Raw genomic sequence first — 287,634 nt, forward strand, 5'->3', positions numbered from 1 at the left:
GACCAGGTTCCTCATCCCCCTGCACCCCCCATGTGGTGTCTGGTCACCCTGGCCTGTCTTCTGCAAGCGTCCTGCTGGGTCGGCTTAGCCAGAACCCCCTACCCTGCTGTCTCCTCTTAGGAATTTTCCACTCACTGGTCCTTCCAAACTGCTCTTTGGCTATAAATTCCCACTTGTGCTCACTGTGTTAGAAGTTGAGCCCAGTTCTGTGGTGAGGTCTCTTTTCCCCTATTGCAATAGTTTCCGCATAGAATCTGTTTTTGCCACTTCAGCTACCACCCAGCTCTGGTTCTCTTTAACAGCTGTCAAGGCAGACACTGTCTCCCCTGAGCAACTGCTACGCCTTTTTGCTCAAAAGCATGTGCTGCTTGTGTGTTCCAACACCGATTCTCCCACTCCAGCTGGTATCCTACAGTTCAATCCAAATCTGACACTGAACACCTGGAGTTAGCGCTGACCTCACAGGCTAAAGGGCAAAGTCCCCAGCAAGGCTGCCCCCGCTTCAGATGCCAGCCACAAGTGGGGTCTCTACTTCTGTCTGGCTGATTGCATTCAGGGGTTCCTACAACCCCTCTCAAGTGTGGTATTTTGCTGCAGTGACTCACAGAATGCCGGAAGGCACTGTGTTTACGGTTACCGTTTTATTATAAAGTATACAGATGAACAGCCAGATGGAGAGGTTGTCGGGCGGGGCTCAGGAGGGTTCTGAAAGCAGGAGCTTCTGTTCCCACAGAGTTGGGGTGCCCCACCCTCCTGGCACATGGGCGTGTTCACCAGCCAGGAAGCTCCTTGATCCCAGTGTTCAGTTTTATTGATGCTTCATGGCACAGGCAAGCTTGATTAAATCTCTGACCATCTGATTGAACCGGATTTCCAGCCCCCTGACTCCCTGGAGGTGGATTGGGGGTGAAAGTTCTAACCCTCTCGTAAGGAGGTTGGTCTTTCTAGCCACCAGCTCCATCTTGAAGCTACCTAGAGGCCACCAGGAGTCATCTCATTGACACAAAGACAAGATACTCCTACCACTCAGGAAATTCAGAGTGTTTCTCAAGCTCTGTGCCAGGAACCAGGGGCAAAGATCAGTTGTACTTTGTATTTTACCAAAACTTGAGAAAGAGGTGGGGTGTAAATAAGTCAAAGGCACTAATATATTTCCTTCCTTCTCCCATTTTTTCTCTTCCTCTCTCGCAGACCGTTAAGTGACCTGCATGTAGCAACACACGTGCTCTATGCAGAACAGGGTCTGCCCTCACCACACCATTGGGTGTTAGATGTTGTCATTATTCTCCTGCTGCCACTGTTGCTCCTCTTCCTTTAAGAGAGACAGTGGCCATCTGAAAGGCCCTGAGATCCTGAGCATTTGATAAGCATTGCCGTGTGAGGATGGGTCCAAGGTACCAGGAATACTGCCTGCAAAGTGCCCTCCGACAGCACACGATCTGGAGGCAGACAGAGCAGATGTTCTAGCTGCATCTGGGGGTGCAACTAGGATCACAAGGGCAGAAGCCACAGGAAGGCAGATTTTTGTCAAAACTGCAGGAACGCTTTCCAAAAAACAGAGCTGTTCTATGATGGAACAGGCCCCTGGTGAGATGGGGTTCTCCCAGGGCAGGAATGCAAGCCAAGCCGGGTGACCGTCCAGCCAGCAGGCTGTGGGGCTGATCCTGCGTTCAGCATGGTCACTGGATGTGGGGAACTGTGATTTGACAGTAACATGGTCCTCCCTTTGCTCCAAGTGGACCTAGAGATGTGATTCATGTTGGCTCACATGACTTAGAGATATTAATAACATAATACTGAGGATATATTATAGTTCTATATGTTTCAGCTTAATTTTGTTATCTCATTTTATTCTCAAGTGTTTTTAGAATTCCATACTATACATTTAAATTTAAGTGCTCCTTATATCCGAAAAACTACCTGAATTCCATAAACACTAAATGACTTGCCCACTACGCTCAATGTTGAAAGGTTTTCTTTGTTCTCTGGGTTCTTCCTTTCTTTTTTAATCAGTAAGGAAGAACATACAAGACTACATTTTAATGTGATTAAATCCCCGGAATGCAGCCAGCCAGCAGTTTCTTGGAGCTAATTTTCCCTAGAATCAAATCTAGAAGGAGTCACCATAAAAAATTGATGCTAGTGAGGACTTTTGTGTTTTGATTAGCGATTCACGGGCTTGTTAATTTTCTGTGCTTATCTTTTCCACATTATTATTAAACATGCCCCACCCCACCCCTTCTCGACACCCTGACTGGAGAAATTAGTTTCCTGTCCCTGGTTATCAATCTTATTTTGAATTTCATCTTGTTCGAGCAATGACACATTCATCTATGCTCAGCCTCTAGCAGGGATTTTGGGCTTGGAGAACAAACTGGTGGCTTTAACTGAGAACAATCAAAGTGGGTGTGGTTTTCCATGGGATCTGGCCTAGCCCCAATTTCTTTCTTTGCTAGCCTGATTCTATGACTTGGAGATTATTAATCATGTGTATCCATAGTCTTGTACTTTAATACTGATTGTAAATGTGTATTTGGCTTCTTATGTCATGTTCCTTGTCATTTCAGTACGTCTTTGCCAACATATAAATAAAATCTTACCAGTGCCCCCCCATACTACCTTTTCTTTTGTGTTTAGGAAGGTGGATATATAGTTACATCTTCTCTTTTCTCTTTTGTTTCATTGATCTGTCTATGATTGCGCCAACAGCTCATCTATTCATTGATCAAATGATATTTTTATATATTATGAAAGGCAGCCCACCCCACATACAATTACTCCTCTTTCTGAAAAATAGCTTTGGTTATCTCGATTACTTATTTTTCCAAAGAAACTTTCAGATTACCTTGCCAACAACTTAAAAAAAAAACTCATTGTAATTTTCTTTGAATTCGCTAAACTTACATATGAAATAAATCCAAGGAACAGCATGTGGGAAAATATGGACTGTGTAGTCAATTGTGTTGGGACAACAAGCTGGCCATATTATAAAGTCTTACCACATCAAAACACACTTCAAAAGGGTAAAGACTTAAATGTAAAAATAAAACCCAAAACTGGGTGGAGTTCGAGTTGAGGTTAAGTGAAGGAAGCACACCCTGGCTGTCTCTCCCACCGAATGCAGATGTGATGCCTGGACAGAGTGCATGGAGTAGGGAGAAGCTAGTAATAGCAGATGAGCTGGGAAGCAGGTGATAATTTGAAGTACCACTAAACCAGAAGTAGGTTCCTGTACTTTTTCTTCCTTAGCATCCTCAGCCTGAACTCAAGGCAGCCCACAGACCAGAAGTGGGCTGACAAGGGCAGGGAGAGCCCCAGGAGAAGCCCCCTAGCTCTGGCTCAAAGAATGGAAAAAGAGACTGAACACTCAGAAAGAGTGGGTGAACTATTTCTGCCTTGTTTCTTTTCTCTATTCTCCCATGCTTCAGCCCCAGGCAATCTCCTAGTGGCGGAAGCAGTAGGAAGGACAACAGCAACAGCAGCAGGGTCCCCAGGGTCTTACAACTCTAAGGAAAGGAAACTCCCTCCAAAATCAGAGGAGCTGATATCCCAAGAGTGGAGGGCAAACTCTTGTTGTCTCTTTTTTTCTTTGGCCTTCCACCAGTTGGCCCAGGGTGTCACAAGAAGTACATGGCAGAGCAGAATAACAAAAGCACCAGGTCCCAAAGTGATAGCAACAGGGAATCAGAAAGTACCAGGGAGATCACAAAGAGGGAGAGGATCCATAAAGATGTTTGTAAACTTTGTGAACTCTTGGGTTTACCCCCATGCTGTCTATACATGGACCTGACTGTAAGTAATACACCGAAGATTTTGAGACCTGAAATATGGGATAAACCACTGCTCAAGACCCAGCCTGGCCAGTGGGTAGCACATAGTTGGGATGAATCTGAATAGTAATACAGAGAGTTTGAAAATAGAATTGACACTGAGACTGCCACCCACAGAAGGTAGGTTGGAGATTGTGGCCTGAACCTAACCTAATTCCACATGTTCAGGATACAAAAATTACTCCGCACACAAATAACTAGAAAAATATCAACTTGTGTAGGAAAAGACAATCAACAGAAACCAATGCCTAAATGACACAGATGATGGCATTATCAAAGACTTTAAGCCATTATTATAAAAATGCTTCAAGAAGTAACAGCAAACAATCTTGAAACAAATGGAGGGCTAGAAAGTCTCAGAAAAGTTATAAAATATATGAAGGAGAACTGAATGGCAACTGTAAACTTGAAAAATAGAATAACTAAAATTTAAAAATAAAGATAGCAGAGTGGAGATAAGAGAGGAGTGAAACTTTCTAATGCTACAGAGGAAAAAGATAATAAAACAGTACCAGAACCTCAGTCGCCTGTGAGACAGCACTAAAAGGTGTAACGTGTGTCTTGGGGTTCCCAGAAATGGAGAAGTAAAAGAGTGGTGCAGAAAATATATTCAAAGATGTAATAGCTGGAAACATCCCAAATTTGGCAAAAGACCTGAACCTACAGATTTAAGCTCAGCTAATCACAAGCAAGACAAACCCATAGAGAATTAACAAAGGCATACCATAACAACACCAAAGACAAAAAAAATATATTGAAAGCACTTCTTAAAAAATGCTGCAGCAATGATTCAAATGATGTAGATTCTCATGAAGACCCTGGAGAGCAGAGGGAAGAGAAAAAACAGTTTTGAAAGAAAAGAACTGTCAACCCATAGTTCTACATTCAGGAAGAGAATGTCCTTTAGGATTGACAGTGAAATAAAGACATTTTCAGATAAAGGGAAACTAAGAGAACTCAATGTCAGCAGATCCGTTCTAATATGATTGCTAAAGAAATTTATTCAGACAGAAGGAAAAAGTTACTGGAGGAAAATGGAACATCAGGAATGAAGGAAGAGCTACAAAAATTGTCAATATCTGAGTAAATATAATAGCCTGTTCTTCTCTTGAATCCATTAAAATGTGTTGACAAGGGATAGCAAAAATTATAACACTGCTTGGTAGGATTGTCAGTGTGTATAGATGTAATTTATAAGAAAACAATATAGAGGGGGAGGATAAAAGGATCTCTATGACAAAGATTTTACATTCCACTTGAAGTAGTAAAAGATAAATTCTAAGTGGACTGGGAAAAGTTAAGTATACATATTGTAATCCTGAGAATGATTGCTATAAAAGTTACGTGAAGAGTTATGATCTAAACCACAACAGATAAATTAAAATGGATTATTAAAAATGTTCAAATAATCCACATAAAAAGGAAGGTGAAACAGAGGAATAAAAAGCAGAGGAAATAGACATGAAACAAGAAATAAAACAGTAGATCTAAATCAAAACCTAGCAATAATTAGATTAAATATAAGTGGCCTAAGCACAGCAATTAAATTGACAGAGAATGTCAGAATGGATAAAAAAAAGTGACCTAAGTCTCTGCTTTTTGGAAGAAACTTCGAATACCATGATATAGTTAGGTCAAAAGTGGAAGTCTGGATAAGGATCTATTATGAAAACTCTGGAAATTCAGGAAAATGGAGTGACTATATTATTTTCAAACAAAGTAGACTTCAGGGCAAAGAATATTACTGGGGACAAAGAGTGGCATTACATAATGATAAAAAGGGTAAATTTACCAAGAAAACATAGCATTCCTAAGTGTGCATGCACTCAGAAATTACAGAAGTTAAAAATAGATGGAGGAAAAATGAGAAATAGACAATCCACAATTACAGCTGGAGATTTCAACATTCCTTTCTCAGTAACTTATAAAACAGATAGAAAATCAGCAAGAATATAGAAGAATTGAACAACACAATCAATGAACTGCATCTAATTACTATATAAAGCACTCTACCGCAGTAAAGAAGAATACACCATCTTGTCCAGTGAACATGAAACATTCACTAAAATAGACCATATCCTGGGTCAAAATTAAACTTAACAAATTTAAGAGAAGTGAAATCATAAAGAATGCTTTCTGTATATAATGAAATTAAACTAGATATCAAAAACAGAAAGAAAAGAAGAAAGTTTCCCAACATTTGGAAATTAAACAATATATCTCTAAATCATCAATTAGTCAAAGTGATAGTCTCAAGGGAAATAGGAAAAAATTTTAAACTGAACAAAAATTAAAATATATTACAATTTGTAGGATGTACCTGGACCATTTCTTGGAGGGAAATTTATACTATTAAATGCTTATATTAAAAAAATAAGAAAAGTCTCAAATCAATATCTGATCTTTTACATTAGGAAAATAGAAAAAGAAGAGTAAAATAAATTCAAACCAAGCATTTTTTATAAGTTAACAGTTATATCGTTTACAAAATTTTTTATTTCTTTTTTACAGTGTTTGAACTTTTTTCCCCTCTTTTTATATTGCATTGATTAGAATGCCCAGGGGAAACTTAAAATTTATTAGTGGTAGCAAATATTCTTGTCTTATCTCAGATTTTAATAAAAATACCTCCAATGTGTCACCATAAAATAAAATGTTAGGTCATTTGAAATGAATTATTCATTATTATTCATTGCTAAACATGCAATGCCTTTCTTCTATTACTAGTTCAAGAAAATTTTTAAAAATTAAAGATGGAAATTGACTTTGATTTTATTTGTGTATTATTTATTTGAAATGGAACAGATAAATGGAAGACAATTCCAATATTCTTCCCCTTTAAAGAAGAAAGCAATTTTTTTTTTTTTATCTTGGGGGAAAGAGGAGGAGAAGGAGAAATGGGATATGAATGGGAACAGGATATGAATGGTTATATTTGTAGTAATGATTTTTTAAAAACTGATTAGGGCAAACTTTGTATTTAAATTTGGTAAAAGTCCATCTGTTGCTAAGAGGACATACAGAATAATCTTCCAAAAATGTACACTTTTCTTTAGAGAAATTACAAAACCCAAAGAACAATTTATATGAAAAATCTGTAGAGAATATAATTGAAAAGTCCATTCATAAGCATAGTACCACGAACGTAATCCACATATTCTTAATACTCCAAAAGATAATACACAATACTCACCATCATCTCAATTTTTTTCTCCGTTAACTGTTTTTATAGCGTATGAAGTCAGGCATATTTCACAAATAATCACAAAATTAAAAAAAATAAGCTTTAGGAAATCCATGGTGCAAGGCAAATGCCCACAGCTGGTGTGGAACCTGCTCCAGACCAGGTGTACCCGGCTGCGTGTCCCTCTCCCCACACTGCCTGCCGCAGCCCAGCGGTGGAGACCGACCCTGCCGTGGGAGCCACTGAAACCCCCAGCCCGCCCATCGCGCTGCTCCCTGCGGGGGCCTGGCCCACGGCCGCGGCTGCCTTGCCAGGGTGCGGCTTGGTTGGACCTCCAGGATAGCTGTGTTGTGTCAGTCCGCCAAAACAAAATGCCTCAGGCTGGGAGGCTTAAACAACAGATACCAGCAGATATTTCTTTCTCACGGTTCTGGAGGCTGGAAGTCTCAGACCAAGGTGTCAGAAGTTCCGTTCCCAGGAGGGCTCCTCCCGGCGCGCAGACAGCCTCTTCCTCGCCGCGCCCGCGCCGGGGAGCAAGTGCGCTCCGGAGTCTGCTCTTAGGAGAACGCCGATCCCGTGAACATTTCGCCCTCATGGCCTCCTCTAAGCCTAGTCACCTTCCAAAGGTCCGGAAACTATCAGATCGGCAGTTGGGCCTTCCACATGTGGATTTTGGGGGGAGGGAACACAAATACGCATCCCACAAGGTGGTGCACAAGGAATGCAGAGGGTGGCCGACACCTCCTTTAGTCTCCGTGGCTTGCACTGGCCAAGCCTCTGACCCTGGAGGTGCCTGGATGACACGGCAAGTTGTCCCAAGGCACCTGCCGCGCCTCCGTCCTCTGTGTGCCTGCCGCGCCTCCTTTAAAGGTGACACGTTTGATGTGGGGGCTGCTTTGTGTCTTGAGAGATGTTTCGTCACATCCAGACTTGGGATTAACTGATCCTGAGTCAGTGGTCATGCATCATGGACACGAGTAATTTGTTTTATGACAATTCTTGATTTGCTGATGTATCATAATAGTTTGCTAGGGCTGCCAGAGAAAATTACCACAGACTTGGTGGCTTAAAACAACAAAAATTTGTTCTCTCCTAGACCTGGAGGCCAAAGTCCAAAACCAAGGCATGGCGGGACAGCGCTTCCTCCGGAGGCCCTGGGGGAGGACCCTTCCTTGCCCGTTCCAGCTCCTGCTGCCTCCAGGTGTTCCTTGGCCGTGGCAACATCACTCCAACCTCTGCCTCCACGGTCACGTGGTCTCCTCCTCCCCGTGTGCCTGTGCCGGTAGCTGAAGCCAGTAGTTGGATTTTAGCCCCACCCTAAATCCAGGATGATTTCATCTCCAGACGCTTAACTGATGACGTCTACAGAGATCCTATTTCCAGGTAGGGTCGTGTTCTGAGCTACTGGGTGGACATGAACTTTGGGGCAATTCGGTTTGAGGAATGTTAGTCAACACTTCATTTCTTGTGACACATTTGATCTTAGGTTTCCTAACACATTTAACTACAGTGGAATGGGTACGGCAAGGTAGTGAAAGGCAAGTTGTTGCATTTCTCTATGAATTTTTAGTGTTTCTCTCTTCTCACTTCTGAATAACTTTTCTACTGCTTTGTATCTCATCAGTCTCTCTTTTTCCTATTCTAGCTACCCTGGGATGTACTGCAATATCTTCCAAGGTCCAAGCTGCCTCTGCAATGGGCCTCTTCGCTGGTTTTGTGACCTCTCTGCTAGAGAAGAGGCAGCGGGTGGATACTGAGCACTCCCTGTGAGGCAGGGGCTTTGCAGAGGGGCCGTGGGGTGGATGCGTCTGAGAACAGTGGGTGGTCCACGTGGCCAGCGCTCAGAGCTCAGGAACAGTGACAACAGTGACAGATGAAGTTGGACAGCAGACTAGGGAGCTGGGTTTTGCTCATGGGTCTAGGCAGCGGGAGGCCCCAGATTTTCCTGGGAAAAAGCCTGATCCGTGCTTAATCTGTGCGTTGAGCTGCAGTTGGGGATAGCTGGTATGGAGCAGCAGGCAGGCGGGGAGAGATGCAAAGCAGCACCGGTGATTGCCTAGTCTAGAGGAGTGTTGCTGAGCATGCAAGGAAGGCCAGGACAGCAGAGCAGGAGGTGAGGGTGGTGGGAGGCAGGGACGTCTGGGAAGTGCACCCCACTAGGGATTTGGCAAGGAGTTGTGATGGGAGAGGGAGAAAGGGAGGTGCAGGTTCATCTGCAGAGTGGGAACGTGGTCTGATGGCTCAGGAAGGGGGTAGCAGGTGGGGGCAGGTAGCAGTGGAGGGGATACTGGGGGTGTATAGGGGCAGAGCATGGGGTCAAACGACTTCTCCTCTCACCTGCTGAGGCCCTCAGCCCCCTAGTCCATCTGCCCACCTTTTTTGGGTGGTAGCTGTGGCCCCCACGCTGTGCTGTGTCCAGTGATTTGCTGATGTAGGGGTGTGAGGACATGCTGCCTCACCCCAAGTGAGACACCTCCACCCCCTTGTGGGTTCTAGCTCGCTGTGGGAGGCAAAGGTCTTGGCTGTGGGGCTGCGTGGCCCTAAGGGCCCGCACTGGTCCCTTGCTCCCTCTGGTTTGCCTTCCTTCTCTCCAGGTGACCTCCCCACCAAGCTTCCTGCACACAAGTCCCCATCTCAGAGGCAGCTTCAGGTGCTGCCCAGTCTGCACCAGTGCCTGGAAGTGGTAATACTTCCTGCACTGCTGTGAGGATGAACTGGGATGGCAATTGTAGGACACTGAACAGCACTGGCAGGTGTAACTAACCATGGTGTCATTTTCCAGGCGGAGTTCTGGAGTAGGCAAGGGAATATTAGGGTGGGGCCGTGGAGTGAGGTCTAGGCAGGGGGTAGACTCCCCTCCTCCTTGGCTGAGAGGGGGCTCTAGGGTCTACTGCTTCATCTCCCAGGTGGCAAAGAACAGAAGCCACTGATTTTCTTTGTTCACTGTAGATTTGCAAAGCGAGGCGAGGGCAGGCAGGCAACCGTGTTAGAGCCTGCAGAGAGTGCAGGGGAGGCCAGAATTAGACTGCAGGTGGTCTCGGAACGGAGGCCGGCGGGAAGTGAATGCCAAATGCAACATGGGGATGTTAAAAAATACACACTTAATTGCTACAGAAAGTGCTGCGAGAATCAGAACTATATTTGGATTGGAATGACTTATTGGCAAAATATTGCAGCAGATGCGGGAAGGAGGCTTAATTGGAGGAGTCTGCCTGCTCAGTTTCAAGAGATTCTGAGTCTGATGCAATTTAATTTTTGCAAAATATAACATCTTTTAAAAGGTTGAGAGCGACAATATAAGCCGTTTATAGTTGTTAGAGCAGCATTTTTCCCCTCAAAATAATTTGAAATAATCTCTAATGACTGGAAAACAAAAGTGGTTTCTGGGAGAGGGGTGAAGGCAAAAGAATTACTGCAAATGATGTGTTCCATGTCATTATTTAGTTTACCCTTCACACTGAAACCCCTGAAAATTAAATAATTTTCTTTTCCCTTTCAAAATGAATTAGGCATCACAGAGATCCAGTGAAGAAAATTGATTCTGTCGTTTCTAATGAGGATGAAGCACTGCGCTTGCAAGCCATAAGATTCTCCATGCACGTTTGCACACATCTGTGCAGAACATCGCGGGAGACAGTGGGCTGTCTGCCCTGCCCCTCTTCCCTGAGAGTTGCCTCATGATCCTCAAAGATCAGCCCCCAGAGATTTTGCTTCCTGATTCCAATCCTGGCCATGGTTGGTTGGACAACAGGGGGTGGGGAGTGGACACCTGACCAAAAATACAGTCTGGGTGTTTGTGCTGGGGCAGAGACAGGGGCGGAGAGACCACAGCAGCCAGGCAGCGATCTTGCAGAAATGAAACCTAACCCTGGACTGAGTGGCCCTTTTCAGCCTTTCATGGACCCCGAGAAGCAGAGAAAAATAGGGGTTGAAGAGAGAAAAGAGTCAAATGCATGTGCCAAGAGAAGGACAGCTAAAGGTTGGAGAAAGAACACTCCCTGGTTCCAGCTGCTGCCGCTTCTTGCCGGTTACGGTCCATTCCCAGGGCGTTGCCAAGCGGCTCCTGAGAAACCTCACTCTCTAAATAACCTCTGGCCTCAACACTTTTGCTCCTAAGTTTGTTCAAGTTTCGTTCAGAATTTTCCAAAAAATTCTTAACTAAGACAGAAACCATTCTCAGGATGGGGCTGCAGTTGAAGACCTTACGAGGAGTGCGGAGACCTGCAAACGCCTCGCTGACAGCATGAGAAGTTGTCAGCCTCCACCACCAGGTGGTCAAGGACAGACTCGGGCCACCTCGGCAGCAGAGTCTGCTGGCTTCTCCCAGCAGTCTTCAGTAACATATGACGGAGGAGAGACCAGCTCAAGCATAGAATCGCTTGGCCAAAAGAAGTGAGAGAACAAACAGGCCATCAAGGAAGGTCTGCCCATGTCTAGATCTAAACACGTGCCCTGACAAAGTATAGCAGCCGAATTCCCCGTCACCCCTTCCTGCAGATGAAGTTCAGGCTGATCACCGGAAGTGGGGTGACCCTGGCGACTAGAAGGGTCACTGCTGGAATGCTCGGAGCTGCTACCAGCCCTGGCTCCTAGGCCCCAGCGGAGCGCCTGCCCCGGCCGCCCCGTCTCAGAGCCGGCTTCATACAGCAGTGATTCCAGGTCGGTGGCCTTCCGACTTCCCCGGGCTCCCACAGTGGCTGGGGCTTGTAAAACACAGAGTGCTGGCCCCCCACCCCAAGCCGTGTTGATTCAGAGTTCTGGGGTGTAGGCCTGGAATCTGCATTTCTGACAAGTTCCCAGACAGAGGTTGCTGAGCTGGGACCACGTTTGAGAGCTCCTGCTCCAGGCAAACATGCGCAAGCTTCTGATGAGGAAATAGTAATAAAAATGGTTAACACAGAAATAGCATCTAGGACCAAGGCAACGTTCTAGAAGGGAGTAGAGAAGAAAGTCTTTCCTCTGCCCTGTCCACGGACTGGGGTCAGGACCAAGGGTAGAGGCAAAGGGACGTGGGTAAAGGCCCCAGGTGCCAGGAAGAAGGAGCCACCCCTCAGGGAGAGCCCAGCCCTGGCAGTTTAGAAATTCATAAGACAAGAAGGTTTTTTCCTTTCTTTTTATTTTTCGTATAACACACACAGACACACAGACAGACACACACGCACTTAAGGGTACAGCTTACTGATTCCTTTCACCTATGTACTCCTGCAGTGCTATAGGGGAAGAGCTATAGAACACTGTCATTTCTTATGTCTCGTTCTTGCTGCTTCCCAGTTCATCTCTCCAAAACCAGTAACTGCTGTTCGATTTACATCACCGCCCATTAGTTGTGATTGTTCTTGAACTTCTCAGAAAGGAACGCATACAGCAGGTGCTGTTTATGCCTGGCTTCTTTTGCACAGTATAATCTTCTGAGATTCATCTACACTTTGCAAGTACCAGTAATCTACTATTTGCTTCTAAAGGTGAGCAGTGTTGGCTTTCTAAAATTTTTTACTTTGAAATGATATAATGCAGAATGTGACATTTGGGGTTGCCCCTTTGCGCTCAGCACAGTGTCCCTGAGGTCTTGTCAAGCTGTCATGTGTACTAGTATACCACTTTTTCACTACAGAGTAATATTCCAGGACCTGGATGGATCACAGTTTATTTTACTGTTTACCTGTTGAAGGCCATTTTGGTTGTTTCCACTTTGGGGCTATTACAAATAAAGCTGACATTCATATATAGGTTTTTGTGTGGACTTTAAGTTTTCATTTCTCTTGGATAAATGCCCAGGAGTGTGATTTCTGGGTTATATTATATTTTTAATTTTAAAAGAAATTACAAAACTGTTTTCCAGAGCAGCAGTACTATGTTACATTCCCATCTGCAGCATGAGAGATCAGTTTCTCTGCATCCTTGCTGGCATTTGGTATCACTGCTATTTTTTATTTTAATCATTCTGATAGGTGTGAAGTGACATCTTACTGTGGTCTTGATTTGCATTTCCTCTAGCGGCCAGAGATAGCAAACATCCTTGTATGTGTTTATTCGCCCTTCAAATATCCTCTTCCATGATTTCCTATCTCTTCATAACTTTTGCCTGTTTTCTGCTGTTGAGTTTTAAGAGTTCTTTATATATTCTGAATACTAGTCTTTGTCAGATATACGATCACAAATTTTGTGCTTTATAGCTTGTCTTTTAATCCATGGGCAGAATCTTTTGCAGAGCTAAGGTTTTTAATTTTTATTAAGTTCAATTTATCAATTTTTTTTTCAGTTATGGATTGTGTTTTGCTGTCAACTTTAAGAGCTCCACAACAAACCCCAGATCCTGCAGATTTTCTACTAAAATTTTTATAGTTTCACATTTTGTATTTAAATCAATGATCTATACTGAGTTAATCTTATAGAATGTAAACAGTGAGACTTAGGTCAAGGTTTACTTTTGCCTGTGGTTATACAATTACTCTAGCAGCATTTGTTGAAAATACTATCCTCTTTCTATTGAACTGCTTTTACATCTTTCTCAAAAATTAGTTGGCTGTACTTGAGTGGATCTATTTCCGGGCTCTCTATTCTGTTCCACTGATTGATCTATGTGTCTGTCTCTCTGCCAAGACAACACCATCTTCATTACTGTAGCTATATAAATCAGCATCTTAAAATCAGGAAGAGTGATTCCTCACACTTTGTTCTTCTTTATCAAAATTGTTTGGTCTATTCTGGTTCCTTTGCCTTTCCACATAAATTTTAGAATAATCTTGTCCATATTTACAAAACATCTTGCTAGGATTCTGATAGAATTATATTAAACCTGTATATAGATTGGGGGAGGAGTAACATCTTTACTATATTAAATTCTCCAATACAAAACCCTGCATGTCTCTCAACTTATTTAGATCTTCTTTCATTTCTTTCATCAGAATTTTGTAGTTTTCGACATATAAGTCCTGCACACATTGTGTTCCATTTATATGTATGTATTCCATTTCTGAGCAATTCTAAATGGTATCATATTTTTAATTTGTTTCCATGTGTTATAGCGAATGTAGAGACATACAATTGATTTTGCATGTTGATATCGTGTCCTGTCATGTTACTGAAATCATGTATTAATTTCTAGTTTTTAAAAATTTGTATATTCCTTGGGATTTTTTATAAAGACAATTATGACATCTTCAAATAGGGACAGTTTTATTTCTTCCTTTCCAATTTCCATGCCTTTTACTTCCTTTTTTTTAACCCCTTTCCTCTAGGTAGAACCTCCAGCACTTTTTTGAGTACAGGTGGTGAAAGCAGACATCCTTCCCTGGCCCTGACCTTAGGGGAAAGGCATTCATTATTTCGCAGTGAGTGAAATGTTAGCTGCAGGTGTTTTGTAGATCTTTTTTATACACTTGAGGATGTTCCCCTCTTATTATTATTAGTTTTTATCAGAAATAAATATTGAATCTTGTCAAATGCTTTTTTATGCATTAATTTATATGATCTTGTGATTTTTTTCCTCGTTAGCCTATTAGTATGGTGATTATATTGATCAATTTTTAAAATATTGAACTATCCTTGGAAATCTGGATTAAATTCTGCTTGGTCATGGTGTATATGTTTTTTAAAATATATTGACAAATTCTGTTTGATAATATTTTAAAGAATTTTTGCCTCTATATGCACAAAGAATATGGGTTTATTATTTATTTATTTATTTGTTTATTTTTTTGCAGAGGTTGCTATCCTTGTCTGGTTTTGGTATCATGGTAACTCTGACCTCATAAAATGAATTAAAAGAGTTCATTCCTCTCCTATTTTCTTGAAGAAATTGTGTAAAATTGGCGTTAATTCCTCTTTAAATATTTGAAATAATTTTCAATGAAACTATAGGGGCCTAGAAATGTCTTTTTTGGGGGAGGAGTTTTAAATTACAGACTCAATTTCTTCAGTGTGTTATAGGACTATCCAAATTTCCTGTTTCATATTGGGTGAGTTCTTGTAGTTTGTGGTTTTTGCGGTCCGTTTCATCTACATTTTCAAATTAATGTGTGCAGAATTTTGTAGCGTGTATTATTTTCTCACTGAGGTCTCCAGAGTCTGTAGTGATATCCTCTGTTTCATCCCTGACTTTGGTAATTTGTGTCTTCCTTCTCCATCAGTCTTGCTAGAGGTTTGTTAATTTTACTGATCAAACAACCAGATTTTTGTTTCATTGATTTTCTCTATTATTTTTCTCATTTTTAATTTCATTGATTTCTCCTGTTTTCTTTATTAGTTTCTTCTCTCTGCTTTCTTTGAGTTTATTTCTTCTTCTTTTCCTTGAGGCGAGAGCTTAGATGATTGACTTGAGACTTTGCTCTTTATCAATGTAACACGTAGTGCTACAAAAGTCCCTTTTGGCAATGCTTTCCCCGGGGCCCACAGAGTTGGATACGTTGTTTTTTTTGTTGTTGTTTGTTTGATTGTTTTCATTCAGTTCCATGTCCTAATATGTTTCTTTGATCCATGATTACTTGAGCAGTATTCTGTTTAGTTTCCACATGTTTGGGGTGATTCCTGTTGTCTTCCAGTTATTGATTTCCAGTTTGATTCCACTGTGGTCTGAGAACACAGTATGATTTTAATTCTTTTAAATTTGTTGAGGTTTATTTTATGGCCCCTTTACTTCTTTAGTAAGTGAGAGATTTTTGTGTCCATTACACTTTTCTTGAATGATAAAATTTTATTATTTATTCCACAAGTTTCAGGATGGTGAATTGTGATACCTCTCCCGGATGAAAATTAAACCAGAAGAGGGACGTTCATCCCTGGAGAGGCACAAAGCAGTGGCCATATGGCTTTTTCTCTAGATGTGACCTTGGACTGATTCTCATTTAGGAAAAGTGGACCCATTTACAGTTAAAGGTGGGGTGGTTGTGTCCTGTTAGATGTGCGTATCCTTGTGAGTGTTCACAAGTGCAGTCAGGGGGTGGAATGTAATAGACAGTCATAGGCTATTTGCTTAGCACCCCCTTGAATTGAGGTGGCCCCTAGATGCCATCCATGTGCCAGGTGGTTCCTTTCTGGACCTTGGCTCCTTGTTTGCTCTTGGGTTCTACAAGATATCCTCAAACCTGATAAAATCCCCCCCCCCCCCCCCCCACTTTTTAAACCTAATTTAGTTTGAGTTGCTTTCTGTAACTTGTAACTGCGGAATCTTGACTAAAACAGATTTGCTTTTCACAGCAACCCAGTGATGTGGGAAGGCCAGGTACTGGCCTAAGTGAGCTGCCAGCTCAAAGAGGCAGATCAGATACTGATTCACTAGAACTCCTTCTTGGGCCTATCACCCTGTCTTATATTACAATTAGAAGGCATTTTTATTGCCATGGAGGCCAGCATGCATCCCTCCTTTCTCACGAAGGTAATCATAAAGAAGGGAGACAAGTTAATGCACCAAATCCTGCTTTAGAAAGCGGAGGCAGGGGATTCTAGGTTATTTCCATTATATTCATGGTAGTCCACACTTGTCATTTAAGAGTGTGTGTGTGTGTGTGTGTGTGTGTGTGTTTGCGCATGAGAGAGAGAGAGAGAAAGTGAATGTGAATGTCATTTTCTGCCTCAGTATCTCTGTTAATGCTGCTGGTCTTTGCATGAAATGCTCTTTTCTCATATACTCAATAATGACTACTAAACTGAATTTAATATTGATTAGACCAATTTTTAGATTTCAACTCTCCCAGAGTCCCAGAGTCACCCAGGGTCCCAAGTAGACGCACGGGCCTCAACAGTTCACGGGGTCCCCACCAGCCCCAGAACAAGACTCAGGGTGCCTGTTGGCTAGGGAGTTCATGGTGCAAAGCCACCCTGTCTCACCGGGGTGTGCTCTGTTTACACTTAGGACCTTGCTGGATTGGCAGCTCTCTGAGACCAGGGACTGAATCTCATTTACGTTTGCATCCCCAATGCTTATGCAGGAGAAATCAGGAAATAGGGAATTGATGAATCAATGAATTAATCAACTGATGGTCAGAAGCCTGTTTCCAAAGGAGAAAGAGGTGCTAGCAGTGGGAGGAACTGGAATCTAGAATGTCTCATAACACATAATTAAACTAAGGGCTTTATAAGGAATTTACAGTTAAAATTTTATATGTACTAATTCATTCAAACATCCATCCTGTGGAAAAGTATCATTTCCTTGTTCTACAGCTTGGGAGTATGAATGCCAAAGAGATTAACTGAGAATTCAAAAAAGTAATTCCTGACTCCAAAGATTTTATTTTTCTACCATATTCAACTTAATCATATACTTCTCATTTTTTTCCTGAGCAAAATATTCATATTCACTTCCATAAAATGCCCCTTTTCACCTAGAAAACTCCTACTCATTCTTCAAAATCCAAATCAAATGTCACCTCCTCAGAGAAGCCAGACTCGGCCCAATCCTTTTTGCAAACTTCCACTGAGCTGAGTCCCATCAAGACAGGCTACCCTTCTTTCTGTCTTCAGACTCTAAGTTCCTTCAGGAGAGGGTCAGTTCTGAGTCATCATGGGTGTGGACAATCACTACAATCACTATTTTTTGTAATGAATAGAAAGATGAGCCTCCACACACCTGATTATGTGGCCTGGCTAGGACTAGAACCCCAAAGGCAATACTAGGTTCTGCTCCTGGCAAGGATGAGGAGGGGACACCATGCTCAGCTCTGTGGGGCAGACACACCGGGCCCTTGTCATCAGGTGCTCTCCGAGGGGGCACTGCCAAAGGAAACATTTCCACCAAAGGAGGGCCAGGGTGGAGAAGAGAAGGAGCCCGATCCTCACTGCCCTGGGAGAGAGGGTGGACTTGGGGGGGCCTGGGACACATGCAAGGGCTTCTCCTCACTCTCACTGGGGGCGTCTTCCCTGGGCTCCAGCTGTCTCAGATCAACACTGGAAAGTCTGCCAGGTACAAGAGAAGTCACCTTGCTCTGCTTCACTCCTTAAAGCAGAACTAGCTCTAGTGGCTGCGGTTAGGCGGTGGTCCCAGAATGTGGGGCTCTGTTGCAGGTGAGGAAGAATTTTGTTTAAGGAAAAACTTCTGGCCACCGTGGACCAGAGCCTGGTAGCCTCGGGGCCGGGGGGGCCCCGTCAGCTATGAGAGCCGTAGGGACGGCACTGGCCGGCAGCGTACAAGGAGGCTTCAGGGCTCACGCAGAGATAGGAAAAGCTTCACGGCCTGCTGCTGGCCTTCTCTGACTCATCCAGGAAACTTTAGACTCTATTCAAAAGAAATTGGGGGCCAACTTTAGGGACAAAACCCCTTTATCATTGTAACTTCCAGAGGCTATGTTATGATCAGACTTGCTGAAGGGCATGTTTATGTGTTAAGTCAGGAGTGAGGAACCTGCAGCCTTAAGACCACATGTGGCCTTCTAGGTCCTTAAGTGCAGCCTTTTGAGTGAATCAAAATTTTACAGAACAAATTCTTTCATTTTTATTAATGCATTTTTGTTTGTCTTTTATACTTTTATTTTTAAAATGAATAAAATTCATTTTTAAAATGAATAAAAATGGATTTTATTTTTAAAATATCAAAGAATAAAATAAGTTTCAAAGAAATAATCTCAGATTGACCGGCACAATTAGAACATGAGTAAGCCATAAGGGCTAAATTGACGGCTGCTAGACTCATGATTTAGTTCTATAATCTTTTTTGAGATTTGATTTGGATGAGTTGACTGATACTACTGACTTGGCATAGGTTTTACACTTCATTTGGGTCATTATAAGATTTTCTTTGCTATGAAGAGTTACTTGCTCTGGGGCGTCTTGCAAACAGAACAGGAGGAATAGACATCTTCAACAACTTTCAAGATAAATGTCGTGAAGTTGGACTGAATTTGGTAAATTTAATGAGTGTATGTACAAGACGATGCACCTTCCCATGACAGGAAAACATGAAAGGTTTATTGCACAGATTTTTTAAAAAAAATACTAACAGATGCAGATGTTTTCATTTCTTTTCACTGTATCTTGCATCAGCAAAATCTCTGTGCTAAAGCTACTATTTTAAGTGACACTTTGCAACAAGTTATAAGTATTGTTATCTGTATTCCTGCAAATGCAACATGGCATTGTCAGTTTCACAACTAAAGGATGAGGTGTCCAGTGTGGATTTGTCAGATCATTCTAAAGTGCATTGGCTATCACAGGGACAGGTGTTAGCCAAAATTTTATCTCTGTGAAAACAGTTAAATTTTATGAAGAATAGAATCAGCAGTGTGAATTACTGAAAGATTTCTAGCATTTCTGAGTGATATCATGTCAAATCAGAACGACTTGAACTTGAATATTTCTTTGCAAGGTAAAATGAAGTCTTTATATGATATGTGGCCAAAAAATCTAAGCAATTATCAAAAAGCTATCTTTTTTCAAAACACTTCTTCTTCAGAAGGAAACTTTGGATGAACATTTTCCCCAGTTAGCAAAGGTCATTGATGAGCAGGATGATACATGCAAATCATTTTAAGAATACGCAGCTCTTATAAACCTATTGATTGGAGCATACAATGAGTTTCACTGACTTTGAGAATCATGACACACTCAAATTAACATTTCAGCCTCACCTGGCTGATATCACCAAGGCACCTAAAGAACTACAGATGGAATTGATTGAGTTCTCAGTAGATGACATTTTAAAGTCGTTATTTGATGCTAAGAAAGATCCAATTGGAATACGGAAAAATGCCGTAGAATACCCACACCTTTGGCAACATGCCTGAAAAATGCTTTCTTGCTTTTCAACCACTTATTGCTGTGACTCTACATTCTCCTACCTAACCCAAATCAAGAAGCCCTTAAGGTCACAAATGACTGATACCCATCTAGAGGGTCAACTGATACTGAAGACCCCCATGCTGCAACCAAATATTCAAATACTTTCCAACAAAAAGCAGACATAAAAATGTCATTAACAGGTTAGTTATGCTAACTTTAAAATTAACAAATAATTTTCATTTTTTGAAATTATTAAGGACATGTAGTTAGATTTTTACAAAATAATGTACATTTTTAAGTCTATCTAATTGAAGTTTCTTCAATGTGGCCTTATTTGATTACAGCTAAATTAATGAGGCCTTCTAATATGAAAAGCTTCCCCACCTCTGTCTTAAGTGTTTTCTCCATTGTTTTAAGTAAGAATTCTAACGTGGTATTGTACTTATGTAATGTTTACAAAGCCCTGCAATGCTCTGCATCAGTGAGATGGGTTTGACTACCACCCTGTTTCTCAGCTGAGGGAGCTGAGGGGCCCAGGGTCTAAATGACAGCCCCAGCAGTGTCTTGGAGCTCAAATATCAGAATGGGGCCGGGGCCAGGCTTCCCAATCAATAAGCAGAGTTCTCTTCTGTAATTACAACCTATAGGAGGTTCGGACAAAGATCAAGACTGCAGTTTGTGGATCACTGATTCAAAGCAGCAATTCCTGAACCCCAAAGGCCTTTCGTCTGATTCCCTGGTATGGCTAGGGGCCCAAGAGCCTGTGGAGCCAACAGATTCAAGCATCATTCAGTACAGAAACAAATTGCACAGTTACCTCCAAGGCTGTGTCCTGAGGAAAGATGGGCCAGGCCAAGCATGCACATATTCACATAATTTCATTCTTATCCACAACACACAAGATGCAAAGCAATAAAAACAGACCACCTGGCTGTCTTAGGTGAATAATGGAATCAATACTTCTTGGTGACTGTGCACCAGGCACTGAGCTTCACCTGAGCCCAGATGGATGGTAGAAGCAGCTCTTGTTCTTGGGGAACTCACAGCCTTATGGGAGATTCAGATATTTAAATGAAGGATGCTCCACTGTGGTTAACAGTTTAACAGAAAGATGTAACAGGGAGTATTGACTTGCCAGTGCTGTTCTAAGTAACCAATAGGAAAACATCGTTCCTGATAACAGCCCTTTGAGGCAGGCTATTATGACCCCCATTTTACAGATGAAGCTGTGCTTTGGTTTAAATGTGTCCCCCAAAAAGCATGAATTGAAATTCCCAATGCAGCAGTGTTGAGAGATGAGGCCTAATGGGAGGTGTTAGGTCAGGAGGGCTCTACACTCAAATGGATCAATGCTGATTACAAAAAGGCTTGAGGCCGTGAGTTCAATCTCTTGTTCTCTCTCACCACGTGATGCCTTCTGCCACACTGTGACGCAGCAAGAAGGTGCTCACTAGTTGTGGCCCCTTCTTGGACTCCCCAGGCTCCAGAGTTGTGAGAAATAAATCTCTGTTCTTTATCAGCTACCCAGCACAGAATGGAGTAAGGCAAGCAGTCAAGGCCCAGAGAGGTTAATCAACTTGCACAGCATAATTTGGCTACAAGGGTTGGAGGGGTCTTAAACAAGGTGGCTTAGCCCCCTGGCCCCCACTCTTGGCCACTGAGTTGGAGCTCCGCTGGGAGCAGAGTTTGAGTGTCTATGAGCTGGGCCCAGAGATGGGCCACATATCCAGGGAAGGGGCCTCCAGGTAGGACTCCCTCGGGTGGGAGTCTGTGAGCTGAGGCTTGCTTGGGTGAGGAGTAGGGGGTGGGGAATGGGGAGGTCAGGATGAAAAGGCAGGTGGAACCTGAGCACGGGTATCCATTTTAGTCTATACCCAGGGATTATTAGGAGGCTCTGGACCATGTTAAGCATAAAAGCAACATGCTCATATTACCATTTTAGAAAATTAAAATTGATGACAGTGTGGCATGAATATTAGAGGGGAGAGACGACAGACAGAGAACAGCCGAAGGATGGTGCTCTCTCAGCAGACAGCTGACAGCAGCCCCAGGCAGCAGGGAGGGGAGGGCCCCAGAGGTCACATAGATGGAGTTGTTTCGTTAAGTATATGTTGGGATTTAGGAAAAAAGAAGAAAATAGCACAATTCCCAGGATTTTTTCTTGAGTGACTGAGTAGGTGGAGGAACAATTTACCAAATTGAGAGCAAAACAAAACAAAACAAAAATGACAAAGCAGTATGATTTTAAAGGGAAGCATGGGGATTTAAATGTAGTTGGAGAAGCTTTTGAGATAACCAGAGGAAGAGTCTTTAGACATGTCAGTGGGGCACAGAGGACTCTATCAGAAGTGGCAACAGGAGATTTAGAGGAACTTGCCGCTGTAGCTGTTGAATTTTGTTCTATGTTTCGGATGATCCAGCTATGAAGATCTATAAAATTCAAGAATGAACAGAAAACAACAACAAAAGGCAGTAAAAGTGATAGTGCGTGTCCAGTATGTAAGTCCTCAGGATGAATGCGAGCAGGTCCTCTCACATTTTTGAAATGGCCCTGTTACCAGATTACTGGGAGCATCATCAGAAGGGGCAAGGCTGATGATAGCTGCGGATGGACCATCCGTCATTTTGCAGCATGGCGCTGGCCGGAGTGCAGGCAGACATGTGACAGGAAGCATTTGCCCTGGAGCACTGTGTAAGTTAATTTGGCTTTTCTATTAACCCAGACATTCGGCAGATGAAGGCTGGTACTTTAACCGTGCCTCAGTGCCAGCAGGCAAGACTCAAAACCGTTAGCAGATGTCTCCTCTGGCGTTAGCCAGACTTGGGAGTGGACCTTTTGCTTAGAAAAGGCCAGACCACCAGGGATAGCAGGGGCCCCAGTGAGACAGTTTCAAGCAGATATCAGAAAGCAAAAATAGATCTTTGGTTTTAAAATAAAGTCTCTCTAAAATAGCAGTTATTTTGGGGAAAGAACTAGCTGGAGGGGTATGAAGGAGCCATCTGGGGTGCTGAGAATGTTCACCATCTTGATTTGAGTGGTGGTTACATGGGCTTATATATTAGTAAAAAATAATCAATTCATATTCTTAGAATCTATACATTTTCCTAAAGTATTTGAGCTGTTATGGGCTAAATTGTGTCCCTCCCAAATTCACATGTTGAAGTCCTCATAATGTGACCTTATTTGGAATTAGGGTCATTGCAGATATAAGTAGTAAAGTTACACTTAGCTAGCTATACTTAATTAGGGTGGGCCTCTAGTCCAATATGACTGGTATCTACGTGAAAAGGGAAAATCTGGACACAGTGACACACAGGGAGAGCGGCATGTGAAGACTGGGGTGGCTCTGTTCCAGCCACAGGACCACCAGAAGCCGGAGAGGCCTGGAACAGACTCTCCCTCCCAGCCTCCAAGGGACCCAGCCCTGAGGGCACCTTGATCCCAGACCTCTGGCCTCCAGGACAATACATTTCTGTTTTTAACCCACCCAGACTGTGGTACTTTGTTATGGCAGCCCTAGAAACTAATAAATATATTATACCCCAAGTTTTCAGAGTGTAGACAGACAGAGCAGCTTCCAAAATAGCTGCCTCAGATTACCACCTACAAAGACGCAGTAAGAGAGAAAAATTAATAATCTGTTCAGACAACTGACTGGAGACTGGGTGGCTCCCACACTGATTTCTTTTTCTGGCCTTGACTTGGGTTAGTGGATGTTCAAAGCGGACTCCTTTTCTTGGGGGTATTTGTAGGTTCTCTGGGGTCCCACTGAGAAAATATGCCTGCATTTCAAATGTCATTGTTAAAAGCTGAATTAATAGAAGTAAATATTTAAATAGTCTCAGCATGGGTATAGATTTGTAATGATATAAATGATAACAGAAATTAGAAAGGAAAGTGCATATTTGGCTACTTAAGAAGTAAAGACAAACACTCTACCCAAGGACAGCAAAATTCACATTATTCTCAAACGCATGTGAAGAGTCCTCTAGGCCAGACCGTCTATTAGGCCACAAAACAATTCTCAGTAATTTTTAAAGGATTGAAATCAAATTCTGTTCTCTGACCACAATGGAATGAAATTAGAAATCAATCTGAGAAAGAAATTTGGGAAATTCACAAACGTGTGTAAATTAAAAAAAATCCTAAATAAACAGCGGGTTACAGGAAAGGAAAATCACAGAGAAATTACAAAATATATTGATATAAATAAAAACGAAAACCCAACATACAAAAAACTTAAGGGATGTTGTGAAATCATTGCTTAGAAGGAAATTTACTCCTGTAAATGCCTACGTTAAAGAAGGAAAGCTCTCAAATTATTACTTAACTGTATCAGTCAGCATTCTCCAGGGGAACAGAACCAACAGGATGTGTATGTGCCTGTGTACACACATATGTATACATACATGCACACACATACACAGAGAGAAAAGGAGACAAATATAGAGATTTATTTTAACCAATTGGATCACATGATTATGGGAGCTGGTGAGTCCAAAGTCTGCAGGGGAAGCCAGGGGGCTGGAGACCCAGGGAAGAGTTGATGTTGAGCTGGAGTCCGAAGGCAGTCTGGATGCAGAATTCCTTCTTCATGGGGGAGGTCATTTTTTTTTTTTTCCTTGTAAGGCCTTCAACTGATTGGATGAAGCCCACTCCCCTGATGTAGGGTAATGTGCTTCATTCAAAGTCTTTGCATTTGTGTTAATCTCATCTAAAAAATACCTTCACAAAAAACATCTAAAATATTTGACCAACTATCTGGGTACTGTGGCCTAGCCAAGTTGACACACAAAATTAACCATTATCCTAAACTTCCACCTTAAGAAAGTAGAAAACAAGAGCAAACTAGACCCAAAGCAAGAATAAGGAAGGAAATAATAATAGAATGAAAATAAATGAAATAGAGAATAGAAAAACTTAGAGAGAATCAATAAAGCCAAACTTTGGTCCTTTGAAAAGATCAGCAAAACTAACAAAGTTTTAGCTAGACTGACCAAGAAGAGAAGACTCAATTTATCAAAATCAAGAATAAAAGTAAATACTACCTATCTTACAGAAATAAAAAGGATTATTAAGGAATACTATGATCAATTGTAGGCCAACAAATTGGTTAAGCTGAATGGACAAATTCCTAGAAATGCACAAACTGACTCAAGAAGAAAAGGGAAATCTAAATAAATCCATAGCAAGTAATTACATTAGTAATCAAAACACTTAAGCAAAGAAAAGCCTGGGACTGGATGGCTTCCATAGTGAATTCTATTAAATGTTTAAAGAAACATTAAGACACTTATGTCACAAACTTTTCCAAAAGTATAAGAGGAGTTTTTATGAGGCCAATATTACCCTCATACCAAAAGTAGACAAAGAAAACTAGAGATCAATATCCCTTATGAAGAAGGTGCAAAATTCTTAGCAAAATACCAGCAAACTGAATTCAACAGCATATAAAAAGGAATATATACCATGACCAAGTGCGATTTATCACAGGAATGCAAGAATTGTTCAATATATACAAATCAAACAACGTGATACACTATATTAATAGAACACAGGCAAAAACCACATGATCATTTCATAGCCACAAAAAAAGCATTTACCCAAACACAGCACCCTTTTATTATAAAAACACTTAACAAACTAGAAATAGAAGAAAACTTCCTCAATATGATAAAAGGCATCTATGAAAAACCCACAGCTAACATCACATGTAATGGTGAAAGAATGAATGTTTTTTCTCTAAGATCAGGATCAAAACAAAGATGTGTGCTCTTACCACTTCTATTCAGCATTGTATAGGAAGTTTTATCCAGGACAACTGAACAAGAAAAAGAAATAAAAGGCATTCAAATTATAAAGGAAGAAATAAAACTAGCTCTATTTACAGATGACATGATCTTGTATATAGAAAATCTTAAGGAAGGAATCCACATACACATAAAAAATCTAATAGAGCTAATAACAAGTTGAGCAAGTTTATGGGATACAAGATCAATATACAAAAACTCAGTTTATATAAATGGGAAGGCATTCTGTGTTCATGAATTAGAAGTCATAATATTGTTAAGATGACAATACTCTCCAAATTATCTACAGATTCAATGTAATCCCTAGCAAAATTCAATGAAGAAAATTGACAAACTTATCTGAAAATTTATATGGAAATGCAAGGACCGAAATAGTTCTAACAACTTTGAAAAAGAACAAATTTGGAAGACTTACATTTCCAGATTTCAAAAAGTTACTAAAAACCTCTGATAATCAGACCAGCATGGCACTCATAAGGATAGATATCTAGATCAATGGGATAGAATTATGAGTCCAGAAATAGACCCACATGTCTATGGTCAACTGATTTAAACAAGGGCATCAAGGCAATTCAATGGGGGAAAAATAGTCTTTTCAACAAATGGTGTTGAAACAACTGGATATCCACATGAAAAAGAATGAATTCTGAGTATTCACCATATTCAAAAATTAACTCAAAATGGATCAAATACCTAAATGTAAGAGCTAAAACTGAAAAGCTTTCAGAAAAAAACACAGGTGTAAATCTTTGTGACCTTGAATTAGGCAACCGTTTTTTATTTATGCCACCTAATGCACAAGCGACCAAAGATAAAAATAGATCATTTGAACTATGTCAAAAGTTAAAACTTTTGTGCCTCAAAGGACACTATTAAGAAAGTAAAAAGAAAATCCACAGAATGGGAGAAATTATTTGCAAATCATATATCTTATTAGTATGCAGAATATATAAAGTACTCTTACAATTCAGCAAATAAAAAAACAACTTAAAAAGGTTTGAATAGACATTTTTTCAAAGAATGTATGCAAATGGCCAATGAGCATGAAGAAATGCTCATTATTAGTGATTAGGGAAATTCAAATAAAAACCACAATGAGATACCATTTCACACCCACTTGTGTGGCTATATTCAAAAAGACAGATAATGACAAGTGTTGGTGGGGATATGGAAACTCGAAACCCTCATTCACTGCCAGTGGAAATGTGAAATGATGAATCCACTTTTGAACACACGTTGGTCGTTCCTGAAAACGGTAAACACAGAGCTACCAGAGGACCCAGCAATTCCACTCTAAGGTATATGCCCAAGAGAAGTGAAAACATAAGTTCACCCAGAAAGTTGTATACAAATGTTCATAGCAGCATTATTTATAATAGTCGAAAGTGGAAACAATCTAAATGCCCATAAACTTATGGATGCATAAATAAAATGTGTTTTATCCATACAGTGGAATATTATTCAGGCATAAAAAATAATGGAGTATTGACCCACGCTACAATTTGGATGCACTTTGAAAATCTTAAGCTAAATGACAGAAACCGGACACAAAAGGCCCCATAATATATGATTCAATTTATCGGAAATGTCCAGAATAGGCAAATCCATAGAGACAGAAAGTAGATCAGTGATCACCAGGAGCTGGGGCTGGGGAGAATGGAGAATGACTGTGAATGGGTTCCGGGCTTCTTTTGGGAGTTTTGAAAATATTATGGAATTACTGGTGATTGTACAACCTTGTGAATATACTAAAAACCACTAAATTATACACTTTAAAATGGTGAATTTTATTATATGATATGTGAATTGTATCTTTTTAAGAAGTAAGGATAAAGTAAAACGAAAAGATAAATGGCAAGCCAGAAAATTATTTGCAACACTTACAACAAACAAAATGTTACTATCCTTAAAAGACATAAAGAGCTGTTGAAATTTATTTTAAAAACACCAATACAAAAATGGGCAAAAGTCATGAGAAGTCAGTGAACAACCTCACATAAAATGAAAAGAAATTTAAAGGGTAAGAAATAGATAAAGAAATGTCTCACTAGTAAATTAGTTCAAATTAAAAGGGGATATCACTGATTATGTTCTTACAGTTTTTTATGTTTTCTGCATTTTCTGCAATGTGTGTTAGTTTTCTATTTTGGAATCAAAGTCATTTAAAAGACACGTAATGCAGTTACCGAAGCCCTGGAGAGCGTTCAGGGAGCCGGGGCACCAGCAGGCGGGAGGGGCTCTGCTTTGCGGAGGCCTCAGACTGCACAAGCCCTGACAGGCGCCGTACACGGGCAGTTCCTTTTAATCCTACAATAGAACATCAACCTTCCATTTACAGGTGGAGAAACTGAAGCCCAGCTCACAGTGTGACTCGCCAAAGGCTGCACGCCAATGTCTGGGAACTAACTGGGAAAGCGAATTCAACCAGGAGCCCCCAAACTCGTGCTGCTCTGCCCCAGGAAGCACCAGGAACACCCTTCTCCATTTGTGCCCACAACAGAATCTTAGGGACAGGACTCTCAGCAGCAGCCATCCCCTAAACCCAGCCCTCCCCGAAGCATCCCGAGCCGAGGCCAAGGGATGGCGCCCCGGCTGCTGGAGAAAGGGCTCGGGTGGAGCCCGGACCTGCTCCGTGAGGGTGAGGACCTGCACGGCCCCTCTCGCAGGGGTGAAGGCAGAAGCTGCGCAGTGCACCACGTCATCGGAGGAGCCGCCCTTCGTGCACACCCCACAGGGGGCAGGTGAGCCCAGGAGGGCACTGGGGACAAGACCTGCCTCTGAGAACCCAGGGGGGCCAGGACACCCGATACCAGCTGGGAGCAGAAGAAAAGCAGAAGACAGTAGATACTGCAGCAAAGATGTGAGCCCTGGTAGGACTGCCAAGGTGTGGTGGAGCGGGCCTCCCGGGAGTGGGGGCTGCCTTTGAGAGGAGAGACCCATCAGGAGGGGATATGGCTTCACAGGAATCCTCCTCCTTAGTGTTGCTGGGTCCACATGTGTGTGCCCGTGTGTGCATGTATGTGCGTGCTTGCGTGTGCCCACATGTACATGTGTGTGCCCGTGTGTGCCTGTGCATACATGCGTGCTTGTGTGTACACATGTGTGCACGTGTGTGTGCCTGCCTGTGTGAACCAGTCAGAACCCACATAAGAGGGTGGGCGTGTCAATGACTGTTCCGCATCAGAAGATGGGTCTGTCACTGCCTGTGTGGCCTTGCCCACAACTGTTTCTCTGAGCTCAACTTACAGACTCACAAAGCAGAGCTAAAGCTACTCCACCCTGAAATGACTGAGTGTGGGTCCCTCGGGGCAGACAACCATCTGCACAGTGCTGTTCTGCTGTGAAGGATCCCCAGTCCCAGGGCCAAGGGGCTAAGGGGGTCTTTCCTGACTCTGTGATCTGTCTTGGAAAACGTCCTTCCAGTGCCAAGGGACAGACACAAGCAGAACGACCTTGGGGCTTCTTTTACATCCCAGCAGTGGAGAGAGTTCTCATATTCACCTCTTTACAGTTTTCCAAATTAAAAAGAGGCCTCTAGGAGTAACAGCAAGGATGTGGGTCCCCAGTTACTGCAGAGGGAAATTGCGCAAGTCACCTGCAGCTCTGTGACTCAGTGTCCCCACCTGCATCTACCTCCATCCAGGAACACCATGAAGGCAGCATGTGCTAAGATACATGAAATATTTATAGCAAGGCGTGGCACATGGTGAGGCCCCTAAATACCAGAAGCTGCACTTACACTCACTGGAGAAAACATGTGTGTGTACATAGGAAGCCAGATCTTCTGCCCAGTGGGTATTTCTGTGCTTGAAATCATGCTGAATGCACAATTCCAACTTCTGCTTTTTCCATTTAGCATTAGTTCATAAGGGCCTATCTGTGTCAGTAATAATTTTAAGACTCTGATGCAGGGAAGCTCTACGTTTTCATCGATATAAACACATGAGCTGGAAACTGTAGGGAGGAAGAACCAGCACTTCTCCCATGGAAACTACTTGTCACGTAGCTCTTTAACATAAAACTCATTTAAATCACCAATATGACTCTTTGCAGTTATGTAAAGCATTTAAGTAAACATTAAAGTCCTCTCTCCAGCTTTTAAATCAATTTAATGACATAAATTGTGAGTTCTCTGTTTGTTGGGGGTTGTGTGTGTGGATTGGGTCAGGATGGTTTAATCCCAGTTGACCTCACAATGACAGTAACACATACACCACTGGAAATTTTAATAAGAAGAATTATGGCTTCTATAATTACGTAGTTATATATAGAACAGATTATGTCTGTCAAGTAGAATAGCTAATTTCTATTCCTGCTCAGATAATGGGAAATGCAAATTTTAACAATTTAAAAATATTTTCCCAACTTGATTTCCTGACTAAATCAATCAGATTTTAGTCCTTTTATCTTGTAAACAGAGCGAGGATAAGACACAGGCTGTTTAGGTGGAAAGTTTGTAACAAATCAGCAGGGATTCTTACAGTGGGGTACCTGGACCAGCAGCATCACATCTCCTGGGAAATTGTTTAAAATGCACATTTTCTGGCTCCACTCCATACTGACTAAAACAAAAACTCCAGGGCTAGGGGCAGCAGTCTTAAGTTTTTGCCAACTCTTGAGGTGATTCTCATACAAGCTCAAGTTTTAGAAGCACTGACTTAAAGTGAAGAATTTGGAATAATATTCTTGGTTATATAATTCAGCAAAATACACACATATATAATAAATACAGATGTACACATGTACATCATGTACACACCTATACACACACACATATACATCGGACACATAATATACACACAATGCACACACATATGTATATATATCACATAAATCCACACATAAATAACACACACATACGTAATACATACATACACATATATAGAAATAGTTTAAGGCTGTCTCTGGAGACTTTCACAGAAAAAGCATCGAGCTAGCAGTGAACAAGTTCGATCTGTGAATGACAGCTTAAACTTCTCTACAGCTCAGTTTTTTGTCTGTAAAAATAGGGTCATGCCAACCTGTCAGTTCTCTAAGAAGATGGATTTTCCCAGGTTTTGAATCAGAGCGTCACAGAATCCTGGGGTCTGACATCGCAGATCATCTCACCCAGCCCCAGCCGGCCTGTTACTGGTGACCTTCCACAGGCTCCGCTGAGTGTCCTCAGAGCCACCCGAGGAGCCTCGTAAGTGGCAAAGCCCAGGTCCTGCCTCGGTCTCACCTCCATCCCCCCAGTACATAGCAGGGAGCGTGGGCCTGGTACTCAGTATCTGGGGAGCAAATGCAGTCATGCTGGGGAACTTTCCGTCAAGGAAGGTATTGTAGCTCCATTTTTTAATGTTTTCATTACATAACATTGATTAATACAAAGCAAGCATGAGCATAAAAACATTGCAAGTAAAAAAGTTCTGAACTAATGCCCCAACTCAAGAACCGAATCATTCCCAATGTTGTTGTATTTCCCGAATCCAACATTCTGCTTCTAAACCAGAGGCCATTGCCATACTGAATTGTATGTTTATTAGGTTCCTGATTCTATAGAAAAAAATCTTTTTAAATGTGTGTGCATCCCTAAATAATATATAGTTTCAATTTGCTTAATTCTAAGTTTTATAAAAATAGTGTTATCATTTTTCTGAGTCATCCGTACTGTTGCATATAACTATGTTGTATTGATTTTTATTGCTTCATGAATTTCCACTCTGTCCTTATGCAGTAAATTAATTTTTGCTTCTTCTGTGATTGGACTTTTGGGTTGTTTCCAGTGTTCTGTATTACAGACAATGTCACTATGAACTTTTAAGTCCTTGCCTTTTGGTGTACAATTGCAAGGCCTTATCTAGGGTTTTAAAACCTGGGAGAGCCTGCATAGCTAATATAGCGTGCAAATATTTAAATTTACAAAATAATGTAAAATTGTTTCCCCAAAAAGATTGGACCAATTTACTTTCCCACTCCTACCTGTGACTCCTCTTCAACCCTTGTGTATTTGCCAATCTCATGGTTTCCATTGTAATCTCATTCGCATGTTTGTTACCACTAATGAGATTGAGAGTCTTTTCACATGTGTTTATTTGCCAACCATGTTTCCTCTCCCTTAAAGTGTTTGTCCTTGTCTTTTCCTCCTTTAGGAGAGAGGGGTTATTCTTCATCTTAATGATTTAAAAGAATTTTTTATATGAGTTGGACTCCAACCCAGTCTCAGCTGTGTAAGTGGCATGTGTCTTTTCCTGGCTTATGGCTTGTCTTTTCATTTCAATGGTGTCTTTGATGAGCAGATATTATTAATTGTAATGTCATCAAATTTATTCAGTGAGCATCTTGATTTTAGTATCTTGTTGAAGCAATCCCGCCCTGCCTCAAAGTCAAAAAGGGCTTCTGCTCTATTTTCTTTTAAAAGGGTTAGAGCATCGCCTTTCACATTTGGGTCTTTATTTTATGATGACTGGTGTTTTGTGTGCAGTATAAAGAAAACCCAATTTTACATTTCCTAACATTATTTATTAAACATTTTATCATTTTTCCCAAAATTAATAATGCTACCTTTGCCACATATCAATTTTCCATATACATGTAGGTTTATTTCTAGATTATTTTGTTCTATTGTTCAATTTGTTACTTCACCTTGTTCTTTATCAGGAATGTCTTATCTAATCTCTTTGAGACTCTGTCCTTACATTCACGCCTAGAATCACTAAATGATCATCTCAATACATGCAGAAAAGTGTTTGACAAAATTCAACATTCTTTCACGATAAAAACTCTCAACAAATTAGGTATAGAAAGGATGCATACCCATAATAAATGCCACATATAATCCCACAGCCAGCATCATACTCAATAGTAAAAAAACTGAAAGATTTTCTCTAAGATCAGGAACAAAACAACCTACTCTTGCCACTTCTGTTTAACATAGTACAGTACTAGAAGTCCTACCCAGAGCAATTAGTCAAGAAAAAGAAACAAGAGCCACCCGAATTGAAAAGAAAGAAGTGAAGTTATAGCTGTTTGCAGACATAACCATATATAATGCATATATACATGATTTTATATGTAGAAAACCCCACCAAAAAACTGTTAGAACTAATAAGCAAATTCAATAAAGTTGCAGGATACTGTCAACATACAAAAATAGGTAGTGTTTCTGTACACTAAAAATGACCTATCAGAAAAAGAAATCAATCTAGAGAATTAATGCAATCCCTATCAAAGTACCATCATCATTCTTTACAGATCTAGAGAAAATAATTCTGTGCTTTGTATGGAACCAGAGAAGACCTTGTATAGCCAAAGCAATCTTAAATTAAAAACAAAAACAAACAAACAAACAAAAAACTGGGAGATATCAGTCTACCAGACTTCAAGTTGTACTACAAGGCTATAGTAACTAAAACGGCATGGTACTGGCACAAAAATAGAGACATAGACCTTTGGAACAGGACTGAGAATCCGGAAATGAAACCATCCGCATATGGTAATCTAATCTTTGAAAAAGCAGGCAAAAATATACACTGGGGAAAAGAATCTCTTTTCAATAAATGGTGCTGGGAAAACTGGATAGCTACATGCAGAAGATTGAAACTGGATCCCCACCTCTCACCTCTTACAAAAATCAATTCAAGACAGATAACAGACTTAAACCTAAGGCATGAAACCTTAAGAATTCTAGAAGAAGATGTGCGGAAGACCCTTTCTGACCTCAGCCTAGGCAAAGAATTTTGGAAGAAGACCCCCAAAGCAATCACCGCAGCAACAAAAATAAATAAATGGGATCTGATCAAATTAAAAAGCTTTTGCACAGCCAAGGAAACTATCATTAGAGCGAATAGACAGCCTACAGAATGGGAGAAAATATTTGCTCTTTACACATCCGATAAAGGGCTGATAACAAGAATTTATCTAGAACTTAAAAATATCAACAAGAAAAAAATCAAATAACCCCATCAATAAATGAGCAAAGGATATGAACAGAAACTTTGCAAAAGAAGACAGAATAATGGCCAGCAAACATATAAAAAAATGCTCAACATCTCTAATCATTAGAGAAATGCAAATTAAAACCACAATGAGATATCACCTAACCCTAGTGAGATTGGCCTCTATCAAAAAATCCCAAAACAACAAATGCTGGCGATGATGTGGAGAGACAGGAACACTCTCACACTGCTGGTGGGACTGCAGATTGGTGCAACCTCTGTGGAAAAGAATCTGGAGACACCTCAAAGAGTTAAAAATAGAAATGCCGTTCAATCCAGCAATAGCACTATTAGGCATCTACACAAGAGCAAAAGACATTCTGTAATAAAGACATCTGCACCTGAATGTTATGGCAGCACAATTCACTATTGCAAGGATGTGGAAACACCCCAAGTGCCTGTGAATTCATGAGTGGGTTATTAAAATTTGGTATATGTGTACACTGAAATATTACTCAATTATAAGAAATGACAGTGGTCTTATATTTTCCTGGATTGAGCTTCAACCCATTATCCGCAGTGAGGTATCACAAGATCGGAGGAATAGCCTCCACATGTACTCGCCGTCAAAGTGGCACTAACTGATTAACACTATGGTGCTCACTCAGTAGTAATATTCTCCAGGGATTAGGGGGTTGGGGGGCAAACTCACAACTAATGGACATGGTGCACATTGTAGAGGGGAAGGGCAAGCCTCTAAACTTCACTTGGGTGAGGCAAAGACATAAAATGTAACCAAAACGTTTGTACCCTCATAGTATCCTGAAATAAATAAATAAAAAAGAGGAAAAGAAAAGAAAAGAAAAGAAAAAGAAATCAAGAGAACAATGCCATATATAATAGCTGCAAAGACAATAGCATACTTAGGAATAAATTTAACCAAGGAGGTAAAATTTCTGTACTCTGAAAACTATAGGACATCAATGAAAGAAATTAAAGATGACATGAATATATGAAAAGATAGCTCATGTTCATACATCAGAATAATTAATATTGCTAAAATGTCCATACTACCCAAAGTGATCTACAGAGTTAACGTAATCCGTATCAAAATTCCCCAATGGGAACAAATTTTAAAAATTCTAAAATTTGTATGGAAGCACAAAAGACCCTGAATAACAAAAGCAATTTTGAACAAAAAGAACAAAGTTGGCGACGTAATATTACCTGACTTCAAAGTATACTACAAAGCTATAGTAACCAAAACAGCATGGTACTAGCATAAAAAAAGACACATCAACCAATGAAACAGAATAGAGAGCCATAATAAACCTGTGAATATACAGTCAACTAATTTTTAACACAAGTGCCAATATACAATGGGGAAAGGACAATCTCTCTCATAAATGGTGCTGAAAAAACTGGATATCCACAACCAAAGGAATGAAACTCAACCTTTATCATATACCATACACCAAAGGTCAACTCAAAATGGATTAAAGACTTAAACAGAACACGTGAAATTGTAAAACTACTAGAAGAAAACATAGGGCAAAAGTTCCTTGACTTTAGTCTTAGCAGTTATTGTTTTGAATTTGACACCAAAAGCACTGGCATTAAAAATCAAATTAAACAAATGGGATTACATCAAATCAAAAGGCTTCCTGACAGCAAAGGAAACAATCAACAAAAGCAAAACAACCCAGTGGATGGGAGAAAATATGTGCAAACTATATATCCAACAAGGGCTCATTATTCAAAATGCGTAAGGAACTCATATAACCCAACAGCTAAATCAAAACAAAAACAAACTGATTACAAATGAGCAAAGGACCTGAATAAGCATTTCTGAAAAGAAGACATACAAATGACCAAGAGATTGTATGAAGAGATGCTCAACATCATTAATCATCATGGAAATGCAAATCAAAACCATAATGAGATATCACCTCATACTTATTAGGATGGCTACTCTGCAAAAGTCAAAAGATAAGTGTTGGTGAAGATGTGGAGGAAAGGGAACACTTGTATGCTGTTGATGGAAATAAAAATTGGTACAGCCATTATGGAAAACAGTGTGGATGTTCCTTAAGAAACTAAAAACAGAATTACCACATGACCAAGCAATTCCAATTCTGGGTATTTATCCAAAGGAAATGAAATCAATATGTCGAAAAGATCTCTGTACACCATGTTGATTGCAGCATTTATTCACAATAGCCAAGATTTGGAATCAACCTAAGTGTCCACGGACAGATGAATAGATAAAGAAAATATGGTATATATATGCAATGGAGTACTATTCAGCTTTAAAAAAGAAGGAAATTCTTCCATTTGCAACAACATGGATGAACATGGAGAACACTATTTTGAGTGAAATAAGCCAAGTACTGAAAGACAAATACTGAATGATCTCACTTATATGTAGAATCCAAAAATGTTGAATTTACAGAAGCAGAGAGTAGAGTGGTGCTTGACAGGGGCTGGGGATGGGATGGGAAGATGTTGGTCAAAGGGTACAAAGTTTCAGTTATGCAGGAGGAATAAGTTCTGAGGATTTAATGTACATCATGGTGACTACAGTCAATAATAATGTATTGTGTACTGGAAACTTGCTAGGAGAGTAGATTGTGAGTGTTCTCACCAAACACACATAAATGGTATGTATGTGATGTGATGGATACATTAATTAGCTTGATTGTGGCAGTCATTTCACAATGTGTATACATATCAAAACATCACATTGTACAATTGAAATATGTACAATTTTTATTTGACAATTGTATCTCAATAAAGCTGCAAATATTGTATACTTGTTTTCTATTTAATTAATTTTAAACTTCTTTTCTAACACAGTTCTCATGTGACTTTGAGTTATTCTATAGTTATGTAACCTCTTGAGCTGGATTCTTAGCTTTTTTATTTTCAGCCTTTAAGTATTTGAGGCTTTAAATTTCCTATTAAATACTGTTTCCATTGCATCTCTTAAGGTTTGTGATTTGGTATTTTTTATTGCTCAGTGTTTAAAATATTTCTGTTATTATTTTATTTGAGTCATTTATTTATTATAGAAATGTATTTTTAAATTATAAACATATGGAAACATTTTAGCAACATTTTTTAAGTTACATATATTTTAATTTTACTGTGGGTGGCCAGCTGCTCTGTGTCTGAAAATCTTTTAGATTTTTGAGGTCTGCTTTGTGACTTAGTATTGAATCCCTGTAAATCTTGCATATGTGCCTAGAAAAATGGGTATTCTCTCATTATGGACAACATAGCTCTAGATGCATAATAAATAAAACAAGTTTGTTAACAGTATTGAAGTCTCTTTTATCTTCACTAATTTTTTATTAACTTCATTCACTAATTGAGAGAGGTGGATTGAAATCAACCACTCTGATGACGTCTGTCAATTTCTCATAGTAGTTCTACCAATTCTTAATTTATTTCCTTGGAATCTACTTTTTGTATGCAAGTTCAGAATTATTATCTCCTCCTGATGAATTGCAGCTTTGGTCATGTTTTGACCTTCTCTATCCTTAATAACACCTTTTTCGATTAAAGTTTATCTTGCCTGATGTTAATATTGCCAGATGGCATTCTTTGCCCAGTGTTTGCATTGCTTTCCTGTTTCTTGACTTGCAACCTTTCTGTGCTACTACCTTCAGAGCTCTTGTAAATAACATATTGCTTAACTTTGTTTATAGCCTCAATATTTGTCTTTTAATTCATGATATGATGATTTAATCCACCATCTATGATGCAGATCATTTTTCTGGGTGAAAGATGGTCTTACTATAATAATCATCTATCTGACAGAGGAAAATAAACTAACTGCAAGTAAGAGAAATAAACTCACAGCACATAACTGCCCCTTTCAAGAAAAAAACTCCCAACACAACTACCCTTTGTTTAATTAAAACACCTGTGGCCTAACTTGTTATTTCTAAGAGTTTAGTTTTCATCTCCTTGACTGGCCCTAAATGGACAGTAAGGGTGCGAGCTCTGTTCCCCACTCCAACTCTCTGCCTCAGTTCCCCACTCCAACTCTCTGCCTCAGTTCCTGCCAAAAAAACAGATTCCAAGGACTCAGATAAAGATAGACTCACAGATAAAAATAAAGGACACCTACAACAGCTTTGCTGCCACTTCTGTTATCAGTCTGCTGAGGCAGAGAAAAAAGCCATTTTTACCCTTTAAAACTCTGAGCAACTTTAGCTCAGCTGCCCGGTACTACCCTCTGCCTTTTGTTCAGTGCCATGGTCTCTTCTCTCTCTCTCTCTCTTTCTTTCTCAGGAAAATAAATAAACCTTGTACTTCATTCTATCCGAAACTCTGTGTGAGAATTCTCTCTCCAACAAGTTGTGAGTTCTTCATGAGGTTCCCACTCTAACATCGAATTCATTTTATTTTCCTCCTGGAGCACTTCTTTAGAAAGAAGTGCTATTACTGTAGTTATTTTGGTGCAATTCTCCATATAGTAAGGAGAAATAAAGACCTTCTCAGACAAGCAAGGCCTGAGAGAATTCATCAAGACAAGAGGTGCCCCCCCAGAGGTACTTAGAACAGTGTTACACACTGATCAGCACAATAAACACTCACCAATGTAAAATCAACCAAAAGCTAAAGGTCAAAGGCTAGATACCACAATGGCTCAAGAGATAAAATAAAGTTCAACTCTACAGGATGAACAGAAATCTACCCCACTTATCATTTCTTTCAATAAATGTGAATGGCTTGAACTGCCCATTAAAGAGACATAGGCTGGCCAAATGTATAAATATACACAAGCCAAGTATCTTCTGTCTTCAGGAAACACATTTAACCTACAAGTATGCATTCAGACTCAAGGTGAAGGGATGGAAAACAATATTCCATGCAAATGGAAGCCAAAAATAAGCTGGCATAGCACTTCTGATTTCAGATAATTTAGTCTTCAATTCAACAAAAGTAATGATAGACAAAGATGGTCACTATATAATGGTGAAGGGTACGAGTCAAGAAGAAGACATAATAATTCTAAATATTTATGCACCTAACTCATGTGCACCCAGATTCATAAAGCAAATCCTACTTGATCTAAACAAAATAATAAATAGCAACACTGTAATAGCCAGAGACTTCAACACCCCTCTGACAGAACAGGACAGATACTCCAGACAGAAAGTACACAAAGAAACCATGGACCTAAACAGAACGTTAGAACAAATGGGCCTGACTGACATTTACAGAACATTCTACCCCAAAACCACTGAAAATACATTTTTCTCATCAGCTCATGGGACACTCTCTAAGATTGACCATATCCTCGGCCACAAAGCATGTCTCAACAAATTAAAAAAAATAGAAATAATACCATGTATCCTCTCAGACCACAGTGGAATAAAAATAGAAGTCAACTCCAACAGAAACTCTCATCTCTGCACAAATTCATGGAAACTAAACAACCTTCTGCTGAATGATTATTGCGTTAAGGAGGCAATTAAGATAGAAAACAAAAGATTCCTTGAACCAAATGCTAAAGGAGAAACAAGTTATTAAAATCTGTGGGACACAGCTAACGTAGTGCTGAGAGGAAAATTTATATCCATAAATGCCCACATCCAAAAGACAGAAAGATTACAAATAAATAATCTAATGAATCATCTCAAAGAACTGGAAAAGGATGAGCAAACTGACCACTAACTCAGCAGAAGAAAAGAAATAACAAAGATCAGAGAAGAACTAAATGAAATTGATAATAAAAAAACCATACAGAAGGTTAATAAAACAAAAAGTTGGTTCTTTGAAAACATAAATAAAATTGACATGCCTCTGGCTATATTAATGAGAAGCAGAAAAGAAAGGACTCTAATAAGGTCAAATACGAATGAAAAAGGAGAAGTTACAACTCCTGCCACAGAAATACAAAATATCATCTATGAATACCATAAAAACCTATATGCACATAAACTTTAAAATTGGAGGAAATGTACAAATTCTTAGAAACATATAGCCTCCCTAGGCTCAATCAGGAAGAAATAGAATTCCTGAACAGACCATTATCAAGTACCAAAATTGAAGCAGCAATAAAACACGTACCTAAAAAGAAAAGTCCCAGACCAGATGATTTCACACCTGAATTTTATCAGACCTAAAAAGAACTGGTGCCTATACTGCAGAAATTATTCCTCAGCATTGTGAAGGAAGGAATCCTCCCTAGTATGCTTTATAAAGCCAGCATCACCCTGATACCAGAACCAGGAAAGGATGCAACAAAAAAGAAAACTACAGACCAATATCCTTTATGAATATAGATGCAAAGATTCTCAATAAAATCCTAGCAAACCAGATTCAGGTGCTTATCAAAAAAATAATCCATCATGGCCATGTGGACTTCATCCCAGGGATGCAGGGATGGTTCAACACATGCAAATCTATAAATGTAATTCACCATATAAATAGAAGCAAAAACAAAGACCATATGATCCTCTCAATAGACACAGAAAAAAGCATTCAACAAAATTCAGCACCCTTTTGTGATAATAATGCTTAACAAAACAGGCATAGACAAGACTTACCTAAAAATGATACAAACCATGTAAAACAAACCCACAGCCAACATCATACTGAATGGGAAAAAATTGAAAGTATTTCCACTTAGAACTGGAATCAGACAAGGATACCCTCTATCACCAGATCTATTCAACATAGTGCTGGAAGTCTTACCCAGAGCAATCAGACAAGAGGAGGAAATCAAGGGTATCCCAATGGGGGCAGAAGAGGTCAAACAATTGCTCTTTGCTCATGATGTGATCTTATATCTAGAAGACCCCAAAGATTCTGCCATGAGATTACTGGAACTGATAAACAAATTCAGCAAAGTCTCAGGTTACAAAATCAATGTACACAAATCAGTAGCATTCCTATATGCCAACAACAGTCAAACTGAGAACAAAATCAAAGACTCAATACCCTTCACAATAGCAACAAAGATAACAAAATTCTCAGTAATATACTTAACTAAGGAGGTAAAAGACCTCTACAGGGAGAACCATGAAACACTGAGGAAGGAAATTGCAGAGGACATGAACAGGTGGAAAACCACACCATGCCCATGGGTCGACAGAATCAACATTGTTAAAGTGCCTATACTACCCAAAGTGATCTATAGATTCAATGCAATCCCTATTAAAATACCAACATCATTTTCCACAGATCTAGAAAAAATAATCCTACACTTTGTATGGAACCAGAGAAGACCCATATAGTAAAAGCAATCTTAAGCAAAAAGAACAAATTGGGAGGTATCGATTTACCAGACATACAAGGCTGTAGGAACTAAAACAGCATGGCACTGGCACAAGAACAGAGACATAGACCAATGGAACAGAACTGAGAACCCAGATATAAAACTATCCTTATATAGCCATCTAATCTTTGACAAAGCAGACAAAAACATACCTTGGGGGAAAGAATCCTTATTCAATAAATGGTGCTGAGAAAATTGGATAGCCATTTGTAGAAGACTGAAACAGGATCTGCACCTCTCACCTCTCACAAAAATCTACTCACAGTGGATAACAGACTTAAACCTAAGGCATGAAACTATAAGAATTTTAGAAGAAAATATTGGAAACAGTCTTACAGACATTGGTCTAGGCAAAGAATTTATGAACAAGACCCCAAAGGCAATCACAGCAACAACAAAAATAAATAAATGGGACCTGATCAAATTAAAAAGCTTCTGCCCAGCCAAGGAATCTATTACGAGAGCAAACAGACAACCTACAGAATGGGAGAAAATATTCATGTTACACATCTGATAAAGGGCTGATAACTAGAATCTATATAGAATTAAGGAAAATCGGCAAGAAAAAAATCAAACAACCCTATCAAAAAGTGGGCAAAGGATATGAACAGAAACTTTTCAAAAGAAGACAGACTAGTGGCCAAAAAACATGAAAAAATGCTCAACATCTCTAATCATCAGGGAAATGCAAATCAAAACCACAATGAGATATCACTTATACACAGTGAAAATGGTCTTTATCAAAAAGTCCCAAAACAATAAATGTTGACGTGAATGAGGAGAGATAGGAACACTCATACACCGCTAGTGGGACTGCAAACTAGTACAACCTCTGTGGAAAGTAATTTGGAGATAACTCAAAGAGCTAAAAATAGAAATACAGTTTGATCCAGCAATCCCACTACTAGGCATCTACCCAAAGGAAAATAAGAGATTCTATAAAAAATACATCTGCACTAGAATGTTTATAGCAGCACAATTCACAATTTCAAAGATATGGAAACAACCCAAGTGCCCATCAATACACGAGAGGATTAATAAAATGTGGTATATGTATACCATGGAGTTCTACTCAGCCACAAAAAACAATGGTGATTTAGCCCCTCTTGTGTTATCCTGGATAGAGCTGGAAGCCCGTTCTACTAAGTGAAGTATCACCAGAATGGAAAAACAAGCATCACATGTACTCACCATCAAACAGGTATGGACTGATCAACACTTAAGTGCATATATGGTAATAACATTCATGGGGTGTCAGGCAGGTGGCAGGGGGGAGGAGCAGATGGGTGTATATACACGTAATGGGTGCGGTGTGCACCGTCTGGGGGATTCACACACTTGAAGCTTGGACTTACGTTGGGCAAATGCAATATACATAACCTAAACATTTATACCCTGGTAATATATTAAAATAAAAAGAAATAAAAAAAAATAAAAACAACTTTCAGTCAACCTAAAAAAATGAAAATTATCATCCCCTTTTTTCCACTTTTCTTTGTTGCTATCTGAAATGTTTGTTCTCAGTCCACCTGTTGTTGTTGTGTAGGTAACACGTCTTTCTCTTCCGGCTGCCCCTGGGATCTTTTTGCTTTGGTTTCTGTTGCTTGTTCACTTTTGTAACGATGCCTTTAGTTCCTTCAGAATGTTATTCACCATCAGTTTATACTCTGTATCTGATGAATACAATGTCTTTAGTCCCTGAGGATCTAAATCTATTGTTTGATTTTACTGTAGACTGTCAGTGTCAGGAGTTTGTTTCCTTATGTGTTTGATGATCTCTGAGTAAGAACTCGGGTTTAGTTTACCTTAATCTCTGGTGATCTGGGGCCTAAATTTCACACGCTTTCCCACAGAGAGCATTTAGCCTTCTACTGATGCAGCCAAGGGCACTTCTGATCTGATTTTCTGGGCAGGTTCTTTCATTTCTCCTCCCATCCCCACCTTTGCCTCTCCTAACTTTTGATATACGAACTTTCAAACATACAGAAAAGCAGGAAGAGTTTTCCTTGACTTAACTGTGTCCATGAAAGTTAGAGACATGATGAAACTTCATGCCTAAACACCTCAGCATGTGTTTCATAAGAATAAAGACCCTAGTTGGTCACTACAGAATCATTATGACTCTTTAGAAAATTAGGCCAACTAGCACTTAGTCATTCCCTAGTATCACTGGAGACCTGGGCCCCATGCACATTTCCCTCACTGTTCCCCAGAGCTTCTTTCATGGGTTTGTTTTCTAAACAAGGATCCAATCAAGGTTCTTGTATTGCAATTGATCAGCATGTTTCTTTCATTCTAGAACAGTCCTCACACCTTTTTTGTATAAAATAGAAGTTTTTTCTCTCACACATGATCACCCAAAGGGGAGTGAGTGGTCCAGGATGAGCTCTCCACCCACATCATGTGAATTCCATCCCTGGGTCTAGGGTGGTGGCTCCTGTTGTCACTTTCTCTCAGCCACCAGGAAGGAAGAAAGGAGAAGTAGAAGACAGGCCTCCCCTCCCCGGGGTGACCCTCTTCCTTCTCCTCCTCCACCCCTCAGCGGCCCACCCTCCTCCGCAGGCCTTGGCTGTAGTGACCTGGCTCCCCCCCACACCTAGTCTCTCAGCACTTCCACAAAGGTCGAATAATCACTCCATTTTCAGAGTCGCCCTCCTCTTTACAGATGAAAATGTTGAGGCCTAGTGACTGGGGGCACTGACAGAGGTCTCACCTGGGCAGGTGGAGCAGAAGGAGGTCAAGAGCGCATTACAAACCCATGGAGTGTGCACAGGCAGACACTGAGCCCTGAGCTTGGCAGACATTGAAACTGGCAGAGTTTTGCAAAGTAACCCCACATCCCCAAGTAACTCCCTTCAAAACCAAGGTGCAGCACCCAGTAGTGCCTCTGAGGCCTGCCCGGTGTGCTCAAGGGCTCAGGTGTGCGGACCAGGGCTGGGGTGCAGGGGTGAGCCTGGGGTTCATGGGCCACGTCTCTTCCACACTGGCTCTTGGCTAAGAGCCAGTGTGGTCTGATGTTGCTGCATCCTCACCAGCACTTCCAATTTGAGCCATTCTGCTCGGTGTGTAGTGGCATCTCCTTGGACTTTTAATTCTCTCTTGCATGATGACTTCAGTGGCAATTTGACTCTTACTGCTTCTCTCTGTGAACATTAATTAATGAGTCATAACTAAGCACTTACCCCCTGGTTGTGTGAAGCACCAGAAAGAGGATGATGGAAGAGAAGACAGAGTTTGATGGGAGGAAATTTGTCAGGATTCAGCAAAGACTTGCACAAACCAACCCCAATGCTCTGGGCTTCTGCTCCTTCGAGTTATGGCCGAAACGTTTTGGGCTAATGCAATGGGTAAAACTATGTGTGAAATAATAAGAAACACATATTTTTGTCTCTGCCCACATTTCCTGGCACATTAAATCTCCAAAATGATCAATGTCTTTGTGTGCTGAGGAGATGAGTGGTGGCTAGGGGGCTCCTGCACAGCCTCAGGATGGGGGCTGGTTGCCAGGGAACCAACCTGTGGTTGGAGGGTTGGAACTTTCAGCCCCTTCCCTTGGCCTCTGGGGAGGGGAGACGGGTGGAAGGTTAAGTTGATCACCAATGGCCAATGATATAATCAATCATGCCTGCATAATGAAACCTTCATGAAAACTCAAAGGGATGGGGCTTGGTGGGCTTATGGGATGGGGAACAAGAACACATCTGGGTGCTTGGCAGGTGGTGCACCCCAAAACTTTACAGGGACAGAAGTGCCTGTGCTGGGGACCCTTCTGAACTCACTCTATGTATCTCTTCACCTGGCTGTTCATTTGTATCCTTTAATGCATCCTTTGTAATAAACTGGTAACTAGCAGATAAATTGTTTTCCTGGATTCTGTGAGCTGCGTTAGCAAATGACAGAACTGAAGAAGGGAGTTTAAGAACCTCTGGTTTATAGCCAAGTCCAACAGAAGTTGTGGGTGCCCTGGGGACCTGCTACTTGCTATTGGCGTCTGGAAGGGGGCAAATCTGTAGAACTGAGACTTTCACCTGTGGGGCCTGATGCTGACGCCAGGTGGATAGTGTCAGAGCTGAGCTGAACTGTAGGACACCCAGGTGGTGTCAGAGAATTCACCAGTGTGGCAAAAACCCACCCATTTTGGTGACCAGAAGTGTTCTGTGCTGACTGTGAATATACACAGGAAAAACAGTTGGTTTTCCCCATAAACTCTGCATGAAGGAAGAGTGATTTGGCGAGAGCCCAGGGGAACTGCGAGGTGCAGAAAGAGAAGGCAAAGGACAGGTCAAGAGTCGCAAGTAGGGGTTGAGTGACAGGCACGCCAGGGCTGCCGTAGCATTCTCATGATACTTGGAATGTCATTAGGTATTCAGATGAGTGGGTTTCCTGCCTGTAGCGTCTCTCAGATGCATTCAACCACAGCGTTTCTTTTTTTAGGGTTTTTCTCAGGACTTGTGTGCTGTAAAAACACACTCTAGGGGATGCTTTGAGGCACTGGGAAGACATTGCTTTTTTTAGAGCTGGAAGGGAATGAGACCCTCTCCACACTTCAGGAAAAATGTGCTGGCGACTGAGTGGTGGGAGAGGGGGCGGCCGGAGGCAGAGGGCAGCTGGGTGGCAGTTCTAGCGGTGCTGGCAGGAATCGGTGAAGACCTGAACGAAGGCAGCAGCGGGCATGGGGCGGAGATGCACATGAAGAAGCTATTTTAGGGACGGATCCATAGGACTTGGTGACAGATTGGGCGTGGGGAGGAGAGGGAGGCGTGGAGAGTGGCTGCCGAGCTCCTGGCTGGGGTAAGGCGGTGCGTGGAGATTCAGAGAATCCAGAATGGTTGGGTGGGGTCCTGGCTTGTATTCACCACGTGCTGACATGGGTGTTGTCACGAACCTTATGTGTGATCGGAGCTGCTGCCTCTTTCCTGGCTCTTTAGCATGAGAAGGGCTGGTTTAGCTAGAACCCCAACAGCGGCCAGTGCGGAGCACGCTGGGCACAGGTCCAGGGGCAGCAGTGCGGCTCTGGACAAACCTCTGTGCCGCTCTCTAGAATGTGGGGCTCCACGGGCTCACCTCTCAGCTGCATCTGTAGTCTAAGCCCCCTTCCCTTATAGGTGATGCAAAATTTATTTGAAAATCTTTCTGAGGTTTTCGTTTTCCTTTTAATCCCAAATGGCCTTTTAAGCTTCTGGCTCCTATATTTAACCTATTTAATGAGATTTCTTTTCCAGTAATTCCTGAAACTGGTAATCTCTAATTGGGTCAAATTCTCTACCCACAAGCCAGTGATTCTATTTTTAGTGCAAATCCTCAGGCTGAAGCTCCTCCGGCCTTTCAGACGCAGCTGTCAGAGCCGACTTTCCGCCATGCTCTGCTCTCCCAAGCCAGACCTCATTTCAAATATTTTCCCAGTACATTTCAGGGTGATCCTGTCTGTTTGGCTCTCCCAGCCTCCTCCCCATCTTCAGCCCCCAGGATGGCTTACACAAATCCATTTAACGCTCATCAGCTTAAGTCCCCAGTGTCACTATAAATAACCGAGTCCCAGCGGCCAGCTTTGGGGAACCACCTGAGCACTCCCCATTCCCGCCGCCTTTTGTCCCCATTGTAGGTGATCCACCTGGGAGAAGGAGCCACAACCACTGTGTATGTTACCAAGAGCACTGTTGACCCCGAAAGTCACTGGGGGATTTAGAGAATTCCTTTCTGCTGTCCTCACTCAGCCAGGGAACCGTGTTCTTCCTCAGGGTGCACGCAGGCACCTCATCCTGCCCACGGACTTCTCGGATGTCTCCACGTGGGAATGGTCCCCTTCTCCCAGCCCTGAGAGCCTGTGTTGTCTCCAGCGTCAGAGTTTACCGCCCAGACACTGCCTGATCTCCTGCCTTTGCCCCCGATGGTCTGTGGGCTCCAGGAGGGCAGGGTAGGGGCTTCTCTACCTCTGAGTCTTCAGAACTGGGCACAGCCCGGCTGCAGCAGCCCCTGCTTGATGTGCACACATTGCAGTTCAGCTTGTGGGCCGGGAAGACGTGCCAGGGAGAGCCAAGCAGAGTTTGGTGGGGATGTGCGTGTTTCCGGAACCCACCGTGCTCAGCAGATCATCCCACGACCAGGAAAGCCCCAGCCCTGTTTCTTCAAAAGCAAGGATGCTGGTGAGAGGGAGGCAGGCTAAGACATCTGTGGTTTCTTACCCTTTGTTCCAGTCTTTACCCCCAAAGTCTTCACCTCTCTGCAATTTCTGCCAAGTGGCAGCCCTCCACTGGGCCATGTCTATGATAAGACTCTGTTATGGAAGATTCTGTCCTCCTTCCCAACCTCACAGAAACACTCAAAACACTCACAAGCCTTCAAGTCTTGGATTTGGGAGGACATTTCTAACTTCAAACAATTCACCCCCGGCAGTCTACATGGCCTGATTTTGATTCAGGAAAATAGAGTTGCTTTGTCAACAATGTCTCCAGTTCCGGTGATTTTAACCAAACTCCCTGTGATGGTTAATTTTATGTGTCAACTTGGCTAGGTCACAGTGCCCAGATTTGTGGCCAAACATTATACTGATTGTTTCTGTGATTATAAACATTCAAATCAGTGGACTTTGAGTAAAGCAGGTTGCCCTCCCTAATGTGGGTGGGCCTCATCTAAGCAGTTGAATAGAACAGAAAGACTGACCCTCCCCCAAGGAAGAAGGAATTCTCCGGCAGATGGTCGCTGGACTTGAAATGTAACATGGGCTCTTCCCTGGGTCTCCAGCCTGCCAGCCTGCTCTGCAGATTTTGGACTTGCCAGGCTCCATAATTACATGAGCCAATTCCTTAAAATAAATCTCTTTCTCCATAAATATATATATGTACATATGCATGTGTATATATACACATACACACATCCTATTGGTTCAGACTGTCTGTGGAGCCCTGGCTGATATATTCCCCCTGTCCAGCAGACTCCAGATATTACCAAACAATATCCTTCCTGTGTGAACTGTGTGGACAGGGCTTAAAATGAACCAGAAGGTGCTGGAAGGAAGCAGGAGAGTCGCAGCTTTGTTGTACAAATGCTCCTGAGTGACACTCAGCAGGAAAGGAGCCTGGAGACAGCTGCTTCTTCCCTCCCAATGCCACCATCCCCGGGCACCTTCCGGCATCCCAGCCGCACTGGCCAAGGATCGATGTGCATTGGAAACACACCGACACGAGGACATACAGCAAAGACTAGGTACCGTTTATGAAGTCAGCAGTGACCTCTAAGACAGTTGGGGACAAGTAAAAATGTGTCCAGGGAAACAGCACTTGGGGCCGACCTCCCTGATGGAAAGCCATGTAACACATAGCCTGGGGAGGACCTCAGGAATCAGGAAGCAGCAAATTCCCCCTTGAGAGTAATGTCCTTCAGCCCAGGAGGTGCTGCAGGGCCCCAGGGAGCTTAGCAAGGACAGAGCATGTGCCATATACCCGGCCCACCACCAGACGGGAGAGGCTGCCTTCATTCTTGGAAAATATGGAAGTGGAGATTTGGGGTTCCCAGCATGCCAGCAGTGAATCTAATTTCTTTTGAATTCAGTAGAAAGAAATTGCAATTAAAAAAGAACAGGAACAGGATGCACTTGCTCTGGGCTCTTGAGCGGTGTGTAATGTACATCAGGGAAGATGGCTTTTCCCTAGGAAAACCCAGGTGGGTGTGGGTGGGTTGGAATGGCCTGCTGTTTCCATCTAAGAGCTTGGACAGGGTGGAACAGACAGGCCACAGGTCTCTGAATAAGGATAGTATCAGGATGTTAAAGTTTTTGCTGGATGTCCAAGAAGCCGGGGCATTAGTGGGTCCGAAAATGGGAGGGGGGATGGGGAAGGGTCTTGGAGGGCCTTGAGAGCCTACAGGGACGTGGTACACTGGGCCCAGAGGAGTCCTGGCAAATGAAGTCTTGGGACATCCATGACTTATGCTCAGTTTAAAAATATCTCCCCTGAGCGGCACTGTGCCCCCATCCCCCGTCCTTAATGAATTTTGCTGTGCAGAAGAGCTTTGCTCCGAAATGTCTTGGGGAATGAGGGGAGGTGGTATGGGGGAGAAGACCAGGAACAAGAGGCCATCAAATAAATGCAAGCCCCACCCATCCCTGTCAATGTTGGGCCTTTCCCACAACAGGTGGTACCAGGATGTTCTGCTGACCTCAGGGCAGAGGTCATGCTGTAAGGCAGCAGGATGGGGACCCATGGCTGATGTCCAGTGCTTGTGAGGCCACTTGTTTTCCCACCAGGCTGACGTAGAAACCTCCCAGGGACTGCAGGTCTGTGTGGGAGGGGAGAATAGCCCTGCCCACAGTGTCTGGGCAGCACATCCTGCCTCTGGGAACACGGGTCTCCCTGCTGCTGCCTCTAGCTCTTCCTTCCAGGGCTGGTGCACTGTCCGCAGAACCCAGCAAGGCCTTGGCAACTTGCAGCCCCTCATGCACTGTTACCTCTAAATCGATCTTCTGCGTTCCCTCTATTTGCAGTGCCCACCCCTGGTCCCAGGTCCCCTACCCACCCCCAACCTCGTCTGGACCTCGGCAGTAGCCTTCTCATCCAGCCATCTCAGAGAACAGTGAGAGGGGCAGATGCTGACAGGTGTCTTTCCTGCACCCTGGAGAGCGCCCGAGCCACACCCTTGTGCTCTTTTCTCTAGAAGCACTGGGCACATTTATGGTCACATACTTAGGATTACTGGATTAGCATCTGCCTCTCCCACCTGGCCAGAGGTCCTGATAGGTCAGGCCCTGGCTGCTCTGCCCAATACCCAATCCTAAGTGACAAGGACCATAAGCAAACCTCCTCCCGCCAGTTGGTTCTCCCTGCAAGCTGAGACATACAGTCGTTTTTATGATTCCTGGCATCCCCTAGGCCAGCCTGAGACCGTGGCACGGCATTCAGAACGCCAGATCTTCCAGGACTCGTGATTGTTGCCCAGTCACTGAGAGGTGAACGGCGGAGCCGGCTCTGAAGCCTCAGTCAGTCTTCCCATTCAGTCTTCTTCCCATGATGCAAGGGAACATCACACTGTGCAGAAACAGTGATGCTTGAAGCTGCCAAATTAGTGAGATGAGATCCTACGGCCTTTGTAAGCAGGCTGGCAGTCGGCTTACTTTCTATCCATCCAGCCCCTTTGTCCAGCTGCAGCTCCTGCCTTCAGCTCGACGCCCCTCCCCCTGGGTTCCAGCTGCCTGGGCGGTTCCAGGAGTGGAGGAAAGGGGCGACCAGCACCTCCCACCATGGTCATGTGGCCCGGGCACGCCAGGCAGAGGAACACAGACAGGTATCAGGAGCCGCCACCTAGCAGCCTTCTCTAGAGGCTGTGGGTCTGACTCAGCTCGGCCACTCAGTGCTGAATGTAGACGTGATTCTGCCATCCCCGGGCCTTCTGCTACCAGAGCCAATGTATTCTCATAGTTTTGGATTAATGTAGTTTGAGTTGGAGATTTCTGTCACTTTTTGACTAGAGGAGTCCTAAACAGATACATGCTATGGCTCCTAACCGCCATCCACGGGGACTTAAAGACCTTTGTGTTCCCCATATACTCCAAGCAAACAAGAATACGAAGAAATACCCAGAGAAGGGCAGGGACACATGCTGTGTCCTGCACCAGCGGAGCCAGGTATTGGGAGCTGCCCCTGCAAAAGGGGTGGATGGGAAGGAGGCTGCAGCCTAAGGCCTGACTCTATCACGTCAGTGATTTTGGGTGTTTCACCATTTTGAGACTGTCACGTGGATCATTTGATTACCCACAAATTGCTTTGACAAAATTAACTTTACTGAGTATCCTATAGACACGAATCAACAACCTCTTTCCTGACCAACCTCATTTTCACAAGTGGCTGGAAGTTAATCAATGTAGAGGTTGCTCTCTCCCACAGATTCACAAGGGAAATTTTGTCCCAGAATATGAAGTGGGAGTGGAGTGTAATACACACTCATCCAGAAGCCAAATGTCTGGCTGGGGTTAGTGGAAGTCAATGTGCTCTCCCAGGACAGAAGCTGGGTTAGGCGACTCCCCTGGCTATTATGGTCGCTGTCCAGAATGCCTGAACTGATACACTTAGCTCAAAGAATTTGAATGACACTTGCTCGTTTCTGTGTACACAAAACACTGAATTATTAGAGGAAAAATTGTCTTTACTTTTTGTGTATGAAGTACAGGCTTTGTATGCACATGGGCCTCTGTTCCCACAGTAACCATGGGAGCTAGGCGCTAAATCCCCAACGCACAGAAGAGATGAAGTTCAGAGAGCTTGAGTAACTTGCTCAAAGTCACACAGCTGGGAGGGGTGGTGCTGAGACATTAGCCCAACAACCCAACTCAGGGGTCTATACTCTTTTAGCCATGACACTATGGTCCCCTTTCCTCCTGTTGTGGCCGTGAGCTAGACCTGGGTCACATGGGTTGAGGCTCCAGGCTGGGCCCACCCTGCACCACCACCATAATCTGGGCAGTTGGTTTAGTTTCTCCAAAGGCCAGGGCCCTGCCATTGCAAAGACAGACAAGAGAGATTTGTAAATGGTGAATATCCACAGGGAAACCCAGCGTCATTACTGCAGCATGAAGCACAACACCAGCCTCCCGTACCAAAGGGGGACATGACCATGAGCCCCCACCATGTGAACAAGTGGGCCCAAATTGTCCTATGAATTTGCTTTTATTGAAAGAAAAGCATACCTGTGGCTATAAGGGGGTAACTGAATGCCCATTCTCCCCGACATGCAGACACGACATGGCTGACCTCTGATGGGGGAGGCAGGTGCTCCCCAGAAGAGCATAATTTCTCCCTGTGATTCTCATGGACCCTCGGTTGCTGTGTAATATTTACCCACTGCAACACAGAGCGTTTTGCAGGACGGACCACACGCTAGGTGTCTGAGTTTACTGGGGCTGCCATAACAAAGGACCTGCGTGGCTTAAACAATAGACATTTATTACCTCACAGTTCTGGAGGCTGGCAGTCCGAGACCAAGGTTTTGGCAGGGCTGGCTTCTCTGATGGCTCCAGTGAAGTATCTGTTCCAGGCCTCTCTCCCAGTTTCTGGCATTTCCTCAGCTAGTGGCAGCATCAGTCCAGGCTTCACATGGTGCTTTCCCTGTGTGCGTGTTTGTGTCCAAATTTCCCCTTTTATAAGTACACCAGTCATACTGGATGAGAGGCTGACACTAATCCAATATAGCCTCGTCTTAAAGAATTTTACTTGTAATGATCCTATTTTAAGATAAGGTCACATTCTGAGGTGGTGGGTAGACTTCAGCATGTGAATTTATTGGGGGGGCACACAAGTCAACCTATGAGACCCACTGAGAACAAGAGGTGAAAACACTTGTTGTATCTCAGATAACTTCCCTGCTATCCCTGGTGCAAACTTTCTGTTTGAAGGCCTGCTCCTTCCAACCTGACAAATGGGGAGAGAGCATTAACATAATCGCAGTACAAGTCCCTACCACTGACAATAACCACCACAGACTTGTCCACCCAGGGTTTAACAACGTGGGTGGAGTGAGGAGCCACCAGACTGGCACATCCTCCCTGTGACTTGGGGCCAACTCTGGAGAGTCTGTAGGTCTCTGCTTCTTCATCAACAAAACAAGGGTGAGAAAATCTGCTTCCGAAATGCCATGGGGTGTCAATCAAATGACAGATAGGAGAATGGTGTGTAAACCACACCACAACATGTAGTCCTGGAAACTTTATTAGAACGAGCACATGTGGCAGTATGCAAAGGGTATTGTACCCATGGGCAAATCTCTTTCCATCCAAACCCCAGCATAAATCCTTACTTTTGAAATGCTTTGAAAGCAATTAATGCCAATCCTGTCAATAAAATTTTTTGAGTGAAGGAAGAGTCGATAGTCAGAATAGGTGCAAGAATTTGCTATTTATTTGTGAACTTTGCACCTAGACAACTTTATCATACTTCTTTCGTTTTCACATAGGTTGATCATTTTTGGATATTATTCAGCTTTGCTTCCATAAAATCATTAAGATATAAAAACACACCACACCATTTAACAAGAAGATCTACACTTCACAGTTATACTTGAAAAATCTTGCAGACGTTGCTACTATTTGGGGACAAGCAGAGGACCTGGGGAGGGAAGATGGTGCTTTACCAACACAGCGTCAAACATGGATTGGGCCAGGCCACCTTCCTAGTGTCAGTGCTGCTCTCCAGGGGCTTCAGCTCAAAGAGGGGAGGAGGAAGACGAATGGATAGCAAATGAGGCTACAGACTGGTGCGTATGAACTTTCTTGGGAGATTGGGGGCTGGGGAGAAAGCATTTAGCTGTGCCAGAGGGAACCAAGAAGGCTTCACAGAGAAGATGCTCTGCTGGGGAGGCCATTCCAGGATGAGGGGCCAGCTGGTCATCAAGTGTTTGCTGAGGGTCTTTGGTGTGAGCTGTTGGGGACAAGGGATGGGAAAGTGTCCCTACCATATATATGCAAAGACATGACGTACCATCATCTACAGCTATCAGGTTGAAGCATATGAAAGAGTTAATGTGTGATAACTTTGGATGTTTTACAAAAATGTCAATGTCATGAGGTTTAACTGAATCCTTATTCCAGAGAAAATGGAAATGCCTCAAATTGTAATCCTTGTGCCCATATAACAACACCTGGGCAGTGGTGGGATCCTTGAGAGCCACTGGAATCCCTGGGATACTTCTAAAATAGACCACTGCCTGGGCAGGTCAATTAAACCCAGGTTTCTGGAAGTGGGGCCCCCCCATAGGGGCCTGGTCTCCTGGTCTCCATGATTTCATGGGATCCCCAGTTCCTGGTACAGCCACACCCACGCATGAGAAGCAGCCCCGTTAATGGAGGGCAGGGGCTCCTGCAGTCCTTACTCCTTTCCAGGCCCTCTGGAGGGAGCTGATCAACGGGGATCCTCACTAGAAAGGGGGATAGAGGTAGGGACCCCACAGGGCCACCTTGAGCACCAAAAGAGACAATGTACTTGAAGCACAAGCACAAGAATGTAAGTGGTGGGAACCCGTTGTAACTGCCACGTGCCAGGGGGACCTTCCCTGCCATTTGTCCTGCTGGAAAAAACGCCTTGCTATAACTTGGGCGTCCAGCTTCTCTTTAGGGCAAACAGCAGCGGCCCTTCTTTCGTCTCTTGCCTCGTCCTTGCACCTACGGCCTCACACCTTCTTCTCCCTACACAGCACTGCCAGGACCTTACCCTGGCTCAGTTCAGCACCTAGAAGGTACCCCTTGGGCCTACCCCTGAGGGCCGTGTTTCTCCGACTTCATCCCTCCAGCCCCCAGCACAGCTTCCGCACCCGCACCTGTGCACGTGGTTTGCAGGAGCTCAGGGAAGACTGGCCACGTGAAGGGTCCTTCCTGTGTGCGTGCGAAGAGGACAGACGCTGCAAATCCCCACCTTCCTTCCGGCCCCTGGAGTCACCAGGTGTCCCTTCTCCGCCTCCCAGGGCCCTGGCCTGGGACCAAAGTCCAGCGCAGGCTCCTCTCAAATTGAGTGACCTGGTTTTATTGGGGGGGGGAGGGGGATAAGGCACATATTTCGCAGGATTTACACTCCCCACCCCCCAAGAAAAACCCGGGGAATTTCCCAGGATTCAGCATTTTTAATTCCCTAGGAGAGGCCAAGGGGGTGGGTTCCACTGTGCGGTTGGGGAAACTGAGGCTTGGAGGGGCAAGGCAGGCACTCGAGGTCACACGGCCCCTCTGGCGGGCGGGAACGCTGGACGCCGAGTTGGGGCGCAGGCTATTTGCACCCAGGTCGGCGGCTCCCGGGGCTAGACTGTCGCAGCGCGGTCGCAGCCGAGGACCGCGGCCGGGGCGCGGGCGGGCCCCAGTGCGCAGGCGCGGCGGGCGAGAGGGGACGCGCTCCGGGCGCGCGCGCGGGGCAGCCGGCGCCCCAACTCCGCCCGCCCCGCGCCCCGGCGCCTCGCCGCCCGCCGCCCGCCCGCCCCGGCGCCGCCGCCCGCGCCCCGGCGCCCCGGGCCGGCGAGGGGCGCGCCCGCGGCCGCGGCCGCTGCATGGCGCTGAGATGGCGGGGGCGCCGCGCGGCGGAGGCGGCGGCGGAGGCGGCGCGGGCGAGCCTGGGGGCGCCGAGCGGGCGGCCGGGCCAGGCGGCCGGCGCGGGCTCCGGGTGTGCAACGAGGAGTTCGCTTGCCCCGAGCTGGAGGCGCTGTTCCGCGGCTACACGCTGCGGCTGGAGCAGGCGGCCACGCTGAAGGCGCTGGCGGTGCTCAGCCTGCTGGCGGGCGCGCTGGCACTGGCCGAGCTGCTGGGCGCGCCGGGGCCGGCGCCCGGCCTGGCCAAGGGCTCGCACCCCGTGCACTGCGTCCTCTTCTTGGCGCTGCTCGTGGTCACCAATGTCCGGTCCCTGCAGGTGCCCCAGCTGCAGCAGGTCGGCCAGCTGGCGCTGTTCTTCAGCCTCACCTTCGCGTTGCTCTGCTGCCCCTTTGCGCTGGGCGGCCCCGCCCGGGGCTCCGCCGGGGCGGCCGGGGGACCGGCGACCGCGGAACAGGGTGTTTGGCAGCTCCTTTTGGTCACCTTCGTGTCCTATGCCCTGCTGCCCGTGCGCAGCCTGCTGGCCATCGGCTTCGGGCTCGTGGTGGCTGCCTCACACTTGCTGGTTACAGCCACCTTGGTCCCCGCCAAGCGCCCACGTCTCTGGAGGACGGTAAGTGTTGCGGCGCGCCCCCCTCTCTGGTCTTGGACACACCTGCCCCGGCGGGACTGGGAATGCTCGGAGTCGGGCGCTCTTCTTCATATTGGGCGGGAAGGGACACTGAGGCCCCGACTGGGGGTGGTGGTGTTCAAGGTCACTTCAGCGAGTTGGGGACGCAGTTGGGGCTGGCACCCTCGGGGCCGGGCTCTTTTCGGAGTTACCTTCCACAGAGCGCCCCTGGGCGTGGAGTGTGGAGACGGGAGACGGGCGTGGAGAGAGGGAAAGGATTGGTACAAGGTCAGGCAGTTGGTGAGCCGCCAAGCGGGGACCCGAGGGGTCTGCCGCTGTTTTGCTGCACCCATCCCCGCAGAGGGACTGAAAGTGGGCGAGGAGAGCGGGCTCTGGGTCGGGCTCCATGGCTAGCTGGGCGCACAGCCCGGGGCTCCTCTCTGGCGCGCTCGGAGCGCGTGCGAGGCTCGCCTCCCAGTCCTGCGGACCTACGGGGAGTATGTGGGCGGTAGGAAAGGACTTTGGCCCCTTCCGTCTCCCTGGCCGCCCCATCACGGACCCGGCTCCAGCCCAGAAGGGGCAGGGTTTGCCAAGGTCAAACACAGTCTAGTCCCTGCCGCCCTCGCTCCGCGGTCGCCCTGACCCTGGCTCTGCAGTGCCCGAACTTTGTCACTGTCTTCCCCCAGTCAGGTGGGCGAGATGGTTGCAAGGGGGACACCGTTTGCCTTCCTCAGGCTTTTCCCGGGTCTCTGCTCCTCCATCCGCCAGAGGTGGAAGTGGACCTGGGGGTCTTTGCCCTTTGGGGCTCTAGCAGCTTACCCTCGCCCAACGCCCTTCACACTACCAGAGGCGGGTATGTGGGGAGGTATTAGATGGCCCTGAGGAGGGTTTTGTTTCTGCCTCTAGCTGCAATTTGCCAGGAGGGTGGTGTGAATGGGCTGGGGTGGGAGAACCCATATAAGGAAAGGAGGCAGTGGTGGGAGCAGCTGGGGGAGAGAAAAGGGGTTACCGGGGAAGCTGGACAGAGAGAAACAGAGATTAAGGAAGAATAACGTGGGGGTGGGGTAGGGTAGGGGGGCGGTGGTGATGGTGAGGGAGTCATAGCCTGGCTTGGGGGACCAATGGGACCAACACCCAAGAACCGAGGGAGGTGTCCCTAGACTGTGATGCCAGGGGCGGCACATGGTCAGCGGGGGCCATGGGATGCACAACCTGGCACAGGGACAGACACATCATGGGACTTGTGTTTTAGGGCCAGAGAGAGACCACCATGTGCTCAAATCCATGGGCAGGGGATGGGAGGGAAGGGGGGAGTACATGGAGTCAAACTGGCAAGGAGGAGATTGGGAGCTGGGGAAAAGAGGAAGAGAAGCAGAGGTGAAGGCTAGAGACAAAGAGGCGCCGGTAAAGGCAGGGAAAAGAGAAATGGCAGAGAACTGCGCACCCCAGGGAGGGGAGGAGGGCCAGGGTTCTCCAGCAGGCTCTTCCACTGCCTCCTGTGGGCAGCACATGGGCCTTGCCTGACCCTTCTCAGGGGGGGCACTCCATACCTCCTCACCCCTAAGTCCCCCAGCTGTCTGTGTTTAGCCTGGGCCTCATGCTGGCCCCCACAGCCAGACCGATGTCCGAAAGATGACTTCCCCACTCCTGCCAGATGCCAGGGCACTGGGAGAATGGGGAGGGGCTGAGTGTGTTCCCCTGGGAAGCCCAGGGATCTTACCACACTGCGTTCTCTCTGTGTCAGCTGGTGCAATAAAGGGCTGTATTATTGTCTTTTCCTTTTTAAATAAAGAATTTTCCCATATAGCCTCTAGTCATTCCTTTTATAGAATTAAGGATTTAAAAGAGAGTGAGGTGAGAGTCTGTAAAGGTACCTCTGGACACAGAGAGCTCTGCCCCTCCCCTGGGATAAGATGAGCCCTTGTTACTGTGAATCTAGCGGGGAAGGAAGCCCATGCTGGGAGCAGTGATTGTTAGGGAGCAGACTTCTGGGTTTCCTTGCTACTAGCTGTGACTCCCTGGGCCATACACGCCCTTCCCTCACTGAGCTTCTGGTTCCCCACCTTTTTAAAGGGCATATTGACCTCCCGTAGGGTTGTAGTGAAGGTGAAAAGTTTTCAGAAAAGCACATATTGGAAATCTTCTGCCACTTGTAAATCATTTGGGCTCTTTAGAATGCTGGCATTCAAGTCCAGTGTCTGTACAGATGGTAGTGATATTGATAGATACATGGTGATCAATGCAGGAAAACATACAGGAGAGGTCTGTGATCCCCCAGAGGTTGTGTCTCCCAATTAGAGAATTCCAGGAGCCTATGAAATTGGTCCTTAATGAGCTCTGCAACTTGGTACTTGAGATGAATGAAGAAGGTGCCACGCACAGGTACGAAGCCTTGGTGTTTCTGCTGCTGTTCACTGCATTATTACCACCAGCCTCCGTGCAGACCCCTGCCACTCTGCAGTGCAGTCACCTGCTGACAGTGATGCGTCCTCACTACCGAATTCTGGGCGGGTAGCAGCCATGCTGGGCATGGGGGGATGCCCCAAAGAGGCTGAAAGATGGACTAAATGAATGAGGGAATCTGTGCAGGGGCCTGGGAACAGCAGGATGCTGCTTCAGGATCTGAGGTCCCCAAGGTGGTCTCTTGGTTCTGAGCTGAATGAAAACACCAGGTGCCAGTTGGCTCCAGAGTCAGGCTAACTTGCTGGACAAAGGAGCTCCTCCCCTCAGATTCCAACCTTTCAGTGCCTCCTCGTCAAGGATATAGCCCTGAGGAGGCCTGGGGAAAGCCTGCACTTCATACTGAGGTCTGGGATCAGGTCCCTACTCCTTGTTGTGGAGTGAGTCCCTGTGTTCTTTTTCTAGAGCCTCTGTTCCTCTGCAGGAAGGCCCTGGGGTCTCCTACAGCATTCCTGTGCCACTTTTGGTGCACAGGGCTCTAAGGATGCAGTGAGTGTGGTTTGGAGCATCCCGTTCCTCCTCTGTAGAACCCAGGCCAGCCCAGGACTCTGGGAGGCAGAGGAGAGAACTCAGAAAGCTGGGTGCGTGGCTGTCAGCACAGGTGGAATTCAGTAGCTGTGCTCAACTCCTCCCCCAGAGGGTGTATCAGACTGATGTCCCTGAGCAGATAGGTCTTTGGGGGAAACAGCCTTGTTCTCAGCTGGCCCCAGCACTGAGGAGGTACCATAAATCTGTGCCATTAATAAATGTTGGCCAGAACTGAATTCTCTCCCTCTCCCAGCCCCTTGCTTTTGGGCCACTGGTTGTAGCTAAACAAAATACAACAATTCATTTTTACTTAGCTGAGTGACAGTCAGAACCGAAAGCATCCTTTTCAAGAGCTTCCACAGCCTGCTCAGAGTGAGAAGGGTGTAAGGCCTGCCAGGGTGGGCTGGAGAGCATGGCGTGGGGCAGGATGAGTGCCCAGACGTGGGGGATGGGGAAGAGGGGAAAAAGGGAGGTGCCAGCTGTCTGGGCTGTGTCCCTGCTGATGGATGCCACTCACAGATTCACAGAGCCCCAGAGGGGGCAGCCTGGGGAAGAGGTTTTGAGCTCCCTGATGTTGGCATGCTCAGGGACACTGACAGGCGGGGAGTTGGCGGGGAAGTAAAGGCAGGAGTGTGCAGGAGGAGGTCATTGCCTGAAGTGCTTGTGGAGGAGAAGGGAATCTCAGGATAAGGGTGCCCCGGGCGGGGGCAGGGCTGGCTGTTGGCTCAGGGTCCCCAACCCTCCCACAGGGTCCCCCTCCTGCCCTGCCCCCTTACGTGCCTGGGGGGAGGAGGGTGCAGCCGCGTGCAGGAGGGAGGCAGCCTCTGCCAGCTCCCAGCGTCCTCCCTGTGTTACCTCGCTCCACACAGCCTCGAAATGCCCACTTTTTGAGCAGTGTTAGGATTATTGTATTCTTATTTTATTTTGAAGTAGTAAGGGTCCATTGCAGTGAGCAGAATGTGTTTTCAATTTAGTTGCTTATCACTGTAAATGAAATGTATTTCAGTTTCTGCCCAGTTCTTAGCCGTAGGGAGGGTAACAGAAGTCATGATTATCGCCGAGAAATAAATGGGAGTTAGCCGAAATTCCCCTGTGCAGCTCCAGTTCTGCCTGAGCTCTTGTGCAGAACCGTGAGTTGCTTGGAGGTGAAACAGCCTAAAGCAGCGCGCAGAATCGCGGAGCGCGAGGCCCTGGTGACCTGGTTGTTCATGGCAGAGCCTGCGGCCTAGGTGTGCTCTGGCGACGCCAAGCCGCACGCCGCCCAACACACGGCCTCCTCCCGACTCCATGCTTGCTTCACTGGAGGAATCTGTCCCCATGCCCTGCCCTCGCACCCCCCAAGCCCCCAGCCAGGCCCCTCCCTCCGCTGGTTCCACCTCCTTCGCGGGCCCCTCCTCCCCCGCTGGCCCCTCCCCTGGATGGGCCCCACCCCCTCTGGCTGGCCCATCCTCCCCCACTGGCCCCTCCTCCAGACCCTCCCACTGGTCCCCTTCTGCCCGCTGGTCCCCAGCCTGTCCTGGAATACTCACCTGCCTGTGCATCCATCTGTCTTGGCTGAGCGGAGCACTTACAGGCTCAGGGTCAGGGTCAGGGAGGGTGATAGGTGAGTGCTTTTCCTGGTGCAGGGGCTGAGCTGGGTGTGGAGTGGGCTTCCCTGTCCCCTGCTTTGGTGAGGAGTGACACCCCACAGGTGGTATCCTTGTCCTTGGCTGGACACTTCCCGAGGCCAGTCTTGTGACTGCCCTGGTCACTACCCCCACACTGCCGGGCTCCCCGCTGCTGGCTTTGGTCCCTGCTACATTTACCTCTCCAGACTCGCTGCTCCCTCCAGCTCCAGGCCCGTGTCCAGGGAGTATCCTGCAGGGGACACCGATTCCCCTGGAACCCACTCCCCTAGTTTCTCTCCTAGGAGGTGTGTGTTTCCTCTCCACAGCCCTGGTCCCTCAAGGGCAGGGGACTCTAAAAGCTTCCAGACTTGCCCATGTCAGGACAGCCAGGATAAGGGCGAGCAGGAAATGGGCCTAGTCAAGGGTGAGGGAAAATCGTCTGGGCGTCGGCCAGAGCTCCCACCTGCTCCACCTCCAAGGTGGTCCTGTGGGTCCAGGGGCTTTTCTCTGTCCCCCCAGATGTGCCCGGTAGGACTTGCGCTGCAGAAGGAGCCCCAGACTGTGCCTGTGCTGGAGTCCAGTCCCACAGATGGACAGTGGGCTGAGGGTGGGGGCAGCGCGGCTCCTTCAGTGACCTGCGCCAAGCTGGAGCAGAGGCGATTGTGAAGAGTCTGCAGCTGCCTGGGGCGGGGCCTGCTTCTCTGGGGTAGTTCCATGATCTGACAGTGTTTGGGTGCCGGGCCTGAGCTGGGGATACAGAGGGAACAAGACTCCATCCTCCAGGAGGTTACAGTCTGTGGGGGAGACCCTCGTCAGTAACTGGGACTACATCCAGTGCCAGGTGGGACATTTGTGTGACCTTGGAAGGTGTGCATAGAGGACAAACCAGACAGAATGGCTGGAGATGGCTCCCCTGAGGAATGGATGCTCAGCCAAGACCCCGGGACCAGCCACAGGGGCTGCTGGTGTAGAGAGAGGGGCAAAGCCACATTGAGGATGTGCCACTTCTTCTGAGCACAGTGCAGAGCAAGGTCCCAAGGAAGGAGGGAGGGGTGAGCCTGAGGAGGTGGAAGGAGACCAGAGGTGACCACTTAGCAGGCTCCTGTGTCTGCTTTGCACTGTCCCCACCAGCTGTCAAAGCTGTAAGTGTAGTGTGCCGTTTCCGGGAGCCCATGGTGGTTTTAGGCTGATGTCCCCCTCCTGTCACATCTCTGAGATCTGGAGGGCCAGGGCTTAGCTTCTTGGGTTGATGGGGTGCAGTGGAGTGGCTCAGATGCTGAACCCAGAAACATCCTTGGACCATTTCCCAGCTCAGGTGGGAGCCTGTGGGTGGGTGGGTCTCCCGGCACCTCAGGGCTCTGGTGTAGCTGTGTGACCTTGGGCATGAGATGATCTCCATGCCTCAGTTTCCCCCACTGTCAATGGGGACAGTAGTTCCCTCTTGTGGTTTTGTGGAACAGATATGTCCTTCAGCTGCTGCATGTGGGTTGTACCTGAGAGGTGCTCCCTGTCTTCCCTGAACTGCTCTGGGCTCAGTGACTTGGGAGCTGCCTTTTACTGTCACTAGCTGTATGGAGCCAGTGACCTATTAGTTGGTCTCTTATTCAGTGAACCTGAACAGTCAAAGCAAGGTGCTGGTCTTGATCAAATGTTGGAAGAGGCCCCCCAGGACTCAGGTAGCATGTGCTTTGTTCAGCCTGAGTGATCTCTGCCAACTGTAATAGTGGGAGCACCGTGCAGAGCAGCCCCAGCCAGAGATGGCCATGTGACCGAGGCTGGTGTCCCTGTGGCCATCATGGCAGGCTGGCCCCTTTGCAGCCAGGTTTTCAAGTCCCAAGCAGCATGGGGGCTGACATGGCAGGGGCAGGGATTTGGGCAGGAGAAGCAGGCTGGCTACCCAGTCCCTTCTGTGTGACCACTCGGTGGGGGAGACCTGTTCCCTTGGCCACAGGCTGCTCTGTGTACACTGATGGGCTGAGCACGGTAATGGGAAGAGAGCTTCCCCACTCTCCCGGGCACTGTTTTAGCACATTTGAGGATGTGAGTCATATCCACATGCTCACACACGTGCACACATGTTCATGCATGAGCACACACCCATATACACTCACACATAAACACACACACCCATACATAGCTGCACGCACACACCCAAACGCTCCCACATGTATATGCTAATACTCATTCTCATACACATGCTCACACATGCATGCACATACACACAAACACATGTTCATACACCAGTGCACACTCACACACTCGTACACCCTCAGATGCACGTACCCACACACTGCCACATGCACTCTCATACTCAATTTTATACTTACACACTAGCTCACACCCGCACATGCTCAGTGCACTCACACATGCACACTCACCTGCTTACAAAGATTCATGTACTCACACACTAATGCACATGTAAGCGTACCCACATGCACACTTGTAAACTAATGTACACTCACAGGTGCTTACACACACTTACCACACTTTTATTAGTATGTGCCTCTTTTCGGGTAGATGTGCCGCCCTGGTCTCTGAGGGAAGGGCATTCTGTGTCCTGTGTCTCAGCAGTGCCATGGCAGAGACCCCGGCTGAGGCCCATCACCTGCACCTCCAGCTCTGTGACCTTGGGCAAGCTCGAGTCTGGCCTGTGAAGTGAGAACTGGCCGCAGAGGTGAGGGCTGATGGGAAGGTGAGCACATCCACGTGGAACTAGGGAGCTGTAGGGGCAGTGACCAGGCCAGGACCCCAGAGCCCTCGGCAGGGAAGGCAGTGGGGCTGCTGACTCCTCACCTGCGCCCCTCTCCAGGGCGGGCCAAGGCAGGCACTGGGGCAAGGGCAGCGCCTCCACCGCCCCATTCCTCCTGTCCTCTTCCCTCCCAGCCTTCCTCCTCTGTCCTCTTTAACCCTTCAGCTCCCTGTGTCTTCTTCAGGCCTGTCTGGGCTCCTTTCTCAGTGTGGCACGGGGGTCCTCTGCATTATTGTGCTAAGGGGGCCCCACCCCACCCTCCTACCAATATGTGTTTCCTCCTGCCATGTGGAGCCACCAGCCCCAGGAAGGAGGTGTGGGGCATGGGGATTCCCTGGGCAAGGAGAGTGGGAGCCCACCCCAGCATCCAGCTCTGGCTCTGTGCTGAAGGCAGCACAGACCCGCGAACAATCCCATCTCCCTAGATTAGAAGGATGGCAGGAGTGGCTCTGATCGTTGAGCTTCAGCGCTTCCTCTGCCTTCGGTGGGGGTTGGGGAGAAAGCATGGAGCTGAGGAGAGAAGAGCTGTCTGCTTGGGCTCAGGGCTTGGGTGTGGCTGCACAGAGCCTGGACACAGCGGTCCAGGTGGCACCTCTGTGCTCATGCATGTGTGCGACTATATGTACATGCTGTGTGTGGATGTGTGCGTGTATGCATGTTTATGTGTGCATGCACGCATGCTTGTGTGTGTGCATATGTGCCAGGGCATTGGTAACATTCAGAGGACCTTGGAAGCAGGCCGGACACTGCCAGCAGTGTGATGGGGTCTGCAGAAGTGCTGGGAGCCCGGCAGAGGAGGAAGTCCACACTGGTAGCACATTGCGAATATGAATGCAACTTCTTATTTTGGCTCTTTTATCAGAGTACAGTGTTTCCTTCTCTGACATAGGCTTTTGAGCCTTTGGGAGTGGCTTGAGAAGACGCAGATGCATGGTGGTCAGCTGGCCTGGCTCCCCAGGGCTTGGCCACCTGAGTGCCCTTTCCTTAATGATGTGGTTCATCTGATTGCTATTATGTCTTGTGCTCATGTGTCACACACTGACTCCAGGGTCCCTGCCCCCTGGAAGCACCAGTGCTTCCGATGGGGGATATTGTTGTGCACACAGCAGCTTCTGTGGGGCCTGAGGCACCACATGCCCGAGGGTGGGATGTTGGACATGCACCCTGGACAGAAGGGATGGCCGTCGCACGGCAGGGCCACGCAGAGGACAGAACGCCTGGCCGCCCCCTCTGGCTGACCCTCGCCCACCAGTCCTGATGACTCACCTGACCTCTCCTCTCTGCACATGGTCTTTCCAACACCTTTCCCCGGCAGGTGGGCCTGTGCTGTCCCCGTGAGCCTGTGTAACACTGCATTCTGCACTCTTAGGGGGCTGCCTCCCCCTCCCCACCTACCTGCTGGGCCCAGAGCTCCCAGCCTGTGGCCAGCATCTAGCCTCTCCACGTGCAGTGTCACCCGGCTGCACCACCAGGTGGGCTCATCTCTCAGCCTGTGGGGGCTCCTGTGGGTTTTCTCAGCTCAGTAACCATCCCTGGAAGCAACGTTACCACAGCAAATGTGCATTGGAGCCAGGGCAAGTCTGCTTGGAAAGCAATGGAAAGTTCATGAGACCCTGGGCAGTTGCAGGCATGTGCTGGGGAGTGGGGGCAGCCTGCTCTGGAACGTTCTGCTCCTGTAGGGAGCATGTGGCAGTGAGCATTCCGGGTGGTCACCTGGGACGTGTGTTGTGTGCCTGCTGGTGCAGTGAGCCTGTGCTGGAGCCACACTTGGGGGTGACGCTCTCGGAAGTGGCCAGTGCCTTTGCCTACACTCCCCTGTGAGACAAGTGTCCTCTTGTTACTAGAACTCCTTGCCTTCCTGAAACAACTGTGGCCTCAAAAAGGGATCTGAAATACTCATTTGTTGAACTTGTTTTCCATGACAGCTGTTTTCTCAAATGATACCTGCTCTGGGATGTGAATGATTAACTAAAGGAGCACACTTGAGGACACATTGGTTTAGCCTAAAGATTTTGAAATATCTCTGATATTTAATTTTTAAAAATAGGCACTTGCGGACATCACACATGTTTCCCGAGCCCTGACTGTGTCCCACAGGTGCAGGGTGGGGCCTTGCCACTGTCACGGCCCCTTGGAGTGGGCACATCCCTGATGCCAAGCACCTGGGCTGTGGTTTGTTCCCGGGTTAGACATGGGCGGTGCCCAAAGTTCAGCCGATGGTGTAGCCGCCATGTGGCTTGTGCTGGTGTCCGGGCGTCTAAAGGGAGCAGAGGTGCAAGGACATTGCAGGTGCTGTGGATGGCTGTGGGCAAACGGAAGTGGGGCTGTTCCGAGGTCCCGGTGGGTGTGCTGGACCTCCAGTCTCCCTCTCAGGGAGGCTCAGATGGTCACCGTGTCATTCATTGATCCTCTGGGCAGGGATGTGTTAGGCATGTGTGGAGTGGCTGGGCTTTGATGGGAGCTGTCCCCAGGGTGCTCAGCCACCGGGGGGCTTACATCTGTCTTCCTTCCTCACTTTCCTGCTGGTGCCTGCGTGTCATCCTCTGTGGACGCTGTTTCCTCTGTCCCTCCTAATCTGAAGACGCCGGCGTGCACGACCTGGGAGGACCTGGGCGTGCCGGGAGAGGGCGCTGTGAGGGGCAGGCTTTGGGGTCGCCCCTTAGAATCGAGGTGCCAAGGGCTGCCCAGGAAGCCCCAGGGCTGACTAGTTATCAGGTCCCCATGGGAATCTGTGCCCGGGGGCCGTGACCATAGCTTCACGCGTTAGAAACCTGACCGCAGGAACTCAAGGAGAGCCCGACAGATTTTTCAAAAACTTGTTTTTATTTTATTTTTATTATGACAAACTTAAAACATACACGAAAGTAGAGAGAGCAGCACAGGGATTCCTTGAGTACCCGTCACCAGCTCCAACAATTACCAGCGTTCTGCAGGTCCTCTTTCAAACAACGCTAATTCTAAAGCACTTTTATTAGCAAAAGCTAACGAGCAATTATGTTAATTTAAGAACACACTTGTGTGCGGTGTTGAAGCAGCAGCCACGGTTTAGAGAGAATGACGTCACAAGCAGCACCCAGCCACTGTCCAGCACCTAAGCAGGACTGAACCGTGTCCACTGAGGGCTCAGTCGGGGAGGAGGGCAGAGGGGCCACCCCATAGACCAGAGGCTCGGGAAATGATATGGCCTGACTGCAGTCCCTGGACTTAGCAACGAGAATATACCCAGTGCTGAGCGGGGAGCCGTTGTGTGGGGTGAGCTCCCTCATTGGCCTGTGGTTAGTGTAAGAGAGTGTCCCCCGCAGTAGGTCCCTGCATCCACACCCTCGTGCCCTCTTCTCAGGAGAGGCGGGTTTGGAGCACAGCCTCACAGTGGTTCTTCCATCCCCATGGGAAGTTTGAATGCTGCCCAGGCTCAGTGCCTTGTGCTGAGGCAGCCCGGGTGGCAGCAGGTTGAAAACGGGAGTAAGTACAATAGAGAGGTTTTTGTACCCAGTAGGGTGATCTTGGGGTATCATAGGGTGAGGAGACCACCTAGCCCAGGCCAGGAGTCAGGAGGCTGCTCTGGGAAAGGAGGGAAAATCCTCCTGGCTGAGGCTGTGCCTGAGAGCATGCTCTGCTCAGGGCAGTGTGCCTTAGCATGGCTGGGCATGTGCTCCTGTGTGTGTGCCTGCATGCACATATGTGTGCTGCATGCCCTGCACACAGGGGAAGAGGCATAATGGGCAGGTCAGAGGTGAGCCCAGGGCTTGGCAGTCTCCAGTGAGCTAGGGAGGTGGAGCTTGGGTTTACGGCAGGATCTGCCTAAGGAGGACTCTTGCTACAGCCCTGTTGTGGGTGGTGCAGGGCAGTGGGGATGGAGAGAAGGGGATGGCATGGAGCTCTCAGGGTAGGAACTGATGAAGGCATGAGGGAGGAGAGAGGCCAGGGGACTTGCAGATTCTGGCTTGGGCAGTGGCAGCTGTCCCCAGACATGGCCCAGGGGAGGAGGGGTAAGTACCTAGGGGTGTGGGATGATGGTGTCAGGTTGGAAAAACAGTTTCTGCAAAAACTGTGGGACATCTAGGTGGGGGCAGGTCTCAGGGCTCCCTGAGGATGCTGGTCCAGTGACCACAAGTGGCATCAGCCCAGTGACCACCCTTCCCTCCCACAGTGAGAAGCCTGCTCTGTCGAGGTTTCCAGGTGATGTTTTCAGGTGGTGCATGAGTGAGTAGAAACGCCCCAGGCCTGCAGACAGGTCCTGCTTCTTCTGGCTGCGTCCCCGGGAACATGCTGGTGCTCAGCCTACCTGAGCCCTGGTTCCCTGGGAGGCTCCGCCTGGCTGGGCTGGTCAGTCCCATGAAGGCTTCTCCAGGGTGTTTCCAGGTGCCCTTTTGGGGGTTGTTTCTTAGATCTCTATGGTAAGCTCATTCGGTAGGTATGATAGTTGTCACCCACCTGCCCATCAGTCAGAGGGAGAGAGTGAGGCACAGAGAGGTAGTACAGGTAGAAGGTGGGGGCCGGGCAGGGCAGGGTCTGGCTCTGGGGAGGACACCTGGGCTCCCTTCCTCTCTCACACAGCCCTTGTCTAGGACGAGGGCCAGAGAGAGTGTCCAGACTGCAAGGCCAGCAGCCCAGGCCCTTGCAGGGGCTGCCAGGTTGTAAGGGGCCCTGGGCTAACGTGGCGGAGGGTGCAGTGGTAGCATGTGGGTGGCCTGGACCAGGCTGCTTCCAAGGAGGGCCAGAATGGGATCCGCTGCTCCAGGGTGGCTGGCCAGTAGGGTGGGGTGGGAGTGAGGCCCCCTCTCCCCCAGGGTCCTGCAGTCCCTAGAGCCATGGTCTCTGGGGAGCTCGTGGTGACCCTGAGCCCACCTCCCTTGTTGTGACATGTGCTAAGCCACGTCACCACTATCTTGTACTGGGCCAGGCATTTTTTTTGATCCAGGTGCCCCTTTGGCCATGAGTTCAGAGAGCTTCCTGGCAGAATTGAGAATCCCAAAGCCTGGGTGGTGTGTTTGCATCAGCAGATGCAGTTGGCGGGTGAAGATGCCGGGTCTGGGAAGATGGGGGGCACGTAGCCTGGGTGGGCGAGCCCTGGGCTCATGGTAGGGGAGGGGCACAGTCCTCCCTAAACGTCCTTTCCCCAACAGTCCCTTCTCAGCAGCCCCCCAGTGGGTTTTCCTGAGGGGAGGCAGCCCTGGCTCACAAAGACAGGCTTTGGCTGGTGGAGACTTTCTCTTCCAGGGGCCCTTGGGGGTCTGAAGCTTCTCATGGGAGAGTCGGTTTTGTTGGTGAGGATGCCCCTCAGATATCCTAACAGCAGTTAGTGATGGCCCCATTCTAGCGAGGACAGATTTGTCGCTCCCAGAAATGGGAGGTGAGCTGGGAAGAGTCGGGCAGTGCTTCCCTATGAGTGGAGCCTCTGGGGCTGGGGGAGCTCTCGGGGCACCTCTGTGCAGTGCAGAGACGAGGGCCCAGCGCCCCTCCTCGCGGCCCCCACGGCCTGCCACCCCATGTGGAGGGCTCTGATGCACACGGGAGGGGCAGGAATCTTGATGAGCTGCCCCAGCAGCTGTTTTGTGTCCCCACCCCCTGCCCCGCCCATGGACACCTTGCCCTATGCTTGTCATCTAAGCCCATTGTGTTCCAGGAGGAAACCATGGGAGAGACAAAGCTAAGATGTGGACAATCTCAAAGGGAGCTTTTGTTCTTAACTAAAGTTTTTGTTTTAAGGGCTGGGTGGCGTCAGCCCAGTGACCACCCTCCCCTCCTTGGGCTGCAGCAGCTCAGCTCTGGTGGCTCCAGCGTCCCCACCCCTTGTGCAGTGGCACCAGCTCCCTCCCCCTGCCCTGACCCTTTCCACACACACATCCAGGTGTCCAGTGATTCTGAGCACTGGACACATCCTAATGTGCCCTGTGTCATGTTCATGGAAAAAGCTGGATCTAAATTGTATCCACTCCACGATGACAGCTCCTTACAAAGCACTGAGGGAAAGATATATGGCAATGTTCGGGTCATATGGACAGGTTCAGGGTCATAGTGGAGATTTAAGGATCCCAGGGGGACCATCCTCTTAGATGTCTTGCCATCTTCCCTAGCCCCCTCACAAGTGACAGCGAGCCCAGAGGCTGTGGGCACCGTGGTACCATCCAACAAGGACAGCTCACTGCCCTTGCCATCACGTGGTGTTTAATGTCACTGGCCCCACACAGTCAGGTGGGCGTGTCTGCCTTGCCTGTGGGACACTGTGTTGGGCAAAGGTCAGGTCACCCGTAGGAGGCAGAGGATGGCTGTCCACTGGGGCCCTGCAGATTGCCGTCCCTCATCCTCCCTCCCTGTCACCTGCTAGAGATTGACTGTGATGGTCTAGGTTGCACGTGACCATTGGCCATAGGTTTGTTTTTCAGCCTGCTGATGGGCACATCTTTGAGCCCATCTACACCTCGAGTCTGAAGGTGCCCAAGTCTGTCATGTCCCTGTGGGCCTTGCTCTCTGTGCCCCCTGAACCTGGCTGGTCCAAGCTCTCACGCCAGTTCTCCGACCCCAGCATCCCGTTGAGGGCCAGGTGCTGCCAGGTCTCCCTCCACGAGCTGCCTGGGGGCTCCCCTCCTGGTGCCTGTGCCCCGTCCTAGCGACATACCTGTGTCTCCCGTCCCACGGGTCCAGCTCCTGGACTCTTGTCAGTGATCAGCTGCTCCGCCTGCCACCGTGTTTGTTTTTGTTCCCTGTTCTCTGTTTACTAGCGTGCGGCATACATTCGTGTTTAATCCGTGTGGAGCAGTGACAGCTGGAACCTGCAGGATTCTGCTCCCTGGGGCAGAGGTAGAGATGCCTGGGCTTAATCAGACATAGAAATTCTCCAGTGTTGCAGCTGACCGAGGGAAAGCTGTTCCATACAACGCTTGGGAACCGCAGCCCCACTGCAGGGCCCCTGGCAGGACGTGCTGCAGTCCTGTGTGGTTCACGAGAGGCCCCCTGGCCAGGCCCTGGGCTCAGTGGTCTGCGAGATGAAGGGACAGACCAGCGAGGAGGCCGGCTCGGGGCGTGGGCAGTGGCTGCAGAGAGGAGCGCTGTGTCTGGCCTGCACCTGGGTCCGAGCCTAGACCCGAGCCGCGAGTCTGGGCCCACGGCTGGCACCGGCTCCTCAGCCTGGCCCCCTCCTCGTGTCTCATGCGCCAAAGTGGGGGCAGAACTGAGGAGCACTGGTGTCTGGACACCACGTCTCCCCCTCTTGTGCTGGTGCTCACTTCCTACCCAAAGTGACATCCTGATTTCACTGCGTCTAGAGCATTCCCCGCGTAGCCTTTGGGGGAAGGGAACGACCACTCTTCACACTGATACTTTCTAGGGGTATTGGCTTTCTGAGGCTGCCATAACCACGTGCCAGGGACTGGGCGACTTAAACTGCAGAAACTTATCCTCCCATCGTCTAGAGTCTGGGAGCTGAGATCAAGGTGCTGGCAGGGCTGCTCCTGAGGCCTCTCTCCTGGCCTTGCAGATGGCTGTCTTCTCCCTGGTCCTCACATGATTGTCCCTCTGTGTGTGTCTGGGTCCTAATCTCCCTTTGTATAAAGACACCCGTCAGATTGGATTATTGGCAACTCCAACAGCTTCATTTTAACTTAATTACCTCTTTAAAGACCCTGTGTCCAAATACAGTCGCATTACAGGTCCTGGGGGTTAGGACTTCAGAGTATGAATTTGGGGGGACACAAGTCAGCTGTGACACTAGGCCTGGATACCCATCGATTCCCGGACATGCTGGCACACGTGCTGCCTGCACAGACAGGACAAAGGTGAACTTGCTGCCCCGCCTAGTGTGAAGCCAGCCGTGTGCTGAGGGCCTGTGGTGCACGCGGAGCCCGGCGGCCATGGCTGTTGGGGAGCGCCCGCTGTGCCCTCCGGACAGCTCGGCCCCTTCATGCACGTGGGCACATCAGGCCTCACACGCTGCCTCCTTCTCTCCCTGCAGCTCGGTGCCAACGCCTTGCTGTTCGTTGGCGTGAACATGTATGGGGTCTTCGTGCGGATCCTGACCGAGCGCTCACAGAGGAAGGCGTTCCTGCAGGCCCGGAGCTGCATCGAGGACCGGCTGAGGCTGGAGGATGAGAACGAGAAGCAGGTCAGTGGCCTGGGCCAGTCTGACACGGCACACTTCCCAGTGGCACGGGCTGGTGTCTGGGGCTGTGGAGGAGATGCCTTGAGGTTTACAGGAATCAAATGGGCGGGCATCCTGGGCTTGCTGCCTGGTGGGGGCTGAGCGGCTCTCGAGAGATGGGGTGGCACCGGGATAGAGCCGTTCTGGGCGTGGTGTTTGGGTGCGTTGTCTTCTGGATGCAGCTGGAGTAAGTTCAGCTGCCTCGGGAGGACCAGGTAGGTCCTGGCTGTGCCTTGGGTGAATGTGACCATGCAGCTGGCCCTGACCCACTGGCCTGGGGCTCCCACTAGCCCCAAACTCAGCTCAGTGTGCCAGCCCTACAGCATGCTGGCATTTCTGGGGTGCGGAGATGTCCCTGTGCTGGGAGATGTAGAGGAGTCACAGCGGTTGTGGCGGTGGCGTCTGTAGCATGGCCGTGAGCACCCTCGTTGGGTTCCTCGCCACGGCTGGAGGAGCAGCGTGACCATCACCCACGTTCTCAGGATGAAGCGGCCACGCGAGAAAGCACAGTGGTGTGGAGGGAGCCACACCTGGGTTCCCAGCGCCCTCTGTGGCTCATCCCAGGGCCTGTGCCCACCATGTGGGCCTAGGAATGATGAGCCAGGAGCTCTGGGTGTGGCTTGGCACATTCCAGGCACCTTAACTGGAAGGATCCAGACTCTTCTCCCAGCCTTGGGGCCCACAGGCCTCTGTGGCACCAGACTGCTGAGGTTGTGCTGGTGGTGGGACAGATAGGATCTGTTTCTCAACCATATTTATTCTTTTATTGTAAATACAAGATACTGTTGTAGGGACTATAAATTTTAAAACACATTTCTTTTCATGTATAGATATTGTAATGAGTCCTAGTATTTACAATAAAATTAGGATAGCTGAGAAATAGATCACATATGTATGTTTACATCATGTGTCTGTTGCCATGTGTATGAATGTGTGGGAGGACATGCCTGTGTGGCTGGATATGTGGGGGGTGGCACATGTCTGTGTGTATATGTATATGTGCATACTGGTGGACATGCATGTGTGGTTATGTGCACATTTGCCTCTGTCTCTACATGCATGCACATGTGTGTCTGTGTGGATGTGTGTGCACATGTGTATGCATGCATGCATATGCATATCCGTAAGTCTGCGTGGTTGCATGTTTGTGTGGTTTTGCATGCAGGTGGATGTGCTTGTCTGTGTGGGCACACCTATATGTCTGTGCACGTGTGTGCCTGAATGTGTCTGTCTGAGTGTATGTGGGGATACGTGTATATGTGTGCATGCTTGTTGACCCGTGTGTTATACATAAGTGTGTATGAATGTTTGTGTGCATAAATCGTGCATCTTCCGAGACCATGTCCTGAGCATTTTCTCTTAGACCAGAGATATCCGCTTTGTGCTTTCTGAGAGGTGTTTGACCTTACTTTTGTTACCTCCACAGGATCCCAGAAGTGAATCTCTGGAAGCCCTATTTTCCCCTTAAATACACCCTCTGTATTGGTGAAAGCAAAGACCTTTTTCTGGGCTGTGCTTGTATGTATTTCTGAATCATCCTTTTCTTTTCCCATCTCCTTTTCCACATCTTCCTTTTCCACTTCCTCTATGTTTGTCTATTTTCATTTCTTCTCTGACTTTTGCTGCCTCTCTCATGGACGGTCTTGGCTCCTAATATTTTCTTGTCTAGACTTTGCAGCTTAACGTGCATCATTTCACTTGGTTTTATAGCAGCTCTGTGAGCAAGGGATTATTTTCTCAGCTCTGTGGATGAGGAAATGCAGAACCAGGGAGGCTCAGAGATGCATCCAAGTTCTAACTGCAGAGCTGATGTTCTTAAGCAGGAAATTTTCAAAATGATAAATGTCACCCAATTCAGTTGACCCAGCTGAATGCCGTTTATTTTTAAGGTTTACCCTTTATACATAGTTTCCCCCCACATAATTTTCATTTTTGTGTATCTATAATTTTATTTTCTGTGTTTTGACTTAACATTTTGCACAGAAGAACCCACTCATGTTATAAATGTGATTTTAAACAGCTGCTTATTCTTCCCCTTAACGCATGTCCTACTGGTGTTCTCAGCACCTGACATTTACACACCATGTTTTAAAAAAGTTTTTTTCTTCATGCGCATGTTTATTCCTCTTAATGTGAAGGCACATTTTCAGGAGTGTAAATATGAAGTCATTTCTCTCCTGAGTTCCTAGGGTATTTTCAAACTTGTGTTCCTCTGTAGCTTTGCAAGTCATGTCTGATTACACTCGCTCTCGGCAGCGGTGGGGAGGCTGTTGGCATGCAGATTGCCAGGCCTGCCCGGCCCTGTGGGTGCGGAAGCCCCTGGGTGGGGCTGGTGACGGTGGGGGTTCTGCTGAGCTGCCCCCAGTGTCTGGCGTCTCTCTCTTCCTCCCCTCACCCTCTCCTGTCTCTGTCTCCTCCCTTTCCTCCCTCTCTCCCCCTCTCCCTCTCTCTCTCTGGTGGGACTCAGCGCCTCCTGTTTAACTTGCCCTGTTACGTTTACTGGATCCGATAATGACTCCTTCATCCATGCTTCCCTTCCGTGTTGCTTTATGTCCCCGCCCGGTTCTGTCTGCCTGTCCTGGCAGTTGGCTGTGCAGCTCGCCAAGTAACACGGAGACTGACGCTCCATCAGAAAGGGGTCCTTGTGTTTCTCCACGTCTGTTTCTCTAGCTTTGCTTTTCTTTGTATAAAAATTCAATCTTTTATATTTTAAAATGGAAGAATCACTTGCCTTTGTGATTTCCTCTGTTGCTTTAAAGCTGAGCTAATTTTTGATACCCTAGCGCTGAGCGAGGACATGACTTTCAGGAGTTCCCCGAGTTGATCCTGAGACCCTGGCAGTCCCCACTTTCACTGCATTTTTTCTGTCAACTCCCTTGAGCCTTTGGGGTTGTATCACACCACAGCTGCACTCCTCCTCCCTGCCTCCTACTGGCTGACTTCCCTGCAGGGAGCCTTGTCTCTCTGGGATGGCGGAAGGGAACGCCGGGACCCCAACGGGGCCCCTCCAACTCTTAGGCATTGTAGGCACTGGGCCCACCAGTGTGTGCCTGGGGACTGTGGTGGCTGTGGCAGCTCTGCCCAGGCCTCCCCTGTGTCAGTATGAAACTGCAGCCTCTTGAGTTACAGGTGAGGGACCCTCTGCCATACAGCTAGTTGGGATCACCTACATTTCATGTTTCAATTCTGTTAATGACACACTTCCATAAGGACCTGCTTCCAGAGTCTTTGCCAGCCACTTAGACTGCTAAGGCAGCACAGTGGGCGATGGGAGGAGATCTGAGGTTGCACCACGGTTCCGAGAAGGGATCTGGGGGATGCATCTTGGTTCTTGGAGGAGACCTGAGGGGATGCACCGCAGTCCTGGGAGGGTATCTGGGGTGATGTACTCCAGTCCTGCGAGGGATTCTGGGGGGATGCACGCCAGCTCTGGGAGGGATTCTGGGGGATGCACCCCAGTCCTGGGAGGCAATTTGGGTGTCATCATCAGGAGGTGGGGGGATGCAAGGCATAGTCCAGAGGGGCTGGAAGATGGGGCTGAGCGAGGTGGAGTTGAGGGGAGGAGCGTGGGCAGAGACTCTGAACTGGGTGCTCCTGTGCACGGTCCTCTAAGGGACATCAGTGCAGGTGTCCTGGCCTCAGCTGGAAGGAGATGGCCCTGACTGGTGGAGAGCTGGGCAGGGCTGGCTCCTGCGTGTCTGTGCTCGGAGGTGGCTCTGCACACAGTGGCAGGCATGTGCACTGGACCATGTTGGAGGGGAGCCCTGACACTGGCAGGAGAGAGGCATCACGGACACACCGTGGGGCAGAATGTCCAGGGAGAGCTGGAGGCGGGGGAGCAGACACACTGGGAGGAGTTGGGCGGGGTTTTCTTACCCCTGAGGATGAATGTGTGACCCAGAGATTCTGTGGCTGGAGCTTTCTGAGCAGGGAGAGGATTGTGCTCAGTTCAGACAGCACTTTGGCTCGAGAGACCCAGAGAACACCTTCTCTCAGGGATGTGCCTACCAGGCAGGCCTGCGCTTTGTGGCCACCACTGCCGTCTGGGCCTGCGGGAGGACAGAGCAGGGGACCACCGTCTTGGAATGCAGATTCCCAGCATTAAAACCCCCTTTCTTGTCCCCGCTGAACCCAGTGTTGTCCTGGGATGGGAGTTGATGGGGCAGGGCTGTGGCAGCAGGGCCGTTGCTCTGAGGCCCCCAGACGGTACTCTAGGTGGAGGCCGCAGGCTCCCGGGCTCTTTTCTGCTGTACACATTGGTTGCCTCGTTCCCCGATGCCAAAATCACTCTTGCCCCGTTTGATAACGTACATTTTGGCACCTGTGGAAGGGCGTGCTTCACCATAAGCCTTGGGGGGCACTGCTCAGAGTCTTGGGTTATGATGCCGATGTTGGCCTTTCCCAGCCAGAACGCACCCCTGGGTGTTCTGTGCCTACTTACTGCTAATTTCTGCAGCAGCCCACGAGGAAGGTGACAACTGACACAGCCACCAGGAGCCTTCACCCTCCCCTCCCTTACTGTTTGGTGCCAGTAGCCCTGTGGAATAGAACAAAGGCCCTTGGCCAGCCCCCTCCCCGTGGCTGTAGGGTCTGGACAGCATAGAAGGTCCCGGTACAAAGATGTTCTTCCTGAGTTGTTAGAGCTCTTTAAAACAAATTTCAGTCATCTGTATCATTGTTCAGAATATGATGACCTTATTCTGTTTTGTAAATTTGAGAACTGGGACTCTCAGAATTTAAATAACTTGGGAGGGACAGTGGAGTGAATAACAGCGTAGCCGGGGGCTCCAGTCAAAGCTCCACACCCCCCAGCAGAGCCAGCCTGGCTTCTTCCCCCGTCACGGTCACAGCCCTCCTCGGCTGAAAAGCACTCAGACGGTTTAGGTTTACAAATACCCAAGATAAAGTGCTCCAGTAGGGCATGGAAGGTTCTTTTAACAGTGCTCTGTTTCTGAACAAAAATGTCCAAAGTTGGTTCTTTGGAATAGAAAAGCCGTAGAGAGACTGATCAAAAAGAAAGAGCAGGCACAGACAGGGAGCACGGGGGACAAGAAGGGGCCGGCTGCAGATAAAGAGGGATTAAAAATAGATAATGGGAAGATGTTAGGAATAATTTTATGCCAGCATATTTGAAAAGAGACAAAATGGACAAATTCCCAGAAAGTATCAGTTACTGAAGATGATGCTCGAAGAAAAAGAAAGCCTGAAAAATCCTGTAATCATTAAAAATATGGACTTGGTAATTTACAAGCTTACCAAAAAGTAAACAGCGGCCCAGAGGGGCTCACAGATGAGTGATACAGAATTTAAAGGAAAATGTCATTCCAGTCCGACCTGCCACAGCAGGGTGAGCCCAGGTTGAGCTGGCTTGTTGCGGAGGCCTGAGCTGGACTCCCCATTCCTGTGGACGGGCGTCCCCTTTCCATTAGCAATTTGGCCCCAGGCCCTTTGCTGCTTGTTGCTGGAGTGACTGGGGAGGGCGTGGGTGGGTGATGCTGTTCGGTGCACTGGGTTCTGGAGCAGGGGGCACAGTGTGCTGCCTGGTTAGGGGTGACACATCAGTCCTGCTGTTGCCAGGGCACCCCTGCAAGTGGAACTGAGGCCCAGGGGCATTGGCCCTAGAATGTTCTTGGCTCCCGACTTGTTGGTCAGGTGCTGGGCAGTGGAGAGGACCTGCTCCATTGCCCCTGCCCAGGGTCCTTCCTGCCTTATAGCTGGCGTCCCTCCTGGGGAGTGGCTGGCAGGGGCAGTGGAATACCCCCTCCCGCCTGGATGCTGCTTTCTGCCTCCACGCTGTGGGTCCCCTGGCCCTGTGGCTGGCACAGCCCACTGGGTCTTCAGCTGTCTAGGCGTGCCCCCTTCTCCGTTGTCTCGGGCCACCTGGTTTCTACAGCTCATGCTTCAGAATTTTCTCTGTAGAAGCCACGTGGATCCCAGCGTCTCCTCCCTGACACTCTGTGTCGAGTGCCCTGCCATTGGCAGGGAAGGTGCCAGAGCACGTCCTAGGGAGCTGTGAGGAGGTTTGTGGGGACTCCAGCCATTTTCCTGGTCCGTCTTGTTTCTCGTTTGTCTAAAGTCTGCGTGGCAGCTGGAGGGGGCCAGTGTGCGGTCCCTGGATGTGCTGGTCATCTCGGTTCCCCTCCCTGGTGGAACGGCCCAGGCTTGGGAGCCACCAGAGTCAAGGCACAGAGCCCAGGAGTGGCTGGGGAGGAAGGGTCCCCTGAACGCACTGGGGCCACCTCCATACTGGTGAGGACTGGTCCGTTGCGCCATGGGTCGCGTGTCCATGAGGGAGTGGCTGGGTCTAGAGCAGCGAGGCCAGTGTCTGCAGCCCCGGCTCTCTGAGCCCTGGGGAGCCAGGCCCAGCTGTGTTCAGTAGGGTGCTGTGGAGTGACCCAGGGAGGGGGCGCAGGAGCTGGAGATGAGCAGGGACGTGGCAAACACAGCTGCAGGGAGCTCCTGCGCTTTCCCACCAGGCTTTCCAGGAGAGGAATCAGAGGAGCAGGGCCTGGGCCAGGGGCAGCCGCGGAAGGAGGCAGAGCCAGCAGAGCTCCCCTGGGGTAAACTGGCCCCTTGGGACAGCACGTCAGTCAGGGCCAGGTCTGGCAGCGAGTAGCAGACCTGGCAAACGGTGGCTTAAACAAATAGGAATTGCCTTTCTCATGAACACAGGTCCGGAGGGAGGCAGCCGGGGCAGGTGGTGGCTCCAGAGTTACTGGGACCCAGCTCTGTCCTGGTCAGCTTGGGCTGCTGTAACAAGGTCCGGCGATCCAGGCGGCCTCAACAATAGAAATTTATTTCCTCAGAGTTCTGGAAGCCGCAGAGTCTGAGATCAGGGTGTCCGCAGGGGCGGGTTCTCCTGAGGCCTCTCTCTGTGGTGTGCAGGTGGCTGTCTTCTCCCTGAGTCCTCGCGTGGTCGTCCCTCTGTGTGTGCATACCCGGTCTCTCTCTGTGTGTCCAAATTTCCTCTTTCTGTGAGGACACCAGCCATTTGGGACTAGGGCCCACCCCATGACTTCATTTTAATTAAATACTTCCCTGAAGGCCTTATCTTCAAATACAGTCACATGTGGGGGGGGGGTTAGAACTTCAGCCTATGAATTCTGGGGGCTTTTGCTTCTGTCCATAGCATCCAGCAAACAACATATGATATTCTATTTCAAGAAAGAGTCAAGTGCATGATTTACAACAAGGATGTGCTGACTGTGAGTCCAGGGTGGGCTCCCGGGCAGTTGGTGGAGAAGCGGCCTGGGCTGGGGACGCCCCTCATGCCCCTGCCTGGTTCCCTGACGGGCTCTGGGGCTCCGGTCCAGCAGCCCCAGTGCGGCTGGTTGTGGGTCTAGGGGGTGGTGGGGTCCCGACCTGGGCGCTGTGCCCTCAGCCTGCCCCTCTGCTCAGGGACTGCCATCTCCCCCCGCGCTCTCCCCAACCCCAGCAGGGAGATGCCCTTTCTCGCACTTTCAGAACTTTAGAAGCCATTCTTGTTTGGCTTTTCCAGCCTCTTTCCGGTTTCTCCTGGAGCTGACGTTAGCATCCTGTGGAGGTGCAAGCAGAGGGTCCTCATCACTAAGCAGGGAGTGAGCAGACGCCCTGGGGGAGAAGTGACTCGGGGTGACGACAGGTGGAGAGGGGCCTCGCCCTCCGGACGTGTCCAGCCTGGAGTTGGTGTGAGGAGAGGGGAAGGGATCCGAACCAGCCGGCAGAGGGGATGGAGGACACTGGCGAGGACACTCCTAGGCTCGGGGGCAGAGCCCAGGGCACCGGGCCTCTCTGGCTGTGGAGATGCTCCCGGAGGTGATGGGCACCAGGGCTCTGGGAGGAGGGGAGGGTATGCGAGCCCCTTGAGCTCCTTTGCCTCCAGCGTCGCCCCTCCCGCCAGCCCAGCCGAGCTTTCTGGGGGGACTGGGAATACGCACCTCTCCTGCAGCCAGCCAGCCGGCCACGTCACCCAGATTACCAGGGATGCTCCCATGGTGTGGTCCTCAGTCACCCAGACACTAGTGATAGATGCAGAGCCCCAGACCCTGCCGAGACCCCCTGAAACCACGGCTCTACCACTGAATCCCACAAGGGGGTGTCTAAAGAGCCTCCTGTCTACTGATGCACAGGCCATCTAAACAGGCACCTGGCACACACAGATTGTGGCAGCAGGGAGAAGTGGGAGTGATCAGGGCTTTGAGGGATGTGTAGGAGTTTGCCAGGTAGAGGCAGGGAGATGGGAACTGTAGGAGGCATTCAGGCAGCAGACTGTGTGTGGGGATCACAGTTGTTATTTTGGGAAAGGGACAGCCAGGTCTCTAAGCATGAGCTCTGTCTTCCTTCAGCTTGGAGAGAGTAGGCATGAGGGCTGGAAGTGCAGCTCCCCTGGGTGGTGAAGACTACCTGGAGCCTCAGGTATTCATGGCCTCCACTGAGGTCTAGCCTGAGGTCTGTGCCTGTCAAGCTGGAGAGCACAGGGAAGGGGTGTGGCACGCGAAGGTCACTTCGCCCCTGGGGCTTCCTCTCTGCCTTCCCCACACCCAACCCTGGGAGCCTGGTACCCCAGAGTTCAGCTTCCTGTTCCGTAGTGCAGAGCTGGCCCCTCCAAGGGCCCTGGCTGTTCCTGAGATGCCATTATTAAATCAGAATTCCAAAAATAACATGCAGCTATTTAAAGCACACACTCAATTTGTTATCCTAACAAGGTAAATGGAACAATTTCGAGTTCTCATCGTGCGAGGAAATTTGTCAAGAGAAAGAAGGCTTCCACTTAAGTGATAGGATGGATTTTTAAACAGGGCTGGTCCATGCGCAGCACCCCTCAAGCCTGGACAGTTGTTTCTTGTTTTTCATTTTATAAACAGCTTTATTGAGTTTATATAACATAAAGTTTAATTGAAAGTTCAAAACAATGAAAGGCTTTTTCCTATATTTATGGAATTATTATCATATAAAATTATTATACAATAATTTTAATCTCATATACAAATTTTATTTAACATATTTATGTAATCTTAACCTTAATCTTAATCTTGTTATATATTAATCTTATTTAATATATATAAGAAATAAAATTAAAATTATATATAAAATTATATATAAAATAATTATATACAATTATTATATAATAATATATTTTAGAATATGTTATTACCCCCCAGGAAAACTTGTATCCTTTGGGAGTCACTCCCCATTTTAACCCCACCTGCCCTTCACCCAGACCTAGGCACCCACTGATCTACTTTCTGTGTCTATGGATTTATCTATTCTGGACATTTCCTACAAATGCAATCACATGCTATATGGCCTTTTGCGACTGGCTCCTTCTACTTAGCATAATGATTTCCGGGTGCATCCAGACTGTAGCATGTATCACTACTTCATTCCTTTTGATGGCCAAATAATATTCCACTCTATGAATGGACAACATTTTGTTTATCTGTTCACAGTTGATAAATACGTGAGTTTTTTCCACTTTTTGGCTACAATAAATAATGCTGCTATGAAAAATTGTGTGCTAGTTTTTGTGTGGAGACATGTTTTCATTTCTCTTGGATAAATACGTAGGAGTGGAATTGCTGGGTCATGTGGTAACTCTATGTTTAATGTTTTGAGGAACCACCACACTGTTTTCCAAAGGGACTGCACCATTTTCCATTTCCAAGGTTTGGTAGAATTAAGCAGTGAATCCATCCAGTTTTGGACTTTTCTTTGCTGGGAGATTCTTTATTACTAATTCAATCTTGTTCCTTGTTATTGGTCTCTTCAGGTTTTCTGTTTCTTCCTGGTTCTATCTTGGTAGGTTGCATGTGTCCAGAAATTTATCCATTGTCTCTAGATTTTCAAGTTTATTGCTGCATAGTTGTTCATAGTATTCTCTAATGACCCTTTGTATAATATTTCTGTGTTATCCACTGTGAGGTCTCCTTTTTTGTTTCTAATTTATTTATTTGGGTCTTCTCTTTTTTTCTTAATTAGTTTAGCTAATGGTTTGTTGATTTTACCTTTTCAAAAAACCAACTTTTTGTTTCATTGCTCTTTCATATTTTTTGTCTCAATTTTGTTTATTTATGCTCTGATTTTTATCATTAAATATTTCTTTTTTCTACGAATTTTAGGCTTGGCTTGTTCTTGTTTTTCTAGTCCCTTAAGGTACATTATTAGGATGTTTGTTTGAAATCTTTCTACTTTTTTGGTGTAGGTATTTATTGACATAAACTTACCTCTTAGTACTGCTTTTACTATGTCCCATAGGTTTTGGCATATTGTGTTTCAATTTTTATTTGTTTCAAGGAATTTTTAAATTTCCTTCTTCATTTCTTTTTTCATTCATTGGTTGTTCAGGAGCATGTTGCTTAATTTTCATGTATTTGTGTAGTTTCAAATGTTCCTTGTATTATTGGTGTCTAGTTTTATTCCATATGGTCAGATAAGATATTTGGTATGATTTTTTAAAAATTTTTTTGAAACTTATTTTGTGTCCTAACATATGGTCAATCTTGGAGAATGTTCCATGTGCTAATGAAAAGAATATGCATCCTGCATCTGTTGGGTGAAATGTTTTGTAAATGTCTGTTAGGTCCATTTGTTCTATGGCACAGTTTAAATCTGATGTTTGTTGATTTTCTGTCTACATGATCTGTGAAGGGATGGAAAAAGATATTCTATGCAAATGGAAACCAAAAGATTTATTTATTTTTTGCCTGTGGATGTCCAGTTGCTCTAGCATTTGTTGAAAAGGCTAGCCTTCCTCCTTTTGAAGCTTTGTCAGGTGTCAGTTGGGCATATTTGTGTGGTCTGTTTCTGGATTCTAGATTCTGTACTATTGTCCTGTGTGTTTATCCAACAACACACCATCTTGACTGTTGCTGCTGTAAGTCCTGAAATTGGGTAGACTGATTCCTGCCACCTTATTGTTCTTTTTAAAAATGATGTTAGCTATTATTATTCCTTTTCCTTTCCATATAAGTTTTAGAATAATCTTGCCTACATGTACTAAAGAGTTTTCTGGGCTTTTGATAGTATTTGTATTAAACCTGTATATCAATTTGGAGAGGATTTACATCTTTACTCTGTTGAGTATTCCAATCCATAAACATGGTATGTCTCCCCATTTATTTAGATCTACTCAGATATCTTTAATCAGCATTTTGTAGTTTTCAGCATACAAGTACTCTACATGTTTTGTTAGATTTGTACCTATGAATTTCATTTTTTGAGCGGCTGTAAATGGTATTGTATTGTAAATATCACTAGCCACATGTTTATTGCTAGTATATAGTAATACAATTGATTTTTGCATGCTGATCTTATATCCTGCATCCTTCTGAACTCAATTATTTGTTCTAGGAGTTTTTTGGTATTATTTTCTTTTGTTTTGTGTTTGCTTCTGTAACATCCTTTGTATTTTCTGTGTGGACCATCCTATTACTTCCATTTCTTCCTTTCCAGTCTGTATGCTTTCTCTTTTCCTCACTTATTGCAATAAGACCTTCCAGTGTGTTGTTGAATGTGAGTAATGAGAACTAATGTCCTTGCTTTGTCCCTGGTGAAAGCATTTGATGTTCCACCAGTGAGTATGTGTTAAGTGCAGGCTTTTTCTGTATGTTCTTAGATGAGGAAGTTCCCTTCTATGTTTATTTTTTTGAAAGTTTTCATCATAAATGAATGTTGAATTTCATGAAATTCTTTTTCTATGTCAATTGCTATGTGACTTTTATTCTTTATCCTGTTGCTGTGGTGTATGGCATTGATTGATATTTCAGTTTTGGACTAGAATTGTATCCTGAATTAAACCCCATTTGGTCAGGGTGTACAATTCTTTTACTGAACCGTTGAATTGCTAATATCTTTGTAAGAGCTTTTACATCCATATTTTTTAAGTATGTTTGTACTTCATTATTGAATTATTCTTATGATGGGTGCTTTAAAGTCTGTTATTCTAGCATCTCTGTCTTTTTGGTGTTGGTGTGTGTGGTTGTTTTGTTAATTCATTGAGTTTGTTTTAGTTTTTGGTATGATGAATGATGTTCCATTGGAACCTGGACGTTTGGGATATTATGTATGAGACTCTATGTCTTATTTGGACCTTTTGGTTTAGATTGTTTTCTGTGACATCACTCTGGCAGAGAAGGGGTCTGCTGTGTCTTTACTGCCAGGTGGGGGTAGAAGTCCAGGCTCCACGCTGGGCCTCCATTGACACTCACAGGGGTGGGGGTCTTTTTTACTGCTGTGCAGGAGTAAAAGCCCCAGCTCCCCAAGGATCCCACTAATAGCACGTGGCTGGGGGGAGGATCAGGAGAGCCCTGTGGTCTGCACTGACCCCACAGAGTTGGGGACTGTTCATTACCAGCAGGTGAAGATGAAAGGCCTGGCTCCCTCTGACAGTGGGTGGGTTGGTTGGAGACTCTTCACAGCCTGGGGAGAGTGGAGGCCTGGCCTCTCTACTCAGCTTTTGCTCATGTGAGCAGGGTTGGGGCACGGACTTTTCAGTGTCTTTGGCCTGGAGAAGAATAGTTATTGCCTAAAAGTTTTCTTCTTGTAAGCCTGCCCCATCCTGGTCCTTTGGATAGAGTGGGTGGCTGTCGTCGGTCCTTCTTTTTGTCTGAGCCTATTGGTGTTTCTGAGTGGCCCACTTCTCCAGCACTCACTGGGATATATGAGGCAAAAAGAAAGTGCGAGAACTCACCCTCATGTCATTCCTCGGTCTCGAGATCTCTGCCTTCTTTCCTCTGCCTTTCAGTCTTGTGATGTTTTAGTTGCACTTAGTGGGAGGAATAGGAAAAAAAACTTCTCTATCTTCCCAGACGCAGAGTCATCATAATTGTCATTTAAATATCTGATTTTTATTAAGAATAGTGCTTTCATTTTGAGTCATGGTTTTTGTTTTTTTTTTTTTTTTTTTGAGACAGAGTCTCACTCTGTTGCCCGGGCTAGAGTGAGTGCCGTGGCGTCAGCCTAGCTCACAGCAACCTCAAACTCCTGGGCTCAAGCGATCCTCCTGCCTCAGCCTCCCAGGTAGCTGGGACTACAGGCATGTGCCACTATGCCCGGCTAATTTTTTCTATATATATATGTTTTATCCATCCATATAATTTCTTTCTCTTTTTAGTAGAGACAGGGTCTTGCTCTTGCTCAGGCTTGTCTCGAACTCCTGAGCTCAAACAATCTGCCCGCCTCGGCCTCCCAGAGTGCTAGGATTACAGGCGTGAGCTACTGCGCCCGGCCTTGAGTCACGTTTTGATAGTCAAGATAAATGTAATGAGGTTTTTATATGGCCTCATAGGACACTGGGATACTTTGTATAATCCACATTTGTAATTATTTTTATAACTTTGATTTCTGGGTTTTTATCTTATTTTGTTGGTTAGAACTTATTGATGCCATTGTCTATGCCTCTTGCTAATGTTTATTGATGTTTGGGGATTTAGGGTTCGGTTGCAGATTGGATGTGAATTTCAGGTAGTATCTTTATAATATGAATAAACTATTTTGTCTTCGGTTTTTCTTGTTTTTAATCAGAAATGAGTGCTCAATCTTATCAGATGGCCGTTTTGCGCCGTGTAGGAAAGGTTATGTGCTTTAGTCTTTGGTTATTAATATGTGTTGGCATTAGGCACTATCACTAATCTAATAGACCGGGCTAATGCTGAGTCCTTGGTTGGAAATACTGTCTGTTCTTAGGATCTGTTTGTGGCAGTGGCTTAAACAAGCTAGACAGGTCTTTTTCTCTTGTATACACATCCCGGGGTGGGCACTGTACGGTGGTGTGGCCAGTCTGACCCACAGCACTCTCAGCAATCCAGGCTCCATCTGGCTCACCTGTGTCCCTGCTGTGTGGCTTTCACCCTCATGAGCCAAGGTGATAGGGATTTGGCTATTATGACTGTTTTCCCAGCAACAGCAGGGGGAGAAAGGGAACAGGAACAAACTGTCAGAAATGCTCCAGAAGTTCCTACCTAACATTTCTTATGTCTCCTTGGCCACATCTAGCCGCATGGGGAGAAGATGCGGTCTTTATTCCAGGTAGCCCAGAACCCTGATGAAAATAAGGGGCTCTCTTGTGGTGCCTGTGGTGGAACAGGGTTACTGGGGACAGCCAGGTGATGGCCAGGTGACTCTGCTGCAGCTGCCTGTCGCCCCTGCTCAGCAGTCCACGTGGAGCCGTCCAATCCCTCGTGCTGGGGGCCGTGTGCGGGGGGAGCGTGTGTGCCAGGGTCTGCCCAGCAGCCTTTCTCTCCCTCCCTCTGGGAGTAGCACTTGTGGCCCTGGCTGCTCCCCCATCATTCTCGGAGGTCCCTGGAGATGGATATTCTTCTGCATTTTTCAGTTCAGTCCCTCTGTCTGTTGCCGACTCAGGTCCTCTGTTCTAATTCCAAATCGTGCAGGGCCGTCAAGGTGATGGAAAGATCAAGGAACCCTGAGACCTACCCTCAGGCCGGACCCCACAGTGACAGCGGTTTCAGGGGCCGCTGGGGAAGGGCCTTCTGAGAATATTGACTGTGAAGGAAGACGGGAGATGGTGCTGAGGAAGGACAGGGTCTTACCTGCTTGATTTGGCTTTGGGGGGATTTTAACATTTTTGTAGGTGCGGGTCAGAGATGTAAAAGATGCGAGGGGAAGCAAGCGGCATGTGAAGGGATGGGACTGCGGTGCTGGTGGGAGGGATGGCCGTGCGGTGACCGCTGTGGTTCAGTGTGAGGCCGAGGGTTGGACCTGTCAGTCCTGTTTACTCTCCAGATATTATCATCCCCTGCAATGACTTCGAGACAGCTTAACTCACAGCCCCAAAGTGGCAGAGCCAGGCTTTGGTGCCAGGCAGCTGGCTGCTGGACACCAAGGCTCTCCTTACCCTGAGACCCCCGTGCGGGTCTCCACAGGGGTCTGTCCTGGTGCCGACCGAGGTGCTGCCTGCTGAATCCCAAGTCCCAGCACCCGGTTCGTCGGCTCCCCGTGACTTTGGGGCTGCCCAAAGAACGTGCAGCACCTTCACCGAGTTTCCCTAGGGTCCTTCCCGGGCGGCCTTCTGTGTTTGTGCAGCTGCTTCTGCTTTCCCGCCTGGCCAGCGCCTTTGAGCATCGGGCGGCGATGGTCTCTGGAGCTTCCTGACACACCCATGTTCCTGACACTGATCCTGGTTTGTCAGTGTGTGGCCAGAGCTGGCACCTGGCCTGAGTCCCCTCCACCCCAGCTTGGCTGGCTGCCTGCAGACAGCCGCTTTCTGTGGGCTACATCTTAGGCCTCATCCCCAGAGACCCCTCAGTTTAGGAACAGGCCCCACAGCCTCTTGGCCAGGCATGAGATGTGCACCAGCTCCCATGCCTTGTGCCGTGGGCCTTTCTGTCTCTGAGGCTGTCCCTGCACAGCATGGCACGGACACTCCTGTGTCCTCTCCCTGTGTAACCTAATGTGGACAGTGGTCACAGACTGGCCTCATGCAGCATCTCTTCCTCTGCGCTGGGGTCCACCCAGCTAGGAGCAGCGTGGGGGCCACATGGGGGCTGCAGTGGAGCTGCATGGGTCCGTAGTGGGGGCTGTGGTGGGGGCTGTGGTGGAGTCCATAGTGGGGGCTGTGGTGGGGGCTGTGGTGGGGCCTTGCTCAGGACACACTACCAGGCAGCGCACTCTGGGGCCAGGACCCAGACAGGCCTCACCTGGATGAATGAACTCAGCTGCACCTGGCATCAGGCAGGGCTGGGCCTGGCCTTCCTCTTCTAATGTTTATATGGACATAACTTACCTGAGAGACCGCTCGAGTGTGTTAAATAGGTTCTCCCACCATAAAATGAATGGTGCACATGAAGTGCTGCCTGTAACATGGGTGAGCCTCTCACGGCCACCTCCCAGAGGTCCGCTGGGCTTCCGAGATCTGTGTGGCCGTTTCATCATGGCTGATCGACTCTGAGCACGAAGGCATCTGGGCAACTGTGCTTCTTCTGGGAAAGTCACATGGGATGGCAGCCACTCTTGAGTTAGGGCTGTGCCCTTAGGCACTGCAGTGTGGGCCTGTGGGCTCCCAGACTCGAGAGCCGCACCAGCAGGCCTGGGCTGGGCTGGGAGTCGGGCAGGAAGGGGTTGTGTCTCAGGACCAGGTGCCTGCATGGCTCCTGCTGAGGGTGAGCTGCAGGCGTCCTCCCTGACTGGTTGTGGGTGAGGGGCTTGGAGTGCGGAGAGGGACAGTGAGAAACACTGAGCTTCCCCTGCTCTCTCCAGCCCAGGTCCTCCCTTGTCAGTAGCAGTAGGATGTTTTACCCAGTTCCATTTGGGATTTAAACTCTGCTCTTTTGTTTCCTTTCCAAAGTAGAATGGGAAGGGGTGGATTTGGGGGACGGAGGGATAAGTAGGGGACCCTCCCATCACGCATCTGGAACGTGGATTCTCAGACATAGTGGTATACCAGCTGGGGTCGAGGTCAGGAAGGGTCCACCTGGAAGATGAGAGTCCAGTTCTACTCATGCCTGCAGCCCAGATGAGGACACTGAGGCCTGGGAAGGGATTCTCCAGGGTGGCACGGCTCATTTTGAAAACCCCAAATGTTTATTATTTTCTTTTGGGGGAGAAATGAAAATGCTTGACCTACACACGTAAGGGAGAAATAAGAAGACAAAGATCAAGGAAAAATGCCACATAGTTCCCTGGCCCACTTGTCTGTGTAAGAGCAAGGAACCCTCTGTGTGCCCTGGGAGGTCAGTTAGTTTTTGTAAGCCCACTGGGAAAACTCTTTTGGGGGTTTGGAGCAGTGGGGGTGGGGAGAGAGGCCAGGTGGGGACCCGGGTTGGAGATGGTGGTGTTTTCTCAGCTGTGGCTGTGCTGCACACTGAAGCCGAGAGTGCCTGGGTGGGCCGGACAAGACATCTTGGCCCAGGGAGTGACGTGAGGGATGCCGCAGGCATGGCCGGGTGTTTGAGGGGCTGTGCCAGGGCTTGAACAGTGCTCCTGGGGCAAGTTACTTGTTCAGTGGCGGTCCAGGCCTGCGTGTGAGCCCACCGAGGCTCTGAGGGCTCTGCAGGGTCTGCAGGACTGGACTTGTGTTGGCTGTGCGTGAGGAGGCAGTTCTGTAGCCCCTCATTGAGGGCAGCTCTTCATCACCATCCTCGCTGGGAGGATGCGGGGAGCAAGAGCAGGCCCCACCATCCGACACGGGCCCTTCTCTCCTGTCCAGGAGCGGCTCCTCATGAGCCTCCTGCCACGGAATGTTGCCATGGAGATGAAGGAGGACTTCCTGAAGCCCCCCGAGAGGATTTTCCACAAGATTTACATCCAGAGGCATGACAATGTGAGGTAAGGCTGGCACTGACCCTGCTCAATAGTGGGCCTGGGGAGCTGAGGTGTGGAGGTGATGGGAGAAGGTGGGGAGGTGATAATGAAGGTGGGGAAGGAGTGGGGCAGGTAGGAAGGTGATGGTGGAGGTGGGAAGGTGATGGTGGAGGTGGGAAGATGACAGTGCAGGTGGGAAGGTGATGGTGGAGGTGGGAGGTGAGGGGTGTGGACGAAGGGTCCCAAGTGTGAGGAGAGGAGAGGGCAGGTGTGGTCAAGAGACTGAGGTGGGCAAGTGGCCAGTAGGGAAGCAGGTCCCATATGTAGGGGGCCTGTTGGCTTCTTGGGTGATGCATGTCACAGTTATCTTTCCTGTTCCTTATTTCAGTAGACTTACACATCCTGTGTTGATGGAAGAGGGTCAAAACTTTGTCCCTAAAACCAGGTTTGGGCAGTGACATTTTGGGGTGGGAATTTGCCATGTCAAAAAAATAGCTGGGCGTTATTGTAGTTGGTTCCAGGGTCTGGGACAGGCGTACTCCTCTTTCTCACTCTGGTCATCTCATGACAGCTCTAGGAGGGCGGGGTTGCTGTTCCCATTTTATAGGTGAGGAAACTGAACCTTCAGAGTGAACCGACTTGCTATAGACACTTTGAGGTTTGCTTGTTTTCTTTAAAGATTCTGTTAAAAAGTATCTATCTCATTAAGTTGTGCATTCCCTTTTAAAATTCTTTTTATTGAAGTATAAAGTGCTTAGAGTAGTTGAGTGTTGCCTGTTTGGGATTAACCTTTGACATAAACATCGCTCAGGTAGGAGATGGTGTTTGAGGGACCGGAAGCACTTGCCTTTTCTGCTGTTCTTTTCTGGCTCTTCTGGGTGTTGGTGGCTGCCCACGGGGCCCCCGAAGACACAGAAGTTAAGAAAAACTCTCATTCTTTCTTGTGTTGAGCACCACAGACTGGGTCCCTCAGAGCCTAGTACTTACTTATTCCGAGGAAATGAGTCAAGGTTGGTGGATCCATGGAAGTCTGAGTCACCCTTGTGTGCCGAGCCAGCATGGCTAATCCCTGCCTGGCTGAGAGGTCACCAGGAGCTGTTCTGAGTGTACCTGTGAACTCATTCAGTCCCCACTGTCAGGCTGTTGAGTAAGGACCAGTGTTGTTCATGTTCAGTAGGGGAGGATGCTGACGCAGTGTGGGGTGAAGGCCCAGGTGGGTGGAAAGTACTTGAAGAGCCAGCACTTTAGCCCAGAGTCATTTCAGAAGTTGTACTCAGAACCTCTCAGCTAAATACTTGGTTCTCTTTAATATCATCACACTCCTGTGAGCTATTGGTATTATCACCTCCATTTCATAGGTGAGGAAATATAGGTTCAGTAAAGTGAAGCGTGTATGCAGGACTGCCTGGCCAGTGAGTGGCAGGCCGGGACAGGATCCGACATTGACTGACACTGACATCTGTCTTGACTTTTTGTTGTTACTGGGTAAGAACACGATACAGTGACTCAATCCCCTACTGAGAAGAGCAGATCACCAGAGTAATCCAGGGAGTACCTCAAGGGGAGCCAGAGGTACTCCACACTGCAGGGGGGTGGGCATCAAAAGTCAAGGACCTTCTGGTGGCTAGAGCTCACAGAGTGAGCAGATGGAAAATCCCAGCTCTAAGCTTCCCCTTGGGGAGGAGAGAGTTGATCAGCATGACTACTCCCCCAACTTCTGTGGGACTGCCTAAAAAATAAGCATCTGTCTTCTCCAGTCCTGGATCTCTGACAGGTCTGGCACAGGCTGGCTACCCAGGGGAGAACGGAGGCAGTGCCTTGGGCTAATAGACACCATAGCCTCCCTCCACCCACCTTGCTAAGCACAGGGTGAACAAATGAAAATCACAGCTACCTCCTTTTCCTTGGAGAGAGAAAGATTTAGTACAGGCCACCAGAACCTCTGGCTGAGTGGTGGAAATCTCCTCCTGTAAAAGGCCAGTCCATAAAGACTGAGAGAGGTGCATACTTTGTCTAATACCCAGACACGAACATAGAGAGTCAAGTGAAGAATCAGACAATAAAGTTTCAAACAAAGGAATAAGAAGTCTCCAAAAACCAACCCTAATGAAACAGATTTGCCTCACAGAGAACTAAAAATAGCTCTCATAAGGATGTTCACTAAGATCAAAACAATAATGCATGAACGAAGTAAGAACTTCAACAAAGAAATAGAAAGTATAAAAAGTGCCAGAGAGAAGTCATGGAGCTGAAGCCCATAATCACTGAACCGAAAAATTCACTAGAGGCATTTAGCAGAAGACTAGATCAGGCAGAATAAAGGATCAATGAACTGGAAGACAGGTTAATGGAAATAATTTAGTCAGAGAGCAAGAAGAAGAGAGCATAAAAGAGTGAAGAAAGCTTAAGGGAATTAGGGGAAATCATCACTGGACCAATATATTAACATATGTTATGGGAGTAACAGAAGAAGAGTGAGAAAAAGGACCAAAAAAAAATATATATATGTATATATATATACAGAAAATTTCCCAAATGTGGTGAAGGCAATGGACTTCTAGATACAAGAAACCGAAATGATAGCAAATAAGATAAATATAAAGAAACGCACACCTAGAAATGTACACCTAGAAATGTACACATTATAATCAAATCCTTAAAAGTCAAGGACAAAGGGAAAATATTGAAAGCAGAAAGAAAAAAGGGACTTATCATATACAATAGAACATGCATAAGATAATCAATGGATTTTTCAGCAGGAACTTTGCAGGCCAGAAGGAACCGGGATGATATATTCAAAGTGCTGAAAGAAAAACTGCTGACCAAGGATACTATGCCTCACAAAACTCTTCTTCAAAAATGAAGGAAAGATAAAGTCCTTCCCAGGGAAGGACTCATGGGAAAAAAGAAATATGTAGACAAATACAAAATACTGTATTACTCTAATTGTAGTGGGTAAATCACTTTTTATTCTACCATAAAAGTTAAAAGTGCTGAAAATGACTGAATGAAAATATTTTTTATTTTTTTTAATTTATTTTTTTATTTCATCATATTACGGGGATACAAACGTTTAGGTTACATATAATGCCTTTGCTCCACCCAAGTCAGAGCTTCAAGCCTGTCCATCCCCCAGACGGTGAACACCACACTCATTAGGTGTGAATATACCCATCCTCTCCTCTCCCATCCCACCTGCCCAGCACCCAACGTTATATGTTGGTGCTATATGCTATATGTGCTATATGTGCACATAACTGTTGATCAGTTAATACCAATTTGATGGTGAGTATATGTGGTGCTTGTTTTTTCATTCTTGTGATACTTCATTTAGTAGAATGTGCCTCAGCTCTATCCAGGATAATACAAGAGGGGCTATATCACCATTGTTTTTTGTGGCTGAGTAGAACTCCATGGTATACATATATCACATTTTATTAATCCACTCATGCATTAATGGGCTCTTGGGTTGATTCCACATCTTTACAATTGTGAATTGTGCTGCCATAAACATTCGAGTGCAGATGTCTTTTTTATGGAATTTCTTGTTTTCCTTTGGGTAGATGCCTAGTAGTGGGATTGCTGGATCAAATGGTAGTTCTATTTGTAGCTCATTGAGATATCTCTAAATTACTTTCCACAGAGGTTGTACTAGTTTGCAGTCTCAGCAGCAGTGTATGAGCGTTCCTATCTCTCCATATCCACACCAACATTTATTGTTTTGGGATTTTGTGCCAAAGGCCATTCTCACTGGGAATAAGTGATATCTCATTGTGGTTTTGATTTGCATTTCCCTGGTGATTAGAGATGTTGAGCACTTTTTCATATGTTTGTTGGCTATTACTCTGTCTTCTTTTGAAAAGTTTCTGTTCATGTCCTTTGCCCACATTTTAATGGAGTTGTTTGATTTTTTCTTGCTGATTTTCCTGAGTTCTATACAGATTCTAGTTATCAGCCCTTTATCAGATGCGTAACATGTGAATATTTTCTCCCATTCTGTAGGTTGTCTGTTTGCTCTCGTGGTAGTTTCCTTGGCTGTGTAGAAGCTTTTTAATTTGATCAAGTCACATTTATTTATTTTTGTTGTTGCTGTGATCGCCTTTGGGGTCTTGTTCATAAGTTCTTTGCCTAGGCCAATGTCTATAAGAGTTTCTCCCTCATTTTCTTCTAGAATTCTAATAGTTTCACACCTTAGGTTTAAGTCTGTTATCCACTGTGAGTTGATTTTTGTGAGAGGTGAGAGGTGTAGATCCTGTTTCAGTCTTCTACATGTGGCTATCCAATATTCCCAGCACCATTTATTGAATAAGGATTCTTTCTCCCAGTGTATATTTTTGTCTGCTTTGTCAAAGATTAGATGGCTATATAAGGATAGTTTTATATCTGGGTTCTCAGCTCTGTTCCATTGGTCTATGTCTCTGTTCTTGTGCCAGTGCCATGCAGTTTTAGTTACTATAGCCTTGTAGTATAGCTTGAAGTCTGGTAAATTGATGCCTCCCAATTTGTTCTTTTTGCTTAAGATTGATTTTGCTATACAGGATCTTCTCTGGTTCCATACAAAGCATAGAATTATTTTTACTAGATCTGTGAAGAATGATGTTGATATTTTAACAGGGATTGCATTGAATCTGTAGATCACTTTGGGTAGCATAGACATTTTAACAGTATTGATTCTGCCGACCCATGAGCCTGGTATGGTTTTCCAACTGTTTACGTCCTCTGCTATTTCCTTCCTCAGTGTTTCGTGATTCTCCCTGTAGAGGTCTTTACCTCCTTAGTTAAATATATTCCTAGGTATTTTATTTTCTTTGTTGCTATTGTGAAGGGTATTGAGTCTTTGATTTGGTTCTCAGTTTGACTGTTGTTGGCATATAGGAATGCTACTGATTTGTGTACATTGATTTTGTAACTGACACTTTGCTGAATTTGTTTATCAATTCCAGGATTCATTATTTCTCCTTTGTATAAGAAACTTAGTTTTTCAGGGTACAGGATTCTAGGTTGGGCATCATTCTGTTTGAGAAGAGTGAGAATGGGGCCCCAATGTCTTCTGGCTTGTAAGGTGTGAGTTGAGAAGTCTGCAGTTAGTCTGATGGGTTTTCCTTTGTAGGTTCCCTGCTTCTTTCACCTTCCAGCTTTTAGGAGGGCCTCTTTGGTGGTTATTTTGGTCAGTCTGATGACTGTGTGTTGTGATGTCTTCCTGTTTGCAATGAATCTCCCAGGAGTCCTTTGAGCTTCTTGTACCTGGATATCTAGATTTTTAGCAAGGCCATGGTAAGTTTTCTCCATTACATCCTCAAATAGCTTATCCATCCCTTGTGTATTTTCTTCTTCTCCCTCAGGGATGTCTATGATTCTCATGTTAAGCCTTTTCACATAATCCCACATTCCTTGTAGGCTTTGCTTTTTTCTCTTCTCTGCTCTATTTCTGTGCCTGATTTGTTTAAATGTAAGGTGTTATCTTCAATCCCTGAGATTCTTTCTTCTGTTTGATCTGCCTTATTCTTGAGGCTTTCCACTGTGTTTTCTAATTCCTTGAATAAATTCTTCATGTCCAGAAGTTCTGTTTGATTTTTCTTTAGTATTTTAGTTTCTTGAGTGAATTTTTCTTTCAAGTCCTGGATTTTTTTTGTGGTTTCTTTGTGTTGGGTATCCATTTTCTCTTACATATCGAATTTTCTTACAATCCATGTTTGAAATTCTTCTTCTGTCATTTCAGTGTTCTAAATTTGGTTGATATCCATTGCTAGAGAGCTGGTGTTCCCGTTTGGGGGTATCCTTTCAGTTTCATTCTTCATACTTCCAGAGTTCTTTTGCTGATTCCTTCCCATCTGGAGCAGCTGTTCCTTCTTAACTTTTGGATTTTCATTTAGATAATGACATGGCTAGCTAGTTTAGTCTCTGAGCCAGTAGGTGGTGCTTGTGGGTGAGATTCGATCACACCCTGTATGATGAGTCAGTAGATGCAATAAAAGAATGTGCAGAATGACCTCCCTATCAGTAGGTGGTGCTTGCTGGGAGGAGCAGGCTGCAGAGTTGTTTTTGGGTCCTGTAACCACCTCTTGTTCCTCTGGAGAGGCACTCTGGTGCTTCAGGTGGTGGGTGGCGCCTGGGACTTCCAGGTGTGTCCTTACTCTTCATCAGTGGGGGCAGGTGGGGGAGTGAGGCTGGGTGGAGCTGGGTTGGGTGAACCTGCCCTCAAGCTCCACAAATGCTGTTAGTATTGGTCAAAGTTCTGTTCTCTGCTTCTGGGCAAAGCTACCAGGGAGGGGCTGAAATGGTCCGACTCAGCCAAAAAGTCTGAATGTGGTGTTGATGCTAAGATCTGCAGTCTAGAGGAGGCCTCACTCCTTTCCACTCTCCCTTATTCTGAGGTTTCTCCTGGGCTTCTGCGGGCAGGCAGGGCCTCAAGCCAGTGGAGCTCCCCTGACTGTGATGTGACCTGGGAGGTTCCTTGCCTAGGATCATGGCCTGAGCTGGGAGCTTGGCTCTCCCAGGGGAGGAGGGTTGCCCCTCAAGCATGCTGTAGCTAGGACCCACTATGATCTTCCATTGAAGGCACATACACTTCAGTAGACTAGTTCACAAATATCCCATCTGTGCCCATGGGCATTGCAATCGAGACCTGAGTGTACAGAATCTGGTCTGCAGGCTTGTGCCCCTGGGCCCCAGAGATCAATCCCTGACGCTGCCAGGAAGAAGAGTGCTGGTCTGAAGTCACCCAAATAGGGCCCAAGCTGGATCATTGTCTCTCTGTCTTTCGATTTGCCCTGCTCTGCTGGAGTCACCAGGCAGGCAGCACCAGGGAGGGCTGGCGGGTAGGGAGCTCACAGTCTGAGTACCCTTCAGTCCACTGCAGGGCCCCAAAAGGAAAGGTCCCCTTCCCTACAGATGCCTCTGGGTGTTGGCTAAGTTGTCTCTCTTAGCAGCTGCTGGTAGATGAGGGGAAGGGGAGAATGAAGCAATATGGTGCCTGCTGATAGGCTGGGGTCTGAGGAGTGGGAAGTTTCCTCAAGGAGCTTGTAGCCTGGTGCCCTGCCCACAAGAGGTCCAGTGTTCACTGGCGACAGCCATCTCTGGGCTGGTGTGGGCAGGTCTCTCCAGCAGCTCAGGAGCCCACCAGCAGTCCAAATGCAAGGGAGGGGAAGTTTAACCACTCCACCCACCCTTGTCACTGGTCTCCAAGCCTCTCGGGGTTTAGTCCCTGCTGATGCCTTTCTCCTTCCAGTTCTGCTCTGCACCTCTTTCCCTGGAATCTCGTGTAGTTTCAGGCACCCTTCATTCCAATCCTCATCTAATCTGTTTGTCTGCCTGTTTGTTTGTTTTTCACTTTCATTTCAAATCTTTCCTTCTTGCAGAGACACTCTGGCTGGAGGTGTTCTCGTCCACCATCTTGCCTCTCTCCTTCTGAATGAAAATGTGTTAAAAGATACACATATGAATAGATGTAAATGGTGACAACATAAAATAAATCATGGGGTAGAAGTTAAAGTATACAGGTTTTGTTTGTGATTGAACTTAATTTGTCATCAGCTCAAAATAGATGGTTATATTTTTTGTATGCACCAAGGTAACCATGAAGAAAAAAATACCTATTGAAGTTACACAAAAGAAAGAAAGGAATAAAAGCATATCAATTTAAAAAATCAATATAACACAAAGAATTCAGAAAGAGAGGAACAAGCAGACAAAAGAACTTCAAGAGTCATAGAAAGTAACTAACAGAATGGTAATGGTAAGCCTAAGATTGGATTTCTCTCTCCAATCAAAAGACATAGAGTGTCTGAATGGGTTAGAAAGTAACTACAACAATAATAAGAAGCTTAATTATATGCTATGTACAAGAAGCTCACTTTCGATTTAAGGACACACATAGTGAAGGGATAGAAAAAGATTGTTCATGCAAATGATACTCAAAAGAGAGCAAGGGTGGCTATTCTTATATTGGACAAAATAGATTTTAAGTCAAAAACTATCAGAAGAGACAAGAAAGATATTTTTTAATATAATGATAAGAAGGTGAATCTACCAGGAAGATATAACAATAGTTAATTTAAATGCATCCAACATAAAAGAATCTAAATGTATAAAGTGAGCATTGATATAATTGAAAGGAGAAATATACCGGAAGACAATAATATTATAGTAGGAGCCTTCAGTAGTCCACTTTCAATATTGGACAAAACAGAAAGAATGTCAAAAAGAAAGCAGAAAATTTTAATGACAATGTAGACCTAATTGACATAATAGATATATATAGGACAATTCACTCAATAGCAGAATACACATTCTTCTCAAGTGCACATGACTCTTTATCCAGGATGGACAACATGTTAGATAGGAAGAGTGAAATAATACCAAATATCTTTCCTGACCACAGTGGAATGAAACTAAAAATCAATAGCAGAAAGAATGCTGGAAAATATACAAATGTGTGGAAATTAAAAAAACATGCCCTTGAAAAATTATTAAGTAAAAAAAGCAATCAAAGAGGAAATTATAAATTACCTCCAGACAAATTAAAATGAAAACACAGCATTCCAAAACTTATGGGATGCAGCCAAAGCAGTAATAGGAGGAAGTTCATAGTGACAAATGCCTACATTAAAAAAGAAGAAAGATTTCCAAGCAATAATCTAACTTTACACCACAGGGAGCTAAAAAGAAAATTAAAAATTAAGTCCAAAGTAGGCAGAAGAGTGTTACAGCTCTTTTAGAATTTGTCTAGCAGGTTTTTCAGTCTTTAGCAGAAACTACCCCACCAAAAACAAAAACAAAACAAAAACAAAACAAAACAAGAAAAAAAAGTTGGCAGAAGGAAGGAAATAACAAAGATTAGAACAGAAATAAATTAAATAGAAAATAGAAAAGCAATAGAAAAAATCTACAAAACTAGGAGTTGCTTTGGGAAAAGATCAACAAAATTGATAAATCCTTAGCTAGACTAAGACTCCAATAAAATTGGAAATGAAAAAAGAGATAACACAACTGATGCCACAGAAATAAAAAGGATCATAAGAGATTACTGTGAACAATTATATAAACTGGATAACCTAGAAAAATTCAAGCAAATACCTAGAAGCATACAACATGCCAAGACTAAGTCATTAAGAAATAGAAAGTTTGAACAGATGTATAAATAGTATAGAGGTTGAATCAGTTATCAAACCCTCCCAACCATTAAAAGCTCAGGCCCAGATGGCTTCACTGGTAAATTCTACCAAATATTTAAAGAAGAATTAATGGTAATTCTTCTCAAAAAATTGAAGAGGAACACTTTAAACTATGAATTCAGCATTATTCTCTTACCAAAGCCAGACAAGGACACTACAAGAAAAGAAAATTATAGGCCAATATCCCTGATAAATGTTGATGCAAATATCCTCAGTAAGATACTAGCAACTGCATCCAAGAGGACATTAAATGAATCATACACCATGACAAGTGGGATTTATCCTTGGGATGCAAGTATGGTTCAACATATGAAAATCAACTAATGAGATACAACATATTATGAGAATAAAAAATAAAAATCACATGATCATCTCAATAGCTACAAAAATAATATGTGACAAAATTTAACACCCTTTCATGATGAATACTCTTAAGAAACTAGGATAGAGGGAAAGTAGTTCAACAAAATAAAGGATATATATGAAAATTTCACAGCTACCATCACACTCAGTGATGAAAAACTGAAAGCATTTCCTCTAAGATCAGGAACACGATGAGGATGTTCACTCTCACCACTTCAATTCAACATAGTACTGGAAGTCCTAGCTAGAGCAATTAGGTAAGAATAAGAAAAAAAAAAGGCATTCAGTGTGGAAAGGAAGAAGTAAAATTGTTTTTTTTTTTTGCAGATTATATGATCTTATATATATAGAAAACTCTAAAGACTCCTTGAAAACTATTAAACTAATAATGAATTTAGTGAAGTTTCAAAAAGAAATTAAACAAGACACAAGTAAATGGAAAGGTATCCCATGTTCATGGATCGGAAGACATAATATTATCAAGATGTCCATACTACTTGGAGTGATCTACAGAATCAATAGAAACCCTATCAAAACCCCAATGACATTTTAAAATAAAGAAGTAGAAAAAATAATTCTAAAATTTATTTGGAAACACATAAGACCCTGGATAGCCAAAGCAGTCTTGAGCAAGAATAACAAAGCTGCAGGCACCACACTTCTTGCCTTCAAATTATACTGCAAAGCTAAAGTAATCAGAACAATATGGTGCTGGCATATAGACTGATAGAGCAGAATAAAAAGCCAAGAAATAAATCCACACACATACACATATGTGGTCAGTTAGTCTTTAAAAAGGGTGCTACCAAGTGTATACAATGGGTAAAGGATAATCTCTTCAATATATGTTGTTGGAAAAAATGCATATCTTTGTGAAGAATAAAATTGGACATTTATCTGATACCATAAACAAAAATCAATTCAAAATGGAGTAAAACTTTAAATGTAAGACATGAAACTGTAAAACTCCTAGATGAAAAACATAGGCAGATAGCTCCATGACCTTGGTCTTAGAAATCATTTCATAGATATAACACCAAAAATGTAGGCAACAGAAGTAAAAATAAACATGTAGGATATCATCAAACTAAAAAGCTTCTGCTCAGTAAAAGAAATAATCAACAAAAGAAAAATAAACCTACAGGATGGGGCAAAATATTTTTAAGCTATGTATCTGATAAGGGGTTAAAATCCAAAATACATAAAGAAACTATACAACTCAATACCAAAAATATAAATATCTTGATTTAAAAAATGGGCAAAGGACTTAAACAGACACTTCTCAAAAAAGAAATTCAGATTACCAATGGATGTATGAAAAGATACTCAGCATCTTTAATCATCAGGGCAAGGCAAATTAGAATTACAATGAGATATCACTTTACACCTGTCAGAATAGCTATTATTAAAAAGACAAGAAACAAGTGTTGGTGAGTACTGGAGGAAAGGGAACCTTGTTGGTAGGAGTATAAATTAATACAGCCAATATGGAAATCAGTATGGAGAGTTCTCAAAAAATTAAAAACAGGACTATCATATCATGAAGAGAGAAAATATAGTATATGAATGTATTAGAATATTATTCAGTCTTAAAAAGAAGAAAGGAGCAGCACCTGAGTAGTGACAGCAGCCAAACAGCCTCACAGGTTTTCAGAGCATGGATCATCCCTGCACCCTGCCCCACATAAGGAGTGCTCCAACCGAGGCACAGATCAACTAGCCCTGCATTTCCCCAGAGCAGGGACCCACCCAACAGCTTAACTCCAGAAGAGTTGACTATAGCTGAAAAAACTTCACAGAGACTAAACTAATGCATCTACCCAGAACATGGCTAACATACCCTACCCAGCTGACACCCTAGGACACAACTGCAGCTGCAGGTAGAAGTCTTTCCCTATGAAAGTCACTGTAAAAAATTTGAGGAGGCAACTGTTCCATCAGATGCACAGATATCAATGTAGGGATATATAAGAAACATGAAGAAGAAAGGAAATATTACACTATCAAAGAAACCCAATAATTATCCTGTAGCTGACCCCAAAGAAAGGGAAATTTATGAATTGCTTGAGAAGGAATTCAAAATAATAACCTGAAGGAAACTCAGCAAGAAACAAGAGGTTGTAGATAGACAATTTAACAAAATGAGAAAACAATTCATGATCTGAATGAGAAATTCAACAAAGTGATAGATATCATAAAAAAGAAGCAAACAGAAATCTTGGAGGTAGAGAATTCAGTGAATGAAATAAAAAATACAATCAAGAGCTTTAATAATAGACTAGATCAAACAAAAGAAGAAATTTATGAACTTGAAAACATGTTTTTTGAAATAACCCAGTCAGAAAAAGAGAAAAAGAATGAAATGAAAAAATCCTACAGGACTATGGAACACTATTATGTGAACAAATTTTCACATTATGCAATTTTCAGAAGGAGAAGAGATGGAAAAAGACATAGAAAACCTATTTAATGAAATAGTTGAAAACTTTCCATACTTTGGGGGAGATATCTACACATCAAGATCCAGGAAGCTCAAATGTTCCCAAATAATTTCAATTCAGAAAGGTTCTCTTTAAGGCACATTATAGTCAAACTGCCAAAAGTCAAAGGGAGAATTCTAAAAACAGCAAGAGAAATGTGTCATCTATATAGGAATCCCCATTAAATTAATAGTGGATTTCTCAGCAGGAATATTACAGGCCAGGATTGAATGGGATGATATAGTGAAAGTGCTGAAAGGAAAAACTGTCATTCAAGAATACCATACCCAGCCAACCTATCCTTCAGAAATGAAAGAGAAACAGTCTTTTCGAGACAAGCAAAAACTAGGGGAGTCCATTGCTGCTACACTGGCCTTAAAAGAAATGCTTAAGGAAGCCCTACATCTGGAAATGAAAGGACAATACCATCATGCAAACATGGGAAAGTATAAAACTCACTGGTGGACCAGATATACAAATGAGAAGGAGAAAGAAATCACACCCTGTCATGACAGAAAACCACCAAACTCCAAAGATAAACAATAAAAGAAAAAGAAAGAAACAAAGGAAATACAAAACAATTGAAAACAAATGACAAAGTGATAGGAGTGAGTCCTCACATATCACTGTTAACTTTGAATGCAAACAGATTAAATTCCTGATTTACAACACAGTATGGCCGAATGGATAGTAAAACAAGACCCAACTATATGCTGCCTACAAGAAGCTCACTTCATGGTAAAGACTGAAAGTGAAGGGTTTGAAGGAGATAATGCATTCCACTGGAAAACAAATAGAAGCAGGAGTAGATAAAATTATATCAGATAAAATAACTGTTAAATTAAAAACTGTAAAGAGGGACAAAGAAGATCACTTTATTATGATAAAAGGAACAATCTGGGTGTGGTGGTGTGCACCTGTAGTCCTGGCTAGTAGGGATGATAAGGAGAGAGAATCACTTGAGCCCAAGAGTTCAAGGCTGCAGTGTGCTTTGATTGTACCTGTGAATAGTCACTTCATTTCAGCCTTGGCAGCATAGCAAGTCCTCATTTCTATTTAAAAAAATGGAAACACCACATACCAGAACCTGTGAGATACAGTGAAAGCAGTACTGAGAGGGAATTTTATAGTAATAAATGTCTGCATCAAAACAGTAGAAAGATTTCAAATAAACAACCTAACAATGCACCTCAAGGAACTAGAAAAGTAAGAACAAACCAAAACCAAAATTAGTAGAAGGAAAAAAATAATAAAGACCAGAGCAGAACGAAACAAAATAGAGACTAAAAAACAATATAATGGATCAATGAAACAAAAAGTTTTTTTTTAACAAGATAAACAAAATCAACAAAGTATTAGTTAGACTAAGAAACAACAGAAGGTACAGATAAATAAAATCAGAAAAGAAAAAGGGGACATTACAACTTACACCACAGAAATACAAAGGATCAATTAGATACCTATTATGAACAAAATAGACCAACAAATTGTAAAACCTAGAGGACATGCACATATTCCTGGACACATGCAATCTACCAAGATTGAACCAGGAAGAAATGGAAAACTTACACAAACCAGTAATGAGCAAAAATATTAAATCAGTAATAAAAAGCCTCCCCAAAAAGAAAAGCCCAGGACTGCATGGCTTCACTGCTGAATTCTACCAAACTTTTTTTTTTTTTTTTTGAGAAAGAGTCTTGCTTTGTTGCCCAGGCTAGAGTGAGTGCCGTGGCATCAGCCTAGCTCACAGCAACCTCAGACTCCTCAGCTTAAGCGATCCTACTGCCTCAGCCTCCCGAGTAGCTGGGACTACAGGCATGCGCCACTATGCCCAGCTAATTTTTTCTATGTATATTTTTAGTTGTCCATATAATTTCTTTCTATTTTTAGTAGAGACGGGGTCTCGCTCTTGCTGAGGCTGGTCTCGAACTCCTGACCTCGAGCGATCCGCCTGCCTCGGCCTCCCAGAGTGCTAGGATTACAGGCATGAGCCACCACGCCCGGCCTCTACCAAACTTTTAAAGAAGAGCTAGGACCAGTTCTTCTCAAACTATTCCAGAAAATTGTAGTGGAGGGTATTCTTCCAAACTCATTCTACGAGGCCAGCATTACCCTGATACAAAAACCAGATAAGGACACAAGAAGAAAAGAAAACTATAGGCCAATCTCCTTGATCAACATAGACACAAAATTCCTCTATAAAATACTAGCAAACTGAATCTAACATCATATCAAAAAGATTATATACCATGTTCAAGTGGGATTTATCCCAGGGTTGCAAGGATAGTTCAACATACACAAATCAATAAATGTGATATATCAACAGAATGAAGGACCAAAAAATTATATGATCATTTCGATAGATGCAGAAAAAATATTTGATAAAATTCAATATCCTTTCATGATAAAAATTAAGCAAATTAGGAATACAAGTAATACCTAAATAAAATAAAGTCTCTATATGACACACCCACAGCCAATGTCACAATGAATGGGGAAGGTTGAAAACTTTCCCTGTAAGAACTGGAACAAGACAAGGATTCCCTCTTTCACCACTGTTATTTGACGTAGTACTGGAAGTTCTAGCCAGAGCAATTAGGCAAGATAAAGAAATAAAAGGCATCCAGATTTAAAAAGGAGGAAATAAAATTATCCCTCTTTGCAGATGACATCATCTTATATATAGAAAAACCTAAATACTCCACCAAAAAGTTTTAGAATTGATAAACAAATTTGATACAGTTGCAGAATACAAAATCAATATACAAAACCAGTAGTATTTCTATATACCAATAGTGAACTAGTGAAAAACAAATCTAGAAAATAATCCCATTTACAATATCTACAAAAAATAAAGTACTTAGAAATACATTTAACCAAAGATGTAAAAGATCTCTACAATGAAAACTCTAAAGTAATGATGAAACAAATTGAAGAGGACACAAAAATATGGAAAGACATTTCATGTTCATGGACTGGAAGAGTAAATATTGTAAAAATGACCATACTACCTAAAGCAATCTCCACATTTAATACTGTCCCTATCAAAATATCAATGACATTATTCACAGAGTTAGAAAAAAACAATCCAACAATTCATATGAAACTAGAAAAGACCCTGAATAGCCAGAACGATCTTGAGCAAAAAGAACAAAGCTGGAGGCATCACACTACTTGACTTCAAAATATACTACAAAGCTATAGTAACCCAAACTGTATGATATTGTCATAGAAACATACACATAGAACAACGGAAGAGAATATGGAATCCAGAAATAAATTTGTATATTTTCAACCAACTGATTTTTGACAGATATGCCACAAACATTCATTGGGGAAAAGGCACAGTCTCTTTAATAAATGATGCTGGATAAACTGAATATATGTATGCAGAAGAATGAAACTAGACTCCTATCTCATACCATAAACAAAAATCAACTCAAAATGGATTAAAGACTTAAATTTAAAACCTGAAACTATGAAATTACTAGAAGGAAAGATGAAGGAAATGCCTTAGGATATTGGTCTGGGCAAATATTTTATTGTTACGTGATCAAAATCATAGGCAGCAAGATAACTAGAGATGTGATTATATCATACTATTATAAACAGCTTCCGCACAGCAAAAGAAACAATTAACAGAGTGAAGTGACAACAGAAGAGTGGAAGAGAACATTTGCAAACTATACATCTGACAAGGGATTAATATCCAGAATATACAAGGAACTCAACAGCAACCTCCCAAGTAATCTAATGAAAAAAATGGGCAAAGAATCTGAATAGACATTTTTCAAAATAAGACATACAGATGGCCCAAAAATATATGAAAAAAGGTTCAAGTTCATCAGGGAAATGCAAATCAAAACTACAAAGAAGCCACTGCACTCCAGTCTGGGCAAAAAAAATAAAAAAAAAAAAAGAAAGAAAACTACAAAGAGATATCATCTCACCCCAGTTAGGATGATCATTATCAAAAAGACAAAGACCTAACACTGGTGAGGATGTGGAGAAAAGAGAACTCTTATATGCTGTTGGGACTGTAAATTAGTACAGCTATTATGGAAAACAGTATGGAAAGTCCTCAAAAAGCTAAAAACAGAGCTGCTATGTGATCCAGCAATCCCTCTACTGGATGTATATCCAAAGGAAAGGAAATCAGTATGTTGAAGAGCTGTCTACACTGCCTGCTTGTAGCAGCACTGTTCATAGGAGCCAAAATATGGAATCAATCCCAGTGTCCATCAACAGAGGAAAGGGTAGAAAATGTGGTATATATACAGGATGGAATACTGTTCAGCCATAAAAAAGTCCTGCCATTCATGTCAACATGAGGACATAATGTTAAGTGAAATAATCCAGGCACAGAAAGATAAATGTCAACCCTCATGTGGAAGCTGAAATAGTTAATCTTGTAGAAGTAGAGTGATTATAGTAAACAATAATTGTGTTTTTTCAAATAGCTAGAAGAGAGGATTTTGAATGTTACCAACACAAATAAATAAAAATTCGAGGTAATGGGTGCCCTAATTACCCTGATTTGATAACTACACATTGTATACATATATTGAAATACCATACTCCACCCCATAAATACATAAAATTATGTGTTAATTAAAATATATGTATATATTAGTAACAAAAAAGGAAGGAAATCTTGCTGTTTTCAATAGCGTGGCCGGAGCTGGAGGATATTATAAGCTAAATGAGTAAGACACTGAAAGATCTGCATGATCTCACTTACAGGTGGAACCAAAATAGTCAAACTAATAGAAACAAAGTAAGATAGTGTTTTCCAGGGGCTGGGGGGAGAAAAAAGTGAGCTGACATTGGTGAAAGACTACATAATTTTCGTTATGTAGGATGTATAAATTCTGCAGACCTAATATACAGCATGGTCATGATGTTTAACCATATTGTATACTTGAAATTTGCTAAGAGGATAGGTCTTAAATTTTACCTTCTTAACACACACAAATGGTAAGTGTGTAAAGGTGATGGGTACTTTAATTAGCTTGATTGTGGTAATCATTTCACCATGTGTATGTTTAGCAAACCATAAAGCTGTACACCAGACATACCCACACACATATACACACACATCCCCTCACACACAATTTTTATGTCAATGATATCTCAATAAAACTGTTATGAAAAGAAAATGTATGTATATAAAATGGAATGCTATTCAGCCTTTAAAAGGAGATTCTGCAATATGTGACAATATAGATGAAACTTGAGTACATTATACTAAGTGAAATAAAGCAGTCCCAGGAAGACAAGTACTGCATAATTCCACTTATAAGAAGTATTTAAAATAGTTCATAGAATCAGAGTGGCTTGCTGGTTACCAGGGCCTGGGGGGATGATGAAATGGAGAGTTACTAGTCAATGGCCATAAAGTTTTATTCAAGAAACATGAATAAGCTGTGGATATCTGCTGTAAAATACTTCGCCTGCAGTCAACAATATGTACCCTTAAATTTTTTAAGACATTAGATCTCATGTTATGTGTTCTTACCACAATTTAATTTTTTTTTTTTAAAGTCAGGGATCTCCTGGGGCTGCAGCTAGAGTTGGGTAAGGTGCAAGGACACCTCAGTGCCTCGCTCTCAGCTCTCTTCCTGCTGGGGAACAAGAAATACAGATATGGAGAGTCACCACTTTTCCTCCCTGCTTGAAAATTTCCATGTGCATCCCCTGGTGGGCTCTTTGGTCCCACAGTAACTGGTGGGCTCATGCTGCTGGGTGCAGGTGCGGCAGCCTGGATACGTGAGGAACTGAGCCTCCTTTATGGTGACGGTGCCAGCTCCACCCTTGCCTCTGTGGCCATCCTGTAGCAGCTGTCGTAGATGTCTATTTCCCAGATGTGAACACCTCATTGATCTCATTACTGTGCTCGTTGGAATCCTCCAGTGACTCTGAATCACTCAGGAATTAAAGTCCATGCTCAGTACACCATTCACAGTTCCTAGCAGGCAGATGTCCGCAGAAACGGCAGAGTAAGTACATCTGAAAATCCTCTCGTCTGTGAAAGCAACAAGAACGCTGACAAAAATTGTCAGAATCAATGTCAGAACTCTGGAAATTAACCAAAGACTTGCAACAATCTGGGAGTGTTTATTTAAGAAAAACAACCAAATCTCAGGAAGAACAGCAAGCTCTGAGGTGTTTTAGCTTATCCCGTTCTCATCCTGTCATCTCCTCAGCTTCGTGGTGACTTTGAAAACCAACAATCACAATCGAAGTGTAAAATGGCAAACTGGCAGCCACTGGAGGGGTTCTGACTGTGGTTCGTGCTCTTTGAAAACCCCGTTCTCAGAGAGTTGTCATTATTGGATCTGTCTGGAAGTTCCATAGAAAACCACACTCATAAGAATTGTCTTTATTTTACCTAACTCAATGCAAGTGTGAACAGCCTTTGCTTGGCACACTTGTCCAAAACAGTCAGTGGCGATTATTTAATATCATAGCTGCCTTAGGCAGAGATAACAGTTGAGGCAAATAGCAAGATAACAAAAAAACTTAAAGGAAGAACTGGGGAATGAGACATCCGTAGGGTGCTTTGAAAGACTCTGGGAACAATTCTAGGAATTTCAGAGACCATGCTCGTGTAGAATTAGTTCAGAAAAGTCACTAAATAAGCAACATAAAAAACAAACAGCAACAACAGCAATCCCTGATGTTGGGGCAGGGTGCTGCAGGGGAAATCTGATTTCTAAAGTTGCCACACTATATTATTCAGTTCTCAACAAAAATGTATGATATATACAAGAAAACAAGCAAGGTTGGCCCACACACAGGAAAAAGAAAAGGCAGTCAATAGAAACCGTCCCTGAGGAAACCTAGACATTGGGCTTCTTAGACAAAAACTTTGTCAGCTATTTTAAATGTATTCAAGGGACAAACTGCCTTTAAATAACTAGAGGAAACTCTGAGAATGGTTTCTCACCAAATAGTAAACACCAATAGAGAGACAAATTATTTTTAAAAACCCAAGTAGAAATTCCAAATTTGAAAAATACAATAATTGAAATAAAAAATTCACTAGAGGGGTTCAACAGCACATTTGAGCAGGCAGAAAAAAGAATCAGTGAAATTGAAGCGAGGTCAGTTGAGATTATCCAGTCTGAAGACCAAAATGAAATAAAGGATGAAGAAAATGAAGAGACCCTCAGAGACCTGCGTGGCACCATCAGGCACATCAATACATGTATAGTGAGAGTCCCAGAGGAGAGGAAAGAGAGAAATGGGCAGAAAGAATATGTGAAGGAATAATGGCTAAAAATGTCTCAAATATTTTGGAAAACATTAGCCTACACATTTAAGAAGGCTGCTGTACCCCAAGGTGGATAAACTCAAAGAGACCCATACCAACACACGTCATGATTAAACTGTCCAAAGTTAAAAACAAGGAGACAATTTTGAAAGCACCTGGAGAAAAATGGCTTATCATCTACAAGGGATCTTCAATATGATGACTAGCCGATTTTTCATCAGAACTCAGGGTGGCCAGAAGGCAGTGGGGTGGCATATTCAAAGGCTAAAATAAAAAGATAAGAATTCTGTATCCAGCAAAAGTTACAGGAGCAGCACCTGCTGTATCCTCTGCCTGGAACCTTCTTCTTTCAGTGTCTATGTGCCTCCTTCCCTTCCTCCCCTCCTTCAATCCTAGTTTACAGTGCACACAACTCCATACCATCTTCCCTGCTTCAGTTTCTCTATAGTTACATGTGTCACCTTTGACGTACTGTGCATGTCTCCCCCTTCTCTGAATAGAATGGAATCTTTCTGCGGGCAGGGGTGTTTGAATCTTTTGTTCACTGCTAAATTCCAAGCACCTAGAACAAGGCCAGCACATATAGCCCTCAATAAATATTTGTTGAATGAACAAATGAATAAATGAATGAATGAATTATAATTCTTAAAATTATTATAAATGATTATGAACAATTATTGAGCTCTAATTAGATGCAAGGTATGACCTGAACTCTAGTCTTGCTCTCATTTTACTGAGGAAAGGACAGACATGCAGAACACTTAGGTAAGTTGCTGTGGTCCTATTGCTGTCACCGGCAGAGCTGGAAAGCTTCCCTGGAGTCCAAGCTCTAAGCCCATCTCCCCTCCTGCCCCTCCTGGCTGTTCCCTCTTTGGCGACACTTGTCGATGAGAATAGTTGTTTACCTTTACTTGGCATTTATGTCTTTCATATACGGGTGCTGGGGAGTGGCCTGGGTTCAGGAAGTGCCAAAGTTAGAGAAAGACCAAGAACACGTTGGTAAAAGGTGAATAAATGGTTGGGACCTTGTTAAGAGATATCTTAAAGATACAGAATTTTTCCAGACAAAAGCATGATTTTTCTTCATTTCTCTAATACTCTGCAAAGAGCATCTTTTAATTTTATGAGAAGAGAAAACAATAGAAAAAATGTTTTCAAAGTCCTATTATCTCCAGAAAATATAGTTCTGTTCTGTGGGTGAACATTGTGTTGTTTAGGTTGACCCCAGTTCTGTAATAAATAGACACCCAGTATTTAGAGGCTTCAGCACAAGAGAATGTGTTTCCTGCCCTCATTGCAGACTAAAGGGGCTGTGGCATTGCCCAGTAAGTCAGGGACACTGTCCCCTTCCATTGTGAAGCTTTGACACGACACCCAGGGCCTCATGGTCACCTGCATCCAGCTGGCAGAGGGGAGACATAGGGTATGGAGGGGCCCGTGCATTTAAAAGCACATCACTTCTGCTCTGTGCTGCTGGCCGCATCCCAGTGCTGTGGCCCCCCTGGGACACCAGGTGGGATATCCCTGTGTGGTGTGAGGGATTAGCACAGGGGATGGCGAACTCTGAATGGCCCCAGTATTTACTCCCCCTGTGGCCAAGAGGGTGTCCTGTGGCTTTTTTGAGCCTCCATCTTCTCACCTGTAAAATGGGAACAAGAAGCCTTCATTTCCAGCCTGCATTGAGGAATAAACGGGGTGATTTATGCTAACGTGATTTGTAGGTATGAATGTCCACACAGCTCTAGGGGTTGTTTCCTAAGTGGCTGTGAGGAGGGTGGCCTGGCACCCCTTTCTCTTGCAGCATCCTGTTTGCAGACATCGTGGGCTTCACGGGCTTGGCGTCCCAGTGCACGGCCCAGGAGCTGGTGAAACTCCTCAATGAGCTTTTTGGCAAGTTCGACGAATTAGCCACAGTAAGTGCAGCATTTTTCTTTGTTCTAATTAAAGTATAATAGAATTGCTTCTGGAATAACGATATGCCAGGTGGATGCCCTATATTTGGAATATGAACTAGACTGTTTGCTAAGCAGTTCTTCTGTCAAGGTTATAAGTCACCAGTTGTTTTTAGCCTTACTGTTCACTAATTCCTTTCCTTGGACCTGGGACTTGCATTTACCAGATAGGAGAGTGCTTGCACAAGCGTGGCCAGCGTGCCTTTGAACTTGCATGCACAGGGCTCTGCTGTGCAGGCCGCGCGTAGGTCTGGGCCTGCCCTGTGTGCCGCCGTGCTGCCGTGCTGCCCTGTGGCAGACAGAGCTGGAGGCTCAGCCCCTTTGTTCTGAGGCAGCCTCGGCTGCAGGCGCTGCTGGAGCAGTCCCTGTTCTGGGCCTGCCGCCCTCCTGGGATTGAAACCTGTCTGTTGGTGGCCTGGCTGGTGGTGCCTCATGATGACAGGCATGGGCAGTGGCCACCCTCGCCCTCAGCAGGCTGTGTGCTGGGGTTTTTAGAGACTTTCCTGACACTGGCCACATCTGGCAGCTAAGTCTCGCTGAAGGTCGGGCCAAGGCTGTGCTCACAGCCTTGGCTTGTCACGTGTGTTTGGATGCCGAGATAAGGGAGCCAGCCACACCTCCGCATGTAGCAAACATTCCCTTTTTTACTAACTGCCTTGGAGTTTTGCAGGCCAGCGTCTGAGAGCTCCTCTCTAAAGCATGTGCTTATGTAAAAACAACTGGGCCTTGGGGCGGGGGGTCCCTTTGTGTCCCTCGCCTTGACCCCATGGGTCTTCTCACACCCCAGCCTTCCAGTCAGCGGAGCCTCTCGCCTTCCCCGCCTGAAGACCGTGGTTTCCTCATTCCACCTTGGTGCTCCTGCCCCAGTGCAGCCCCTCTAGGGTCCTGCACAGTTCACGCCGAGCACGATGGAAATGTGCCCTGTGTCACACAGCAGGGAAAGTGTTTCCCTCCCTGTCCTGGGATCCTTGGAGAGCGTCCTGCCAGGTGGGGAGTGGGCAGTCCTTAGGGGGCCAGGGGAGCCTGTGAGAGCACCTCCTCGCCCTGGGAGGCAGGACAGCCTGGGAGCCACATTTTGGTGACTTCAAGAAAATTGCTTATTGAAAAAGAGTTCTGAAATGTGTGTATTTCATGGAAGACATTGTGAATACAAAGTGAGTCTGAGTTTTCCTAGGAAAATATCTTTCACCCCAAATGTTTGTCAGACCCTTTGCAATCCCTCTCTCCTCCCACTGTTCATCCCTTTCTCCCTTGTGTCTAGGCAACTGCGAACCTGTTTCCTTTCACTATACATAAGTTTGAATTTTCTAGAATTATATTGGAATATGCAGGATGTACTCTATGTTGTCTGGCTTCTTTCACCGAGCATAACTGTTTTGAGATTCATCCATCTTGTTGCATGTGTCAGTATTTCACTCCTTTTTATTGCTTAGAAATATCCCATTGTGTGGCTATACTGAGGCTTGGCTATCCATTCACCTCTTGATGGACGTTTGGGTTATTTCTAGGTTTTGGTTATTATAAATAAAGCTGCTGTGAGTATTCATGTACAAGTCTTTGTACAGATATGTGCTTTCATTCTCTCAGGTAAATACCTAGGAGTGGAATGGCTAGAAAATATGGTAAATATTTGCTTAACTTTTTAAGAATCTGACAATGACTTCCAAAGTGGTTGTAACATTTCACATTCACCTCAGCAGTGGATGAGTTCCAGTTGCTCCACATCCTTGTCATCATTTGGTGTGGGCAGTCTTTAATTTCAGCCATTCTAATAGGTGTGTGGTGGTATTTTATTGTGGTTTTAGTTTACTTTTCCCTAATGACTAATGTGATTGGGCATCTTTTCATTGCTTATTGGCTATCCATGTATCTTCTTTGGTGAAGTGTCTCTTCAAATCTTTTGACCACTTTTTTTTAAATTGGGTTGATTATTTTTTTATTGTGACGTTTTGAGAATTCTTTATATGTTCTACATACAACTCCTTCATAAGATATATGATTTGTAAATATTTTCTCCCATACTTTGGCTTGTTTGTTTATTCTTTTAATAGTACTGTTTGAAGAACAGAAGATTTTAGTTTTTATGAAGTCCAATTTATGAGTTTTTTTCTTTCATGTCTTATAATTTTTGTGTTGTATTTAAAAAATCTTTGCCCAAAATGCTAAACTGTGTGTTGGTTTCCCAAGGCTGCTGTGGTGAATCACCATAAACTTGGTAACTTGAGACAACAGAAATTTGTTTTCTCACAGTTTTAGAGGCTCAAAGTCTGAAATCAGTATCATTTGGCCAAAATCAAGATGTTAGCAGGACCATACTCCATCCAGAGGTTCCAGGGGAAGATTTATCCCTTACCTCTTATGTCTTCTGTTGACTACTGGAATTTCTTGGCTTGTGGCCACACTGCTCCAGTCTCCCTCTGTCTTCACATTGCTGCCTCCTTCTCCTCCTGCTGCTCCTCCTCTTCCTCTGTTCTCTTTATTTTTCTCTCTCTCGCTCTCTCTCCTTCTCTCTCCCTTTCTCTATATGTGTGCAAAATTTCCTTCTGCCTCCTTTTTATAAGGATACATGTCATTGTATTTAGGGCCCATCCAGATTATTATAACAATTCAGAATGGTGTACCCATCTCAAGATGCTCAATCACATCTGCGAAGATCTTTGGTTGTTTGTTGTTGTTGCTTTTTTGTTTGTAACATTTACAGATTCCAGGGATTTGATCATGAGTATATTTTGAGGGGCCATTTTCAGTCCATCACACGATGTGAGCAGTCATCCGGCGTCTCTCTGGATTTCAGTCTCCTCATTTAAAAATAGGATTAAAGGTGACTATTTTTGGTGGGTAGTGCAGTGAGAAGTAAAATAATAGAAAGTAAAATAATAATAATTATAAACATCTAGCCTAGGACAGTTTTTCTGGGGATAGTACGCTTGGGTGGTATTTTTTTGTTTGTTTGTTTATTTTAGTCCTTTGACTATGTCATTACATTCTTTCTTGTCTTGCAAGATTTATGCTGAGAAATCCACTGTTAGTCTGATTGGGGATCCTTTATAAGTGACTGGATGTTTTTTTCTTATTGTTTTAGTATCCTCTCTTTTGCTTTTGGCTTTAGACAGTTTGATTATAATTTGCCATGGAGAAGACCCTTTTGCATTATATCTATTTGAGGATCTTTGGGCCTCCTATATGTGGATGTCTGAATCTCTAGTTAGACTTAGGAAATTTTCATCTAATATTTTGTTAAATACTTTTTGTAACTCATTTGTTCTCTTTTTGCCTTCAGGGAAACCCATAATTTGAATATTTTGTTGCTTTTTTTGGTCGCAAATGTCACAAAGGCTTTGCTCATTCTTTTTATGTTATTTTTTAAAAAATTTTATCTAACTGGATTATTTCAAAAGACCTGTCTTCAAGTTTTGGGATTCTTTCTTCTGCTTAGTCTAGTCTATTATTGAAGCTTTTAAGTGTATTTTTTATTTCATTCAATGAATTCTTCAGTTCCAGAATTTCCATTTGGTTCTTTTAAAAATATCTCTGTATTTAGTAAGTTTCTCATTTATGCCCTGAATTGTATTTTTGATTTCTCTGTATTAATTTGTGAGAATTCTCTTGTATCTCACTGAGCTTCTTTAAAATCAGCATTTTGAATTCTTTATCTGGGATTTTGTGAATCTTTTGATTTTGATCTGTTGCTAGAGAATTATTGTGTTCCTTTGGTGGTGTCATATTTCCTTGCCTTTTTATGTTTCCTGTGTTCTTACATTGATATCTGCACATCTAGTGTAATAGTAGCTTCTTCCAACATTTTGAAATTGTTTTCATAGGGGAGGATTTTTCCTGAAGATGTTTATGTATTGTAGTTTGGGTAGGGTACTTTGGCTTTAATTTTGGGTGCGTGCAGTAGTGTGATCTCTGTATGATTTTTTTTATTTTTTTGGCTGTAAATAGTATCAGTGGTGTTTGTGATTTCCTCAGTGCCTTAGGGTGTGGTTACTAGTCGAGGCTGTGGTAATGTTTTTATGGGGACTAGGATGCTTTCTGGGCCAGTCTTCAGGTCCCATTTTTGGCAGGGATGGGATAAGCATGCCTGTTCTTGGGCCCCAGGGTGGCTTATGCTGGCACCAGTGTTAGTAGGTCCAGGAGGGCCAATTATTCAGCATTCAGGTGTCTTGCTTGTATGTGGGTAGTGGCAGCAGTGGGCCAGGAATGTGGGGGAGTTCTCAGGACCCTGGGAAGCTGGTATAATGTGGGCAACGGCAGTAGCAGTGGTGGAGCATCCCACTAGAACCCAAGCTGTCTGTGCTGGTGTTGGTGGTGGCTACAAAATTTGGGTAGGCCAGTCCTCTGGCCTGCTGTGGGATGTGTGAGTGGGTGCCAGCTGCGGTAGTATACGCACATTGGGTTGGGCCTTACCTACGACCCTTGGAGAAGTGTTCATGTGCCAGTAGTGGTGGACTGTGTTGGATGATTCCAGGTGGTATCCTCAGATACTGGGGGGTGGGGACTAGCCAGAAGACTTGTCCTTAGGCCCCCTGGATAGTTGGTTTAGGTGCTGGCCATAATAGGCAGGGGCAGAGTGGTCCTCAAGCCACTGGCTGCATGCTCAGGTATGAGTAGCTGCAGTTGTGCTGTGGGCCTCACATGGGTAGGGCGTGGCCCCTTTCAGCTGGAGCAGCATTGGGAGGTAGCTGTGGGGAGTGTAGTTTGCTCATGCATTGATCTCACAGTAGCCCACATCAGCAGCACTGGGATTTGTCTTCAGGGTGCGTGGGAGTGCCTGGCCTCCCCCTCCTTCCTGGGCCCTATAGTGGCAGTGACAGCATGGATCCCCAGGCAGGATGCAGTCCTTTGAGGGTTTGGTTCTCAGAATGGTGACAAGCTGCAGCTGCTCAGGGCTTGGATGGTTGTGGAACACCACTTGAGTTCCCTCTCTGGACCAATGCCTCTGTGCAATCTCTAGGCAGCTCCCTGTGTCAGTCTGGAGGCCCACGTGGTTGGAGTGTTCTCTTGTAGCTCGGATTGTAAAAGACCACGGTGGTAGTGTGGAGCCCTGGGGGTCTCCCTCTTATCCTTTCCCTGTATCCTGGAGCTTCTCCTGGCTCCCAGTCAATTCTGACTAAGCAGGCTTCCTCATTTCCTTCCTCTTGTTTGCTTTTGGTAATGCCAGTGTTCTCTTAGATAATCTGTTTGAAGTGTGAATACCAACTTGCTGTTTCGGTTCCTGTCCATGGAGGAGGTGCACAGTAGCTGCGTCTAGTCAGCCATCTTGAGCCAGTCTTCTGGATTCCATGTTCTCTTATTCTGCCATGTGCAGAGAACTCTGATGTTCTCTGGATATGCATAGCTAAGGAGGACATATTTGCGACTTAGTCTGCCTTACAGTCCAGCAGGGGAACAGAAGTTTTCCTTTTATCCTTGCTTCATAGAGCATGTACAATATCACAAATAGAGTATTAATTCAGTTATTCCCCATTTTTTGAGGTCTACATTCAAATTTGAAACCAAACATTATCCACAAAAAGTTGAAGCATTCGTTATATGCAATTATCAGTTTCATGGTCAATGAAATGAAAACACAACATAGTACTTATATATGCTGTGTATGTGTGGATTTTCCAGAGCTTTACTAATACAAATTGTCATAAGGAAAACCCACATGAGAATGATATGCAAATAATCACAATCAGTTGTTTCATTTACCAGCTGTCTAAGCCAAGCCTGCATGTCCCTGAATCTCATAGTATGGTTGCAAAATTTAAAAATTTGTGTAATAAATAAAATAAAATAAAAATATTTACCTAAAAAAGTCATAAAGATTTTCTCCTGTGTTTTCTTCTAGAAGTTTTGTGGTTTTACGTCATTTGACAATTAGGTTTCTAATACATTTTGAGTTAAATTTTGTCTATGTTGCAAGGGATGGAGCAATTTTTATTTTTCTGGTTTTTTTTTTTTTTGGCAACTGGTTAGCTAATTGTTCCAGCATCATTTCCTGAGAAGACTATCCTTTTTCCATTTAATTGTCTTTCCAAAATTTTAGAAAAATCACTTGTCCCTATATAGGTAGATCTATTTCTGGATTTTTAAATTCTGTTCCATTGATCTATGTGTCTATCTTGACTTCAAAACCATACACCTTGGTCCTGTAGCCTTGTAGTAAGTCTGGAATCAGTTCTTGTGGTTTCTCTAACTTTGTTGTTCTTTTTCAAAGTAATTTTGGCTATTCTAGGTCCTTTGCTTTTTTATGTGAATTTTATAATTAACTCGTCACTTTCTACAACAAAAGCTGCTAGAATTTGGTTAGGGTTGTGTTGAATCCTGTGTTATCAATCTGGGGAGAATTGCCATCTTAAAAATATAGTCTTCAGATCCATGAACACAGTATATCTCTCCATTTACTTAGATCTTGTTTAATTTCTCTCCAGAATGTTGTGTAGTCTACAGCATATAGGTATTTCATATTTTTTATCAGCTTTATCCCTAAGAAGTTCTTATTTTTGATAGTATTGTAAATGTTGTTGATTTTTCACTTTTAATTTCTAGTTGTTATTACTAGTATAGCAAAATGTAATTGAGTTTTTATATTGATTTAATGTTCTGAAACTGCTAAACTCACTTATTTCTAGTACATTCTTGTAGATTTCCCACTGAATTTTCTGCATAAATGATCATGTTGTTTGCAAATAAAGACAGTTTTGCTTTTTCCTTTCTAATTTACATGCCTTTTATTTACTTTTTTGGCCTTATTTCACTAGCTAGAACCTCTTGTCATGTTCTCCGTCTTAGAGGGAAAGCATTCTGTCTGTCATCATTAGGTATGTTAGCTGTAGGTTTTTTGAGGATGCTTTTTGTCAAGTTGAGTGAATTGTCTTTTATTCCTAGTTTGATAAGAGTTTTTTTAAAATCAGAAATGGATGTTGAATTTTGTCTAATTTTTTTTTTTTTTGCTTCTGTTGGGATGATCATATGTTTTTTTTCTTTTTTAGTCTGCTAATATGATGAATAACATTGATTCATGGTAGAATGTCAATACATTCTTGCATTTCTGGAACAAGCCCTACTTGGACATATAGATGGCCCCTGACTTATTATAGTTTGACTTGATTTTTTGACTTCATGATGGTGCACAAGTAATACATAGTCAGTACAAATTGTATTTCTCTCTTGATTCAACAAGCCACAACTCCCAGTCAGCCACGCATTTTCAGCTTACAGCATTTTCAACTTATGTTGGGTTTATTGGGATGTAACTCCATTTTAAGTTGAGGAGCATCTGCATTGCATTATCCTTCTTATTTATTGTTGGCTTTGATTTGCTAAAATTTTGTTTAGAATTTTTTCCATTTATGTTTGTTAAAAATATTAGTCTGTGGTTTTTCTTATTTTGTCTTTACATAGTGTCAAGGTAATGCTGATCTCATAGATGAGTTTGGGAGTATTTCCTTTTGTTTGGTGTCCCAGAAAAGATCGTGTAGAATCTGTAGTGATGTCACCTCTCTTATTCCTGATTTTGGTAACGTACCTTCTCTTTTTTTGCTGATCATTCTGGCTGGAGATTTACCAGTTTTATTGATTTTCTTAAAGAACTTGTTTTGGTTTCATTGATTTCTCTACTTTTCTATTTCATTAATTTCTTTTCAGATCTTTGTTACTGTTTTTCTTCTGTTTATTTTGGGTTTCATTTGCTCTTCTTTTTGTAGTTTCTTAAGGTGGAAGATGAGGCTATTAATTAGAGATTTTTTTTGTCTTTTAATGTAGGTGTTTAGTGCCATTCACTTCCTCTGAAGTACTGTTTTAACAGCATCCCCAAATTTCTGATATGTTCTTTTTTATTCGTGCAAAATACTTTCTAATTTTCTTTTTGATTTTTTTTTTAGACCCATGGGTTATTTAGAGATGTGATTTAGGGATTTTTCAAGGATATTTCTGTTTTTGACTTCTCATTTAATTCTACTGTGGTCAGAGAACGCACTTTTTATGATTTGAATCCTCTTACATTTATGTCCCAGAGTATGGTCTTCTTTGGTAAATGACCCTTGTACACTTGGAAATAATATGTACTCTGATTTTGCAGAATGGCTTTGTTAATAGTGTGTTCCAATTAGGTCAATTGGTTGATGGAGTTATTCATGTCTTCTGTATCTTTACTGATTATCTGACTACTTGTTCCCGCAACTATATATATAGAGAGAGATTGAAATCTCCAACATAATTGCAGATTTTTTATTTCAGTTCCATCAGTTTTTGTTTCATGTATTTTTAAGCTCTATTATTAGATTCTTAAACATTTAGGTTTGTTATGTCCTCTTGATGAATTGACTCTTATTATTAAGAGATGACTCTTTTTATCCTGGGAATATTTTTTAAATTATAATCTCATTTTCCTGAGATTAATATAGCCATTCCAACTTTCCTTTGATTATTGTTAGAAAATACAGCCATCCCTTGCTATCTGTAGGAGATTGGTTCCAGGATGCCTCATGGATCCCAAAAATCTGTGGATGCTCAAGTCTCTTGTATAAAATGGTGTAGTATTTGCATATAACCTATGCACATTCTTTCATATACTTTATTTTTTAAATTTTTTCTTTTCTTTTCTTTTCTTTTCCTTTCTTTCTTTCTTTCTTTCTTTCTTTCTTTCTTTCTTTCTTTCTTTCTTTCTTTCTTTCTTTCTTTCTTTCTTTCTTTCTTTCTCCTTCCTTCCTTCCTTCCTTCCTTCCTTCCTTCCTTCCTTCCTTCCTTCCTTCCTTCCTTCCTTCCTTCCTTCCTTCCTTTCTTTCTTTCTTTTCTTTCTTTCTTTCTTTCCTTTCTTTTTTTTTTTTTTGACAGGGTCTCTCTCTGTTGCCCTGGCTAGAGTGCAGTGATGTAATCATAGCTCACTGCAGCCTCAAATTCCTGGGCTCAAGGGATCCTCCTGCCTCAGCCTCTTGAGTAGCTGGGACTACACCACACCCAGATAATTTTTCTATTTTTTTGTAGAGACAGAATCTTGCAATGTTGCTCAGGCTGATCTCGAGTGCTTGAGCTCAACTGAGCCTCCTGCCTCGGCCTCCAAAAGTGCTGAGATTACTGGCACAAGCCACCATGCCCAGCCCCATATACTTGAAACAATCTCTGTATTACCTATAATACCTAATGCAGTGTAAATGCTATGTAAATAGTTGTTATACTATATTGTTTATGGAATAATGACAAGATAAAATGTCTGCACATGTTTAGTACAGATGTAGCCATTGTGGGCATAATTACATTTTTGATCCATGGTTGGTTGAATCCATGGATGCAGAACCTGCAGTTATGGAGGGCGAATTGTACATCTTTTTCTATTTTTTTATCTTTAGTCTGTGTCATTTTATTTAAGATTTGTTTCTAATTGGATTATTTATTTATTCGTTTATTTTATTTCAGCATATTATGGGGATAGAAAAGTTTAGGTTATGTATATTTCCCTTGCCTCCCCCCCCAAGTCAGAGCTTCAAGCGTGTCCATTCCCCAGACAGTGTGCATCGTACTCATTATGTAGGTATACACCCATCCCCTCCCCCCCCACATCTGCCTGACACCCAGTTAGTGTTATTCCCAAATGTGCACTTAGGTGATGATCAGGGAAACCAATTTGATGGTGAGTACATGTGGTGCTTATTTTTCCATTCTTGGGATACTTCACTTAGTAGAATGGGTCCCAACTCTCTCCAGGAGAACAAAAGAGATTCTATGTCACCATTATTTCTTATAGCTGAATAATACTCCATGGTATACATATACCACATTTTATTAATCCACTCATGTATTGATGGACACTTGAGTTGTTTCCACATCTTTGTGATTGTGAATTGTGTTGCTATAAACATTAGGGTGCAGATGTCTTTTTTATAGAATGACTTTTGTTCTTTTGGGAAGATGCCCAATAATGGGATTGCTGGATCAAATGGTAGGTCTACTTGAATCTGTTTAAGGTATCTCCATATTGCTTTCCACTAGTTTGCAGTCCCACCAGCAGTGTATGAGTGTTCCTGTCTCTCCGCATCCATGCCAACATTTATTGTTATGGGATTTTTTGATAAAGGCCATTCTCACTGGAGTTAAGTGATATCTAATTGGATTTTGCTTTTATTTTTTATCCAATATGGCAATCTTTGCTTTCAGTTGGGGTGTTTAGGCTACGCACATTATTGATGTGGTTAGGTTTAAGTCTGTCTTCTTGCTGTTTGCTTTCGGTTTATCCCATCTGTTTTTTGTTTCCTTTGTTCCTTTTTTCATCTTTCTATATATATTTATTATGTTTTATGATTCTGTCATAACTGCCTTTGTTGGCTTATTAGTATAACTGTTTGTTTTGTTATTTTTGTATCTGTGTTAGGCTATATAGTAGATACTTTAACTTATAGCAGTCTACCGACACATGATTTATTACTTACAGTGTAAGAAGCTTACAATGGCATACTCCCATTTCTCCTTTCTTAGACTTGATGAAATTGCTACCATACATTTTGTTTTTTCTTGTGTTATAAATTTTATTTTACATTTATTTACACAGTCAATTATCTTTTAAAGACATTTGAATAAAAAAAATCTTATCTATTTATCACATAGTAACCATTTCCATTGCTCTTCACTCTCTTATGTGGTCAGTATTTCTATGTTTTATTTTTCTACCTAAAGAATTTTCTTTAATGTTTCTTGTAGCTGGTCTGCTGGTGATGAATTCTTTTAGTTTTTGTATTTCCGAAAAACCCTTTATTTTGCTTTAATTTTTTTGAATTTATTTTCACTGGGTATGGAATTCTAAGTTGACACTTTTGTTTTCTTTAGAACTTTAATGATGTTTCATTGCCTTCTCTGATATCGTCACCAATGACAAGTCTGCCGTTAATTCTGGTCTTTTTTCTCTCTACCTTTAAGACTTTCTCTTTATCACTGGTTTTAAGGAATTTGATTTTGATGTGCCTTGGTGTAGTTTTCTTCATGTTCCCTATACTTGCAGTTTATTGTGATTCTTGTATCTGTAGTTTATACTTACATCAAATTTGGAAGAATAATAAACACTGGGTCACCCTTTTTCAAATACTTTTTATGCCACTTTCACTCTCTTCCTTCAGGGACACCAATTCCACACATATTAGTACTTGTGCGTTTGTCCTACAGCTCACTGGTGATCTTTCTTAAAACATTTGGATTCTTTTTCTTTCTATTTCATTTTGGATAGTATCTATTTTCTTCTGCAGTGTTTAACCTGCCATTAATACTGTCCAGTATAGTTTCCATCTCAGACATTATAGTTTTTATCTTTAGAAGTTCAATTTGGATCTTTTACCCCTTGTTGAGGTAATTTCTAGGAAGCTCAAAATTGGAATGACCCACTTTGCTTCTCATTCTTCTTTATTACTTGTTTTTTCCTTTGAGCATTGATGGTATTGTGTATTTTTTTATGTGTGTGTTTTACTCCAGTCTGCATGAGTCCTTTTTTGAGGAGCACATGGGATGTGTGTCTTCAGATGTGCTCATCTTGTGTCTGAGCACCTGGTGTTAGAGATGCAGGTGGTCCCTTCAGATGTGCTCGTCTTGTGTCTGAGTCCCTGGCATTGGAGATGCAGGTGGCCCCGTGAAGTGCAGGCTTGGAAAATTACACATAGTTGCAGTCCAAACACATCTTTTTTTATGAAGGTCCCTGCAGATAGTTAAACAAACACAGAGCTTGTTTGCGTTAGTCTCAATAGTAGCGATGGTTTATTTACCTCCTTAGCCATGGTTGATGGTCACAGATGTGAACAATATTTGTGACCTTTTCCCCATTTATTGGATACTTGTTAGATTTGTGTTTGCATTGATATCCATGTATTTTTGGAAGACTGGTCACACCTCTTTGAACTGTTGGAGAAACACCTGTCCTGAGGCTTAGTCTTACCCCACCCCCACCTGTGGAGGGACAGGGCCCCTTCTCTGGATGTCAGTTCTCTTAATGGGAACATGAACTGGTTGGACTAAGCACACAGTTCCTTCAGCCCGTTCCAGAAGACTGTGGGGCAGTGTGGTGAGTTCACAGTGTGCCATCTGCAGAGATGAAACAGTCCTAGCTTGGCTTCTTATCTTCTGGGCCACCTGAACACAGCTCCTTAGTTCTAGTCATAACTCCAAGAACTCTCACCAGGGGTCTTTGTCTTTTTCCCAGTGAGAGCGTCTCACATTGTTGTAGGTTCTCAGGCCCCATGTGACTGTGGCCTGGCACATGTCAGAAGATGTATTCAGATTTAAGATGGTGCAGGTGGGGACACCGATGGAGGTTGGTACAAGAGTAGGTGGTGTGGTGCAGCAAGGTTGGACAATCCCATAAAACATTTCCTCTCCCTGCACTGGGCTTGAGGCCACCCTGGATCTGAGTAATCCCGTGGGATGTGCTGAGTGTGCTGATGGCCTCCTGAAGTCTGTCCCCAAACATGAACACACCAGGAGACTTTCTGGTCCAACACAGAGGAGTACTTGAGCAAGAATTTAATCAGTGTTAAGCTAGGATTGCCTGCACTCATATAATTTGCTTTAAGGGAAAATGAGACAAATGTAGTGCCAAGTTTAGGACTCCGCCTGCAGCCTGACACAGTGTTGGGCCTCTGGTCACAGATGACAAGACGAACGTGTATGGCTTTGTGGTGCTATCTGGCCATTTTATTCAACCTTTAATTGCTGAAAGATGTCATTATTTTTCAGTTAATTTGTGTTTACCCAGGACATTTCCCAAAGGGACTCACGGAAGCTGGCCTGGCAGACGGCGCTGTCCCTATCAGGTTCCAGGCTCCTGGACAGTATGTGTGTTCGCATCTGTCCTTCCTGTGCCCCTCACAGCCTTTGTCCTGTGAGCCTTTCACAGGGCTTGATTCAGAGGCCAGGGATCACCAGGCAGCCACAAGGACTGGGCCATCCTTACTTCTCATGCCTCAGTTTCCCTGTCTGTAAAATGTGAGAAGGACATCAGAGGGTCTGCACATCCCTTCCTGTCCCGCACCCTAGTTCTGAGAGCCTCCCTCCCAAACTAGCCACACTGGAGGCCTGAAGTGAATTTGCACCACAGGTAGCTTCAACAATTGTTAATATATGGCCAATCTCATTGGTCTCTACCCTCTGCACCCCTAAATCCTAGACACCACCTCACTTTATCCACAAACTCCTCAGCTCTAGCATCTGGGCTGGAGGGGTGGGCTGTAGCTTCTAGCCCTGGGGTGATTGAGGGCAGGGCTGTGAGAGTTGGCTGAGATAAAAGGTGGTTGGGGGATAGGCTGGGAATGAGCTGGTTTGCAAACGAAAGGCAAAGTTCTCAGGGGAGTTGCTTATTGTCTCTAGGAATTAGCTAGCCCTGGGATTTCCTTTTTAATTTTTCATAGTGTCCTTCCTTTTTTGATCCTTCATGGGGGGAAGGGTGTTGCATTATGTGCTCCTTCTGCCCCTCTTCATTTCCTGAGAACTGGTGGGCCTTCAGGAGAGCTTGTTGGTTCTCCGGTCTGTTTGCTTTTTAAAACCCTCCCCTGGATGGCTGGGTACTTCCCACTGCCCCTCCACAGTGGGTGGGCGCTGAGTGCTTCTCCTCTTGCTGGTTGAGGTTCATGGTGGATTGGTGGTCCACCCACTGGTCACTGGTCTCCCATCAGCGTTGCCCCCCGTGGTTTTATAGCAGCTGCCTTGGAAGCATTGTTGAGATTTTGCGTGTCATTTGGGTTTGCAGGTGGTGGTTTTTAATTCTATCATTTCTTTTGCTCATATATATTTTTTTTAAAGAGCATTTACTCATCAGCTATTTGGTTATCCACACAAATAAAAAGTGCTGGATTATTTTTATGTATTTGTCAACTTTCAAAATAATGAATTAGCACCTCGTTGTGAACTCATGGGCTTTTAAAAACATTGATGTGCCCATTGCCATCTTTTTTTATTTTTGGTGCTCAGATTTCCCATTTTGGCAAGGGGGGCCCGTCAGGTGGCTCCTGTTCCCTTTGACCAGGCCCAGCACCTCCGGGCATCCCGAGAGTCAGCAGTTTCCAGAAGCCCTGGTTTCTTTATGTGGGAAACGGGTTTTCAGGCCCATAATCTGGGTTGCCTTTGGTCCTGGGACTTTTCAGGGCACAGAGATAGGAGATGTTTTTAGAAAAAGAAAAATAAATTGTGAGTTTATATTTATGTTTCCAATTCACTTAACTTCACTCCTTTGATCTTTATATTTGTATCTTTTCCATGATGCTGAAAATCCTAATGACATTGATATTATTTGTTTCATCCTTCTATATATAGTAGGTTCAAAATAACATTGTGAATATTATTATCAACAATAAGACTACTGAATGTAATTTAAGATTTCTTTGTGGTTATTTTTGTTTGGGGGTTATATCCTACCGGATAGACAGTCAAATATGTGCTTTACGTGCAATTCTTCTCTGTGTGGCCATGTTGCCAGTGTGGTGCCAGCTAGGTGTATTTCATTTGGGCTTTGATCTTTGAGGCCTTGCTATTTGTAGTTTAATCCTTCTTTTTATGTACATAGGATATTTGCATGGTTCAGTTCCACGGTGAAAAATCTAAGCAGAGATACGTTGAGCGGCCCCACCCTGCCCCACTGATGCCTCCACCATGTGGCTAAACGTTTGTGCTGGGGGTGGCTTTGACCCTCCTCTGTTCCTCCTTGTTCCTTTTTGACACCAGGAGCACATGCACATGTGAAACTGACAGGGCCTCCTCCCAGTCCTTTCTGAGGCTGGAGGGACTTCCAGCTGTCCCTGCTGATGGACAGGTGTCTGCGCAGTTCTTGGGTGTCAGCTCTTTTACCCTTTGTGTCCCTCCCCCTGTAGCAGGAGGCTCCCTGAAAACAAAGACCGTCTCTCTTTTCATTTTCACTTTTGTATATTCGGTGCTTAACACCCTGACTGGCATGTCCTGGGGCTCCATGAAAGGAATTGTGGGAGAATGAATTATGAAAAGTGCAGTGGAAATGACCATTCTGCCTACCTTCAACTCAGTGGACGCAGCAGGTTCCATTTGTGCGGTCAGAGTAGCCTTCCACACTCTACTGCGTAGAAAGGGAGTTTTCTAAAATTTTCTGTTTCATTTTCCACTGATAGCCAAACACTCAGTCTTACGAAGTTAATAGCACTCGGCCAGTTTGGGTTTTGAATGCAGTCACTTAGGGGCAAAAACTGGATTAATTCAGGCCTTCCCCTCTCACCTTCTCCTTCTGCTAGGGGAGCTCCCGGAGATCCTGGGACTTACCTGCTTTCTCAGAATGGGGAACAGTGTGGGGTCCCTGCATTGTCCTCTGGCCTCCCTGGACTGCACTGCTTCAGAGCTGGCCCTAGAGGGGCTCGGGCATCTTAGAGCTCTGGAAGTGGCTGTGGATCTTCCAGGTGAGGCACTGGTGCCATGTCAGGCACTGGCCTCCCAGCCGCACCTTCTCTGGGATAAGATGCTGACCTTTCTGTGAGCACTGACGGTGGTCCCAGTCCCTGGCATTGCTGCAGTGACAGTAACCATGGTGCTGGCCACTGAGCTAAGACCCTCACTCAAATTGTTGTGGGGTCACCACAGCCATCCTCCAAGCAGGCATAGTCAGACCCCATAGGATACACAGGAGACGGCGGCCTGCCCTCAGGCCGAGTGGACACAAGCACCTGCTCCCAGGCCCCTGTGACAGGCTGTGTCAGCCTGAGCACAGCCTGCTGGGGTTGGGGGTGATGTGGGAGAAACCTCTCCCATGGATGGAGGCCAGTGTCCTAAGGGTTAAGTGGTTGCCATGGTTACACAGAGGTGGAGGGGAACGTAGGTAGCCAGAAGAGACTCTTGCCAGCCACTCTGCAACCAGTTCCCTGTCAGGGGAGGAGCCTGCAGGGTCCTGACAGAATGGACTTGGATACTGGGCTTTCCAAGGCTGTTCTCTGTCTCTCTGGCAGGCTGAAGCCTCCACTCACCTCCTCCCCTTCTCTGTGTGTCCAGGGCCTTGGCGTGCTGAGGGAGTCCAGGGGTGGAAGGAGCTACACGTGGAGCCATCTGCGTGCCTGATGGCACCCTCTTCTCAGAGGCTCAGCGCTGGCCAGGGACATCTCTCAGAGTCCAGACGGCAGATCAGGACAGCAGACTGTTCATCTGTCTGCCGAACTCTGGGAAGATACTCCCATAGACAGGCCTGAAGGGACCCCATCCATTCAGCTGCCAGGCTGACCCCCCCGCCCAGCCTGGGGCCTGGGGCTCCCAGCGGCCAGCACAGCCCCCTGCTGCCCTGACCCGCTCGCGCCGGCCCTGGGTTTCCCCTGAAGTGTGGAGCACGAGTGAGCACAGGGGTCGTGGGAGCTGAGAACTCTCATCGCAAACGTGCTGTGGTGACTCACAGCATTCAGGAGAACCTGCAGGAAGGAGTCAGCTCATTTGTAAGAAACCAAAGGATAAAACTAAGCAGAAGCCATAGACGTGTTCTCACAGTGGGCCGAGGAGTTCCCCGGCCTTAGGACACCATCTCAGGGGTCCATGAGGTCCTTCCTCCCTCAGCGTCATGCCCGTGTGAGGCCGTTCTCTTCACAGGCAGCCACGAGAGCAGGGCAGCCTAAGGGACGGGTGCGGGAGGGGACCAGGAATCTGCAGTCTGCCCTGGAGACAGAACTGAAGAGGCTTGCGGAAGTGGACCACGACACCACGCTTCCCACTCACTGTCTTTTGTTTGGGAAAATGCCATATTTTTCCAAAAAATGTTATTTATGCTAACACACAATGGATACTATTATTTTTAAATGCATTCGTATGTTTAAAAAAGTTTCTTAGTTCTTGCTTCTTATTGGTAAATGTCAGCCATCTACACATAAATTTTTTGTGAGGTCCTCAGTTATTTCAAGATGTAAAGGGATCCTAAAATGGAAATATTTTGGAACTGCTGTTTTAATGCTTTCCTTAAAAACAACAGTCACAATAATAACCCCAGCTGACATTTATAGATCCAGATAGTGTATGTTGTTGCTTAACTTAACTCTCCCCATCCTCACTGGGACCCGAGAGGCGGGTGCGGCTCCTCTTATCCATCCCACTGTGTAAATGAGCGAATGCGCAGTCCCTGGTGTGCCCCGTGGGTGGGGAGGTCAGGAGCCCCAGATGGGTGAGGCCTGCCCTTCCTGGGGACAAGGGGCTGCGGGGGGCTGGGGAGGGATCTAGCATGTTCCAGAAGGGCTGTCCATGACAGTGTGCATGGGCCACCAGGGGAGGTGCTGTGGAATGGAGTTCAGGGGGTTGGGGAAGATTCCCCTGTTGGTGGCTTTCCAGTTGCACCTTGAAGAATTGACCTGCAGAGCTGGCTGGCTGAGTGAAGAGGGTGGGAGGGACGGACACCCCAAGGGGAAAGAGGCCCTGAGTAAGGTGAGAGGAGGGAGGGGGCATCAGTGTGAGCCTGGTCCCAGCCCTCGGGGCTGTGCTGACCACTCAGGGATGTGGCCTGGGCTGCCTTGTGCTGGTGCTCTGTGGTCACCAATATCTGGAGATGGTGAAGAAGGCAGAGATGCCCTGGGCCACTGTGGCACCGTCTCTTACCATGTGCTTTGCTCTCCCCTGAAGGAGAACCACTGTCGCCGCATCAAGATCCTTGGGGACTGCTACTACTGTGTGTCGGGCCTCACCCAGCCCAAGACCGACCACGCCCACTGCTGCGTGGAGATGGGGCTCGACATGATCGACACCATCACGTAAGTGCCCTGGGGGACAAGAGGAGCAGCCCATGGCATCCTCGGGTTGAGGAGTGGAGGCCGAGCCACCTTCCGCCCTCGAGAGCCTGCTTTGCCCTGGTGGGTCCGTCCGGGGCTGCAGAGGAGGAGCCAGCATCAGGAGCTGCTGGGCCCAGCGAGTCCCGCCTGAGCTCTGAAGGACGATTCCATGGTCGCCTCCTTTACATTTTGTGTGTGACTGTATTTCTTTGTCCATAGGAACCCCACATACTGTCAGATATGCATGAGTTGTGCAAAAAAATATTAACTTTATAGCTTAGTTGGATGAGATGTTCAGAACAGGTTCGGTCCAATCCAGGTGAATTCCATTTTAGAAGGAAATAAGTTTGTATTTGCTCTTCCTCCAGACAGGTGATGGGTCTCAGGTGCTCTCTGCATGGAGCGAGAGGGTTGGGATGGGCAGGTGAGTCTTCACGGGATGATCGTGCACCTGTGTGGCTGGCCTGCCCATGTCTTGGTGCGTTGTGTCCTGTTGTCATCCTTATCAGAGGCTGGGATGAAGACGTAGAGGCTTTCGTCAAATTAGGGAAGGTGAGGAGCTGGCAGGTTGAACCCATGTATGAAGTGTAGATCGAAGTTCGCACATCTCGAAGTATGGGGAGACGGGTGTGCTGCAATGAGATGGTTTAACAGGGATTGGTGTACAGTTTCATAGCTGGAGCAGCAAGGTAACAGCACAAGAACTGTGTGACGAGAGATGTGATGAAGGAGCTGCTGGGTGACAGGATGCACAGTACCCCAACAAACAGGCTGCGGAGATGCGGGGAGGCCGCACTGCACCACTGTATTGAGGGCTGCCCTCGCCATGCTCCTGCAGACAGTGTGACCGCAAGACGGGCATCAGGAGGGATCCCGCCAGAGCCTTGGGCAGCGAGCTCAGTCCTGGCACCTGCCCGTTGGGCACATGTGAGCAAAGCAGAGCCCTGCGGGCAGCTCCGTGCCTGGAAGCCACGTGCGACACTCCCAGTGACACCAGATGAGGCCTGAGGCCCTCCCAGGGGTCTGGCTTGGTGGGGCTCCCAGGTCTGAGCCCCTCTCCCCGACCAGTGAGATGTTCCGTGTGTGATCTGTGCCCACCCGCCCTTTTCTGCTGAGACTCCTCCCGGCTGAGAGGCACCACCAGCTCTTTCCCTCCCAGACAGGCCCTCAGTACCAAGTCACCCCAGGAAACTGCTCCTGCTCAGCAGTGCTGGCCGACAGCAATGGCATTTCACAGTGTCAGCCAGCCGGTCCCCAGCCACTGCTCTTTCTGGGTGGCTGGGGCTTCTGACCCCCAGGGAGGCCGACAGTCCTGCTGGGTTCCTGGCTTTCGTCCTTGAGGTGATGTTTGTTCCCTTGGAACCTAAATTTTCTTTGCTGTAAAATGGAGAAATAGTGTTTGCATCTCTGACTTGTGAGGATTTAATGGGATCTCAGATTAAATGGGCCTGCGTAGAATCGGCTCTAGCAGCCACTGCAGGCACTGATTCATCAGTGTTGATGCTGCAGGACCCTCTGTGAAGCCACACGGTTCTGTGTACCCATAGTAGTTCTGTCCATTTCGTGGGGGGTGGGCTGTAGGCAAACCGCGAGTCGGATCTGAACAGGAACCATATTCTTCCCCATGACCACCAAGCGTGCGAGGCGCCATTGTGCTAAATAGATTTAATCCAGATGTGGCCTTGCTCCTGGTCTGCTTGTTTTTGGTTTACTGTATTGAACTAAGTTAGAGGTGAATGGCCTGTGCTTTTCCTTCTCTGACTCCCCTTTGAGCTGGCAAGTCCAGCCTGTGTGTCCAGTGGTCTCCGGAAGGCCCTGTTTCCCTGGCTGGAGCTCTGGAGGTCCTGTGAGAAGGGATGCCCGGGGCCTTGTCCACCTGGCAGCTGGGCTGTTCCCACAGCACCTTGCTATTTAACGAGCTGGTGTGTGTCTGAGCCACAGAGCATGCCTCAGTTTCTCAGCAGAGAGTAACTTGGGGATTACCTCCTCTGGTTACTGGATTCTAGTTTTCAGAGCCAGACCTGCTGAAAAATTTAGGGATGGGTTTTCTGCAGGGGAAGCAATGCCTGTGTGCACAGAGCTTTTGAATCTTGTATATTCCAGGTTGAGAATCTGCACTTCTACAGATGGGGAAACTGAGGCCCAGGAGGGGAAATGAGGAGCCTAAGTTGAGGTTATGAGTTTGAGCACATGGGGATCGGAGCTGTTTGCTCTGCCCTTCTTGCTGCGTCGGGGTGGAGGCTGCTGTGGGCAGGTATGTTGTTGTTCTGGAAATTCTGCCTAGGTGATAGCAAGTTGGCTTCTGTAGTGTCGTTTCTCCGCTTTTTCCCCTGTTACGTGCGTGGCTGTGGCTGCAGTGCCTAGAGTAATGGCTGGGGTGAGGGAGCTCAGTAGATGCTCCTGGAACAAATGAACAAATGTATCCTCATCCATCCTTCTGTGTAGCCACGATTAGGTTTCAGCCTTGGAGAGTTTATTTATGCCATGGGGTTGAGAGTGGCCCCTCTGCCACAGGGTGGGCCACTTCCTCGTTCCCTCCCTGTTGGGGTCCAGCACAGAGGACTTGGGTCAGGGCTGCAGATGGTGTCAGACTCGCCCCTGCATAAAACATACTGGAGATAAGTAAGTGAACCTCAGAGCACAAATCAGGAAAAAATAGGACAAATAAAAGCAAAAAGGGCTGTGGAAATCATGTTCCTTGGAGATGAAGTTGAAGGTTCGGTTGGATTTGGGCAAGGCCAGCTTGGGCATCCCAGGAGGCATTGCCGTGAGAGCAGTTCTGGATGCATAATTTATTTAGAAGTAATTGCCTTGTTAACTGCATATCTGATGACACCAGCATTGAGATATTTGAGGCAGAACCTGTTGGGAAAGATTGAAGATGGAGAGTATTGGTAGAAAGTGCCGGGTGGCTGTGTGGCTTTGGTTGGAGGTGGCTGAGGTGCCACTCCCTGGGAGCTGAGGGTCTGTTGCGGTGGGCTTGAGGGCATCTGGGGACGGAGGTGGACAATGGTCTCAGAAGTCCATGACTACAGAGGTAGAAACGTTGAAGGTTCACAAAAATACCATTCGCAAGCTTTGGTATTTATATTTTTTCAGACTTATTTCATTTTATAAAAAAGAAAAAAAAATTTAACTTCAGTGTTTTGTTTCAGTGCCTCTAATTGGAGATTGGCAAGTGACCGGAAAAAAGTTAAAATTAAAAAAAAAAAGCCACATTAAAATATGCAAAACTAAGTAGGTATTAAAGGTATATCAATAGTTTAACTTCCAGTAGCTTTTTCTGTAAATCTGTGGCACGCACACTTCTGAGTCTACTGAAGCTGGACTTACTAGGACTCCCGGGACTCTGACTTGGATGTGTGTCAGCAGCCAGGTCTGAGCTAGCTGTCTGTTGTCACCACCTCATGGTGACAGAGTCCCAGTATTTTCACACTTGATGAGACAGAAAGAACAGGAGGTTGGCCTACTCTCTGAAGCACCAGGGTGTGCTGGAATGGAGATTAAATGATGTCAGAGATTGTCAGAGCCGGACCAGGCTTACACACGAGGAACAGGCTCACATGGGTATCGGTGCGTCCAAAGTCAGCCAGGCTGGCCTGGGATTCCCTGAGGCTCTCAATTCTTTCAGCACCTGCTCAGCCTTCGGTTCCCCTCCTTGGGGCCCCTCCCCGTGCTCTGTCATCCCCACCCCGGCTCCTTGTCAAAGCCCTCACGTAACCGGCCTCACATCTGGACCAGGCTCCAGTACCTGACCCTGAGATGGGACATTTGCACTGAGGCCCAAGGCCGAGTGTGTGTCAGGAAGCAGATGGGGAGGCAGAGCACGTGCGTAGGCTGCAGATCTTGTCCCCTGTTCCTGGCGGGTTGTCACCGCCCTGTGGCCAGCAGGCAGGTGTGGGCCCTCCTGATGGGGCAGTGGCTGCACAGAGCCCTTTGTGAACCCAGACCATACTGACGCCACCCTCCAAAGACAGTGGTGACCAGACCCATGTGGGATTTGGGGGTCCCGGACTCACTTCCCTTTAGAGACTGCCCTGGGTGGGAAGGGGACCCATGGGCTGGTGTGGACGCTCTGTGAGCTGGCCAGGAGCATGGCCGGGAGCCACCCTGCCTGCCTGGGGCCATCAGCTCGTGGGTGGCACAGGAAGGTGCCGCCATCCATCAACTAGGCCGGGAAGCCTCACGCTCAGGCAGTGCGCAGCAGGGACAAGCCCAGCTCCCCTGGTGCTCACGGCCTAGAGGTGCAGACCACGGCGGCCCAGCAGGTAGGATGCCAGGCAGGCTCCACCCCCATGCTCTGTGCCTGTGTTGCAGGTCCGTGGCCGAGGCCACCGAAGTGGACCTGAACATGCGTGTGGGTCTGCACACGGGCAGGGTCCTCTGTGGCGTCCTGGGCCTGCGCAAGTGGCAGTATGATGTGTGGTCCAACGATGTGACCCTGGCCAACGTTATGGAAGCCGCTGGCCTACCTGGGTAAGTCAGGGATTGAAGGGGGAGGTGCACCGTGGCTGTGTGTCCTTGGCCTGAGTCCTCACTCTGGACACAGAGGCCCAGGATTCCAGTTTGACCCTCGGTGCCAGGACCCCAGAGGGGCCTGCTTGTCCCAGATGCATCTACCAAGTGCATCCCATGGTGGGGGTCCTGCCCAGCCCCGCTGCTGCCCTGGGCTGGGCGTTTTGCCCCTCCGGGCCTGGCGCACATCTGCAGGAAGCCCAGATGCAGGTGCACGTGGGGATTGTTGCTGGTGGCATGGTGCTGTCCTTCCTCACAGCTTATCATTGCTTCTCTGTTTTGCTGTCTTTGGCTTCATTGTCTCAAATGTACCGATGGAAAGTGCTGTGACTTTAGAGCCCTCTGTCTCGAGCTCCACACAGCCATCCAGGAGTGGGCTCAGGCCTGGAGCTAGTGGATGTCTGGGTCACAGACAACGAGGTCTTCGAGCTTGCTTAAAAATGCCAGGGGCTGTCAGTGGCCACGCACTGTGGCAGGCTCAGCTGTGTCTTCAAGGACGATTCCAGCACACACCTCTGCTGACCACGAGTGCTGTATTCTCCCTTTAGTGGGATTTTGCAGGGGCTGCCCAGAGCCGGCAACCTCTCCAGAGTGCTGGCTGCCCCTCGGCATGCTCAGGACCCACCGTAGAGCAAGGACCTCAGCGAGAGCTGACGTCTTCCTCTCCTTGTCAGCTCTGGGAGGCCGGGCTACAAAGCCGTCCATCTCCATTGCTGAAGGAATGAATGAAGCGCCAACTGAATATAGGAATGGACACATACTTGCCCTTTTAGAGACCATGTATTGGTGCTTGGAAGCTTCCAGACAGCCTGGGTGACCTTTGCAGTTCAGGGCCAGGCTGACAGGGTGACAGTGTCTCAGGCATGCCCAGGGCCTCCCAGGAGGAGGCAGCCAGTGGCAAGGGCTGAGGCTTGCTCTGAGTGAGCGCCCTGCCTACCCAGGGCCAACAGGGGCCTCTGACTGAGGCACCCAAGGAGCATCCTAGTGGGGACTGAGCTCTGGATTTATGGCAAGAAATGGCACCTGTGGACGGGGCAGCACAGGGACAGCACCCAGCACGTGGAGCGGGCTGGAGTTAGAGAACCTGCCTGTGCCCCCCTCTGGGCCCCTTGTGGCTTCTTCTCTTCCTGGCCTGGCAGTCCCTCACTGTCCCTCCACTCCCATCCGCGCCCTCCTCTGCGGATCATAACTGAGCCACCCCAGCCTTGTCCCTGCCCTCTCCGGTCCCAGTGAGTTTGTTAGCTCTGCCTCTCAGTCCATCACTCACTCGAGCCGGCTTCCTGCTTTCACCCTCAGCCAGCCTTAGAGTTCGATTTTGAATCCCCTGTAAGGAATCAGAAGATGGTGTGGTGAAGGGAAGATCTGGGTTTTCGGGGAGTGGTTTTGAACAGTGGGGAGTTTGCTTCTCATCTCACAAACCCGCGCGCTGTGCTAGGCAGCGGGGGCTGTGGGGTGTGCTGTCTGCGTTTTCTGCTGCCTGACGCTAACTCTAAGGGGTTCTCCTGCCCTCACCAGAAGACTGGCCTGGGGAGGCGTGAACACCTTGGCCCCACGTGCGTTTCTCACCTCCCTGCCCCGCCCTCACCTCCTGTGGGGACACCTTGGCTGGCCCGGGAGCCAGCCCCCACTCTGGCCGCCTGGCGGGGTCTGCCCACTGCTTCTGCTGACAGAGCAGACCCCGACTGTCTGGGCAGGGGCTCCCATTTCTCCTCTTCCTCACCTCACTGCCACTCCTTCCTTTCTCACCTTCCCTAATGCAACGTTCTGATGTTGTGTTTCTCTCCTTTGGTTCCTCTGTCCTCCCCTGGCCCTGTATTCTCCCTTCCTCAGCTTCTTTCTCCGCTTCTCCTCCTGGGCACTTTCCCTCCTGCTCTGCCCCGCCCCGTCTGCCCAGGGCCCCCTCCTGGCAGGGCAGACTTGCCCGGAATGTGAGTCTCCTGGCGGAGCCTGCCCTGGGGCCGGAAGCCTCTGCCTGTGCCCCTGCGGACTCTGCGACTCTGGGCAGCAGCAGGCTGCCACTCAGCCCGCCTCTCTGCCTGCTTTTTTTGTAGGAAGGTTCATATCACAAAGACGACCCTCGCATGCTTGAATGGGGACTACGAGGTAGAACCAGGTTATGGACATGAGAGGAACAGTTTCCTGAAAGCTCATAATATCGAAACCTTTTTTATTGTGCCATCCCATCGCAGAAAGGTAGGCCCCAGAACCGCCTGTTGTATTGATTGGGCCATAACTGCTGGGCCTGGGCAAAGCTTTGAAGATGTAACTGCTCCTACTTCTCCAATCACTGCTGCTCTGGGTGTGAACTTGCTAAGACAGAGAGGGGTGTCCTGCTAACGTTTTCCTGAGCCTTGCCTCTTACAGGTGTGGAGAGGAGACCAGGTGAGGAGAGGGAGGGAGCATGACCCCCTAGTCAGAGATCTGGGGTCACCTGAGGGCTGGGCCATCCTGTGTCCTCCCCCTCACCCCCAAGCCTTCACTGCCTCCCTTGCAAAGTGGGCATGAGACCCTGCAGGGGGGTCAGGGATGGGGAACTTAGTGAACTGAGGGGTGCTGGGCACACAGGTGGGCTGTGATCATCTTATGTGGGCACTTAAGGTCACCCTGCCCAGAGAAAAGTGATCTAGACATGATCAAGAGTGACCAAGCTGCTTCTAGGAGTCAAGCAGGTGAGGGTGCTGGGCTCAGGTGAGAGTACAGGGTTCAGGGCCCAGGTGAGGGTGCCCAAGTGAGGGTGTAGGTTCAGGTGAGGGTACAGGGTTCAGGTGAGAGTGCCAGGTTCAGGTAAGGGTGCAGGGCCCAAATGAGGGGACAAGGCTATTTCCCGTGCTGGTTCTTTCTAAAAAAAACAATTTGTGGGAGTAAGCCTTAGTGTGACTGAGTGAATGCTGGCCTCCAGGCTCGGTCATGCTGACCCAGACAATAGCTCTGGGGTCCTGTGGTTTGAGGGCATACAGAGGTGAGTGGGCAGCTCCATCTTTAGAGAAGTTTGGATGGTGAGAAGGGAAGAGTGAGAATGCCCCAAAGCAGAAGGGCCTTTTGTTGTTTCGAAGCATAGAGGAGATATGCGCCTGTCTGTAGGGGTGGTGAAGGTGAGAGGGGGGCGGGAGGCTGGGGAGGGGCTGGCTGCAGGTGAGCCGGGGGCGGGGGGCACTGCGTTCTTGGAGAACAGGTGGGGTGAGAACTGTTGTCGGGCGGGGCCGAGCTTTCAGCTCACTGACAGGACAGGCACCCTGGCAAGAATGGTTACTGTGCCCTTATCCCCAGACCTATTAGGTTCCCACTTTTCTGTCACCTCATTGGATCTTGAGAAGGCCCCAGGGGGTGCCTGGGTGATGCTCATTGCATTTGGCAGGTGATAGCCCAGGCCATGAGGACTGTAGGGTGCGGGGCCCTGAGCCCCAGCTGGGTGCTGGCCAGCGTGCAGGCCTGCCAGGCCTTTCTGTGGAATGGGCCGTGCTGGGAACTGGACAGGACAACAGAAACTGTGAAGTGACGCTGACTCCAAGCCTGGGTGGTCCTTCCTGACCCGGGCCTCAAACCCTCCCTCCACTGTGGCCCAGGACTGAATGTGTTGCTTTATTTTCTCCAGGCCTTTGGTATGGTTTGAGAATGGAGTGTTTTGGAAATGGTTTGAGGTTTTGTTCATTGCTGTATCCCTGGCATGTCCCCCGATGCCTGGTGTGGAGTAGGCATTGAGCAGATGAATCCCAGCACCCTGGGGTGACTGTTGCTGTCAGAGTCATGTTCCCAGCCTGGAAGGCCATGTGTCTCCCTCACAGCATTTCTCCTTGCCCATTGTGTGTTTGGACAGATATTTCCAGGCCTGATTCTCTCAGATATAAAACCGGCAAAGAGGATGAAGTTCAAGACCGTCTGCTACCTGCTGGTGCAGCTCATGCACTGCCGGAAGATGTTCAAGGCCGAGATCCCCTTCTCCAATGTCATGACCTGCGAGGATGATGACAAGGTGAGGAGCAGCCTGAGAGGCCACCGTGCCCAAGCTGACGGACGTGATCTCTGTCCTGCCCTCCCGATACGGTCCCGTGCAATTTGGTGAGATCAGGACTAGCGGTTCACATGCTTATAATCTTGCAAATGTGGCTGAGCTACTTTTTCTTTCCTGCAAAAATCTTTGTGTCATCTTGTACTCTGGCTTCTTTGTAGTCTCTGCATTTGTCCCTCACCTATGGATCGATCTGTATGTTCAAGCTGAAATCCCACCTGCTGTCGAAATAGCTCTCAGGATATTCATTCTGGTCAGACGTCAGTTTGATCTGTAGCCCAGTGCGGTCTCAGAATGGCCCCTTCCACTTGCGGGGCTCCCCCACCGGCCCCCCGCCTCTCCTTCTCATGTCACACGGGCTCCTCTCCCGGGTTCACTCCCTCGTTTGTATGGATCCGGGGGCCTGCAGCTGGCCGTGGAGGGAACGGAGGAGGTGAGTTGCTGGGAGCCTGGCGTGTGTGAAGCCATCTTTACAGCCCTGCACACCAGTGAGCCTCGCAGCCTGCTGTGTGTCACAGTCTCGGTTTCTAGGCCTGTTTGTCCGCTGGGGCTGCGGTGACGGATACCACAGCCCGGGCGGCTTCAGCCAGACAGGTGTTTCTCACAGGCCCAGAGCGAGAAGTCTGTGATCGAGGTATGGGTAGGGTGAGTTTCTCCTGAGGCCTCTCCTTGGTTTGTAGTGACGTCTTTCCCTGTGTCCTCACATGACAGGGGAGAGGGCTCTGGGGTCTTCCCTCTCCTTGTGAGGGCGCTAATCCATCGTGACCTCATCTAAGTCTGATCACCCCCTGAGGCCCCACCTTAGGGACCTTCACGTTGGGGGCTGAGGCTTCAACACATGGATTTTGGGGACAAACGTTTGGTCCACTGCAGTTGGCGGTTATCTTTGTTTTGCCTCACTGTGTTCTAGCTTCCAGGGTTGCTGTGGAGAAGCTCAGAGCCATTCCAGTTCCTGGCCCTTGGTGGGACACTTGTGCGTGTCCTCGGTCCTGGAAGTTTGAGAACCCGTTCACAGTGTCCAGTGTTCTGAACTGGTGCTGTGATGTGCCTTGAGTTAGGTCTACTTTCACGCTTCGGGGCAGCGACCCCCTGGACCCGGAGGATCCGCCTCTGAGAATGCTCAGGGGTTATTCTGGTGATTGTTTCCTTCCCTCCGTTTTCCCTGTTCTTTTTTTCTGAAACTCCTATTTGGGTGTTGGCCCTTCTGAACTGGTCTCATTCTCCTCTCTCTCCACCCACTCCGGTGGAAAATTGCTTCAACTTTATCATCCAACCCTTACTACTGAGATTTTAATTTCTATAGTTACATTGAAAAAAATTTTCCATGAACTTCTTTTTGTTTCCTGAATATTTCTTTTCATGACACCCTATTCCCACTTAAGGGATATATTTTTTTCCCCTTTTGTCTTGCTGAGATTTTTTATTATTATTATTTTTATGTTTTGTTGTCCCAGAAACATCTCCGTTTCCCCTGAGCAGCTTCATTTGTGATTCCGTCTTCCGTAGATGTCAGTGGCCCTTCTGCTGGTTCTTGGGCGATTCAGAGCTGACTGGAAGTGCCGAGTCTCGGAGTCTCGGTGGAGGTTTTTCTCTTCGGGCCTCATTGCAGGGTGTCCAGGATTTTCCGTCTTTCCTCTCGGGTCGGGCAGGGTCACCTGTGAGTCATCTAATCTTCTGCTGAGGGTGGGGTGGGGGCCTCATGTCCTAACAACCCTGGGCCAGAGACCCCCGTACCCGCCCCCCGCCACCAGTCTTCTCTGGGTCAGTGAGGGCAGCGTCCCAGGAGCGCAGGGTGAGGTCGAGGGACCTGATGCCACCTCGTAGACACTTTCTGACCCGACAAGCTGTTGCCACCAACACCTGAGCCCTTTGAACATGCCTGGCTTTCTCCGTTGCCAGCTTGGTTCTTACCTTCTTGGGTCTGCATGGTCGATTGTGACCAGTTTTCCATTTTCTAAACCTGCGTTACTGCTTTCTCCACTTTTGTTTTCTCTGCCTTTATGGGTCTTATGTCTTTTAAAGAAACTTAGTTACTGCAGTTTTAGAGGCTTCACAGGAAAAGGCAAAAATGTGCTGATTCTGGCTCATAGTGGCTTGTTGCATCAAGGATTTTCTGTGTGAGTGGTTTTGACTCTGTAATACGCTGTGTGTGCAGTGTATGCTATCAAAGAAGATGGGCCTTTATGTCTGCCAGGGATCTGGGGGCTACTTTGAATCAAGTGCTTGGTTTGTGTTTTTAGATGTCCCCGATAGTTAGAATTATAGCCCCCGCTGGGCTGGTGTGTGTGTGTGTGTGTGTGTGTCTGTCTGTCTCCCCAAGGGAGTTCCCCCTCCATTCAGCACTGGGTCCGAGACAGCTAAGCCACCTCGTCTGCCATGGCAGGGCGCTTCCCCTGGTTGTCCTTGCTGAGGATGGAGCCTCAGGGCCGGGGATTCTCGCAGAGGCTCTGATCTCAAGGCCAGCCTTGCTTTTCACTCAGGTGTTCTGCGAGGGCCCCATTAAAAATGCAGCACCGCAGAAGCTGAGGGTGCAGCTGCCCTCAGAGTAGCCCTGGCTCCCACATCCCTGCCCTGTCTGGACCCCCCCTGCCAGAATGTTTCTGTTCCCTGATCATTTCCCTTACTTTCTTGCCAGTTCACTTGTACATTTTAAAATGTGTATGTTTTAATATTTTCAGTGAGATTTGGTAATGGGAGGATTTTTAAGCTATCTTGTTGGCTATATTACCAGAAGCACAAAAAGAGATTTAATTGCTATCTTCTTCTCACAGCATCGCCCCCCCCCCAACTCCACAGGGCAGGGACGAGGGTGAGGTGACCCAGGTGCACAGTTTAAGTGCATGCCCAAGATTCAGTCATCAAGATAAATAATATTTTCAAGCAATATTTTAAAAAGTCAAATTTAATCCAGAGGAATCCATGTTGTACTAAAAATCATCAAAAATCAAAATTTCTTAAAAAAGCAGGAGAGTGCAGAGCTATTGTGGGCCCTGATGCAAAAGGTAATATTGGAAATCAGGGCTTGTCTCCACCCAAGACTTACTCAGAGCAGCTGAGTTGGGGGTTTGGGGGAGTGCAAATTATTCTTTCTTCAATTGCTGAGGGGCATGGGTTTAATAAGACTTAGGAATCCCGACGTTTTCCTAGGCAGAGCGTGTGAGCCTGTCACATATTCAAACTCTGTTTGACAAAGCAAGACAGGTGCTTCCTCCCTCTCCTGGGACAGAGCAGCACCTGTGGGGTGGTGGCACGCTCAGATGTCAGGCGGGCACCAGCAGCATGCTCCCAGTTTGGAAATGGCTGCAAACCTGGGCTTCTGGGGTCCACTTTCTCAAGCCATCTGCAGCCCCCACCCTGCTGCTGGTGTCCCCAGGAATCTACAGGGAGCCTGCAGCCCAGCCTTCCTGGTCCATCAGCCTCAGCCGCCTGTGCCATCGCACCCCAGCCTGGGCAGACCTGCTTGCATGCAGGGTCCCTCACTCTCCTTTCACCCCAGCGGCTGGAGTTGCTGCTCACACTCCTCATTTCCATTCATTCCCAGGCTGCCGAAGCCTGGCTTCTGTGTCCACCGTGCTGGCCAAAGACGTGGATGCCTGGTTTTGCACCCTCCTGCCTCCCCTAGGGACACCCACTGAGTGATGGTGTGCCGAGTGTTATCCTCCATCCTCTGTCCCCACTGTTTCCCTGGACAGTAGGCGCACACCCATGGTCTCTCCTGTGTGCTCAGGGTGCGGGAGCCGGGGCTCCAGCTCAGACCACTCCAGACATGTCGTGTGTCTGCCCAGACCCTGGAATGACTGGGCTTAGGGTCGGGCACATCCACTTCCCCTGGCCGAGGCCTGGCTCTGAGGCCTCCTCAATTGCGTCCCTTCTCTCTCAACACTCCGCCATGACTCCTGCAGACTCTGGGCCTTCGCCCCTGCTCCTTGTGGTCTGGCCCTGAGCCCCGCCTCACCCTGGCCCCTACAGCCCCTTCCAGGTGCGCTGCACTCTGGTGCTGGGCCCTCCTGCCTTGGGTGGGCATCACGCTAAGCCTGGCCCCACCCACCTGTCATCTCTGCCCCCAGCCTCCAAGCTTGGGCCTCATCTGTCTGCCTGTCCAACCGTCCCGCATGGGGCTTCCTGCCTCCCTGTCTGTGCAGGAGCTCTCTGCAGGCAGCTGTTCTTCCCCCGCCCCCTGCACTTCCCGCCAGCAGCCCAGCCAGCACCTCCAGACTGGCCCAAACGTCTTGTCTCCACCTCTGACCCTCCCCCCAGCTTCGGGGAAGGTGCTGCGGGGGCGGGGCTAGGGGTGGAGTGGGGAGTAAGCCAGGGAGCCTGGGCCTGTGCCATTCCAATGTCACCCCTTCCTCGCCATCTGCCCTCCTGACTGGGCTCCTCGCTGCTGCCTCGTGATTAGTGCAAACAAGTCCGAAGTGGGAAGAATATTGTCTCCACCCTGGGAGGCATCAGACGGTGACTGAGAGCAGTGATGGCAGTGGCCTCTGTGGGACGCCTGTGGTGGTGCCAGGCAGGGCATGGGTCTGGGACAGGTGCAGCCTGTGTGCACAGAGCAGTCCCCACCCGCAGCGGCTCACCCCTGCCGCCCTCTTCACTCGCCGTCCCTTCGCCTCCGGTCCTGCCCGCCCCGCCTGCAGGCCCAGCCCGGCCAGCCTCAGCCCCGGACGGAGCTCAGGGAGGCGGGTGGGGGCGCGCACTCGGCTCCCACCCGTCTGGGACTTGGCGCAGCTTTGCCAGCAAACCTGCCCTGAGTCCCAGAGCCTGCACCGCCCTCTCGCCCCGAGTCCGGGTTCTCCCGGTCCGCGGCGTCGGCCGCTGGGTGGCGGTGTCGCGCCAGGGCACAGTCCGGCGGCGCGGGTGGAGCCGGGCTGTGAGGGGGGAGGCGAGGAGGGAGGGGGCTATTCAAGAAAATTATTCAGTGGCACCCAAAACACGGTAAGACAGACTTTATCCAGATCCACTGCGCTGGGTATAGGGACCAGGGCAACAGGGGCTTGCGGTGGGGGAGAGAGATTGGGCTCAACTCCGAATTCTGCACCGGAAAGGAGGGATTTAGAGCCAAGGAGCAGGGGGTGTCGGTGGATGGAAAATTGCTAAAAGGAAGCAGGACGAGGAAGAGGGGTTCTGGCTAAACCTGCCTAGCAGGATTCTTGCTGAAGACAGGCCAGGGTGAGCAGACATCACCTGGAGGATCAGGAACGCAATTAGATATCAAGGGTGATCGGGTGTCGTGGGGAGTTTCTTGCTAAACTGACTTAGCAGGGTTCTGGCTAAAGCTGGATTTTACAAGGAAGCGCATAGTTGGGCTGGGAGAAGGTTCAAGAGCCTGACCAAAGTTTGGTTAGGCAGAGAAACTTTGTCATGCTCCACACATCTGATGTCTTGGGGTGGGTTGGATCCACCCCACACCCAGCGAGCTGCACGTCCCCGGGGGGAGGGGGATGTTGGTCTCTGACCCTGCAGCCAGGGTAGCTGTGCACTGAGGCTTCAGGTCTCACCTGACAGCTGCTCTCATCAGTACCCCAAGGATAAGCTCCTACAATCAACCCCTTGCCCCCAATGCATTTACACCTGTCAAGTTTCTTCTTTCAATACTCTTTCTGATTATAAAAGTAATTTATTGTGGAAAATATGGAGAAATACAAAAATGCACAAAGGAGAAAATGAAAAATATTTATCTTTAATCCTCACAAAGCTATCATTAACATTTTGTTCCTTCCAGTTTCGTGTATGTCTTTACAATCTGTAATAAACTTGATTGGACGATACATAAGCAGTTTGATAGCTTATTTTTTCACTTGCCAATATATCATGAACATTTCCTTATATTATTAAATATTTCTCAAAAAATGTGTTTTAATCATTGTGTAGATTTCCAGCCTAAATGGAGACCATTTACTTAATCAATCTTCATTGATATTTAGGTAATTTCTATTTTTTTTAAACAAAGCAAGTCATGCACATTTTTGTTCATGAAAGTGCATTTACATCTCTGATTGTTTTGTAAAGTGAAGTCCAGTACATCTGATGTCTGCGTGTGTGTGTGTGTGTGTGTGTGTGTGTGTGTGTGTGTGTGTGTGTGTGCGCGCGCGCGCGCGCAGCCGGTTAGAGGCTGTGATGCTCCTCGCTGACCGGGCCCATGAGGTTGGGGATGTGCCATTGCCTGCCCAAGCCAGTGTAGTGACACTTTTCTATTCTAGATTCCTAATACCCAACAGCACATTTGTCCCTTGATTATAACAGGTACGCCCAGGAGCCCCCCAATTCTCTCGTTTTTTGAATGCTGTTTTTGTCCTTCTCTTCTTCATACTTAGATATCTAAGCTTCTTTATAAAAAAATAAATGAAAAGTAACATCTACACATGATACAAAAGTTAAGTCCTCCAGAATCTCTGCCATTTTGTGCTTCCTTCCAGAAATCAATGTGTGTGTGCACCAGAAGGTGAATGCCAGTGGAATTTATCATGTTGTCCCACACACTCTTTTCCCTCAGTGCCTTAGCAGTCTTAGAGGCACAGACAAATTCCAGTCATTTCCGAGTGGCTGGATGGCCTCCAGCTGCAGGCACACGATGTGAAGGCCCCTGGCTTGTTAGTGGAAGGGCACTTTATTTCTAGTGGTTCTCATGTCCACTGGTGCTGTGAACATCCTTTTTTACAAACATTTTAGCAAGTGTTACAAGGATTGCCTGGGGGTATTTCTTTGTAGTGAAATTGCTGGGTGAAATGGTATGTTTATTTTAATTTGGGATAGCTGTTGACAAATTGTTCTCTCCCAAGCATTGGCTGTGCTCCCTCCCACCAAGGGTGCATGTGAGCCCTGGCCTCCTCCCCTGTGCCAACATTGCACTTTAGCATGGTTTAAACTATCACCAGTGTGCTTGATGCTGTGTCTTTCTTTCTCTGTTTCTGATCCACCTAGGATCTCTCCTGCCCTGTCTCCTGGGCTTTTTCTTTAAACATGGCTAGGAATTTTTTAAAAGCATCATTTCCACCATATTTATCTGATTTTGTGAAGAAAAAACGTCAGCTTGTTTGGTTTATACTTACTGAAACTGATTGCAATAACTTTTTGCTTAATTCTCTTGGATTTTCTTGATCTATAATAATATGTATTTCACATAATGATAATTTTGCTTCCTCTTTTCCATCCTATTAATATATTAAATGATTGTAATAGAGGCAGGCATTCTTTTTCATTTTGGCTTTACCAGTTTAAAAAAATAGGGTTTTTATCACTAATTTTGATGCTTTGGGTTAGGAGTGATAGTATATGCCTAATTATTTCAAGAAAGTAGCCCATGTGGGTTAGTGTTTGCATTTTTTCTTTTAATGATAAGTGGATGTTGAATTTTAGAAAAGAATTTTGAGTATGTATTAAATGCTTAGCCCAGTGGTTTTTCCTTCTGACTGTTAATGTAATAAATGATATTACTGGATCCTCCAGTGTTTCTTTGATATTATAAGAGCTTTCACCTTATAGGCCATCCTTGTGACTTGGGTTGCTCCAGGTACATTTTTAGATATGTATTTATCATCTACTCACTGAGGGACAGCCAACCCTCCTCTCTGTCACCTGCCCAATGTGTTGGCCACTCTTGTGGCTCCCAGTTAAAGACCAGGGCTGATTTATGATTGTGGAGGAGAAGCAGTAACCCAGGACGGAGCTGACAGGCAGAGGATACAGGAAGGGAACAGGACAGGATCTGGAGGTGTGGCTGATCTAAGGATGGACCAGTGTCTAACAGCTGTGACCTGGGAGTGGACCATTGTCCATTAACCCCTGACCTGAGGGAGAATCTGAGTCCATCAGCCCTAATCTGAGGCTGGCCATGTGTTCATCAGTTCTGACCTGAAGGAGGACCCATGTCCATCCGCCCTGACCTCAGGGTGGACCTGTGTTCATCAGCTCTTCACCTGAGCCCCCGAAATGTGTCTGACCAGGGAACAGTTGACACTGACTGCTGGTATTCTGAGCAAGCCCAATCTCAGGCAGATGCCCAGTGACCAGGGTGCGGGGACTCAAGTCAGGAGCTGATCATCTGGGATGGAGCCTGAATGGGCAACGGGAAAGCTACTGAGCACAGCAGAGATTTGCGCTCGGTGGGGTTTCTGTGCATGGCTTCCTTGTTATCTCCAGCCTCGGGAAGGATATTGTGATCTCAGGACAGAGTTTCCTCCTTGAGTGTGGGAGGTTTTACCTGCAATCCATCCCTCCACTAACCTGCTGATGGCCCAGTTCTGAGCCAACATATAAATGGAATCATACAGTATGTGATCTTTGGAAGTGGCTTTTTCTTCACTAAGCATTTATGTCCTTGAGATCCATCCAAACTGTGAGGGTTAACAGTTCCTACCTATATATTGCTCAGTAGTCCTTTGAGAATGGACCAGTGTTTGTTACAGTCACTTGTTGAAGGACTTTTGTTTGTTTGTTTCCAGTTTTTAACTATTACAAGTAAAGCTGCTCTAAACATTGTTGTACAGATTTTTTTTGTACAGGTAAATTTTAATTTTTCTGGGAAAAATACCCTGGTATATGATTGATGGGTCATGTTTTGCTTTTTAGAGAAACTGCTGAACTGTTTCCAGAGTGGCTGTATGATTTTACATTCCCATCAGCAATATATGAGAGATCCAGTTCTTCCACATGCTCACCAGCATTTGGTGTTAACTGTTTAAAAAAAATTTTAGAAGTTCTAGCAAGTCTGTAGTGATACCTCTTTGTGACTTTGTTTTTGCATTTCACTGATGGTAAGGATGTTGACCATCTTTTCATGTGCTAGTTTTTTATCCATATATTCTCTTGCTCTTTGGTGAAATGTTCCTTTGTGTCTTTTGCCTGCTTTCTAATTGGATTTTTTGATTTTTTTATACTGTTCACTTTCAAGAGTTTTTGATATATTCTAGATATAATTCTTTTGTCAGATATGTGGTTTGCAAATATTATCTCCCGGTCTGAAGCTTGTCTTTTCGTCATCTTAACAGGGTCTTTCATGGAACAGATTTTTTCAATTTTGAAGACATCCAATTTATTGATTTTTTTTATGAATCATGCTTTTAGTATCACATCTAAGAACTTTTTAAGTAGCCCAAGTTCCAAATATTTTCACATACATTTTCTCCTGAGTTTTATAATTTTATGTTTAATAGTTAAATCTATGATCCATTTTGAGTTAATTTGTTATAAGGTATACGATTAAGGTTCACTTTTTTTTTCCTTGTGGATATACAATTTCTCCAGCACCAGTTGTTGAAAACCTATCCTTCTTCCATTGAATTGCTTTTGCACTTTGGTCAAAAATCAGTTGGCCATACTTAGGTGAGGCTATTTCTTGAGTTTCCTATTATGTTCAATTGATCTATTAATCAGTCCTTCTGCCAACATCATACTGTCTTGGTTAATGCAGTTATATAATAAGTCTTAAGATCAGGTAAAATGGTTCTTATTTTATCCTTTTTAAGAAAAATGGGCTCTAGTCCCTTTTCCTTTCCATTTAATGTTAGATAAGCTTGTTTATCCACAAAGAAATACTGCTAGGATTTTGATAAGAATTATATTAAACCCATATATGGGTAGAATTAATGTCTTTACTATGTTGAGTCTTCCAATCCATGAACATGGTATACCTCTCCAGTTATTTAGATCTCCTTTGATTTCTTTCATTAGCATTTTGTGGTTTCCAACATACAAGTCCTTGTCATGTTTTGTTAGATTTATACCTTTTATTTCATTTTTTTCAGTGATTACAAATGGTATTGTATTTTAATATATGTCTTCCTGTTTTCTTGCTAGTATAAAAAGATACCATTAATTTTTTTATGTTTGTCTTGTGTCCTGTGACCTTGTGGAATTCACTTATTTGTTCTAGGAGGTATTTTTTTTTCTTTGTATATTCCTTGGGATTTTCTATGTATACAATCATATCATCTGAAAATAGGGATAGTTTTATATTTTCCCTTCCAGTCTGGATGCCTTTTATTTCCTTTTCTTGCCTTACTGCACTTGCTGGGGTCCGGAAATACTATGTTGAATAGAAGTGGTGAGAGCAGACATCCTTGACTTGCTCCAGATTATAGAGGGAAAGTATTCAATCTTTTACCATTAAGTATGATGTTAACCATAGGTATTTTATAGATGTTCTTTATCAAGTTGGGGAAATTCTCCTCAATTGTTAGTTTTCTGATAATTTTTATCATGAATGGGTATGAAATTTTGTCAAATGACTTTTTTGTATCAATTGACTTTTCTTCTTTAACCAGTTCATCTAGTGGATTAGACCACAATGTTCAAATATTTAACCAGCCTGCATCCCTAGAATTGGTCATGGTGTATTTATATATTGTTGAATTTTATTTGCTAATATTTTGTTAAGAATTTTTGCATCTATATTCATGAGTAATATTGGCCTGTAGTTTTCCTTTTTTGTACTATCTTTGTCTAGTCTTGGTATCTGGGTTGTACTGACTTTATAAAGTGAGTTGGGAAGTGTTACTTCCTTTTCTATTTTCTGAAAGACATTGGGTAGAATTGGTATCAATTCTTTAAACATTTGCTAAAATTCTTCAGTGAAACCATCTGGACATGGAGTTTACAGGAGTTTTAAAATTACGAAGTCAATATCTTTAGTAATTATAGGGTTATTCAACATACTCTTTGTGTTAGGTGAGTTTGGTAGTTCTTGTGTTTCAAGGAGTAGTTCATTTGATCTAAGTTGTCACATTTATGTGCATAGAATTGTTTATAGCATTTCTTTATTATTCCTTTGATGTCTGCAGAGTATGTAGTAAAATTGCATTTCATTTATGAATTTGTTAGTGTCTTTTCACTCTTATTCTTTGTCAGTCATGCTAGAGATTTGTCAACTTTATTGATATTTTTAAAGAATCAGCTTTTTGTTTCATTGATTTTTCTCTTTTTTCTTTTTTCATCTCATCAAATTCTTCTCTTATCTTTATAATTTCCTTTCTACTTTGAGTTCTTTTCTAGCTTTGAGTTTATTTTGCCTTTCTTTTTGTAGCTTGTTAACATGGCACTTAGATTAGTGATTTGAGACTTTTCCTTTTTTCTTATGTAAGTATTTAGTACATTAATTTTCCTTTCAGCACTGTTTTAGCTACATCCCCCAGATTTTGATATGTTATATTTTCATTTTTATTCAGGTCAGTTTTTTTTTTTTTTTAATTTCCCTTGAGACTTCATCATTGACCAATGGCTTATTTAGAAGTGCTTGGAGATATTTCTGCTGTCCTACTGTTATTGATTTTAATTTGGTTCCATTTTGGTCTGAGAACACATAATGTATATAATTTCAATTATTTTGAATTTTTTGAATTTTGTTGTATGGCCAAGGATATGGTCTGGCTTAGTACATACTCTTGGGCACTTGGAAAGAATGTATATTATGCTGTTGTTGCATGAAGTATTCTATAAATGTCAATTAGATCGTGTTGATGGTGGTGTTATATTCATCTATATCTTTGCTTATTTTCTATCTAGTTGTATTTATTGTTGAGAGAAGGATGTTGACATCTCCAACTACAATTGAGAATTTGTCTATTTCTTCTTAAATTCTGTCAATTTTGGCTTCTTGTAATTTAAAGCTCTATTGTTTGATGCAGACACAATTAGGATTTCCATGTCTTCTTTTGCATTGGCCCTTTAATCATTATATAATATCCCTCTCTGTCCCTGGTAATAATTTTTTTTTGCTCTGATATCTACTTTTTCTGGTATCAGTACAGCCACTCATACTTTCTTTAGATTAATGTTTGCACGGTATGTCATTTCTATTCTGTTAGTTTTAACCTACCTATATTGTTACACTTGATGTCAGTTTCTTCTATTAAATAGACAGCATGTAGTTGGATTATATTTGTTAAATCATTTCTGCCAGCCTCTGTCTTTTAATTGGTATATTTAGGCCATTTACACTTAATGTAGTTATCAATATATTGATATGTTATTGATAAGTCTGCCATTTTATTTATTTATTTTTGTTTTATGTTCTTTCTGTTTTCATTTCTTTGTTTTCTTTTTCCTATGTTGTGCTTTACGTGAACTTTTTGTAGATTTCCATTTTGATTTACATATAGTTGTTTTGAGTGTATCTTGTTATATAAGATTTTTAGTGCTTGCTTTAGATATATATTATTTTTGTATAACATTACAGTCTACTGATGTCAACATTTTAACAGTTTTAGTGTGGAAAACTTACCTCCCTTTAAGTCCCTTTATCCTTCCTCATTTATAGTAAATGTCTTAAATATTTCCTCTATATACCTTTAGAACTGCATCAGCTAAATTTATAATTTTTGGTTAAACCAGCAAATATCATGTAGAAAACATAAGAGAAAGAGGAAAGTCTATTGCCCATTTACTCATATTTTTATTCTTTCTATTCTTTTCCTTTCTTATGTTCGAACATTCTTTCTCTAACCATTTCCTTTTTTGTTTCAAGAACTTTTTGCTATTCTTTTATGTTGATTACAAATTCTCTCTACTTTTCTAATCTAAAAATATTCTTGTTTCTCTTTCATTTCTAAAGTATATTTTTTCTGAATATAGAATTCTGCATTGACAGTTCTTTTCTTTGAGCACTTGAAAAATACTTTCACACTTCTTTCTTAACTCCATGGTTTCTGAAGAGAAATTTGCTGTCATTCTAGTTGTTTCTTTTTTCTTTTCAAAATCAAGCGTCACTTTTCTCATACTGCTTTCAAGATTTTTTCTTTGTCTTTTGTTCTTAGAAGTTTGATTGTGTTGTGTCTTGGCCTGTATTTCTTTGATTTTATCCTGCTTGAAATTTGCTCACTTGCTTCAATCTGTAGATTTATATATTTTGCCAAACTTGGGAAATTTTCTGCTATTATTTCTTTTACTGTGTGTTCAGTCTCATGCTTTCTCTTTTCCTTCTGGGACTTCAATGACATGAATTAATGTTAAATCTTTTATTTTTATCCCACAATTCCAGAAGCTTTGTTTTATAAAAGTCTATTTTCTTTTTATTGTTTGAATCGGTATCTGTTACTCTGTCTTTAAGTTCAAGAACTCTTTCATCTATGGACTACAGTCTATAGTGGAGCCCATTGATTAGGTTTTTTATTTTGGTTATTGTATAGTATGTTTCAGTTCTACAATTTCTATCTGGTTTTTCCTTATACGTTATCTTTCTTTTCTGAGACTTTCTATAATTTGTTTCAAGTGTGTTCATGATTACTTATTGAAGCATTTTTATGATGGCTACTTTAAAATTCTTGTCAGATAATTTTAACAACTGTATCATCTTGATGTTGGTATTTGTTGATTGTCTTTCTTATTCAAGTTGAGATCTTTCTGGGGCTTAGTGATGAGTTATTTGTTTTTATTGTAACCTGGACATTTTGGGTATTATGTAATGAGACTTCAGATCTCATTGAATCTGTTTTAGTGCATCTCCTCAGACTTTTCACCAGTGGGGTGGTTGAGGTGAAATTTCAGTTTCCTTACTCATGCTCCATGACACCTGGGGGCCAGGGGTATCTTTTTACTCTTGAACAGATATGGAAATTCATATTCCTCATTAGGCCTCCACTGACAACACAAGTAGGGGCTTATTGCTACCTAATAGAGATAAAAATCCTGATTCCCCATTCTGCTTTTTCTAGCACTACCTCAGTGGGGGCTTGGTTTTGCCTCCTCACAGCCTAATGAGGGTGAAAGTCAAGAGTTCACACGTGGCCTGTGCTGGTTGGGTGGGGCTGGGGCCACCGATTTTTTTTCATAGTCTTTATCTACAATAGGGTGGTTATTGTCTGAAAGTTTTGTTTTGCTGAGTTGCCCCATTCTTGGTCCTTTGACTAGAAAGAACAAGCTTTTCTTCAGGCTTTAAGAAATTCTGTCTGCTCCCAATGGCATTTTGGGTTTGCTAGCTTCACCAGTTCCTACTCTGGGATAAGTAAAGCAAAAGGAAACCCTACAGCTCTCTCTCTCTCTCTCTCTCTCTCTCACACACACACACACACACACACACACAGTTTTTGTTGAGTCCCAAGGTGGTTAGAGGCCCCCTTGTTCTTTCCACCTTTCATAGTCTTCTTGTGTTTATTTTGTATGTATTGTCACTGTTTTTACCATTCAGTAGGAATAAAAAAGAGAAATATGTTTACTCCATATTTTTTGGAACCAAATGGATAGCCTCTTATTAATATTCTTATTTTTTTCCTCAAATGTGTTAAGTACCAGAGGCCCTACTTATGAAGCACTGATAATCAGATCGTGGCAGGTGCTTTTACATTAGACTCTATTTTCCTTTTGGCAATGGGTGCTTTCTTGCATCCTTCACGTGACATACAGAAGCTGTGGGGAGAGGCTCACTGTCCATTCCCGTTAGCCCTGGCCAGAGTGAAAGATTGGCAAAGTTCACTTCTTTTGGCACCGTTTCACCCTCTTAGAAGGAGATGGTTGGACTCCTGCTCTGGTAACTCCAGGGCGTCTTTTTCTGCATGTGTTGCCTTTTTGTGAGTGCAGGTGCCTGGTCTGTACTGGGTGCTGTTCTTACCACCACACACGTGTTGAATCCTGTAACCCTTGCTGTGGCGCCACCACATAGGTGCCGTGTATCCCTGTTACAGATGTGGGAACCCCAACACTGACTGCTGAGATAACGCCCCTGTGACCCCACGGCCAGCAGGCGCAGAGCGTGATTGTACCTCAGATCCCAGAGGCCGCCCTCAGCCTGCGGTGGGTGAGGTCACAGGCTGGCGAGAAGGTACAGGTGCTTTTCTTCAGGAAGCGGAGAATTTGATGATATTCCTTTATTTCCATGACGGCTGCAGCGGAGGGCGTTGAGAACAGCCTCGGAAAAGCTCAGAAACCGCTCGTCCTTCTCTACCAACGTTGTCTACACCACCCCAGGCACTCGTGTCAACAGGTACATCAGCCGCCTCCTAGAAGCCCGCCAGACAGAGCTGGAGATGGCGGACCTGAACTTCTTCACCCTGAAGTACAAGCATGTCGAACGGGAGCAAAAGGTAAGTGGCTCTGGTTTTAAACCTCCCTGGTGCCATTTGTCAAGGCGCTGCCCGTCTCGAGGAAGCCGCTGACAGAGTGACCTCTCTCTCACAGTACCACCAGCTTCAGGACGAGTATTTCACCAGCGCTGTTGTCCTCGCCCTCATCCTGGCTGCCTTATTTGGCCTTGTCTACCTTCTAATAATCCCACAGTACGTATTTTCATCAGGGAGATGGGAAGGTCACCAGGAAGTCCAGGTTTCTGGGGTTGGTGACTGTGTGTCCTTTTTTATGCTCAGGGTGCACCTACCACAGTTAGTACCTCAGTGTGCCTGACCTTTAGGGAAGACATTAGCCACCCAGCAGGGCTCCATTGAGCAAGCCCTGATGGCATACAGCGTGGGCTGGTCACTCTCAATTCCTAATTCTGAATTGACTCAATTCTAAGACATCGTATATTTTCAGTTTCTCCAGTCATGCACCATTGCCTTAATAATCAGTTTTCAGGGTGAAAACAAACAGTGCACCAAACAGGCTCATTGGTTTCTAGGTCCACGTCATTTTCAGAAACATTAAAATAAGAAAAAGCAGCCTCTGAAGAGGAAGAAAAACATACTGATTTTAATAACATTTAAATATCATGTGAGTCCATGTGAGTTTGGTGGTTTTTGTTTTTTGGCAAGAAAGACACCACAGTCTCCACTCACTATTTTTCTTCTAGACATTCCTGTTTCTTAATAAAACCTGCCTATGGGAATAATATCTCCTTTGAGTTTCCAGAAAGCACCTGGAAGCCATCCACACCTGCTGAGGAGGAGGAACCTCAGTCTGGGGTGCTCTGCATCCCACCCAGCCTGGATGCTGGGAGCACAGCCACTGCCCGATGGCCTTATTTGGGGGTCAAGCCTTTCCTAAAAATGCCCTTCCCAGGCAAAGCCCAGCAAGAGGACAATTCAGCAAAATCTGGGCAACTCTTGTCTTTCCGTCAAGAGGAAAAGGGCTTTCAGAAAAGTCCTGTGACTCTCAGCCCAGGCTAGATCTTGGGGGTGGGGGTAGTGGAAATGGGTGAGGTGGGCTCAGGAATGAGCCATAGATGCCCTCCCCTAGAAGAGAACCAACTGTGGGCAACTCCCCAGGGACCTGAGTGCAGGCAGCTGGCTTAATGACACTGCTTCCTCCTGGGGGCTCAGGGGATTGGAGGGGGTGCTGATTTCCAGGCATCTCTTAGGTCCGCCTCTCCTGGTGCTTGCCTAGCAGTGACCCTAATGTCTTCCGTCCTGCAGGAGTGTGGCCGTCCTGCTCCTGTTAGTGTTCTCCATTTGCTTCCTGGTGGCCTGTGTCCTGTACCTACACATCACCCGGGTCCAGGTATGTGGGTGTCCTGTGTCCTGCATGTGCTCATCACCTGTTCCAGGTACTTGGGTGGTGTGTGTCCTGTACTTACACATCACCTGGTCCAACTATGTGACTGGGCTCTGCCTACCCTCTCAGCAGGACAGGTGGGACAGAGAAGGTAGTTCTGTCCCCGCACCCTCCATGGCAAGGAAGCATCTGCTGATGTAGCAGGTGCTCATTAAGCCCCAGTTGTGCACTGGGCACCATGCGGTCTTTTGGGAGCGTGCCTGACAGGCACACGGGGCTGGTGAGCAGTGCTGAGAAAATAAATGAGCACAAGGTACTGATCCAGTTCTCCTGGAATGGAGAGTCCACAAATGGGATAGCTCTTTGTGTGTTCATGTCATAGACTTGGGGGGTGACATTTCTCCAGGTGATGCTTTATCTGCTCTGCTCTCGTGGACTTTTGGAGCAAAGGCTTGAGCTTTGCAGCCTTGCACCACCCATGGTTCACTGCAGAGGACTCTGTTTTTCCTAGTCCCGCGTTCCTTTGTCACATTCTCAACCTTCATTTCCAAATGCTCCATGTCCCCAGCCTGCCCCAGGCGTCGCTTCTGTCAGACACAGTGTTATTTTTGCATAATTATTGAAAATAGCAACTTTTTGAAAAGATGAAGTTTATGTTTATTCATTTAACTTTGTGATTATCCATAAGTAATGTCTTAATTTTTTCAATTTAAAAAAAAATGCTAACTATTAAGATTGCACTCCCAGTTCTTTGAGTTTTGTAGATCCAGTGACCTTTGGTATGGTGAACTTTGAAATTTCCCACTTCAAATAATTTCATATCATTTCAAGTGAGAGCGTGACAGATGGATGATAATTTTTCAAGCCTATCACTTTGTTGCCTGTGGTGGGAACCAGTGTGCAACCCCCTCCATGGTCTGCACATAGCATAAGTCGTGCAGAAAGTGTAAGAAACGGTTGGGGAAAAGGAACGAAGCAGGACTTGAGGAACGCACCAGCCTGGAAGGCCCTGCCCTTCAGGTACCGTCCTGGGAATGTTGGTTCTCAGGAGTAGATTTTACAGCACTTTCTATGACTCCATCAGAAGACATGCTCATGTGACCAGGAAGCAGACTCTGCACTGACTTGTCCATAAAAATAACACTCAAATTTCAAAAACCTCCTGGCTCCACAAAACACGTGTCTTGGGAGACTGGGCCCCTGTGCCTGTCTGCTTAGAATCATCCCCTCTCTGTTGTTAAGGCAGCTGCCCTCATGGCCAGAAACTTTGGCCAGCATAATTCCTGGGTGATTATATTAAAAATAAGTCAGCCTATGTTAGCCCGTGTAGCATCACCCTGACCCCGTTATTTCAGCTCCCCTAGGTCCTTTCTTTCTGAATGTCCACTCCCCCTTCTCATCTTCTCCTGTGAGCAAGTGTGGAGTGTTTTTTTACTAAGTATGTGTTTTGGAAGCACCAGGCTCAAAAGCGGCAGGGGTCGGACATGGAGGGAGCTGCCAAGAGTAGCACTTGTGGCCAATGTGCAGGAAGCTGACAGGAGCCCAGCTGCCCAGACTTCTCAGCTAGGACAGGAGGCGGACTCAGCTCACAGCGGTGTGCACTGGGTCAGGGTTTGACTGCAGCAACACAACACGTGCTCAGCCGTGTGTTTGTTGGTTCTGCACTGGGCTCTGAGCATCACCCATGGGGGCGACTGGGGCCGCGGCAGAGGCCTGTGCCAGCCACTGTGGGACGGACAGCAGGATGGAGGCTGGGGAGCTGTAGGGGAGGCCAGCAGGCGGGAGGTCACGGCCGTCCAGCGAAAGGCCAGCACGGCCGAGGAGGAGATGTGAGTGGGTGTGGTTGGTCACTTGGGTAGGATTAGATCCAGTTGCCAGAACACATCCCAAGAAAGCCTGTGGCATCAACAGGATGGAAAGGTTTTCCTCCCTGATGTCGGCAATGTTCACAATCAGGGTGGGGGGGGGTGGTGGCAGCTCCATGGCCACCTGGGACCTTTGCCCACCCACTTGGCTCCCTTGTCCCTCGGGGATATGCCAGCTCTGGGCCTTGGGCTCCAGCTCTCCAGGCCGCAGTGTTGCCCTCTGTGAATTGGGGGTGACGATGGTCCCCACCTCACTGGCCGACACGAGGATTCAGTGAGCTGATGAGTGTAAAGTCCGTGGCGTGGGACCTGCCATACCAGGTGCTCAGTTGGGGTGTCCTGAAATCGATTAAGAGGGAAAAGGCTGAGGAGAGAAGAGGGTGGTGGATGGAGCCCATCCCAGGAATCAGTGGGGGTTTCTAATCCTGTAAGTCCTTGTCATCTGCAGAGGTTGGGAGAGCCGGCCCGAGGGTCCTGCTGGGAGTTGAAAGGGGCAGAGCTGGACTGGCTGGATGCAAGGATCCGGCTGGGGCAGGGTGTGGCCTTTGTGGCCGTGCCAGCCCTGGTGGAGGTGCGGCGGGGAGACCACAGGGCTGACCGGGCTGAGGTTCGGATGGCTGGGCCTAGAGGGCAAGGGGAGGGCATGGGAGAGGAGGGAGCCGGGGGGTGCACACTGGCCAGACCCTAGATGGGGCCGAGGGTGCTGTGGACAGGGCAGGCCAAGGTCACCTGGCATCAGGCAGGTTTGGGGGCACTTGGCTGGATCCTGGGGACGTGGGCATGGTGTGGTCCTCAAGGCATCTGGGGTGTGCCTTGGACAGGCTGTTCTTCACTGGGCTGGTGCTGACGGACTTGCCCTTGAGCCCTGTGCTCCCATCCTCATCCTCCTTTGCCTCTGCCTTACAGCTCACTGAGCTGTTCTGAATCTCGTCTTCCTGGAGCGCTAAGGGAAGAGAGGGGACGAGCTCAAGGGGTGTTGGATCCGCCTGGGCTGGCTGGGGTAGAGGGAAGTGCGCCCCAAGCTCATGTCCCGTTCTGGGCCTGGGCATGGGGTTTCGAAGGCAGGATGGCAGGATTTGCACCAAGTTATGATATTCGAATTCAACTCGATGGCTTTGAAGAACAGAAAGTTAGAAAACCTGAGCAGATGTCCTTAAAGATGGGGGCGAGGGGCTGAAAGCACATAGGGGAGTGAGTGACCCCCAGAGACAAACCAAAGGGCTTTCTTTTAGCCCCTGCGAGTGCAGATGGCCAGGAAATGGCACCTGCTTTTTCTTCCCTGCTGTCCTCATGTGACATCCTCTTCTGCCTCAGTCCCCCAGCAACTCCCAAGTCTGTGTCTGTGTGGGATTGAGTTTATTTATTTAGCATAAATTAAGTCACTACTGTTGAAACTTCAAATTGCAACTCCCTGGCAGGTTGTGAAGTCAATTTTGTGAGGTGTGAACAGCTGTGTTTTCACAAAGGCATGGACTGGAAATGAATGAAAACCTTGTTCCTGAGTCAGGGCTGGGAGTCCTGCCTCAGTTGTGGTGGAAGGGGCAGTCATATGAAATCTGTTTCTTAATTTGACACTCGTCAAAAAACTAGGGAGGGCCCTGCTCCCTCCCTTCCTTTCACCAGGCTGTGATAAGCATTGACTCGCCTGTCCCCCGGCCACCCAGCACACCCCAGACGGGTTTTTTTCGTCCTTGATGCCTTACGCAGCATGATCAGGGCTGAGTGGAGACGGATGCAGGTGTGGAAGGGGTAGACGGAAACATACTGCTCCTTGTTGCATTTGTCTAAACCACTGCAGCTCCTACAACCCGACAGCTGTGCACCGTGAAGGCGTCATCCTCCAAGCATCACCTCTGCAGTGAGACTAACTGTCTACACTGCTGGTTGTCACTGCATCCTCCCCTGGGCACTGTGGTGTTTTGCTCAAAGATTGCACCCCAGTTGTATTTGTGGGCTCCTCCCACTTGTGGGGTCCTTTTCTTAAACTCAGCTCATGGAGGGAGCAGCCTGGTCCTGTAGGGGCTGGCGCTCCGGGATGCTCACTTGCTGTGGCTGCAGTCGCTTTTTGAATCAGAGTTGCTGTCATTTGTACCTGGCTTGACATCGTGCTTTGAGGGTGTCGGTAACAACCAGCAACCTGCTGGGTTTGTGTTTGATTCAATGTATCACATTCTTGGGGAATTTTCCATTGTTCATATCAGAGCAGCTATTTTTTTTTCTATATTTCTACAAGCTATTTTCATGCTCTTTTTGTCTGTAGATGTTCATTTTTCATTTTGTTTATGAAAAAGAACCGATAAGCATTACTCAAATGAACTATTAAAAAGAGTGGCCCATCCGTCTTCAAAATAACAGACAACACTCCCTATCATTGTCTGTTCTGCTCCCCCAGGAGCCACAGCGAAGCAGATCCAACTCCGTGCTGGTCCTTGGGGTCATCACTGTTGGATTTCTGGAGAGGTAGTTTAACTCTTATTTATTTGATCACATGTTCACAGGATCAAGTATCGAGCATTGCATGAAGAGGATCTGAAGTACTCCGGGGCTGCTGGCCACAGCCCCCCACCCAGGGTGTGTCCGGGGCAGCCAGCCTCCCAAAGCTGCCTCTGCCCTCCGTAAAGTCTGTGGAGCCGCAGTTAACATTTTGCAAGTAACTGAATAGCCCATTCAAACCGCCTGAAATGAGAAAGGGAATTTATTGGCTCCTGAATCCAGAAGAACTGGAGGATGGAGAGCCTGGGGTGGTTTGATCCAAACGGCTGGGTTCTGCCCAGGACCGACCCACCAGATCCCGCCCCGGCCTCCTCTGGCTCCAAGGGCAGCAGGGCCTTCTAACTTCCCTGCCTTCCCCTTTTGCTGCCAGCCAGAGAAAACTGATTTTATTCATTTTTTGTTTTAAATTTTATTTTTTATTGGCAAATCATAATTGCATATATTTATGGGGTGCAGTGCAATGTTATGCTATATGTGTACATTGTGGCATTATTAAATCAAGCTAATTAACATATCCATCACCTCACACACTTATCATTTTTTGTGGTGGGAACATTTAAAGTCTACTCTTTCAGCAATTTTGAAGTATATAATACATTATTAATAACTGTAGTCACCCTGCTATGCGATAGGTCACTAGATCGTATTATTCCTGTCTAATTGGAACTTGGTACTCTTTGACTAAAATGTTCCCTTTTTCTCTACCCCCAACACCTTCCCCCAGCCTCTGGTAACCACTATTCTGCTCTTTCTTCTGTGAGTTTGACTCTGTTAGACTCCACACATGAATGAGTCAGATCATGCAGTATTTTTCTTTCTGTGCCTGGCTTATTTCACCTAACGTGATGCCCTCCAGGTTCATCCATGTGGTCACAGATGAGAGGATTGCCTTCTTTTTCAGGGCTGAATAGTATTCCATAGCATATGTGTACATTTCTTTATCTGTTCATCTGTTGATGGTATGTAGGTTGTTTTCATCTCTTGGCTATTGTGAATGGCCAATTCACAGTGCTGCAGTGAACATGGAGTGCAGTTGTCTCTTCACCATACGGATTGTATTTCCTCTGGATATATACCTAGAAGTGGGATTGCTGGATCATGTATGATAGATCTGTTTTTAATTTTTTTAATAACCTCCATACTGTTTTCCGTAATGGCTGTACTAATTTACATTCCCACCAACAGTGTACAAGGGTTCCCTTTTCTCCATATCCTCCCCAACACTTACCTTTCATAATCTTTGATAATAGTTATCCTAACAGGTGTGAGGTGACAGCTCATTATGGTTTTAATGTGCATTTCTCTGATGATTAGTAATGTTGAGCATTTTTTTCATATATCTGTTGGCTGTTTTTATGTCTTCTTTTGAGAAATATTAAGTTTCTTTGCCTGTTTTTTAATTGGGTTATTTGTTTTATTGGTATTGAGTTGTGTGTGTCCCTTATGTATTTTGGATATTAACCCCTTATTAGATGTATGGTTTGCAAGTGTTTTCTCCTAATCCATGGGTTATTTCTTCACTCTATTAACTCTGTCATAGGAGAAAAGCTCCATGATATTGGTCTGGGCAATGATTTCTTGAATATGACCCAAAAAGCACAGCAACAAAAGCAAAAATAGACAAATAAGATTGTATCAAATAAAAAACTTCTGCACAGCAAAGAAACTCTTTGCTTTTAAAGGCCTCATGTAATTAGATTCAAGGTCACCGGATTAGTAAGCTTAATTACTTCTGCAGAATTCCTTTTGTTATGTAATGTCCCATAGTAATGGGCATGATAGCTCATCAGAGTCACTGGCTCAGGAATTAGAGTGAGAAATCTTGCATACCATTTTAGAACTATACCCTATTGCAAGTATGCTAAATAAATGTTAGCTTTATTAGTTTTGTAAAAATTTCTCTATATGTTTATAACTGACAGAGAGTTTTTGATATTTTGATAAAAGTTTCTAAGGATCCTAGGACAATCATAATCTATCCCATTGATTATTAAAGTCACTCTGCATGGTTTCAGCTTGCATGGTCATTTTAATGGCCCCTCACTACCGTGGAGCACAAGCACTGCCAGTGTTTGATGCTGATTTAGAGCATGTGCTGAGTCCTGGAGAGGCTTGCCACAGCCCTGCAAGATGCTGCCACCTAGCTGGTGCTGTCACTGAGCCTTCAAAAGGCCACTCTACCTTTCCACGAAGCCAGAATGATGGAGTCCACATAGTGGGCTTCTGTGCCCGTGTGGTACCGTGGCCATTGACAGGCCCACCTTGGGGAGTGGAAGCCCAGGTTGTTGAGCCCATCAAAACCTCCATCCTTGCCACCGTGGCCACTTGGCTTCTGTCCCCATTGGCTGATGACAGAGTGGCTGGGGAAAGAGGCTGGTATCCACAGAGTGGGACATCTTACCCATTTGATTGTTAGAATCCTCCTCTGCTGAGGTTTCCCTTTGGTGAGCATACACATGTGACACAAACATCCTCACATTTTTCTTGCCCACTCAGGTGTATCCACTTGCCTCTTCCCAAGACCATCTTGTCACCAGTTTCCAATCATGTTTCTCCAAGTCCTTGACAATCCAGCCAAACCACGGGCCACAGCTCATGAATCAGTACATAATCATACGTCTGGCCATTTCTCCTTCCAAGCAAAGGGCCACCCCCAGGTGCACTGCCCAAAGGTCTGCGCGCTGGGAGGACTGCCCTTTACCACTGTCCCTCAGGGAGATGCCAGACAGGGGCAGTAGCGCTGCCACTGGACACTTGCAGGTGGTGGCAGAGCAAAGCCATCTGTAAACCAGGCCTGAATCGTGTCTTCCCCTGTCAGCGGATCGTAGGGAACTCCCCAGGAGCCATAGGTGCAGGATGGGAGAGAGAAGGCAGTGCAGCGGGAGTGGGGACCATGAGCATTTGGGCCACCTCTGCCCAATCGCACGTGTACCACGTCCGTGTGATGGTGGAGCGCTGCTGTGCACACCCGACTTCATGCCTTGGTGGGTCAGAGAACACCCGTGAGGGAAGCTCAGGTCGCATGGTAGCTTGGTGGCCCGTAGTTAAGTGGTCAGGCTTTAAGGCCCCATAGCAGGCCTGGATCAATGATTGGAACCTGGGTCTTTCCCAGGGGCGAAGATCAGACAGGGAGGGAAGTGCAGTAAGCCAAAGTCAATAAAGTGTTTGGGCCTCGCTCTGCTGTAGAGCGGCTCTCCTTTCTGAGTAGATCAGCGGAGACCAGTCTTTAGGTGGAATACTACAGCACTGGAACCCAGGGAACCCAGAACTGGGACCCGGATCCGTAACCACCAGCTGAGTGAGCTGGGACACACCTCTCTGTCTTCATCCATAGAATACGTGCTACTGGGCCCCGTGGTCTTTGCAGAGTGGGAATGAGGATTAAAGAGTAACTCATACAGCCTGCCGAGGGCACCCTGCCGTCACAGCTCTGCAGGGCTAGTTGTTTTCTATAAGGTCCCTTTGGGTGTTTACTTTAGTTTATATTCTTACTTTCAGGAGTGTGAGGGTAAAAAGGACTTCTTACTTTTATCTATGAAATTGTTTGTTGACTATTTCAAGATGATTTAAAGTTAATAGGTTTAAAATAAAATCTCTATTACATTAAGAATTATATAAAACCTGTGTGCATAAAATGATAAAACGAATTTATTTATAGCATATAAGAGAAAACACAAATGAACGGCAACTCATAGCACTTCTGAGATGGAAGAATTCCACGTACTGGGAATGTCAAGTTAATCTATTATTCAGTTCATTTCAGTGCCGCTCATCGTCATAGAGCCGGGTGGAGGGAGGAGGGAGGGGTCTTTTTAATTTAAAGACTTCAGGTGTTTTTCTTAATCTTGGCAAGTTTTTCACCTTGGAGAGCAAATATGTGAAAACAGCCAAGAAATTTTTGTGGAGAATGAAAATCGGGTGTGGATCTAGCAGCTTTGGGCTCGCTCTTCTCATTCTGTTGTGTGAATTATTTACCGTGCATGTGAATCAGCTTTGTAATCAGAGGACATTTTTTAAATTAAAGTTTTCTTGTTCAGTGTTTTCCAGGGTGCCTGACGATTCAGATTCGCACTGTCTTGTGTATTTTCATAGTGGTCTTAATCTACTCGGTAGCCCAAGGATGTGTGGTGAGCACCTCCAGCCCTCGGCGGGAGGCGGGCGGAAGAGGGCACACCTTGCAGAGCCAGCCCGGGAGGCAGGGGTGATCGGCCGAGATGCCAGGAACAGGCCAGGGGTGCCCAGGGAAGGAGGGAATGAGAGTCTTCATCTAGCAGAGGGAATGAGACCTCTTCCTGGTACGGGCAACCCTGCTCCTTCCTAGTACACAGAGGACAGGAGTGGGGAGGAATAACAGGACAGAGCTGCCATTCTGGGGACATGACCTGGTCCTCCTGGGGCCTCTCAACTGCCCCAGTAGCCAGTGGGCAGCCAGTGGGAGGTTGGAGGCCTGGGGGCAACTGTGAGAGGAGGGACGACTGTGCATCCTGAGGCCCAGCCTCCCTGAGCTCCTGTGCACCCTCGTTCCCAGGTGGGCTGCCTGCCCTGGGCCTGGAACTCCAAGCCCAACAGTACCCTGGTGGTCTTCTCCTCTGGGGGCCGGCGCACAGCGCTGCCCGCCCTGCCCTGCGAGTCTGCACACCACGCCCTGCTCTGCTGCCTGGTGGGCACCCTCCCGCTAGCCATATTCCTGCGGGTGTCCTCCTTGCCAAAAATGATCCTGCTGTTGGGGCTCACCACGTCCTACATCCTCGTCCTGGAGCTCAGCGGATACACCAGATCTGGGTAAGTACGCAGCTCCCAGCAGACAAAGCCCTGAGCGGGGGTGTTGCTAAATTCTGTGTATACAGCTACATATGATAGTCTGCTGATTAGAAAACTTTTACTAAGGACTAATTATATACGGAATGTTTAGCTCGGTGGCTTCTCTGTTTCTTCCCATTAGCCCCAATTCTAGCAAGGCCTCAGATCTCCCAGTGAAAAGTGGCTCTAGGCCTGGGTCAGCCCCAGGGAGCTGTTTGTGGGTGTTACCACTTGAGGGTCACTCTCCGAGTGATTCTTGGCTTGATGGCAGAGGCTTGCCTGGAAGCTCAACACTGAGTTGGGTTTTCTTCCTCATCTCCCACCAGGGGCGGTGCTGTCTCTGGGCGCAGCTACGAGCCGATCATGGCCATCCTGCTGTTCTCCTGCGCGCTGGCCCTGCATGCCAGGCAGGTGGACGTCAGGCTGCGGCTGGACTACCTCTGGGCGGCGCAGGCAAGATGAGCCCTTCCTGCTTTCTGCTGGGGGTGGGGGGCTTGCAAAGAAACCTCAGCAAGTGTCAGGCGGGGACTGTGGGCTGAGACACCTCAGCAGCGCGCAAGGGCCGGGCTCCGTCAAGGGGTGGAGGGGTGTGTAGGAGGGGCATGACGAGTGGGAGTGGCACCCGTGGAAGCAGCTCAGAAGGCCATAGGGTGCATGTGGCAGAGCCTGCCTGATGTTCAGTGTGGCTGTTTGGTGAGGCGGCAAGTTCCCCGTCCTTGGGCAGCATGTGCAGTTGCTGGTACCCAAGGGCTCAGCCCCCACTGACAGTAAGAGCAGGTCTCAGCAGGATCACTGGGAAACTTGAGAAAATGCTGAACCTCACACCACCCACCCAGATTTAGTAGGTCTGCAGGCGGGGCTGGAAATCTATATTATTAACAAGGACCCAGGAAATTCTGATGCAAGAGATGTGTGGACCACTCTGGAGACTCTATTGTGTGAGCCAGCCTCAGGGCCTCGCCATCTGGGTGCCAGGTTGCAGGGTGTGTGTCACACTTTCCTGGAGTCTGTGGGTGGCTTTCTGTTTGGGTGTGAGCCAGGTGGTGACTGCCAGATACTGACCCTAAGCATCTGCCGGGGAGCCACATGCAGAGATGGGTGGGCATACCTGTGTCCACTCCACAGCTGGGGCCAGTGCAGCATGTGGGTGCGGGTGTGACTGTGTCTCTGTGTGCCCCCACCCCTCATGGGCACCTGCTCCCCAGGCCTCTCGGAGATGAGGCAGTTGAGCATTCTGGACTGGGCTGCTTGGGTTCACGTCCCATCTGTGGAACTTGCAGACTGTTTCCCTCTGGGAAAATTGCTCCCCCGAGGTTTCTTCACCTAAAAACAGGATATGAGGCTAATGAATATCAACTTTAGCAAGAGCCAGTCATCTTACTGTGACACAATAAGAGTAGCTCTCTTTGCTGTTGGGGCTATTTAATGGTATTCAGTCCTCTAAGCAGCACTGCCCGGGGGGATTACAGCCAAGAAGACGGGCTGCGGAGGTGGCATGCCAGGGCTGGGCAGCCAGTTTGTGAGTGGCCATGCTGGGATCCAGCCCCTGTCTGTGTGACCTCCAGGTGGGCTCCGAATTCCTGGTCAGAGCAGTGTCTGAGGCCAAGCAGACACTCTGACCCTGGGGCCTCCACTCTGCGGCCAGGACTGAAGCCCAGAGTGGGGGCTCAGACACAGGCAGGTGCAGCCCCAAGGGTGGCGGGAAAGGACCCGTGGCCAGGACCAGCGAGGGCTCACCATGGAGGAAGGAATCCCAAGGGTGCCCAGGTCAGGTGTCTTCTGGAAGCAGGACCAGGCTCGAACCGGCCTACTGGAGTTGGGGAGCCTGTCGGTTTGTTGGCCTCGTTTCCGAGGCTGGCTGGGTGGCAGGCCATGCAGTCCAGTGACTGAGACCCTGGTCTGCAGCAGCAGAAGTGACATGGGTTGGGCCTGGTGTCAGGTAGTCCTCGTCCCGAATTCCAGCCACTCCACATAGGGTCTGTGTGACTCAGGACAGTGACCAGCCTAGCTTTCCTTCCTCTCCAGCAAAAAAATGAGGTCTGCCAGACATAACCGAAACCCTAATCCAGACGTAGCAGGAATAACTGGAATTCTCTTCCCCACATGCTTGACCATAGGCCTGGCACACAGTAGGCGCTCGGCGAGGCCGGGTGGTCCTTCATCTGACAGCCCACTGCCCTGAGATGGTCCCTGAGGCCACTCCATGGAGAGCCATCTTGGGGGATCTCTTTCTGGGAAGGAGAGGCAGGGAGGCTGTGAGGAGCATCTGGAGGCAAATTGTCACTCAGACAAAAAAACGAATGGAGACAGTTGTTTCCTTCTAGTTTTAGTAACCTGGAAAAGACAGAAGCAACTAAGTGGATCTTGTCCGCACAGCAGGGCAGGATACATATTTAAGATGGCAGAGAATTTTGTTGCTTTGGGTAAACAAAAGAAAGAATATATACACACGCACACATATACACATGCACACATATACACACACCATGTATATATGTACATCCAGATACACAGGCTCACAAATGCTAGGTGAAAACCACTGTTTCTTTATTCTTTTTGTTTGTAACAGCTTTATTGAGATGTACTTCTTATAGCACACGATTCACTCCTTGGAGTCCTGCAACCATCACTGTGATCAATTTTAATACATTTTTATCTCCCTTGAAAGAAACCCTGTCTCCATTAGCTACCATTCCCCATTTCTCCCCAGTCCCCAGCCCTAGGCAGCTGCCAGTCTTGTTTCTGTCCCCGATCTTCCCATTTTGTTTATTCTTCAGTCTGTGTGTGTTAAGCTGGAGCCTGCTCTGGGCAGAAGACGCTCCTGTGTGCTGCCAGGCAGAGCCCCGCACTAACCCTGCAGGTGGGGGAGACCCCTAGATTCCCGAGGGTCCTGTTGTCCAGAGCTGTCTTCACTCCACACCCAGATTCTGGTTCTGGTACAGTGGGGGCCACTGAGATCCCAAGTCCTTGGCCTCCTCTCCTGGGGACGTGATGCTGAGTGGTGGCCCATTGCTGCAGGGCTGTCTGGACAGGGCAGGTCCTGGATTCCCACTTCAGACTGGGTGGGGGACTGGGAGGGGTATGCCTGGGGGAAACACATCTGAATCTAACTTGTCCCCATGAAGGGACTCAGGCTGTGGTGTGGGGGCAGGTGGGGGATGAGTCCTCACACGAGAGGGCCTGACGTGGGAAGAGCAGTTGTTTCCTCAGACCTCGTAGGATGCTTGAGATTCGACTGTGGAAGGATGAAGGGTGGGACGGAGGGAAAGGGACGAGGAGCATGGCAGACAGAGGGAGCTGTCACAGACACCCTGTGAGGAATCAGAGCCCAGTCACAAGGGCTAGTGCTCCTTCCAGGTTCGCTGTCTGTGGGCAGTGGAGATTGACATGTCCCCAAAGCCTGAAGGACAGGACCTGATCCCCTGTCCTGATCATCCTATCACTGAAGGTGGTCTGACAGTGGAAGGGAGTGTGAAGGGAGCTGAGTAGCAGGTGGGAGCCCTGTGATCACCCACAGGGCAACATGGAGAACATCTTGCATGGTCAGGGCCCCAGGCAGGCACCTAGGAAGGGGTCCTGTGTGGTTAAGGGGTGGTGGTGGAGGTAGAGTTGGTCTCCGAGGGCACCGTGCGTGTATCACCGAGTCTGGGCTGAGAGTGGACGGCACACTCCAGTTGGCTGAGGTCGAGAGCCCGTAATGATGCGTGGACTGTTGGAAAGAGGAGGGTGGGCATGGGCAGCGCTAGGCTTGTGTGGCACTGGGGTAACCTGGTGGGAAGGGGCCCTGGAACCAGGGCACAGGGAGGGTCACCCAAGAGGATTCACGACCTTCGGCCGAGGGATATGGCCAACCCACTGTCCCCGAGTTCCAGCTCCTGGCAGCGCTCCCCATTGGCTGAGCCTGATTGGAAGCGGGAAGCCAGGGAGCCTGTTGGCGCAGGCCTCGGGTTGGCCTCCCTGGGACAGAGCAGAGGGGGAGTAGACTGCAGATGCGGCACTCACCGGTTCCTGGAAGGGTGATCTGTCCAGCTGCTGTTTGCCAGAGCCATGCCAGGTAATGGGAGGAGAGACTCTTTATGATGGGCTGTGCCAGCGAAGGTGGTCTTTGTCCACCACGGCTGGCTCTCCCGGGTAATCCAGCTGGCTGGTCTGGGAAGATCTGCAGACCCAACCATCAGCTGGCCCTCTGGATTAAGACCTTACAGTTGCGAATACCTACTCGGAGCTCGAGAAGAATGGATTTAGGATGAACTAGGAAGACTGGAACAGCCCGGGCCAACAAGATCAAGGTTTCCAGGTTATTTACTGGGGTGCCCAGTTGGCTCCCTACTCTCAGAGGGCAGAATGGGACCTTGGCCATGACTCCTCCAGCTGGGAGACGCTCCCTGAGGGAGGTATTTTCTCTCATCTGGGTTGACATGACCTTTTCTTGGCTTCGGTGTCCTTTTAAATGTTATTAAATGCAATATCAGACCCTGCCATGGGATTCTCCATCCAGTGACACCCCCCAGCAATGCCCACTCTGTATCAAGCTTGCTCACAATTTCAGGGTGAAAACACATTCCCCGGCCTCCAAGCAGCCCAGGTAAGACTGTGGGTTCTCATGCATGTGTGTCACGGGGGAAGGGTTGCCTAAATGGAACACACAGATGTATTTTTCCACAGAGGCCTAACAAGAAATGTCACCCACTTACCTGTAACCCCAGCAAAACGTGGAACCTTCTAGACCTTGTCTGTTTGCCCATTGGATATTTAGACATGTTGTGCAAAGAGAGCCTCAAACTATTGCAAAATTGCCAGGCCAAAGACTAGGTGGGTGAATTATTTACATAGAGCAGGTTGGTCACAGAAACCTGCGTAAACAGACAGGCTTTTCCCTTGTGACGACATCCTCGGCCTTGTCATTGTTAACTGTTGGGATGCTTTTGTTCCAGTGTTATTTTTTTCTTTGAACTCAGTAGGTAATCGCCATGGCAAATACAATTTCAATGTTTATGCTACTTAGTATCCATGCAGTTAAAACAACTTATTTCTCTACCAGTCAATGCTTAATTCGAGGGTAATTCCCATTTTGCGGTTGCCATTATTAACATGGAGAGTGAAGGTTGCCCGAGGTTCTGTCATGACACAGACCTGGCAGTAGCAGCTGAGTTGGAGACCTGGTTCCACCCCTTTCTTCCATCTTATCAAGTGTGTGTTTCTCCACGTCCATGACAGTAACACTTGTCTCTTGGGGTTGTCGGGGAGTTCACCTCATAGAAGCCACAGTCTTGCTTCGTGGACACTGAAATACTGCCCATGTTAGTCGTCATTTTGCTGTCTGTTGCGGGCCATGGGTTTCCCGTCTGGGCTTTGGGTGGTGAGCACGTCCTCACAAGTAGCTTTCACTGGGATAAACACACTGCTATGGAAGTCCCCAAGGGGCCAAACACTGGTGCAGAAACTCAGGACCCCATGTCCAGTCATGCCCTGCACCCACTGGAAACACATCGTTTTACCCACTGGGACGTGCATTCTGTATTTACTCATGTAGTGTTACCACCTGCTTCTGTCCAACAGGCATTTATTGAGCACCTGAAGTATACCTAGCCAAGTACTGGGAACACTCACATGGGTGTGGTATAGCCCTTGCGTTCAGGTGCTCATAGGCTGTTAAAGGAATAAAACATATCAGCCACAGATAATTGCAGTACAGTGAAGGAAATGCCATGTAAACCTAGCTGGGACCTGACCCAGGCGGGAGGACAGGTAATATCACGTAAAAATAACACCTGACCCCCAGAGTCATGAAGAATGAGTAGGAATTAGCCAAGGGAAGTTGGTGGAGTGCTAGGTGGGCAAATGTGTGTGTCTGCTGAGATTTTTTGTTTTTAATTTCAGCATATTACAGGCGTACAAAGGTTTAGGTTACTTGTATTGCCTTTGTCCTGCCTGAGTTTTGTTGTTGTTTAAAAAAATCTGTTTATAACACTGTACTGTTTACTGGAAATTTGAGAAAACAGTAGACTTTGTGTCTTCACTACACACACACACACACACACACACAAATGGTAACTATGGGTGGTGATGGATGTGTTAAGTATTAGTAATTTTATTGTTGCAATCATTATGTGATGTGTATGTGTATGTATAGATAGATATAAAACCATCACGTTGTATACTTTGGATATATGCAGGTTTTATTTGTTGATTAAATATTTTAAAATAAAAAAAATACTTAACCCACAAAGACTTACCAAATCTGGGTTCTAAGAGCAAGAAATTAAATGTTAGTCAAAAGAAAAAAAATCTGTTAATATGGTAAATTACACTGGTTTAACATTTGAAAATCAAATAAATACTTCTTCCATCCTGGGATAAACCTTACTTAGTTATGACATATTACCAATTTTATATATTGTTGGGTTCAGTTTGTTAAAAATTTTGTTAAGATATTTCTATCTTTGTTCATGAAGGATGTTCTGTGGTTTTCTTATAATTTCGTTGTCTGGTTTTGGTGTCAGAGTAATGCTGGCCTCATAGAATGAGTGGGGAAGTATTCTATCCTCTTTAATTTTCTGCAAGGGTTTGTGCAGAATTGGTGTTATTTCTTCCTTAAATGTTTGATAAAGTGAAGCCCTCTGGACTCGGATTTTTTTTGTGTGTGTGTGAGGAAATTTTTAACTAAAATTTAATTTCTTTAAAGATATAAGGCTATTCAAGCTTTCTATTTCTTTTTGAGGTAGCTTTGGAAATTTGTCTCCTTCCCTGAAAGTTGTCAGTTTTATTAACACAAAATTGGATAAAACATTTCCTTATTATTCCTTTAATATTTATAGTACCTAATTTGTATTATTTAATTTCTTCTGCTGTAGTTTACTTTTACTTTCCTGGTTCTTAAGGTGATTTGAGAAAGACCTTTTTTCTTTTCTGATATAAGTGTTTGTGTTATAAATTTTTCTTTAAGTATTGTCTTACCTGGATTCCACAGTTGTTGATATTATAATATACGTGGTTTCATTTTCATTTGGTTCACAGTACTTTCTAATTTTCCTTTTGATTTCTTCTTTGAAGCAAAAGTTATTAAGAAGTATATTCTTTAGTTGAGGATTTCTTAAATCTTTATGTTATTGACATCTAATTAATTATATGGTGGTTAAAGAACATACTTTGTACGATTTGAATTCTCTTAAATTTATTGAAAGTTACCATATTGTCCATATTCCATGTGCTCTTGAATGGAATGTATATTCTGCTGCTGTCAGATAGTATGTTTTATAAATGTCAATTAAGTAAAGTTGGTTGATAGTGTTCTTAAGTGTTGTAATCCCTTACTGATTTTTTTTGTGTGTGTACATAGTTATTCTATCAATTTTTGAAAGGGGTGTTGGAATCTCTAACTGTAATTGTGGCTAGAAGAACTTTTTGCAGTTCTATCAATTTTGCATCATGTATTTTGATGATCTGTTTTGAGGTACATAAATGTTTAAGATTATGTCCTCTTAATAAACGGGCCCCTTTATCACCCTTTATCATTATAGAAAGACCCTTTTCCCCCCAGGTAATATACTTGGCTCTGCAGTGTACTTCGTCTGATATTAATATAAGTAATCTAGATTTCTTTTTTTTCTCTTATTTCAAAATATAAAGGGGGTACAAATTCAAATGTTTTTATTACATGGATAACTTTTATAATGCTTTAGTCAGAGCTATAAGTGTGCTCATCACTTGGATAGTGTTCGTTGTACCTGTTAGGTAGGTTTTTACCCCTCCCCTCCCTCTTCTTGATTTTCAACAGCTTTTAGTTCTTTCTGTGCCCACATGTGCCCATCTATTAGTTGCAATGTATTAGAGAGTACATGTGGTGCTTGTTTTTCCATTCTCGAGATACTTCACTTAGGATAATGGTCTTCAGTTCCATCCAAATTGATGTAAAAGGCATTAATTCATTTCTTTTTTGTGGCTGAAGTAGTACTCTATGGTACCACATTTTGTTAATCCACTCATGAATTGATGGGCACTTGAGTTGATTCCACATCTTTGTAATTGTGAATTGAGCTGCAATAAACATTTGAGTGCAGGTGTCTTTTTGATAAAATGACTTCTTTTCTTTTGGATAGATAACCAATAGTGAGATTGCTGGATCAAATGGTATGTCTACATTTAGATCTTTGATAATTCTCCATATTGTTTTCCATAGAGGTTGTACTAATTTGCACTCCCACCAACAGTGTATAAGCATTTCTTTCTCTCTGCATCCATGTCAGCGTCAATTGTCTTTGAACTTTTTGATAAAATCCATTCTAACAGGGATAAGGTTTATCTCATTGTGGTTTTAATTTGCATTTCCCTGATGATTAGTGAAGTTGAGCATTTTTTGGTATAGTTTTTAACCATTTGTCTGTCTTCTTTTGAAAAGCCTCTGTTCATGTCTTTTGACCCCTTTGTGGTTGTTTGTTTTTTCTTGTTTGTTTGAGTTCTTTGTAGATTCTGGACATTAGCCGTTTATTGGATGTATAGTTTACAAATATTTTCTCCCATTCTGTAGGTTGTCTATTTGTTCTGTTGATTATTTCCATTACTGTGCAGAAGTCTTTTAATCAAGTCCCATATATTTATTTTGGTTATTGCTATTTGGGATCTTAGTCGTAAATGCTTGCCTAGGTCAGTATCTAGAAAAGCTTTTCGTATGTTTTCTTCTAGAATTTTTATGGTTTCATGCCTTACATTTGAGTCTTTTATCCATCTGGAGTTAATTTTTGGAAGTGATGAGAGGGGTTGTGTTTCATTTTGTGCATGGCTATCCAATTTTCCCAGCACCATTTATTGAATAGGGCTTCTTTTCCCCAGTGTGTTTTTGTCTGCTTTGTCAAAGATCAGTTGGTTGTAGGTAAATGAAAACATTTTACCTAAATGAAATATTTGGGTTCTCTGTTCTGTTCCATTGGTATATGTCTCTATTTTTATACCAATACTATGTTTTTTAGTTACTATGGCCTTGGAATACAGTTTGAATTCTGGTTATGTGATGCCTCCAGATTTCTTTTTACTTAAGATTACTTTGGCTATTCGGACTCTTTTTTTGGTTCCACATGAAGAGTAGAATTATTTTTTTTTTGATTTGTGAAATATGACATTGGTATTTTAATGGGGTTACTTTGAATCTGTAAATCACTCTGAGCAGTATGGACATTTTAACAATGTTGATTCTACTAATCCCTAAGTATGATATGCTTTTCCATTTGTTTGTGTTATCTGCAATTTCTTTCCTCAGTGTTTCATAGTTCTTGTAGAGGTCTTTCAGATCCTTGGTTGAGTATATTCCTAAGTATTTTATTTTCTTTGTAGCTATTATGAATGGTATTGAGTCTTTTATTTGAGTCTCTGCTTGACTGTTATTAGTATAGAGAAGTGCTACTGATTTGTGTTCATTGATTTTGAAACCTGAGACATTGCTGAATTTATATGTCAATTCCAGGAGTCTCTTGATGGAGTCTTTGGGATTTTCCAGATACAAGATCATATCATCAGTGAAAAGCAATACTTTGACCTCTTCTTTTCTGATTTGGATACCCTTTATTTCTTTCTCTTGTCTGATTGCTCTGGCTAGGACTTCCAGTACTATGTTCAATAGGAATGGTGACAGCGGGCACTCTTATCTTGCTCCAGTTCTTAGTGAGAATACTTTAAACTTTTCCCCATTCAGTGTGATGTTGGCTATGGGTTTGTCATATATGACTTTTATAAGTTTGAGATATGTTTCTTCTATGCCTAGTTTGTCAAGTGTTTTTGTCATGAAAGGGTGCTAGATTTTTGTCGAAAGCTGTTTCTGCATCTATTGAGATGATCATATGGTCTCCGTTTTTGCTTCTGTTTATGTGGTGAATCACATTTCTTGATTTGTGTATGTTGAACCATCCTTGCATCCCTGGGATGAAGCCCACTTGGACATGGTGGATTACTTTTATGATGTGCTGTTGAATTCAAGTTGCTAGTATCTTATTGAGGATTTTGCATCTATATTCATAAGGGATATTGTTCTGTAGTTTTCTTTTTTTGTTGTGTCCTTTCCTGGCTTTTTATCAAGGTGATACTGGCTTCATAGAATGAAGTGGGGAGAATTTCTTCCATGTCTACATTATGGAATAAGTTCTGTAATATCAGTACCAGCTCTTCTTCATAGGTCTGGTAAAATTCAGTTGTGAATCCATCTGGTCCAGTGCTTTTTTATTTGTTAGAAGATTTTTTATTAGTGCTTCAGTCTCGTGCTCATTATTGGTCTGTTCAGGAGTTTTATGTATTCCTGATTGAGTCTTGGGAGGTTGCGTGTTTCCAGGAATTTGTCCATTTTCTCAACATTTTCTAGTTTGTATGTGTAGAGATTTTCATAGTAATCACAAATGATATTTTGTGGTATCAGTGGTATTTGTGGTACAACAAATGGTATCAGTTATAATATCTCCTCTTTCATTTCTAATTGAGCTTATTTGGGTCATTTCTCTTCTATTACTGGTTAATCTAGCAAGAGGTCTATTGATTTTGTTTACCTTTCAAAGAACTAACTTTTTGTTTCCTTGATCCTTTATACGTGTATATATATATATTTTTCCATTTCATTTAGTTCTGCTCTAACCTTTGTTATTTCTTTTCTTATGCTGGCTTTGAGTTTGTTTGGTCTTCCTTTTCTACTTCCTTGAGATGTGTCATTAAGTTTTTAATTTGTGATCTTTCTGTCTTTTTTATGTAGGCATTTAAGGCTATGAATTTTCCCCATTAGGACCGCTTTTGCTGAATCCCATAGATTTTGATAGCTGTGTCTCTTTCATTGTTTAGTTCAAGGAATCTTTTGATTTCCATCTTAATGTCATTATTGACTCAATAATTGTTTAGTAACAAGTTGTTTAATATCCATGACTTTGTATAGATTTGAGTGTTTCTCTTGGATTTTATTTCTAGTTTTATTCCACTATAGTGAAGATACATGATATGATTTCGATTTTTTTGAATTTGTTGAGACATGTTTTGTGGCCTAAGATATGATTATTCTTGGAGAATATCCCATGTTCAAGTGAGAAGAATGTATATTCAGTTGTTTTAGGGTAAAATATTCTGTAAATTTCTGTTAGGTCCATTTGTTTTAGAGTCCTATTTAAGTCCAGTGTTGTTTTAATTTATTTTCAGCTTCAATAATCTGTTCAGTCTGTCAGTGGGGTGTTGAAGTCCCTGGCAATTACAATGCTACAATGCTGCTATTTAACTCTTTGGTTAGATATAGTACAATTTCCTTTATGAATCTGGGAGCTCCTTTGTTAGGTGCATGTATATTTAGTATCTTTATGTCTTCTTGTTGAATCACACCCTTTATCATTATGTAAAGATCATCTTTGTCTTTCTTTACCATTATTGATTTAAAGTCAATTTTATCTGACATGAGAATGGCTACAGCTGCTCTCTTTTGGTTTAGGTTTGGGTAGAATATTTCTTTCATCCCTTCACGCTAAGTCTGTGTGAGTCCTTGTGGATTAGATGTGTTTCCTGGATACAAGAGATACTTGGGTTGTATTTTTTCATCCATTCAGTCAGTCTATGTCTCTTGAGTGGGGCATTCAATTAGTTAACTTTGAGTGATAGAATTGATATCTGGGATACTGTTCTGTTTATCATGTTGGGTAATACCCTATTGCTTTGTTTTCCCTCTTGTGATGTTGTTTTATATGAGCTGTGAGCTTTAGATTTGGGGTGATTTTACATTGTTAGGTGTCTATTGCACTGATCCATGTATAATTCATTCATGAGTATTTGCTGCAGGACAGTTCTGGTCATGACAGTTTCCCTCAGTGTTTGTCTGGGGAAAAGTCTTTATTTCTCATTCCTATATGAAACTTTGTTTTGCAGGATACAGAATTCTAGGCTAGTAGGTGTTCTGTTTAAGAAGACTGAAGATGGAGTCCCAATCTCTTCGACTTGTAAGGTCTCCACTAAGAAGTCTGCAGTTAGTTTGATGGGTTTTCGTTTGTAAGTTACTTGATGTTTTTTGCCTCATGGCCCATAGGAGTTCCTCCTTTGTGTTGACTTTTGGCAGTCTGATGACTATATGTCTTGTTGATTCCCTTTTGCAGTGAATCTCCTGGGTATTCACTGAGCTTCTTGTATCTGGCCATCTAAATCTCTAGCAAAACCTGGCAAGTTTTCCTCAGTTATTCCCTCAAATAGGTTTTACAGCCCTTGTGTGTTTTCTTCTTCACCCTCAGGGATGTCTGTGAGTCTCCTGTTTGGCCATTTTATATAATACCATGTTTCTTTTAGGGTTTGTTCATTCCTCTTGATTCTTTTTTATTTTTGACTGATTATGTTAATTTAAAAGAATTGTCTTCAAGTTTTTATATTCTTTCTTCTGCCTGGTGTAGTCTATTCTTAAAGCTTTTCACTATGTTTTGTATTTCCTTAAATGAATTTTTTATTTCCATAAGTTCTATTTTTTTTAATATGACTATCTCTTTAATAAATTTTTCATTTATTTTCTGAATTGTTTTTCTGGTTTCTTTGAGTTGGTTTTCCATTTTCTCTTGGGTTTTGTTGAGCTTCCTATCAATCCATATTTAGAATTCTTTTGTCTGTTATTTCAGTATTTTTGTTTTGGTTGGGATCTGTTGCTAGAGAGCTGGTATGCCCCTTTGAGGGTGTCCTTTCGCTCTGATTTTTCATACTTCTAGAGTTCTTGCACTGATTCCTTCTCATCTGGAGCAGCTGTCACTATTTCTCATTTTTGCTTTTCTTTTGTTTAGATGGGGATTTTGTTTCCTCTCACTCTTACTGGTGTGCCTGTAGCACATGTTGGGTAAGAACCTTTGGCTTTGCTTGTGGGTGCTTTGATGGGGGTCTAGGTTCTGGATGAATAACTTGATTATAGATATGTTTAGTGTGGTTTTTTTCTTAGTTGCTAGTTATTTCTAGGCTGTAGCAGTGGTGAGCTATGTGTGTGGGCAGATTCCCTGTCTCTCTTTGATGAGGGAGGATGGAGGTTTTTGAAATCCTTTCTCTTTGTGGTCTCCTTAACAGTGTAATTTGTATTGGCACACCCAGTTTAATCCCTGAGACAGTAAGTGGTGCTTGTGGGTAAGAGCCTAGCTACACCCTGTATAACTGAGTCAGTAAATGCTGTAAAGGGCTGTATAAGGTGTTCTCCCTGCCAGTCGGTTGCACTTGCAGGAAAGAGCCAGCTCTATTGTTTGTTTTTGGGACCTGTGATCATTTTCATCCCTTCAGGAGAGGCACTCAAATGCCCCAGATAGTGGGCAGGGCCCTGGAACCTTCCAGTTGAGTCCTTATTATCTACTACAGCAGAGTCGGATGGAGGAGTGAGGCTGGTCAGGGCTGTGTCAGGTGAGCCTGCCTTCATGCCCCATGAAGGCAGGCACAAGAGCTGTCTTGGCAGGGGTTGAGAGTTTGCTCCTAGGCCACTGGGGAAAGCCACCAGGAAGGGGCTGAACAACTCCACCAAGCCAGAATTTCTGCTTGTGGGGGAGGAACCATCTGAGATTTATAGTCTGGCTGTCAGGAGTGAGTTTCACTCTTGTCCCTCCTCCCCTGTCCCAAGATCTCCTTCTAAGTGTCTGGTTGCAGGCAGGAGTTCAAACTAGCAGAGCTCACCAGCCATGGCACTGCAGGCTGGGAGCTTCCCTGTCCAGGATCCTGCCATGGGCTGAAAGTGCGGCTTTCCTGTGAGGGTTAGTGTCCCTGAGCAATGCAATCAAGTCCTGGGGGTACAGGATCTGGCCTTCGGGCCTGTCCCTGGGTTTCCCAAGTTCAATTCCTCACAGTGCCGTGAGAAGTGTGCTGGTCCCGAGTTGCCCATGGGGTGCTCAAGCAGGTTTGATGTCTCTCCATTTCAGGGTGTGTCCTGCTCTGATGGAACAGCCAGGTGAGCAGCACCAGGGAAAGCCAGTGAGCAGGCAGCTCACAGTCCAAGCAACCCTTATTCCACTACAGGTCTTTAACAGGAAAGATGTGAGCCCCACTCCCTGTCAAAGCCTCGGTGTGGTGGGCGGTGCACAAACAGAGGAGAAGCAGCCACTTCTAAGAGTCTTGGCTTGATCATCTCTCTTGGCAGCAGTGGGCAGGGGAGGAAAGGCATCTGAATGGAGGAGAGCTAGCACTCTGGTCATCTCTGTCCCTCTTCCTGGAATGTAGCCCTCCTGGAATGTCCAAGCTCTGAGATTACACAGATCCCCCGGGACCCACCGGCCCCTCTGTCTCCCACAGTCTGGGCCAGAATTGGGAAATGTTTGTGTGGGAATGAGTGAGGTGAAAACTGAGGGCTGGAAGCTCCCTGGGGAGGACAAAGGTGCACGGTGGATGGGAAGCAATATGGTGCCTGCCTTCTTGGCTCAGGTCTGTGGTGGTGGGAAGCACCCCCGGAGGGCTAGAAGCCTGGTGCTTTGTCCTCAGAAAGCTCCCAGTTCACTGGTGGCAGCAGCTTTTGGGATCTTGAGAGTAGAAATGCTCTCCAGCATCTCAGGAGCCTGCTGACTGCCAGAGATTTGAGGGAGGGAAAAACAAACCATTCCACCTCTTCTTTCCACTGTGCTCCAAGCCTCTCCCAGGTTGATGTCTGCTGATATCTTGCTTGTTCTGCTCTGCAACTTCTTCCCAGGGAATCTCTGATAGGTTCTGGCACTTTTCCCTCAGAATTACACCTTATCTATTTTTTTTTCATCTAAGTATTTTTCTTCTTTCTGAGATAATCTGGCAGCCAATGTCTCTAGTCAGCCATCTTCCTCCCTCTCCCCCAGATTTCTTAGTATATGTTTTTCATCATTTTACTTTTAACCTATTTGAGTTTTTTTTTATTCAAAGTGGATATCTTGTAAGCAATATACAATTGATTCTTATTTTTTGATCAATTTATAAATCTCTGCCTTTTAATTGAGCTGTTCAGGCCATTTACAATGTAATCATTGATGTGGTTAGATTTTACTTTACCATCTTTTGGTGTGATACCTACTTGTCCCATCTGTTCTTTGTTTTCTTTTTCTGCCTATTTTTGGGTTATTTTTATTATTCCACTTTATTTTTTTTCTTATTAGCTAATACTCTTTATTGTATCATTTTAATGCATACTTACCATAGTCTATCTTCAAGTGGTATGAGAACCTCACAACAGAATATGTCTGAAGTTGACTGAATACTTGTGTCCTCCCTAAGTTCATGTGTTGAAATCCTAACCTCTAGTTTTAGGGCATCAGGAGTTTGGGGCCTTTGGGAGGAAATTAGGACATGAGGATGGAGCCCTCATTTATGGGATTAGTGCCCTTATTTGAAAAAAAAAAGGGCCCAGAGAGCTCTCTTTTGCCTTCTTTCTACTACATAAGGATACAGTGTGAAGTCAGCCAAGAAGTAGGTCCTCATCAGACTTCAGCTATGCTGGCACTCTGATCTTGGACTTCCCAGCCTCCAGAACTGTGATAAATAAGTCTTTGTTGTTTAAGCCATCCAGTCTGTGGTAATTCGTTATAGCAGCCTAAATGGACTAAGGTAATACCCATTTCTCCCATCCCAGGTTTTTGCAAATGTGTAGATTTTATTTGTACATGTTTATAAACCCCCAAATATATTGCTATTTTTTCTATCATAAACATTTAATTATATTATAAATCTGTTTAATAAGAAGAACTTTTAAATTTACTTACATAGTTATGATTTTGGGTGCTTTCCATTCTTTATGTAGGTCCAGGTTTCCATCTGGTATCATCTTCCTTCTGCCTGAAGGACTTGCTTTAACATGTCTTTCAGGTCTGTTAGTGATTAATTCTTTCAGCTTCAGGATGTCTGAAAAATCTCTATTTTGCCTTCATGGTTGAAAAATATTTTTGCTGGGTTTCGGATTCTAGGTTGACAGTCTTTTTTCATTTCAGCACAGTCATTCCTCAGTATTCATGGGATATTGGTTGGAGGACCTCCCATGCATACCAGAATCCTTAGATGATCAAGTTCCTGGTAGAAAATAGTATAGTATTTGCATATAACATATGTACATCTTCCATATACTTTGAATCATCTCTAGATTACTTATAATACCTGATACAATATAAATGTGATATAAGAGTCATTACTATATTGTTTAGGGAAGAGTGATAAGAGAGAAGTCTGTACATGTTCAGTACAGATGCAGCCATTCATTTTTATTCTGAATATTTCCAGCGCACAGTTGGTTGAATCCATAGATTCAGAAGCAATGGATATGGAGGGGCTGACTGTACTTTGATGATGTTATTTAACCATATTCCATCTGAAATTATTTCTAATGAGAAGTCTGCTGTCATCTTTATCTCTGTTTCTCTATATGTAATCTGGATTTTTAAGATTTTCTCTTTATCACTGCTTTTAAACACTTGATTATGATGTGTCTTGATGTAGCTTTTTTTCATGCTTCTTGAGCTTGGGGGTTTTTGAGCTTCTTGGATCTATGAATTAATAGTCTCCATAAAATTTGGAAAAATCTTAGCCATTATTTCTTCCAATATTTTTCTATCCATCACTCCTCTGTTTCTCTCTCTACTTCTTCAGAAACACCAGCTACACATGTATTAGGCCTCTTGAAGTTGTCCCACACCTCATTAATGCTCTCTTCACTTTTTGTTGCTCTCTTTTTCTGTTTCATTTTGACAGTTTTGATTACTGTGCTTCAAGTTTGCTAATCTTTTCTACTGAAGTGTCTAATCTCTTGTTAATCTCATCCAATGTTTTTTTATCTCAGATTTTGTGGTTTTCTGGAAGTTAGATTTGGGTCTTTTTTATATTTTCTTTCTCTTTTACTTTCCTATAGCTTTTTGAATATACAGGATACATTTACATAACTGTTTTACTGCCATTGTCTAACTAATTCTATCAGCTGTACCCAAGTCAATATTGTTTTATTTATTTCTCTCCTCATTAGGAGTTATACTTTTCTGCTTCTTTGCACATGTTAATTTTTAATGTGATGTTGGACATTTTGAATTTTACTTTCTGGGTGTTCCATATTCTTGTATTCCTAAAATTATTCTTGATACTTTTTCTGGGACCTAGATAAGTTACTTGGCAACACTTTGGTCCTTTGGGGTCTTGCTCTTAACCTTTGTTAGAAAGAACCAGAGGAGCATTGATTCTAGGAACAATTTTGCCCATATTGAGACGAAACCCTTTTCAGTACTTTCCCTGGTACCTGGTGAGTGCTAAGGTTTTCCATTCTTGCCAGTGGAGGCAGGAACTATTCTTAGCATCATGTGAGCTTTGGGGTTTGTTCCCTGTGACCATTTTGGATGATTCTTTCCCTGGCCTATGCAGATCAGTAGTGAACTATAGATTTGAAGGGAACCTCCTATAGGTCTCCGGAACCCTCTCTCCCCTCTGGTGTTTGGCCTGTGAACTGGAGCCACCTTGGGCTCCCTAGTCTCCATCCTCCCCTGGCTCCATAGTGCTCCCTCCACATGTGGCCTGGAACTTCAGACAGTATGCTGGCCATTGTGGCCCCCCTTACTTGCTCCCATCTCTCAGGGGTCACTGTCTTTCATTGTCTCGTGTCTGATATCTGGAAAGTCGTTGCTTTATACATTTTGTCTGGCTTTTTATTGCTTCTAGGAGGGCAAATTCAATCCCTAATAAGCCATCCTTTCCAGAAGTGGACTTCACATGGTAATTTAAATGTCTTTGACCTCAGTAAGTGGTCATTATCCCCATGTAACAGGGGAGGGCCAAAGTCAATAGCCAAAGGTGAGAACCAAAATCTGCTGAACTGTAGGTGGGCACATTCTCCTTGATGCCATGCAGGCCACCCCTCAGGAGCCTGCTCCTGCCAACTGAGGACTGTTGGGAGTGGAATGGCATTCCTGCGAGACCTGTCCCTAGGCAGGGTGCTGTAGACACAGCCAGGGATCTACCTCACTCCACAGTAGTCAAGATTTCACGTGAATGCACGGGTGGAAGGCTTCTCTGAAGGTTAGATCTGAGTTAGGAGAAGGATCCAGCATAACTTTAATGTGGAGTGAGAGCTCCAAAGATGCTTTCTGCCCACGATGTGGGCCTTTTGTAAGGAGCAGCACGATGGCAGTGTGACTGTGCGGTGAGAAGGAATGTGTCCACGATGTCTCTCAGCTGCCGTGTTGTGCCTGAGCACAGGGAGTTCACCTGCAGGCCCTAACTGGCTCACAGCAGTTCTGCTCATCTGTGGCCACCCTGCAGAACTCAGTCCTGCCGACAAAGACACCTCCATGTTTTCCTCTTGAGTATGGAACATAACACCTCACTTTCCCAGCCCACCAGTTCAAAATGAGAGCAAAACGTTGATGGCCCCAAGTTTTGTGATGGGAAAATGGAGCCTTCTGCTTTGAGGCGCCAGAGACCACCTGAATCAGCAGGTCCTCCCCACATCGCCCGGGTATCTCTCCATCCTGGGGCATGGCTGGGAGTATGTGCAATGAAACATCCAGATTTTCTACAACAGTTTCTGTTACGTTTATCATCACAAAGATGCATGTTTTTAGCACAGTTAGTGGCCATGTGTAGAGACCTGACCCACTCTGGCCTGGTCAGTGGTTACAGACACAAGGGACCTCATGTTTGTCACACCCACTCAGAACCAGGCTCTCAGCCTCCCCCTTAGCTCTGAGGCCTTCTCCCTAGGCTCTTCTGCCTTTCGGGGGTGAGTCAGCACAGATGTGCCCATGAGCTTTTGCTGGTCAAGGGAGGAAAAGAGAGAAGACTCTAGAAGGAATAAAGAGGACAGGAGATAGAATGCTGTGAGGGCCCTAGGCAGGTGCTGTGTGTCCTGCAAAGGAGTGACCCATTCTGACCAAGTTACTGAAGAGAACTTCCTGGAGGAGGCGGCACTGCACTGGGCCTTTCACTCTGGCAGGAAATGCTGACTTTTCTGAAAAGGATAATTCTAATAATTGTTAGGTTTAGCTGTCTGATGTTTTCCCTTTGATGCTTCAGACACTGAAACTGAGCTTGATCAATTCCTAGCAGATCCTACCCCCTAGATTTGTATTGGCATAAATAGAAATTCAAATCTAGGGAGGAGGAATCTCATAGGGCCTTCGCTCCATCCAGGGAGCTTTTGGCAGAGAGGGTGGGCTCTGGTTATGCGGGCTGGACCCCGCCTTCCCAGCCTTCGTTCCCCTCTGTATACGTGAGGGCGGGCCTTATTGGTCAGAGAGCAGATCGCCTGGGACGGGGTCAGCCATGCCCACTGCAGCCTCGTAGCTTCACCTCCATCACGAGTTCTCGTTACCTTTGAAACAGCACCCATCTTGCTTCCTGTCTGCAACACCAAGCACAGCTCTGCCTTCGACTCATTTCCACCCTCAGAAATGAAGAAGTGCCAGCAGTTTGGCATGGCGAGGCTGTCTGCTCAGAAGCTGCTCACGAGTGACGTGCCTGTCGTCAGGAGCAGAGCTGCCCTCTGCATGCACCACCGCCAGTCCCAGCGTTTCCGTCCGGGGGTGGATGCTGGACAGTCCTCATGTGTCGAGCTGATTTGCCGCCCAGCTCATGAACCCCAAGCTCCCACCCAGCTTTGCCGTCACCGCGGCCTCATTTACACCACGGTTCCATGGACGGGGCAAACATGTGGCACAAGGCTGTGTTCTGCCTTTTTGTATTTTGGAAAGAAGAATGTAACAAACACACACACACACACACACACACATACGCACACTCACACTCACACTCATGGACTTCCCAGCACAGTATAGAATATGTGCCTGTTCCTAGTGCATCCTCACATCCTAATTGCAGCCTTTGAAGGTTCACTTCCTTATTTTTTAATAAAGATCAGGGATAACACTTTAATTCATTGAATTGTTCAAATTTAAAATTAAGATTTCACCTTATTGTAGCTTAATAATGTAAAACACATTTCTTAGAATCAAGCCTTAACTGAAATGCATTTGCATCTGTAGGGCTGTAGGGCGTTTTCATCCCTTCTGTGCCCACAGGATGTGGCGCATCCCGGGAACAGCAGGCAGCGGGGCCTGGCCAAGGGGGTTGGTTTCGAGGGATGGCCAGTGGTCGTGTCAGCAGGACTTCATGGGTCAGAAGTGCTGAGCTGGGTGCAGGGGAGCAAGGACACTGAGCAGTTGGCTGTGGGGACCCAGGTGTCTGGATTAGGAACATCTGCACCACACAGGCCCCATGGTGTAGATGATGCCAGGGTAGCATTGCACATCAGCTGGAGCAGTGGTGAGTGAGAAGCAGGCATGTGTTTGTGATACATCATCCCCAAGGAGGCTGTGCAAAGCTGGAGTTTTGGGCTGAGAACCAAGACCTGTCTCCATGCCTTGCCTTCCTCTCTCACCGGTCATTTCCTCACATGGCCATGGTCCTACGGTTTAAGAAGGACACAGAGCTGGGAGCTGGCCCCAGAGTGAGCCGTCAGGCTCGAGACCCAGGCTCAGCACAGCAACTGGCTTGATGGAACAAACTGGAAAAAATAAAACCGAAAGGGAATTCTGTTTGCAGAGTCCTTTCTGAGCACAGGGCAGGGCCAGCCAGCTTAGCACCCGCTCATGGAGAGGGGCCTGCGGGTCCGAGCTGGCTGGAAGCCATGCATTGGCTAAAGCCCTGACTCGAGCCAGTGTCCTGCCTGGGCGAGGCCTTGGCCACCACCCAGCCTGCTGGGCTCAGCCTGGACACCCAGAGAGGGACTTGCAAATAGTTCCGGGAAAGAGGAGCAACCAAAGCAGCTGAGGGGAGGAAGTGAGGTAAGGGATTCCTGCCCTCCTGTCCCCACACGGCTGGTCTCTGCAGCAGACTGAAGACAGAGCCGGGGACTCTGGACAAAAGTTCCAGGGAAGGAGACTGTCATTCAACATACGTTTTCCGGCAGCTTGAAGTGTGTGAGGTTGGATGAGATGGACTCGTATAGTAGTGAGTGTCCCATCTCTGTGAGGTGTTCAGGGAAAAGTGGGTAAGTGCTCGAGGACATGATGTAGACTGGATTCATGAATTACCTTGGAGGTCAGATGACCTCCAAGACTGCTTCCTGAAAGGCTCATATTTGAGGGAAAAGCTGCAAAGCAGCAGGGGGAGAGCCACGGGCCAGGGTGGAGGATGTGTGGTGCTCGTGTACCTCCTCGGGAGCACAGGAGGGTGGGAGGCTGGCATGGGGTGGGGGCACATTAGAGGCCTAACTGCATGGAGGGAAGGCAGGGGAAAGTGGGACATACTCCCAGGGTTTGGCCCTGTGGAGTTGCTCCCTGACCCAGGCATGCCGAGCGTGGGCTACGCTGTGCGGCAACCGCAGACATCCCCAGGACATCAGTAGCCTCATCAGCAAAGGGTGATTTCTCTTCTCACTGCATGTCCTGTGCAGTCTACACTGTCGTCCTCCAGGGGCCAGGCTGGTGGACACCAGAGCTTTCTCTGTCCCGCAGCAGGGAAGGGCCCCTGAGGGCAGAGTGTCCCACTGCACCCCACCCCTGAATTTCAGGCAGTTCTGGAGATGTGCACCCTGCCTGGCCTGCCATAGCCAGGGCCACCCTGACCTAAGACTCGTCAGTCCTGGGACAGCAACACCGTGCAGAGATGTGTGTCATCTTTGACCTTCCTGCTCCGGTCTGTGCCTTGAGTGAATACCAGTTATCAAAGGAGGCACACATGATTCAGCCCCAAAGGTAGAGACTAAGTTCCTCTAACCTACGGGCTGAAGACTTTTGTCTTAGCTCTCCATGTGCTGGGGGAAGTTCCTTTCTCTCTCTACGCTTCTGCAAAAGGAGGTGTTAATAGAGCGGGGTGCCCCTAAAGGAGGGCTATGTGCACCCCAGAAAGATGCCAGTGGTTCAGCGGGGCCTTGGGGGAGGGCCAGAAAGCCTATTTATAGTGACTGCACCTGAAAATTCAGAAACGTGCTTTTCTGATACTGAGGAATGATCTGGCAATGGTGATCCAACTTTGGCCAGATGCCCCGTGTCACTTGCAGGAGGGAAGTAGGGACATCGCTTCCAAGAAAGAGTGAGGACGGGGCCACCCTTGAACGGCTATTCCCTTGTAGTGAACATGTTGACTCCAGGTGCTGGGTCGGGGTTGCTGGTGTAGTTAGACTGAAACCTCTGTTGGGATTTTGTGTGCGTGAGAGTCACAGCACGTGTCATTGTACCAGGGAGTTGTGAGGCTATGCTATTTGTTGTTTTGTTCTCTTTCCCACATGACAAGTGCCCCCAAATTGTGACCTCCTCTGAGATGCCATATAACTATCAATAGATGTGCCCTGGTCAATAATTCCTGAAACATAAGCAAGCGTGAGAAGGGAAATGCCTTGGAAAGACACTAGAAGAGAACATTTGGAAAGTGGAAGTCGGATGTGTCTCTACTGCGTGACTTTGTTGACAGGAGTAATGTGTGTTGCCCACAGAGTTTCCTGACGGGAAAATTTTATAAATTGAGAATTTCAGTGGATTTTCATCTTATTTGTTAAAAAATGTAACTATACAACTTCTCCTGCTTGATTCATAAAAATAACTGGCACAGGGAAGACAGACATTTATCAGTCAAATTTCAACAAAAACCTTGGCATCTGTGGATGGATTAAGAGGTATGTGATGATTAGGACGGACAGCTACTCCAATAGCCCATTAATCCAGATGTTGCAATAAGCAGAATTAGAACCAAATCTTTTAATCGCAATGTGATAAGCCTAGATTTTGTTTTTATTTATTTTTATTCTTTTTATTTCAGGATATTATGGGGGTACAAACATTTTGGTTACATGTTATGACTTTGCCACACCCAAACCATGATTTGAGACATGCCCTTTCCCCCTTACAATGCTCACCGTGTCCATTAGTTGTGAGTTTACCCACCTCCAACCCCCCAACACCCAAAGAATATTACTACCATGTGAGCACCTTAGTGTTGATCAGTTAGTGCCAATTTGATGGTGAGTACATGTGGAGCCTATTCTTCCATTCTTGTGATACCTCACTTCAGAGGATGGGCTCAAGCTCTATCCAGGAAAATATAAGAGGTGCTAGATCACCGTCATTTTTTATAATTGAGTAGTATTCCATTGTATACATATACCATATTTTATTAATCCACTCATGGATTGATGGGCACTTGGGTTGTTTCCACATCCTTGCAATAGTGAATTGTGCTGCCATAAACTTTTCAAACGAAGACAGAATAATGAGCAGCAAACATAAAAAAATGCTCAACATCTCTAATCATTAGAGAAATGCAAATCAAAACCACAATGAGATATCACCTAACCCCAGTGAGATTGGCCTTTATCAAAAAAATCCCAAAGCAACAAATGCTGGTGGAGAGATAGGAGCACTCTTACACTGCCGGTGGGACTGCAAATTAGTGCAACCTCTGTGGAATAGGTTTTGTTTTCAATTGAAGCATATTTAGTTACACAATTTTCACCAACATGCTGTTAACATCACCACCAATGGCACCTTTGTGGCCTTGCAGTGTTCCCTGAGTAGGGCCGTCACTGTTGGTTTAACCAGTCTCTGCAGGGTCCTGTGGCTGATCAGGAAGCGCCAGGGTCGGCCCTGCCCGCACAGCTCTCTCTCCGTCTCAGTGCTCAGAGGGACGTGCGCTCTGGTGGAGGCCAGAGAGGTCCCAGAGGAAACAAGGAGCCTCCAGACAGTCTAGGATGGGGTCACATCGGGGGCTGCCTGGGGACCAGTGCAGCCTGTGGTGGACACATGCCTCAGAAAGAGCTGTGGTGGCTTCTGGTCCCCAAGAGGTGGCTAGGACAGGGCAGACCCGGGAAGTGGGGTGAGGCAGTTGTTCTTTGCATGTTCCAGCAGATGGGTGGTGACTTGTGTAGACACTCGTGGATCCTCCTGGCCTGGTAACACGCACATAGCCCTGCTGTCAGGTGGGGAGGAGGGACAGGAGCACGGGTGTAGGGCAGGGCACACTGGGCGTCCAGTGTGAAGGCTTAGGAAGACGCATGGGTGGGTGTGAGGGCAGCGTGGATGGGCGGGGCTGACCACAGTTGTCCACCCCCAGGCAGAAGAGGAGCGCGAGGACATGGAGCGGGTGAAGCTGGACAACAGGAGGATCCTCTTCAACCTCCTGCCGGCCCACGTCGCCCAGCACTTCCTCATGTCCAACCCCCGGAACATGGTGAGCGCCCACCCGGTCTCCACTAGCCAGCACCACCTGGCTGTTCCCCGGGCGCTAGCTGGGCTGACCTGTCCTTTGACCTTCTAGGACCTCTACTACCAGTCCTACTCCCAGGTGGGTGTCATGTTCGCCTCTATCCCCAACTTCAATGACTTCTACATCGAGCTGGATGGCAACAACATGGGGGTGGAGTGTCTGCGGCTGCTCAACGAGATCATCGCCGACTTTGACAAGGTGAGGGCTGTGCTTCACTGTCATGGCCCTGCCCAGGCCGGGCGTGCATCCTCCTTGGGGGGCAATACGGGTGTCCCTTGACCTGATTAAATCCTACACATTCAGCAATACGTCACGTTCTCCGTAGACGGAATGAGCAGGAAGCACAGGCATTTTGTCTCCTTCGGGATCCAGATTCACCATGACAGTAAAGAAGGGGATCTTGACCCCAGCTGAGGGGACCAGGGCCACCAGGCGGGGTGGGGCACCTGTCCTCTGCCTTGTAAACATAAGGGCTCAGACATCTGCAGTGGCCAGGGCTGAGCACATCATCTGCAGATGGGTGGGTGGAGTGGGGGGTCCCCAAGCCCTTCCACAGCCAGCTGGGCACTGCACCAGCCCCACCAGCCCCTGTCACTGGGGACCTGATTCTCCCAGTGACCCGTGAGTTCAGCTGTGGGGAACAGGGGCATGTCCTGTGCTGCCCCTCCTCACCTGTTCTTTCCAATGTAGCCCCAGAATTTGTGTGATGCCCAAAACAAAGAAGACATTTTGCTTTCCAAACTGTATTCGTCAGCTGTGCTGTTTTCCTGGTGGCTGACAGATGTGGTGACTTTTCTCAAATGTTGTGTAATGTTTAACCATTTTGTGTTTTAAACAAAGCTCATGGACAAAGACTTTTACAAGGACCTAGAGAAGATCAAAACCATTGGGAGCACCTACATGGCCGCGGTGGGGCTGGCGCCCACCTCGGGGGCCAAGGTGAGTGTCATCCAGGACTGGGCTGCCTGCTCGTAGACCGGGTCCCAGCCCTGCCCCAGACTGCTCTGAGACCCCAGGCAGGTCCCTACGCTAGGGCCTGTTTTCCCTCTGAGTTGGAGTAGGGGAGCAGCTCACAGGCTGTTTTGTCAGTGGCTGGCTCTCTGCAGACACAATGTCCTAGGGAAAGTCAGCACAGAAGGCTGGTCACAGGGGCTTCCTCCAGCCCCAGCCCCTCCCCAACAATGCCCTCCCATCTGGCCCCCTCTCTCCTCCTCCCTCCAGCCCTGCACTCTCCTTTCCCAAAGCAGAACAGCAGATAAGTAAAAATAAACATCCTGAATAGACCTATATCTATTAAAGACATTGAGTCAATAATTAATAACCTTCCAAAACAGAAAGCTTCAGGCCCAGATGCATTCACTGATGAATTCTGCCAAATATTTAAGGAATAAATTATACCAGTTCTCTACAATCTCTTCCTGAAGACAGAAGCAGAGGCCAGCATTCCCCAAATAAACAAAACTAGACAAAGACATTATAAAAAAAGAAAATTGCAGACCAGGATTTCTCATGACTATAGATGCATAAATCCTCAACAAACATTAGCATATTGAATTAAATAGTGAATGAAAAGAATTATATATGAAAACCAAGGTGGAATTATTCCAGATATGCAAGGCTGGTTTAACATTCTAAAATGAATTTATTAAATTCATCATATTAACAGAATAAAGAAGAAAAATTATTAATATGTGATTATATCAGTTGATGCAGAAAAATCCTTTAACTAAATCTAACACCCATCCCTGATAAAAACTCTCAGTAAACTAGGAATGGAAGGAAACTTTCTCAGTTTGATAAATGACATCTACACAAAACCTACAGCTTAACATCATACCTAATGGGGAGAAACTAGATCCTTTCTCCCTAAGATCAGAAGCATGACAAGAATATCCTCTCTTGCCACTTCTATTCAACATCATACTGGAAGTGCTAGCTAAGGCAATAAGACAAGAAAAATCAATAGAAGACATACAGATTGGGAAGGAATCTGTTTGCAGATGACATGACTGTATATGGAGAAAATCTGAAAGACTCAAAACAACAACACAACAATAAAAAAAACAACACCTCCTGGAACTAAGGTTACAGGACACAAAGTTAATACATAAAAGTTAATCACTTTCCTATATACCAGCAATGAACAATTGGAATTTGAAATTACAAATGCAATACCATTTATATTAGACCCTAAAAATGAAATACCAGGTATAAATCTAACAAAATATATACAGGAACTATATGAGGAAAACAACAAAACTCTGATGAAAGAAATCAAAAATCTAAATAAATGGAGATTCAATGTTCCTGCATAAGAAGAGTCAATATTGTTAAAATGTCAGTTCTTCCTAATTTGGTCAGTAGATTTCACACAAGTCCAGTCAAAACCCCACCAGGATATTTTGTGATATTGACAAACCAATCCTAAGTTTATAGGGAAAGAAAAAAGACCCAGAACAGCCAACACAGTATTGACGAGGAAGAACAAAGTTGGAAGACTGATGCTACCCAACTTCAAGGCTTACTATAAAGCTACAGTGATCAAGACAATGTGGCATTATCAAAACAATAGACAAATATAATGGAACAGAATAGAGAACCCACAAACAGACCCACACAAATAGAGTTAACTGATCTCTGACATAAGAGCAAAGGCAACACAATGGCAAAGAGGGAGTCTCTTCAACAAATAGTGCTGGAACACCTGGACATCCACATGCAAGAAAAGGAATATAGATGAACACCTTATACCCACAAAAATTTACTCAAAATAGACAATCCTAAATGTATAAGGCAAAACTGTTGAACTTTTAGAAAATAACAAAGGAGAAAAATCTAGATGGCCTTGAGTTTGGCAATGATTTTTTAAAATACGACACCAAGAATATGATCCATGAAAAAAATGGTACGTTGGACTTTATTAAAATTAAAATTTTCTACTCTATGAAGGATATTGTTAAGAGGATGAAAAGCCAAGCCCCAGGCTAGGGGAAAATCTTTTTGCAAATCACCCACTGATAAAGGACTTTTATCTAAAATATACAAAGAACCCTTAAAATTAAACAATAAGAGAAAAGGTAGTTAAAAAGCATGCACACAGTCTGAACTGGCACCTCCGCAAAGAAAAAATACAGGTGACAGATAAGCCTGTGAAGGGATGCTCAGCATCACAGGTCATCAGGGAGATGCAAGTTAAAGCAATCAGACACACTAGATACATACCAGAATGGCTAAAATCCAAAACACTGACGAGATACATGCGGGTGAGGATGTGGAGCAGCAGGAACTCTCATTCATTGCTGGTGGGAATGCAAAAGGGCACAGTCACTGTGGAAGACAGTTTCACTTTGTTACAAAGCTAAACATAGTGTTGCTATATGACCCAGCAATTGTGCTTCTTGGTACTTACCCAAATGTGATGAAAATTACGTTCATGAAGAAGCCTTCATGTGAATATTAATAGCAGCTTTATTTATAATCACCAAAACCTGGAAGTGAACTAGATATTCTTCAATAGTTGAATGGATAAACATATTCTGGTGTATCCATCAAATGGAATATTATTAGGTGATAAAAGGAATTGAGCTATCAAGTCATGAGAAGACATGGAGGGACCTTAAATACACATCACTACGTAAAAGAAGCCAGTCTGAAAAGGCTGCTTAATGTACGATTTCAACTATATGAAATCTGGAAAAGGCAAAACTATAGAGACAGTAAAATGATTAGTGGTTGCTGGGGGAAGGAGCACAGAAGATTTTTAGGGCCATGAAACTTCGTGTAGTACTGTCATAGTGGATACGTGTCGCTATACATTTGTCAAAACCCATAGAATGGACAGCACCAAGAGTGAATCCTAATGTAAACTATGGACTTTGGTTAATAATATATCAATATTGGTTCATCAGTTGTAGCAAATGTATCACAGTAATGCAAGATAATAACAATAGGGAAACTACACGTGGGGGAAGAGGGGCTGCATGGGACCTCTCCGTACTATCTGCTCAGTTGACCTGTAAACCTAAAATTGTCCTAAAAAATAAAATCTGTTAATTTAAAAAAAGCATCAGTTCCCTGACTTTGAGGACTAATAAAATTTCCTTAAAAAATAAAAATTATAAACCTTAACGACTGTCACTATTTTACAAAAGGACTGTGTGTCACACACAAAAAGATGCAGTCTTGATCTCAAGATCTGACATGTGTCTCTGTCCTTGCTTTGCTCATTTGCAATGGGCAGTGACAACATTGTCCAAGCAGGAGTTTGGATACCTGGTCTCCTGCTCACTGGGCTGCTCCCGTGCCCCCCACCCCTCGCAGACAGTCTCAGATGAGTCCTGTCCCTGCCCCTCAGGAGCCAGGGTTTGGGCAGTACCTCAGTCTCGCACCTGTAGAGTGGAATGAGGTGCCCCAGCCAGGCACCGAGAGCACCCGCAGCCCACGGGGCTGCTGTGTTGTTGATAAGGGAATCAAGTCCCCAATCCCACAGCTGCTGCAGGGGTCCCTGCCCCCACCTGCCTGGCCACCCCAAACGTCATGATCCCTGTCTGTTCACACCTAGGCCAAGAAGTCCATCTCCTCCCACCTAAGCACACTGGCGGACTTTGCCATTGAGATGTTTGATGTCCTGGATGAGATCAACTACCAGTCTTACAACGACTTCGTCCTGCGAGTTGGTACGAGGCTCTAAGTCTATCCCGCCAATCAGTGTAGAGCACCCTTTCTGTGCCTTCCTAGGGGCAGGGTCAGCTGGCGGGTGCCTTGGTCTTGAAGGAAGGAAGGTGCCAACCAGGAGAACATAGGGACACATGAGCAGAGTTGCCCCTAAAAGCTGCTTGTGGAAGTGGGATGCTTCAGAAAGTGACTTAGGACTGAAGATTCACTGCCCCAAGCTCATGAAACACATTAGAAATCTCGATTGTCCTGGAGACTTGCAGACGCTCCTGCGAGTCCACACGTAGCTGCAGGAGAATGCGCCTTTCCCCTCGGCCGGCCCTGGCAGCGCGGAGTGAGGCCGCGCGGGCTGCCCAGAAGGAGGCCGTGGCGCGAGCCCCTCTGTGCCGACTCGGGCAGGCCCTTGGCTTCTGGACTCCTTCCCGTGCCTGCGGAGGGAAAGCCGTTGGATGTCCAAGCTCCTTTCTAGCTTTTACAAATCTGTGATTTGTTGGGTTTTTTAAATCCTAAATTCATTTTTTCTGAGATGTAGACAGTCTACCAGGAAAATTCCCACTAGTCCAGGATACAGCTGAAATAGCATTTGATGGTTGTTTTAGAATTCAGACAGCTAGTGGCCTTGAAGTCCAGCCTTGGAGCTGTGTTGGAGTGGGAAGGGTGGCGGAGTTCTGATGTCCTGGGAAGCAAGCTGTGTTTCAGGCTCGGGGTCCGGCTGAGGGCTGGGCCCTGGGCACTGATCAGTCAGGAAACAGGTGTGATGGGGGTCAGGAAGTCCCATCCCCCGCCCTCCGGCAGTGGAGCCCTGTGGCTGTGGCTCAGTGGTTGGTCATGTGGTGACCCTTCTACCCAGCATGGTGACGTTGGCCCCATCTCCTGCTTGTAGGTGGGGGTGTCTAGGGTTAGCAGAGGGGCTCCCCAAGTCCCACCAGCCATCCAGGAAGTGGTCTTTTGGGGTTCCTCTCTAGGTTTCCCATGCCCACCTGTCCCAGATCACACTGTTATGCCACATCCAGGACTTCAGGGGAATTAACCAGGACAAGCTCAGAAAAATCAGTCAACGAACACAGAAAAGGAAGATAGGATGTGGCCTCAGCCTTGGCCAGAAAGCCCCAGTTGCAAGAAGTGGCCACAGTGGGCTGTACTAACAGAGCTGATGGCATGCTGGACCCCCCCAGACGTCCCACCAAGGACAGGCCAGGGTGTCACAGCTTAGCGTGTGCCCGTTTACAGGGGAGGAAGGAAGCCCAGGCCCAGAGAGGATGAGCACATTGCTGAAGCTCACACAAGGGGTGATTCAAACGCGGGTGCCCCTGGGGTCACTGTGACGCCATCCATCTGGCCTGCAGCTGCCCAGAGGCCAGTTGGATCCTGACCTACAAAAGGACAAGGGGTTCCCATCCCCTCCTGTCAGAGCATCCTGAACCATCGTGCTCGGTTCTGGGACCCACACCCTAAAATAGCCACAGGGTGCAGCCTGCGAAAGGTCAGGAGCAGCTATTTTTCTGGAAAAGAGGATGCACTTGGGGTCATAGAGACCAAAGGTCAGACTTCTTAGTGGCTTCTGTGACAGAACGTATGTAGCACAGGGGCCAGTGTTCCAGAAAATGGGACTTTTCCTCAGGATTAGGAATCATTTTCGATGACCAGCGCTGTTCCCTGGGGGAGCCACATGCAGGCCAGGCTCGCAGCGCCTCTCTGTGGAGCTCTGTGGGGGGCTTTAGGGAGGAGCCTGGCACTAGGTGACCCCAAAAGGACCCTGAAAGGAGTAGCATCAAGCGCACTGGGTGGCCCTGGCAGGGTGAGTTACACGTTTCCAGCTGACAATAGGCCACGCCGTCGCTGTTTTCCAGGCATCAACGTGGGCCCCGTGGTGGCCGGAGTGATCGGGGCTCGCAGGCCCCAGTATGACATCTGGGGAAACACAGTCAACGTGGCCAGTCGGATGGACAGCACCGGGGTCCAGGGAAGAATCCAGGTCAGTTCACCCAGAACTCCCCAGGGCACAGGTGCCCATTCTGCAGGTGGGGAAACTGAGGCACAAGAGGCCAAGGGTCGAACGCCGGGTCTGCAGCCAGTAAGCGGCAGGGCCGAACTAGCTGCATGTCTCAGTCTGTCTGCTCTCCAGGGCATTTCTGGGCTGGGCAGTTGGGTTGTGCTGTCTGGTTTGCCGTGTGGCCTTGGGGGCTGCACTGAGTGACCAGGCGCAGACTCCAGAGCACTGAGTCACAGGGGCCACACCCCACGGCTGGCTGCCCCCGTTCCCTCCACACGTCCCAGGACTCCAGCCCCCGCCCCACCTGGCTTCCGTAGAAGGGAAGAGCTTTCTTCCCTGTTTGAAGGGAGGCTGCTGCCGGTGCTCACCTCATCCGAGGAACTTCTGGGCAGCTCAGGTGGGATGAGAACTGGTGGCCATAATACCTTCCAAGAGCCCCAGAAAGGTCTGGAAGGCTGCAGCCTCTGCTTTTCCTCAGCGTGGAGGAGTGTGGTCTGGCTCTCGGGATTTCCCTTAGAACGAACTTGAAACTTGACTTAGTCCTGATGACCACTGGGATGGAGCCCCCGTGGGTCAGATGGGGCCTGTGAGGGCCGCCCAGCCCTGTGGCTGCCTGCCTGGGACCTGCAGGCCCCAGGGGGCCTTGGAGGGAAGGCTGGTCCCCTGGTGCATGACAGTGGCTAATCTGTGGGGACAGTTTAAGGGACAGGTAGAAAGTCTTCATAAAGCTCTGTTCTCCTGCTTAGAACACAGTCAGGGACTTCCATGGAGCAACTCTGCACCTCTGCGTTCTTTTTTTTTTTTTTTTTTTAGTTTAAGTTTGTTTTATCCTGGTAAAATACACAAAAAACTTACCGTCTTCACTATGTTTAATTGTATAGTTAAGGGGCATTAAGTACATCCAGCTGCCACCACCGTCCATCTGTAGAACTTTGCACTGTATTTTCCTTACCGTGACTGTGCACTCTGCTGCAGGCTTCCCCAAAGCCGGACATGCCCCAGGGGAGAACTTCATGGGACCCCCTCCTGGCCACAGCCTGGTCATGGCTGCACGCCACATTGCATTTTTAAGTTTCTGAAATCAGACCTAAGCTTGCCACTGCCCTGTCATGCCCCTGCCCCATGCATGGGGCGTTTCCCCCTGGCCTCCCCCAGCCTGCCAGGTGTACCCCACCTGCCCAAGATGTTACCCTGGCACAAGCAGGGTCTGTCTGTCAAGCAGGTCTTCCCTCCCCTGCTTGACTTCCCAGCACCCCTGTCACACTGCCAGAGGCCACCCTCCCCAGCTCTGCTGGGCCGGGCCCTGAGAAGGTGGGCTTGGGATGGAGTGAGTTGTTTTAACTAAAGACAACAGAGTTTGCACCACGTGAGGGAGTGGGGGAGCAGCCAGGAGACGGGGAGGGAGAGGTGACTTTAGGATCACTCCTCCAGCATAAAGCGCAGACACCAACAGTGCGTCTTCTGTTCACAGGACTGTGTCTGGTAGAAGGTACTTTCTTATCCTTTCTCTTTTTTCTAACTTTGCGAAGCAGGAATTCTTTGAGCTAGAGTACTGGCTGGGAACCTGAGAGACAGGGTTGAGTAATGTCTGTTTTCTCCAGGTAGTTTGCCCAGCGCCCTCTGTGTGCTGGGCCCCAGGGGCCCAAAGGCAGCTGTGCCTTTGCCTGCCCGCCCCATACCACTGCGCCCAGTGGGGGTTGGAAGCCTGGCCTTGCTCTGTACTCTGCTCTCCACTGTCCCCGTCCAGCCAAGGTGGTGCCTGCTACCTGACCTCCTGCATTCTGTGTGCCCTGGCCTGGAACTGTGCCAGGTTGCTGAAGCACCCAGGGCCCGTGCACCCCATGTGGGTGCTTCCTGGGGCCACCCCTCCCAGCCCAGGGGCACTGCTCAGTGAATGTCACCTCCACCTGTTATCCAGGACACGGCAGTGGGACTCCCTGGGACTGGCCCCTTAGGCTCCTCTCAGTCCCCTGGGCTGTTTTGCAGGGTAGTATCCTTGTCTTTATGGAGTGACCCAAGTGATTGCAGCAGAAGTAGGGGCCCTGGATGCCAGGCTGAGCTGGGGAAGCCATGTACAGGCACCGCCAGGGTCGGGCAGGGTAGGCAGCGACAGATGCAGGATGGAATGTTCTGGCTTTGCCCAGCCACACAGCGGGGCTCCCATCCCCAGAGGACCTCCCTTGTTGCCCATAACACACGCTTCTCTGTGCCAACAGGTGACTGAGGAAGTCCACCGGCTGCTGAGAAGGTGCTCCTACCACTTCGTGTGCAGAGGCAAAGTCAGTGTCAAGGGCAAGGGCGAGATGTTGACATACTTTTTGGAAGGCAGGACTGATGGAAACGGCTCCCAGACCAGGCCCCTAGGCTTAGAGCGAAAAATGTGTCCTTATGGGAGAGCCGGCCTTCAGGCCAGACACCCCCCTGTGTGCCCCACGGCTGGGCTCCCAGTCAGGGCCGGGCTCCCCCCGCACCCCACCAGCCAGTACCTGCCCCCCATGGCAGCTGGGAAGGAGGCTTAACGGAGCCCACGCTGGCTGCTGGGGGTGCACACAGGGCGAGAACGCTCTGGGGCGACACAGGCCACTGCGGCTCCAGCCAGGACGAGCCAGACCCGCAGAGCCGGCAGGCAGCGGCCCGGCTGGAGGAGGAACATTGTCCAGGCATGGCCTGTGGCCCGAGGGCCAGCAACCCGGCAGAAGCGGCACAGCAGTGACTTGGTGAGGGGAGGACACCTGTCTGCACACACATCCAGGCCTCGCGGGAGATGTGTCCACTCTGTCCTCCCCTCCGCGGGAGAGGGAGCACTGTCTCTTTCCAGCAGGCCTTTGCGGGTTTGGCCAGGTTGGTGTCAGTGTCAGGAGTTCAGAACATCCGCCGGGCTACAGCGACAGCCGTGGAGGTCTGGCTGGCAGAGTGGCCTGGAGCCTGCCGGGAGTGCTCCCTGAGACAGCTCTGTGCCTCCCCAGCCGAGGTGGGGCCCGGCGTGCAGGGGGCTCCAGGCCTGGGCAGCGGCTTGCGGAGCTGGAGTGGGAAGTCAGGCCTCACCGGGCTGGGGCTGTTCACACCACGGCGCGGACTGTTCACGCTCGGGCTGGACAGTTTGGGGAGAATGGAGAAGCTGCTCTCACTGCATGGATAGTGGTGGCCACGCCTTTCCTCAGAGTGGCTGTTTGCTCAAAGCCGGAGGTAGGTCTCCTGGGAGTCTCGGGGCCCCAGCCCCGTCTCCATAATCCCGGCCAGCGTCCGCTTCTTGTTCTGCCTGTGTGTTCCCCAGCCGCGCCACCTGGGATCTGGCTCCTGCGAAACCTGGACGTTCTCTGTGCTGCACGTCACTGCTGTGTTTGTTCAAAGGAGAAGAGGGACCGGTGTCATTTCTTCCTTTTCTCTGTGGTGTCCTGGGTCCTGTACATGTGCAACAGTGCCAGGCTGCATGTATGTTGAAAAGCAGCGGCCCTTACACCCATGAGCAGGCTTCCTTGATGGCAGATGATCGTGATGGAGATGAGGATGAGGGGCTCAGGGGTCTGGGAGAGCCGGTGGGATGGGACTGGCCAGAAATAGCCAGGCAAGTCCTGGCACGTGGAGACCCTGGATCTCTGTCACAGGGAGGAAGGCAGCTGGAGATGGGAGGAAAGGGTCTGGGGACCTGCTGCTCTGAAACGTGCTCAGAGAGGTTTCCGTGGACTGCAGGGGAGGCCAGAGCCTGTCTCTGCTCGAAGCCAGCTGGCTTGGGGGATCCCTCCCCTCATTGCTCCACAAGGGCTCTACTCCCTTTCTGGGGGTCCTGACTTTTCAGAATGGGAGCAGAGAACAGCCCAGACTTCCTTCCCTGGAGTGTAGGCCTGTTGGGGCCTGCTCTGGACTGACCCCCATCAGGGTGGGCAGGCGATGTCCTTTGGCCACTCTCACCGTGGCATGTTAGACTTGGCCTCCCGCATGGGGAGGGCGACCCTGGCTCAGCCGTGTGGCCCTGTGGGGTCAGCAGGGGCCTCAGCCGTAGCTGGGGAGGCCAGGCCTGCGAGCTTTGCAGGGCAGCCGGGTTGGGGCTGGCTGGATGGCTGTTCCAGAGGGACTCAGGGTTGGTGGTCGTGGCTCCAGCAGAGGCAGGACTCAGGACAGAGACGGACAGGGTGGACAGCTTCTGGCAGGGGAGGGTGGAAGAGGCTTCATGCAGGCCGTGGACCACAGGTGGCCGGATGGGCTGTGGGAGGCACACCCCGTCTACTCTTCTATCTCTCTCCGGGCTGGGCTGTGGCTTCTGTGATGCACAGGGGGGCTGAATGGTCTCCTGCACCTTCCTGAGAGTGATTTTGACCCATGCCTTTCCTGGCTGCAACAGGGAGCTCACAGGCCAGGGCCGCCTACCCCCTGGCCCCCCTGGAGAGTTTAGGGGTGGAGAATGGGCAGCTTTTGTCTTCCTCGTGTGGTCCGCATGTCACCGTCCACTAATGCACCCTGGCATTCTGGCATCACCGGTGCGGGCTGGGGTCCCAATAAGCCCTAGGGCAGAAGGAGATGCTAGAGGGGGCTTCTGGCCGCTGTTGGGGCGTCCACAGGAGCCTGTGGTTGTGCAGAATCTCCGGGCTGCCTGCGAGGGTGCCTAAGGACAGGCAGGCTCATCACGAGGTCCAGGGACCATCTGAGCTCCCCACGAGCTGAGCACTGGCTGGCGCCCAGCTGCCAGCCGCTCCCCACAGGCTGTGCGGAGTGTGGAGAGCCTCTCTGGCTCGGCCAGTGCTGCCGCCCACCCCGGGCTGTCCGGGTAGGGGGTAGACAGAGGAGTGGCCCCCAGAGGTGTCCACACCCTAGACCTAGGCCCTGTGGCTATGCTCTGTCACTTGGCAAAGGGGACTTTGCAGTCAGAATTAAGGTTAGTGAACTTAGGATGGGAGAGGATCCTGGGCTACCCGAGTGGGCTCAGTGCAGCCAGATGGCCCCTTGGAAGGGGACGAGGGAGGCAGAAGAGCCTGGAAAGATTTGAAACATGACAGGGATGGCACCACCGTTACTGGCCACAGCCAATGCCCGAGGCCACTTGACAACCTCAGCCCCAGCCAGCAAGGAAGTGGGGACGTCACTCCCACAATTACAAGTCGCTGAATCCGGCAACAGCCTGAGCGAGCCCAGAGCCTGCAGGAGGAGCAGAGCCCAGCCTGGTGACACCTTGGTCTGGCCCGTGAGACTGAGCACAGAGCCGGCTGCCGCACGGCGTCCGGCCTGGGGTCCACAGAGCCGGGAGGTCACACATGTGCATCTGTGACACCACTCAAGGCAGGGCAGTCACGCAGCAGCAGGAGGAAGCCATGCCGGCGACCACACTTCCTCCCCTGGGCGCACGACCTTTCTGAAATGGACCCCACGGCAGCCTTGGCGAGGTCTCCACGTCACGGGGCAAACATCTCCATCATCAGCAACTCCAAACCCCACCTATTCCTGGGAGTTCAGGAACTGTGTTTAGCCATAACGTTCCTTGGGGTTTGGTGAAAAACAACTTCCTTTTTATTTGTGATAAAACTGTATTATATTGCCTTATTTATTTTTAATCGTGTACAATATTCATGTACAAATGTTAGAGCCATTTGGGTAGGATTCCCTCGAAATTCTTTCAGAGGCTCTGTAAATAGTGCACCTGTTCCAGGTGCTGCCTGTCTACTCGTACCAAAAATGAAGAAAAGCCCCACGCCCGCCCCAGCCTGCTCGACGACGCTGTGTGTTCCCTTCCCCGCCCCCGCATGCCTCCCCTGCCTGCCGCCTAGGTAGAGCACAGCCCAGATGCTTCCAAAGGTCTCCGTGGGCCCTGCCCACCCCTGCGGGTCTCTGTGTCCTGCAGTCAGACGCCCCCCACAGACCCAGAAACCTAAGTTGCCAGCCCGTGTTTCTCACACTCTAAAGCCACCGGGGCTTCTGGAACACCTGTCATAGAAGCAATAACTCTCAGTCTATCCCGTGGAGACGAGTCTGGTCCAGAGCAGATTGGTAATGCAGAGACAAGCTGTGCACGCGGGTGTGCCCAGTTCCCTGGCTCTGTGGGGCTGCCACGCCCGAAGCCCCGCCCCTTCCTGAAGACCCAGCTCTGGGACCTCCGTTCCCGTGGGCTGTCAGGGCTGGGCCGGGCTCAGCACCCCAGGCCTGGTGAGCAGGCAGAGCCGCGTCAAACCCTCCTCAGGTCATTGTCACTCCACCCTGGCTCAGGTGAGGGAGGAAGGAGGCGATGACACCTCCCCATCCAAGATCTGTTCAGATCAACAAATCTCAGTACCAGTCTCGCTCTACCGAGGGTGGTGAGCTGCACAGTTTGTGGTGGCAACATTCAAAGGACGACACGGCTTCCTCATGGCACACCATTGTAGGGAAATGGCGGCGCGCTGCAGGTTGTCCTCATTCACCCTCCACGCTGCTGGTGCCATCCTGGTGGACAAGAGCCCCCTGGACATGTGTCCAGGATGGGGGACCCCATGCCAGGCTGGCCTGGGTGTGGGGAGGTTCTTCTTTGTGGCTCAGACCTTTAAATTGAGCTTGGAGGATGACAGAGAGAAAGGTCTTACTCGAGGAACTCAGATACCCAGAATAACCGTTGGCACACGAATCATTCCATGCTCTTGGGCACCAGAGAGGAGATGCCACAGGCAGGTGTCCACGGTTGGCATAGTGGGTGGTGAGGGGACTCAAGTCCCTTCAGCCTCCTGTGGCCCCAGCCCCCGCTGTGCCAGGTGGGGACCAGTGCAGGGCCGGGTGGGGGATGGAGCCAGAGGAGGCGTTTTGGAAGGCTCAGTCCGGCTCAGTGGAAGGAAGGCCGTCCTAATTGCCATTTCCCACAGGTGGATTTGGGTGCACCGGGGTGGTCAGGCCCTGCGGTTGGGGTGGGGGTGATTCACGTGGCACAGGTGGCTCCTCCTGGAAGCCGCAGGTGTCTGTGGTTCTGTGTGAGCCGACAGCGAGGAGCTGCAGGGTGGGCCTCACGTGGGAGAGGGGGACACAGAGCGGCTAGGTGTGGGGTCCCAGGGCCGGGAAGGCTGAGGGCCCCTGAGGTGGCCTGTGGTGGCCTGGATGGGGCTGGGTGCCAGCATCGTAGGGCAGGGCCCCTGCCACGGCACCTGTTCCCTCAGTGTGGATGTTCCTCCCTCGCAGAGTCATGACGCCAGAGAGACACGGGTGGGGGTGTTCAGGGGCCCCCTGGTCCTCCCTCACCTCGGGGAACCCACAGGGACACTCTGGAAAGTGTCCCGGGGACTTCCCATGCTGTTCTCTTGTCGTTCACTTGCTACTGGAGGCAGATCCTGTAACAGGATGTGAGGAAATGTGTCACTTCCATGGTCCGTTCCATAAGCACCACAGACTCAGTGCCACATCTTGGGGCTAGGCTTCCCTAAACGATATGTGATCATCTAATGAATCATACATTTTTATTTTTAAATTTCCCTGAAAATTGAATGCATTCTGTTCCCCATCAAATCTGTTCACTATCTTAAAAAAATAGTTACTCCACTAGAGGCCACGCTTCATTCAAATCAGCGTGTGTGTGCGCCCTGTGTATGTGTGTTGTGTTGCGTGTGTGAACACGTGTGTGCACATGTGTGCCTATCATGTGTGTTGTGCACGTCTGCGTGTTGCATAGCATAAGCCAAATGAAAATTAAGTCTTTGTTCCTGGGATTCAGATGGATTAGTATAAGGAACGAAATTAAGTTTAAATACAGACAGATGAGCTTCATGCAGGGCTTTTGGGGAAACCAGCCCTGAGTGCCCTGACTTGGTTTTCCTTAGAGAATCCTCATTATTGGAGGAGGAGGAGGTCTGGGCAGGAGGGCAGCATCTGGGAGGCCAAGGCAGCGTGTGACCCCCTTACGGTGTTCGCTTGGTTTCCAACCCTCTGTCTATAATGCACTGCTTTTTTTTTTTTTAATATCAGCAATTCTAATGTCTACAGTATCAGCACTAATGTCCAGGGATATTGAGGCACTAAACAGGTCCCATTTTCCTTTGTTTGGTTGTTTGCTTTGGGGTAGCTGGCTGCAGGAATTCGGAAGGAGGAGCCGAGTGGGGGTGCAAGCGAACCTCAGCCCACAAGCGCCTCTCTCCCGCTCCCACGTGCTGGGAGCTGCTTTGCAGGCCGGGGCTCCCAGCGGAGAGTCCCTTGGCTTCAGTCTCTCAGCTGTGCAGGGAAAAGAGCCAGAGTAGACAGGTGCCCTTCTTGGGGTGTCCTTCGCAATTGGCTGGAAAAAAAATGTTGTAAATCAGAAAACTGGCCACAGGGGCAGCCATCTGCCCAGCGCTGTGTCCTCCATACCTGGCAGGCGCTAGTTACTTTGGGGACCTTTCCTTCATCCTTTGTGAAATGAGCGTTTCTTTCTACACGACACTAAATTCAACGTATTCTGCACTGATAACCACAGGGAAGGGCAGTCATAGCTCTCCTGTCCATTTGAGATCGTCTCCAGGGGACCTTTGGGTGTGGCCACAAATTAAGGAAACACTCATGACTAGGAGCTAAATCTGGCTTCACAGTAACTGGGCACTTCTGTGTGCTTCACTTCACTCTCTCCTTCAAACAGCCCATGGAGGGAGGTATTATAATCCTCATGTTGTCAGTGAAGAATCTGAGGCCCAGAGAGGTTAGGGACTTGAGTAAAGTCACACAGCTCTGAGAGGCAGGACCAGGATTCAACTCCTGCTCTGTCCAGTCCAAACCCTTGTTTCCCATCACATTTAGTTCCTCTTTGCTAACAGTGAAATCTGCAAAAATTGTGTTGGTTTTGATGGAGAACTCTAGCTTGTCCGCACACAAGTGCCCACTGTAGTGGAGGGGACACCTTGGCAGGTGGGTTCTAAGCGCAGCCTGTGCTGGGCCCCCGCGGGAAGGCTCGCTCCGACCGCCCATCCTTGCAGCATGTGCCCAGTCCGCGCTGGCGCTGGCAGGCCTTGGCCTCACGTTCTTAACTAGAGCAATGCAATTCCTCTCGGCTAAGCCGTCCTCCTCCTCAGTTGACCCCCAGCAAGGAAATAAAATATTAGGCTTAAAAAATCCCAACTTTGTCATATCAGATTTTATGTTCTAAAACCATGTTGGAGCACAACCTATCATTGTGTCTAAAAAGATACAGGATTTCTCATTGAACAAGAATAGTCGTCGTCTCTTCCTGTAAGGCCTAATATCAAATAGGGAGAAACTGTGGCACCCACAGACATCCCCAAACTGCACATCGTTTGTCCACTTACACAGTGCCAGGCCAGGCTCCCCGCTCCTGGTCAGGAGTTCCCTGAGCTGTGGGAGGCCGTTGGTTGAGTTTGCTGTTTCTGCTCATCTTCCTCCACTGCAGAGCCATTCAGTGTTGTCATCATGTGCTACTGGTGGGGTATAGGTGGGTCAGGACAGCTTCCCAGAGACTAGAGGATGTTCAAAGAGCCACAGTGTTCAGAAGGCAAGAAAGGGACTGTAATAATTGTTCACTGCAATGGTGAGAGATGTGGCAACCTCCGGAGCACGTGTGCCCGGTTTCCTAGCGTTGGTTTCTGATGGTACTGGGGCAGCTCAGACTTTCAGCTAGCGTGGCTTCAAAAAGCTTTCGGCTGCTTACTGAGAATTAATGTTTAAACAGAGGTGATCTCCTAGACTAACTCCCAAGAGATCTCTCCTGTCTCCTGGGCTTAATAAGCTTGTGCGGGACCATGCAAGAACACGTGCTCAGAGTGTCCTTGCCGTGGGCGCTGCTTCCCAAGGCCTGCGAGGGAAGTTGGCCCTACAGCAGCCAGAACTCGTTTCTCACCTCCCACCAGCAACTCCCACTCCACTCCGGGCCCCGGGCACACGAAGCACAAGTCTCAGGGGACCCTTCCCACGTTGTGGGGATCCCGAAGAAGCCCACAGCTGCCTCTCGCATCCAGGGGGAGTGGGTCCCGCCGACCACCAGGAGCACACACCCCGTGCGGGAGGGCCTGTGGTTTTGCCTTCACCCCTGTCGAAACTGCACATATGCAAGCCGTTTGCACTCTGGAATTGCATGCCCTGAAATTCCCAATTGTGTGAAGTTAGTTTGAATTCGAAGTCACGCAGCATGCACAAAGGGACAGGCACAGGCCTGCCCTTGGGTCATCCACCCGCAGAGCATATCCGTAAGCCACGGCGAGTCCTGTGGAGCCTGAGCTTTGCGTAGCTCACGCACTTATTATGCACCCTCTCCCTCGCACCCAAACTCCTCTTCCTCCACCATCCTCATTTATACTGATTGCACACCCCCTGCACAAATGGAAATGATGTCATCAGTATGACCATCTCTTAGCGGTAGATTCCATTCTGATTTAAGGCAAGCCCAAAGCCCACTTTTGGATTTTCTTGACTTGCTGAGAAAAGTTGCATAAGCTCCTATGTCCTTCAGGGTTCGGCTAGATAGGGTTGTGTCCCTCAGCGGAATGGAAAGTGATGTGGGCGAGGGTGTCATTTTCTCACACAATAAAACTCAACGAGGATGCTTCTGTAGAAGTGAGAAACACGATGACTATGTTCAGAATTACAATAACTCACTCTCACTGGGTAACTTCTCATGCTAGATTTGTATGATCAATACGGGTCTCTTTTTATGTCAACTGAACACTGTAGAGTACCTTCCAGTCTTTTTCAAGATTGTTAAATTGAGACAAGTAATTGAATAATTTGTCCTATTTTTATTTAAAAAAAAAGTGAATGGACTGACATGTTAAATGTGAATGTACATTTCTTAATTGCAACTTTTCTACTGAGTGTTTGCACTATACTTTCTGGAATCTTATTTAACAAAAATAAAGGAAAAAAATTGCTTGACTAAATTCTGTGGCCATTTCAATTGAAAAATAAACGGTTATGTGATGTTTTAAAGACACTCTTGCCTGTTTCACGTAGCTTCGGGGGGAAATTTTATTAATATTGTCCAAAGTATTAAATACTATGTGATCCTCTGTGTAGAATAAACCACGCCTGAACTATCACCCCACCCAGTACACACCAATCTTACCTAATATTTTAGTCCTGTACTCTTTTGAATCTCACAATTGACATTTATTCAGATAACACTTAAAATTTAATGTAGACTCTCCGTTTTATTAACCCTTCTGGTATTTCATAGTATCCTGCCAGCATATTGCTTCTGTCTTTTAGAGGTTTCTTGAGCTCAGGACTCAGTGATAAATTCATCTTATTTTCATCTGTAAATTATTTCATTTCCCATATTAAAAGATAAAACGATTTGAATACACACAATTATCAGTTGACAAGTTTTCTTTCCAAAGTTAAAAAATAGCCCATTCAAGTTTAGTTGAACGGTGAAGGTTGGCTTCCCTTCTTGCCACTGAGAAGTCTGCCGGGCGGGGTGTTTTTCTGTTGCACATTGTCTTAGGTTCTGCATAGAAACCACCCATAGCGGGGGTGTGTGCTGGGGCGGAGGGAGGGATGCAGTGAAGGCGAGAGGCAGACAAGGAGAATTTATTTTAAGGAATTGGCTCACGTGATTGTGGGGCTGGCAAGTCTGAGATCTGCAGGGCAGGGCAGGCCAGCACCTCCGAGCCCCAGGGCAGAGCTGATGTTGCAGCTTGAGTCCCGAGGCCATCTGGAGGCAGCATTCCTTCTTCCTCCAGGGACCGCAGTCTTTTTTGAAGGTCTTCAACTGATTGGATGAGGCCCACCCAGATTATGGAGAGAAATCTGCTTCAAAGTCTACTGATGACAAATGTTAGTCACATCTAAAAAATACCTTCACAGCTCCATCTACACTGGTGTTTGGAGAAACAACCGGGAATCGTGGCCTAACCAAGCACACACAAAACTGTCACCTATGTGATGCGTAGTTTTTCTCTTATTGCCTTTTTAATCTCAAATAAAATCAATTCCTAGTGAAGGGAAGTTAAAAAATCATTATAAAAATATCCCAATAGAAAAAAATCAAAAAGCATATACAGAATTATCAAAGAAATACAACTAGACAACATGTTCAACAGAGTAATGAAAAAAATACAAGTTAAAAACAATGATGTACCACTGTCACCTTTCAATTTGTCAAATGTTTTTAAAAGATAGTGACATAATACTAGCAAAGCTGCGGTGAGATCACACCTGTTTGTGTGCTGCTCACAGGAATTTGTACCTCACTCTAAGAAAACAAAGACCGTAAGGTGTTAACATCTTTTAACATGGTAAAACCTCTAGGATTCCATCTAACAAAATTGGTAGACACGAGTACAAAGTTTTTTGTATGCGGGTATCACTGTGTTATTTATAATGATGAAAAATTGGGGACTGTGGTAGACAGAATTGTAAAGATGCCCCCCGCAAGATTCCACGCCCCCGACCTGCAGAGCCTGTGGATGGGACGAGACACCACTCCTGACAGTGTGATGGGTCATGTGATCCGGCACACTGAACATCATGTGAGCCCTTAAAGCAGAGAACTTCTGCCAGCTAGTGACAAGAGCAGGCAGTCGGAGGGATTGGAAGCCTGAAAAGGTTTTGTCCAGCCAGGTGGCTTGAAGATTGAGGCAGCTGCATGACATGCAGGGGCCTTTAGGATCCCAGAACAGAGCATCCCCCCAGCTGATAGGCAGCAAGGGGACACGGCCTCAGGCCTACAACCACAGGAGCTGGATTGTGCCAACCTGAAGGAGCCTGAAGGTCAAGTCCTGCCCAGCTCCTCCAGGTAAAAAGCCACCTGGAAAGATCCCAGGCAGAGACCCAGCTGACCTGCCAGAACTGAGATAATAAATGGATATTGTTGTGAGCACTAAGTTCGTGGTCATTTGTTATATAGCCATAGAAAACTAAAATGCAGCAGAAACCAACACAGCAATAGAAACTAATATGCAAACTAGAAGCCCATCAGTGAGAAAATTTAAGCACATAACATAGGCATGTCATACGATGGAATGCTGGCAGTGCCCACAAATCAGGTCTCTGAACTACACTTGCTGACAAGGTGGCAGAGGTGATCAGGCATTGTGTGTAAATATGGTGTTCATTTTAGGGAAAAAAGGTATGATTTCAATAAAGATTAGAGGAAATAACTTCTCAGAGTTCATAGGCATTTTAAGTTGCATAGAAACTGTGCCAGGAAAAAGAATGCATTTCTTTTCCTCTGGTGTTAAAAACTGCATTTTCAGCCGGGCTCAGTGGCTCACGCCTGTAATCCTAGCACTCTGGGAGGCCGAGGTGAGAGGATTGCTTGAGGTCAGGAGTTGAAGACCAGCCTGAGTGAGACCCCGTCTCCACTAGAAATAGAAAAAATCAGCCATGGGTGGTGGCATGTGCCTGTAGTTCCAGCTCTGAAGCAGAATTGCTTGAGCCCAGGAGTTTGAGTTTGCTGTGAGCTAGGCTGACGCCATGGCACTCCAGTCTAGGCAACAGAGCAAGACTGTCTCAAACAAACAAATAAACAAAAAAAACCCCTGCATTTTCTGCAAAATATATGGGTTTGCATACACAGCTAGAATTAAGGAAATCGTTTGCATCCCAGTAATGGTGTAAGTTACACCCATGCTTACCTCTAAGGGAGCATCACTGGCATCATTCCCCAGGGCTATTGTTTTCCTCAAAGATGTTAATTTAGAAATTTTGTCCTTTGTCTAACCTGAGCTGGCAGCACTCCTTTTCCCATGTGCCTCAGTCTGAGGATTCAGAAGGTGTCCAAGGCCAAATGGGGACTCCCTTCCACAGGCAGGTCCAGGAACTGGGGTGGCAGAACTTGTTCCAACTCTAGCCTGTTTCTCGTGGGCATCTTCTTCTCATGGATGGAACATACTCACCATCTGCACCGTCTTATTTGTGAAATACCCAAGAGAATTGAGTTTTACACTTTAACTAGAGGGCCTATGGATAACTGCATATACACCAATTGTGTAGAGACATAATTTTATTAATACATACAAGACACAACAGATACCTAGGAAACCATCTCACACACACAAACTTTCCTCTGCGTGCCGGTAATTTCCAGCCTTTCAAGAACACACTTCCCCAAAGTCCCTACATTATTTTTCTTCCTCCCTGGACTCATTCTGGATTTGAATTTCATTCTTTGAAAAAGGAGACAGAGGTAGAATTCACGTGACTACGTGCCTGAATCTCTTTGCATTGGACACAGACTTTGGGAATAGTTTTCATGAGAACAGTTTATTTTTAATAATAAAGAGAAGGAATTACTCTGAAGTATTTGTCTCTGTTATGCAGTTATAGACAATTTTTCTTCTTCTATTAATATACACTTTTATTTGAAAAATTAATGAACTTATTTTATAAATCTGATAATTTTACAAACTGATATCATAAAAGTAAACAAAAATTTATCAGCTTATACAGGAGGAACTAGCTCATAAAACTTACATATGTTTAACACATTTCACAGTAAATAAACTCTTACCATTTATATAGAACATCAGTTGAAATTCGAAATTACTAGCCCATTTGCAGCCACCAGCCTGCACCTAATCCCTCTTGTGAGAGATCTCATTGCGTCCCCTCAGCTGGAAACCTCCAAAGAAGTATGTGTGCTTCCAGGGAGAACCTGACTCTCGATCTGCAATACTTTCTACCCATCCTAAAGATTGACAGCCAAACTGTTCACCTGTCTCTTAAAATAGAACATCCTAAATCTCACATGCCCTTAGAATCCATTATGTCCTATTTTTAAATCCAGTCTGAGACTTCATTTAGGAGTTGCCCCTCTGATTCCACTCCAGCAATAAACCTTGTATCCGCATCCCTGAGAAGAGTCAGCCCTGAGGGGAGGGCAGGGAGGCAGTCTAGTACTGGACGTGGAAGCATTCTCATTTTTATATATAAAAAAAAAAAAGGCAAACATTTTTAGAGAAAGTGGGGGATGCAAGTATTTACAAGAATGAAATCTAGCTCTGTAGTTAGTAACCACAACGTGTCCACACAAAGAGTTGTCCCTGAGATGTCTGCACCTGGGGGATTTGATGCTGGTTCTGGGTGAAACTGAAGCTCCCTGGGCGCCTGTGGCTGCTGCTCTATGGTGTGTATTACCACCTTCGAATCACTGATCGCTTGGGTGGGACCCTTATGTGAAGCAGGGAGCACAGCCTTGGAGGAGGAGGAGGAGGTAGGGGACTGTCCCATGCAACTGCAGGACAGGTTAAATTCCTTCAGCCCCACCCACTAGACAAACACAACCAGCACCAGCAGATTTCCAGAACGCCCTCCAGGTGAGAACCACCATTTTAGAGCTTTCCTTGGGGGCAATCCAGGCCCCCCACGACTGTGCCCCAAGAGCAGGTTTGGCGCCTTGCGGATCCAAGCAGCGCAGGCGGGCTGGACTCTGAGCTCCCCTGAGCTCCCTGGTCTTTACCTGCAAATGCCATGGGATCCCAGAGTCTGTTTTCTGCCACAGCCTGTTGGGGAAGGAAGTGGGTGCTCTCCAGGTGTGGACTGTGAGCATTCCCCTCACCCGTGGGAACCTGTTCCCTCCTCCAGATATGGGGACGGGAAATACCTCTGTCACTGTTGGTGCTCAGGTGAGACCACGACCGCATGGTTGGGAAGCCACCATCCAGTGGGGAGGCCGTCTAGTCCCTGGAGATGCACAGGGAGCTGACCCAACCCTTCCTGAGGGGCTGAGCTGCCGCCCTCACTCAGACATCAGCTCCGCATCCTTCACGTCTCCCGGGATGGGTTTTCCTCCTGGTTCAGATGAGGACGAAGCCCAGGCTCAGAGAGGCAGCGCTGTCCCCAGGGTGAGAGCCAGGCAGTAGAGGACGCCGGGCTCAGTGTCCTTTCCCTCAAGTTATACAACATGCAGAACCTTGTCTTCCTTAAGGTGCCAACTCTGCCCCCCTTGGTGCCTCCCAGAACCACATCTACAGTCCGAGTAACAAGACCTCCTCTAACTCATTCCTCACACGCCACCCAGGAGGGACAACGAGATCCAGACCCAGGCGAGGAGGGCACAGTGTGGACAGCTAAGTCAGGCCAGGGCAGGAGGGGCCCGAGCTCCCTCGCTGTTCTGTCCTGATGCCAAGCGCTCAGTCGTCGATGGTGAGCTCGTGCTGGACGGCTTCCTCTATGTTCTGAAGCAGGCGGATCTCCCACTGTCTCACTCGCTCCATCTGTTTCAAGCAAAGGCATTACCCTATAGGGTCACCATCTTTACCGGGGACAAGCTCTTCCACTGCAAGATGTGCTTAGGAAAAGAGGTGCCCCCTACGTCTGCAGACCCTCGCCCAGCCAGCCCTACACGATTCCTCTTCCATGTGCTCCAAACACATCTTGTGCCTGGCACCGTGGCTCCAAAATGGAATCCAGTGACCACCCACAGTCTCCAGCCTCAGTGTGGAGACAGACGAGAGTGTAAGTGGATGGGTTAAGGCCCAGATGAGGTCTGTGTCCGACAAAGGAGGGGACAAGGACAAGGGGTGCCAGGGAGGGGCCCGCGTGGAACAAGCCCCTCAGATGGAATATCTGCAAGGCCGTCTAGGTGGGGTTTCACACTGTGCTCTCTAGTGGCCCTTCTTCCTGGAGGCTGCCCAGGGCACCAGCAACAGGGAAAGAATAAGGGAGCCCCCCACCCTGAGGCAGCACGGGAAAGATGGGCACAGGTCAACTCCTGATGCCAAACACCTTCACAGGAAGGAGGCTCAGCAGAAACCAGAGCCCAGGGATTGGGGGTGGCTCAGCTGGGGTGTGTGGCTGGGGTCCACCTGCCAACAGTGGCAGGCCCACGGTTAGCATCCTCCCACTGCCCTGGAAGTGTGAAAACAGGAGCAAACCCACATGAGTGAGAATGACAAATGGGAGAAGGTTCGAGGGGCCAGCTGAGAGCAACGAGAGTTGAGCTGCAGCTGGCTGGGAGCCACCAGGAGGCACACTGACTCCTCCTGGGGTAGAGCTGAGCAGTGGGGAGCTCCAGGCTCTGCTGTCGGCTGGGTTAAGAGGGCCAAGCTGGGGTCTGCAGGATCCAGTGACCATCTGGTAAGAGAAGTGAGTTCCCAGCGTCCCTCCCTGCCTGAAGAGGCAGCTGCCCTCCTGGTGGCCGGCATGCATGTCCACGTCCATCTGAGGTCGACCTCCAGGGAGGCTGGCCCAGGGCCTCGGCTCTCAGAAGGCCATGCGGGGGTGGGGGGGCGTGCACCCCATCCTGACTCTCAGGCATTCACGGTTTGTCACAGCAAATGAGGAAAATTCAGTCATCTCTGATACCGTGGTGGGGCCATGTGGGGATGAGGCTCAGCTGAGGGCAGGTAGGCTGCTCCATGAAGGGATTCTGTGACAATCTCTACCCATGGTCTCATCCTCAGCTTCCAGAATATTCCAGCCAGTCCTGCCTCCCTGGCAGCAAGTGGGAAGACTAACCCATGAGGACACTGACCAGCAAGAGGTGGTAGGTGTCCTGCAATGAAGCAGCAGCTGACACTTGACACAGCCCTCTGTGGCAGACAGGTCCCAGCCAGGAACTCAGAACTTTCTACCACCTGCCACCCAGCCCCGCGATGCCTCACTGCTAACTAGGAGGGGGCGGCCAGGCACGGCCACGGGACACGGCAGGGCATGGAAGGGGGTGCTGGAAAGATCCACTCCATGATCAAACCCTCAGAAGGTGAGTGAGGAGCGGCAGCAAGCCAGGGCAAATGGCTGCAGGAACTACTCTCCTGAAAGGTAGAATAAAAGGAGAGACAGGAAATAGAGAAGAAACCATCAGAGAATCAGCGCTGATGTGCAACATCCAACCGCTGAGGGTTACAAAGAGCCGAGAACACGCAGCCAGAGGGTACAAAGGAAAAAGTACCAGCAGGTCTCCCAGAGGCAGATGGGCCACGGAAGACCCATGGTGGACAAACGGAACTGTCCACCCAAGACACAAAACTCAGCGTCACCGGGACCCCCCCCCCACAGCCGGAGATGGGGCACGCGGGGCCTTCCGATCCCCAGGGGAGGATCCCTGCCTGCTAGTGCAGCGTGAGGGAAAAGGTGGAAGTCTCCAGAATGGCATCCTTCTCAGGAAGCTGCTAGAACAGGGCGAGAGGATGAACCAGCAAAGGCGGGGAGGAAGCAGAGGCTCCCCTAGGAAGGGGGGATGTCCTGACTGCCCACCCCCCGGGGTGTGAGCCCTGGCAATCCGCAATCCGGTTCTCATCCGGTCCTGACGGTTTTGCAAGGAGAGCGGCATCTCCCATCAGCAGAGGGAGATACGGGCCTCGGACGGACAAAGCGGGTCTCGCACAGCCAGGGCCCTGCTGGTCCTCGGGCCGTGCAGCCGGCCTAGAAACCTGGCTGTGGTGAAGGTGGGACATCTCTGCCCCGAGGCCCGTGCTGCGGACGGGGCTGGGGCCACCTCAGCCAGGCCCTCGGGAACCCAGGACTGCTCCGGGAACAGTGGCACCTCTCCCCAAAGTGCAGGAGGAAGCCGAGAGAATTAGCAGAGGGAGGAAGATTTCCACTAAATGAGGTTGTTTCCTACTATTTCTGTAACAGGATGACAAGTCAGACTGTTCCTGCCACCCCAACACCTCTGCTGAACCCTCGAAGCTGAAGAGAGTCGGCACCTGAGCCCCTGTGAGGGGAAGGGCAGGGACAAGGAGCACAGAGCCAGGCAGGGAAGCTCATCCTCCATGGTGGCAACACAGCCACAGCCAAGCCACAGAGCCGGCCTGGGACAGGGCCGCAGTGGGCATCAGAAAGGCTGGACAACCTCAGTCCGGCCCGTGTGACCTCACGTGGACGCCCAGGGCTGTGGGAGCTCTGCAGCCCACAGAGCTCGCCCTCCTGATCATCAAGAGTGACCCGGAGCTCCCAGGGACAGGGACAGGGACAGGGAACGCTGCCTACCTCAGCCGCCTGCTTCTTTCGGTCTCGTCTCTTCCTCCTGGCTGCGTTTGGAATCCCGGGCAATCCCGAGTGTGAGAGTCGCCAGCTGTTTGCGGGGAGGGACTCTCCTTTCTGCTGCTGCTGCTGCTGTCGCTGCTGCTCCTCCTGGACTAACGAGGCCGCCGCCAGTGGTTCTTCCCCAGGGGCTGAGAGGTCTGAGTCAGGCCCTGGCTGCCCGCCGGACACCTTAGAGGCCCGGATGGTTGACAGCCTCCTCTTTCTGAAGGTGGCCTGGGGACTGACCCCCACCAGCTGGGACACAAGGTCCTGAGAGAAGTACGCAAGCACTGGGGACCCACTGAGGAGGGAGGCACCTCCTGACGGCCGTGGGCTCCGGCCAGGGGCCGTCTCCTCGGGGGTGCTGTGTTTTAGGGACTTTCTCAAGGGGGCCCTCTTGATCAGCAGAGGGGGACTGTCTTCCTCAGAGGAGCTCGAGCCTGGAGCCTGCAAAGTAAGCACACAGAGGTCTGGCTCCTAGAAGGCCACACGAGCCTCGAGGCGAGCACTACGCCCCCAACACCCCCATGCACGTTCGCATGTAACCGCAGCTGCCCAAGGAGGCGGCTAGAGCTGCCACCTGGAGAGGGGAGCGTGCAGCACTGCGAGCTGGTGACTGCAGGCTCCGAGCTGGGAACCCAGCGCGGGACTAGAGCGCGGCCTTTGTGCCGGTCTTTTCATGTGAGCATCAGTCGGCGACGTGTCTTTCAAGGATAGGATTAAACACAGATGATGTTCAGGAAAATCCTCTCCCACCCTCCCCAAGGAAAAGAAAACTGTCAAGACTTTGTTAATAAAAATCATCTTAACATGTAAACTTACAACATAAAAAGGCAAAACTGTTGAAGAACATTGTAGTTTTCTGTGCATGAACAGGTGAAGCAGGCTGGCAGGAGGTGGTGTGGGTTCTGTTTGGAAAACAAGTTAATATCCCAATCCCGAGCCCCATGACGGACTGCTACGATGTCATCTCAGCCAATTTCCCCTTCCAAGATAAAGCCGTGATTAAGCTGATCATACTCCTGTACTTACACCCTTTGTGCAGATACTGACGAACTACACTTGGCAAACAAGTTTGTGTTGGCCATAAGGTATGCGTCTCCACAGTGTCCCCTGAAACAGTCCATGACAAAACGACCTGACAACAGGTTAAGCAATCCACTTGTGTTTCGTAACGACCTCTCAGCAGCCCAGACACACGTTCACGCTGCCAACTGCATTGCAGTGCATCCAAGCGATTTACTATCAATTGAGGCAACTTTCAAGGTAATGCCAGATTTTTCATTCTATGTTTAATCCCACTCTAATGGAAAAATTTCCTGCATTTATCTTTTGGTAGTGGGAATAAGAGTTTCCAGTTATAATGTCAGCTGCAGGAAATGACATCTCAAAACTGTTGAGGAAGATATTGTCACTCAGGGTGTAGGAAGAAGTGGAACTTTTCTAAAAGAGAATAAAATGTTGAAAATGGAATGATTTTGATATTCCTTGATGCCTGCAATACTGTGTGGTTAACAATTGCATGTCCATTGCCCGGACAGAATCAACAATCAACAAGCACCCGGAACTTACACAGCTGAATCTCAGGGATGCACGTAAGCATCTTTAGAACAGGTCCCCTCCAAAGGTTAAAGTCTGAAAACTGTGTCTTAGAGTCCATCTGCTCAGGACTGGCTTTTGCTTAGGTGATAACTATGCCATCAGTAAGTACCAGGACACTACTTTACTAAATTCTTGTACATATTTGTACACAGAGAGGATTACCTGCTAATTAATTTTGGGGGAAGCACAGCTAGAAAGCATTTTAATGATGTTTAAGTAATAAAGTGCTAAATTTCTCTTAGAACAAAGAAATATGAGTATCTTGCTTTAAACATGAGGCCAATTGGTAATATTAATCTAAAGCAGTGGGGAAAGCATATTAGTTATTATTTGCTGTGTAACAAACTATATCAAAACTTCATGGCTTAAAACAAACATTTGTAATCTGTGCCTATGGGTCAGGAACTTGGGAGCAGCTTTTCTGGGCAGTTTTAACTTGGGGGGTCTCCCATGAGGCTGTGATTGAGCGCAGGTTTCAGTCATCTGAAGGCTTGACTGGGGACGCAGGGTCTGCGCCCAAGGTGGCTCACTACCCCACACCCCATAATGCGATGCTGGCGGTCGGCAGGAAGCCTCAGTTCCTCCCTGCATGGCCTCTCCATGGGCTGGTTGAGTGTCCTCCCGACATGGGACCAGCCTCCTCCAGAGAGACTGTTCCAAGAGGACCCCGCCTAGAGGCCAAAATGTATTTAACGACCTGGCTCTGGAAGTCACACCCCTTCATTTCTGCAAAACCTATTGGTTGCACCAGTCAGCCTTCCTCAGTGTCGGAGGGGAACCCCACAAAGGCATGACTACCAGCAGGCGAGGGTCACCGAGGGCGATTTCGGGGGCTGTAGTGACAACTATGCTTAAGGGGAAGCCAGGGTCCCTGTCCTGTGGTTGCCCCTCCCCATGTGAGGCCCGAGGGACTCTGCTCACATCTTCAGGGCACAGATGGCTGGACGTAAAATGGAAAGAGTCCTACATTGTTCCAGAAGATAAGTCCTGAACTTTTCAAAGCCAGAGCTCTGTCATGATTTCTGTGTCAACTCCAGGAGGGACCCCTCCCCATCCCCTACTCTCAGCTTTCCATGGTCTGGGCTGCAGGGGAAGGGGCCAGGCACTCCAGTATGGCTCTCATTTTCTAACTGAATTCTCCTTGTTTGACGTCAAACAACATAGAAATAAAGTTGTACTAAATAGTCTACTGTCACCCTTTTCTAGTCCTACTCCCCATAGGTAACTAGCTAGCAGTTGGATGCCTATCCTTCTGGCACTTTTCCTTATGAGCAAATGTAGCACATACATCCCACATAAAGAAAACTGGGCTTCATATTTTCATAAATGGAATAATACACGTGCATCAGTCCATGTCACTGATGGTTTTCTGTGTCACTGACTTTTGAACAAAACATGTACAATAAAATATTTTAATGTTGTATAATGAGGTAGTACAAGAACAGAGTCATGTGTTTATCTTTCCACCAAGGCCTTAGAATGAGGCCAGGGCAGAAAAGGTTTGAAAAATGTGGTTCTTTCTGGAAGCATTTATTCAGTGGAGTGTGCTGGAACTTTCAAAAACTGCAGAGATCATCTGGCTTCACCGGCCAAGATCCCCCAGGCTTGGCCAGAGAGCGGGGAGGGAGCACCTCCTGCTTCTGTTCATCATGACAATTTATAGAGCTGCTGCTGTGTGGCTCTTGGGGTATTTTTGTTTGGTACATTGTTTTCTTTAGCAAAACCCTCAGAAATGGATTCATGTCAATTTCAAATAACCTGAAAGGCAGAATTTACTTCAGAGCATGAGTCAGCACCAGAAATGGCCAAGCTGTGTCCAACGTGCCTGTGCCACTCTTCAACCCCACCAGCAATGTCGGGGTCCAGCTGCTCCACATTCTCACCAGCATTTGGCACTATCAGTTTTGTTTTTTTTTTAAGTATTCTAATAGGCGAGTAGTGGTATTTTATTTTCATAGTGGTTTGAATTTGCATTTCTGTGATAAGTAATGAAGTTGAACATCTTTTGATGTACTTATTTAGCATCTCTATGTCTCCTTTGGTAAACTAAAAGAACTGAAAGCCAAACACATCTGTCGCATCACTAAAGCCAAGAGAACAGACTCACCTATTGAAAGACTCAGGTTGGACTTGGACGTGAAGGCAAAAATCCAACCCTGGCTTGCATACAATAAGACGCATCTAAGACAAAGTGCTTTGGAAAGTTTCAAAGTCGAATTATGGCCAAAGATAATACCAGGGAAGTACAAATGAGAAAAATTAGACTTCAATATTTATATTGGAAAAGGCTGAATTCATGGCAAAATACATTAAATAAGACCAAAGCCAAAAGTATAGCGTAAAATAACTAAATGCATAGCTGTTAAGATTATCATTGCATCAGATAATATACCATTGACATTCATAGAGTGAAATTCTATTTAAAAATAGGGAAAAACAGAAACAAAGGAGTAACTGAGACTAATTCACCTTTTTTAGCCCATGCTAGATCCAGGGTAAAAAGAAATCCCAAAGATCCAAATCCCATGGAAGATTACTTTGTTACTTGGAAGATAACTAGCACTTGTAAAGGAAACTTTAAATTCTACTTTAGAGATCAAGATCTCAAAGTAAATTAATGAAATAGGGGTAAGGAAAAAGACTGGGACTTTTATCACAATGAAATCTCAGGTAATACATTTTTTAATTTACAAGCACCACTTTTAACTATTTATAGATGCAAACTAAGAATCAGTAATTATATGTTGATAATTTGATGTTTTCTGGTAAAATATCATTGTAATACATTGAAAGTTTACAGATAAAACAATTTAGTATTGTTTTATAAATATATACTCAGAACAGATGATCCAGACATGTGTGTGAGAATATTATGTGACAAAAGATGCATCTCAAATAATTAGGGAAGAGAGTGTTTCCTTTTTCTCTTTCATTGCATGTTCTTCTGGTTGATTGGCCACATAGAAAAAAATAACAATAGTAAAGCCAAGTCCCTATACCTCATGCCTTGCACTAAAATAAATTACAAGAGATCTAAGATTAAACTCTTTAAAAGTCTACAAATTAGCAGGAAAAAACACAGAAAAAACTTTTAAAAATCTGAAACAAAGTTGGGTTCTTATATTACATTTTTCACCAAGATAAATTCCAAATGGATTAAAGCAAGCCATAACAGTATTGGAAAGAAATATGGGTGGATTATTCTGTAAACTTGTCATAAGTAAGGCTTTTCTGTAACTCACAACATAGAAGCCATAAGAGAAAAAAATTAGACTAAATTTAAACTTTTAAAAACTTTGGCAATAAAAAAATGATACACTAATGAAAAAAGACAAATCGCAATTTCTATAAAAGATAAATAAGGGGCTAATCTTCCTATTATTTAGGAAAACCCCCCAACAAACTAATGGCTAAATCAAAAAAGTTCTTTAATGTTCATAGAAACTGGCCCTTCACCATACACGACGTGCTCAACCTCATTTAGTAATAAACATGCAGATTATAATGAAACTAACGTATCATCAGGTTTTATCAATTAATTTGTACAAAAGCACTCTACCCAAAAAATTGTGATCTTTCCTTACCAGTATATCAAAAGCACTTGCATTCTTTTTACAGATGTATAGGAATCTATTGAATGTATAATTTGTTTATTGGTCCTCAATGATAATGATTTGGGTTGTTTTTCAATCTTCTGCTACAAAGTGCCATGAACAACCTTGTACACACGTCTTTCTGCGAGTGTATCCTTCTATAGAGTAACTCTGTGGAAGGGAAGTTGCTGGTCCAATGGGGCACACACATTTGGGTGCTAACAAACTGCCCTCCACAGAGGATGTTCCAATTTCCTCACTGCCTTATCTAAAGTTTTCATACTTCTGGATTTTTGATTCATTTTCAAAAGAATCCTATACATCTGTAAAAAGAATGCAAGTGATTTTTTTATACTGGTAAGGAAAGATCACTATATTTTGGGTAGAGTGTTTTTGTACAAAGCAAGGAAAGAATCTAGATAAATTCTAGAAGCAGCTAAAAATAACTTTCACTTACAGTGGGGGAAAGGCTGGGTGGAGGATGGCAGGGTCACTGGGTATCTTTCTATGCCTTGTCGCCTTTGAAACATAGGAATGTATTATCTATTTGTAAATGGAAAATAAAAAGAGAACCAGAACCCATACTTCCCTGAGGAAGCAGCCCAGGCACAGGGAGACTCTGGGGAAGCCCCAGGCTGTCTGGTTGCGGGAAGTAGTTAAGGGCCCCCAGCAGGTGCTCCGTAGCTGTGCGCAAGCCGGGTACTAATGATAGGTTTTTAACTTCACGTGGATCATCTCAATCTGCAGGACTGCATTTCATTTCGCATCACTGCATTCTGTGGCTGCTGGTCCCCAGGCCTCCTGGCTTCCCTAAGGGCCGTGGCTATGGGTGTGGCTCTTATCAAGAATCCAGAAGCCTCGCTGGACAGGCCAGGGCGGGAGGAGGACGATGGATTCCCCGTGTCTCAGGACAAGACATTAGGCCCTGCTTGATGTCGGGCACAGGCTGAGAGCCTGGGACACCACGCCTGGGGCCTTCAGGCCCAGGCTGGGGAGATGCGGGGCTCAGGGTGTGGCCAGGAAGAGGGGAAAGGAAGTTCTGGGCAGAGGGGCTCCTGCACCCAACAATGGGGGTGTCAAGTGGGAGCTCTGGGTGAGGACGCTGAGGTCCCCAGGGTGCAGCCAGGGCCTAGCCACAGCTTTGTAGCAGCTCACTCCTGCTCAGGCCGTCTTGAGACTCCTTCCCCCTCCCACTTGCGCCACGGCCTGCCCCCCTCCTCTTTCCTGCTTGATCTGTCTGGATCCATCCCACTCCCAGCTGTGCCCTCCCCACGTACCTGCGCCCGCAGCTCCATCCTGCTTTCTGCCTGAGACCAGCCTCCTCTGCGCAGGCAGTTGCAGCGCCCACCCCGCTGGCCTCAGCGCCAAGAAATACCTGTGGACCCCCACGTGGGCCCAGGCAGGTGTGCAGGCTCCCACCTGTGCCCGAGTCCGCTTGATGACCACGTGGCTGCGCGGGGGCGGGTTCCCCTTGCGTTCCAGGCCTCCAGCTGGCTGGTTTCTCGTGGGTGCACCTGAGCCTGCGGGAGGCAAGGCTGGCTGGGGCCCTTGTGGGCTCCCCAAGAATGAGCCCCCCGTGGTGTACTCACTATTTCCCAAACACTGTACATGTGTTATCAGGACATCCTAAAGGAATGAAGATTATCACCCCAAGGCAGTCCGCACTGCCCAGGCAGCTGAGACCAAGTACATTTTCGTGTCCTGGAAAGCTGAGAGGGCCCAGAGCTGTTGAGCTCTGAAGTTTGTTCTGTTTCTGAAGACTCCTGGCAGGTCCTTTATTCAATAGTTCTCAAACTCGAGCTTCTCAGAACCCCCTGGGGGGCTTGTTAGAGCCCAGAGCACCGGGCAGCCCCGTCCTGACCGAGCGGGTCTGGGTGAGGAGCAGGACTGGCCTTGCTAACAACGCCCGGTGCTGCGCCGCTGCTGGCCCACGTGGCAACCCCGGCATTAACGACCGGGAACACGCCCCACGGAGCAAAGTAATGTCACCTGTGCTGATCCGCACTTGTACTGCTCCCCTACGCTCATACTAATCTCCAACGGCGGCGCGCTAAGCTGTTTTTGTGGAGGGAACTAAAAAGAAAGCGATAAGGAGGCTAGAACAACCAGAAAAATCTGTGAGTGTCAGACATAACCTCACCTTCCTAACAACCCGCAAGCAAAGCGTTTAGCATGCCCATTTTAATGGGGGGAAGACTGAGCCCAGAGAGGTGGGGCCAATTGCTCCAGTTCACTTAATGGCATTTAGCAGAACCGAAACAAAAACCCAGGACTGTCTGACTCCAAAATAAGTGCTCTTTACCCTTGCTGCTCTTTTTATTATTTTTATGAACTTTGCCACTAAGTTTCAAGGTGATTTTGGTGAATGAATTTTGTCACTGGCTCTCTCCTTTCTCTGTAAAATGAGGCGCCTTGTGCGGGTTTTCCAGCTCTGAAACATCTGCACACATGGGACCCTAAAGAGGGAAGTGCAGCTGCAGAGATCGGGGTGCTCGCCCCAGCCTGTGTGTGGGGTGCAGAGCCCCTGCCCACCCCGGGCGCTCACCTGCACCCTCTCGACTGACTCCTGGAGTACACAATCGGTGGCAAAAGAGGTTGAGTTCCCCGAATCCTGGGGTCTTCCGGAGGCTTCAGAGAGCACTGAAGCGGGGTTGTCGGAGAGCAGGCAACCTCCAGGGGACTCATTCTGGCCTGTCCCAGTTGGCACAGAGCAGGACAAAGTTGAGTGATCCACTGAGGTTTAGGTGCTGAAGGGGGCTGGCAAGGAGGCATCTTCTGCCCTCTGCCGGGGCTCTTGGAGCACAGCCTTTCTGGAGTGCAAGGCAGTATTAATATGCACTAAGCTGAAAAGTACGGATGACCTTGAGCCAGCAATCCCACCTACACAAACACGTTAGGAGACAATCAGACTTGAGTCCTTGCTTATTTTCTATAACTGATATCCACGGAGTGTTATCTTTAAGAGCCCAAACAGATGCAGTGTGCACAGCCAGGAAAAGGACACTGATGAAATCAATTAGGATAAACCTAAGAAAAGGAATACTTTGCGGTCAATAATATGTTTCTAAACACATGTATGTGCATGTTCACATATGTATACATACGTAGGCACACATGCATAAATACACTACAGACAAGATGTCTGTAATACATTAAATGAGAAAAGGCTGTAGAATAGACAGTATAGTGTGATCCCATTTTAAAAATTACACATGCACACATGCATACAAATATCCATAAAGGGACACATGGAAATGGGAACACTGATGATATCTCGGTGGCAGGATGTTGGGTAAATTTTAACATCACTTAATTGTTTCACATTTTTCTAAAAAGAACATGAGATGAGTAAATAATAAATGTTAAAAGTAAAGCTCCCTGAGCACACTCCATTCATTTTCCAGAGGAGGAAACTGAGGGCAGCGGAAGGGCGGGGCTTGTCCAAGGTCCTGGCATGAGTCAGGCAGTGGGGGCTGCTGGTCCCTGGTTCCTGGTTCCTGCTTCCTGCTCAGGTCTCTCTTCCCCGAGCCTTGTCGCCAGGGTGCGACTGAAAACAGAGTGTGATCCGTTCTCAGACTGGAGTCCTCCTGAGTTCCTTTGGACAGCGTGAGCCTTAGCCCTGGTCATGAGGCCTAAACAGTCCAAGGCAAGGATGACGCAGACACACACAAGTGTTTGTCGGAAGAACCACTTGGCCCCTGAATAGTAGCTGGCACAGATGACCATGCCCTGGTCCCCCAAACCTGTGACTTTGCTCTGTTGCATGGGAAAAGGGACTTGGTAGATGGAATTAAGGGTCAGACTTTAAAATCGGGGAGTGTGGTGGGCAGTCTGAGGACAGCAGAGTTTGCTGTGGCTAGAGGGGGCCCGAGGGCAGGAGAGGGAAACAGACAAGGTGGGAGGGCCACCGGGGTGGGACTGTGCAGAGTCTCGCAGAGGACAAAGAAACTGCGAAGACTTTCCCTGAAGGCCCTCCTGGGCACAGGGCCAAGTTCAGGGAAGAAAATGGCGACTACCATGACCTTCCCTGTTTCCCAGGTGAGGAACCCCAACCTCTCATAGTTTATTTTCTACCACAAGGACTGATATAGAAAAATCTAATGTGGCAGGTACTATTCCATTTTCCAATGAGGAAACTGAGGCACAGAGATGTCACGTAACTTGCCCAGGGTCACACTGTTGCTAAGGACCCAGCCTGGACCCCAACATCCAACACGATGTTTCTCAATACACTAGGCCGCCACCAGGGTGCCCTGACCTCCCGATCCCCAGGGTTCTCCAATCTCCTGACCCTTAGGATCCCCCCAACCTTATGCTTACCCAGAATTCCACTGACCTCCTAAACCTCTGGGTTCCCCAGACCTCCAGACTCACAGAATTGCCCTGACCTTTAGGTCCCCGAGATCCTCCAACCTCCGGGCACTTAGGCACACTGGTTTGGGCGCAGCGTAAGGCTCTTTTGTTTGTGTTTGTGAACAACGTAATTGGGAAACCGAAGTGTTTTTCCTGAGTCATGTTAGCCTGGCACGCGGCACTGCCAGTCAGGTACCCTCAGCACTATCGCTGGGCAGCAGCCCAGGGAGAAGCGTGGGGGGCGGGGCAGAGTGGCCCACGGGGTGCACAGGGGCCCTGGGGGGCTCCAGGCCTGGCCTGCAGCTCGGGTTGCCACGAATGTACCCCCAGCCTCCTGAGTCCCAGCCTAGAGCCTGCCACATTCCCCTCAGTGGACCCCAGAGAAGCTCTGCAGCACAGAATCCCAAAGCCTCCCTGTTCAGGACACACAGACTCTGAATGCACGTGGCATCCAAGTGCAAGTTGCCTGCTTGTGCGTGTCTGCCAGTCAGCCACGTCAAAACCACGGTACAGTTATGAATAGTGCCAGGGCAGCGGCAGCAGGACTGGGTGCAGAGTCCAGCTCTTGCCGTTTTCCTGGCATGGGCCTTGGAGGAGACACACAGCCCTGGACAACAAGAGCCCCTCACAAGGTCTTGTGATAATGTGTAGAAAATCCTCAGGACAGCCTGTGGTAACTCGACAATGGACAGCACCTTCTATCCCTGCAGCTTCTACCCACTGTCACAATCATGACTCTCCACCCTGTCCCCTCTCTGCCCCCATGTCCATCAAACGCTCGAGTGTCTTCCAACTCCATCACAACGAATGACATGTTTTCTACACAACTAATGTGCTCCAGGTTGCTTTGGACCCCAGGATATAAATAAATGGCTAGTGGCTGATACTCTTTGTAAAGAGGGGAGAAAAAACCCCATAAACTTCATTAATAATCAAATAAGTGCAAAATACCCTAACACAATATTGCTTTAAAATTACTGCATTCGCAAACACAAAAATGTCAACATACAATACTGGTGATGTTTGGGTGAAACTTGTACTCTCAAACATTGTTGTTGGCAATGCAAATTGGTATGGCAAGGAGGTTATCCTGCGAATCTAGAGCCTTAAAAAGTCTCAACCTGAGTCCTTGAAATTTTATCCTGAGGAAATATCACAAAGGAAGACAAAATGAAATTGACTGCAGCAATATTTGTAATGGAGAGAAGTTAGAAACAAAACCACAGTGCAAGTCCCCCGCAGTAACATAGTATGCTCCCAACAAACACGGGATTTGCAAACTGTGACTCCAGCTCCCCAGTGTGACGTGCACACCCTGTGGAGTTGAAGGCACCTCGTGTGACATGCACACTGTGCCTCAGGGAATGAGACTCCCTATCTTCTTGTCTCAGGGTCATTGCTGCCTGGCCGTGTCATCCTGCAGAGCTCGCCTGCAGTGCCTCCAGCCGTGCTGTGATTTCCAGCCCTTGTTCTACGTCGGTGTGTGCAGCGAGTGCAGCAAGGGCCCGGCCGTGGAGAGTAAATCGGTGGCCCCCTCCCGGGGTGAGAGAGATCTTGCTGGGCCTCTGCGCAGCCTGTTCTAGGTGGGGGGAGTGGCAGCCCTGGTGTTTGCGTTGGACTGATGGCCTCACAGGCATATCGAAGTCTCTTGCTGAGAGTAACCCCAAGTGCAAGTGTGAGAGCTGGTGAGGCTGGAGGGCATGGGGTGAGTTCACGGGGCCAACCTGGTACAGCAGCTTTCACCTCACCGAAGTCATGGACACTTTCCCCCATCTAGTGCATTCAGGCTTAAGCAAACAGCACCGTGCCTGGTGTGGTGGAGTCCTCCCGGCTTTCCCGAAGCCTGAGCAGGGGCCCAGGTAGGCACTGTCTTCTATCGGGTCGCCTCAGGTTATGTAGGGGCAGTGAAGGCTCCCGTGGGGATGAGATGCACACGTCCTCCTGGGGGAGAGCAGCAGGGAGCTCCGGTCTCCGGGTGGCTCCTCCGCCACCCAGGCCCCCTCGCCACCCGGCTGCAGCAACACTCGCTCTGCCTCTTCATTTCTACCGTCAAATGTACCTGTTACCCCCGACCCTTGAACGCTGCATTCCTCACATCTTATGGGGGTGCTCTGGTGCAAGTGTGGGCCCAGGCAGACTTTGTGGGCTCCTGGCCTCAGCTTGAGCCTGCATCAGACTCCCAAGGGGGGCTTGTTAAATCACAGGGTGCCAGGTGCACCCCTAGATGCCAGAGTCTGGGGTTGGGACAGGGCCTGAGGACTGGCATTTCTACCCAGTTCCCAGCTGACTTGGCACTGTCTACACCACCACACTGTACACAGACGTGAGCAGTTGGGAGGGGTCCGTGGCCCAAACAGCCCTAAGAGAAAGGACAATGGAATATGTCTGAGCACCTCGCCTGTGTCTGACACTTAATACCAGCCCCCTTTAACCCAACCCCAAAGGCACCCCTGAAGGTGAATGCGTCGAGGTGGCCTGGCTTTAAAGGGCAATACTGAGATTGAAACCCTGGTCTTCTAACAGGGCCCCTTGGGCTCTGGCCGGGCATGATTGTGCTCCCCCTGTGTTTAGAATCTGGGCTCTGTTGACGTGACAAGAGCTGGGAGAGTTTTCCACTTTGATTATCGGGAAGCGTAGGCGGGAGCTATTTTTTCCAGCCTTGTCTTCAGTTTGCTGAGCGGCGCCCTTCATCTGCTCAGGACATAAGGGCAGCAGGCCCGGCCTTTGCATGGATTTACATCATCCCGTGTTGATCATGGAACAGAGGTAGAACATCTTTTTGTTTTTCCCCCCAGGTTAAAAACAACTTCCCTTCTGGGGCCTCCCTGGGTTGTAGCATTTCTTCCCTTTGAAACTCCGACTTTGCCCTTGACTCTTGCATTATTTTTCAGAGCATGGATTGCCCAATTTTCTGGCTGCTGGTGGGCAGGTAGCACCTGCATGAAGGCAGAATTGGAAACAGTGGGTGACGGAAGGTTTCGTGGGGTTGCATCATCCTGGGGCCCCCAGCTGCCCCTGGCAGAACAGGCCCACAGTGTGGCTCAGGATGACAACAGCTCCTGTTTGTTCAAGTGCTTTCTTGTGCCAGGCACTCATCACCCCATCTTACAGGTGAGGAAACCAAGGCCCAGAAGGGTTATGCATCATAGTGGAAATCCAAGGTGTGAGCACAGGGAGTCTTGCTTCAGAGCCACTGTGCTCCTGCTGTGTCCCAGCTTCCATGACCTCCCTGTCACGGGCTAAAACAAACTCTCAGAGTTGCGTTCTTCCAGGGCAACAGCCAACATTTTTCATTGCAGTGCCCACATGAAAAGGCAGCTGGGTTATGAAGTGCCACCAAATTATTGGCAGAGGCTGGGTGCACCCTGTTCACAGGCGCCCCCTGGAGTTACACAGTGGGATCGCCACGCTCTGTGCCCCTTGCCTTTTTGGAGCCCCTGACAGTGGTTTCCTCTCCTGTGCAGCACAGAGAATTACAGTGGGGTAGCTGGTGACTGTCTCCTGGTCCCTTGCTTAATGCTATTTTTGCCCAGTTGACTTAATACAAGTTCCATATGTGGCACTGAAAGCTTCCCATATGTATCCCCAAAACCACTGTTCAACCCTGTCCCCCCAAACACACCTTCCATGGCCCCTGCATACACATTTTTGGCCCTACCCTACACCAAATGCCTGCGTGGTCTGGAAGGAAGAGTACAGGCTTTGACTCAGGTACAGTGAGGGCTTCGCCCCCAGGTGAGGGTGAGACCTACAGGTGTGCCTGGTTTGGCACCAGGTGCCTACAGTGCAGTAAATGTTACGAGACACTGGCCACCCTCCCTGCCCACTCCTGCTCTCCTGCCCTGGGTCCAGGTGCCCTGGCTCTGGGATTCACAGTCGCGCATCAGATGGGGCCGTGTGTGCTGGTCCCCTGTGCATGCAGCCTGGTGGGACACCACACGCGTGCGCACACACACACACACACACACACACACACACGCACAGGCAGACTTTCAAGTAGCTCGGTTCTTCAGCATGACTATAACCAGTATGTCACAACGTTCTGGGAATGCACAGGGCCACCGGAGTCTACCTGGGATCGGGCAGAGGAGAGGACATCTCCTGTGGTCCCAAGGGGTGGAGACAGGGTTGAAGGGAGGGAGAAAGAACACAATAAGATACAGCCTAGCCCCAGAATGGCACTCAATCTGTGGTGGTCACAGTCCCCTTAGAGATGCTGATGGCCTCCCAAAGACCACATGGAAACACAGGATCGTGCAGGTAACCCCAGCGAGTCTGTGGGCCCTTGAGCCAACGCGTGAGCCTCCCCTAAGCCCCTCTGGGCTTCCTCACCTGTCCCCGCTGCAGCCATGGGGCGCTCTGCACCACGGGGCCAGCCCATCTGAAGCATCCCTCCACATCCCCTTCCGGAGCCCTTTTCTTTCCTTCCTGCGTTTATCATAGGCAGCAGTGATTTGTTGACGTATTTGCCTGTTGTTCCCCCTCCATCTTTGAGGGTGGGGCTCCTTCTCCTCCATGGCTGATTGGCAGCTTCCGTCTGGGAGTCTGGCCAGCACTGGGAAGGGATGTGGGAATGAGGGGTCCCCAGGCCTGCTCCCTCCCTGGTGTAAGGATGTCTGCTTTCTCAGCCTGCTCACGCCCCATGGTGGCAGCCTGCTGCCTTACCAAGGGTCCAGACCCCTTCCCAGAACACCCAGGCCGCTTTGTAGCTGCTCCCTGCCTCTCCAGCCTGTTATTCCAGCCCCCAGCAGGAAGAGCTGCTGGCTGTTCCCTGGCACACCACACTCTTCCTGGCTCTCTGCCCTCCCCCCGCTGCTCTCTCTGTTCACTCACACTGCGCCCCCATCCCTTGCTGCTTAGGGGAGTCCCACTTACTCTCCAAGATCTGCCCTGGCCAGCACATTCTCTGAGAAGTTCCCCGGACACGGCTAGAGAGACGCTGTCATCCCACCGCACTTATCCTGAGGGTGAGCCCTTGCCAGACCATCCTCCTGCAAGATCGGGGGCGGAGGGGGGTCAGCGTAGCTCCCCTCTGCTCCACGTGGTCACTGTTGGGTGAGGGAGAGTGTAGACAGAAGGACATACGCACCATGAGGGGAAGCTGGAAGGAAGGGCAACTCATTCTGACGGGCGGCCGAACGAGGGTGGCCCATATCTCGGAAGAGAGTCCTGGGAGAAAGAGCTTCTGGGATGGACGGAAGAGGCCATGGACTTGATAGATGAGGCTAACAGGGCGATGGAAGTCCAGGCACCACCAACAGCAAGACCGACGTCTTGGGGGTGTGGAAGGGGAACTGTTTTTTTTTAACGCATTGGGGAAGGGGGACATTAAAGCTGGAAGATGAGTAGGAGTCAGGAGTCACAGGACCAGGATTAAGGCTAGGTGAGCTCAGGCGCTGAAATGTAGAGTCCACGGGCCTCTCTGAGGGCTCAGTCTGCACTTCCTGGCCCTGGGAGATGCACCTCCTTTCATGTTTCCCCCTGGGTGCTCCCCCCACCGCCTCTCCCTAGTCCCAGACAGCCCTGGGAGTTGGGCCACTGGGAGCACAGAAGCCAGGCCAGGCTGTGACTTGGGGCAGGGGCAGTGGGGCCTGGGGATTCCTGGGTGCACCCAGAAATGGCCACGTGTACAAGCAGCCACTTGGGCTGTGACTCTGACCTCACAGGGCAGGGCCGCCCACCCCCACACAGGATGGATGGGGCTGGAGGAAGGGGCCTGGCTCCGTTTGTGTTGACAGAGGGTCAGGAGTAGGAGAGTTCTGTCTCGGTTTGGAGGCTGTTTCGTTTGCCGTTGCTATGAGGCAAGCAGTGGAAACATTTGGGAAATCGATCCCTGAGGGAAAGAATTTCCACTACGTGCAGAGCAAGTGAGACTTGGGGGAGGGAAGGCAGCATGGGTGCTGGGCAAGTGCACAACTGGGTGAACTGTCCAGGGCCAGGCACACTGCCTGGCACAAAGCAGGTGGGCCCCAAGTGTTTACCGAAGGACTGCCTCTTTCGTGTGTTTCATTAAGGAAACATTTCTAGTGTGGACACACTGCAAATCAAGGAAGTCAGAGAGGAAATTCAGAACACACATTCTTCTTATGGAAATGAAATTGTTTAGGGACCTATGCCAAGAATAATGTTAAAAAATTCAGAATCATTGGTCGGTTCCTTAATCGGACACTAAACTTTGTAAAAAATAATGACAAACACAATCATAACTTCCAACTACAATTACTGCCGTGGACCTGACTGTGATTGTCACAGAGGAAATGCTGGAGCCATTACTATTTAGAGACGTTACGGGTAGACCAAAGCCAGCCTGGCAAATCCAAGTCACTTCTCCAAGGCCAGAGAACCAGGACAGTGACAAGAAAAGGAAGTAGTAAATTAATTTTAATTTGGTTATCCTTTAGATAGTTAGTGTACCACATATTATCAATGCATGCTACCAATCCAGAGGGTTAAACCAGCTGTCCCTCAGTCACATAATTTCACCAGCACCCACAAGCAGACATTGCTATCAGTTTCCTATGTATTCTTCTCAAGACATTCAATAAATTTAGAATCAGTTATATATATATATTCGTATTACTTCTATTGTATACTAACAATAGCATATCTTTTATCTTCTTATTTGTACTTGCAGATTTTACTTAATTTGAACAACTTTACTTATCTTGGAAATATTTTCCTACCAGAAAATCAGAGCTGTTAACAGCAGCCTATTTGCCAGTGAAAGGGTGGCCCAGGATTTATGTGCCTGGCACCTAGCAATGGACATTTCGGGTGCTTGCAATATGGCTTCAGAATAGAGATTGTGATCTCTCACATCCATCTCAGTACCAGTAGGACAAACAGCCGAGGGTGGTGTTGTTAGCACAGACCCTCCTGACCCAGCTTCAGAATCCTAGGGCTGTCACTGTTTTCACCTGGCCTTACAGCTACCCTGCAGGGAGCACCAGTGATCATTTCTGTGAATGTAGGAATGACTCAGTTGGAGTTTCTGCAACGCCTGTGTTCAAAGCGTTTTAGCCAAATTACAGAGAAAGGCATTTGCTCAGGGCTCACTCCTGGTGAGCAGGACTAGGTGACAGGCGTCAGGAGTGTGAGCTCCTGTCCAGGATGTGCCATCACAGCCTCTGTGACTTCAACCTGGCAATGTCCTTCCTTCTCCGGCCTCAGTATCCTCCTCTGTAAAATGAGGGGCTGGACGGGCCGTCTCCAAGTCCCCAGGTCTGAGAAACACTGCTCCTAAAGGACCTGCGGGGCAAACAGGAGGCTCAGGCTGGGATGTGGGGGGAGCTCTGAGCCTGTGCCTGGACCAGGAGGCAAAGATGGCAGCAGGCCGGTGAGGAAATGAGGGACACAGGAGAGGCCAAGGGACAGGCCTGTCGCATGGCACGGTCCCTGATCACAGCTGCAGGGGCTGCCGAGGAGAGCCTGCATCTTCTAGAGATGGGCCCATTTTTTATTTTCTTTCATTCATACTGACTTTCTTCCTGTGACCAAGAGAATATCCAAAAAATAGGAATTTTGACTAAAGAGAAAATCTTTGTATTTCACTGCTGATAAATACATGGCCTAAGCCAGAAAGTCAGCAGCACCTTGGGGTCCTGGCTCTACTGCTGCAGCCCTGGCCCTATTACTTAAGGCTCTGCGCCTTTCTCCTCCTTGGAGATCCTTCTGTTGGAGCTGGAGCTAGACTGGGGAGCTTGGCAGAGCACTGGGATGAACTGTGGATTTCCTTGTGGGTTGGGGGCCTTCTTCCTGCAGAAGGAGAAGCAGTTCTGAGCTTTGTCAACGAGAACCCACCAGAGGTTGCAGAGATCTGGATTCTAACCCGGTCCCACCCTCCCTCACCCTGGGCCTCGGTTTCCCCATTTGAGAGCTGGTGGCTGGGCAGGTGTTGCCCAGTTGACCTCTCAGGGGTTTCCTGGGTATGTTGAAAAGCACTGGCTGGCTAGGCTCGTGATGCCCCTTGAACCAAAACAAAGGCCATTCCCCACCAGGTTGTGCACTTGTTAGAACTGGACTTTAGCTCTGGGCCCGAACCCCCGTAGCAACAGAACAAACAGTCAAAGCTGAATCGTTTACCCTCCGTCCACCTACCTTTTGCGCACGGCCTTGGGCGTAGGAGCAAAACAAACTTATTTTGAACACCAAGCTCACAGCACGCCGAGCTGCCAATCATTAACCTCCTGGTCCAAGTGGCGTGGCCCGCGCCCTTCATAAGGGGCGCGCTGTGCCCAGAGAGCATCGGCCACTGCCACCTACCCAGCAAGCATCAGCCACTGCGCTACCGCCACCCGCCCAGGGAGCATCGGCCGCCGCTACTTGCTCAGAACGTCTCAGCCACTGTCTGCCGCCACCTGCCCGGAGAGCATCAGGTCCTGCCTGCCAGCCCCTCACGGAGATGCTCCTCGTGGTTCCCGCTGCGGGCGCCTGGCGGCTTCTGCTCCTGCTGGCCGTCCAGGTCGGCGTGGCGGCCGGCGCTCCCCAGCCGTGGCGCTGCGCGCCCTGCTCCGCCGAGAAGCTCGCGCTCTGCCCGCCAGTGCCTGCCTCATGCCCGGAGGTTGCCCGGCCGGCCGGCTGCGGCTGCTGCCCGACGTGCGCCCTGCAGCTGGGCGCTGCGTGCGGCGTGGCCACTGCGCGCTGCGCTCGGGGACTCAGCTGCCGTGCGCTGCCCGGGGAATCGCGTCCCCTGCACGCCCTCACCCGCGGCCAGGGCGCTTGCGTGCCAGAGCCCGACGCCTCCGCGCCCAGCACCGAGGCCACAGGTACTGCTGTTCCCCACCCCCATGTTGCCCCGCCCTGGGACAGATGAGTGGGTCTGAGGCCCAGCAGGGGCTTGTCCAAGCTTGCAAGCAGAGCCTGCAGTGGGGAAAGGAGCTGATGTCATTGCATGGTCTTGGCAGGAGGTACCCTAGGAGAGGAAGGGAGAGGCGGATTAGTGGAGAGTTGGGGAGAGAGCTCCCGTGGCCCACAGCCCAGCGATCTCTAGGGATCCCGACGGTAGGAGTGCAGAGATGTGGTGGGGCTGCCCCAGCTGTCGGGGTGCCACCCTGCAGGCCCTGCCCTCCTCCCTGCCCCAGTGGCTGGAGTATCCAGGAAAGCCTAAGATGGGAATCTCTCCCGCTGGCCTCCCCAGGAGGTGTTTGGAACGTCCTTTGTAATATACATCCTGTGGATACGGTATGTGCTTCCCAGATGTTTACAGAACATAATGTGAAAGTTTAGGCTAAAAGCTTCACTTCCATTCTTTGCCATAGAAAAACAATGTTTGATGTGTATGTTGCCCCTAAGAACTTGACAATCAGGTTCTTTCCTGAATTTAAGCTGCGATTTGTTTGTAGTGGGAAGCGGAGGAAATGCCTCTTTCTCTACTCCAGCCCCCTGTCTCCTCATCTGGGCTGATTGCACGTCCTTTGTGATTCTTAGAGGACTCAGGGCTTCCACAGCCTGACAGGAATCTGTGTGGGAGCGAGTGACCTTTCCAAGGAGGGAATGGTTTTCCTGCGCATTCTCTGCCCCTCAGAGTAAATGGAATGGAGTTGTCTCACTGACCCTCAGAGGAGATGGATTTCTGCAGGGGTTCCCTTAGAGCCACTTCTGTACGATTCTGTCCATGCACCTTTGCACTCTATCTGCAAGATGTGTGGGGACCCCCCTTCTCCTCTTGGCGGGGAGGGGATTGCAGGGAAGTCACTTAATATGTAGGAAGGCAGGGCCCCCAGCAGAGGAGAGGCTGGTGCCTTGAGTCAGGAAAGCTGCACTCTAGACCCCACTTCTGGATGAACCCTACCACTTGTTCACGGGGTATTAGTAAAATTCCCACTTTAAAGATGGAGAAGCCGAAGTTCCAAGGCTCCCCACTAGTGGGGGTTAGGCACTGAACCTTAATCCTTGACTACTTTAGGGTTTTTCCAGCCTTGGCAAATGTGTACCTTGGTTTGGAGGCAAGGAAGTGACTTCATGGGGGCCAAGTGCAGATGCTTTGGGAGGGCTCATGGGTCTGTGGCATTTCCTTTCCAGAGGCAAAGAGCCCTGCAGCCCCAGAGAATGTGTCCCCTGAGAGCACAGAGATGACAGAAGAGCAGCTCCTGGAGAATTTCCATCTGATGGCCCCTTCCAGCGAGGACCGGCCCATCCTCTGGAATGCCATTAGTACCTATGAGAGCATGAGGGCTCGCGACGTTGCCAACATCCAAAAATGGAAGGTGAGGCCCCGGAGTACGTGGTGGGAACTCTGCTGTTGGAGGCTCTAACTCGAATTGGCTATGACAAGTGGGCCTGGTCCACTCCTTCTTGGTCCTTACACCCTGGGAAAAAACACCTTTTTTCCTAAAACCTAATAGTCATTTCTCAGCTTAGCTTTGTCAAGCTGTTGACACAAGGACTTTCAGGAGACAAGCCCACTGGATGCAAAGACAATGCAAGCCCTGCTGTGTGCCTTTAGACAGGTCACTTCCTGTCGCTAGCTCATCTGTAAAATAAGGGTGCCAGAGCGCTGAGTTACATTATTCCGAAGCTTAGCACAAGGTCCCAACTACTCCCTCCACCCCCTGCTGTATCATTTGCCTCCTTTTAAAAAAATTGTGGTAAAATATACATAACATAAAATTTACTGGTTTAACCATTTTAAAGCATAGGTTTATGTGGCATTAAATACAGTCACAGTATTCTGCAACCATCACCAATATCCATTTCTGGGACTTTTTCCTGTTCCCAAACGGAAGCTCTGAACCCAATGAACATCAACTCCCCATCCTATCTTAATTCACGTCTGTTTTTAATTCTACCACTTGATGGCGACAGAGAATCAAAGTTGGAGTGATTTGTGTTCATTTGAGGGGAAAAAAAGAAAAGATATGCACACCCAGAAAAGTGGAGGATGAAACTATTTTCTTCACACTTCAAAATTTCCTCTGGAAATGATGACAAATGGAGCAAAGTTAATTCTTATTTCAAATTATCCAGATGAATGCCTTGATTCTCACTCGATTTGGTTTATGTAAAATAACCCTGCAGATTGCAAAGGAAAGTTGTTCAAAATCTAGAAAGCTCTTCTGCTAAATTCTCCATTCAAGAGAGCCCACTCTCCTTTCAACCTGAAGGCTGGTTTCAAAAATATTTGGCAGGTGGCAGGAGGAGTTGGGAAGACTTTTGCTGCGTCAGCCAGGCTCTTGCTAGGGGATGTCTCAGCGGAGGTGTGTGGAGAATGTTAAGTGAGGGAGAGAATGGTGTTCCCATCCTTTATCTTAGCACTCAAGATAGAGACTAACCACAGGTGGGAAAATGAGGCCCCGAGAGGGCACGTCACATAATACATGATCCCCAAACCTGTGGCCAGGTTCTGGGGCCACTCTTCCTCCTGTCCTCAGCCCAGAAAACACCCCTTCAATCTATGGTAATCTAGGCTGATAATTCCCTTTCTCTTGTCATTTGTCCTAATGTCAAATCATTCTCTTAGGAGCCCTGCCAGAGAGAACTCTACAAAGTGCTGGAGAGGTTAGCCAAGGCACAACAGAAAGCAGAAGAAATCTACAAATTTTATCTGCCAAACTGCAACAAGAATGGATTTTATCACAGCAGACAGGTAGGTGGCCTCACCAGCGTGCGTCCTCATGGGGATAGTGACTGCTGCCCTCCATCCCTGCAAAGCTGTGGTCTTTCATGGCAAAGAATGTCCAATCCCAAATATACATCACAACTGGTCATATTAAGCAAGATCCACCCTCTGGGAACCAGGAACGGCTAGCCCAAGATAGCCTAGTGAACAGGGCAATATTTCACAGCCAGAGCAGGAAAACCACAGTGGAGCAGGAACCCTGGGGCTAAGTGTCAGCTCTGTCACTCAGCAAGCCACAGAGGGGGAGGACTTTCACAGGCCTCCCAACACTTAGGATCTCTGTTTCCTCACGTATTAACAAGAGAGGAAGGGAACAAACTTAAGAAAGCAAGTATCTGTTTGGACATCTCTTACTTTTTTGCCCCCCATAAAGAAAAAAGAGCTCTATAATAAAACACAATAGCATTTTTGTGGCTTGCCAAATAATAAATGAGATCAAACGAACCAAGACTTGATTTTGAGGAGCACTTTAGGACTCAGTGAAGTGTAAGTTCTGTGGATTTCAGTGGGGGAAACTGAGCATTAGGCCCTGCTTTATGACAGATAAGGAATAGCGGGTCACACATGGGACATGTTCCCTCTGGGCCTGGGCTCCTTGGCCATCAGGGACATGAAGCAGACAGCTGTGCACACACCGTACCATTTAGTATGTAGGTGAAGTCATTATCACGTGTGCCACTTGGCTGCTGTCTCCATTTTACAATGAGAACCAGGAGGGTGTTGGATCTGCCTGTACCGTGGGTAGCTGCTGGCACGGCCCGTCCCCACAGCTTGACTTTGTAGCCCTTGGCTGCACTGAGACAAGCCAGCCATAGCTCCGCTTTCCCCATCAGCTCCTCACCTGCTGCTCTTGACCTTGATCCTGTCTTTGCAGTGCGAGACATCCATGGACGGAGAGGCAGGGCTCTGCTGGTGCGTCTACCCTTGGAGTGGGAAGAAGATCCCAGGGTCCCTGGAAGTCAGAGGGGACCCCAACTGCCACCAGTATTTTAATTTACAAAACTGAAAACAGATGCAGTGATGTTCCTTCAAAGGAAATATTTAAGTATATTGTGTATTTATACTCTAGAACACACACACGTTTTTATATATGTATATGTATATATAGAAACTACTTTTTATACTCCACATATTACTTGATATATAAAGCTGTTAGTTTATTTATTCACTGTAAGGTTATTTTTTTCTACACGGTAACTTGTACTGTTAATTTGTATATCATGAAATACTTCTTATCACATCGTGTATAAATATGTGTATTCCAGCTCTTCTAAAGCTCATGCTTGTGTTTTTAAAGAGCTTGGAAAAATACTGCTTAGAAAATGCAAAATCAAATATTAGGCAGTGCTTTTTCAAGCAGTTTAAAGAACAGTTAACTCGTATATTCCACGATCCACATTTGGTGTAAATTTGCAGGGAAAGTGAAAGTGTTGCTTATGTAATGGAAGCTGCCTGTGGTGATGTCGCTGTGTGTGACAGCGTGCGCTGGATGTATTGCCAAACACGTGTCTGTGATGTAAACGTATTTGGAATAAATATTCCACATGGAAATATTGTTCCTGCTGTGGACATTTATTGAAATACCTCCTCTGGGTTTCTGAAATCCCTCTGTCCTTCACCCTCACCTTCCTCTCGCAGCTTTGTGCTTCTGTGGTACCCAATGGTGTTTTAGGTCCGCAGAGCCCCTTTCCAGACTGCCCCGGGGTTCCCACTTCCCAGCGGCATCCGGACCTCCTCTGCTGGGGCCAGGCTGGGCGTCCCCATCCCACCTCTCACTTAGTCCCCTTCCTCCCCAGGGTCCTCCGCCTCTTCCTCCCAGCTTGGTTTGCCCCATCTTTTCAGCTCATAAGTAGGCCTAGGGTTTCTTCCCTTCTAAACACAAGACAGAAAACACTTCCTTGGTTTTGCAGCCTAATCTTTCCTCTCTCACCCTCCCTTCCTCTCAGCCTCCTCCTCTGTAGGGCTCCCAGCGTCCTCTGTCATTTCTGTTTCCAGGAATGAGCCCTGATCACAACTGTGTTCTCTGCTCCTCAGAGTTCTTCTTCCTTAAAACTGTGACCCGACCGGGTGCGGTGGCTCGCGCCTGTGGTCCTAGCCCTCTGGGAGGCCGAGGCAGGTGGATCGCTCGAGGTCAGGAGTTCGAGACCAGCCTGAGCGAGACCCCATCTCTACTAAAAATAGGAAGAAATTATCTGGACAACTAAAAATATATATAGAAAAAATTAGCCGGGCATGGTGGTGCATGCCTGTAGTCCCAGCTACTCGGGAGGCTGAGGCAGGAGGATCGCTTGAGCCCAGGAGTTTGAGGTTGCTGTGAGCTAGGCTGACGCCATGGCACTCACTCTAGCCCGGGCAACAAAATGAGACTCTGTCTCAAACAAAACAAAACAAAACAAACAAACAAACAAAAAAACTGTGACCCACGTGGCTTGCCCATCCCTGGCCCTCCTCACACTCGTCCACCCTCTGACTGCTCCTTCCCTCCGCCCCATGTCTCTCCCCTGCCCACACACCTCATCCATCCCCAGGGATCCTGCCTGGGCCTCTTAGCTGCCTCCAGCCCCATGGTCTCCCCGACACCCCGTGCTCTGCCCTGGGGAAAGCCTGAGACTCTCCTCACCGCCCGCCTCCCTGCAGCCTCCCAGGAGACCTGGTGTTCATGGCTGCCCCTCTCATCACACGAACCCCAGCGTCGCTGGGTGGTGGTCTCCCCTGCACTCTGGCTTTTCCCTGGAGGCTTAGGCTCCCCATCTTGAGTCACCCCCTTAACCCTCCACCTGCAGAGCTGCCAGGCTGCCATCTGCCAGGCCTCCAGGACTGATCTGTGAACTCAATGTTCAGAGTCGGCATTTCAAGTGCAGCAGGCAGCCTGATCTGGGACAGGGACAGATCCATAGCTGCAGACCAGGTACCAGGAGACGTGTGAATTTGCTCAAGCAAGGAAACCACATCTGGTACAGGAGCTGCAACTGGAGTCACCACCTGGTTAAGCTTATGATCAACCTACCGTCGTTCCCCAGGATCCAGCTGTTTTCTGTACCAGACAAAAGGCAGAGTCGAGGGGGGTGTGGTGGGAATCACCACCTTTCAAGTCCTTCATAGTGGCACTAATCTCGGCAATCCCTCTGGGAACGCAGTATTGCTTGTGATTTACTATTTTGCTGGGTGGAGGCAGTTCTAGTGGCTTCCATTTGCCCTTTCCCAGCACAGTAACCTTCACGCCAGAGGTCAGGGAACCAACATGGGGGTTGTGCCACCTGCTCAGCATGTCTACTCCAATCATGCCTGCTGGACCTGGGGAAAGGAACGCAGGAGGGGTCTGGGGATACTGGGCCCACTGTGAGGTGGACCCGAGCTAAGACTCCATTGATCACCGGACCTCCATAAGCCCCTACTCTGACTAGTGAACTACAGAGATGTTTCAGGTTTCCTAAAATCAGTGTCAGGTCAAAACCAGTGCCAGGTAGCTCATGAAGTGTCTGATTATTTCTTTTCCCCAGTGCACAGCTGCCCTGGTGAAAGGCCGTAGCTCTGGTCTCTTTGGAGAAAACTAGCAGAAACATTTAACAGTATAAATATTTGGTAGTGTATTAGGGTCCTTCTTCAGAAGCACTTGGCCTCCCCTTCATTCAAGGGGTTCTAGGTCTGTCACCTGGCTCAAGTCTGAACATTGATTGAAAGGCCATGACTCTCTTTTTATGATTCAGGATAGACTTGTTCAGTTGACCTAGAACTTTTTGCTTCTACAGATCAAATAAGAATTTAGTAGGTTTCCTATCTATTTCACGTCTAGGAATAGGAACACCATGATTAACTAGCCAATGTCACAGGTACACAGGAGTCAGACTACTGACATTGCTGTTTTGCCTCTGCTGTCCCTTATGGTAATCATGCCTATCTTACCTTTGGCGGTTGAGTGCCATTCAGCCCCTGCCACCCTGGGATCCAATTACTCCAAATGCATTTAGGTTTCTCAATTCTGTGGTTGTAATTCCCACTGTGAGGTCTGGCCTACAGAGGGGAGCATGCACAACCTCCCGAGGTTTGCCAGGGCTCCCTCTCATAAGTTAATTTCTCATGTCATCGGGAAACGTATGTCCTGTGGACCCGCCCATGGTGGGAGAGTAGGTCTTCAATGACAAATCCCCTCTAACATTTCAGTCTCCCTAAGCCTTTGAATTCCTTTCTCTACAGTAAATCAAGGCAGATCTTGCAGTTCAAGTTCATTTACTATGGGCCACCTTTTGGTCCATGTTTCTGTCACTCAACCAAACTTGGAGCTCTTTCTGACTCCCAGAGCTGCAACATCAAATGCAGAATCTCTGGTGAGTGAGCCCATATAAAAAATTTGGCCTAATCCAACTTTATATTCCTTTCACCATTATTCCACGCCCCTAATATCTATTCCCATACATATTCCCTGAATTTCTGTCTGTGTAAGTCAGAACTCAAGTAGTTCTTTTGTAGTACAGCCCTCCTCCCTTGGCTTACACACTGTGCCTCACCTTCAAGTACTGCTGGGACTTGGGTCTAGTTCTAAGTCTAGAAGCAAAGACAGGTGGGGGGTCCTGAGGAGAAGCAGCATCGTCTTGCACTGCAGCTGCCTCAGGGGCAGCCGTTGCAGTTTTCTCTGGCAACACAGCGTTAATCCCTCAGATGGGTGGAGCCACAGCCTCCACTGGCAAAGAAAACTCAGCAGAACTCAGGGCCCCAACGTCTCTGGCTTCATCAGAGTCTTCTGGCACATCCCCACTCCAAACTTTCAGGTTCCCGTTCTCTCCCGATTCTTTCCTTTTTGCAATAGGAAACAGCAAAGTGAGGCTGGGAATTCAATTTTCATTGTGCGTTAGCCACTCACAGAAAGAGACTGAGTTTGGTTTGTAGCAGTCTTGGTCCTGCAGCTACAGTAGACAAGAAACTCCTTCAGGTTATGTATGGAAGCTTTCAGGTTATTTATGTGGTGCTGGAGCCAGGAATTTGAATCCATGAATTCATCCTTTTCTTTCCCCATTGTATCCTGGGTAGTTACCAGCAACCAGCCAATGTCTTTATGATCTTTAGTTTGAAGATATCATGTACGTGGTCACCCAGATCCTTACTTCTTACAAGTGCTTGATTAGGAGCCTCCAGTGGTGATATTTTGTGCACCTCTGTTGCCACATCCTGCCAGGAACAATCGGTGTTCTCTTTATTACTGGAAATGGAGCCATTAGTGTCTGTAAATCTAATCAAATTAGATAGCCAATTCCAGAAACCACAGAACCAATTACAAAAACACATCTTTACGATTCGGTTCCTCTAGAACCATGCCTGGTACCAAAATCTGTATCAGTCGGGATTCTCCAGATAAACAGAACCAATGGAATATGTATATAGAGATTTATTTTAAGCAATTATAGAGTCTGAGAAGTCTAAACATCCAGGGCAGGTCAGTAAGCAGGAGAGCCAGGAGGGAGCCAGTGCTGTAGTTCAAGTATGAAGGCAGTTTGCTGGTAGAAAGAATTCCTTCTTGCTTAAAGGAGGTCAGTCTTCTGTTCTATCCAACATTCAAGTGATTGGATCATGCCCACCCACAGGATGGAGGACCATCTGTCTTGCTCAAAGGCCACAAATTTAAATGTTAACCTTATTTAAAAACACCGTAATAGAAACATCTGAAATAATGTTTGACCACACATTTGTCACTGTGGGTGCAGTCAAATTGACACATAAAATTAATCATGACAATCAGTTAAAAATTTACAAAATAGGTATAATTGATATGTAAGAGAGGACAGGAAATTAAGTTATATAAAATACTTAGTTGAAACCAGAGAAGGCAGAAAACGAAGAGGGAAAAACAAAAAAAATACAATGAATGGAAAACGTTTATCAACATGGCTGATTTTAACAAAATATATCAGTTATAACATTAAATGTAAATGTTCTAAATGCACCAACTGAAAGACAGAGGTTAGCAGAGTGCTGAAAAGAAAACTAAGACTAAACTATATGTTGTTTGCAAGAATCCTACCTTCAATCTAAAGACTCAGGTTAAAAGTAAAAAGATATATATATACCATGTTAACACTAATCAAAAAAGCAAGATTAACTATATTAATTACAGACAAAGCAAACTTTAGAACAAAGAAAATTATCAGCAATAACAGGGGGAATTACATAATGAAACAGGGGTCAATTATCCAAGGAGACACAACAGTTCTTAATGTGCATGTGTCTAACAACAGAACATTGAAGTACATCAGGCTAAAACAGATAGAACTGCAAGAAGTAGGTGAATCTCCTATCATGGTTGGAGACTTCAACGCCCTCTATCAGAAGTGGACAAATGGAGCAGGCAGAATATCTGTAAAGACACGTTTGAACTCAACAGCACTGTCAGTCAAGTGGATCTAATGGACATCTTTACACTACTTCATCCAACAGCAAAATACACATTCTTCTCAAGCTCACATGGAACATCCACCAAGATAGACCACATTCTGAGCCATAAAACACACTTTCACAAATTTAAAAGAATAGAAATCACGCAATATCTACTCTCAGACCACAATCAAATTAAACTTAAATGATCATATGATCTGTAAATGACAGTGATTTCCAATTGTTGAGTCTCTATTTTTTTTTGTCTTAACATACAAACTCAGTTCTTTCATACCATGGTGAACAGAAAGGGTAAGAGTGACTATCCTTGACTGGTTTACAATTTTAAAGAAACTGCTTCTAATGTTTCCCCATTTAGAATTACGCACTTGCTGGGTTCTATTTTTTAATATATATACATTACCAGACAATGAGCATTCTCTTACATTTTTACTTTATTAACAATTTTTATTGTGTTGTATTTTGTAAACTGTTTTTACTGTTTCCATTAAACATAATTTCTCTCTTTATTAATGTGATTAATTATATTAATAGCTTTTCTAATATAAAATTATTTTGCATGTCTTGAGTAAATTAAGTTGGTAATGGTATAACACCTTTTATAGGGACTGTAGGATTTGCTTTATTAACAATTTCCTTGGGATTTTTCCATTGATGAGAAAAATAGGCATGTAATTTGCCTTTTTGCCTTTGATTGATTTTGGCTTTGAGGTTATACTGGTTTTGTAGAATAACTCAAGGTATTTTATTTCTTTTTATAGCTTCTTAAAAGTTTTTCTTAAATGGGATGATCTGTTTCTCCAGCATCTGGTAGAACTTCTCAAATAATTTGGGGCTTTCTTTGTGAGAATATTTTAAATTATTCTTTTAAATATGTCATAGTTACAGAAATATTCAGGTTTTCAGTTTTTTTTTTGAAAATTATATTTTCTAAGAAATTTTACACCTTACATTTTCATATTTGACATTATATGGTTTTTCTAACATTTTCTTGTAGTCTTTTACTTTCTTCTGCTCCATCTGCTCCATTCTGCTCCATCCCCTCCCTCCACTGGCAATGTTGATAATTGCAACTTTTCTTTTGCTCTTAACAGTTTTTCCAGATGTTTGTCTATTTTGTTAGATTTTTCAAACAAACAACTCCTGGTTGTGTTGATTTTCTCTATTGCATCTTTTGCTTTTCCTCTGTCATTGCTTTTTACTCTTATTTTTATCACCTCTTCTCTTTATGTTCTTTGTATTGACTCTAACTTCTTTAGGTGATCACTTAGCTGTTCTCCACATGTTCTCTTATCTGATGTAGGTGTTTCAGGCATGTGTTTTCTTTGAACTTCACCTCTCAAGCTTGCTTTCATGACATCAGTTAGTGTTATCTAGAGAGTTTTGATTTCAAGGTAGTTTTAAATCTCTGGATAGTTTTTAATTTTGGTATTTATTTCCTCTTTAATCTGGAAATATTTTTCTGTGTGATTTTCAAATTTCCACAAATGTGGGAATTTTTTAAAAATTATTATTTTAATTAATTTTAAATTGATTCATATTGTGATCATAAATATTGTTTATATGGCATCTATTCTTTCAATTTTGGAGGATTCCTTTATAATTAACACAGGATTGATTTTTAAAATGCTCCACACATTCTTGAGAGGGAGATATGTTCTTTAACTGCTCTACATGTATTCGTTGGGTTAAGCTTGTTGGTTTTGAGGTTCCAATCTTCTAAATCCCTACTGATTTTTTTGTCTGTTTTACTATCAATAATGAAAATAGGGTAAAAATTTAAACTTCTTCATATAATTATCTTAATTTCCATTTAAAATAGTTTGAAGATATTTTATTAGGTGCACACATGTTTAGAATTGCTAAATACTCCTGGTTAATTTATCTTCCTATTATTTTGTAGTGATTTTTTTCTATCTCTAAGAAAATGTTGTTTGTCTTAAAATATAATTTTGCCTGATATTAACAATTACTGGCTTTGTTTTGCATAGTTTTTGTTTGATATGTCTGTTGTTATAAAATACATATTGATTTTTAGCAATTGAATCTATGTTTTAGTTGGCAATTTTTAACATCTATTTACATCAAGGTTTCTCCATTTTGGCACTATTGACAATTTGGATGGATAATTCTTTGGGTGGGGGGTTGTCCTGTGCATTATAGGATGGTTAGCAGCATCCCTAGCCTCCACTCAGGAGATGCCAGCAACATCCTCCAGTTATGACAATCAAAAATGCCTTCTGACATTACCAGATGTCCTCTAGGGGGCAGAATTGTCCCTGGTTGAGAATCACTAATTTTACAGTATTGACATTTAAATCTCTTTAAACCTTTTTGGTTTATTATTTCCATTTATCCTAGTTTTTCTATATTTTTCATTACTTCCTTTTTACTAGATAAGCTTTTTATTATACCCTCTAGGAGTTTAATGCTTCACGGTACTTATTCCTTTTCACTTTATATGTCTTCAACATTTCCAAGATTTTTTACCTTATTTATAGAAACTCTCCCTTCGAAGTGTTTTTAATGTGCTTTTTTTTTTTTGTGTGTGACAAACCTCCTGGATAATCAATGCCTGAGAATATTTTATGATTTCCTCACTTATAAAGACAGTTTAGCTGGGTATAAAACTTTAGTTTCTAAGTTATTCATTCAACTTCCTGCTTCCAGATTTGCTCTTTAAAAATGTGGTGTCAACTAGATACTTTTTTTTTGCTTTTATTTTTTTTTTATTTGTGATTTGTTCTTTCTCTCTTGATAGTTTGATATTTTAAGATTTCACCATAATTCACCTGGCAATGTCTTTGAAACTAACTATATCTCTTTTTACATTCTATGGGGCTTTTCAATATAATGTCTTTTTTTGAATTCTAAAAAAATTTACTCTTATTTCTTTAAATATTTCCTAGGACTTCATTCATCTGAATGTGGCATATCTGCTTCTGTCCATCATTTCTCTCTGCTGTTCTTTCATATTTTCTAATCTTTATTCTTTCTGTTTCCTTCTAAGAGAGATCTTTAATTTGTTTTTCCCCTTTATTAAATTGTCTTTTAGCTGTAGCCATTATCCATTCTATTATTTATTCTATCTATTTTGATCTTTATTTCAACTATTAGATATTTCTTACTGCTATGGTTTGAATTGTCCCCTATAAAATTCAGGTATTGAAAATTAATGGCCAATGTGATGATGATATTAAGAGGTGGGGCCCTTAAGGGATGATTAGGTCATGAAGGCTCCTCAATAATGTATATTTCAAAATAACTAGAAAAGAGGATTTTGCATGATCTCATTACAAAGAAATGATAAATGTTTGATATGCTAATTACCCTAATTTGATCATCACACAATGTATAAATGTATCAAAACATCACACTGTATCCCATAAATATGTACAATGTGTGTCAATTGAAAACAAAGAAAAAAGCCACCTTCTCAAAGAGGCCTTCGTTAGCTAGCTTCTCTAATAGAAAGAAAGGAAGAAAGAATGAAAGAAAAGGAAGCAGCAATAACACTTAACATTTCATATTTCCCTTTATTTTTTTCTCCATGGCACTTACTATCTAACGCCCAAATGCCACACTAATCTTATTTCTTGTCTTTCTCTACAAGGGCAGTGATTTTTTTGTATTTTGTTCACTGCTGTGTGCCCTCCTGGAACATAAAAAGTAGATAAATGATACTGCTTGAATGTGGGACAAGGATGGGAGTCAAGACCATTTCCAAAGTTTGGGGAGATAGCTGGACTGGGATGTCAGGGCTGTAGGAGATGCCCCTACTCCTTGGAGAGGATGCTCAGTGGGTAACGGAAATGTAGACTCATTGCTCACACAGGAGCTGGAGGCAGGGACATCAAAAAGGCAGCATATTTTTCTGAATGAAAAGAAAGAAAATAATATTCACTATAGAAATTGTTGAGATTGTAATGGAGTAGAAATAAATTAAAAACATTATCTATAATCAAATAACCAGGGTTAATATTTTGGTGTATTTCCTTTTAGTTTTATGTGTGATTGTGTGTGTACACAATATAATTACATCTGCTTTTCTTTTAGCCCACCACAAACATTTTTCCATATTAATTAACTCTTTTTCAAAAACATGTCAGTGGTGGCGTAATATTTCTTTGTAAGAATGCGTTTCAGTTTAAAATGCCCTTGTAGTTAACTCTCTGTGCACATGTCAGACGATTCCTTTAGGATTTGCTTCTGCAGTGGGATGGCTGGTTCAGGAGTTTGTTTACATCAGAAACATCCCTCTGGACAGGCTGCCTTTCCCACAGCAGAAAACCTGGAATCTCATTACAACACCCTCATCAACACTGGTGATTGTTATTTTTCCTAAAGTGTGTCAGTTTAATAGCTGAATCTCAGGAAGCCATTATCATAACATCTGCATTGCGTTGACTCCCAGAGAGTTGAGCACCCTTGCTAGTTCATTTCTCTGTGCGTGTGTGTGCGTGTGTGTGTGTGTGTGGCAGGGGACAGGGGGGTTGTTTGGGCACACATGACTTTAGGGGATGGTGGAGGAAAGCCTGAGAGGGCAGAAGTTGGCTGAGAGAGAAGGTAGAGGATAAGAAGGAGCCCAAAGAATCTAGCTGGGAGGCCAAGGGAGGGAGGTAGACAAAGTGGAGAGGTGAGAGAACCAGGGGGACGCAACCTCAAGGCATTTACTGAAGGTAGCAGGAGAGCATTTAGAAGGAAGAGTTGATCAAAGGTATTATGTTAGTCAGGGTTCTCCAGAGAAAGAGAACCATTAGCTTATATCTATCCATTTATAGTCAGTCTGTCTATCTATCTATGTAATTACCTATCCAAAAAGATTTATTATGAAAAGTTGGCTCATATAATTATGGAGGCTGAGAAGATCCACCATCCATAATTTGTAAGCTAGAGAACCAAGAAAGCTGGTTCTGAGTCCAAAGACCTCAGAATTGGGTGGTTGATGGTCTAAGCCCCAATTTGAGGGCCAGAGAGGATAAGATGGAAAGAAAGCATGGATTCCTTCTTCCCCTGCCTTTTGTTCTATTCAGACCCTCGACGGATTAGATGATGTCCAACCACGTCCCATCCAGGAGGGCAATCTACTTTATTGAGTGTACTGATTTGAATGTTGATCTCATCTGGACTCATCCTCATCGACACATTCAGAAACAATGTTTAATCTGAGCACCCCATGCCCCAGTCAAGTTGACACACAGAATTAATCATCAAAAGGTGTGGCAAGTGGCAGAAGTTAGAGGTTAAGGGGTGAAGGACCAGGAAGGGTACATGAGTCGGTGGCTTCCAGGAAGACAAACCCAGTGGGTTTATAAAGCAAGCTTCATTGTGCAGCTCACAGCCCTTCAGCAGCTCCCACGGGCCTTCAGGCTCCAGTCCTGGATTTCCAGACGCATGGCCTGGCTGCCTAGGCACTCCCGGATCCTGCCCCAGCACGCTCCATGGCCCGTTTGCACCTGCTCCTCCCAGGGAGCTCACTCTACCCGTTGTCTCCCTCCATCCTCAAGGCTTGTAGGCATAGCACCCCACAGGGGTCTGCCCTCTCATTTTTCCTGGTTTCTCACATGATCAGCCTTACTGCTCATCACACGCAATACTCTGTGATAAGGGTACCAGTTTAGATATTTCAGCAATGGATCAGATATGGCTTTAAACAGGAGGGAATTCCTTACATGCAGCTTATCCTTTGATGCCCTGAAACCACAGGTTCAGTATTTTACCTGGAGTGGCTCTGACAAGTGACCATTGTTCCAAGGCTGCAGAGAGCATCTCCTGGGATCCCCTTCCCTTCTCTTAGCAGAGAGTAGCAGGAGGGCACGGGGCAGAAGGGCTGTCTGTTCTGACCCTTGCCCTGCTTGCTGGGGAAGGCTCCTCTGAGTAGCATTAGATGGGACAATGTGGGACACAACCCCCCCAAAAACACAAGGAACAGAAGGTCACAGAGATGCATTTGCTGACTTGCCCAAACCTGCCCACACACCATCATCCATCATAGGGACGGAGCCAACAGTGCAGCCTCCTAGGGCTGGACCATCTTGCAGATGTGACACAAGGGCTCCACGATGCCTCCGAAAGCCACGGAAGCTCTTGCTTGGGTTCTTTTGCTAGAGATGGTGTTTATGAAGTTTTGTACTACAGATGAAATATTTTGCCCTTTCAGGGTTATTTCATTAGTGACACAAACCCAGAGGCTGTCAATAATAAGGGGAAAGAAATTTTTTTTTTAGGCTTGTGCTAAGATTTTAATTTACCATGACTTAAATTTCACAATTATTATGTATCAGTAAAAAACGAGATTTTTTTAATGGTAAAAACTTTATTTACTATTTATAAATACATTGCAGGACAAACTTTTCAAAAATACTTTTCTTTTTCAAAAACTTAATTAAAAAAATAAAGAAAAGCTGATAGGTAGGCAGAATGTCTTAAGACCCTTTTGTGTTCACGAGGAGAGCTCTGTGAAGCACGTGTCCACACCCATCGAGGGCCGCAGCGGGACAGGGCAGAGTCCTCTCGCGCCCGACTTCTCCAGACCTCCTTGGGTTTGGCCTCTGGGAGAGCAGCCCGGCCCCTGGGCACCAGCTCCTTTCCTCGCATGTGGCCGTAGTTACAACATCTAGCATGTCTAACATTTCATCTAGGAATATCTAGCATAGATCCTATTATATTGGGCTATGTTGTATACAATGTTAACAATGAATTAAGAATGTATCTTCTCTGCATATATGTGTGAATCATAAAGAAAAGTATGAGAATGACTCCAAGTTCAACAAACACAGGTGATTTTTTATGTGTTCCCCATGTTCTCAGTGGGCTCCCCAGCAAGCCATTCAACTTTCCTGTTTAGATATTATTATTCTTTTTTTACATTATGCCAAGGAGGACAAAAGGTGAGAGATGAAAATAAACCTCTGCCTTTAAAAAGCTTATCCTCAAAAATGAACTTTGTCATGAGCTGTTGAACTACAGAACACTATTTTCCGCAGTCATCTGAAGAATAGTGCCGTTTTTTGCAATGCCTCTGAACTCGGAGGTTGACTCTCACTGTCCCCATCCCTCCTCCCTGTGGGGCCACAGCAAAGCCACCCTGGGCCTTCCCCTAGGCCACGTCTTCAGGAAGCTGCCTGACAAAGGAGGGGCAGAAATACCTGCCTTTATAGGTTCCCAGAGTGCCTAGAACATTCTTGGTCTTTTTTTTTTTTTCTTTTTACAAGTAAGACTCCACTTTATTCTCTCCAACAGTCCCCAAGCAGTACAGGTCACTTGACGATATGAATGATCTTCTTGGTCGAGGGACCCAGGCTCTTGCCTCAAAGAGGGCACCACAGAAAGGCTCCCAGATGACCGGAGTTTAAGGGTTTTCCTACTGTTGAGAAGACCTGTGCTCACTTTACAGAGGGTGGGGGTGAAGCGTGTACTCTACACAGGCAACACAGCTGCCTAAGTCATGAAGTCAGAGGGTCAGCCGCTCTGGTGCACGGTGAGAACTCCAGGAGGGGAGGACATCTGGGTGCTGTGCTCGAGTTTACGAGTATTTTTATAGGAAGCAACAAGAGAATTCAAACTGCTTTTCACTGACTACAGGAAAGTGGGAAGAAAGATGCTCAAGTTTACCATTTAAAGGAACCATAGGCATTTCAAAAACCTCTTTCTAAACTTTGGTTTTAAAACAATCAGTTCACCACAGAAAGAAATACAAATCGAGGCTGTAGCCAGCTGCTGATCATGTCCTTGGCAGTCTTTTGTGCAAAATAAGGTGCATTTGAGCTCCACATTAACTAAAACAGAAAGAAAAAGAAATAGATTGAAATTATCCCCCCAAAATCAAAAAGGCTCAAATCTTTCCCTGAGATACTCAGGCACAGCCCCCAGGTAAATAAATGGTCTTGGGTCTGTAGCTGGTGGGCTGGCATCTTGACCCCCCATTTCTTAACAAAGGAAAGAACGCTATAAGATGCCCACAGTGTTTGCTGTCAGAAAGAGTTACCCTAAAATTAGAATTAATTTTTTCTGCAAGGGGAAAAAAAAACTCTTATAGCTAAAAATGAAAATTTCTTCTGCTTACTAAATTTGTCTTGAGAAGACAAAATATATTCATCCCTTTTCCCCTAGTAATTCCTTCATTTATTAAAGGAAAAAAGAATACTGAATGTGATAACAATCTTCAAAATGATGGTTTAAAATTTCATTTTTGTATTAAATTTAAATAAACTTTATTAACATAATATTAGCCACAGACTAACAGAATATTCATAATATTTTTTACAGAAAACAAAAATAGCCACATTTTTTGACTAATGCTCTCCCAGCTGAGCTATTTCAGCTGCCTCATACCCACATCTTTAAGAAACACGTGTCTTTAAGAAGTTCTTGTGGATTGAAACAGTTTCCTGTGAAAATAAGTGAACCACCGGAGTTACATGGGAAAAGTTTAACTTTGAAAATCTTCACTTGGTGTATGAAGCTCAGGTCTTGTAAGTTCTTTGAGATAAAGCGGAGTGTCTCTGAGACCATGCTGGCCCAGCCTCTTTCCCTGCGCCTGTTTGGTTGGGTTGGTGGGCCTCCCCCTCCCTACACCCTTCTGAAGGGTCTGTCCTGTTTGCTTTTCTCTCTCTGGGCCTGGGCTGCAGCTCCTGGTCAGCAGGGCTGGGGAAGGGCCAGTGGCAACGACCAGCTCCGAGCAATCCTCAGTCCATGAGCCCCCGGGGCCAGTGACACTGAGGCCCCTGGAACCCGACACAGTCCCCTCCCGCGGGCTTACATCACAGGGCAGGCGTCTACTTGCTCTGCATGCTGTAGCAGTGCACATCCTCCTTCCCCTTGGAGTCGAAGCCTGGGAGGGGCTGGCCGTACTTATCCACGCACCAGCAGAAGCCCCGCTTTCTGCCTTTGGAAGGGCGGCACTGTGGGACGGAAACAGAAGACAGAGAAGTGAACGAGCATCCCCCGGCCCAGTGTCAGTTCAGTCACCAGGGCCCACGATGGTAAGATGGTTTGCTAAGCATGGCTCTGCTATGCTGAGAGAGCACAACGGAAAGTTCAGCCAAGACTGCTTAAGAGCCACATACGCCTAGGTGGCAGCGTGTGCATCTGTGTGTATGTCTGTGCAGGGGTAACTCTGCCAAGAAAGCTGGAGTGGGGGCAGTTTGGTACCCCTAGAAGTCTAAGGTGGATACCAGACTCTGCAGACCCTGTTGAGCCTGCAGACTTACCTGCCAAATGAGAAAATGAGAATGTTCTATCTGCCCTGGGACACATGGCACCTTCTCAGCACAAATTTGTTGAGTGAATGACTGATAGAAAATGATGGCGTGACTACGAGGCCAAGAGAACAACAGCTGTGTAGGAAGACTCAGCCTCTCCGACTGTGACCACCACTACACACCCTGGAACAGGGCCTCCCTGGGGCCAGCACTGCTTACTCAGGTCTTCTCAGGCCAATTCTATAGACACCATGGTATGAGTTGTGCAATTAGAAACCCAACTGAAACGCTGCCGTCACACAATGCATAATCCATAGAGCATGCGGATTATGGCTTAACGTAACTATATCTCACACTTGTTTGTTCCTTTCCTGCTTGTCACTATCAGGAAGGCCTCAGTGTGGAAGGGGATCAGTGTAGGCTCTCCGGGTAAGCTTTTTGTCATATGACCTCATATCACACTTCTCAGAAATTTGCTACAATAGTTATTTGAAATGTCATTCCATGATGCAGTACTAACAAAGTGTCCATGTGTCCCTTGCAGTTTATAAAGAGCTCCCCGGGCAGCAGCGTGTCATCTGTGCTGCGGGTGAGACACTGCCAGGGCGGGAGTGGGAACGGGAGGGAGGAAGGCACCAGGGTTGGGAATCTGGACCCATCTAGCATCACTCGGAGCAACACGTCCAAGCAGCCCTTGGTCCCATCTCCTGAGACTGGTACCAAGCCCCAGGCACCGGTGCCGTGTGGGCTCAGAGTCAGAGCTATGGCCAGAAGGGCCCGGGGGGTGGGCAGCAAGTTTGGTTTCTCCTTTGTGTCCGTGGAGAGTGGGAGAAAAAGAAGATGCACCAAGGACCACACTCACCTGCTTTTTCTTATAAAATCCCTTCTTGTCGCAGTTGGGAATGTGGACACCCCTGGGACTCAGCACGTTGAGGAACTTCAGGTGATTCAGCGTGTCCTCCATTTCTCTGCGGCAGGGACCCTGGGGATCAGGAAGTTCGGGAACAGCAGAGTCACGGCCGTTGCTCTGGAATGCATGCTCTCAAACACCTTACGCTGCCACACGGCTATCGCAGTGGGACCTGTAATATGCTCCTCGAGTGTCTTTTTCCTGATTTAGGAAGAAAATCCCACGAGGATGCTAACCACTGCTCCCTGTCTGTCTTTGGCTCTCTCCAGAGTAAGGCACAGGAGCTGGTACAGGGCCAGTAGTAGGTCAATACACTTAGAAGAACAAATGAATAGAATACAACCATCTCCATGAGGATATTTTACTTTATCTAGAGGTCTTTTTGACACCCCACATGCTTTCTCAAGTGTTACTCAGCCTGGTCCCCCTAAGATTCTCTGAGATAGAAAAGAAAAGGAGGGGAAGGGAAAGAGGTGAGGCACAGAGGGGACAGTCAGCCAGAACTACTGGGACCTGTTGTTTAAAGATTGTCCTTGAGAGGCTCTGAGTGCCCAGCTGGCAGGTCCCACCCTCCTGCTTTGATAAGACGAAAAGCCCTCACGTATTCCGTCTCCCGCTTGGACTCAGAGGAGAAGTTCTGGGTGTCTGTGCTCTGAGACTCGTAGTCGACTTTGTAGCGCTGGCTGTCCTTGGCATGCCCTTTCTTGATGACGTCCATCTTGGCGTGGAGCGGGTGGAACTTGGAATCAGACACCCGGTGTGTGCCGGGGCCGGCCTGGGTCTCCGTGCTGCCGGCGCCGCGGTCCTCCTCCGACTCACTGGTGTTTCCTTGACAAGCGCCAGGGAGACAAAGACATGAGAGTTACCAACACCTAACAACAGCCTTTGCAAAATCTTAATATTGCAACCAGGTCACATCTAAATGGCACTGTTAGTCAATGATTCCAAATAAGTTTTTTTTTTAAACTTTGATGAAGTGATATTCCATAATGCCGCTTGCTACGTGGCAGCTGCTTTACCTCAAGAAGTCATCTGCTTAAAAGTCAATCTGACACGTGCTTTTCCCACGTAGCTGCAACTAAAGAAGGTAGGAAAGTGCTCATCAAGTTCTGCTCCCTAGATGGTTCATCTTCCACTGGCAGGGGGCAGACCTGAGCCACGGGAGGTGCTGGCTCAGAAATCTTGCAGGAGACTCCAAGCGTGGTCCTCCCGCCTGTGGGAGCAGAGGCAGCCCCGGGAAATTGAAAGAAATGCACATCCTCCACCCCAGCAAGGCTGCAGTGGCAGCGGCAGTCTTGGTTTTAACAAGCCCTGCTGGGAATTCTGCCATCTGCTCAAGATCGGCCAGCTCAAGACGATCCTCAACGCTACCAGGTAAACAGGCTCTATGGGAGGTAGGGGTCAGGCTCAGATGGGGAAACTGAATTCCAATCTGCAAAGTGTTTTGCCTCAGGGACCCAGAATCAAGTTGGTGTGTTGGTGGCTTGTCTTCCGGGTCTCTGGTTACATCTCTAAAACTCAAGGTCCACAAAGACCCTGTGCTTTCTGGGGGTACCGTCCTGGGTGAGTCCTCCTCACGCCCAGTCAGCACAGGAGCACCCAAGTTCCACTCAGGGCTCAGGCTTCTAAGAGCCAAAGCTCTTTCATTCCTGGGTGGGGGGAGAGGAAAGCCCCTCCAGAAGATCCCCCTTTTAAGATCAAAAGTGCCACCTGAAGAGAGCCTGATACTTGAAATGGATGCTGGAATGTTTACAGCTTAGTTGGATTTTAAGTACATGACTAAATTTGTGGCTTGACGTGTAGCCAGGATTCTCACTCCATTCCTTTTCCAGGATGATGGAGGGACCTCTGTGGGAATCAAAGGCTACATTTAGCGAAGATGGTCCCAGGGCCTTTGCACTGCCCAACTCAGACCTCTCAAGGGCTTTGGCTTAAGTCTGAAAGTGACTGTCATGGAATTCCTTCACTGCAACAAGCACGGTCTTCATGTCAACCCCTAGCAGGGGGTTCAGGTCACCCATCTGGTTCTGAGTCTATTCTAGAAAGCTACCAGAGGGTTGAAGTGATTTGGCTGCAGATGCCCTGCTCTCTGCCCTGGAGGCACTCAGCTGAAGGTTCGCTCAGGGGGCCTTGGAAATCCCTCTCCTCTCTGGCTCAGTTTCCTCACCTGCCAAATGCCCACTGGGGTCCAGCCATAAAGTTCCCTATGGGGGTTTTGTGTCTTGGGCAGCACAAATTCCCAGGGTCTATCCCAGGGCCTGACAAAATAGGTCCCTAACTGATAGGATTTGGTTTCAATTTCCTTTAATCCTGGTTTTATTTCTTTTTCAAGGAAGTATGAGACAAGGAAGATGGGAAGAATATGTAAATAAACATATTTACATTTCTTTTCTGAGAACCCTGAGTAATTTCTTAAACTTCCTTAGTTTCTTTTTAATGACTGGACTGCAGACTAGCGCATGAAGAGAAAATAGTTCTATTTAAGCAAGATAATTGTGACTTTTGACTGTTATATAAATTTACCTATTTTTTCCCAAATGGATTTTAGAAGTCACTTTTTTCATAATCTTATAATAACTCACATCAATCTATACTATAGAGCTAGTACAGTGGTAATCATAATGATTATTGAAGCCTAAGAATAACAATGTAAGTATTTTCCAATATCACCTTTTGAATACTCTAAAATGTACTAGAACAATAACATACACACTTAGCAAACAACGTAACTTTGCCTGGAGAGACAAATGCCTCTAGCAACTTTAACAGTCAAGTAGAGCCAGTGTATGTTTCAGGCAATTGGAATCTTGCCTTTCCACTAATCTGATGTTTCTCAGAATAAAGTCAGCCTTGCCTAGTGAGGAAATTGTTTTACCCGGGTGTGGGACTCTGCAGCTACATAAATTATAAAGGCACTGTCCATCCTGCTAGCCCTGGATGGGGGCTTGCTCAGTGGCATCTGTCCAACCTGATGGTTGTGGGGGTGGGGACCAGAGTGGGGAAAATTCTCCCAGCCTTCAGCTGTGCAGGGCAGGAACTCTTCTCATATCACTAAGTGAGGCTGGCTAAGCATGCTTGAAAGAGGAACAGCTGCCAAATCCATTTAAACTTCTTTTTTAAGGGAACAATGTGATGCCCTTACCAGAGTTGCACCTGCCCGATAGTGGCTGAGCCAGAAGGGGTAACTCTGCCAAATGTTTGCATTTTTCTTCTTCTGGGGCTCTCTTTTACTGCTCCTCATTCCTCCCATTTCAGATTAAGAAGCGAAACAGTTCTAGGACTGATTCCAACTCCCTTCCCTCTCATTGAAATCCACTCGGTCCACACTCCCTGAACCCCCACACGCCTGGGCATTTGTTTGAAGTCCGAAGAGGTGCGCGGTGGCGTGGGGGGGGGTACAAAGGGGATGGTACTGAAAGTGGCACACAGGGTTTAAACCTACACTCTATTTCTGCCTCTAGGTGACCTTGAGAAGTTACTTCTTTCTGAACTTCAGGTTTTCCAAGCATAAAAGATACCAAACACTGAATCCACTTTGTTTTTGGACACACCAGGACATGACATTGCTTTGTAAATTAAAGGTTGTGCAAATGTTAGTATTTCTAAAGACAGGTACCATTTCCCACAGCGTGCCCGACCAGCTTCCCAGGTCCAAATCTGCCCCTGGTCGCCTCTCTGCATCCCTGGGATTGCTGCGCCAAACAACCCCGGGATTGTTGCGCTCTCTCTTAGTTTGTGGAATCGGAAGCTACGTTCCAAAGTTGGACTACACAGTCCACATCCGCGCACCCGCGCCGGGCTGCGAGAATCTCCCGTGTCCAGGATCTTTTCATTGACAGCTAACCTCGATACCGCTTCCCCGCCCGTCCCCGAAACCTTTAACCAATTTTCACGGAAAGCGCTGTGCAATTTACACACACTCAGAGAACCGGGCAAGCGGAAGCCCGGCTGTGCAGGGCTCCTCTGGCGAGCGTCTTCACCTTTTGGGGCCCCAAGTTCCCCACGTACAACCGTCGGGGCGAGAAAAAAATAGTAGGTTCCCGCAGCAGCCCCCCACCCTTTCGCCCCCTCCCCCGTGCCCCCTGGCCACCGCGTCAGTGCCGGGTGCTGTATGCGGCTCACCTGGCGCGGGCGGCGCTGGCAGCAGGTAAGCGCGCAGGCGGCCCATGGCACTGGCGTTGGCGCAGAGCCCGCGGCCGTCCAGCAGCGCCTGCAGCGGGCGCGGATCGCCAGGAGGCGGCTGGCAGCGGAGGCCGGCGCCGCAACGCTCGGTGTAGACGCCGCAGGGCTGGCCCTCGCGCAGCGCGCACGTCAGGCAGCAGCCGCAGCCCGGCTCGCGCACCAGCTCGGCGCACGCGGGCGCGGCGGGCGGAGGCACGCACTGGGCCAGCGCACGCGCGTCGCACGGCTCACAGCGCACCACGGGGCCGGTGCCCGCCGCACCCGCGCCAGCCTGCGCCACGGGCGGCTCGCGGAGCAGCACCAGCACGGTCAACGCCGCGGCCCAGAGCGCGGAGCGCGCCCGCTGCATGGCGCCCGCCACGGGGGCCCGCTGCTGGGTCGGCTGGGGCGCGCAGGGATGGGGCGACAGTAGTCGGCGCGAGGTTGCGGGATCCAGGCAGGCAGTGGCGGCTCCTTAGCGCTTAGCTGCAGCGCTCGCATCTGGGCGGCCCGGGCGCGCCGGCCGCTATATAGAAGCCGGGGTGGCCCAGGACACGCCCCGGAACGGCGCGCCCGGGAGGGGGGAGGGTAGTGGGTCGGCGCAGGCACGGCTGCGGGGGCCCGCGCCCTGCGCTCTGCAGCTAGCTGCCCGCGGGGCACCTGCTCCCGGTGCGCACGCTCGGCGCCCGGGCCACCACGCAGCCCCTGGGAACAACAGCCCGCCTGGCCATTGTGGCGCCCCGGGCCGCCTCAGCGCCCCAGGCCATCCCAGTCCCTCCAGGCCAACTTGGCGCCCTAAACCTCCTTGACACCTCCGCCCTCCCACCTCCATGCCCCCGGTGAGGTCGCCCTGTGGCAAGCTGGTGTCGGGGAAACTGGCATGAACCGCTCCTCATTCGTAGGTACTTTGCAAAACTTTCTAAAGTGTAATTCTTCGGGTAGAGGAAGTCCTGGGACCTTTCTGAATGAGAATATCTGATTCGCACTGGGGTCTCAGGAAGCCGCAGGGTTTAATTTACACCCGCTGCGCTGTTCGCACCCCCAGGGACCCACAAATAGGCATCTGCAGACGCTCACGGGGCCGTCGCCCCTTTTCACGTTTGCTTCTCAAAGCGGCGGAGACTCAAATTTGCAGCTCCGCGGGTCCCCAGTTAAGGGTGGGCAGGCAGCGAACGCGCCCTTAAGAACGGGCTTTTCAAATACTTTAAACCATAACGATTCTTGTTTTAGGTATTGTCCTTGATTATCTTTTCAAATAGAGTTTACATCCACGGCAAAAGAATAATAAAGACAATAAAATGGGCACTGGTGAAGCATAGTAATAACCAAATAGTCCTTAAAATTGGTAATTTTGACTATCATGTTTTGAAGGCGACTTTGGATCCCTGTACTAAATTCTCTCTGATGCGCTGACGCGGAGACTGAGATTCTCGCTAACGTGCTCAATCGACACACTTTTCAGTGGAGTTAAAGTCCAGTGGCGCAATTGCGCCCTTGAGGTCGCTGTCGGCCTTCCCGGGTACTCCGGTCTCCTCAATTTTGTCTGCGCGCCCCTTCCCTCCAGTGACCAACAGAGGACGCTAGTGGTCCAGGATTGGACTGAGAATTAAACTTTTCAAGACTCTTACAAAGAGCCTGTGGGGAAGCAGTGGGGACGGCTGAAGTGACCACTGGAGTAGACTTTCCTGGACGCTGTTGAATTTGAATACTTGCTTTAGGAAGTGGACAGGTGTTTGCAGGAGCCCTTTGCAGTTTGCGGTGGGGACAGCAAATCAGGATCTTCTCCGTTCCCCTCCAGCACGCAGCCTTGGGTGAAACTGGTCTTCATCTCCGGTCTCTCTCTCATTCTCTCGCGCTTTCCTTTTTCTCTCCATATGTATACACATGTAAGTAAGTAAACAAATAAAGTCTAGCCTCTACCAAGGAAAAAAGACCAAAGACAAGAAGAGTGGAGGGCCCCGGGGCAAAGGTCCAATGCCTTCATTTTATTAGCTCTTCCCCCACTGTGCTCGGGCCTGTTTGCAATAAGCTGTGCCATTAATTATTGCTTGCTGTTTCCTTTCTCCTGTATCACTTCCTTGTAGCGGTGCTGCACCTGGTTTGACACCCAAGAACAGGGTCTCTGGTTTCACTGGAAGATGAGAGGAAACAAAACGAATCCCTCAGGGTTACATTTGTTCCTTAAATAACCACAGAGACCTTGACTCTGAAATTAGAATGGGGTTCTGTATCAAAAAATTATTTTTAAGGCCGCAGGTCTGCAGTTCTGTTTAGTACAATGTTACACTTGGAGCTGGGACTGATGACTGGTGTAGCACTTTTTACCCAGTTTTATCATCTGGCTCGTGGGCAGGGGAAGCTCAGAAAGAATGTCTTTTTGGAAAGGATTTTTTTTTTTTAATCTTTACTCTTGATTCTCTTCTTAAATTAACTTGACTTTACATTACATGACATTACCTTTCCTTGCGTTGCAGTTTGAGAAACGGAGGCTTGTTAGTGCGGAATGACTAGGGGGCGCCAAAGCGCCAGGCGTCCAGCCCCACTGCAACTTTCAAAGGTTATTCCAATGACAATGTTTTATATAGACTGTCATCACTTTTATCATGAAATCTTTAAACAGCGGAGTAAATCTGAGAGTGACGTGGGGAGAATTGTAGTTTATTATTTAGTCATTTTTGACAAAACTACAGGGAACGTCCCTTCCCCCCTAATGTAATTATTGCAGGAAGGATTTGGATTGGACAGAACTTCATTTAGTGGCATGCTAGTTAGTTTTGTCAAACTTTCAATTAATCTGGTGTTTGTTATTAACATAAACTACTACGCAGTGACAAAGATGCCCCCCCAAAGATACTTGGCATACATATTACTAATAATTGTAAAGTAGGATATAATCATCGGAATAACGGCCAGGAGAGTGAATATATCTTTTTTCACTAACAAAGTCCAGTTAACCTGATTATTATTAGTGATTCCTGGGGTCAGCCTGCTTATCTTAACCCGGTGACTGAAACCACTCCTTTCTTTGGGCCACTCTTGTTGCTGAGGGGCACCTTGCCACTCACTGCCTGATGGCAGCCTCATCGCTTCTCTTCTGCTCAGGCCCTGGCTGGGCAAACCAGCTGGGGTCTCCTTAGGCACAGCTGAGAGCAAGCACTGTCTCCCCAAGTCCTCACTGTCCAGGGGTGTGACTGTCAGGCTTACTGACCACCACTGGACTCAGAGCAGAAAGGGCCAAAGTCCTAGAGGCAAGTGATGGTCTCAATCCAGTTTCCAGGACTCTGTGGCACTCAGCCTAAACCTTCAGTGTTTTCCCCCAGGCCAGGTATGGGTGGGGACAGGGAACCTAATTTTCCCTCCACCAGACTGCCTGCTGGGTGAGCCTCCCAGAGTTATGTATACTGGGCTTGGGGATGCATTAGAGACCATCAGCTGCCAACTTTCCTGTGACTAACAACACTGAAAATGACTGTCACCGACAGATAACACTGCTAAGAGCTCATCTGTCCACTTAGTCCACAAATGGTCCCTGAGCATCTTTGTATGCTAGCTGGAGATACACACCAGAAACCAAACAGCGGTGGACAGTGTGACTGCGGTGAAAACAGAGGGGTTTACTGAGGCTGTTTGTAACCCAGCAGAGGGATAGCAAACCTGCCCATGTGGTCAGAAAAAGCTTCAGAGAGGTGGTGGCATTTTTGAGTCTTAAATGATGTGGGAGAGTCCAGATGAGGGCGGCAGGCAGGAGGAACTGTGTGCATCCGAGGAGAGTCACTCTGTGTGCCTGGAGGGACGTGGGGAGCTGAGAAGGGACAGTGTTGGCATTGCATGCATGCTTTGGGGGTAGAATTCTGAGGTTTGCAACAGATGAGAAAGTAAGTTGATAAAGTGAACTAGGAAGGTGGTACCTCCCAGCATTGGGAATCCATAGCCCAGAGCTAGGGGCTCCTCAGAGTTAGTGCTCTCTTGTTGGACAAGTTGAAGATGGATTTTCATGGCTTCCAGAGAAAGAGCTTAGACATGTTCCTATCAGAAGATAGGACATCCTGGGACCCCACCCTGTGGAAGGGAGGCTTCTTCTCTGCACAGTGAGGTCTCTGTCCATGGCAGTTTTTCTCATGATAGTGCTACCTTCCATGTGGGCTCCCATACCCTTGCCAACGTAGTCAGTAATTTACACGAGAGCTATTTCTCTGTCTCCTGGTTGTTCAAACAGGCAATTCCTGCCTCTGTCACACATTCAACTTTTCTTCAAGGTTGGAAATTCTGAAACAATAAGAGATATTGGGGACTTTGATCACAATAGCTCTGAGTTTATTCTTACCTGCTTGCTCAGTTCTCTTTCTGACAGTAAGCAGGTTCTGCACCTCAATTCTAGTTCCAAGTGGGGGCACTAGTACCTGTCTCACAGCACTGATGAAAGATGGACTCTTAGACACAGTGCTGCCTGGTGTATGGGAAGTCAAAGTTAATTCTTTTATTCACATAGCCACCTGAACAAATCTTAAATTAGAAGTTTTATTCTCAAATGGGTCCTAGCACTCAGCCTACACACCTCCCAGATGCCTTGTCTTTTGAGTTCAAATGTCAACATGCTTATAATTGATTCTACCTATGGGTATACAATATAGGCTTCAAATTGGCCATGAATATAATAGGGTCTTTCTATGACTAATAGGGTCTTAGGAGGGAGCTAGATTTGGGGGAATACTTTTTGTTTAACTTGTTTGTCCCTGGCATCAATGTCAATCTTGTGCCCTCCCCTAGGGGAAGCTCTGGTGTTACTTCCAGCTCTTTGTACAGCTTTGCAAGGCCGGGTGGGAAGGGGGAGATACTCACTAGCTCTCCTCTCATGGCTAGAAGGGTCCTGGGGGTGCTGTTATTTCACTGGAGATGCAGACAATCCCTCTTTCACCCTGTGCTGGATTTCCTGCACCATAATCCACAGATTGCGTGGTGCCTGCCCCATTTGATGACTGGATAGATAGATAGATAGAGTTTTCTTTTTTATTGAGGTATGATTAACATACAATAGACTATATAGATTTGAAGTGTACAGTTTGATTGGTTTTGACATATGTATACACTCATGAAATCACTACCAAATAATGAACATTTACATCATTCTCAAAAACTTTTTGACCCTTTGTAATTCTCAACCCTCCTTCCTTCCATTCTTATCCCCGGGCACCCACTGATCTCTTTTCTGTTGCTCTAGATTAGTTTGTATTTTCTAGAATTTTATATAAATGGGATCATATGGCATGTACTCTTTTTCACCTAATTTCTTTTACTCAGCATAATTATTTTGAGACTCATCCCTGCTGTGGCATGCATAAATAGCTCACTCTTTTTCGTTGAGTTGAATTCTATTATAAGGATATATCATGGGTTGTTTATCCATTCATCTGTTAATGGACATTTGCATTATTTCTAGTTTTCCTTTTGGCTGTTAAATGCTGTTTAAAAAGTAAAGCTGTTGGCCGGGCGCGGTGGCTCACGCCTGTAATTCTAGCCCTCTGGGAGGCCGATGGATCCCTCGAGGTCAGGAGTTCAAGACCAGCCTGAGCGAGACCCCGTCTCTACTAAAAATAGAAATAAAAATTATCTGGACAACTAAAAATGTATATAGAAAAAATTGGCCGGGCATGGTGGCGCATGCCTGTAGTCCCAGCTACTCAGGAGGCTGAGGCAGTAGGATCACTTAAGCCCGGGAGTTTGAGGTTGCTGTGAGCTAGGTTGACGCCAGGGCACTCACTCTAGCCCGGGCAACAAAGTGAGACTCTGTCTCAAAAAAAAAAAAAAAAAAAAAAAAAAAATCAAAAAAACCCCCAGAAAAAAGTAAAGCTGTTATGAACATTTGTGTAGAAGTCTTTGTCTGGATCTGTGCTTTCAGTTCTGTTGGGTAAATACCTACTGGTGGAATGTCTGGAACATATACATGTGTGTGTGTGTGTGTGTGTGTATATATATATACACACACACACATACACATTTATATACATATATACACACACACATACATACATATATGATTTATTTGATATATATGCTTGATATTTTAAAAAATGGCCAAAGTGTATTGTACCATTTTATATTCCCACCAGCAGTATATGAAAGTTCCAGTTCTTCTACACTCTTGCTAATACTTGGTATGGACAGTCCTTCTTAATTTTGTGCATTCTACTAAGTGAGTAGTGGTATCTCATGTTGGTTTTAATTTGTCATTTGCCTAATGACAAAAGATGTTGAGCAGCTGTCATGTGTTAATTTTTCATCTGTATATCATTTTTGCTGAAGTATCTGTTAAAATTTTTGTCCATTTTAAAAATTGAGCCATTTGTTTTCTCACTGAATTTTGAGCATTCTTTATACATCTTGGACACAAATCCTTTTTACTAGATATGTGAATTGCAAATGTTTTCTTCCAGTCTGTGGCTAGTCATTTCAATTCTTTACAGGGTCTTTTGAAGAATGAATATTTTAATTTTGGTGAAGTGCAATTTATCATTTTTTTCTTTTATGAATCATGCTTTTGGGATTCTATTCTAGTCTATTCTGTTTTACCCTGTTCTTATCTATTTATTATATCATCTGTATTTATCTATCTTTACAGCAATATCATAGTTTTCATTATGGCAGCTTTTCTTAAAATCAGGTAGTGCTATTCCTCCAAATTTGTTCATATTTTTCAAAGTGGTTTTTAGCTCTTTTCAGCCCGCAAATTTCCATATGAGTTTTAGAATTAATTTTTCAATTTCTACAGAATATGTTACTGGAATTTTGATTGAGATCACAATGATTCTAGAAATCAGTCTGGAGAGACTTGACCTCTTAACAGTATTGAGTGTTCAAACTCATGAGCATGACATGTATATGTATTCAAGGCTGCTTTAATTTCTCTCAGCAATGTTTTTGTCAACATGTTCTTAAGTATTTCATAGTTTTGAGTGCTATTATGAATGGTGTTTTTGAAGATTTAAAATTCTAAATTTGCATTGCTAGTATATAAGAACACGATTGTGGAGTATTGATTTTGTAGCTTGAAAACATGCAAAGCTTATTAGTTCGTATAGTTTTATTGTGAATTATGTCACCTGGGAATAAAGACGGTTTTACTTCTTTTTTTCCAATCTGGATGCCTTGTTACACTCGCTAGGACTTCTAATACAATACTTGATAGGAATATATCTTTGTTTTGTTTCGGATCTTGGAGGGAAACATTCAGTCTTTCACCATAAAGCATGATATTAGCTGTAGAATTTCCATAGATAACATTTCACAGAATAAGAAAGTTCTTTTCTGTTTCTGTTTTGCAGAGAGAGCTTTTTATCAGAAATTAATATTGCGCTGTGTCAAATGCTTTTACTGAATAGATTAAAATGATCATATAGTTTTGCTTTCTTAGGTTATTAATTTGGTGAATTACATAGATCGATTTTTCAAGTGTTAAACCTACCTTACATTTCTGAGATACACTGGTCCCCATACACCTTGATCAGGCTGTATTATTGTATTATTCTTTTTACATATTGCTGAACTTGGCTTTTAAGAATTTTTTTAGGAAAAATTCTAAAAAATTTTTAAAAGAATTTTTGCATCTGTGTTCGTGAGCAATATTGATATGTAGTTTCCTTGTAATGTCTTTTTCTTGAACAGATGTGTAGAATTGTTATTTCTTTTTTATGTGCTTGGTGCAATTCACCAGTGAAGCCATCTGGCACTGAAGTTTTCTTTGTAGGAAGTTTTGTTTTTCTGTTTTTGCTTTTGTTTTGTTTTGATTTTGCCTCTGCAGGCCCAGAGGGTGGAGCATTGAGCAACAGAGTATTATTCTTAGGCCTTGAAACCTAATAGAATTTTTCCTGCTAGGCGTTGAATTTTCTCAGAACACATGAATACTTTATTCCTTCCAACTTCTCCCTTTTGGAATGGGAATGTCTATGCTATGCCTGTCCCACTATTGTATTTTGGAGAAGGAGATAACATGTTTTATAGTTTAAGAGGCCCAGAGATGGAGAGGGATTTTGCCCTAGGAGGGATCATACCCGGAATGTCATGCATATGGGCTATTTAGACAATAATATGATAAGATTTGGGACTTTTGAGGTGATGGTATTTAGATGAGACTTTAGACTTAGAGTTGATGCTGTCACAGGATCTGGGGATGTTGGAATGAGATGAATGTATTTTCCATGTGGGACACATGTCAGTTTTGGTGGGGGGTCTGAGGGTGGACTGAAGTGGATTAAGTGATGCCCCCCAACAAGATACATTGAAGTCCTAACCTCTAGTACCTGTGAATGTGGCCCTATTTTGACTGGAGTCTTTGCAGATCTAATTAGTTAAGATGAAGTGATACTGGATTATGGTAGGCCCTAAATCCAGGAGAGAGAGTTTTGGAGACACACAGATGCACAGAGGGAAGAAGTTCATGTGAAGACGAAAGCATAAGTTGGGGTATTGCAGCTACAAGCAAGAAATGCCCAGGATTGCCAACAGTCCCCAGGAGCCAGGAAAGAGCAAGGATGGATCTTTTCCTAGAACTTTCAAAAGAAGCACAGCCCCACCAACACCTGGATTTCAGACTCACATCCTCCAAAACTGTGAGAGAATCAATTTCTGTTGTTTCAAGCCACCGAGTGTGTGGTAATTGGTTATAGCAGCCCTATGAAATTAGTGCATGTAGTAATTATCACCACAATCAAGGTACAAAATGGTCCATCACCCCCCAAAACCTCTCTTATGGTAACCCTTTTAAATCACATCCTTACCCCTTTCCCAAATCCTGTCGTCTACTGATCTGTTCTCTCTCATTATGGCTTTGACTTCTAAGACTGTTGTAAAAATGGAATCATATGGTAACTTTGGAGACTGGCTTTTTTTTTCCTCAGCATAATGCCTTTGAGATTCATCAAGTTGATACATATATCAGTAATTCATTCCCTTTTGTTGCTGAGTAGTGTTCTGTTTTGTAAATATACCATAGTTGGTTGATCCGTTCACCCACTGAGGAACATTTGGGTTGTTTCTAGTGTTTGGCAATTACGGAAAAAAAAGAAAAATTGCTATAAACATTTGGGGGCAGGATTTTGTGTGAATGTAAGTTTCTTTTTTCCAAGGTAAATATCTAGGAATGTGATTGCTGGGTTGCATGGTGAGTGTATGTTTAACTATATAAGAAACCACCAAACCATTTTTTTTGTTAGTTTCTTTTCTCTTTTTTTAAATTTCAGCATATTATAGGGGTACAAAAGTTTAGGTTATGTATATTGCCCTTTCCCCCCTGCCCCCGAGTCAGAGCTTGAAGCGTGTCCATCCCCCAGACGGTGCACATCACACTCATTATGTATGTATACACCCATCACCTCCCCCTCACTCCCATCTGCCCGACACCTGATTAATGTTATTCCTATATGTGCACTTAGGTGTTGATCAGTGAAATCAGTTTGATGGTGAATACATGTCATGCTTACTTTTTCATTCTTGGGATACTTCACTTAGTAGAATGGGTTCCAGCTCTATCCAGGAAAATACAAGAGGTGCTATATCACCATTGTTTCTTATAGCTGAGTAGTACTCCATGGTATATATATACCACATTTTATTAATCCACTCATGTATTAATGGGCACCTGGGTTGTTTCCACATCTTTGCAATTGGGAATTGTGCTGCTATAAACATGTGAGTGCAGATGTCTTTTTTATAGAATGTCTTTTGTTCTTTTGGGTAGATGCCCAGTGATGGGATTGCTGGATTGAATGGTAAACAATATACGTAACCTAAACATTTGTACTCCCATAATATGCTGAAATTAAAAAAAATAAAGAAAATAAAATTGGCTAGTGTGATTCCTCTAAGTTTATTCTTCCTTTTAAAAATTATTTTAGTATTTTTGCCTTTCCATATAAATTTTAGAATACCTTTATACCTACAAATTTTCTGTTGAGATTTTATTTGAAATTGGATAAATCTATGGATAGATTTAGGGGAGAATTAACATCTGTATTGTATTGAGTCTTCCAATCTATGAACATGGTATTTCCATTTATTTAGGCATTTTAAAATTTATTTCATCAAGTTTTGTAGTTGTTAAGCATGAAGAGCTTGTATATATTTCACGTATACCTAAGTATTTCATATTTTGGAGCTATTCTGCATGATTTATTTTTAAAGTTAAAAAAATTCAATTTTTCACTGCTGGTACAAGGAAATATGATTACATGCTTTTTTTTTTTTTTTTTTTTTTTTTGCATTGACATTGTATCCTGTGCCCTTGCTACTCATGTATTTATTCTATATGTTTTTTTTTTTTGGTAGATTCTTTGGAATATTCTATGTAGACAATCATATTATCTGCAAATATGAACAATTTTGTATATTCCTTTCTAATCATTCTGACTCATTTCTTTTTCTTGCATTATTGCACTGGCTAGGACTTCTAGTACAATGTTTAATAGGAACTATGAGAAAGGACAACCTTGCTTTGTTCTTCATCTTAGCAATAAAGCATTCAGTCTTACACTGTTAAGTATGATGCTAGCTGTGGATTTTTTATCGATGCCTTTTATTAGGTTGAGAAAGTTCCCTACTCTTTCTAGTTTGCTGAGAATTTTTTATCATGATTAGATGTTGAATTTTGTCAAATACTTTTTTCCTGCATCAATTAATATGATCATATATATGTTTTTTCTTTCAAGTCTTAATATAGTAAATAACATTGGTTTATTTTTGAATATTGAGTTAACCTTCCATTTCTAGGATTAACCTCCTTGGTCATGGTGGATTTTTAAAACTACATATTGCTCTTTTGATTTAATAAGAATTTTTTTAGAATTTTTGTGTCTATACTCATGAGGGATATGGGTGTATTGTTTCCCTTTTTTAAGTTTTGTTTTGTTTTTAATTGGCACATAATAATTATACACATTTATGAAGTATGATGTGATATTTTAATACATATATGCATTGTGTAATTTTCTGGTTTGTTATAAAGACTATCCTGGCCTCACAGAATAAAATGGGATGTATTATCTTTTTTTCTAAAAGAAAATGTGTTTAATTTCTTCTCTGTTCATTAGAATTCACTAGTGAAACTGAACCTGGAGATTTATATTTTGGAAGGTTTTAAACTATTAATTCCATTTCTAAAATAATGATAGTAAATTTGGGTTTTCTATTTAATGTTGGGTGAGTTTTAGTATTTTGTGATTTCAAGGTACTGATCTATTTCCTTTAAGTTGTTGAAGGTATGTCTGTAGAGTTGTAACTTCTCTATCTTTTGTTAGTCTTTTTAGAGGTTTTTGAGGTTTTAAAAATATCTTACTGCTATTTATATCAAGAAGTTTTGTTTTCATTTTTTATTGCTGTTTTTAACTTTAGTGATTTATGCTTGCATTGCCATTGTATTCTTATTTCTCTTTGCTTTGCATTTATTTGGTTTTTATATTTTAGTTTCTTGATGTAGAAGTTTAGACTGCAGAGTTTAGAATTTTTTTTATTATATAAACATTCAATGCTATAAATTTCCCTCTGACAATTACTTTGGCTGTATCTTATATGTGTGCACATATGGAGAGAAAAAAGAGAGCACGAGAGAATGAGAGAGATGATAGATGAAGGCTAATTTCACCCAAGGCTGCATGCTGAAGGGGAACGGAGAAGATCCTGATTTGCTGTTCCCACCGCAAACTGCAAGAAGGCATTCTGGACTGGGTTGCTTATTATTCTATCTGCAAGATCCATAGTGATAGGTCCTCTTTTATTTATATTATTGGCAATTTTCATTTTTGTCCAGTTGTTAGTTGCAGTGGTGTACCAATTGCCAGTGGTCATATATCCCAGTGTCTCTCAGTGGGGTGGGGGAGTCCCAGGCTTGTGGGCAAGGAAGTGCTTTATTAATGCTGTCTCAGTGTCTGTTTATGGAGAGGGTAGTGCAGGCCAGGCAGACAAGCTGTCCAAACCTCCTCGCCCCTCACCCTTAGAGGGCTCCCAAGCAATCTCTTTTCCTGATGGTGCCTGACTCCCTTGTATTGCTGGGGAGACTCCTGTTAAATCCAGAGGAGGAAGAAACCTACCTCAGCTGCTCTTTTATGATAGGTTAGGGGTTGGGAAATGCCAGATAGGTGTTGCCTTCTCTTGGTGGGGGTCATAAGATGCCCTGTCATTGTGTTGTTCTTTCAGTCCTGGGGTTGTGCCCCAGTTCTCCTTTCTTTTACTGTCGATACTTTTCAGAGTTATCCAGTGGCTGCCTCTTGCATCACTTCCAGGGTTTATAGTTGTATTTCACAGGGAGCAGGGAGAAACAGGTCTATGCCATCTTATCCAGATAAGAAGTTGTTTGTCTTGATTTTTTCCGCTACTATTTGTTTTCTATTTTTTGTTATTTTTCTTCTCTTACTAACTTTAGATTTAACTTGCTTTTTCTCAAACTTTTTAAGGTATAAACTTATACCACCAATTTAAACATTTTTCCTTTCTCATTTAAACATTTTAAGCTATAAATTTTACTCTAAGCACTGCTTTAACTGTATCCTACCAATTTTGATACAGTGTGCCTTCATTATAGTTCAGTTCTAAATATTTTACGATTTCCATTGTGATTTTTGTCATTGAACCAAAGACTATTTAGAACGGTACTACCTAATTTCCAAACATTCACAAACTTTCTCGTTGTCATTATGCTATTGATTTCTAGTTTAATGTCATTTGATAAGAGAACATATTTTATTGATTTCATTACTTTGTAATTTATAGAGGCTTGTTTTGGGGCCCAGGAAGTGGTCTATCTTAGTGAATGTTCTGCATGCATTTGAAAGAAATGTGTATTCAGCAGCGGTTGAGCGTGGTGTTCTAAACATGCCAACTGGTTATGTTGATTGATAGTATCTGAGTTATTTACTTCTCGTAACAAATTACCCCCAAAACTCTGCAACGTAAAAGGGCAAATATTTATCATTTCACATAGTTTAGGAGGGTTAAGAATCCAGAAGCAGCCCATGTGTGTGGTTATGGCTCAGGTATTCGTGAGGTTGAAGTCCAGCTGCAGTATGTGGGGCTGCAGTGAGCTTAAGGCTTGATTGGGTCTGGAGGGCCCACTTCTAAGATGGCTTAGTGACATGGCTGTTGGCAAGAGGGCTCGGGTTTCCACCATGTCGGCCACTCCATTAAGCTGCTCGTGATACACATGTGTCTTCCCCAGATCAAGTCATTTGACAGCAAGCAAGATAGACGCCATAGTGACGTTTTATGACCTAATCTCCAAAGTCACAAATTGTCACTTCCACTATTCTATTCATGAAAAGCAAGCTGCTAAGTCCAGTCCACACTCTAATGGAGGGGAATTAGGAGGCTCCTTGTCTTAAAGGAAGAAATATCAACCAGTTAGTTATTGAAAAAAGAATATTATAATTTCCAATTACAATTATAGATTTGTTTATTTCATCCTTTAGTTCCATCAGTTTTTGTTTCATGTATTTAAACTCTGTTATTAAACACCTATACATTTAACATTGTTTGTCTTCTTGATAAATTGATTCTTTTTTTAAAAAAAGAAATATGTTTCTCTATCTTTAGTCATATTCCTTTTCTTGATTTCTGCTTTATCTGATATTAATTTAGCCACAGCAGCTTTCTTATAATTAGTGCCTATTTGGTATATAAATTCTATCCTTTTAATTTTAACCTAATGATGTGTTTATATTTAAAATTTATTACTTATAAGTAGCATATACTTGGGTCTTTATTTTTATTTTTAAGCCTGGTTTGAAAATCTTTGTCAGATTAATTGGAGTGTTTAGTTAATTTATATTTAATATAATAATTTATACGATTGGGTCTAGGTCTACCACCTTGCTGTTTATTTTCTATTTGTCCTATTGAATCTTTGTCCTATCACTCTTATTCTGCCTTCTTTTGGGTTTATTAAGTATCTTTCAGTATTTCACTTTTTGACCTCTATTGACTAGCTATATGTCTTTGTATTGTTTTTGTTGCTTTCTTTAGAGATTACAGTTATACTCTAATTTTTTTCTCAGAGTACTGTTTGTTAATATACCACTTCTCAAAAAATACAAGAATATTAGAAAATCATTTTATAATTTAACTTACTATGACCTCTATTCTTTGTGCTATTGTTGTAATGTATTTAACTTACATGTATGTTATAAAATACACAATACAATGTTATTATTTTTTCTTTACTAAGTCAATCGTCTTAACTTGTTTTGAATTTTATCTTTGTCATGGCTAAACGTATTTATTCACTCTGGTGCCCTTCGTTCCTCCCTGCAGGTCTGCAGACCATCTTGGATCATTTCTCTAGAAGAAGGGAACTTTGGCCTGAAGATCTTCCCTTAGTATTTCTTTTAGTGTAAGTCAGATGCTGATCATGATTCTTTCAGCTTCCTTTATTTTCTGATAATGATTTTGTTTCATATTTATTTCTAGAATAAAATTTCTAGAATAGAATAAAAGAATATTTTTGCTAACTATAAAATTAGAATTGGAAATATTTTTCTTTCTGTACTTAAAAAAAAACACACACACAAACATTGCTTTCATTCTGGCTTCCTTTGTTTCTGAGGAAAAGCCACCTGTCTTTCTTATTGTTGTTACCCTGAATGTAATTTGTTTCTTTTCTCTAGATACTTTTACCATTTTCTCCTAATTTTTGGTTTTTGGAAGTTTGACTAGGACATACTTTGATATAGTTTATTTTATGTGTGTGTGTGTGTGTGTGTGTGGGTGGGTGTGTGTCCTTCACTGCATTTGTTGAGCTTTTTAAATTGTTGGGTTGATGACTTTGAACAACTTTGGAAAATTCTCATTTATTATCTTCAAATATTTCTCTTGCTCTATTATCGCTTTCCCTTTCTGAGAATTTCATTACTTGCATATTAGACTGTTTGATATAGTCTACATATGTCTGACATGCTACAATATCTATTTTCCATTTTTTCTTTCTGTGCTTCAGTGTTAATACTTTCTATTAACTTGTCTTTGAGTTTACTGATATTTTTCTTTTTGTTTTATTCAGCTTTCTGCTAAACAAATGGAGTGTATTCTCAATTTTAGTTATAATTTTTCATTCAAAAATTTCTATTAGGATATTTTCTTAGTTTTCCATTTCTTTGTCATATCGTATCATTTTTTTTGGTTATGTATCAGATCATAACATTCCAACTACCTGCTTGCATTCTACACATAACAGAAAATCATTTATTCCAGGGATGACAGGGAATTTTCATGGTGCAGGTGGAGAAGGGTTCCGAAGTCTTGCCCACGCTGGTGGGAAGGAGAGTCTTAAGTGATTTGTTATGTCCTCTAGCCACTGTAGGGCTAGTGACAAAGTCTGGGCAGGTATTTGCCATCACCTGGGGCCAGCGACCTGTTGTTACCTTCCTGGTCCCTTCCAAAAGGAAGAATCAAAGCTCTTCTGAGGGACAAGAAGATGCCATGTCGCATAAACCAGAGGAGGGAAGCTCCATCACTTAGCACCGACTTGGTCATCTTCCTGCATACCAGTCTATGAAGGAAACTTCCATCGTGAGGTCTTGCCCTTTCCTGTGGCAGCCACATGTTCTTGCTGCTTTATTTCTGGAGTCGAGGTGGCCTCATGCCTTTATGGGATAGCAATTGACGCGTTTGACCTGGCACTGAGGCAGACGGCCCCTCGGGAAGGAAGCCTCAGGGTCTAGTGCTGTTGTTCAGAGACTGTCAAGCAGTGAGTTAATTTCCAGGTGCTGGGTTCATTTTCATGTAGTTTTCTGGCAGCAGGCAAAAGTGTGGTTTGGAGCCCCTGGCCTTTTGGAGTTGTTTTTGGAATGGAAAACGACCTCTGAGCAGTTCTCTTTGTGCCAGAGGCCTTGTATCAATCTCCAAACAGTTCCCCGACATTTACCGAGTCTGAGCGCACGGGGCGGTGGGCCAGGGCCTGCGCCCAGGGGCCTGGTGGGGAGGAGCCCGTGGCCAGCAGGGGACCCAGCAAGTGGGGAGACTGGTTCAGGTCAGGGCAGGAGAACAGCAGCATGGGAGGCTTTGTGGTTGCCCAGAGCAGGGGGCATTTGGGCCTGGCCTTGAAGGAATTTGCAAGCTGGGGGCGGGGAGAGAGCCCAGGCAGGACGAGTGCAGAGAGGCTGCGTGCATGTTCGGGACTGGGAGGGAACTTCGTGAAGCTTGAGGGGCCATCAGTGGGGAGGTTTAGAGAGTATGCTCAGCACCAGGGGTGGGTGGCCTCCCCGGCTGCCTTGGACCCTCATCTTTACGACTGGCTGCTGTGACTCTTTGTATTACTGTATTTTGTTTATTTTGGTGTGCTATTTTGATAGACTTCTGAACATGGACAGGACTGTTGCTCTAGCCCTTTGTGCTAAAAGTGCGAGGCCGTGCTATGCTGCACCCCTGGGCTTCTCGCCTGGCCAGGTCCGTTTCTGTCCGGGGTTCCTGGAGCTGCTGATCTCTGCTGAAGGCTTTATGAGCCCGGTGGCATTTCCTGCCCCACATCCAAGTCTGCCACCTCCAACTATGCCACAAAGGCTCACAGGGCTTGGGTTGAAGTGGATTCCTCATCCCACTCGGAACTAGCACGGCTGGGCCCGGATCACAGCACCTCGTTCGCAGTCGAAGGTCCCAGCTCTTGTGCATGGAAAGCGCCGAGACCCGGTGCTGACTGGAGAGCCCACGGGAGCCGGAGCCGCAGACCCCATGGAACGGCGAGCCCGGGCGCTGTGCCTGTCCTCCCGGCCCTGCTCAGTTTGCAGCTCTTTCTTCCTCCCGTTTCGTTCACTTTGCTTTTTATTTCACTTCCCTTTCCCTGTACTTTTTTCTATTTCTGTGAGAAAATATCCTCCTTTGAACTCAGTGACAGCTGCTGCCCGTGGACTCGCCACTCCCCTTCAATCTGCCCCTTGCGAACCCGCGCCCCTGCCCCAGAGCTCAGGAGCATGGGCACTTTGGGGAGATTTCACAGGAAGATGGCGCCTTTATTTTGAGGCGCTGCTTCCCCCTCTTCCAGAGGCAGGGTTTGGGGAGGACTGCCAGCCACCGTCCTTAGTCAGTGTGCTCCGAGGGAAACCGTGGTCCAGGCCTGGGCACCTGACCCATCCTGAGCCGAGGGCAGTCCTTCCTGTGATCCTCTGTGGTCCTAACAGCTGCAAAGCTGTGGACTTGGAGATGCTTCCAGCCCTGGGGGGTGGGGGGGCTGTAAGACTCTCCTAGAGAGAACGGATCCATCACCCACAAGGAGAAACAGGAAACTCGAGGTAGAGGGCCCATGACCTTCATGTCTTAGGCCCACACCTTTGTCACTTAGGCCTTCAGTATGTCCACTCTTTGCACATTTTCTTCCATAAACTCTTTCTAAAATGTACCTCCTCTGTGGTATGCTCTTTGGAGGATTTCTGTTGAGATTAAAATAAAATCTAGGCTCTTTCATGGCCCACAGGCCCGGTGTGGCCTGGCGGTGGCACCTGGGCTCCCCAGACCCCTCGCCGCGTCTGCCTCCCCCAGGGCCCCTTCCCAGCCCGCTCCAGGGAGGCCTTCCCTGGCATGTCCCCAAGGAAAGCCACTCCTCCCACTCTGAATCACATCCCAGAGATTTCTTTTACAGCACTTTCCTCTTTCTGTACTTGCCTTTTAAATGGATTTCTTCTGTTTCCTCTTTTGGTCTGTCTGCCCCACAAAGAGGTCACACCGCGGCCTGCCTGCCCAGGACACTTATCCCCAGTGCTGGCCCGGGGTGCTCCAGAAGCCGCCCGCCGAGTGCATGAATGGGAGCAGGCGTCCGGCAGCTCCTCCCTGCGTCCAGGTGTCCCTCGGGCGAGCCAGTGCTGGCCTTTCCCAGGCTGTGCGAGGTGCACCATAGTGGCTGGAGGCCGTCTTCTCCCCAGCTTGCCCAACCTCACTGTGGCAAAAGGCTCATTAAATACAGTGAAGTCGAGGGCATGGTCTTTGGGCTGGGCCCGGAAGGGCACGTGGAATTGGGCCCAAGAGATGTTCCGAGCTGGGAGGGGACTGAGACCTCACAGCTGCGTTGAACACCTGGGTTCTGGGAAAGGCTGCCTGGACACCCCATTCTGTTCGCCCTCGCTCCTCCGCCCTCTGGTTTATGGACTTCCGACTGCTTGTCACCTTCCTGACACGGGAAATCAACTTCTGTCTGTTTCCCATGTGGTTGGACCCCAAGGTGCATGAGACCAAGGATGAGGTCCATCCCAGGACATGGAAGGGCCACTGCAGATGAGGTGACAGCTCAGGGCTAGGGGAAACTGAGGGGGCAGTGCACAGAGGGCGTGAGCTGGGAGTGGTCCCCAGGTGGGGAGATGCTGTGTGGCTGAGATGTGGGGGTGTCAGGCACCGGCTGTCAGGGGAGGCACAAGTCCATGCTGGCGGGGGAGCATTGTTGGCTTGTGGGGCCACGGGGAGCCGTGGGACAGGGGAGGGCATGGTCAGGCTGCATTTAGGGAAGGCGCCTGCAGCGGGCCGAGAGAGGCTGGGACCGGGCAGGCTGCCGTCAGCGTTCGTGGAGAACCGGGCAGACACCCCAGGCCAAGGGTGACCAAGAGCCATTCTGGAGGTGAGACTGGGATGTGGATGTGACTGAAGAGGGATGGGCTGGAGGGGGCAGCTCGTTCATGTTCTCAAAGTGCTGCCTGGTTTCACTTCCCCACCTTAAGCCACCTGGATTTTTCTCGTTTGGAAAAGAGGGTAGGTTTGAATGCCTCCCCCCAGCAGAAGGTGTTGAGGGGTCTTGAGAAACACTGGTCCCCACCCCAGCAGCTCTCCAGCCTCATAGAGGCCTGAGCTGTGTACAGAATGTTCTGGAATGTTCCCCTGCACACCCTGGGGGAGTGGGCACAGAGCGAGGATTATCACGATTCATCTTAAAAATGGATTCGTATTTTGCATTCTAATCCATAATATATTTTTAAGGTAAATACAATGCTTTAGATTTTTACTGTGAAGAAAATTTAATGCTGCATTATCTCATTTAATCCAGACTGTGGTGCCTTAAAGTAGGTTCTGTTATTATCATTACTACTGAAACCTCCGTTTGACATTGAAATGGACTGAGGGAGACTCAGGGAAGTGAGGCGCCATTGGTACTCATGCTGGAACTGAACCTGAGGTTCTCAACCAGGTAGGAATAACAGCAGTCTGCAGGTGCCGGGACCAGGCCCTATAAGGCGCTCACTGCACAATTGTTTTACACGTGAGATTTCATCTTCCCAGCAATGCCATCCAGGCACAGTGGCCGTCCTTATGTCCCCAGGGAGGAACTGGAGACTTACAGGTGCGGGGACCCTGCAGGGAGGCTTGCCTGGGGGATGGGCGTGCTGCAGTTGTCTCTGCCTCGGTTCCCCAGCATGTGCCCCTGTCTCCTGGGCATAGGCCTGGCCTTGGGGGACCAGCTGCATCCCTTGCCCTCTATGTCCCTCTGTGGTCACTTGTTAATTGTGCTTTCTTTTCCCAAAGTCAATGGAACAATGCACAAAGCTCCTTTCATTCTGCAGAGCCTGTTTATTTGTTTAGATAGAGCCTTGGCGAGTTGGCAGGAAATGGAAACCCTCACACAATCGGCCTGTTGTGTAAGATGCAGCGATGACCGTGGAGAGGCAGCTCGGCCTCCTGAGATAGGGGTGTCCGCTTGCTGGGTGGCATCCCCAAGCGCTCCCTTGCTACTTAGCATCAGTGTGCTCCCCCTTGCCGGGTTCCCTGCACAGACGATGTCCTAACACCATGGGTCCCACCCTCTCCTGCCTCCACACCACACTCCCACCTAACACTCTCATCAATGTCATTGTCCCCCATGGTGGTTGGTGATGCTCAATGGGCGATGGGGCAGCACCCGAGGACGGGTTGGGTCAGAACCTGAAGGGGCCCTTTGGGAAAGTTTTCTTCTCCCAGAGTCTGGTTCGTGGGGACTTGCAGAGAAGTTTGAGGAATAGAAATAGCCTGAGGCTTAAATTCAGAACCCAGTGTGACTGGGTCTACCCTGTCCTCTGTGCCCACAGAAGCCTGGGCCTGGGAATGGTGGGGGTAGGGCCTACAAGCTGTCCCCACAGAGCCTAGTGACACCGAGTGCATGAAGAGGGTGCGGCATGAGCTGTAGGTGCATATGGGCTGCAGGGGCTGACGGCAGAGCTGTAGGGACCCCCCCTGGGGGATGTGGCTGGGCCGGAGGGGTCCACGGGGTCTGTGGAACACCTGCTCTGGAAACGGCTCCGTGCCACACACTGACAGTTTTCACAGTGCTCGGAGGCCGAGGCCCAGGAACACTCTCAGTCCCACAGAGCCAGGGCGTGGGTCCCCTCGGCAGTAGGTGAGGGCAGAGCCCCAGACAGAGCCCTCACCCGGCAGCAGCTCTACACCTGCGTTTCCCGCTCTCCTTCTCAAAGTCGTCACTGGAAGGGGATATTAGCTGGTTTTTGAAGATGAGGAGATTCAGTGACGTTTCTGCAGCTAGTTGATGGCTGGAGCCCCCAGCACCTGCCCTCAGCTCTGTTGATAGTGTCTGTCTTAGTCCCTTTAGTGTTGCTGCAACAGCACCCCTGAGACTGGGTTGTTCATAAAGAAAACAGGTTTCTTTGGCTCACAGTTCTGGAGGCTGGGAAGCCCAGGAAGCAGGCACCAGCATCTGGCCGGCTTCCGTTAAGGGCCTTGTGCTGCGTCACAACATGGCGGAGAAGCAAAGGGGAAATGGGTGCGTGAAAAAGACCAAACATGAGCAGCAGCCTCGCCTCATAACAACCCATGCTTGAGAAAACCAGTCTGTTCCCATGGGAGCTTACCCAGTCTTGGGAGAATGGCATTAATCTATTCATGAGGGTGGAGCCCCCATAACCCAAACACCACCTGCTGGGCACCTCCTCCTAACTTCAAGCTCTTGGGTGGCACGCTCAAACCACAGCAATGTCCTCAGGGACTTACCTTTTCTGGAGGGGTGGTGAGGGCTGGGCACAGCAAAACCCTGGTGTGAAGGCTCTTTCCCGAATGCATGGAGCACCTGTTTCCCACGTGAGGGTCCACACAGCAGCTCTGGGCATGTAGCTCCCAGGGGCCGGTGGGGTAAGACCTCACCTCTAGGCTCCCAATAGGGCTGGGGGTGTCATTGCCATTTCTCCTTCCCTTCAAGGCACTGAGGCTCTGGGGACGTTGCTGAAGGGACACACAGCTCGTTGTGGCTCCTCTTGAGCAGTTAGGGACACCAGTGGTCAGGGGCTCCAGTGGTCAGGGGCGCCGGTGGTCAGGGGCTCCGGTGGTCAGGGGCACCAGTGGTCAGGGGTGCTGGTGATCAGGGGTGCCGGTGATCAGGGGTGCTAGTGGTCAGGGGTGCCGGTGGTCAGGGGTGCCAGTGGTCAGGGGTGCTGGTGGTCAGGGGTGCCGGTTATCAGGGGTGCTGGTGGTCAGGGGTGCCGGTGGTCAGAGGTGCCAGTGATCAGGGGTGCCAGTGATCAGGGGTGCCGGTTATCAGGGGTGCTGGTGGTCAGGGGTGCCGGTGGTCAGGGGTGCCGGTGATCAGGGGTGCTGGTGGTCAGGGGTGCTGGTGGTCAGGGGTGCCGGTGGTCTGCAGCTCTTGCAGGCTCTGCCCAAGCTCCCCTTTCTCATTGGGGACTTTCCCCTGGATGAGATCCAAGAAGGAAAGTCCCTTTGGGCTGGTGAGGGAGGTGGCAGGTGGCTGTGGATTCAGAGGAGGTGTAAAGTGAGGTTAGACTCTAAGGCGAGAGCTCCCCGGAGGCTGGCCCTGAGGTTGGTCTCACGGTGGCATCTGGAGACCCCTCACCCCTTCTTCAGGTTGCCTCCCCTCTCTCTGCCCGTGTGCCATCAGTGTGGAGTGAGGCATCCACTAGGGCCCCCAAACTTGGCACTGGGACTGCTCAGAAAGGGACACCCAGCTTTGGCATGACAGGCTCCATGGCTCTGGGGACAATGCGCCAACCACTTCACCTGTCACCCTTCCCAGGGTTGGTTCTGGGACATGGGAGACGGGAATGGCGCTGCCCACCCAGTGCCCTGGGTTTCACGTCTGGATTTCCTAGGAGGTCTCAGATCCTGGGTCCCACCCAGACTTGCTGAGTCAGGACCTCAGTGGGAGATTCTAGTGGCAGCGAACCGTGTGGTGGGGGCTCCAGTGCCTGGGGGCGGAGGCAGAATCTGGAAGCCCTGAGGGGCAGAGAGGGCCGGCTCTTCTCTTAGGTGGGGAGAGGAAAGCGGCTGTCAATGCCTCTGGTCTGGAGGCAGAACCGGTTGCTTCTCCTCATTCCATTGTGCGAGGGCCTCAAACACAGGCAGGGCTGCCGGGCGCACGCCTGGAGCAGCCCGGTGGGGCAGGGCTGGTGGGCAGACAGGCCTAGCTGTTCCGGGTGGGGTGCAGAGAGGGCCCCTGGCGACTGATGATGGCGTTGGGCTCCCTGCCATGGGGTTTCAGGAGGGCTCTCAGAGACCAGCTGATTTAACCTCATTAACCTGACGGAGTCAAAGGTCAGGGGGAAGAGAAGAGCTGAATGCTTAGGTGCACAGAGGTCATGGGGACACCTCCAGCCCCCTGTGAAGTGAGGTCTGGGTGTCAGTGCCTGCTTCGCCAACCTCTCGAGGGCTCCACCCATCTCCCCCACATCCCCAGGGCCTCCTGTGCGCTGGGGTGTCCTCTCCCAGGTGCACCCCACATCCCTGTGCGCCTCCTCCATGGCACTGCCGGGCAGGCCTTGTGCACCGCCGTGGCCCTGTGTCCACAGCCTTCCTCTGCCAGCCTGTCAGGACAGCTCAGCCAGCCTGGTTCAAGGGCAAGTGACTTTGAGCTTGACTGTAGAACTTACTTTGTTTTTCCCAAATGCAGTTTCCTCTTTCTCTCCTGTGAAAGACCATGGCTGCCATCGTGTGGGGCCCCCCTCAAGGGCAGGGCTTCTGTCCTCTCAGCTCCACCCCCTGCATGAGCCACCATCTCTTGCAGGAGACCCCAGGGCCTTGAGGCAGACATTGCCAGGTGTGCCCAGCGAGGCTGGTGTTTCCTCCAGATTCCCTTTGTAGCGACATGGGAAGGCAGGGAGTAAAGCTGCTGGGTGGAGGGTGGCTGCTGTGGCCCTGGGTATTGGCAGGGGCAGCTCCCCGGCACCCCTGGCCCCTCGGCAAGGCTGCCCTCGGGTACGGCATGTGGCTCTGGTTGAGCCTGTTGTTTGCTCACATGGTAGCACCTTCCTCAGATGGCACTTTTTGCAGTTTACGTGATACTAGACATACATTATGTCTTTCTATCTTCATACAATCCTACATTTTCAGCATAGCAGGGATTACCACAAACCCCATTTCTGGTGCCCAGGACACGGGGCACCTCGGAGGGGAGCGCTTGGCCTGTTCCTGAGCTCCGTCCTCGGCAGTGGGTGTCAGATGCGGTGCCTGGGGCCGGGTGGCAGGGATGGTGCTAGTTACTCTTCCTCCTTTGATCTCCCCAATCCTTCACGGCCTGACTCCAAGGTTTGAAATGATCACGTTTACCCCAAGTGTTAGGTGCAGCCAACACCTTCTGGCCGAACAGTCACAGGCTGAAATGACATTACCGGTGAGGAACTGGACAACACCGCATGATAGAGCAGCTGAGGTTCCATTAAAAATATCCACGAGAGTAGCCAAAAAACAAATTTTATAAAGGTGCACGTCCATGTTTCATCCGAGAGGCAGCATTCTGGTGGGTGAAGAGCACTGGGTTTTCAGTTCTGTAGTGAGCTATAGGTGAGCTCTGCTGTTTCCTACTGATCTGGTCGAGGTGCAGGGGGTGCAGGCAGCCTTTCCAAACCGGCAGAGGCTGCCCCAGTGGGGTGCTAGTGTATTTTCTACAAGAATTATTTCATCAGGGAGCATCACAGGATCACAGGTTGGCTGAATGCAGGTCATTGTTTTGGCCTGTATCAAGGAAAAGACAGACAAGAATCCCAATAGCTTTAGAGTGAGCTGGCATTTTTTAATTCTTGTCTCTCTGCACAGGGGTGCCATTGGATAACGCCAAAGGCACTGAGTTTGCCATCCCTGACCACAGCCTGCTGCAGCTGGAGGCTCACCTGAGAGTGAGAGCCACCGGCCGAGTGGGCAGTGCAGGGTTAACGTGTGCCTGTGGCCGAGGCCCGGGGCGGTGTGGGATGACTCACTCCTGTGCATTTCTCCTTGCAGCCCTCCTTCCACTCCCGCAGTTTCTGATATTTAGTTTCCTCACTTTGTTTCAGAAACAGAGGAGAATGCTGATTCATGGTGCAGTGGAACACGTCTACCACGTCAACGTCTGAATGGCTGGTGACAGTGTGGTTGTCTTGGCAATGGAAGCGGTCGCCCACGCAAACATCTGAAGGTGAACTGTGAGAGTTAAGCAAGCGGGAGCGTTTTGCTGTGAGTGTGCGCACGTCCACACGGGGAATGTGCTCAGTCTCACGGGGCCACTCCCACAGGGGGAAGGTCGGAGAAATCCCAGGCTCGCAGGCATCTGCGACGGCGCTCAGCCTGTGCCTAACTGCACATGCAGCTTCCTTGAAACAGCAAGTGCAGCTGGGTACATCCAAACCCCTTTGCCGTTGCAGTTTGCAAGGTTGGAGAAGCAGATCCTTCCTCGGTGTCTCCGAGTTGCCCTAAATACTCTTCAACCAACAGGGTGGGGGACACTGGGTTTTTGTGAGTACGTAAGTCTTGGCAGCAGGAATGGGGCCCAGAGGGGCCAGTGTCTCCCGGACAGCGGGTATCAGTGCAGGTGTCTGCAGCTGAGGCTGCCGCTGGCCTTGGCGCCTCTGGGCCGGCTGCCTGGACTTACCGGGCAGGGGTGAGCAGGCCCTGGCCCTGAGGAGGCCACGGCTGGTGGAGGAGGCCGTGCAAGTGAAACCTCTAGACCATGGCTGTGACCCTGGAAGGCCCTGAGGCCCCAGAGGGTGTTGGGCAAGAGTGTCTCCTTCCTCCCTGTGTACAGGGGACAAGGGGAACCCTGCCCTACTGTCGCTATGACAGGACTGCGGGTGGGGGACTGCAGGGGCCTTGGGGAGGCTGCTGCATCCCAGCTCTCTCTTCTGCTCATTATTTCCTTATTTAAACAAGTCCTTCTGGATGCTGTGTGTGAGCAGATGCCTCGCCAGGTGGGATGGGGGTGGATATGGAAATCAGTAACCCATCATCCCTGTTTGTGGACTCGGGTCAGGTGAGGGGGAGGGCTGTGCAGGGGAGACTGAGTCCAGCAGGGGGATGGAGCTGGGGGCTGGCAGGGGCTTTCCTTGCACTGGCAGGGCCCAGCCCCAGGAATGGGGTGGTGGCCAAGGGACTACCTCGTCCTCCCTGTTCTGTGGGTGCCTGTGGCCTGCCTGCCCTTTCTCCTGCGCACCATGATGGGGTCATGGGTGTCTATCTGTCTCTGCCCTCCTGAGGGGAGAACCCATCTCAGGTCGTCTTCGTACCTGTTGTACCTGACCACACTGGTGGTCAGAAGGGAGCTAAGCTCAGGGTGTGCCCAGGTGTTTGGCAGCACAGCTGGGCTGAGGCTCTGTGACCTTGGGCTCCAGTGTCTCCATTCGTGGACAGGGGCAGGGTCGGCTTCCCAGGGTCACGGTGAGGACTGGCTGAGGGCCACGCCAGGCTCCTTCAAGTGGTCAGCTGACCAGGCCCGAGTGTCACTGGCTCATGACAGGGAAGAAGAGAAAGTGAAAGTAAATCAATATGCACTGTTACAGCAGTTTAACAGAGTAATTTCATACCTGTTGAATCTAACAAAAATTGAGATTTGTCTTTATTTCATTTTTCTAGGAACGTATTTTTATTTATTTTACAAAAGAAATAGTTTCCAATGGATTGAATAATAAAACACACACACCTGGGTCCCTTCACCGCAGGTGCTTTGAGAGGCAGTGGGCTAACCCAGGTAACCCAGGAGACACAGGTACAGTGAGCAAACAGGTAACAGATGGCACAGGTAACTCAGGTGAGTTAGTGAACTAATACAGGTAAGTGAAGGCAGTGAACTAATACAGGTAACTCACATAACTCGGGTAACACAGGGTAGTGAACTAATGCAGATAAGACAGGTAACACATCTAACTCAGGTAACTTAGCTAACATGGGTTAGTGGGCTAATACACGTAGCTCAGCTAACACAGGGCAGTGAATTAGCTCAGGTAACACAGTTCACTCAGGTAACGTGGCAGTGAGTTAATACAGGTAGCACAGATAACACAGGGAACTGAGGTTATAGCTAACAGGACAGTGGGCTAACACAGGGAACTCACGCAACATCGGTAACAGGTAGCACGGGGCAGTGAGGTTACATAGGTAATGCAGGTGCTCAGCTTGGTCCCCTTGAGGTGGTCTGGTGGCTGTCTACATGGGCTCCTGGACGTCAGTGTCCTGGTGCAGGGGAGCCTAGCAGGAGAGGGGACCCTCAGACCCTCTCTCAGCCACACAAGGTAGACATCCTCCACGCTCCACGCGGCCTCAGGAGGGTCAGCCCCCTGCCCCACCCCATGGCTGTCTAGTTGAGTGGTGGCCAAAGCCATGCTCAAGACCAGCCCCATCAACAAGCATTGCCAGCCCAGTCCCGGTGTCCACATCGTCTCCCAGGGACTTTGCTTGTGGTCAATTTAAAAACTGAGGTAAAATTCACATAACATGAAATTCACCATTTAAACCATTTTAAAGTATACAATTCAGTGGCTTTCACATTCACAATATTGTGCAACTGTGGCCTCTATCTAATTGCAGAACATTTTTATCACCCTACAAAGAAAACCATCCTCATTAATTATGCATATTTTCACTAAAGTTTTGAAGTAGTTAAAATATATTAAAATGAAATGGAAGCAAACCAGAATAACCAAGGTGATAACAGGTCGTGATAAATGCCATGGAGGTTGAGCCATAGAGAATCACAGGGAAGAAGGACACCTGACTAACGTGGAGGGCTCAGGGGCATAAAGGGCAAAGGAAGGAGCTGGAGGCAGGAAAGAGAGCATGTGCAAAGGCCCTGGGGCAGGAATGAACTCAGCAGGTTTAAGTACAGAAATGAGGCCTGTGGGCTTGGGAAGGAAATGTGCCAAGGGAGTATGGCAGGGACGAGGGTGGGCTTCTGGGGCCTGGGGTGCACTTTAGATTGCCCTGAGCAGCATGGGAGCCCCTGGCCTGGATCCCAGCCATGGTCACTGTCAAGCTCTGAAGGCGACCCTAATGAGAAACAGGACACAATATCTGATGAGGGGCTGAAGGTCACACGGAGGGCTTTGAGTAGTTGATACACAATCATAGTCTCTGAGAGCATCAGCTGCAAAACTCAGGAGTTCGGCTTGGTTCCTTTTCAGTCTACACATTCAACAGCTTTAAAATGTTTCTTTCTGGCATTATGAATCTTGATTTCATGAAACCAAGAAGAATCGTCAAGAAAACAAAGCTACGCTGGCTGAAATGCTGTCGCGTTGGGTTATAGCAGTTGCAAAGGAAAAATCCCACTATCTCCTTGCTAACTATTTTATAATAACTTTAAAGACTTTATGAAGCTTATTTTATCAAAATGGTTGGTGCCTGTGGCATGGCAGGCAGCTGCGGGAAGGGGTCATCCCAGAGCCCTTCCTTGAAGCCGGTGCCCAGGTCCAGTGGGTGTCTGGTTCTGTACCTGCCCTGTCACCGAAGATGCCTTTGCGGCATGTGTTAGTAGTTCTTGACTGATTAACAAGGGTAAGTTGAATTATACCCTCACACGGGAACATGGGGCCTCAGTCCTATTCGATTCCTGCAGACTTAAGCCTCTTGGGTCTAAATTACGGGAATTTTGATTTTTTTGGCTGTGCACCACTAGAAATCAGTAGATCCCTGAAAAGGAAACCAAATACGACTCTGGCCGTCCAGGTGCCATCTGTCAGAAGTGGCTTGAGGCAGTTGCTATTTACAAAAATGCTGGCTGTGGAGTGTGTGTCTTTGTCCCACAAGCCTGAAGCTTTCTAGCCTGGCCCTGGGGGTCCAACAGCGTGGGGGGCTGAGCTGGACTCCGTGGAATCCACCAGGGAGCCAGGCAGAGTCCCCGTGCCTGGGGGAGCCGGTCAGGGACCCGGCGGGGCCTTGCCTCAGAGCAGCGGCCCTGTTTAAACGCTGCTTGGCGCATGTTCAGGAGAAATTCAGACCACCCACAGCCTGTGGGACCTTAAGTGGACAATTGCTTCTTTGAGCCTCAGTTTCCTCATCGGAACAGGGGCCTGATAATGGAGCCGGCTTCTTAATGAATTTCAGCTGTGCTTGTCCTTCGCTCTGGCCAAGTTCACTGGGTCAGCTCGCTTGGGAGCCACCCCGGCCCCCACCCAGTAACCCTCCAAGTGGGCCGTCAGCCAGCCTGGCGGCCGGCAGCTGCCCTCATGGGATCGGCTGAGCGAGGCAGTGCCTTGGCCGCCATCCCCTTGATCAGGCCTGGCTCCCAGTGCCTCGGGGGTCCTGGGCTCTGGGCTGTGGGGACAGAAGTCCCAGGGGAGGCTCTAAGAATAGAGTTCTCTCTGGGACTCTCAATTCCAAAGTCTGAACTGAGTTTGCAATCCTAAATAAATATTGAACAATGCTGGCCCCCTCTCTCAGGCCAAAATGTCCAGCTTCTTTTTCTAAAACTCATCTTAATGACTTCCCAGTCCTTCCCTCTGCAAGAAGCCCCCTCTTTCTCAGAGTACTTTCTGAAAAGCTGGTATCTCGTAAAAGAAAAACACATGAAACTCCCAGGAACTTAGGAAGTCCAATGTAGTCTGAGAAAAATCATAACCCACTAAGAAAATCTTAAAAAATATTTTTATTAGCTTCTTGAGTAATGGAATTTAGTTAAGACTTTAGACAGAGCCAAATTTGAAGTTTGTTGTTATTTAATATTATTTAAAAAAAAAACCCCTGCTCTCCATTTTAAGCAATGGCTTAAATTTTAATTCTCTTTAGAGATCTTTCTGCTTTCAGGAAAAATAACAGTCAAATCTAGTGCACCTTGATTAGGTGATTATTTTGCTTAAAATCCTTGGAGGGTTCCCATTGCCTTTTGGAGGAAATCCCAGGCCCTGAACGAGGCTTCTCACCTTTCAATCTTGCTGTTTACTACTCTGTCTACCTGCTTCTACCCACCCCCACCCCCCACTGTAGGGGACTGGCTCCTGCATGGGACCCTGGCAACCTTGCACAGATCCACGTAGGCCATGTGGCAAGGCTGGCGCTGTGGCGAAACACGAGTCTTTGCAGAATGTCTTGGGGTCCTCCCAGATCGTAGGATCGACGATCATGGAGGCTTATGAGGAGGTTGTGGTGAGAGTTTCTCCTGGCTTCCCTTCGGGCACAGCTGCAGGCAATAGAACTGCTTTGCTGCCAGGTGGCAGGGTGTCCCACCTATCATTCTTGCTGCTGTTGTTTCAGTGCTGCCACACACAGGGACCCGAGGAGCTGCCCCCCGTGGCTCTTCTTCCTTTTGCTGTTCACGCATATAATAAACTGTCTGAGCCTGAGAAGCGTCCTTGTTTCTTCATCTGCTGAATCAGTCCTATCAAATCCCGCATTGGCTTGTGCTTGGCATCCTGTTTCCTCCGGCCCTGGGCCCCCGCCCCAAGATTCAAGTCCATATTTGGGGCTGCTCACTTGCTCTGTGGCAGCTCTCTGGGACGTGGCTTGTGCATCAGTATCATCCTAACTTCTAATTGTGGGATGTTCTCTCTGCTCTGCCCTGCCCAGCCGTGGGCTTGGAATCTCCACCCTTTGGAGCAATGGAGCCAGTACCGTGAGTGGCCTGTGAAAAAGGGGACACTGCCCTGTCTTTCAGCCACACAAAGCGCCAGCTGAGGCAGGACACCGGGGGTCCGGGCTGAGGTCCTCTCCAGCTCTGAAAGCCCAACATTCATCCAGTAGCTCACCAGTCTGCTGGGAGATTTAGAGCAGGTGACAAGATTGCAGGGTACAGGTGGGCTTTTCTTTCTTAGGGCACTGAAGAAGCAGATTAAAATGCTCCCTGTGTGTGTGGTGTGTATACCCCACTCATTTGAAAAACAGCAATACCAATATTTCTGTCTCCCACCTATTGAGGGGATCCAAGGAGGGTTTCTAGGAGGACATTCTGCTGCTCTGGGGCCAGCCCAGCCATGTGTCCCATGGGAAAGCACAGCCGTAGGATCAGAAAGGGCCTGGTCCCATTCTAGGGCCCTCCCTCACCAGCTGGGAGAAAACCTTGGTTTTCTGATGTACAATATGAATATAGTGTTAATAATAATAGCAGATTTGTGAGGTTTTTATGAAGATCAGTAAGATTATTAATGAGAATATATATGGAAGTTCCCAGGCCATAGGAAACACATTGCAAATGCTAACTGGATTGATATCGGCAATTGTAAGTTTTGTGTGCCCTATTAGCTTAAAAATTATGAGAACTACGTTGTGTATCTAGGAAATAAGTATCTAAAACTCTCACCATGTTGTCTTAGGAGGGCAGGAGAGAGGCTCCGTGGCCTTCTCGTCGGGTTTCTTCCCTGGCAGCTCGGCAGTCAGGTCGCCTGACCCACTGAGGGTCTGCTCTGCCGGTGCACGTCCCTGCCGGGGCAGAACCACCTGTGTCCCCTGGGTCTTGGGGTACCCCAGCAGGCACCTGCTGCTCCTCCAGTGTCAGGGCCTGACAAAGCCACGAAGCAGGGAAGGGGCATCGGGGTCGGTGACTGGAGCCACTACAGGAAGGCAGGCTGCCACCTCCGCAGCACCAGAGTCCCCAGAACGGAGGGCCCAGGGCTCACGGTGAAAGCCCCAGACGAGGCCCGAGTGAGGCTGGGAGGGCCCCAGGGAGACAGGGACCCTGCCACTGCGGTTGCTTGTGAATGGCCAAGATGACCCCCGCTGGGACTCGGCCACCAGCGGGTTCTCGCCCCGTCCACTTGTGCAACCACACACATGTGCTCAGAACAAGGCCCCCAGAGGCTCAGAGTTCACAGTTTTCTAGTTGGAAAAACATAGCTTTTGGAGAAAATAAAAATGACAAAATGCTGAATGCTGATGTGGCAAGCGTGTGCCAGAGCATGTGCCAGGTGGGCACCGGGCATGTCAGAGTGTCCTCTGTGTTGTTTCCATGATCCCTTTCCCCCACGTTGTGACAAGGGCATCATTGTCCCCACGTGGACAAGAGCCAATGGGGACCCAGAGTGTAGAGTGGGTGCCCACCTTGCACAGCCCGCTGAAGGCTGGCCCAGGACAGGGGACCCTGGTCCTCCAGGCTCTGAATCCCTTTGCTGTTCAGTGGTCACTCCAGTCACATCAGGATGCTGTACCTACTGGCACTCTCACAGCTCTCTTAGCTTCCGAAATGCCGCCCCGATAGCGCCTGCTTGGATCTTCCCTTGGCCCAGGGTGTAGACAAGCTGATCACCCCCGCCTCCCCGCAGACAAGGACACCAGCCCGAGGGCAGCTGGTGCCCAGCCCTGCCTGCCTGCGCAGCTGGGAAAGCTTGGGAGGGGAGGAATGCTGAAGCCGTCCATGGCAGACGGAGAGTTGGGACCACCGGTGCAGACGAGGCGTGGCACTGCTGGGCAGGTGGTACCTCTCCCATCACGAGAGTAGCTCCATGCTAAAGAGGACTGAGAATGTGGCCAGAACAGGCAACAAGAGCCACTGGCGGTGGGATGTGCTCACACTGGGTAGCCTGGTCCTGAGCCCGGGTGCTGGGTGGTTGGGGGAGGGGAGGTGCTGGTGGCTGGGGCGGGAAGAGAAGACAGTTTAGTTCCTTCACTGCACTGGGGTCCCCATGAGCAACAGGACGGGCTGGACGAGGCTGGCAGTAGACGGAGAGAGGAAGTGGGTCTCCGAAGGGCAGCACAGAGCTGTTGCTCAGCTGAGAGGTGTGCAGGATCTGGAAGCCAGCTCAGAGATGGCATGTCCGGGTGGCAGGGAATCGGGGCATGTCGTGGAAAAACCGGAAATGGGGCCTGTGTGAACCTGTGCTCTGCCCAGGCTTCCTGACACGATGACCCATTAAACGAGGAACTCCAGGCCTCCTTCCGAGCACATGGCCTGGGTGCTGGGAAACATTTGTGTGCGCTGCAGGACAGAGGAACGGGGCAGGACAGAGTGTAGGAGGCTGCTCCGCGGGGTGGCCTGAGACAGGAGGTGAAGCTGGAGGAGATGAGACGGGGCTGCAAGATGTCCCCACAGCCGACAGCCCCAGGTGTGTGGCTTGTGGTTCACAAACACATTCACACCAACGGCTGCTTCTACTGGGCCTTGGGGGACCGTGAGGTCCAGGGAGGCTCCCGAAATTGGCCAGGGTCGTGAGACTTGTGAGGGGCAGGAACCCCCCAGCCTGGCTGTGCCATGTCCTTCCCACGGCCAGCTGGACACTTGCTTTCCTGTCCCCTGTAGAGGGCTCTGAGGGGGATAGTGCAGGGTGCAGGCTGTGGGGGTGGAGGGCGCTTTAGGACACACTTTACCCTCACCTGATAACTACGCGTTTGTACTTCAGAGGCATCTCAGAAACAACTTCCCAGAGTCAAAATGAGTGCCGTTAGAAGCCACATCCTAGCTCTCTTGAGTGCGAGTTTATTCCTGGTGTCACTGGGTTCCTTGTCCTGGCTCTCAGCTCCAGTCGGCCCCTCAACCTGGAGGCAGCAGCCCCGACAGTTGAGCCAAGGGACCCTGTCCCCATCCAGTCTTGGAGAGCCCAGACTGGCAGAAGAAGTCACTTTTATTCCAGTTAAATTCCTTGCAGGCTGGAGTAGGGGCACACATAGGCTTTAAACCACACTCAGCCAGAAGGTTCGATGCCATGCCCATCTGACAGCTGTCACCCGTGACCTCCTGGGTCCAGTGGGAGAGCAGGTGAGGTTGACTTTTGATGTCAGGGAGCACACAGCCACTCCAGGTTCTTCACAGCCGTGAGACAAGTTCAAACCCAGAGAGAAGGTTAAGGCCTTTTCAACCCTTCCTAGTTTAGAAGCATTGACCTACATTCTTTTGAGCAGATGGAAGCAACAGATGCGGCAGGGTTTAGCTGGAAGTGCACATTCTCTGAGGTCTCCCTGTTCATTCTGCTGCCAGTGATGCTCCTAAGCACTCTCTGGCAGTCCCCAAAGACAGCTTTGACACGGGGCCTCCTGAGGACGCCCAGGGACACCAGCTCACCTTTGGGTGCCAGCGGAGCAGGGGAGCAAGGGTTCTCCAGGCGATGCCACCGTCCAGTCCCATCAACAAACGCTGACTGAACACCTGCCGTGACGAGGACTTGCGGGTGGGGGCCAGGCGAACACCCCGTGTGGGTGAGATGGAAACACTGGCCCTCCAGGAGGTGGAGCGAACTCCCCACTCCTCAAGCCCGGGGCGCACGGCGTGACGTCTGTCCACAGCGCGCAGCGTGGAAAGCGGGAAGAGAGAGGAGCGTTACGGTGGAGAAACCTGACAAACGTGTCCTCAGCCAGGTGGTCAAGGGTGACACCAGCAGTGACAGCATGGACCCTTGCTGTGACGTGACGAGGAGGCCCTTCCCCCCGTGAGTTTCCTCCCAAACCCGTAATCCCAGTCTAATTATGAGAAAATCATCGGACAAACCCCATTTGAGGGACATTCTACAAAACACCTGACCGGTCCTCCTCGAAACTGTTGAAGTCATCACGAATACAAAACCCTGAGGAACTGCCACCACCAGGAGGCACCTCAAGAGACATGACAACCAAATGTCATGCGATGTCCTGGACAGGAAAAGGAAATTAGGTAAAAACTAAGGGAACCTGAACAATTTATACGCTTGAGTTAGTGATAATTTCTCAGTATTGGTTCATTAATTACAATGGCTGTACCATACTAAAGCAAGACATTAATAATAGTGGAAACTGGGTATGGGGTACGTGGGAACTCTCCTTACTATTTTCACAAGGTCTTTTTACTATATTCATGACTTTTTAATCTCAACCTGTTCTGGGATAGAAAGTTCATTACAGAAAGACTGCTCCACCCGGTAGGGACCTGCCAAAGTGGTGGAACCAGCTGACGTCTGGAGGGAGCTGGGACGATCAGGGGATGTGATGACTGCAGACACGGTGGTGAGGGGCCAGCGTCCCAGACAGCCTGTGCGACACCCCAGGAACCGGGCCCGTTGCAGTGGCTGAGGTCCTGGCAGGAGCATCGGGGCAAGAAGCAGTGGGGTGGGAGTTACTGTGGATACTCTGACCCCATCGGTACCCGGGCCTGTTAGGGCCGGGGGGACCTGGGTTGTCATAAAGATACGAGGGCTGAGGCTTGGGGAGAGTGAAGAACTAGCTGCGGCTGCGCTGAGATCAGGGCCCACAGCTAACCGATAGCGACACAGCGTCAGTGGTGCGGTCCAGGCGGGAGGGGTCCCGAGGGATAGTCCTGAAAATTGAGTTGGTATCAGTGTCCATTTTTCCTTATTTGGGAGGAACTCCCTATTTTGGCTTGAGACTTACCTCTCCCAGGTCTTAGCAATGAGCATATTCTTTCCTTCAGACACATGGATCTGAGTCAATCCACCAAAACCAATCTCAGGCATAGGAGAGGACTTCTCTTTCTGTCAGAGAATCCCACCGGAGCCTGTGGTAATACCAAATGCAAGGTGGCAAAAGAAAGAGTTGAGAGTAGGGGAGAGAAAGAGAAATATTGAGACAGAGAGAGAGAGGAAGAGAGAGAGAGAGGGAGAGAAGGAAGAAGTGGGGGAGTGAAAGAGAGAGAGAGAAGGGGGAAGAGAGAGAGAGATGCCAAAATCCAGTTATGTTTGGTGCCCTGGATCCAGCTGTTCCTGAAGTCTACACCTGAGCACAAAGCAATGACTTTTGTTTGTATTTTGCTTATGTGGGTTTGTGTTAGATTTATGCTACTTAGAACTAAAAGGGTCCTGAAAATCCAGCTACTACTGAGAAAGATGACAGAATAGTGAGGGCATCTACCCCTAGAGGACATCCCTGGGAGCCAGTTTGCAAATGTGTGGGACAGGAGATGACATTTTCTGAAGTCGAACTGAGATGAACAGGGCGGATCCTCAGGAGAGTACAAAGTGGCACAGCTAGCTGGTTCAAGGCCCTCCAGGGCCTGGAATGCCCGCACTGGTTCAAGGTTAAGGTTTTGCATCCTATCTGAAGTCTCTGTC

The 287,634-nt window shown here is 46.8% G+C and overlaps 4 protein-coding genes and 1 non-coding gene across 5 annotated transcripts; 3 read left to right on the top strand and 2 right to left on the bottom strand.

Moving 5' to 3' along the window:
- Positions 1–54,748: 54,748 nt before the first annotated feature.
- Positions 54,749–202,698, top strand: ADCY1 (adenylate cyclase 1). Its single transcript, XM_045564570.1, has 20 exons — positions 54,749–55,403; positions 70,696–70,845; positions 88,022–88,140; positions 109,210–109,321; positions 126,920–127,047; positions 131,383–131,541; positions 133,632–133,773; positions 135,395–135,550; positions 150,403–150,597; positions 150,692–150,789; positions 151,861–151,945; positions 160,335–160,424; positions 160,826–161,079; positions 161,424–161,550; positions 185,080–185,196; positions 185,284–185,430; positions 186,073–186,171; positions 189,794–189,908; positions 191,757–191,881; positions 194,116–202,698. Exons 1-20 carry the CDS (start codon positions 54,765–54,767, stop codon positions 194,416–194,418), a joined length of 3,360 nt encoding a protein of 1,119 aa, XP_045420526.1. The 5' UTR covers positions 54,749–54,764; the 3' UTR covers positions 194,419–202,698.
- Positions 96,814–96,877, top strand: LOC123647858. Its single transcript, XR_006738389.1, has one exon. It is a non-coding gene; the product is annotated as a U7 small nuclear RNA (small nuclear RNA).
- A 5,188-nt stretch (positions 202,699–207,886) lies between the features above and the next one.
- Positions 207,887–211,607, bottom strand: CCDC201 (coiled-coil domain containing 201). Its single transcript, XM_045564975.1, has 3 exons — positions 211,553–211,607; positions 210,695–211,177; positions 207,887–207,978 (listed from the first exon to the last, which is right to left on the bottom strand). Exons 1-3 carry the CDS (start codon positions 211,598–211,600, stop codon positions 207,895–207,897), a joined length of 615 nt encoding a protein of 204 aa, XP_045420931.1. The 5' UTR covers positions 211,601–211,607; the 3' UTR covers positions 207,887–207,894.
- A 16,923-nt stretch (positions 211,608–228,530) lies between these two features.
- IGFBP1 (insulin like growth factor binding protein 1) lies at positions 228,531–233,446 on the top strand. The gene is made up of 4 exons (XM_045564974.1): positions 228,531–229,043; positions 230,299–230,483; positions 231,737–231,862; positions 232,770–233,446. Exons 1-4 carry the CDS (start codon positions 228,680–228,682, stop codon positions 232,899–232,901), a joined length of 807 nt encoding a protein of 268 aa, XP_045420930.1. The 5' UTR covers positions 228,531–228,679; the 3' UTR covers positions 232,902–233,446.
- Positions 233,447–244,575: 11,129 nt separating this feature from the next.
- IGFBP3 (insulin like growth factor binding protein 3) lies at positions 244,576–253,052 on the bottom strand. The gene is made up of 5 exons (XM_045564976.1): positions 252,515–253,052; positions 248,994–249,220; positions 248,345–248,464; positions 247,041–247,182; positions 244,576–246,057 (listed from the first exon to the last, which is right to left on the bottom strand). The coding sequence occupies exons 1-4, from the start codon at positions 252,921–252,923 to the stop codon at positions 247,057–247,059; spliced, it is 882 nt and encodes a 293-aa protein (XP_045420932.1). The 5' UTR covers positions 252,924–253,052; the 3' UTR covers positions 244,576–246,057; positions 247,041–247,056.
- Positions 253,053–287,634: the final 34,582 nt, after the last annotated feature.

Source organism: Lemur catta, chromosome 11, assembly GCF_020740605.2.
Source record: "Lemur catta isolate mLemCat1 chromosome 11, mLemCat1.pri, whole genome shotgun sequence".
NCBI classification, from domain to species: Eukaryota; Metazoa; Chordata; class Mammalia; order Primates; family Lemuridae; genus Lemur; species Lemur catta.

What these genes read in the sequence shown, in the direction of transcription:
- ADCY1 (XM_045564570.1), top strand. Translation starts at nt 54,765, where the DNA reads ATGGCGGGGGCGCCGCGCGGCGGAGGCGGCGGCGGAGGCGGCGCGGGC. An exon ending in ATGTCGAACGGGAGCAAAAG is followed by an intron (nt 150,598 to 150,691) that starts GTAAGTGGCTCT and finishes TCTCTCTCACAG; the next exon opens with TACCACCAGCTTCAGGACGA. An exon ending in TACCTTCTAATAATCCCACA is followed by an intron (nt 150,790 to 151,860) that starts GTACGTATTTTC and finishes TCCGTCCTGCAG; the next exon opens with GAGTGTGGCCGTCCTGCTCC.
- CCDC201 (XM_045564975.1), bottom strand. Translation starts at nt 211,600, where the DNA reads ATGCACAGAAAACTACAATGTTCTTCAACAGTTTTGCCTTTTTATGTT. An exon ending in CAGTTTTGCCTTTTTATGTT is followed by an intron (nt 211,178 to 211,552) that starts GTAAGTTTACAT and finishes CTTACTTTGCAG; the next exon opens with GCTCCAGGCTCGAGCTCCTC. An exon ending in GAAAGAAGCAGGCGGCTGAG is followed by an intron (nt 207,979 to 210,694) that starts GTAGGCAGCGTT and finishes TGCTTGAAACAG; the next exon opens with ATGGAGCGAGTGAGACAGTG.
- IGFBP1 (XM_045564974.1), top strand. Translation starts at nt 228,680, where the DNA reads ATGCTCCTCGTGGTTCCCGCTGCGGGCGCCTGGCGGCTTCTGCTCCTG. An exon ending in GCCCAGCACCGAGGCCACAG is followed by an intron (nt 229,044 to 230,298) that starts GTACTGCTGTTC and finishes TTTCCTTTCCAG; the next exon opens with AGGCAAAGAGCCCTGCAGCC. An exon ending in GATTTTATCACAGCAGACAG is followed by an intron (nt 231,863 to 232,769) that starts GTAGGTGGCCTC and finishes CTGTCTTTGCAG; the next exon opens with TGCGAGACATCCATGGACGG.
- IGFBP3 (XM_045564976.1), bottom strand. Translation starts at nt 252,923, where the DNA reads ATGCAGCGGGCGCGCTCCGCGCTCTGGGCCGCGGCGTTGACCGTGCTG. An exon ending in GCCAGCGCCGCCCGCGCCAG is followed by an intron (nt 249,221 to 252,514) that starts GTGAGCCGCATA and finishes GCGCTTGTCAAG; the next exon opens with GAAACACCAGTGAGTCGGAG. An exon ending in GATTTTATAAGAAAAAGCAG is followed by an intron (nt 247,183 to 248,344) that starts GTGAGTGTGGTC and finishes TCCGTCCCACAG; the next exon opens with TGCCGCCCTTCCAAAGGCAG.